At 47.1% G+C, this 284,530-nt stretch overlaps 7 protein-coding genes across 12 annotated transcripts; 4 read left to right on the top strand and 3 right to left on the bottom strand.

The window, feature by feature from the left end:
• Positions 1 to 9,510: 9,510 nt before the first annotated feature.
• On the top strand, positions 9,511 to 43,071 carry VILL (villin like). 2 transcript variants are annotated; one of them, XM_010394815.4, is made up of 21 exons: positions 9,511 to 9,675; positions 20,776 to 20,857; positions 22,335 to 22,409; positions 24,432 to 24,628; positions 26,521 to 26,629; positions 26,951 to 27,061; positions 28,458 to 28,657; positions 28,745 to 28,823; positions 30,176 to 30,274; positions 31,838 to 31,991; positions 32,990 to 33,090; positions 33,359 to 33,496; positions 34,030 to 34,188; positions 35,045 to 35,224; positions 36,150 to 36,295; positions 36,994 to 37,138; positions 37,468 to 37,656; positions 39,365 to 39,433; positions 40,058 to 40,069; positions 40,319 to 40,582; positions 41,823 to 43,071. In XM_010394815.4, exons 2-21 carry the CDS (start codon positions 20,789 to 20,791, stop codon positions 41,934 to 41,936), a joined length of 2,610 nt encoding a protein of 869 aa, XP_010393117.3. In that variant the 5' UTR covers positions 9,511 to 9,675; positions 20,776 to 20,788; the 3' UTR covers positions 41,937 to 43,071. The 2 variants fall into 2 exon arrangements, with proteins under 2 accessions (XP_010393117.3, XP_010393118.3); XM_010394816.4 differs by lacking the exon at positions 40,058 to 40,069.
• A 2,321-nt stretch (positions 43,072 to 45,392) lies between these two features.
• Positions 45,393 to 96,309, bottom strand: PLCD1 (phospholipase C delta 1). 2 transcript variants are annotated; one of them, XM_039548308.1, is made up of 15 exons: positions 96,008 to 96,309; positions 83,226 to 83,390; positions 72,043 to 72,271; positions 67,142 to 67,271; positions 63,203 to 63,431; positions 61,918 to 62,119; positions 59,876 to 60,020; positions 58,693 to 58,842; positions 53,347 to 53,508; positions 51,879 to 52,035; positions 51,471 to 51,587; positions 49,928 to 50,106; positions 49,287 to 49,419; positions 46,902 to 47,051; positions 45,393 to 46,559 (listed from the first exon to the last, which is right to left on the bottom strand). In XM_039548308.1, the coding sequence occupies exons 1-15, from the start codon at positions 96,039 to 96,041 to the stop codon at positions 46,441 to 46,443; spliced, it is 2,301 nt and encodes a 766-aa protein (XP_039404242.1). In that variant the 5' UTR covers positions 96,042 to 96,309; the 3' UTR covers positions 45,393 to 46,440. The 2 variants fall into 2 exon arrangements, with proteins under 2 accessions (XP_039404242.1, XP_010393119.1); XM_010394817.4 differs by lacking the exon at positions 96,008 to 96,309 and adding an exon at positions 88,054 to 88,657.
• Positions 96,310 to 112,272: 15,963 nt separating this feature from the next.
• On the top strand, positions 112,273 to 146,538 carry DLEC1 (DLEC1 cilia and flagella associated protein). Of its 2 annotated transcripts, XM_010394819.4 has the most exons (38): positions 112,274 to 113,271; positions 114,089 to 114,229; positions 114,776 to 114,932; positions 115,410 to 115,520; positions 116,573 to 116,712; positions 116,972 to 117,189; positions 117,427 to 117,508; positions 117,929 to 118,016; positions 118,821 to 118,994; positions 119,768 to 119,904; positions 120,801 to 120,893; positions 121,151 to 121,241; positions 122,166 to 122,328; positions 124,046 to 124,238; positions 125,547 to 125,605; positions 126,108 to 126,279; positions 127,535 to 127,628; positions 127,861 to 127,991; positions 128,285 to 128,443; positions 129,232 to 129,371; positions 129,614 to 129,767; positions 130,867 to 130,977; positions 132,032 to 132,162; positions 132,505 to 132,690; positions 132,782 to 132,840; positions 134,010 to 134,161; positions 134,678 to 134,781; positions 135,468 to 135,538; positions 136,201 to 136,418; positions 137,400 to 137,534; positions 138,802 to 138,924; positions 139,905 to 139,999; positions 140,088 to 140,172; positions 140,701 to 140,910; positions 141,810 to 141,971; positions 142,921 to 143,074; positions 143,683 to 143,803; positions 145,417 to 146,538. In XM_010394819.4, the coding sequence occupies exons 1-38, from the start codon at positions 112,645 to 112,647 to the stop codon at positions 145,523 to 145,525; spliced, it is 5,550 nt and encodes a 1,849-aa protein (XP_010393121.3). In that variant the 5' UTR covers positions 112,274 to 112,644; the 3' UTR covers positions 145,526 to 146,538. The 2 variants fall into 2 exon arrangements, 1 of the variants encoding a protein (XP_010393121.3); XR_002044494.3 differs by lacking the exons at positions 143,683 to 143,803; positions 145,417 to 146,538 and having other exon boundaries at positions 112,273 to 113,271; positions 140,805 to 140,910; positions 142,921 to 142,939.
• On the bottom strand, positions 146,395 to 156,468 carry ACAA1 (acetyl-CoA acyltransferase 1). Its single transcript, XM_010394818.4, has 12 exons — positions 156,258 to 156,468; positions 155,276 to 155,369; positions 154,959 to 155,016; positions 154,069 to 154,148; positions 153,585 to 153,627; positions 151,781 to 151,879; positions 151,292 to 151,372; positions 149,514 to 149,704; positions 149,246 to 149,425; positions 148,425 to 148,480; positions 147,795 to 147,940; positions 146,395 to 147,504 (listed from the first exon to the last, which is right to left on the bottom strand). The coding sequence occupies exons 1-12, from the start codon at positions 156,444 to 156,446 to the stop codon at positions 147,429 to 147,431; spliced, it is 1,293 nt and encodes a 430-aa protein (XP_010393120.2). The 5' UTR covers positions 156,447 to 156,468; the 3' UTR covers positions 146,395 to 147,428.
• Positions 156,469 to 157,383: 915 nt separating this feature from the next.
• On the bottom strand, positions 157,384 to 233,582 carry LOC104686414 (mitogen-activated protein kinase kinase kinase 3-like). 3 transcript variants are annotated; one of them, XM_039549435.1, is made up of 17 exons: positions 233,500 to 233,582; positions 212,468 to 212,547; positions 199,163 to 199,272; positions 189,617 to 189,657; positions 188,523 to 188,622; positions 183,390 to 183,503; positions 181,746 to 181,857; positions 174,788 to 174,921; positions 172,112 to 172,185; positions 169,908 to 169,975; positions 167,968 to 168,060; positions 166,842 to 167,036; positions 165,864 to 166,012; positions 165,144 to 165,275; positions 162,120 to 162,249; positions 161,404 to 161,581; positions 157,384 to 160,166 (listed from the first exon to the last, which is right to left on the bottom strand). In XM_039549435.1, the coding sequence occupies exons 2-17, from the start codon at positions 212,469 to 212,471 to the stop codon at positions 159,938 to 159,940; spliced, it is 1,863 nt and encodes a 620-aa protein (XP_039405369.1). In that variant the 5' UTR covers positions 212,472 to 212,547; positions 233,500 to 233,582; the 3' UTR covers positions 157,384 to 159,937. The 3 variants fall into 3 exon arrangements, with proteins under 3 accessions (XP_039405369.1, XP_039405367.1, XP_039405370.1); XM_039549433.1 differs by having other exon boundaries at positions 189,617 to 189,660; XM_039549436.1 differs by lacking the exon at positions 183,390 to 183,503 and having other exon boundaries at positions 189,617 to 189,660.
• Positions 233,583 to 246,120: 12,538 nt separating this feature from the next.
• On the top strand, positions 246,121 to 264,606 carry LOC104686415 (cryptochrome DASH-like). Its single transcript, XM_010394823.3, has 14 exons — positions 246,121 to 246,224; positions 246,337 to 246,509; positions 247,643 to 247,736; positions 248,038 to 248,168; positions 249,175 to 249,323; positions 250,282 to 250,370; positions 252,401 to 252,474; positions 254,124 to 254,213; positions 256,270 to 256,349; positions 257,612 to 257,671; positions 258,706 to 258,863; positions 261,699 to 261,818; positions 262,810 to 262,986; positions 264,195 to 264,606. Exons 1-14 carry the CDS (start codon positions 246,159 to 246,161, stop codon positions 264,300 to 264,302), a joined length of 1,569 nt encoding a protein of 522 aa, XP_010393125.1. The 5' UTR covers positions 246,121 to 246,158; the 3' UTR covers positions 264,303 to 264,606.
• Positions 264,607 to 266,054: 1,448 nt separating this feature from the next.
• MYD88 (MYD88 innate immune signal transduction adaptor) lies at positions 266,055 to 277,064 on the top strand. The gene is given in 7 exon segments (XM_010394992.4): positions 266,055 to 266,096; positions 266,098 to 266,209; positions 266,212 to 266,424; positions 269,854 to 269,985; positions 271,616 to 271,796; positions 272,326 to 272,417; positions 273,992 to 277,064. Coding segments are annotated over 7 exon segments (912 nt in total). The 5' UTR covers positions 266,055 to 266,069; the 3' UTR covers positions 274,147 to 277,064.
• Positions 277,065 to 284,530: the final 7,466 nt, after the last annotated feature.

The following is a 284,530-nucleotide window of genomic DNA, read 5'->3' on the forward strand; positions in this document are numbered from 1 at the left end:
TGCAGTCCCCGTGAGGGAGCAAAGGCTGCAGCTGCCAGGACCAGCAGGGATGTGCAAACACACGCAGTGCTCGCTGCTAACTGCTCTCTTTCGCTTCCCTCAACTGCCTGAAGCTTGGAAACCAGTCCAGCCTGTTCCAGTCTCCTCCCTCGACTGGTTCCTGGCCTTCAGTGCATCAGAGATGGGCTCTTTCCTTGTGGGACTGGAAAATGATTCATCCACCAGCACAGGAATGCAACCCTGGAGGCATCGTTTGCAGGCCTCTCCCAAAATCCTCTTCTGGAGCTGGATTTCTGTTCGGAAGGAATGTGGTCTGGAAAAGTCCTCCCCAGTAAATCTTTGAGAAAAGAGGAGTGGAGTCCCAGCCTCATTCCAATCCTCAGCCTCATCCAGATCCTTGCTGAGGAGAGAAAACATCCTAAACCCAAAAGTGGGTGCAGCAGATCTGCCTCAAGGGCCAGGACTCCTGCTCAGGTGTGAGTGCCCTGCCCTTCCCTCCTCCCTGGGCCGGTGAGCCTCAGTGTCACCCTCCTCCTCCTCCTCCTCATCCTCCCTGTTTGCAAAGGGAGTGATGCCTCTGTCTGCAGGCGAGGCAGAAGCCGAGCAGACACATGGGAGTGCCAGTGCACATTGATGCCACCACGTGTGGGGTGATGTCACCGGGGCCGTCACCGCTGTCCCCAGGCGGTTTTGGTGAGCAGGGACATTGCCTGGTGTGTTGTGTTTGTTGTGTTGTGCGGGTGCCCACGGATCGAGCCGGTGTCCATCCGCTCCGCTGGGTAATGTGCTTAACCCAAATCAGCCAAGCCCTGGGTGGAAAGGGAGGCAAGTTCTGCGACTTCTGATGCTTTCCCCTCGTGCCAAAAATAGGTGAGATAACACTGCCCTTTGCAGGATGAGCTCTTTGTGTGAGTGCTGCTGTTCAGAAGAGCCTGGAAAAGTAGGAAGGAGACACAAGAATCCAGCCAATTCCTGTTGGGGCGTGCCACAGGGATGCCCCAAGAACAACCTCTCGCTTGTATTAGAAGGAGTCCAGTCCCACAGGGAAGTAACGTGAGCTTCTCGTTTGGTGTTCAAACACAGTAACCAGAACTTCCTGGGAAAAGGCTCTCAGCTCAGCTGAGCTCTGAGCCAGTGCTGGGCAGTGTTCTCATGGAATAACCCCCAAAAGGTTCCTGGGAAGCACTGGGTGTATCAGCCTTGTGGAAATGAAAATCAGAGGGTTCCAGGCACCAGCGCTGCTCCTCACCAGCCTGTCATGCACAGATTGGGGGTGGCGGGGGGACACCATTCCTTGCTGGCACCCAAGACTGGGGCTGGCTTTTTAACTCCATTTGCAGCACAGTGTGGCCCAGAGGGGACAAGGGATACAGGAGTTGGGGGTTCAGCTCTGGCTTGGACTCTACGGAGGTCATTTCTGAGAAGGCAGCTGAAATCTTCAGCCTGTGATGGTGATGTTACCTAAAAAAATGGCTGCTTGGATTCTTCACTGTAATAACACAAATCAGACTTGCACTTTATCTTGGGGGTATGGTTTGGTGGTGAACATGGCAGTGCTGGGTTAATGTTGGACTTGATGATCCTAGAAGACTTTTCCAGCCTTAACTATTCTATCTCCCATGTTTGAGAAGCTCTGTGGGTCCCAGTTAATCCAGCTCGCTCCAGCCCACCCAATTTGTGATCCTTGAGCAAGGAGGAGGTGGAGATGGTGCTCAGAAGTCCATGGGCCACCAGGGAGATGTGTACAGCACCCAGTGGAGCGCCTGGTGTTCATCCCTCAGCTGAACCAAGGCTGTGATGGGGATCATCACCGCTCTGTATTTGCAGCAGTGGTGGCAGAGCTCCTCCCAGCAGCCTGAGGTGACCAACATCTGATGTGGGGGCAATGGGCCGAGGAAGGACATCAGGCACAGGCAGTGCCTGCGCCCTTTGGGGACTGCGGAAAGCAGGGAGGGCTGACTTGCAGGAGGGTGGAACTTTCCCAGCCTTTAGGGTGGTGGATTTTTGTTGCTCCTTCCTGGTTGGCACAGGCAGGGCTGCATTCCTGCAGACAATAGCTCCGCCTGGGCAGCCCCAGCCCTGGCTGCCCACTGTCCCCCTGGCCATGCAGGCACAACCTCGGCTCTGCCTGCAGGTTCTGAGGCTCAGGAGCTTGCAGGGGTTGTCCTCGCACTCCTGCACCTCCTCAGAGTGGAATTCATGAGCTCTGTTTAGCAGATGTGAACAAGAGGAGTGATGAACTCAGCTCAGCTGTCAGACCACCTGTCCTGGGGAAATCTTTGCTCTGTTTTGGGGAACAAACTCAAAAGTCCCTAAGAAAAATCTGGATTCTCTCCCAGGGCACAGTTCCCACCTGACGCAGGAGAAGGACATCCCTACACCCTCCATGTCAGGCAGCTCAGACTGGCAGCTGCTGTGATCCTAACAATTTCATGGGAGAGGCTGGTGAGCACTGGCAAGCACAGGGATTCAGGATTTCACCCCCCACCCCATCCCTGAGCGCAGGGTGACTTTCTGCACTCACACGTGCAGCCTGGTCACTGAAATGAGACGGGTTAAAAATTAAGTTTGCAAGGGAGGATGGAGTTATTTTGTGGGCACCAGGGTACGGTCACCAACACGAGCAACCAGGTTTCCCACAGTTGTGAAAACCTTTGGTCTGCCTGAGTGCTTAAAAAAGGAAATAAACAGTGAGGGTGAGAGCTCCGGACACCTTCACCAGTAAAGCCAGCATTTTCCATAGCTACCTCAGCATCCAGTGATCCTCACCCACAGTAAAACCACTGGGATTACCCAGATGGATTACTGAGTGCTAAAGGACCAGCCTTGTACCCTGCAGCGGAGAAACCCAGGCCACCTCTCCTGCAGGGTGGGGGTGAGCTATGGGGAAACTGAGTCAACTTTCTGGTTCCTGCCCGGACATCCCATGTAATCTTGTCCAAAAGGCATAAATAACCTCTGTTTGCCTCAGCTCCCATGTTAGAACAAGGTATTAATCCCTCAGCTTGCTTGCTCATGCTGTGATTCCCGTGAAAGGACAGTTCCAAGGAACCTGGAGCTCAGGGGTTGTCACTGCCACAGCACAAGTGATTTCCTCCTCTACAGGATGCCATGGGATGACCTTTGTCAGGCTCACACACCCATTAACCAGCGCTGGGGCTGAGCCTCCCCTGCCTGTGAAACGTCTCCTTTCTGCTGGATTCAGCTGATGCTGGGAATGGCAGAGGCTCTGCTTAATGACCCTGACCAGTGTGCTGGAATTTGCTGGGTTTCATAAGGTTTTCATTAGGGCTGCACAACAGCCCCTGAGGTTTTGTGAAACTCTTAAACCATCCATACAGCGATTTGCAGAACTGTTCTCTTTGCGGGGGTGTTTGTTTTTACTGAACCACTCTGCTTTTTTTCTTCCTCTCCTGACTATCTCCCTCTTCAAATGGTACACGTGGCTCTAAGGGAAACATCAGATCCATACTGTGGCTGAAAGGGCGGTCAGGCATTGGCACAGGCTGCCCAGGGAAGTGGTGGAATCACCACCCCTGGAAGTGTTCAAAACCATGTAGATGTGGGGACGTGGGTTAATGGTGGACCTGGCAGTGCTGGGTGAATGGCTGGACTCAATGATCTGGGAGGTCTTTTCCAACCTAAATGATTCTGTGGCTGAGGGACAGGGTGGTGACAGATGATCAGGAGAAGGTTGGTTGCCATTACCAAGTTGCCAGGCTCATGCTTGGGTGATCTGGGTTTGGTTTTGCCTTTATTACCCAGTTCCTGCCACTGACCCTGGTTGGAAACCTCTGTGTGTATCCTGTGCTCCCTCCCTGCTATCACCCCTGTAAGAGCAAGCAGTAACCCCTGCTACCTTCTTAAGACAGACATGAGACAGGAAAACATCTCAGCGCAAGGCTCCCACAATGCCTTGCCTGGGATTAAATCTGAATCAGGATTTAAGATCTCTAGAAGATTCAATAGCAGGAATCAGCATCTGATAATCCAAATGGCCCAGCTGTTTGTGGCTTGTGTACAGCTGGGAAAAACACTCAGGAACGGGAACAGCACAGATTTTCTTCCTGCACATTGTTCCCCCATGGTTACTCCGTGAAGCTGCCATGAAACTCACCCTGTTAGACTCCATCTCTTTCCCTAAAGGGTCAGCTCCTGCTAAGTCTTCATTGCCACTGAGCACTTCCCTAAATCTTCTTGGCATTCTGGAAAAGCAGGCTGATTTTCTGCAGTGGCAAACCTGAGTTTTCCTAGCACAAACCTCATCTATCCTCGCAGACAGCAAGTCAATAACCCAAAGAACATCTTGTGCCCGTCAGCATTAGGAGCAGGATTTGACAGCAACAAGGGGGTGATGGGTCTTGGCGATTTGGGTGCTTCTGGAAGTTTCCCCAGGTAAAACAACGGTCTGAACACATCCAGATCTGGCCTGGGGCCCCTGTGCTGCATACCTCCTCTGGCTGGAAGGCAGCCAGGGCTGCCACGTCACGGTCCCACCTGGGCTATCCTGTTTTCTCAGTGCACCTGCTACTTCTTGGCAGTGGCGGGCTAGATTAAACAGGGAGAGGTGCAGAGGAGCCCACGCCCGCAGTGCACACAGGCAGGGGCAGCTGCCCCTCCTCTGCCACCTCCCCTGCACCCAGCAAGTTGCAGATTAACCTCCTGGAAAGGGACAGCAGCTCTTTTGCTCCAAGACAAGATTTTTTCACCAGCAGAAGTCTGGAATAAGCCTCCTCCCTAAGGGCTGGGAGAATGTAATTCTCCCAAGTGTAATTTTGCAAAACATGCTGTCATACGTCCCTCTGCAAAACCTCCAGCCAGAGCTCACACAGACAGACCAAGGGACATGATAGAGCCATTCCATCAGTATTATTGCAGTTACATTCACTGAGGTATTTCTCCTGGCTAGCAGAGACTTAGAGTTGTGCATGCCACCTTCATGGATGGATTATAGACATTTTAGGATGTAGAAGAGGGTTCAAGGCTGACCAGAAGCCCTGCCAGACCTTGCTGTCAATGCTGCAAGAAGCCATCACCTCTGTCTCTCTCCAGGGGGGTACTTTTGCCCATAAGCCTGAGGACACACGAGCCCCATATCCCCAGTCCACGGCCCAACATAAGGGGCTTAAAATGGGTTTTTCACTAACAGTGCCAAGCAGTGAACTGGAGCAATGGCTACAGCTTTGATCAGCCTCAGGGTTGTAACCCCTGTGCCAGAGACTGCTCCTGTCTTAACCTGCTGCAAGCTGCTGGCTCTGGGAGGGTGAACTGCATCTCCAGAGCTCTTGCCAAAGCTACTCCTGCCCCAAACCAGCATTTACCCTCATGCCCTTGGCTTGCCAAGGCCATGCCTTTCTTCAGAACTGAAGGCCATCCTGCCCCTGCCTCCACAGAGTCTGCAATTCCCAGGGCTCCGTGCACAGCCATGCCCCAGAGCGGTGCTGGGAGAGCTCCTCAGGAGGACTGAGGGTTCTCTGTGTGTGGAGGGAGCCATTGACTGACAGGAACTGACCAGAGGAGAATGCAACCACTGCCTATGGCTCAAGAGGTGTGTGACAGAGCACAGCTGTGCACTGCAGCACAGCCACGCTCCTCACCTGAATGCCCAGGCACCTTCCCCTGTCCCAGGAGGTTCCCATCTGCTGCTGTTAACCATTAACCAGCACCCTGTTGCCTGTCAGGGGCAGCTCTGTGCTGCCCTGTTGGCTGCTGCCCACAGAGCTCTAGAGCAGAATCACAGACTCATTTGGGATGGCAAAGACCTATAAGATCAAGTCCAACCTTAAATCCAGGTGCCAAGGCCACCACTAAACCCTGTCCCCAAGTGCCACATCTACATCTTTTAAATCCTTCTGGGGATGGTGACTCCACCACTGCCCTGGGTAGCCTGTTTCAATGCTGAACAATCCTTGTGGGTGAAGAAATTTTTCCTAAGGTCCAAGCTAAACCTCCTTTGACACAACTTGGAGCCATTTCCTCTTTTCTTTTGTTTCCTGGGAGAAGAGACCAACCCCCACCTCCTGTCAGGGAGTTGTAGAGAGTGAGAAGGTCTCATCTGAGAGATGATCTTGCAGTCAGCACACAAGCATTTGTATTGCCTTCCCAGCTTTTCCCCCACACCCAGGAGCACAGCAGGTGAGGGAGCAGTAGGTTATAACCCAATCCTCCTCTATCAGGTCAGTAGTTACACCTGTAAGAGGCACTATGCAGATTTTCATTTGGACATCATGATTTTGTGGGGCAGAGAAGTGCCTGAGCAAGGGATGTGCAGTGAAATGTCACAGGCTTGGGCTGCAGGGCAGGGAAAGCTCTCCTGAGAGCTTCTCAGAAATTCATGCAGTGCTTTGGCTGTTACAGGCCAGGATCTTTAACCTCACACTGATGGGTCAAGCATTGGTGTTTTGAGCAGCTTGTGGGGTTTTTTTAACTCCTTCCCTTGCTTTTCCAAGGCAGGAGGCCCCTGCTGTGTTATCTCATCTGCAGGGTTTGGCCCTTCCCTCTTCCTCCTGGAGTTCCCTACCCAAAAGCAGGGTGGAAATACCTTTGGAACATGTCATTTTGCAAACACATCCTTGGCAGAGCCTGTTTCCCCGTGCACAACGTCAACCTTGTCCACAGGCATGTGGGATGGTCCAGGCTGAGGCAGATGTTGGGCCATTCTGCTGCCAAACCCTGAGTTTGCAGTTCTGCACTCTTCCTCCCAGCAGCTCCTGATTTACCCCAGCACGGGCCTGTGACAATGGCTTCAGTGTCTTGGGCTTGCACTGGGACACTGAAAAACAGCCTCATCTGCTGCCTGCATGCACGAAAAAAATATCAAACCACAAGGTCTCTGAGCTCTGGGAATACCAGGGCAAGGCTTAGGACTAGGATATGAGTGCATCAGGTCGTGCACATGGGAAGCACAGCTGGACAGGAACATCTCAGATCACGTTTCAGTTCTGAAACTCAGGCTGTGCTGCTTTCCACCACTGCTGAGTTAAACTGCTTGGAAATAATGTTTTCTGCTCTATAACCCCATGGCATGACCAGAATTAGCAGGGAGCAAAAGTGCCTACAGCTCAGCACTAAATGAGCCCATGGTTTATGATGATCTTCTTTCCCCTTGGCATTGACTGTCCTAAACTGCTTTACACGTATTTCTGCAGAGCTGGGCTCCTTAAAAGCTCAACAGGATAATTTACTGCTTTTTCACTGTGGCACTAATGGAGAGGAGGGAGAGGACAGGCAGCTCAGGCATCACCTGTGTCTGAGCCTGAAGTGCATTAGTAAAGCTGTGGGTATAGGAATGACAGGCTCCATCCCAGAGCTCAAATTCCTGTAGCCACAGCCATGGAAGTGGCTTGATTTACATCAGCACCAAAAAAGCACCCAGATATGCAACTATTAATTAAATCCTTAATGCTGGGGATGACGAGTCTGTGTGGCAAAAGGGGAATGGGAGCACAACATGGTTTGGTGCTGATCCTCCGAGATTCCAGGTGTTTTCACCCCACCTTCCAATGCCTCCCACCAGATCTGCTGGTGTGTGACCCTCACTGCTGGGCCAGCAGTGGGCTTGGGGTGGGCTCCAAAGGTAAAAGCAGACCCTGTTTCCGCTCCCCATCCTCTGTGAATTGGAGGAAAAACAAAACATTTTTCCTCTGTCCCCTGCAACAGACGAAGACTCTCAGCAGCTGATGCCTTTTCCTGGTCTTAAAATCAAGAATCGAACATGGTTAGAAGGGGAAAAGGGATTTTACCTTGGTATTTATTTTAAGGATCCTTAGGTGCACACGTCCAGGTCAAATGCATCGAGATGCACCCCGCCGAGTATCCCCCAAAAGATCTGGTATAACATTATAGGTTTTACTAATTAGCATATCTATCAAAGATTCCCCAATGAGAGGCTCGAGTGAGCCCCCCTCCCCATCCTTCCCCTGGATGGTTCTATCTTAGTTTACAGAATGTGTTCTGGAGAGGACCTTGGTGTCTGGGGCACACTGATCCCTAGCTACGAAGCTTCTAAAATGTTGAGTCTCAGCTTGACAAGCAAGGCCAAGAATGTAGGCACAAAGCACTAAGAATACAGAAGTTGTAAAAAAGGTATAACAGGGGTATGAAAGAAAAGGCAAAAAATCTTCATGGCATCAGCACGATGAAATGAAAAGAATGAAAAAGGAAAGGTGAAGGCTGTTATGGGTTTATGAGCTGTAGCCTGCAGACATTAAGGGAGAAATCACTTGCTAGGAGTTGGTTTTGCATCTTTAACCATGAAACTCAGTTCTCTGCAGTGATCCTCTCAGAAATGGGCACACCCAGGCTGAACAAGCAGGTCCAGCCCACACCATGGTTTGCAGCTCTCTGCGGTTAGTGGCACACCGGTCTGTAGGCAACGTCACTGGTATTTTGGGCACCCTCCCCATTACAGGTCCCTGAGGTCTGAGTCGTCAGTGGATGAGACCTGTGGCAACTGTGGTTTAAACCTCTTCAGCCACCTGGTTTAACTGGTGAGTTGATTCATATCTATTTTCAGATTGTGGGGGCTAATCTAGAAAATTAAGGAAGTGACAAGAGAAAAATGTATCCAAAGGGAAGGCCTTGGATGGTTCCCAGTCCTGAGAGGTTGTGTAGTCTCCATCCTTCGAGATGTGCAGAACACAGCTGGACACAGCCCTGGACCCCCAAAAGCAGAGCTGGTGGCTGATGACAAGGTACCAAGTGGTGCCTTCTCCAGAGAGGGATGCTCCCTCCCTCAGCAGCGAGCAGCAGTACACACATGCCAGGCAGGAACACATGGGAATGCCAGGAGATGGTTTATCCTCAGGTCATCCCCAGCCAGTGACATCGGGGCAGCCTTCAGTGGCTGCAATATTCCAGCCGTCCTTCACAGGTAGTTTTTTGTCAACAATAAGCTACAAATGTCCGCAGACACCGCTTTCTGCCTCCGAAGGTGGCTCAGCAAACACTGCTGGGGCTGTCTGGTTTATCATTACTCTTCCCCTGGGAGGGCAGCCCAGTTAAACACTCCAATGCTCTGTTACATCTCCATTCCAGTCACTAATCCTGACAGCAAACCTCACCCCTGCTCCCCATCGCCCTGGGCTGCCCCAACCCAGGGCTCCTGTGAGCACAGGGACACCCAGATGGGCCTTGCAGAGAGCAGAGGAGCAGGGGTCTTCCCCGAGCACTTTTCCCCTTGGAACAGCTTTGCCAAAATTCGGGACAGTCAGAGCCAGAGCCCGGAGCTGGACATCTTTGGCCCCAAGAATTAAGGCAGCGCTGAGCAGCACCGCACCTTGCTTTGTTCCACAGAGACGGAGAAAAGGGCGGAAAAAAATCCCTCCTGTGCCCTTCTAAACCTGGACAAAACAGGTTTTCGATGAAAGCAGCTCTTAATCATTATTCAGTGAATTCAGAGCGGTGGATATTTGATGCAAACAGAGAGTTGGTTGAAACTCTCCCGTACCGGCTCCCTCTTTGTCCCTCCGTGAGCCTGGGAATGGGTGTGATCTCCGGGTAGGAGTGTCTCTGCGGTTAAGTAGAGGATTGAATTACCGAACAGTGCTGTTCCCGAGCTGACAAGGTGGCAGAACAGTGAACAGAAAGTGCCTTGAAACTCGGCGAAGAGGAGAGAAGGCGCTGGGCTTGGTGGAGAAGGGACACCTGCGAGAAGACCGCGCACTTTCCAGCAAGGTGAGCAGCCTCCCTGCACCCCTGCTAGTTTTAATAAGGCCTGAACTGCTTAATCACTTTTGTTCTGTGGAACAGTAAGAAACAAACAAAAAATTAATACGCTTCATACTTTTTAAAAAACCCCAATTTCTCCCGTGGTGCAAGCCAGGATGTGTCTACTGAAATGAGCCCACCCTGATTTACATCGTTTGGGGCTGGAACGAGCAGCTCTGAGTTTGCCAAGAACCCGTCCGGGCTCATATCAGCTCCGAGGACACATCTTTTCCTTTAGCTCTCTGCACAGACTGGCTCTGATTTCGTGCAGCCACCAATTAGCAGCGTTTTGTTTGGGCCCGGATTGTTTCATGCTTCGCTGCCGTGGGGATTTGCCGAGAGCTCGCCTGCCTTTGGGGCGCAGTTATGGGTCCGGGCAGCCACCGAAAGTCTTTGGAAGTTCTTATCGATGGGTTTTATTGTCATCCGATCGACAGATTGCTAATGGCCGAGCTGCTGGGCTGCTCTGCTCTGTAAATAGAATGTTTTCTCACCCTGCTCGTTTGAGATGCGAGTTGCACTGAGGTAAAATTGAGTTGTAATGGAGTTGAGCTGCAGGCTCACTTGCCAGTATTTTTCTTAGGCGTGCCTATTAGGAGCATAAATATTTAACACAAAGGAGAGCTGATATGAATTAGCATCTGTGGGAGGTTCACGCTTATTCAAGGCTGCCCGAACGCAGATGTAAACAAGTGTTACAGCAGCTGAAGCAAACTGGCCCCGCCAGAGCAGCACTTAGATGGTGAATCATCCAGGTGCTTTTTACACACCGCGGCTAAATGGGCTGATTAGAGCCTGCAAAGTAGAGATTAGACAATCGCAGGGCACCGGCTCTCTTCTTCCGCGGGGTTTTACCGCTCCCCAGGGATGCCAGGTGGAAGGCAATGCAAGGACGGGCAGATCAGAAAAAAACCGCTATAACCGTCTTCCCTCACCTTCCTCCTGGCAGAGCCAGGTGAGTCTCCCCTCCTCCTCCTCCTCCCTGCACAAACAGGATGCCTTTATCCTCCTCCAGCTCCTTTTCAATGGCAGACACAGAGGTCTCATGATGTTTTTTCCCAGGCAGGACTTTGAGGCAGCAGTTGCCAAGGTCTCCCAGCTGGGAGCAAAGGTTTTGTGCCATGGCTGCGAGCAGTGTCATCCTGATTTCCTGTCTTCTCCTGTATCTTGGGGCTCCAGGTTAGGCTGAGTCAATAAATCCCTGCTCTTGCATGACCAGGGATGCTGAAGATGTCCACCGTGTCTCCTGGTCTTTTCCATGGAGCTGTGCAGGCTTTTCTGGACTTTGAGCATGGAAGCTGTTTTCTTTTCTGTTATGGACCACCCATCCTGCGGTGATCCATGCCCAGCTGAGGAAGAGGCTGGCTCAGACACCTGCCCCGTGCTTGGAAAGGTGCTGGGGCTCTGCTCTGTGCTGGGCACATCCTGCTGGACTAAAAGCCTTCCCTCAGTTCCCACAGAGTTAAATACACCATGGCCCACTTGGAAGCAGAGCCCTGAAATGCCCAGTGCAGCGGAGGGAGCTCAGGGCACAGCCAAAGCCGTGGTGCTGCCTTGGTGTTACCTGCCCCAGTAGCATTTCTGTCACCCCTGGGGAACACATGTGGCACCACTGACCCTCCTCAAGGTCCCCCCTTCATCACATTTTTGTGTCAGCTTTCTGAGAGTCGCTCTGGACTGACACAAGCCACAGGCTGGGCTTTCCACGTGTGAAATGTCCATCTGCAGGAGGAAGGACTCCAGTGTGGCCACACCACACCCAAAATATCTCTGCTCCAGCTCTTTGTTTATTCACATATATTCTTCAGCTTCTCTTGTCCCCTCAGAGGGACAGATCCTTCAGTCACAAGGGGAAACACTCTCCCATAACTCATTAAAACCGCTCCTCTCCTGAGCTCTCTATCCATATAATACAGCCCTGGAAATGGGCCTAATTATGGTTTATCCTGGATGATTATATATTTCCACTGTATTTCCACCCATTCTGGATGTGAAAGGAATGCAGAAAGGGGTGAATATTGTCACTTACAGTCTTTGGCATCTTTCAGGCTGAAAAGTCCAGGCATTGGATGATGTGCATCCAATTCAGTTGCCTTGATTTCCAAGGATCTCTGCTTGTAACATAAACCCTCTCATTTGTTATCTGTCTTCATCTGAGCCTCTTCAGGCTTATCTGAGGCAGTGCTGGGTACAAGAACAGTGGAACTTGTTATTACCTTATATCCACGTCAAAGATGTGGCACAGGGGGGACGTTAAATTGCATGGTTGGGCTCCATCCTGGGCAGTTCCTGTGGAAGGAGCTATTCAGAGGAGTCGACCTCTTCTACCTAAAAATGTCCTGTTGCCATGCCCTGGGATGAAAGGAAGGGTTTGTGCCTTTATTTAAAACTGCTCTTACAAAAACAGCTGCACAGGGTGGTGCTAGAAACCGTGTTCTTTTTTGGGGTTAGAGAGACTATCTGGGTACCCATCTTTCCTTTGAGAGTGTGCTGGAGCCTGAATTACTGTCTGTTGTTGCTGTCCCACCCATCCCAGTCTTTCAGATGCCTGGTTCCCTTCCTGGTGCTCAGACAAAACTCCCATTGGCAGCTTCGGGTGAAAAAGGTTGTCCAGGATGAGTGGCTCTGTCTAAAGCTGTTTTTGCAGTGTTTTCAGGGATGTTTTATTTGTCTGCCTTCGAGGTGCTGCTCTCTCTGCCTTCATTTCTGTCCAGAGAAGCTGAGTGGCACCTCCAAAGTCCCAGGAGAACCAAGAGCAGCCTCACAGCCCACTGGGGGTTGGAAGGGCTGGGTGACACAGTGACAAACGCACCACGAGTGAACACAAGCCTGGAGAGTGACACTGCTATGGGTGACTGCTACCAAGAAGGTGTGTGGTGCTGGTGTTCCACTGAGAGGAGATCCTGGGAAGGGCTGGCTCTGCTTCCAAGACCTTAAAGCTCAGGAAAGGCAACTCACAGCCTGGCTCAGCACCCATCCCCGGGGAAGCTTGGGCTGGGTTACTTGGTCCCCTTTCGTTTTGACACAGGTCAGGTGTCCTTCATTAGAGTTGTGTCAGCCAACACTCACAAAGGGTGAGCTTCCCTTTGCTGCTTGAGAAACAAAACTTCCCCCTGAATAAACCTTTTACATCTCGCTGGGCCAGAGATGGAAGCGCAGAGTCACCCACAGAGCACCTGCTTTCATTTGCAATCCAAAATGGAAACCTGGTTTGGTTTTTTTGGTTGTTTTTTTTTTGTTGTTTTTTTTTTTTTGGCAGAAGTCCTGGGTTTCTGTTCCCAAGTTTGATGTCATGCTTGCAGGTCTGAACTGGGACAAAACTGAAACAGTCCCTTTTTCTTGGTAGTTTATGTTTACCTTGCCACTTTCCACTGGGAAGCCAGTGCTCTGGAACCAGTTCCCCAGCTGATCTGAGTGGAGGCAGAGCATCTCTCCTGCTCCATCACCACCAAAAAAAGGTCCTGAGGGCAGGGGCTTATTCAACTGCACTCATTAAACTGTGCACCAGGGAAAAGCTGCTCTTTGTCTTGCACACATACACATGTGTGAATTCTTACAATAAATATAAAACTGTTACATGCAGCAGCAAAAATCTTAACTCTCAGACTTTTTTTTTGAGAAGGATGTTTTGTGAGTGCCAGGTGGGCACTGGCACCTGGGTTTAATGAAGGTTTTATTTGTGGTATTTGTCTCAGTTCATGCTGGCAGAATCTTGGATGGGACTGAGCCCCCACACTCTGGGCGAGTTGGAGGGAGGTGTGGCAAGCTGGGCTCTCCACCCAGGGGTTTTCCTGTTAGGCCAAGGGAACAGCAAGTCCCTCCTGTCCAAGATTCACTGGATCTGCCCTGGAGCAAACACTAGGATGAGGGAATCACCGAGGGGGAGCCCTCCTCAGACTTGTGCAGCTGAAACTGAGACACCCAAGAGGAGGTGGATAAATCCCAGCCTCTAACCCCCTCTCCTACCCTTCCTCCAGGCTCTGGATAGGAAGCTGTGGCCTTTTCCTCAGTTTCAGCTGGGAAAATGGTTTTGGTTGGTTTTTTTTGGTTTTTTTTTTTTTAGTTTTTCTATTTCCTGTAAGCTTTTGAAGAGCAGGTGCTCCCCAGGGCTCAGGAAGGTCTTGCACAGGTGAACAAACACACTTTCCTACCTGATGTCTCATCTGATTTTACTTAACCTGCAGCCACAGGGTTAAATAATGCTCTGTTAAAATGCTGATGTGGGAGAGGATGGTAATTTTTTTCTTGGAGGTGGTGAGTAATTAGAAGGTAGTTAGAGAGAACCTGAACCACTTCAGTGGAAACCAGGAAGAGGAATTAAAATGGCTTTGCTCTCCTGTGTGCATCTCCTGCTCTCACTGTGGTGTGAAGCCCTGCCTCTGGATGCAGTGCTGGTCCCAAGCCAGGAATCTCTCCCTCTCACCAGGGGAGAAAGAACTGAAAGAAAGGAAAGATTTGTTCCAGATGAATTGGCAAGCTGCCTGCTCACCTTTCCCTTGGGATGGCTCTGTGCTGTTCCTGACTCAAAACCCCCACGGAGAGGGGCTGGAGGTGCAGTGGATACCTCTGAAGTAGGTGTGCACCAAGCTGAAACTTAGTATTTGACAAAAATGCACCTGGCACCACACGAGGGCAATGCTGCTGCAGGGGCTTGTGTGCAGAAGGTTCTTAACAGCTTCTTGTGCCCCTGTTTTTTTATCAGGGACCTTCAGAGAGAGGTGGGTTTGCACAGCAAGAGTTTGTTCTCGGTCACAGGGGCTGATCTCAGGGACAAGCTCTTGCAGCTCAGTCTCTGCTGCTGCTTAGCAAAGCTTTGAGTCTTTTAGGGCTGCCCTCAGCCTGCCGAGATCCTTCCTGCCTGGAAGAGCCTCCTGCTTTCAAAGACATCCTGGGGAAGAAGGACTTTTCGGGAAAAAATTCAGCCAGGAGCTGCGTGGGTGCTCTGACCTTCTCTGCAGGACACCAAGGCAAGGCCTGCCAGCCCCACCTTCAGCCAAGTGGCTCTGCCTTTTCCAGAGCCAGCCACTGCTGAGCTCTGGGCTCCACATCCAGCGTGATGGATGTGGAAACTCAGACCGCATGACTTGGGAGCCATGGCTGAAGTTAAAGTTCTGATTTAATTGTCAGTGCATTGTTCCTACACTGTGAGAAGTTTGCTGGGACAATGCAGCTCCACCGTTCCCAGGACAAGCATTCAGCTGGTAAAATTGTAGGAGGAGGACTCAGAAATAGCAGCAGTTTGGGGGAAAAATAATCTGCTGTTATAAAGCAGTTTCCCAAGACGATCTGCTTAAAGATCAGGCTGCTGGAACGCCACCAGCAGTGAGATAAACAGAGGGGTACAAGGGGATCATGAGGAGAGGTGTGGAGAGATGAGCAGTATTTCCTGGATGGAGCGAGGTGTCGAGCTAGAATTTATGGCAGGTGGAAATGCAGCTGCAGGGACTGGTCAAAGTCAGAGGAGATAAATCATGAGATGCCTTCCCTTCCAAATCAGATGTCCTCTGAGGAATTCAAAGAGGCAGATGAGACACAGATTGAGGGCTGTTGCAACTGGGAAGGTGGTTATTTCCCAGGAACCTAGTATTTCCTTGTGCTCTTTGCTTTTATGTTAGGAACAGGGGAAGGACTGGAGGATCAGTGCAAAGTCCATCCTCACAAGGAGCTGAAAGGTAAAGCTCACAGCCTCTGTGACTTTCTGGGAATGAGCAAGTATCAGCTGCTAAGACAGAGATGCCAGAAATGGCCGGGAGGAGAAGGCACAGGTTATAAGGAGTCACACTAAGCCAGGGGTCTGTTTCTTATAATGCCTGGGATGGTGGTTGGAGATGGGGTAAATTTCCAAGGTTCAAGAGACAGAGCAACTGGGTCCAGGGAACACCAGTCAGCTTTTTCCAGACAGGGTAAAATGGTTATTGCTCTTTCAGAGCCTGAGAAATCACTTGTCAGGTAAATCCACGTTTCTGCATCCTTTGAACTCCCTGAACAGGGAATTCAAACCTCTCCTGGGCTGTAGAGCACTTACAGTTTGAGAGGCCATCATTAACATCAAACCATCTCTTCATCCCACGCTCTTGTATCTTCACTCACATTAACCCTGAACAGACTCAGCATCCTCAACATCCCAGCCCTTGAGCAAAGATCAGGAAACACCAGTCACCCGTGGTGCCAGGTAGCTCCTGGTGATCCCTGGCAGCCATTCATGGAAAGAGGGGAAAACCTGCCCATCTTAAACCAGTGGAGTCCCCTCTTATCTCCAGAGCCACTGACCCTGAGGAGATGAGCACAATCTTAGCTCATCCCATCCAGTGCCCCGTCTCAGGTTTTGATCCAGCACTACTTAAGTCTAAAAAAGCCCTCAAACCACTTCATGATCCATCCTGATGACTTTGTAGCATGGACAGGGCATCTTTTCTGACTGGTGGAGGTGGCTGAAGCACGAGGGCCAGTCCCTGCTTTTTCCTCACTGCCAAACCCATGGGAAGGAGCAGCTTGCTGGAAGTGCAGCACCTGGGCAGGGCTCATGGCCACAGAGCCCGAGGAGCTGAGCACAGCCCAGCCATTCACTCATCTCATTTCAAAGACATTAAGTAAAGCCAAGCCTGCCAGCTTCCCTAATAAGCTGTTCCAATGTTTAATTGCCCACCGTGATCAGAAATAGCATCTTATTTCAAGGCCTGCTTTACGTAATTTTAGCTGCCAGGCAACAGCTCTTTCCAAGAAGGCTGAAGTGCTCTCTGTGGTCGCCCAGGCGTGTCTGGGCAGAGCCCTGTCCTTGGCTTGCTGGCCACACTGGTCCTGAACCGGGACTTCACAGAACTTGGAGCAGGAGGATGAGCTGAGCTGTGCTTTTTCTTCTTTTCCCATCTCCACAATACATATCCCGTTCCCTGCCTCATCACCACACTCCAGCATGTCCAGCATGGCTTGGAGGAAGGTCTTACAGCTCTGAGTGTGTGACAACATGAGAGAGAAGACAAGCTCCATTGCTGGCCCTCCCCACCTATGATTGTCCTGTGTCATAAAGGCTGCTTTTTCTCCTGTTGCAACAGAGAAATAAAAGACAGCTTGCCCAGGTTGAGTGCTGTGCTTCTGGACAGTCACTGTTCCTGAGCTGTAGCTGATGGGCCACATGAGGAAACTCCAGGGCTGAATTTCATTCCTCTGGGCAAAACAAGAGTTAACCACTGTCCTCTGCAAACAAAAAATGGCACCTACTTGGGCCCAGATGCCCAACTGTAGTGGAGACAATGAAAGCAATTCAACAGGCCCTGGTTTACCTCATCTAATGCCAGTCCAAGTATTCCCAATAATTAGGCCTTTCAGCCTGGAAAGGCTGGAGCCACAGCTGCTTCCTATTTTCCCAAAGCTGTACAGAGCATTAGTCATTTCACTGGGGTTTTTTTATTACCGTGACTACAGCCCAGCAAGTGCGCGCCAAAACCCAGACAAGCCAAACCAGCCTGAATTCAGAGTGTGCTTCAGGGGTTTGAAATGTTCCCCTGTCCCCCTTTTGAGTCCTCCTTTTCCCTCCCCACCCAAACAACCCAAGACTGCCTGGAGAAATGTCCTGCTAGGTCTGGGTTCCCAACACGGACCGGGCTGACCCAAAGGAAGCAGTGATTGCTGGCACTTCCACCCCAGCTATTAATCATTAACCAGCCTTGGGAGTGACCTTGACACTTAATTAGTCATGTAGTCCTTCCTGACGGCAGAGCTTTTCCCCACGCTGTGCTGGTTGGAGAGGGGATGAGGGTTGGATTTAGCGGGCAGGAGTGTTGCTGTGATTTTGGCAGTGCATGGAGGGCAGCGGGTGTAAGGGAGACCCATCTGCCTTCACCCACTAACTTTGCTGCCTGGGTTGTGACAGGGAAAGCATTGATTTTAGCTCTGGAGGCTCCAGGTGCCCCTGGCTGACACATCCAGTCAAGGGGCAGCCACTGAAGTTCGGTTTTCAGGTTCTCTGCCCTCAGTCAAGAGCAGCACTTGTTCTTTGCAATTTAATTTATAGCACCTTAACCTGGTGGTGATGCCCAGCAGAGCAGCTCCAGGCCAGAAGCTGCCTTTGCCATGCAGTGGCTGCCTCTCAGCCCACATTTACGGGATGAACTTCTCTCGTCTTCCCATGGAGAGACGAAGATTTCCCTGGAAATGGTGGCGGTAGGATAGGCTGGTCCTGGAGGTGAAAGCTGAAAAAATTATTTGCATGTTACTAATGTGGGGGCAGAGATGAGCTACAGCTGCTTCTCCCTTCACAGGTAAAGCTGTGTCTGCGCCCAAGGAAGCAAATCCATCCCCATAACCAGTGATTTTCCTCAGTGAATTCCTGCCCCAGAGGCCGTTGACTCACACTTCTTGCCAATTTGCATTTCACCTAATGCTGAGCAAAACTGGTTTGACTGAGATAAGGACTACCTCAGACATTGCTGTTGAAACCCCACAGTGAACCCCCCAAGACTCTTAACATCCCCTTTTTCTTTTCTTCTTTTTAACTTATAAAAGTTTCTGCCCTTCATGATTTCAGCACAGATGGGAAGATTTCACTCCATAAATACCGTATTTCATGTCTGGACAGGAGTTGAATTATGGGATTCTCTGATTAAAACCCCGCATTAAATCATTAATGAAATTAGCTGTCTGATTATATAAGTCATATTCCTATTATTTCTAGCTTGGCCACCGGCCGAAAGAAGCTGGAAAGACCAAAGAAACAGCCAACTTTGTCTGTGATTCACACTCCCCCAGCTAAATGACTTAGGAGAAAGGGAGGGACACCCTTTCTCAGAAAAGTGGGGGGGTCAGCACTAATTGTGAGGTTTCAGATGGAGAAAGGATCCCCAGGAGTGAAGGAGATCCAAGATCCTCATTTTTAGTCAAATAGGTTTGATTGGGAATCTGTGGAGCACTGCTGGCTCTCAGAGGGTTCTGCCCAACACGACTTCCTGTGGTCAGAGGAATCTCAGCATCCTTTGGGTTAATTTTTCTGGGAGAGGTTGGGATGCTGGGAGAAGCAGGGATCCAGCTGTGTCTCACAGCTGGCCAGCTGCTGCTTTCCTGAGCTGTTAGCAGGAGAGCAAGACGGCTGCTGCCTCCCACTGGGAGAAGTGTCAGTGGTGCTAAAAAACTTCACTGCCCTCAAATATAAATGTCTTTACTGGCTTTGTTTTCAGGTTCTTCCTGTTATGATGCTGGAAGGAAAAACCCCTAAATAAATTAAAAAGATGGTTGAGGGGAAGAGGCTTCACTCAGGTTTTTCTTTGATAGGGACCTTTTGAATGTGATTTTAAAAGAAAGGAGGGGTCTTTTGGTTATTGAGACCATGTTTTTGTATTCAGTTTCTGATAGCCCTGTACTCCACAGCTAGTGAGTCAGGACAACATTTAGAACAGTGTCTGTTTCCTCTGTGGACACTGAAATATCTTCCTGGATCTGGCTTTTAATCTCTGTGGGTGTCAATCACCTTTCTGGGAATTGAGGTGAAAAATGTCTTTTTTTGTCCTTGCTGTTTGTCTTCTTGCCTGGAAGCTCTCTGGAGGAGCTGAGAGGGAGCTGAAGGTGGCTGAATGTGTTCCTGAGGCCACATGGACTCAGTCTCCAACAGTCCTTCAGCTCTGTCTGTGTTCAGGGAGGAATGAGTCTGACTCCTGCTGCTGAGCACTGCCAGACTGTGCCTGCTCAGGTAACAGAGAGGTGTTGGGGCTGTGCTCAAAACACCCCTGGAAAAACCTGCATTGCTCTATACCTGTGCAAGGAGCTAGGGTCTGGCAGCTCTGGGCTGTGGGAGATCTGGATGGACCAATGCTCCTGCCTGTGGCAGCATTTTTTGTTCTCTTACTTGGTGTGCAAACTCTCCAGGGTGACCAACACTTGTTACGCCTTTGTGGTGCCACGTGCAGCACATCCCTCCACGCTCTCGTAACACGAGCCGTCAACACCTTCTGGCAGGGACCATGTCTCTGCTCTTCCCCTCCTTCAGAAGAACAGTGAGCCGTGTTTTCTCTCGAGGCTGGGCCTGGATTTGTGAGCAGGATTGGCTCACAGGGGGAAGGCTGATGTGGGGTGTGCCCCTAGACAAACACAGGCTGTCCCGTGGCCGCTGCAGCAGAGTCAGCTCTGATGGGATGTAACTCCACGTTTTTATGTACATTTCTTGGGGGTTTCATTCGCTTCAGGAAGTTGCCCTGCAAACAAGCTGGGTTCAGAAGTTGTTTCTTGAGCAAAAACCTCAGCAGCAGGAACAGGGAGCATAGCTAAGGATAGTGATGTGCTTTTTTTTCCCCCACAACTGGTAGATACGATAGAGGATGGATGGGAGACATCCACCCATCAGAGGGGCAGCTGGAGACACCAAAACCATCTCAAATATTCTCAGACACCTTTGTGGGGGCAACTTGAAACCTGTTTCTTCCCCATGCAGGCAGCAGAGTTTAGGAAGCTGCTGGGCTCTGTGTAAAATAGACATTTTGGTTATTGACTGGATCACTGTGTGCTGTGCTGGCTGTGCTGGCTGTGCCTGCAGGGAGCTGGGAGCCTGGTGCCCTGCCCTGAGATACCTGCCTCAATTTAGACCTGAATCTTGTCCTGAAGTAGAAAGGCTTCATTCGTTGGGCTCCCAGTGCCCCAGGGCCAGGGGACCTGACCTGACCTGACCTGACCTCCAGTGACTGGCCCAGGAGTGCACAGGATTCCTGGAGGTCCACCCGTGTCTCCTCCACCTCGTGCCATGGTGGGAACAAACCAGTACTGATGTCAGGTCCCACACCCCAGTGGATCCTTTCCACCTGTTCAAATCCAGGGAAAACAATCCCCCACCCAAGCAACAGCGTCCTATCCAGTGTTTGCTGGGCTGTGATCCCACACTTGGCTTGGCCCTTCATGAGCATGGATAGCCTGGGAATGGGGGTTCATCCCACCTAACTGTTAATAGCAAAGAGACAGAGACACTTCAACGTGTGGATTATCTGTATTAAACCTCCACTGATGGTGAGAGCAACCCAGCTGACCAGCACACTCACTGTTACATCTAGTTATATATTTATTTTGTTTTTTTCTTCCTTTGCCTTCTAGCTCAGACTGCAGGATGACAGACGGTGACACAAATCTCCCAACCATCGAGAGAAGGCTGGGACTGCAGATATGGGGCATAGAGGTAGGACAAGAGCGGTGCCACGTGTCCTCTGCACATCTGTGTGTGTTTATGTTTTAAGAAAGATGAATTATTGCAGTAATCTGTGTGGGAAAAGAGGGTCCTACAGATAAGATACAGCGGGAAACAGACTCAGTGTCTCCCCATGAAATGTTCACCATGTTATTGTTTTGGTTTCCTGCTCTGTAAAATAGAGATGATAATATTTACTGAGGAAACAGGAATGTGGTGGGACTGAAACCATTCCTCCAGCACTGGAGGCTTTTCTCACCCCTTTTTGGAGCCAATGCAAGGCTGCTTTAACACACCAGAAACTCTCTGTTCCACCAAGAAGATGGGTTATCCATAGGCAGCCTTAGTCTACACCAGCAGCTGCTTGAAGACACCTATCTTTGCAGCAAAGGCATTCTGTGGAGTCTCTTTGTACTTTTTCCGTGCCTTTCCTGCTCTGTGTCACTGCAAGGAGAGATCCTGCAGCCTGTGAGGTCACCTTCTGCTGGTGATGGTGTCTGATTTTGGACTGGAGCCAAGCTGGGCTCAATTCTGCCTTATTCTGGCCCAATTCACCAAGAACATTCCCCTGCCATGAGAATGGGTTTAGATTGAGGTGCAGAATCCACTCAGGGAAGCAGTGGGAAGAGGCTCCAACATCGCCAAGTGACATTCTGCAGGTCACAGCTATGTTCCAAATATCCCAGGGCCTTCACCTTCCCATTTCTCTCCAAAGCACTGCACTGAGCTGCTTTCCAGAGGATCTGTAATTAGAGCCGTGTGGGTTCACAGGGGTCAAGCTGGTATGCTGGGAAACAAGTCGGGCCAGCAGAAGAATGCGTGTCTCCAATTTCAGGGAACCACAGAGCCAGCTCCAGCCCAGGAGCTGCCTGTGGACCAGTGGGTGGCACATCCAGACACCTGCACTGGGCAGGCATGGCTGGTTAATTATGCACTTGTGCCAGAGGAAGTCTGCAATTAGGGCCTGGAGGGGTGAGGGACCCATCAGTGTCCTCAGCTCTGTCTTTTCTCAGCACTGCTGGTTGTCCTGAACCCCTGGCAGAGTGGTTATCCTAACAAAGTGCTGGGAGATGTCCTTGAACTCATGGGCACTGAGTCAAAACAGTGCCCAAAACTAAACCTAGGATGAGATGTGCTTGCTCTCCTGGGAAATTCCCTGCAAATGCAAGCTCTGGAGCACTTCAGCATGACCTCCAGGTCCAAATCCACAGGATTGCAGAAAAGCAAGGAGACTAAAATATACTAGTCAGTCTGTACAAGCAAATTCATAATTTTTCCCTTCTCACCCCTTAGTATTTTGGAGAGTCCCTCCAAAAGTGGCTTTTCCCAGCTCACACACAGCCCTGCTTCTTCCTTCTCCAACCTCTGTCACCTCAGTGTTTTGTGCACCCCAGCCTGTCCTGTTTCACACACACCAACTTCTGGTTCTTCACTTTTAGCAATGACCCCAACTCTGATCTCCTTACAGAACATGAAGATGGTTCCTGTACCTGAAAAAGCTTATGGGACTTTTTTTGAAGGAGACTGTTACATCATTTTGCACGTAAGTAAGACAGCAAACACTGGTCTCTGGTGGGCAACTGGTTCGACCCTTTTTATTTAGATTTGCCTGGGTTCCTAGGTACCCTGTCCTGTGGGAAGAGCACTGCTGAAGTGGTTGTGCGTGTGTGCTCACCATCTAATCATGGATCTGAATCTCACGTGGCTGTTGCGACAACACTGTCTGTTTAGTCAATCAGAATTTCAGAGGAACCATTAACTTAGTAATTCATTAAAAGTGTTTATCTTCCAATCAACTGAGTCATGCCCAGGCATGGCAAAATCACCAGTACATTCCTGGAAAACTCAGTCAAGGCCCACATTTAAATGGTTTATGGGAGTCCTTGGGGGATGTGGGATGTGACCAGCTGGAGGGTCTCATTTTTAGCAGGTGATATGGGATATGAGGATGTTCCATGTCGTGTGTCACGTCAGCAGCAGAGGCTCTGCAGCCCATCTCACGTCCCCGTAAGGACTCTCCATCAGCCCCACCCAGATTTGATCCAGATCTACCTGCAACCAGCTGAACCTGGGCTGGCCAGAAGCACGAGGGACTGCTGAGAACCAGCTCAGCTCTGTGCAAACTGCCTCGTGTTCTCAGATATTGGCAGGAGGATGATGTGTTGCACTCACCTCCTAAAATCCCTTCCAAATCTCTTCGTCTGCATAGAGCAACCCAGGTCCCATTGTACCAAAACCCATCCATATGGTGGAAACCAGCAGCGTTTCCCACTTCCTGGTCTGAGTGTGCCTCCTGCAAACATCTCTGCCAGTGGGGAGGCAGCAATGCCTCCACTGCCCCACAGGGACCACGTGCACACCTGCCATGTACCAGGATGGGAAAGCAGGCTGGGATAGCACCAGAGGATGAGTCTTCTGCTCAAATTCCCCACACACGTGCCTTTAAGGTACCTTCTGAGTGCTGGAAGCCTGAGTTACAGGCCCACGAACATATGCTTAGAATACTCCTTGCAGGGAGCTGAGAGTGTAAATATGGATTTTGAGGCTCACAGGCTCAGCTTCTGTTGCAACAACTTCTCCAGGCAGAAGAGCCCTTAATCAGCCCACCACTCTCCTTTTCCTGGAAGACGGGATGGTAAAACCACTCCTCTTTGCATTCTGCTTCTTCACAGGAGTCTCCCCAAACAAAGATTGTCTGTGGCACAATGGGACTTTGATCATCTTCAATAGCAATGCATTAAATTGAGCAATTTTGCCACAAATTAATTATCTGTGCCTGAGGAACAGAGCTGTATTTTATTCAACTCCTTCTGCTGTGTTTCGCTGTGGTATCACTGCACAAAGCAAATAAACAGAACTTAGTGTCAAATCCACCTTATAAAATGAGCCTTTATTACCTTTCCCAGGTGTCCACGATGGGATTTAACACAGTGGGTGCTGAAAAATAAGTGGCACAACTCAAATAACACTAAGCACACCTTCTTCTCAGCCTGCTCGCCTACTTTTTCTAGGCTGCTGGGTTTTTTTGTAATGAGATGAATCCCAGCATGCACACACTGGCTCAGCTTCATTTGGAGTTATGTCTGTTTTGCAAGTCAGCAGGAATTCCGAGGCAGTTTGTGCTGCTCTGTCATGTGGTGTGAGAAAGACAACAGGAAAGAAAGGGTAGCATCTGCAGGCAAATAAATAGCAGTGTGCATTGCATTTCAAAAGGTGATAAGCGAGAAGAATCTGCTTTAAGTCTTAATAACAAAATCTACAAGAGCAGGACAAGATGAACACATTAATTTTTGTAATTGCACAGGAGCTCAGTTTTCCTTGATAACAGGAGTTATAAAAGAATATCAGTCAGAAACATCCTTCAGTTCAGTTTATAGAATCCATAAATGCTCTGCTGAATAAAGAGAGCTCCAGGCCGAGCTCCCAGGGAGTACCTGAGGCTCTGTCCTCTCTCCCCGTGCTCAGGAGAAAGGCAGAACTGGGGAAGGACTCTGTGGTCACTTGATTTCGAAACACAAAAATGGGCTTTGTCTTCATCCTGACTTGTCCTTCCCACCTCTTCCAGACCAAAAGGACCTCCCGCGGCTCCGCTGTGGATCTGCACTACTGGATTGGCAAGGATTCCTCCCAGGATGAGCAAGGGGCCGCGGCCATGTACGTCACCCAGCTGGACACAGCGCTTGGGGGCAGCCCCGTGCAGCACCGGGAGGTGCAGGGACACGAGTCCGAGACCTTCCAGAGCTATTTCCGCAACGGGATTATGTGAGTAGCTCAAAATGACCCGCAGGTGGTCGTGGCCCCTGGGGTTCCCCCTGCTTCTCTATGTCTCAGAGCCATCCATAGCTCAAAAATGTGAAAAGTATAGATCAGCACTGAGATTGGTTAAAATTCAGAGCAAAGAATTCCCATTTTGAAGGAATTATTTATACCATTGAGTTTGTAGCCGTGGCATTCTCTTCCACTGGTCATTTTCCCCGATATTTGCAGTAATTGCATCTTAACCTCCCTTTTGTTCACCCCAGGGTCTTCGTTCCTCTCCTCCACAGACTTTCAAGTGCCCATTCAGAGCACTTCAGACTAATATCCACCCTGAAGTGAAGTGCTGATTTGGCTCATACTGGGAAGGAAGTGGAAGGAAAGTTTGAATTTCTATCATTTAAAAGATACTGTTGAATATATGATATGTTGATATATTGAGTCCAATCCCAGGGTGTTTGCTCGCTCTGGGGTTTCTGGAAGGACTCCAACCACTGTCCTCCAAGGAAGATCTTCATTGGCAATAAACAGCCTGAGTGCCTTGGTTTCAAACAGCTGAAGGAAACTCAGATGAAAACCCATCCCGGGTCAATATCCTCCATCCCAGTCTGGCTGGGTATCTCTGTCTTGTGCATCTCAACAACCTCTCATGAATCTCCTCAGGACTTCTGAGACAGAAAAGTGCTTTTAGCCTCATCTTAAAGTAAGGGACAATGAAGGACTGAAAATCAGACTCTCGAAACCAGTCTATTTAGAAACCTATCTGCCTCTGAAATCAGCATGAATTAGAATTCTTCTGGGTCTAAACCACATCCCTGTGGTCAGTCAGGAAGTATGAGGCAGAATGAGAAATTAAAGCGAGCTCTTTCCACACCTTGGCAGGTGGACTAATCACCAGAGCATCCTTCTGTGGATGTTTTACACCAGGCCAAACAAGTCTAAAGTGCTGTGAATCACATTTCTGACCACAGTAGCCAGTACCTTTCCAGCTACAATAAAATACATCTATTATCCACATGGCAAAAACTATAATCAACAATTGTCCCTTTTTTCCCCTAAATGGCAATTGCATTGTGTAAATTATTACTGCAGTGTGAACAATGGATCTGTTTTCTAAAATGGTCTAGGATATGTAAGAGTGGATTAGACTTGCCCAAAAAACATTGAAAGAGCTCTGGGACTTCCTTTGGGGTTGTGTCCTCTCGTGATGTGACTGTGCAAAGTTGCCACAAGAGAGGGGATGGCCTTGTGGCATGATGTGATAATAGTGCTGACTGTGGCTACTGTAAAGTGTGGTGTTCAAGGATGGAAGAAAAAAATTGGGAGGTAAAATCTGAGAGACAGTGTTCTGTACCTGTTCACAGTTTTGTTCTGCTTCTGGCGACAGTTTCGTGTCTAAGCTACCTGTAATAGAAGAACTATTTTGAAGAAAACTAAATTTTAGCCGAAGGTTTGTTTTCTGCCAAGTCTGTTTCATATTTTAATTGAATGCTTATGGATATTTCAATTTTGGGATGCCACTGCCATGGTTAATGGGATTTTCAGTTTGGTTGTGTTTTGTTTCCATTGCCATCCCTGACCTGCCTGTTCAATTTCTCCCAGGATGTTTAATGCTTGGAATCGATGACCTTTAAAGTCTTGTCCAACCCAAATGATTTTAAGATTCTGTAATTGTGTGCACAGCAGCAACACAACACCCATAAGAGGCAGACAGACACCATGATAAGGGCCCTGAACAGCAGTGAGGCAACACAGCATTTGCCACTGCAATTTTAGGACTTTGAGGTTATTTTTCCTTTAGATTTTTCAGATGTTGCCAAAAGCTTGGGATGTTCTCAGAGGATAGAGGGGAAGGTATTTTCTAACCAGCTCTAACTCTATTCTCTGCTACACAACAGCTACAAGAAGGGTGGAGTGGCTTCAGGATTTAAGCATGTGGAGACCAACATGTACAACATCAAGCGTCTTCTTCACGTCAAGGGCAAGAAGCATGTGTCAGCCACAGAGGTAAGAAGAAGACCCTGCTCTTCTTATGGACCATTTCTGCTTCCCTTTCCTCCTACACTCATTTTTGAGCAGATTTGCCTGGTGGGTATCTCATTTCTGCACAAGAACTTCTGTTTCAGGACAGTTTTCAAGTCCTCACTTGAGGGTTTGGTGTTACCAAGAGAGAAGCCACTGTGCTCAGTGAAGAGCCAAGTGCCAGCAGAATGAGCACTCACTGCAAAACTGTTCTTACATCCCCAGGGACAGGTTTGCCATGGCTGTGACATGGCAGCTCTCCTTGTCCTGCCCACTTTGCCAAACTCTCTCATTTCCCTGTGGCAGGTAGCGCTCTCCTGGGACAGCTTCAATAAGGGAGATGTTTTCTTGCTGGACCTTGGTAAAGTGCTGATCCAGTGGAATGGACCCAGCTGCAGCATTGCTGAGAAATCCAGGGTGAGTACAGGTGAAAGTCACTTGGTTTAAGGTGGCATTTTTTGATGCTTAGGGAAAAAAAATAATAAAGAAAAAACTCACAGTGTTTTCACAGCGAAAATCTTAAGAGCAACAACATGGATATGAGCAAGGTAAATAATGATAAATTTTATATTTGCCCATCTGTTGGTTCTAGAGGCCTATGGAAGTGCTTTGCTGCATTTCAGGCCTCAGGCTGGGTTTCACAGGCAGCCAAGGGCACATCACTAGTTCCAGCCCCAGAAAGTCATCCAGCTCCCTCTGGAGCTCATCTCTATCCCTCTGTGCCCTGTAGTTTGCACGGCATAGGGTTAGAAAGTCAGCAGCTCCAGCAGGGTTAGCTGCAGTAACCACCCCAGGGTAGATTAATTTTAATTTTTTGTTTACAGAATCAACAGGAAATTCCGGCTTGGTCAGTATGAGACAAGCAGGAGTGCATTACCCAGGTGCTGATAGGTCAGATCTATAGCTCTTGAGGCACTTTGCAAAGGGATCATTATCCTTATTTTACTGATAGAGGAACCAAGACACCGAGATATAATGAAGCAGGAAATGGCAGTGGGTCATCAGCAAAGCTGGTGGCCGAGCTGGTGGTCATTTTAATATTAAAAGACAGGTGGGTCTGCTTTGTGCGTGGTGTCCCTTGATGAACTGGGAGAGGGGGAATCTCCACAGGGAATGCCATTTTTGGGGCACAGTGAAGATCCTGTGGATACTGAAGAAGATATAAAGCAATCCTCAGCACAGGAGGGGGAGCAGGTTCATGGCTGCTGGGTTCATCTCAGGCCTCAAGCTGGTCATTCCCTACATCTAATAAAGAGAGGAATCTTTCAAAGCTAATGCAGTAAGAGTCATGGAACAAAAAAAAATTCAATGGAAAATGGAGATTTCAGCCTAATTAGCTGCTTGACATTTCACGCTGCTTCTTTCACAGAAGACATCCATGTTTTTTGAACACTTGAAACATTTAAGTGTAAAATGTCACTGCGGGGCAGCCGGAGTCCTGCAGCTCTGCAGCATCCTGCCTCATTGGCCTCAGCATGTGTGCATCTCTCCCCCAGACCATCCCACGAGACCACTGGACCTGCTTGTGTACAGTCACACTCAGGCAGCGCCTGTTGTGGCTCCCACACGCCTGTGCCCTGCGGGAGCCGCATCAGCAGCGGCTACAATCAGCAATATTTTCCTATGAGTTAGTTAATAACCAGGCATTACAGACATATCTGCTTCTTTAATAGCTAAATTTGGAGGACACTAGGAGCTTCAGAGAGCTGTGATAACCTGGCTTGGGCTGTTGGTTCTCAGTCATTGCTTGGGATCCGGGGCTCGCTGAATTTGTGGTGTGTGTCAGGACTTACCCCTGCGGGTCCTTGTGCAGGGTCTTGCTCTGGCTCGGAGCATCAGGGACAGCGAGAGGGGCGGCCGTGCCCAGATTGGCATCATTGACAACGAGAGGGACTCCCCAGACCTGATGCAGATCATGAGGATGGTGCTGGGCGAGAGGTGCGGGGAGCTCCGCGACAGCATCCCCGACACCAAAGCAGACGAGCTGCAGAAAGCGAATGTCCGGCTCTACCAGTAAGTGCTGGGCTGTGCTCCAAACCCCATCCCTTCTCACAGAGGGCTCTGTGGGGTCTAACTCAGCTCGGTGGCTCTGTCTTGCAGTGTCTATGAGAAGGATAATGACCTGGTGGTGCAGGAGATGGCCACCCGGCCCCTGACGCAGGATCTGCTCCAGCACGAGGTGAGAGAAAGCCAGAGTGGCCTTTCCAGCGAGAAAGGGAGGCTGTGGCTCACTTTGTTTTCAGCTGAGCACCTGTTTTCTGGAAATTATTGGGCCTTCCATCACTAGGACAACTTAGCCCTGCTGTTAGGTTAGGACAGCTTAGCCCTGCTACAATCTCAGCAGCCGGAGGTAGGTGGTGTGTTGAAGCTGTTCCAAGAAGAGATGGCAAATTGATGCTCTCAGCCAAGGATTATGTTAGCTTGGCAATCACAGTGAGGGAGAGCTGCATACCAGGAATAAATTCCAGATGGAATGAAGGCTTCTTAATACCTGATGTTCAGGGATAGCCTTCCCTCTGCTGACTCCGGAGCAAATAAATACCCTGCTCACAAAGCCAGGGAGATTTGTTTTCCTGCTGTATCAAGTGGCTGGTCTCAGTGACCCACCCTGGAAGGAGATTTCCATGACAGACCCTGTGTGCAGAGTTTTTCAGAAAACAGAAGCTTTTCCTCTGACTAAAATTTGGCAGAGAATTGCTCATCCTTAATTCTCTGCAGTGCAGACCAGCCTATTCCAAAGCACCATTGTGCCGCAAGCCTCCCGCTCCCCTTTTCATCCTGATGTCAGCCTTGTTAAAACCTCAGCCTCCCTTTGCAGACATATGAAGCCTTTGTTTTTCCTTTCATAGTTCAGTTTGAAAAAGGAGCAGCCTTTGGTCCCACAGCGTGTTTGGAGCACCAGCTCTCTGCAGTGGGGATGGGCTCAGCACACACCTCATCCCCTTCGGGTTCGGGTCCTGCTGCGTTCACAGCAGTGCAACACTTTCAGCTCCAGATCAGGGATCTAAATGAAGGCAGATTATTCACGTCTAACTTGGACCTTTCCTGCTCCTTTAGTAGCAGATTTGGGTGTAAATGAGCACCACCAGCAGCAGGCTGGGGGTGATATTTCAGCATACACTTCTCCTGGTCCCTTTTAGAGGTGGTGGTGGTTTTGGTTTGAGAACTTCTTCTTTGAGGTGGTAATAGCCAGTTTTGGGCAATGCCTAAGAAAAACACATATTTTAACTAATTACAATTATAAATCTGCAGCCTGGGCAAGATGTGCCCACACCTGTGGACCCCTGCCCTGTGGGGTTGGTGGTAGCTGTACTCTATTTATGAACCATGATAAATTCATCCTCTGTTACTTCTGATAATGGTTGCACCAGGGTTAAAGCTCTGCAAGGCAGAGAAGTGAGCTAGATATACATCTAACCTAAGTCTTCAAGAAGGATCCAACCTGATCAGGCTACAAATGATGAGCTTCTCCTGCACAGAGCTTTTCACATATGGTTTTTTCTCTTTCCTGTTTTTTCGGTTTAACCTCAGGACTGCTACATTTTAGACCAAGGTGGCTTCAAAATTTATGTCTGGAGAGGAAAAGCCTCCAGCCCAGAAGAGAAAAAAGCAGCATTCACTCGAGCTGTGGTGAGTTGTAATACAGTGCAAACAATGTCGTGGGTGGCTGATATGTGCTGATCTAGATCTGACCACTAATTACAATTAAGTGTAGGTCTTGGGGAGCTGGCCTGTGTAATAACAGAGAGAGAAGTTAAATGTCTAGGGGAGGCATGATGACATAAACACAAATTTGTTAGTCATCAAATTGTGCTAGGACTAAGACCTGCCACTAAAACTAAGAAAAAAATGGTTAGAGAAAATAAAGTATAAAAGGAAATACTTTTCTGCGTGGTAAATAGTGAACTTCTGGAATCTGTTGGTTCAAGGGATGGTGGAGTTAGAGAGGATCAGCAGGGTCAAGATGGGATTAGGCAAATTCATGGTCAAAAGGTGGGTAAACAGATATGAAAGGGGCTCTGACATCCATGTGTTATTTTCTGTCAGAGCATTCCTCATCTCTTCCTCTCAGAAAAATTAGCCTCAAGGGAGCCCAAGCAAGTAAGGCATTTGGTATTTTTTTACAAGTTGGCATGCTGAAGTGAAGACTGTGGGGTAACATAACTTCTAATTAGCCATTTACTTATGGAAGGACCATAAATGGCCTCATCTTCCATGCGATCTAACTAGGAGATAATAAATTTCAGTGGTTTCACCTTCAGTAAGGTCCTACCTGGAGACACCCAGCTTCAATAGGATTGCAGCTATTGTCTCAGAGAATAAAAGCTTAAAAAAACTCTGCCTTAAAACTTATCTCACTGTCCTCTCTGCTCCTTTCAAGAGCTTGACTCAGGCTCGTTTTAGTAGGCAATCAGCTCTGCCAATTCTGGCCCTGAGCTACACATGTAGAACAAAAGATATGTCTTTCTTTCAGTGTGGCAGGTGGGAGGGATGGGAGGACCATCTGCTCTGCTTTTCCTTGGGGGCAGTGTGTGGTTGCAGCTTTTACAGCTGAAGCTGGATGCTCAGAAAGCCACAATCAGGCTCCTTCCCCGAACCACTGCTGCCAGCACTGCACCTCGGGTCATCCTGGAGCCTGCTGAGATAAACACAAGAGCGGTTCCCAAAACTGAGCAAGGATTTTGGCATTGTGGCAGAAGGCAGAATATGTTCTTCACACTCATATTGTATCAAGCACCTCTGTTGAAGTAATCTTTTAACTCAGTAGTAGCACTATTGCAAAGAAATGATATGGGTTTGGGGAAAAAAAAAAGAAGAAAAAAGATTTGTGAGAGTTTAATCCCTTCAGAACAGACTTCATGCTCTGGGTGCTTAGCTGTCTCCACCCCTTCACTCCCATGCTCGCTACCAGGCTACAGGCAGGACAGTCTTCCTGGCTTAGAGAGGGACAAAAAGTTTGGAGAAAAGGGGTAGGGGTAGGGTTCAGTCCCCTAAAGACAGAAATAAACATGGATACTACTGCAAGAGTCTGCTGTCACCTCTGATTAGTCTGAATGCAAGTCTTGGGTGAATCCTGCCCTGTATTCAGTGAGGGATGTTCACCCTTGGGGCTGGTTCAGGTTGACACCCTCCCTCTTATATCTGTAAAAAGCTCACTGTGTCCCCACTAATGACCTTTCTGAACCCCACCAGGGCTTTATCCAGGCCAAAGGCTATCCTTCATCCACCAACGTCGAGGTGATCAATGATGGAGCAGAGTCAGCCATGTTCAAACAGCTCTTCCAGAGGTGGACAGAAAAGAATGAAACACAAGGGCTGGGCAAGGTCTACACTACTGGCAAAATTGGTGAGCACGTTGGTCCTGGGTTTGTCTTTCCTACCTGTGCTGAGCAATAGCTGAGGGAACATCATTCACATCAGCTGTCTCCTGCCTTCAGGATCTTGAAGTCTAATACACATTCTCCTAGTGCCTTGTATTTTCCATCTCCTTCAGTAGATGGAAAGGGTTTGTGATCTCAGTAACATTCAGCTCTGCTGAATTTTCTTATATGAACGAAATTGCCACTTAATCTTAAATGTGAATGTTGGCAGAGAGTCACTCCCCTCTGAACAATTGTATGTAAGATTCCCACTTGCAGAACTTCCAAATTTCCTTTATAAAGGGCTAATGCTGAGCCTGATAAGGATTTCTGCTTTAATTTACACTGGCATCCATCCGATCCCCTCCTGGTGTCAGTGGAACGATGCTGTATTTGCACCGGGTGTAAATGGTGTATTTATCACGCTGCTGAAGGGAATATTGCAATGCATTAACCCCGAAGACTAAACAATTCCAAAGAGAGAGAACTTGTTGATGAATGATGGGGAGGTGACAGAGATGCTGAACATCTCCATCAATAATAGCCTGAGAGCCACAAATCTCTTTCCCTTGCAAGTTCCCTCTTTTCTCTCCATCTCTGTTTTTCTCTGTGCTGTCCATCAATACTCTCTTTGTCATGAGCTGGAGAAATGTAGGCATTTTATTTCTGAAACCAACATTTTAAAAGGAGGGAAATGTTTATAGATTTGGAGAACAATCAAGAATTTCCAGTCAGGAGGCTACGAATATTTTTACCAGCCAGCCATCACTGGAACATGCTGTATGGCCAATTCCCACCTGTAAGAGGTCAACACTGAAATGTGTGAGCTCTTGCATTTCCCAAAATCAACACTGGTTTACTGGGGGCAGGAGTGGCTTCTTGCAAACCTGGGCTGTATAATGGTCGTGTGTGAGGATGATGGGAAGGGTTTGTGTCTTTTTGTGCATTCACTGTGTTCTTATTTTTATTCTGCTGACACACACAGCCAAGGTGGAGCAGGTGAAGTTTGACACCACCCAGCTCCATGCCAGACCAGAGCTCGCAGCTGAGCAGAGGATGCTTGATGATGCCTCTGGGGAGATTGAGGTGAGACAGCTCCTTTGGCTGACAGAGGGTGCAGCAATCAGCCTGTTTCCAAGCTTCACTTGATTTGTTCAGCTTGGGGGAGACTGAGGATGCACCTCATGGCAGTTTACAGCTTCCTCACGAGGGGCAGGCACTGAGCTCTTCCCTCTGGTGACCAGTGACAGGACATGAGAGAACACCTGAAGTTTCAGTGGTGTGTTAGCCAAAGGGCTGTGCTCTGTCCTCACCTTGACTCCACTGCTGCTCACCGAGCTGTTTTGTTCCCTAGGTGTGGAGGATTGAGGACTTGCAAATGCAGCCAGTGAATCCCAAGGCATACGGGCAGTTCTACGGGGGTGACTGCTACCTGGTCCTGTACACCTACCTGAGGTCAGGCAGACCCCACTACGTCCTCTATATGTGGCAGGTAAGTCAAAGCAGAGCAGAGGGTACTGTGCTGTGCCTGCTGTACAAGCCTAAAGCTGAAAGAAGTAATTGCACACAAAAACCCCAACCCAAGCACCCAGAAGAACTCAGATACCCTTTGCCCATCAGTTTCAAATACCCCAAGCTGTCCTTTGTAGGCAGCATGGACACTGATCCCAAAATGGCATCGGATTGAGCACTGACGAAGTCAGAAAGAGTGAAGGATGATGGGGCTCACAGTGCTGAGGTCAAACTTTGGAGTCAGACTGTCCCTTAAAGCCTCACTTCCTGGAGTTTTGAGGGTATATGAACATCTCTGCTTTCCTTTTTAAAGTATATTTTCATGCAGAGAGAAGCTTCAAAAATGGGGCTTTAAAGTCTACAAAACCAGAATGCCAGTGAAATTTAAAGATAGGAAGTTTTAACTCTGATCTCACAACACTACACACTTTGGGATTGGCAAGATGTTGGATTGTGAAGAGGTTTGTACCCTTGCTGTCATCCCACTGCATGTTTCACCTCCCTGTCCCCCAGGGCCGCCACGCCTCCGTGGATGAAATCACTGCCTGTGCCCTCAATGCCATCGAGCTGGACAAGAAATATGGGGATGAGGCCGTGCAGGTGCGAGTGACAATGGGCAAGGAGCCCAGGCACTTCCTGGCCATCTTCAAGGGCAAGCTGGTCATCTACGAGGTAACGTGGCTTTGGGAGGTGGGAGCACCAATGATGGCTTGGCAGCTGCAATGGAAATAGTCCAGTAAAAATGGGCTGATATTCAGGAAAGGAGCCTGCCAGCTCTGCACGGCCTGGCAGAGGGGACATTTCCAGTACTTCCCAAGCAGTCTGAACACTCTTGCTGTAAACACAGTCCTGGACTGACCCAACTCAGTTGTCCACCCCTGAGCTCCAGCAGTGATGTGTGATGTTCATTCCAACTCCATCCCGAAATATTTTGCAGTTATAATAAGGAAGTAATCCTGTGAATCATAGATGCTGCTGTCCAGAAAGGGTCCTCCAGAACATCCTACAAACCTGATTTGAATTGTCCTTGCCTGAATTACATCACGTAACTACCAACCCACTTCACTTTCTGCCTTGACTGCTGACATCTGTGGTGGAGAAATTCCAAATGACTGTGGGAGAGGGGGATTGCCCTCAGCTCTCAGTGTTGGTCCCTCTGTATGGTTTCCACAGCAGATGTTCAGCTGAGCACAGGTAGAAAGCAGGGTCCAGCTGCCTTGCCCAGTTTGCATGGCAAATCCCCTACAGACTCCAAAATCTGGTCACATTGATCTTGAGGATCTTGATGGGAACTGGTCAAGGCTCAGTAATCAGGGAGAAATGTGGGAGTTGTGCCATGTGGGTTTCATTCTGACCTGGAATCAGCAGGTGTTTGGATTTCTTTGCCTGCTTAGTGCAGAACAATGGTCCATCATTGCAACAGTGAGGAGGGCTGCAAGCCCCAAGCCTTCCTCAAATCAATCACACCCTGGATCTGTGTGTCCTCCTCACCTCCCAGTACCACCCTTCCCTCTCTCTCTCCTTGCAGGGTGGCACGAGCCGGGCTCAGAAAAGCTCTCCCGAGCCAGCGATCCGCCTCTTCCAGGTGAGGGGCACCGATGAGGTGAACACAAAGGCCACAGAGGTGCCAGCCCGAGCCTCCTCCCTCAACTCCAATGATGTCTTCCTGCTGACCACCAGCCAAGTCTGCTACCTGTGGTGTGGGAAGGTGAGTCTGCAATGAGACATGGGGAGGCAGCCAAAGGAATCCGGAATTGCTGAGGTGGGGCTTGAGTCTCCTGCCTCCACTAGGTCATGGAGGTGAATCCTTGGGCAGGTGGCCCATTAATTCAGTGGAGAAATGGACTCAAATTGCAGCAGGGGAGGTTAATATTAGATATTAAGAAATATTTCTGAACCGAGAGGGATACCAAGTATTCGAACAGAATGCCCAGGGGAATGGTGAAGTCACCATCCCTGGAAGTCCTCAACACGTGTGGATGTGGCACTTGATTAACACGGTTTAGTGGTGCTGGGTTGGCAGTTGGACTTCATGATCATAGAGGTCTTTTCCAAACTTCATTATTCAGTTGACAAATGTGCACACAGGAAAGGGCTCTGTCTGTGGAGGGTCAGCAGCAAAAGCCCTCTCCACAACAGTAACCCATGCTGGGGTTCACCTCACCACGTTGTAGTTGTTCACACAGCTTTCAGGTGAACGAACCACCCCACATTTTCCAGCTGTAAGAAATCAGCCAGGATGAGAGCAAATTAATTTCTCTTGTTTCAGTCATGTGTGTCAGGATGAGATGGTAGATCAAACCAAAGCAGAGAAGTTGTGGATGCCCCATCCCTGGAAGTGTTCAAAGCCAGGCTGGATATGGCTTGGAGCATCCTGTTCGAGTGGAAGGTGTTCCTGATGATCTTTAAAGTCCCTCCTACCCCAAATCATTCTGTCATTCTGTGAGTTTTGCTCTAGGTGCTGTTGGCTGCACTAAATTTTCCTTCAAGGACTAGAAATGGATTCTGAGTGATCACCTCAAGAGTATTCAAGCAGGTCTAAAGCTCTCCAGAGCACTAAACCAGCTTTTCCCCATGGATAAGTTCTGCCAGTCTGGCCCTGACTCCACCTCAATCTTTTATCCTGAACACAGGGATGCAGCGGAGATGAGCGGGAGATGGCAAAAATGGTGGCTGACATTGTTTCCAGGCGTGACAAGCACACCATTCTGGAAGGACAGGAGCCTGCAGAGTTCTGGGAAGCTCTGGGAGGCAAAGCACCTTATGCCAGTGAAAAGAGGTAATAGTGACCTGCTTGTTCCTCTGGGCCTGGCTAGGGGACATTAAGCAAGGCATCAAAACTTTGCAGGAAAGTGAATACTTTGTTACTGTGTCCTCTGTAAAGGGAGCACGAGGCCAGAATATCACCAAAACCTTGGTCAGAAACCACACCAAGATGTTTCTTTCCTGGCTTTTGGGCCAGGAGTTCTTGTGAATGAGGAGCTACAGGTCCAAAGCCTGCAGACAAGGGTGTGCTACATTCTCCTTTTCCCCCAGTAAACTCATCCCATATCTCATCCTAAGAACTGCAGGAACCACATGCTCCATTTCCAGCCATTGTCATCAGCAGCCCCAGGAGAATCGTGATACTAAATCTGATTTTTAACAACATGGATTTCTCCAGCCCTCTGGGCAGGTGATTGTTTCCTTTGCAAAAAAGTGATCTGGTGTGGCTTTCACCTGACATCAGGCTCGTTGCCACAATGAGAGAAGAATTCTGCTTTTGTCCTCCTTGGATGCAGAAAAAATTACCTTTAAAAATCCTTAAAATGCTCTGAGAATCCCCTGAAACCTGATATTGCTGACTTTCAGGCTTTTATGCCATGTTCCACCTCTTCCTTCAAGGCCATGACATGTAGCTTCAGGGCCCTGCAATAAGCCAGGAGGGAAAGATTTCCACCTTTCTTGCTTTTTCCCCCCCTGCCATGCATGAGGCAGGTTCCAGGAGCAGGTCACACACTACCAGCCTCGCCTTTTCGAGTGCTCCAACCAGACAGGTCGGTTCATCATGACGGAGGTGGTCGGGTTCTGCCAGGAGGACCTGGATGAAGATGATGTCATGCTGCTGGACACGTGGGAAGAGGTCAGCAAAAGCCTCCTCCCCTTCTCCCCAGACATATTTTCAAACAGGTTGTGGCTTTAGTTGGTGTTTATTGAGTTGAGTCTCGGCCCATGACTGGTTCCATCTACCTTGAAATGTGTAAGATATACCTGAGATATTTATGCTCCATGCCTGTCTCAAAAGCAAAATCTTCCTTGGCTGGGGGTAAATCAGGGCTCAGAATCACAGGGAAATACTGGGAAAACACATTTCCGATCTTGTCTCTGCTCCCATTGGCAGGGGAGAACAAACAGCCACGTCTTCACAGGTTCTAAAGGCTCACTGACCTTCAACACCTTCTCCCCTTGCAGATTTTCCTTTGGGTTGGCAAAGCCTCCAACGCACAGGAGAGGAACGAGGCGATTGCCTCGGCCAAGGAGTATCTCAAGACCCATCCGGCTGGGAGAGACTTGGCCACTCCCATCATCCTGGTGAAGCAGGGCTATGAACCCCTCAACTTCACAGGATGGTTCAACGCTTGGGACCCCTACAAATGGAGTGTAAGTTGCTGGAAAAGCCCTGTGGTGCGCTCGTGTTCTCAGTGGTGCCTAGAGGGTGTTGTTGTCAGTGAGTATATGATGCATGGACTCAAACCTCGCTAGGACATGTCCTGAGCTTCAGAGAACCATGGAATGGCTTGAGTTGGAAGGCACCTTAAAGATCATCCAGTTCCAACCTCCTGTCGTGTGCAGGGACATGAGTTCCTGGTGCTGTCTGAGCAGCTTCTGCTCCTTCACCAACAAAATGTATCTGTTTGGTCAAACTGAGGCTTTTGTAAATGTAAATAAATGTGCCTCAACTCAAAATATTCACATTTTTATAAATATTAGGCTCCAAATCAGGTTTGCTATTTCAGCTAAAAAGAGGTGGGGACTACAGGTGGTAAAATCAAGTTCAGAGAGAAGACAGACACACCCCACATCATAAGGATAAAAAAAACCCCAAACCAAACCAACAAAAGTTCGTTGTTGAAAATGCAACCACAGAGGCAAATTTATGACCCAGCTTTAAGGGCAAACTGTGGAGAAATGAAAGATGTGAGCAGACAGGTCTCGTGTTCAGGTTTGTGGAAAACCCATCAGAGCCCAGGAGCTTCTGAGCAAGGTCACCCTTGGTTCCTGCACACCAGCCTTCAAAAGCAGAGTTACAAATACCAGCTCCTCCCTGTATGGAAGTGGAAACCTGCCCCAGAAGATGACTGGGAAAGAAAAATTCCTTTCTCCCCTCTTTCCCTGGGACTTCACACTGCAGGGAAACTCTTGCAGAGATATTTTATTTCCTGTATCTGGGTTTGCACTGTCTTTCTTCCCAATCCGTGTGGTGGTGAAGAGCCTGTCTTGACAGCTGGATCTGGAGAGATAAGACAGCAACTCGCAATGACCCTTAAAAATACGTTGATGCTTAGAACAAAGGTCAAAACTTGTGGGTTTGTTTTATTTTTTTTCCGAGAAACTGCTGAAAAACAAGGATACAGTTCATAAAATATGTGCCTCTAAAAATATCCCCTGTAGGCAGCTTCAGCAACTACAGAGAAGCCATCCAAACTGTTGACATCCCAGAAACATCTGGTGTGTGTTCTTTGCTCAGTTTTGGGTCTAAATCTGTTTTCTCTGCAGTCCATGTGTTTACGTTGCTTGTGCTTGTTGGGAAACTTTGTTGAATGATTCTGTGAAGAACTGACATCTCCTGGCTGCTCAGGAAAACACAGTCATGAGCTTTGCCAGTTTATCTAGCATATTCCATTTTTTTAAAATAGGAAATAAGAGATATCTGGTAATACATGGCACCTAATTACAAGAAGTCAGGACTTGAGGCTTTGAAAAAATCTGTTTTATCTAAATTAATCAGGAAAGGGGAAAAGAGAAATATTATTTCAGGCATTGCAAGATTCATCTAAAATATAAAAGATTTAAACCGAGCAGTAAATATTATTTCTCTTCATTTGCCATCTGCTCTAAAGTCTTTAAGTTTCCTGGTTTCACCTGTTATTGTACAACTACAAAGGCTGAAGTCCATTTTTTTTCTTTGTTTTCAAGTGAAAGCTCAAATTCTGGCAGTCTCCTGATTCCAGGGGCTGAGGTTTGCAGGAGCTGCCACCTCAGTGGCCATCACTGGTCTGTAAAATTCATGATCTCTTGAGCCCATTACAGACCAGGAATGTGGGCTAAAGGCAGCCCATGGCTCTCACAGCTCTCTCTTTCCCTTTAGGATGGCAAGTCCTACGAGGAAATGAAGAACAGCCTGGGAGACGTGTCAGCCATATCCGAGATCAAAGTGGTGAGTTGTGTCTTGGCCATGCAAGTAGGAAACACCTGGGTTCAAACACCACCACATCCCCCAGCCTGTTTGCACAAAGGAGGGGACACCAGGATCAGGGCAGGGATGAGAGCCTCAGGCTTCCAGGGTCAGAGCTCCTCTGCAGGAAGCAGAGGGAGATGTGATAAATTACCCATAAATACACCCAGACCTCCTGGGCCTTTTCCAGTCCTCCTCAGAGGCATCTGTGAGCAGGACATTGCCCAGCTGCTTTAATGCAGAGCACATCAAGGTGTGTGCAGCTCAAAGAGGGTGCAGTTAAATGTTTTGTGAGAGTTTGCAGTGGTGGAGCCCCTGAGATCTCAAGCAAGGGTCCCCGATCAAGAAGGGCATAACCCAGTGGGGGATCCTCCAAAGCACAAAGGAAATGAGGTCCCAGCAGTCCCAAATGCCATTGTCACACGGGTCAGTTCTGCCCTGGGCAGGGTCAGGATGAAGGCTGGAAGGAAGTGGCAGGTTTGGATGAGGACAGATGGCTCATCAGGGAGGGGCGTGCAGGTAATTTAGTCATTTTAGACATGGTAGACATCTAACCTCGCCTTCTGTCATCCCACATGTGCCTTCCCCTGATGTTATCTTGAGAAGAATGAGACTGCTGTAAGTATCCTCAGTTCTTTGTAAGAGCTCTCATTAGTGTGTGCTTTTAGCAGTCCTAACACCAAGGTGTAGCATTTACAGAGGCGCTGCACTAACGCTTTAGTTGCGACTTTCCCCTTGCTGCTTTGGAGCTACAGACAGTCTGTGCCAGAAGTAGTCCCCCACAACCCCAGCAGAAAGATCCTGGGATCATCCCCAACTTGCTCTGCCAGAGCATCTCATCCTGATGTGTTTTCCTCCATTTGTCAGGACCTGAACAACCTCAGCCTGAACAAGAGGACCCTCAGCACCTCCAATCTGGCTGGTTCAGGTACAGCAAGTGCCTCCTCAGAGTACAAATCTCACTTCAGCCACAGTGACAGCAACAGCTACAGCAACAGCAGCAACTACAACAGCAACAGCCTCAGCAGCCCTGCCATGGTGCCCAACGGGGAAGAGATTTACTCCCGAGAGGTGCTGATGCACAGGACGGTGGATGAACTTCCAGAAGGCGTGGATCCCACTAAAAAAGAGGTGGCAGCATTGCTGGTTTAATGCCTTTCTAACTTAACCTGGAACTGGCTAAGTGTACTTTAGACTACTGAGTCCTGCTCAGACTCAAGGGGACACTGTCAGGACACACAGGTGTCACCAAAAGCAGGAGCTTCATGTGAGGAAATTCATAGAATGGGCTGGGTTGGAAGGGACTTTAAATATCATTTGGTTCCAACTCCCTGCCGTGGACAGGGACACCCTGTGATGGTTTTAGCCTAGTTGAAGTAATTATGGGGGTTTTATGGCAGAAAAAAAAAATTAAGTAGTAATTTTTAAAAAGTGTTTTCATCTGGTAATGTTGTTTTGCTCTGCCACCCAACCTCTGTCCTCACAGGGACAGGGGGACAAGGTGTCACAGCTGAGAACAAAGCCATAATTTGCATTTTGCTTGAGCTGTAGGTAATGTTTTCATTTGAAACTCCTCCCAGAAGGGATTTTTTTTTAATTGTTAGAAAGCTTGCATTTCATCAATTTTCAATTTCAGAAGAAAGGACACATTCCAGATTTTCTGTCAGCCCAAGGATTTTGGCAATGTCTGCAGCTGAATCCAAGCAAGCTGATGGGAGGCACAGAGGCTAGATTGCCTCTACTCCCTGTAATCCATGTTTGATCAATGTCTTGCTCAGCAAATCTGGCAAAGGCCAGCACCCACAGCCAGAGTCATGATCCACAGCTGGGCTCTACATGAGTTCTTCTACCCAAAATGCCAGGAGAAAACTCAACCTCCCATTCCCACAGGGCCTTTCTCAGTATCCCTGACGATCCTGCTTTCTGTAAACCATGTCTTTCCAGCAATGGGAGTGAACATTTCCAGTGAATATTTTAGGGGAGGGGAGTGAGCAAGGGGGAGATGCTTTCACTGTGAATTACTGCCTAAGGAACCACCCAAAACTCTGGCCAGCAGAGCTTCCCTGGTGGACCACAAATCATCCTGGCCACAGTATGATTAGCAGGGACTAAATTCCAGCCAGAGCATGCTAACTGCTCAAAACCAGAGCATCTCTTTGGGCTGGTGGGCTTTTATTTCCCTGGGAAGTGGGATGTGGAACAGTTGCTGGGATGTTCCACTTCCCACCACGAGGACAGGGAGCTGAACAGGAGCTGTTGGCCTGGAGTAAGAGGTCAGCACTGCCACGGTGGGGAGGGGATGCAGCCTATGGGGGTGTCCAGGCTCTGCAAAAGCCAAAGCTGACCTGTCCTTGCTCTCTCCTCACTGCAGTGCTATCTCTCCGATGCTGATTTCCACGACATCTTTGGGAAGTCCAAGGACGAGTTCTACCAGATGCCCAAATGGAAGCAGCAGAACGAGAAGAAACAATTTGGACTCTTCTGAGACTGCAGGGGGCATCCAATGACTCTGGGACCAACCCCTGCTCCCTTAGGAGCTGCACAGAAGACGTGCAGGCATTTGCTCAATGATCCAAACCCAGCACCCCAATCCAACGCAGTTATTCCAGCAGCCACTGTTCAGGAGATAGCTCCTTTCTCCCTGCAAACCCAGAACCCCAGGAGGCAAAACCTTTTTCAGGAACAGCTTGACAGGACGTTTTTGCCTCTTCCTGACACTTTATTGCTGATAGCCACGAAGACAAGTGTGTGCCATGCAACAGCATTGTAGCCTCATCTTTCCTCTCCCTTTTGCAAATTGCCACGTGCACGAGGCCATGATCTTCCTTCATTTGTAGAAGTTTAAAATTAGTCATGACAAAGGTCATTTGCAGCTGCTGTGTAAATTCTGGGTGGGGAGAAGAGAGGGAAGCCCTAAGAGGATGGAGGGGGACCCTTGAGGTCAGGAAAGAGGTAATGGAGTAGCCAGCTGCCCAATGGGGTAGTCTGTGGAGTGACACGGTAGCTCTGCCCCTTCTCACCTTGTAGAAAAACTACTCATCAAAGAACAGCAAGAATGAGATCTAGATTAACATGCATAGCCCAGGGCAGGTAAAACACATGAGAACCTGGTTTGGGGAAAAAAAGCACTTACTATGAGCATATTTATTAGCTGATCTATTTCAAGAGGATGATGGCACTAAAGGCTAGACACAAATATCGATTTTTGACTGCCAGTCAAGACTCTCTCTACTTTCTTCTCATTCAGACAGCATCTACAATCTCACCTGGCCTCCCTGACCACACCCAGGTGAATGTCAGAGTCCATCTGCCCACAGACCAGAGGCTCGAGGAAGCCAGGAGGGTTTTGGGTATGACCTGAGGCAGAGGGTGGCCTACTGATGGTTTTATCAGGGCTCCATCCCTGTGATGTCCGTGGGGCTGAGAGTGCTGGTTCCACACTATGGGATCAGTCTGAATGGGGAGGGCAGAGGGAAGTGTGAGCAATCAGTGAGTACGGGATAAAACTGTAAACTAAAGGAAGAAACACCGCCTTAAAAACTCCGACAATGTGGGTTTGCAGCTTTACTCCATTTCCAACCTGGTCAGTGATTCCAAATAAACATCCAGCAGCAGCAGCAGCCCTGGAAGTGTCCTTGATCAGTGTGGTGGGGGTAGGATGGCAGCAGATGAAAGCTCTGCAGGGCCACAGATCCTGCAAACACCTGGTCATCGATGGAATTTTGGAATTTTTTTTGAAAAGTTCTTTGTTCCCAGACACCCCATGTATCCTGCTCCTGAAGCCCCCATTGCCAATGAGCAGCAGCACCAGACTATTCAGCAGTTGGCCTGACCGCCCAGCCCAGCTGCAGGGATGTGGGGATGGAGCTGGGGAGCTCCAGGCTGGTGGTTGAGGGGTGAAGAGCTCTCACTCAACACCCAGGACCACATCATTGTGCTGAAGTGTCACCATCTGGCTGGGCTGCAGCAGGGACCTCCAGGTGATGGGGTCTTCTGGATAGCACTTTGTGTTTAAGAATTGGTACTAATATCAGATAACCCCCATTATGCCACCACTTCATCCCATTTCTGCTTGAGGGTCCAGCCCAAAACCCACTAAAATCCCCTGTGCAGATTAAGTTAAGCATCAAGCAGAGACACAAATCAGCTGAATTACCTGTGTGATTGCTCCTGTTTGTTGTGCTCACATGAGATGCAATCAGTGCACATTACCCATGTTTCAACCTCTGTTGGCACTGCTGGTATCAGCAGGATTTGCCTTGCCCCACTGAGGAGTGCTCCTGACAGCTCCCAAATTAATGAATTGCCTGTGCTCCTCAGTAAGATGCAGGAATGCCACCTACCTGTGGGCCTAACGAGCTTCACACAATCAAATGAAGACCAGAAAAAATATAGTCAGATTAGGGAGATTAGGCCAGTTTGCTACAAATTGTTTTCATTCCTGTGGCCACCAGGCTCACCAACACAAGTGGAGTGCTCCTGCCAGCACTCAGAAACCAGCCTGGGATTTCACAGACCACGGAGCCGCCTGATATTTGGGCCTGATGGAAAGTGCTGCTGCTCTCCTCATAGGAGAGTTGCTTTTATTCCCTGCCTCTGATCTCTAAAGCAAAGATCCTCTCTCACCTCCTCCCTTCCACACCTTTTGCTGTGATGTTAGTGGCAATGTTCTGTTTCTGCTGCTCTTTTCCCCAGAGCTCTTCCCTCCTGTGGGGCTCCAGCACTTCTTAATCTGCTCAGAGATGAGCTCACTTAATAACAACAGGGATCATGTCCCTTCCTCAGGGGAGAGAGAAGACCTTGCAGCATTGTTATCATGCTCTCCCTATCCCATCTCCATCTCATCTCTCCCACCTGGCTATAGTAGCTTTCCCCCAACTGTTCCTACCTGATGAGGGATGTTTTCTCTTCCCATGGATCTTGCCTACTACCTTCATTTAATTGCACAACAGGCAGAGGAAAACCCAGCCTCTCTGTGCAATCAATCTAAGCCCACCCTGACCCTGGCATCCTGGTTCCCTGCTTCTCTAGTGCTGGCCACAGCAGGCAGGTGAGGGCTTTAGCTCAATAATCCAACTGAAATCTAATCCTGCCACCCCAAAAATGCAAATAATGTGTTCACAGGTTCCACGGGCAGGGACACCTTCCTCTATCCCAGGCTGCTCAGAGCCCCAGCGAAAGTGGCCTTGAACATTTTCAGTGATGGGGCATCCACAACTCCTCTGGGAAACCTCTCCCAGTGCCTGTCTGCCCTCACAAGGAAGACTTTCTTTCTAACTTGCCCCACAAGAGCTGGTGCTGAGACAATCTGACCACCTTCACCTACGCTCTTCATCCCATGGCTCCCTAAAACAAAATGCTGAGAGCACACTGGGGGCAGGGACCAAATGCAGGCTGTCCCTCGGTGGGATTCAAGGATGTTCCATCCTTGGCCTTCCAATGTGTCTCGAACAACGTGCCCCATCCCAGAGGGGAGCTGGGCTAGCCCACGTCACTGCAGGGCCCCGTGCTCTGCCTCGCTGGCCACTCCTGAGCTCTTCCACCTGCTGGTTGTTAATGCAGTATCAGCCTTTCAGGTGTGGGTTTAATTCACATTTAATCTGGCAATGGTTTACAACATCACAGGGTATTGTAGTGAAGAGGAAAATCAATGTGTCCAGCAACATTTACTGCAGCACAACGAACTCCAGGGAGGACTAAAAGAAACCCAGCTTTGAAGTAGGCCTAAGATCACTAAATCCAGGATATTGTGGATTCAAAAAATAAGCTGACTGGAATATGTTTAAAAGGACAATAACAGCTTTGGTATCAGCCCCTCATCTTCACCACCAAGGATTAAAACCCCCAGAAAGCCTGACAACTTAAGAAATTAAGCAGGTCAATCTCCAAATTCACATATGTTGCATTCAAGTAGCACAAAGAGGCAAATGGCAACAAGTAATTGAACTCTTCCAGAACTTTTTTTTAAACTTTTAATAGTCTAACATACTGTTAGTAACACAATTGGCACTTCAAAATATATATTATTTTATTTCAATAACATTCCCTTAACTCTGTAGTTCTACTTGAAGACAAATCACTTGTCACCATAAATACTGTGTTGTTTTCAAAACACTCTTGTGCTGGGTTACCTCTACAGTGCAACTGGGACCTGCGAGCACTTACATCATCTACTTCCTCTCGGTTAAAAAATGACATTTTTCTGTAAAAACACAAAGTTTTACTGTATTTAAAAAAAAGAAAAAAAAAAAGCCCTGCTGTCAGTTGAGCGTGTTTCCACTGTCTCTGGCAAAACACATCCTCTGAGGTTGCTTTGAGTGGGTTTCACTTTGGGTCAGAGGGAAATCTGCTGTTCAGCAGCTTCTTTCTCCTTCACAGGATGAGAGGCAGGCTTTGAATGCAAAGTGGCCTGGCCAAGAGCCAGGCACACAGGCAGAGTAGTGCTCATGTATTTTTTATTACAACACAAAAGGAAACTCGGGTTACATAACACGGGCCTTTGTAGTGCAGCTTTCTTTTTTAATCTGTAACAGAAAGAAGGGGAATCGTGGCCCTGTTTAGGACTTCATATGCTGAGAGATGGCTGACACCTGCAGTTGCAAGAAGTCACCTGGCACCTGGCCACTGATTGCAGTGCTGAGGGAGACTTTTCCTTGCACAGATGTTGGGTGCTTTGCCCAGATGCCTGACTGAGCCCAACCCAAGAGCTGTACTTCACTAAAAAGGAGTCCCTATCCTCTCGCTAAAAGCAACATTAAAAAAAATCTAAATAAAGTGAACCAAAACCACAGCTGGATTGGTCAAATAGGGACAAAAGGATTAATTTCAACAGCAGCATTAGGATGTTTCCAGCACGCAGCAGGGAGAAGGTCGATGGCTGTTTCACATCAGGGGTCCTACGGAGCACCGAGTGCTGCTCCAGGGAAGGTGCTGGGGACTGACCCTGGCAGAGTTCACACACTGAATTCCTTCCAGGTCTGTAAGGAGGCTCACTGTGGCCTAGAGGAGCCAGGCTGCCACTCAGAGTCCTGGATATTGATGTACACAAAGAGGGTGGAGGAGGAGTACGGGTCTCCATTCTTGGTCAGGAGATGGATGTGGCGATAACCTGGAAGCAGAGACACAGATGGAAAATGGCCTTTAGTCCAGTTGGAGAAGTATTTGCTAACGTTTGCCAGGATCCTGCACAAACATCTCCCAGTCTCAGAGCATTTTGTTCCCAGTTTCCCACAAGATCCTGAACAGGCAGGTCCCAGGGGCACAGCTCTGAGTGTGGGTAACAACATTCCCAAGGCCTCTGGTGACAAGGGGGACCCTTCCCCAGAGACGGTGTTAACAGCTGCCCAAAAAATCCATTCTGACCCAAGCTGTGATTGATCTAGACCACTCCTCCAGGACGCTGGAGCTTCCCAAAGGTTCTGGCTGTGAGGTGCAGGGAGCAGAGCCTTACCTTGCTTCAGACTGGTGAAGGGAAGGGTGTACTGCCCGATGAAGTCATTCTTGGTCGACATGTCAAAGTCTTCCACCACAAACCGGACCAGGGCAAGTGCAGGGACCTCAATGTCAAATGTAAACTCTTCGTTCCAGTTTGGGTTAAAGCCTGGGGAACATAGACAAGAATAGAGGTCAGAGATGTCAGCAGTAAGAATGGTGGTCCGAGGTGTTTGCAAATGGATGGAGACTTTTCCTGACTGTCAACCTAATTTGACCCAGACCAAGGCTCTCAGGAGGTGCCAAGAGCCTTATTCCCAGCTTTGATACTGTGTTTTGCTACATGGAACTAACAAATCCTTCAGCTTGGGCTGTTCACTGCAGAACTTGGTCCTAGAAAGGAGTGAGGAGCTGGAGAGGGGAGGGACTCAGCTCTGCTCCACAGGCTTTTGCTGGCTGGTACATGGATGTCTTTGGTTGCTGTTGGACCAGATGCAAACTTTTACAGCCCTAAACCAGGGGAGGGAAGAGAGCACAGCTGTGCTTTTGTGTTGAGACAGCCTTCTGGGGCCTTAAGCCTCTCCAACAGCTTGAGACACACCCATCTGACCACCACCTTGTGCCCCAATTTCCCTGTCTGCAAGAAAAGTTAATGAGGAGTGTCTGATTACAAAAAGCATCATCAAGTTTAGATAAGGGTCATGTGGTCCAGAATCACAAAGCAAACAAAACTGAGACCAACACACAAGAAATGTAGAGCAAGCTCAGGGCGCTCTCTCCAGGTCATGGCAGGTGCAGTGTCAATAAACTGCTCCCCAGAAGCAAACAGGAGAGGACATCCTGCTGGAAACCCTGCTGCCTGTGCAAAGCAGAGACCAAGGACAGCACAATGTCACCTGAAGCCCGCTGGTCATGCAGGGTTTGTGAGTGATTCAGCAGGAGACAGGGATCTTTCATCTGGCCCTGAAGCTGCTGAGATGTGCCTGTGGACTTGTGCCAGTGCAAAATACCTGTGGTGTGTTGGGACACTTTATTTGGACTTCTATAGGATTAAATCGACTGTACTGCTTAGTGAACACACTGACACCCTTCATCCTTGGGAAAAAAAGCGTTGCTGATTCCATGGGAGCAGAAATGAAAGTTGAGGTTGAGTCATTGGTCCTGGCACAGCAGGTTTCACTGTAGTGGCATCAAGGGGGATTCTCAGCTCATCTCAGTGCCACAGCGAGATGCTCAGAGCTGCAGAGCTAGCAGGTGCCCACAGCCCATCAAGCTCCACAGCTCTGCTGTTTGTGACCTGATCTGTGTGTGCCACAGCCCCTGGTTCAGTCCCACCAACAGAGAATCACAGCATCATTTAGCTTGGAAAAGACCCCCGAGTCCATTGAGTCCAGCTGTAAAACACCAAACCAGGTGAGCAGCTGAAGCATGGTCACACACCTGAAACCTCAGCCCATGACAGGCAAACCCCTCTCTGCAGCTGCCCCTTTCCATCAGGGGTGTTTTCACTGTTTGATTTGCTTTCCACAAGGCAGCACTTATCATTCCAGCCTCACTCCAGTATTGCCCCTGCCAGCCAAGGGCTGGCCGTGGGGCTGGGAGTGCTCAGCAGCCCTGAGCAACAGGCCTGGCAAGTCTGAAACGTTCCCTACACAACTTTCACTTGACAGGCTACAAAAATTATTGTAGGTGACGGAAATGGCCGTGAGGTTTAGGAGCCAGGCCAGGTTTATTCAAACAGGAAAGAGGAAAAGGGAAACATTGTTAGCAGGCAGGAAAATATGCACCAGCTTTCCAGTGCTTGGCTCTCACTCCACACAGAAAAGCAGAGTGTGTGTGTTTGTGCAGAAGGCCATAATATTCAAACCCTCACCGCACAGAGGGAAGTCACAGCCACGTCTGACTGATAAGAAATGGTCCTCCAACTTTTGAGATATTCAGATTTCATCTGGGCAACACCCTGAGCAGTTTGAGTAAACTTTGTATGGCCCTACTATAGACAGAGGCTGGAACAGAGAGCTCTGAAGTTCCCTGCAACATCAGTCCTTTGTGAGTTTGTGACATTTTCAGGATACAATCAGCCCCACGAGAAGCTTCCTCTGGGAAGATCCTGGTGAGAACCTCTGCACCCCAGGTCAAATCCAACTGCTTTGGGGTAAAGAGCACTTCCAAAGCTCTACCTCTGCAAATCTGGCAGCCAGCCCCAAAGAGCTCACGTGGCTGATGTTGTTTTACAGGGAATTTCTGTCTCCAAACAACAGAAGAAGAATAACACCTCGTGTATCTGCTTAGTGGGGGCAGGCTTGGGTGCCCCAGGCAGGTCTGGGCACAGGGCAGCAGTCTTGCCACGGAACAGAAAAGGGTTCCTGCTCATGGGAGCACAGCTTGGAGGAAACCCCCTCACCATTGTTTTCGATGACTTTGGTCTGCTTCTTGTTGTTGTCCTGCTGGACACCGTGGATCTCTATCGTTACCTTGGGATCCACAATGGAGTTTTTGCTCTTGTTCACCTTTGGCAGCTGCTGACCAGAGATTATCTGTGGAGGAAACATAGGCAGAGGTCAGGACATCACTAGGAGAGGGGGCTCCCTGGAAAATTCCCTCTCCTTTCCCAGGAGTGCAGGATCTGCTGCGAGAGGCTGGTGCTGTCATTTCAGAGCCAGTGCTGTGACATCCTTCACAGGAAGCTGTCATGAGCTAAAGCACCTAAGGAACCCAGCTCCAGCCCAGTTGTCTGGGACAGACAACTTTTCTGACTGTCCCCACAGTGATCAGCTGGCACTTGGGAACACCAGAGGTGACTGCTGACTGCATGTCTGCCTGCACGGTTCTGGAATGACAGTGAATATTGTCATTAACCTATTGCCCAACATTAAACATGTGAGTAGATCCCTGGAGAATCCAAGTCCATGAGAGCCCCCAGATGTGGGAAATCAGCAGGGTTAGGACAACATTGCAAAAAAGGATCAGAAGAAGGAGAAGGTAGAACATGCCCCCCCCCCAAAAGTGGATGTTACTGAGGTGTTTTCTGATTTCTATTCTTACTTTAAGCAGGAGCCTCTTCTTTGTCCCCCATGTTCCTTCTGTGATGGATTTTGGATTGAATTTGGTTTGCTCATCCCGAAGGAATTCCGGCTTTAAGACATACCCAGAAAACCCATTGTCCTGGAACCGACCCTGGTACACATCCATTTCTGTGCCTGCTGTCTGGAAATTTAGGGCAACTGCAACATAAATAAATAACTTCAGTCACTCAGATAAATCAATAGGAATCTTTTCATGCTAATTCTGTTCCATGAAACTGCACTTCATGGACATAAACATTGGCTTTTTCACGCTTCAAAGAGCAGTGGTAAACTCTGACCCTCACAGCCTGCTAGCCCTGAGGATTTCTTGCGTTCAGAGATGACAGAGACAGGAGGAACCATTACAGCCATCCTGCCTTCCCCAGGATCAAAAATTGTCCTACATGGAATTTATGCCACCTAGAGCAACTGCATCTTTCAGATAAATCTCTTCATTTCTCCACTGAAGGAGTTCTCTCCTGCAGTGAAGCCAGAAAATCCCTCTCAGATAACTTCTCTGGTTATTTAGCCTCATTATAAAACCTCCTTTCCAGCCCAGATCTGCTTGTTTTCATTTGCCATCCCGAGGGGCATCGATGCCTCTGTTTGGACTAGAGAGCTCCTCACTGTCTGAACTCCTCAGGTGGCAGCACAGAAGCTGTGATCAAATCACCTCTTTATTGTCTGCTGCCCAAAATAGATCAAGCCTCACTGGTGTCCTAACACCAGGCACATTCCTTGTATTCTTCCCAATTTGTCAATACCTTTTTTAAAGGCATTGATGTAAAACCTGGAACACTCTCTGTGAACAGCCTCACTGACACCACACAGGGAGTGCATGTGGGCCCCAGCAGCTCCTCAGTGCTCCCTTGATTTCCTCAAGGATGATTTTAACATCTTTAGCAAAATCTAAGACATCTCTTAAGACACAAAAATTTATCCTGGCCCTGGGTCCTTCACACCCTGTCATATTTGAAGGGTGAAAGCATTTTAAGGCACTCCCCTACTTTTCCACCTGCAGCAAGACTTTGATAACTGCAGTACACTGGTTTTACTGGGAGCTGCAAATACTCAGGGCTTCTGAAAAATCTTATTTTGGGTGTCCAAATACTGAATTCTGGTCAGATAAGGCATGCAGGTCTGCCCTTACTGTACCCCAAGGGAACTGATGGTGCCTCCCAAGGACTGTCCAGAGGCCAGGCAGGGCAAGGGGTGCTACCTGCAGGACCCACGGAGCTCATGCTCCCTCCCCATTTGTTAAATGGCAGTAACTCTGCTGACAGTGAAATTGCAGGGATTTGCACATTAATGTGCAGAAAAGCCTCTCCTAGTGGATTTGTGGTGAGCCAGAAGATGGTCTATGGAAAGTCACCGGGCATTGTTTGGAAAGCTGGTTTCTCCCAGTGACTGCTGAGCCTCCAGCTGCAAAGGGCTTGAGATTCTGCCTCAACTGAAGCCCCTCCACAGCCAGGTCATGGGTGACCCAGACAGGTGAGCCCCTCCAGCCTCCCAGAGACACCCACCGATCTGGCAGCCGACGTTCCACAAGTCCACAGGGCTGTAGTTGGAAGAATCCGTCCTCCAGCCTGCAGGGTAGATACGGCTCAGGTGCCTGATGTTGTGATGAATAAAACTGGTTCCTACAGAGAGAGAAAACACCAGAAGAAAATGGCCCTTTCAGTGATGGGGCTGCTTCTATCTCTTCTTGCTGCTGCTGTGTGTTCCCCTCTGCCTGGCAAGTCTGGCTGAATGGGAACCACCTGCAAAAACGCCCTTCTTGGTAACAACCTTAAGGATATTAAGTTCTTCCCACTGTTTCTCAGTAACATGCATGACCAAAGAGATCATAACCCATGTCTTTGGGATGCCTTTTCCACCAGCAGCTGTCTGTTTTTGGGGAACAGGGACAGAGGAGGGCAGAACACACGCACCAGACTCCTGGGCCAGTTTCAGAGCTTTGCTCTCCGAGAACGATGACATCTCGTAGAAAGCCCGAGGATGGTTTGGGTCATCAAAGCCTTCAAAATGGACACTCTTGCAGTAGACAACTGTGTCTGACAGCTCCTTGGCCAGCTTCAAGGTGTCACTCTAGAAACAGGAGAGCAAGAGGTTTGTGGGGAGTTTTTGCTGTCGTGCTCAGAAGTGGTAATTGTGTTTTCTCTATAGGACCCTTGGGGCTTCTCTTCTCCACCTTTTCACATGGAAAGGATGCACACTCTCAACACTCAGTGGCTGCTGGTGTGCCCTCTGTGTCACCCTGTGCAGGAAAGGGTGGAAAAGAATTCCCCCTCTGTTGGTAGGATGCCCTTCCCACTGCTCTCTGCAGGGTCACTTGTATTTCAGCACCCATGTCTGTCTCCAGGTGCTAAACCTTGTAACACAGCCTTAGCAATGACTCTTCCATACTGTCCTGGTCCCAGGCATGCAAACTTGGAAATAAAGGGAACAGAAGGATGTTTTAGCCTTCCCAGAGCTTGGGCTTTTCCCCTTTGAACTAGGGAGTTCTCACAATGCTTTGATGACCCCAACTCCACAGCCACATTCACTGGTGCAAGTGAGAGTCCCCAGCTCCCACCAGGGGCAAGAAAATAAAATGACAGATGTCAAAATAATGTACATGTTATTGACTAGAGATCAGAGAGATAAGTAAGACCCTCAAAGAGCGAGCAAATCATCACAGAGAAACACAGATTAGACCAGGTCCAGAGGCAACACCAATCAGTTTTGCCATCGGTGGGGCTGAATGTGTCTGTGTCACCTATGAACCCACTCTGTGAGGGATATGGGCTTCACAAGGACCTGACCTCTGGAAAAATCCATTTCCTCACATGATGGGGCATGTGTAAAGGCCAGCCTCTTCCTCCCAGAAATCATCATACAAATTGCTTTAGTAACTGACCACCCCTTCCCCACGGATCTTCCCTCCCTCCCTCCTCCAGGTCAGAAACGAACAGCCAGTGAGAGTGCAGGTGTATCCCAAAATGAGACTGGAAAAGCCAAAGTCATGACTGTCCCATGACAAAGAGATTTCTGGAAATAAGACAGAGATTGAACATGTGCCCTTCCACTGCTTCTCTAAATGCTACATGGTCTGTCCCCACTGCAGTCTCATTTTAAAAAAGAAGCCAACCTTTGTGCTTGACTGGCTCTGTAAGATCTCTGTTTGTGCTTGGGACAGAGATCATTAAGCTGAGCAAGCACCAGGATCCTCAGCCCCAGCAATTTCAACAATTCACCCTTCTACATCCCCAGCTGAGTAGCTGAAACCACACTGAGACCTGTCTTGGCTGGGAACACATGAAAAATTGTATTTCAACTGATTTTCTTTTTTTGTTTCTTTAGGTGTGGTACAAAACCCACCTAAAAAGAGATTTCCCAGTGGTTACTTCTTTCACTTACCTTCCCCTTCTGCTCTACCTTGGTCTTCACAGATTCATCTTCAATTTCAGCTGCTTCATCTTCATCAGAGACATCCTCAGCCTCCAGGTTGTTGTTCCCATTTATGGGATCCTCCTGCCTGCTCAGCTTCTTGCCTTTCACCAGGATCTTCCCTTTCAATTGCTGCACAAGGAAAAGTGGACAAAATATCTGGTGGGTAGAAAAAACTCTGGCCCACCCTGAAAAGGTCCCTCACTGCAACCAGGGCTTTTACATTTGCATCAGTGACTCATTATTATCCATAGATACAGGTAAAAATAAGTCTGTTTTTACACTGAGGCCCTGCCCTGCCTCTGCCCAGCCTCTGAGACCACAATCATGAGTGTGAAAACCCCAGAGAGCCCAGTGATTCCCCTCTGCTATAGAGCTGACCACCCCTCAACCGGACAACTTAAACAGTTGTGCTGTTAAAGACAATTAAAATACACCTTTTTTTTTTCAAGACTGAAATATTGCTCAGCAAACAAGGCTGAGCCTGGAGGTCAGGGCTGCTGGAAGAAATTTGTGGCACCATTTTTGCCTCTCTGTGTGGCCTGTTGTTTAACACACCCCTTGCTCTGCAGTGTGTGGTTATAAACCCATGCACAACTCAGGAAACTGTGTGAGATCCAAGCAGGGGCTGAGGCAGTGCAGCCTCTGCTCCACAAACATTTTCATAGGTACGGAAGTCCAATAAGTTCTGGACAGGTGCTTTGTGCACAGCAGACATGGAATTTTAATATGTGAGGGATTTTGCAGGTGAAGCCCTAGGGTGCTGACAGCCTCAGGAGGAGTTCCCAGACCCTTTCAAAGCTACATCCTCTTCTGGGAACAGCTTCTCCTGCCACTGCTCCAGTGGTACAACGCTGACCACAACCAGCAGCACGCACCAGGGTATCACAGCTGGGAGCAGAGGGAGTCCAGGGAGCACATTCCTTGTGCTGAATCAATTCTCTCCAGCCTCTTTCAAGTTCCACATAAAAACCTTCATCACTGATGTATCCTTTGTGCAAGCCCTGGCTGTGGGAGGAAGGCTGGAGCCTGGAGAGGGATGACTTAGAGCCCAAACAAGGCAGCAGCAATGCTTGGGACAGGGAGAAGTATTGAGAAAGGTGGCTGGGGGCAATCTCCAGGTGTGTGGGTTATGCCTTAAAATCAAGAGCACCACTAGACCTGGCAGCTTCCAGGAACAGGAGATTTGCTGCCACCTGGATGTGTTTGGTACTCCTGGCTTTGGAAGGCGCAAGATATTCCAGAAAAATTCCATCTTGGAATTAGCCAGTACAACCCCTCAGCCTGTGTAGCACATTCCCCTTTCCTTAGCAACACCCTATATTTGCCTTTTCTGCAACAGCAAAAGCAACAAAACCCCACCACATTCAAATGACAGGACTGTGGAAAACCAAGACTCTTTTATAAAACAACACAGGCATTTTCAAAGAACATGATTCCCCCTTTGTGGGTTCAAGCAAATTGCATCACATCTTTACAGAGACCAGCCCCACTCCTCACCACCTGGCAAAGCTGTGGGTGAAGCTGGGTTTGAGCAGAAATCTGACACTGGCACCTGAGGCAGCAGCCAAGAGCATTTTTATTCAGCTACCACAAATAAGCTGCTTACACTGGGGCACTTTCCCTGTCACTCAAAACCTACACTCAAAGGAGCAGTCAGAGCATAGCAGTACCCTCCTCCCCATCCCCAGACCATCCTCCCAGCCCTCAGCCCTCCTCCAGGCACAGCTCTGCTCTGTTTCTTCACATTCATGGCTGGGAGATTTTCAGAGCCTCACTTCAGTCTGCTGCTCTCATGTCCCTTCCCACCCTCCTGCATCAACACCCAGCTCTACACTGTTCTTCCACCCCAAAATTCAGTTCTGTGTGAGCTTTTAGGCTCTGCTCAACACTTGGGAAGGACAAGCCTGGAAGGATTGCACTGGAAACAGCGAGGAGAGGCTGAGAGCAGCCCCTCTTGTCCCTTGCAGGCTGCAAATACGATCCTGGTATTTAATATATTATCTGTCTTTGCTTTCTAATGCCCCAAAAGAAATGTTATTGCCACAAGTCAGCAGTGGAGAACTAAGGATAAGGTATTTGGGGCAGTCCCCTTCATTCTTAATTGCCAGCAGGTAATTAAGCTTTTTAAGCTTCTCCCATTCAGCCTGCACAGCAAGTGGGAGGTGCAATTTCTGGCACAGACCAATCCTACGTGGCTGAAGAACATCATGAGGAAAGGCACAGCAACACAGCCTCCACTGTGTCTCCTCACCACAGCCCACTCCAGGGGTGCCAGCAGCAGGTCCTCAGTGCTGCTGTTATCCTGTCTAGCCTGTGGTTCTTCTGGGAAACCTTGGATATGGGGCAGAAGCACCCCATGGACACAGGGACACCGCTCCTATGTGTACAAGGGAGAGCAGCCCACGTGCCACCTAACTCAGAGGAGATCCATTTGATAATTTGTCCACAACAAGGAGTGAGACTCACCCCAAAGCGAGGCATTTTCATCCCCATTTCCTGCAAAAGGTGCTATCCTATAGTAGCATTGCAGTGAATCCCCTCTGCACAGGAAGCAAAGTTCTAAATCTGAGAGTTTATCTTCTTTATCGAGGTTTTAAATAAGCTGATATAGACAGACACAAACACACATGTGCCCTTGCTCCATCTCACTTGGTTCCCTTTCATGTGATATTAAGTATTTCTAGCCTGAGGCAAAAGACACTCACCTCATCAGTTCAGCTCTGTTGAGCAGATCCCTTGTCTTAGGAGGAAGCAAAAGCTGAAATACTCAATAAATATTCTCCAAGTAGACCATAAAGCCATTCCAACTGTCTGTGGCATGCCCAAGGTGGACTACAACCTCAGGAAAGGCTACAAGGACACTGGACTGCCCTGAGAATACACAGTGGAACGGCTGCTGGAACAGAGGCAACTCTTGCCCTTCTTCACATGCCCTATAAATAGCATTCCTTAGTCCCCAGAAATGGAGCTCCCCTGCTCTCCCACCTTTTCCACTGCACACTGAACAAGCTCAGCTCTGCAGGTGAAATGGTTCTGACACACTGGGACATGGAAACCATCTTAAAGGAAAGCACTGTTTTGATCAGAAGCAGCAGAGCTATAATGAGCAGAGGATTTTAGAAGATCTGCATACACAGGTTTATCCTACCTGAAAGCTTCCTGCCCCTAAGAGCAACCCAAGAGCCACGGCAAGGTCTGAATTCCAGTTTTCATCTCAGTGGGAATGGAAGATTTGTAAAGTGATCCACCTCAACAAACTTTCTGTGGCTTCAACACCTCCTTTAGAGTCAACAGAGAGAACCAAACACTCCCAGGGTGTGATTCTTCCTCTGTTTGCACAAACACTGAGGAGGAGGTGGACCACACCTCCAGCTCCTCTGACTTTCTCCAAAGGAGCCGGAAGTGAAGTGCTCAGGAACACGGATACACAGGGTCTGAGCACTGCCACCTGACATCCCACTCTCAGGATGAGGATATCCATCTCTCCAGCCTTCTGAGAAGCTGTGAGGAATAACATGTTCACATTCACGAGGAGATGTGCAGATCAGATCCACTAATTGATATCACATCTGTGCACGTCCTTCAGCTGCAAACTGAGGTGTTGCACCAGCAATGAGTGGCACCAGGAAAGGGAAAGAAACACATTACTGAAGAAGGTTTTGGAGGATTGAAGGAAACTCAGCTCAAGAACTTCACTCAAGAAGAAGGGGCCCTGGCAGACCCCTGTGCAGATCAGGGATGGGGCAGAAGGGCAACAACCCACCAGCAGCAGAGACTGGATCAGCTCTGTCCTACAACCCTCATGCTGCCTGGAGCTTTCATGTGGCTTTTGGCATTCCATCCTACAGCCTTTAATTCACTATTGGGACCTAAAGACAGCATCTTGGGGGAGATATTTAGATAATCTGTGTAGCCCAATAGTGTTCCTGAATGGAGCCTATTAAATCAGATGTCTGCCCCAGGCTGTGGTATAAATCGTTAGCACAAATCCAAACTGTGTCAATCTTCCTTTAATTACTGACGTTGCCCTGCTGACACAACCGGCAGCAGTCCTTCAACTGCTTGTGTTTACAGCCTTCAGCTTTTTGCTCAGTGGCAGATCCCACCCTTTTCCTGATATTAAAAATACCTTGTTGTCCCAGGTTTCTTCATGTCAACGTCACAAGGGAGTGGAAAAGCCAAGAGGTTCCTGGTTTGTTTTTCCCTCATGTTTCAGTTTCAATGTATTTTACACCCAAAAAAAGTCATCATTTCAGCCCTTTGCACTGTCCTACTTCACATTAGCAGGAAGGCAGAGGAAAGGTACCAGAAGGAAAAGGATAGGTGTTGAAACACTGGAAATTTTTCTCTGTTTAAACTAAATGGATCAATCCTTCCAATGGAGCAAATCAGCCCAAACCCATTCCCTAGGGTAGATCTGGGCACTGTGTTCAGCTGGGGCCATGTGTCTGTTTGGGCAATCAGAGCAGGAGGTTCGATGAGCACAACCATGGAAAAAACATCTTTGGGAAGTTGGGGTCATCCCTTCACACTCACAAATCACACATTGCTTTGCTTGGTGTTTCTCCTTTCTTTCATCATATCATTGCCATCAGCTGAAAAGCCATCAGCACTTCTCCTGATCCTGCACCAGGATAAACACCAAGTCAGGAGAGGGCACTGAAGACATATTTTTCCTACTCAGTAAGAGCCTGCAAAGACTGATCTCCATGCTGGGAGTGTCGTCACTCTGGGAGAGTCACTTCTCCTAAGGGAGGCACCTTGTCTATGCCAGAGCCAAGGTCCTGCTGAAGCAGCAGCAGTAAAGATTACAATTCACCCTAATTTATTTCTCTGGTGCTTAGGGACCAGCCCAGAGCAGCTTCCCTCTGTGCTAGGCATTGTATCAAACAAGGCACGACACTCCCAAACAAAAGGGGAAAGTTGGAAAGGGAAAGGAGATAAAGGAAGAGGAAGAGCAAATATAGAGGGTGTTTTAGGTGCATCGTTTTCCTCTCCTTTCTCCCCTGCTGACTGCCAGCTTGATCTCATCCACAAACTCCTTCCAGCTCTGACTAGGCACGTTCATCCAATTTTTGGCATTTCTTTAGCAAAGACATGCAATTTAAAGGGAACTGCAGCTATCCACACAGGAGCCATTCCCAGTGGCACCCCAGGACACTCTCAGTGGGAGGACACTTTGTGTTTAATATACCTTCAGGCTACTTGCAATGGTTTTCCCCTTGAGTTTTGAGCTTTGCACTCAGCAAAAAGAAAAACTTCTATCTTGTCCCACCCTCAGAAGGCAGAAAGTGCTGGAGGGGCCTTGCTTACCTCTGGGGAGGGGAACTGGGATTTGTTTCCATCGACTGGGGCAACCAAGAGCATGTCCTGCAGGATGGTGGTCATGTGCTGAGCCATGACCTTCTGCTGGTCCACGCTGCAGTGGTTCTCCAGGGAGATGATGACGGGGTATGGTGAGGTCTGGAACAAGAGAGCAACACACACTATCAGTGAACTCTGCAGTTTCACCAGTCTGAAGCAATTGGTATGAACCCCAGTGCTGTTTTCTCTGGAAACGAGTGTGTTAAGAGTAGGGTCTGATACTCTCCTAAAGCAAGGATTTGTTAAAAATGGACAAATTTAACTGTGCAGTAGTTACTCAGATCTGTGCTGATGCCTTCCAGAGATGATGATCCAATTGAGAGGGCACCAGGATGGGTCAGGATGCCTCTCACAGACTTTCTGGGGCACTCCCTGTGCCTCCATTCTCCACTTGCACTGCGGGTCAGAGCACCTTCCTACCCACCTTCAGAGGAAGGACTGGGAAGGGGGCTTTGAAATCACAGGGTTTGGTCAAACCCTTAAGTGATATCAATCCTTCCTCCATTCCTTCATAGGCCTGATCTGGTTCCCTGTGCCCCCCAGGTCATTTTGTGTGCTGAAGGCATTGCCATTATTGTCATTGTCACTTCTTTGTGGCCCGAAAGGAAACTTGACACCAGCTCCCAAGTGCACTGAAGGAAAACAGCACAAAGTCCAGTGAGTCCGGACAGACCTAAGGCTTTCTGAAGGCTGCTGCCATACAAGACTCCCGACCTGCTCATTCCTTTTAAATCAGTATAGAAATAGTCCTTCACACCCAAAGCATGCACATGGGTTCCTCTAAACTAGAAACGAATCCTGAGACATCAAAGCCACATAAATCATGGGCTTGGCATTTTCCACCAAGTATGCTCAAGATACTGGGCATCAGTGTCGTTGCAGTGGGGTCCAGGATGCAGCTGTGCTGGCACAGGTTCAAACTCATCCTCAGATGGTGCTCTCCCTGTCCAGCAACACCCAGGAATGGATTTTTGCAGGAAGCAGAGCACGGATGCTTGGACAGAAGGACACATCTTGTCCCCACAAGAAATGCTAAGGTGAAGCCTTCCTTGCTTCTGCTCCCTGCTGGGAGGGAAGAGATCTACTGTCAGTCCTGGGTTGTGCAACATGAGAAAGGGTCCCTGGTCCTTACTTTGAATGCATAGTTCTTGATGGCCTTAATGACATCGCTGAAGAGGATCTTGGAGGTGAGAGTGTAGCCGTGATAAATGACGGGCTCTGAGTTGGGGCCATCCCAGCAATCCAGCTCCACACAGCGGCAGCCTTTGGTGAGGGCTCTGGAAACAAAGAAGGGACCTGGTTGGATTCTGCACCTTCTGCTCCATCTCCAGCTGAGGGTCCATCAGCTGCCTGGGAAGACTGGTGGGAAGTTCAGGGAGCAAGGGAGAAGAAAGGAGCTTGGAAAAACAGGAAAGCAGGTAAAGGATGGGATCAGGTGAAATCAGCATCAGCAAAGAGAGCTCAAGGTTGAGCAAGGAAAGCACGGAAGGATCTGAGAAATAAGGTAGTGAAAGTCCAAGGCAGAATTATCCAAAGAATAAGACACAGTGAGTGCCAGATGAGAAAGGACACTCATGATTGTGCCCCAAGTCTTTCCCCAAAGATGGTGAAGAGAAGAGAAAATCAAGAGTGGCTGCAGTGGAAGAATGACAGTCAGCCTTAGAAGCCAGGTCACAAAGCTTGGATGATGTGATTTCTTCATCTAGATCTGACATTTACATGAGAGATGAGTCCTCAGAGCTGGGAGGGAGGGAGGGAGGCAGCTATGGGAACTCCACCACAGCTGGGGAGACTGCTGAGGGCCAGTTTCCCAAACCAAGTCTACAGATTGAATTTCCACGTGAAATTCCCACCTCTACATATCCATACTTCCATTTCAATTTATTTTCTAATGTAGATTCCCCACCCCATCTGCCTAGGAGCTGGTCTTCTCTCTTTTACAGTAATTCCCTAAACATTTCAGATTACACAACTCCTTTAACTCATTGCAATAGATTCACAGAATCACAGAATGGTTTGGGTTGGAAGGGACCTTAAAGATCATCCAGTTTCAACCCCCTGCCACAGGCAGGGACACCTTCCACTGGACCAGGTTGCTCAGAGCCCCATCCAACCTGGACTTGAACATTTCCAGGGATGGAGCATCGACAGCATCTCTGGGAAACCTGTTCCAGAATCATGGGATTTTTTTTTTTACAAGCAAAACATACATCTATAATTTTAAGACTCTGTTAGATGAATTCAAAGTGCTACTGAGAAGTAACTTGTGCCAAATTTCACTCTCTACACTTTTGACCTTGTGACTCTAGACAGTCATAGCTCCTGAAAAAAGGTAAGTCACAAACAAAGACAGAATTGCAGTCCTTGACTGGCTCATAAGGAAACACAGTCTCACCTGATAAAAACAAGGAGTAATGTAAGGTGGGTGTGCAAGTTACTAAAAGGTCACTGCGTCCATCTGGCCATGAGACATCAGTCTCTGTTAAAGGCAGACATAGGCAATACCTAATGCTCTGTGCAGGGGTGCTCTGGGAATATCTGAGATGCTAAAAAGGGACCAGGTGTAAGTTACCTGATCACTCATCCTGCTCCATCAGCTCACACCCCATCTCTTTGTTTTGACTGCTCCAGCTAGGACTCTCCAAAATAAACCCCAGCATGGTTGTGGGGACAGTCCCTGCCACGGGCCTCTCCCAAAAGGCAGTACAGAGCATAAGCACCATGACACTATGCATCATTTTGGCTCCTTCCAATCCCTATACAGACCTGTAGCTCTATCCCAGGGATCTTTGCATCTTGTTGCACCCTCTCATGCCATGTTTTGGGGAATGCAACAACCCCTCAGCATCATGCTTTGAAAACACCATGCCAGAGGGCTGCAATCCAGCCTCCTTGTGGCTGCAGATATTTTATACTGCTTCCAAATGTAGTGATTATACATCTTACACTCAGGTGGTCAGATGAGACCCAGGTCAAAGAGATGCGAAAAGGAGGGCACAGCCAGCCTGGTTTGGAAACAGCTCACCCTGGAAACATGGGCCAGCCTACTTTACCTGGTCTGGTGAGAGACTGCTTCTTGATCTCTTGCATCCATCAGCACAGACACTTACGTCTTCTGAAAGAAAGAGGTTAACCTCACAAACACACACAAACACAAACACACACACTCTTTACCTGATATAGGCCTCTGTGCTGCTTGGCCCTGTGATCTGGTCTTCCATGAGATAGGTGTTGTGTGAGGATGACACCAGGTAGTGACTGAGAGGTTGGGTCATGTCCTGGTAAACTTTCCTGTGGGAGGGGTTGAATATGTTCCCCTCATCCGACAGCAGGTACATCAGGAAACCATCCTTGGTCATGGCGTTGCCCCTCTTGGCTGCCAGGTAAACAGACAGAAAACCCCACACTGAAAATGCAACGCCACCAGGTCGTGCCATCACCTTCACCACGGTGCCTCTGCTCTCCAGGGGATCTCAGAGGCAGAATGTGCTCCCCAGGCATTCAGTAATAGCAAAGACATCGATGTTCTCCAGACAAGGATGACACCTTCAGCTGCCTGAAAACGCTTTTAAAGCCCCTTTGCAAGTGTGGCTTTTTTGACACTTACTGTCCTTGATAACATCTTAAAAGTGTCAAAGACAGACCTTACCTCATCTTTCTCTGGAGATTTACAGCATAAAAATCTCTGTTTGAGCATTTCAATGTTTCTTTACGCCAACCCAGAAAAGCTGTCGGATGTCTAAACACAGCCAGATAAATCCTGTCTAGATTACCCAATGAAATACATGATTTGGAAAGAGGAAATACAAAATTACTCCCCATTTTAAAGGAACGAGCTAGATCTCAGTCTAATTCTAAAGCCTGACAGTTGCAAAACCTCGTACTTCTCCTAAAGGAATACCAGGAGAGTGGAAAACCAGCCCATGATCCTGAGCTGGTTGCTTGAACGCATCCTCCAAGGTGCTCCAGACTGATGGTTCACCTACATTCTGAGCAGACAGACAGTTCTGGGACTGCCCTCCTAAACAGCTGTCACCTCCTTGGCCTCTACTCAGATATCTCATCACCAGATGGCTTTACAGGTGCCCACCATCAAGAACATCTGCCTCCACTCCAGCTTCTGGAGAGCACAAATATTGCAACACTCTCAACCTTGGAAAGCCACATGAGGTCTTGGCATTTGAATAACCCATCTGAGCCTTTCCCTCAGGATTTTCATCATCCTGTAGTCAAACCTGTATCAACCCCTCTCCTGCCAGTGCACCCAAAAAAAACTGAAGAGAGAGATTTCCCAGCCTCTCCTTGAGCAGCTAATGTTCCCCTAGGAGAGTCGTGTTGTAGAAGCAGCTGTGGGGAGAAAATAATACACAAGACTGCAGGAAAAAGCAGCAGCAACACAATTCATAATTCATCAAAAAAGCAAGATTTTGAAGCAAACCAGCCAGGGTTTTCAACCTACCTCTTTCATTGGGCTCATATCTCTGAATTAAGGCAGGGGCAGCAACAACAGCATCTTCTTCCTGCTGCATCTCATAGAGAAACCTCACCAAGTTCTGGCAGGACATGAACCCTTCTGGGTCTGAGTACATTTGGAAGATGCTGTCTATTTCCTTCCTCTCTGTCAGTATCTTGTAAAATTCCTCTATCTCATCATCCTCCAGAGCCTCTGTTTTGGACTTGTCACAGTGCTGTAAACGTAGAGGGGAGAAGGAGTGAAAACCTTCTTTCCTTCTGGCATAGGCCAGCCGTAATCTGCACCAGGGCTACACAACGCAGAACACAAAATAATTGCAAAGAGTTACTGGCCAGTGAGTGAGGAGCACTTGGTCAATGACAAAGGTTCTCTTTGACAAGGCCAATAGTCAAGAAACAGTTACAGTTATTTGTATTTATAGATTATCAGTGTGCTCAAAAGCACCACCCTTGGGTTCCATCACTTGGAGTGCTTCAGTCAGGACAGCTCAAAATAATCTAAGCACAGATCAAGGGTCAAAAGAAATGTAAGTCTTGATCTCAGGAGGAATAAAGGGAAGCAATTAACTCTCTTAAATAATGATAGAGAGTATAGCCAAAAATCCCGTAGGTAAAGTGAAAAAAACCCTCCCCTTGACCTTAGTGGCTCACACCCCAAGAGGCCATCACAACTCACAGTGGTGCTGTTTGCAAAGATGGCATCAAAATCAAATTAAAACCCCCACAACTGCTAAACACGTGCACGTTTAGATATGAAAAAATCCACCTCTCCATGGAAATCTTCCATTCTCATCCAACACCTGCCAAGTAACAAAATCCCCCCAGATTTCCAATCAGATATAATCTTCTCAAGGAACTGTAATTCAGATTCTCCAACTTCCTCTGGGGTTTGAACTTTTCCAGTAGATACCATCTCTGACAGAGCACCACAGCCAAGGACTTGATTGACCATGAAAGATTTGGAGCTTGAGATATGCATGTTAATGTCTCCCTACAGGACAGCAGCTTTTCCAATAACAAGTTTTTCCAGCTTATTTAAAATACTCCCAGGTTCTATTTTTCATCAGAAACTTTTTTTTTTTCCTGTGGCAAATCCTGATACTAAATTTGTTGTTTGTTCCAAGCAGAATTCTTCAACTTGTCAAACCAGAGGAATTAAATTGCTTTCCGTCTTTGATCCCCTGTGACAGATAGAGCTGTTTTCCTGGCTTTTATGATGAAAATGCATGTCTTAGTTTAACCAGTCACCACACTAATCTCAACCTAGCTATGCCAATGATCTCAGTGATGGCCTCGGTGGCTTTGGCAGTGCCCCAAGATGATAATGAGGGACTTTCATCCCCTGCAAATCCTTTACTATCTATTTATGGAGCACATATAAAACCAAAGAACATTATCATGACACCCAGCATTTCACAAACTGAAGTGACAGAAAAAAAAGAGTTCAACTTGTTCTGACTTCAGAATCGGCTGGGTAGAAGCTATGGGCTCAAATCAGGGATGGGACAACCTGTGACATGCTCAGTACTAAAAACACCTCCAAATCAGGTTTAAGAATCCAGGAACTGCCTTTTCCTTGCTGCCTTCCATGTCTATGATCCTGTTCTGTGGCTCTGGGAGATCCCTCAAACTAAGCCTAGCATGATGCTTAGCAATTGCAAAAGGAATATAAAGAGGGACAGCAGCTGGTGGAGATGGCAGGGATCTCCTGAATTACAAATGTTCTTTTCTTTAAGACATGACAGGGAAAATGACAAGATACTTCTTCTAGAAAACTGGCATTTTAAGTGGTGTGCCTTGGGACATTTATTCATTAGTTGCCATTAAAGGCTGTGATGAAAACAGGGCAACAGCGCTGGCACCAAACTCCAGGACAGATCAGATGCACGGTATAAAATGGGTTCCTTCTGCTTTGACTACAAGAGGTCCAAATCAGAAAGAGAATCTCAACTCAAAATACCATGTTTGTATCACAAGCCATGGGTCCTGAATGACCCTCAGCCTGCCAGCAAAAACACCTTTCTGATGCACCAGAATGAATATTCAAGTTGAAATGAAGTGAGCAATGAGAGGAGCTTTGCATAACTTCCGGTTGAATTGCAAATGTTTTACTCAGGTGTCTCAAACCTAGATGTGGACACAGAGCCATGTGATGAAAGGCAAGAATAATGTGAGAAGGTGCCCTGCAGCCCCCTCTTGAGCCCTTCCTTCCTGTGACTAAATGAAGAAAAACTCACTGAGACTAAAAGATCACCCTTTAATAGGCTGTAATGCCCCAGTCCATCTAAGCTGAGGCAGGATGCAAACTGAAAATGTAATTGCTTTAGGAGCAAGACAGACCCTTCCTGGAGGCAAATCAGTGCTCAGAAGATCTGAATTAACCTCCAAAGAACCTCTCTTTCCAGTGGCTATAGAGGAAACTTAACAATTACTTGCCTAATGATGGTACTTCAACTAGCTCTCTGCATTTCGATGGGTTGAATCAAGGCTTAGCAATTACTTGGAGTCTTTATGCAAAAAGGATTCATTTAATCAAGTTTCCTCTCCTAGAGGTCCCTTGTAACTATTGTGACAGCAGAGGAGGTCCATTAAATGAGAGGAGACTGTGCCTCTAAAATAAAAAATTCAAGTTAAAAAAAATTTAAAAAAAAAAGCAAACCAAGGATGATTTTTTTCAGGTTGTTGTTGATGTGTGAAGATGTAGGAGTGATTCATCTCCTATATGTGAGATGCATCCTTTAGGATGAGGACATTCACACCCTGGTCCCTACTGGCTTCACCTGCACAGACTGCAAGGGAAGTGTTGGCAAGTGCTTCCAATGGAAACATACAACTCAATCAGTGGATTCCCAGCCTTATTTCCATTCCTCCAGGATCTTCCTGGGCAGGGAATAAAGGATGGGATACACCAGCCAGAGTGAGCAGCACAACTGGAATATTGTGCAAGCTGAAATTCTTTAAGATCTGCTGATGACCTTCCCTCCAATTCTTGCAGAGTTACCAGTGAGATGTATATAAAGCAAGGATTAGGAAACTTGGACCTCCTTTGGGGGAAAGCTGCCTGCTCACAGGGAGGAGCAGGAGAACTCCTGCCCAGTGCCCAAAACCACCCACGTGTTTACCACTAATCAGAAAAAAACATTTGTAAAACTGCACACCCAATAATTCAAATCCTGCTTGAGACAGGATGGAAGTTTGGAAATCATCCAGATGTTTTATCTCACCTCAGCAGGATGGATTCTCTAGAGAACAACCAAAACCTTAACAACTGAGAAATTTTCATCCCTTTCTTATCTTTTGATAGGCTCAGCCAGCAAGCTGAATCTTGAGAATTTAGGAGTGTACATCCCTGACCAGATTAAGTATGCCCTGGGAGTATTAAATCAATCAGACTAGTCCAGGCTTGGGTGCAATGTTACGTATTTATCATGAATCTGGAAAGGTTTTTCTCTTATTTTGCACTTCTTTTTTTGTTGTTTATACCTGTCACTTGGCACCCACCTCCTCTGGGAAGCTGAGGATCTGGTATCACAGTTGTAACCAAACAAATTTCAGCCAGACATAGGCATTGCCATACAGTTACAGCACACAAAACTTCTGAAACCCCTGGGTATTGAACTTTGCTTCCCTTTTGCTTGCATTATCCATGTTTGCATTTCATTTTCTTCATCGTGGCAAAATTAGGCATCAATTATGAAGAAAGACCTTAACACACCCTCATCAAAAGCATTGTGCTGGCCTAACTTGGTGGGAATCGATTATTCTGAGCAATAAACTACTGAGCACCAAAACCTGAGCGTCCTTCCTCGGTACAAGAAAAGAAGCCAGGAGTTCACTTTAGGTGGGGTCTCCAACCCAAGCTGAAAGCCGTGGGAGACCTTGACCTCAGCCAACAGCAAACCCTTTTTCTGCTTGCTCCCATTACCTGGAAAATCTTCTTGGCATGGTAGTCATCGACCTCAATGTTCACTTCTTTCAGGAAGTCTTTGAGCTCTTTCAGGCTCATCTTGTTGTCTTTGTTTTTGTCAGCTTTCCGAAGGCAGGTGTGAATCCAGCTGCAGGGGGATGTAAGGAAATCTTTCCAGGTCAGTGCCTAGCCTAAACACCTAAATACCTTCTGCTGCACATGGCAGGAGGGAAATCCTCTTCTAAAGGCTCTGAGCCAGCTCTCCAGCTGCTGTAAATCAGCGTGGGCCCACTGAGCAGCTGACACCACCTCACCTTCTGCTCCCACAGAGCACAGTGGTGCCTCGGCAGAAGGAAAATGAGCTGTGATACAACTGATCATGACCCGGGTGAAGCTTTTCACCATCTGGCCAAGGCTGGAGCAGCTCTCTTTACCCTGTAGGAGTTTCTGGCCGCAGCCAGGAACAGTTTGACTTCTCTTTTATGGCAGAAAGTACATTCTGCTCCAGATGGTGAAAAGGGGATAAAGGAAAGAATGAAAAGAGCTCCCAAGAGGAGCTTGGTAAATCGATTGTCATGGATTTGTTCAAAATTCAGTGTATCCCAGTGAACACTGAGCCCCAAAAGAAGCATCAATAGTAATTTTTCAACTCACCTTCAGCATATTTTTAGGCATTTCTACCTGTATATCCTAAGAACTTTGTTGTGAGCAGAATCAAACCAAACTTTGTGGGTTCTTGGCTTCCCCTGATGAAATGCACGGGGTCTGTTACTGTGTTGTAGTGTGACAATATTTTGTAAGAGCTTGAGTTTTAATCACTTTAGTATATCCATGGATCTGGAGTAACTGCTGTAAGAATGATCTTTTCAATGTGATTCCAGATAATTTGAGCTGGGTCTCCCAATTTCTTTCAGCCTCTTGGGAAAATCATGTTAGACAGCTGAGACACACTGCAGTTTTAAACACCAAAAAACCTCATGCTTCTTCCATCACGGAACTGACTGCCTAATTTGCTTTACTGTCAAATAAGAAAGGTCATCCAGAAAAATATCTACTTTTCAATAGGAAAAAAAAATGATCAAAGTAAGAATTTGATCTCCAAGAATAACGTTCCATGTCACATAGGAAACAATGCTTCAAGCTCATTCCAGAAAAACTTAAAAAAAAAAAATGCCCAATCTGAATGTTAATCAGTGTAAAGCTCAGGATTAGCAAATACCAGCTGAGGCATATAGTGCTGTAACATTTAAACTGGGCCTTTCAGAATGACCCCAAAAAAGGGCATTAGCCATAGGGGCTGCAGATATAACCCTGAAACTGTTCACCAGAGCTACCCCTGCACTGGAACAGTTCCTAGTGATGGAGATATGTATAAATTGTTAGTGAGTATTGTTTGTCTCATGGAAAGCTGAACTTTCTGACTTTAAAAATCTTGGCAGGTGCTAAGCAATGACCTCACCCTGCATCCGTCTTAGCCTGGTAATATTAATATTCCCCTTCTTTAGACATGGAAACCAAAATAAAGAGAGGCTGCATTTCCCAAGGACGCTCCAGAGCCCTGAACCAGGGTCTGGCTTGGACTAATTCGTCCCAGAAAATCAAGTTTGAGTCATGAAGCTCCCAAGAGCAGAGCATGCTGTACTGGGAGCACACCACACCCACCCCAGGGTGCAGAACACCCCCTTCACCAGCTCTGCTCCAGAGAGGGTCTGCTCAGACTGTCACTCTGATGCCACCCACTCACACCTGACCCTGCACCTCGGGTCCCCTTCCCAGCCTTCCCTAAAAACAACAGGCAGGAGGAACGCCCAAGTCTGGTGAGCCAAGAGGAAATGCAGTCTGCCACAGAGGTGAGCAGCAGGGGTGGACAAAACTACTCTTTTGTGCATAGAAACTACTAGTTTTGTGCTAATCACTGCAAAAAACCCACTTTTTTTTTAAGAGTCTGCATAATCCCCTCTGATAATGAGCACCCAGAGGTCATGCATGTACCCACAGTCCTCTCTAGCAGGCAAAATGTGGAGCAGTAAATGCACCTGAAAAAGAGTATGCCCAGGTCCTGCTTGTGAATGGAGGATGCTTTTCTCTTAGATCCCTTCCCAGGAGGCTGAGAAATGCAGGAGGGAGATCAGAGAGCCCAGGAAGAGCCCAGGCACACCCAGTGGGTCCTCTCGCTGCAAGGGCAAGCAGCAAAGAGGGAAAAAGGAGAGTACAGACAACTGAGGTCTCAGCCTGTTATTCCAGTAAATAGCAGTATTCTGGCCCCAAAATACCCAAACTCTCCATCCATCTGGATCCCCTCAGCTTTGGGATAGCTTAGAGGAGCTGGATGAACTAAGCACTTCAACTGGAAATCCTCTCATCTGGTACAAACACCACTTTTCACTCCTGGCTGTGGGTCTTCCTTTCACCTTATGCCCCACTGTGGGCCTGGGTGGACAAGGAAGGAGCTGCTCCCATTTCTGTATACATCCAGGGACAGCCTGCCTCCTGCCTCTTGTTTTTAAAGGATATGCCAGCTCCAGGGCTACCAGTTCTCTATTAGTTTCAGTCATCCCTCTTTGGTTTCTGTCTGGCAGATATCCCATGAATGTGCTGCTCAGAGCAGAAATGCTGCAGAACTTCTGGTAAGGGCTTTCAGACCAGAAGAAAAGCTCACACATAAACCTCAGAACCGAAGCAGACGCTGCCACCCTGCTCAAATGAAAAGTCCTCTGTATTTTCTGGTCTAAAGTCTTCCCTGCACACATACCTGCAATATTTGCTAAACAACCTATGCCAGCTTGCTGCAAGGTTGAATCTGAGGCTTATTAAAACAGAACTCTGTGTATAAGAACATCAGAAAGGCTCATCAATCATGTGGGAGTTTTATCTGTGTAGGGATATAGGACTGGAAAAGTACTTAAGACACTGAACCAAGTCCCTTTCTACCACAGGCAACTCCATTGCATTCCAAACTGAATGAGCCCCATCTGAAACCAGCAGAGTTTTTACTTTCAATCTTTTTTTTTCAAAACCTTGCACATTCCTTACTTGTTTTGCAAGGCTTTGAGATGTTGAAAAAGATGCCCTGCCAGGCATTTCTCCAGTCATGGGGGACAGGCAGGGGACACAGCACTTCTCATCTCCTGACTCTTCCCCTTCTGTGCTCACAGATGCGGAGAACACTCCTGAGGTTTAAGGAAGATCTGAGCAAGCCCACGCTGCCAAGCAAACCCAGTGAAGGCAGACTAAATTTAAAATCCCAGGCTTTAATTAAACATCATCAAATTTCAAATGAGAAATCATGCTGTTCTGTAATTCCAGGTTACGTTAAATGGCCTGAGACAAGCCCAGATTGGAAGCCAGCACTGCACAGTAATTACTCTTCCAGAAATATGGTTTGCCTACCCACCCTATTTAGCTTCGATTCTGCTTTCCAAAGACAGAAAGGCACTTTTCCATGCTGGAAATTTACAGCCTTCTTCCCTTGCAAATGTCATTGTTATTTTTCCCCCCTTAACAATCTTGTCTCTTCTTATGGGCAAGTTTTTCAGCAACATATTTAACTTGATATGCTCCAGGGACAACTTTCTGCAGCCCAGATTTTCCCCTACACACTGTGGGGTGGCTGAGGAGTGACCTTACAGCCCAGAGCTTGAAAAACCATCCAAAAAAGACACTCATAGTGCAGGAGATAAACAGGACATCCCAGGCACTTCAGAACTAACGGAGTCTGATTCCTTTAAGTGAACAGCACTGAGGCTGTGAAAGTGCTTCTCAGACTTCAGAGAATCCACAGAAGAGTGAAGCCTGATGAAAGCTCGGCATTTATGCACCATCTCCTTCTCCATCAGTACATTACTACCCAGCAGAGACCCCACATGGAGTGAAGACTTAACTGAGGGCAAGACTTCCTGGTGCCTGCTCAGACTCGAGCTCCAGCTCTGTGATTTTGCCCAGCTGAGGATTTTGCATCCCCCCTCTTCTCTGATGTTTGGTGTCAAACAAGCCATGAATCCCACCCAGCCCTCTCAGCTGAGAGTGCTATCAGCTTTCCTCTCTGATAGCTGAGTATCTACCTTTGGGAATCTTAAAGGAACTTAATATTTTACAACTTCTGTGGCTCTGTCAAATCAGGGTGAAATCAGCCAACAGGTTCAGATGTCATGGTCAGAGTCTCAGATACACAGGGACTGAAGAAAATCCATCCAAAACTGCACCCACAGATATTCTCTCTTTTTAAACATGAAATCTCTGTTTGCAAAGCAACTTATTGAGTGAAATGCAGCCCCAGGGAAAATTCCCTGTGAATTCAGCAGAGCCAGGATTTCACCCAATAACCAACCCCTCTCCATTTCATAACAAATTCACCCTCCTTTCCTGCTCTATGCCTTTTCCTTTCTGATCTCTGCATTGTCACCAGAGCAACTGCAGATTTTTTCAGGGCAAAACTTCCTCCCATGCTGAGGCAAATAAGGAGTAATTTCACTCAAGTCAGTGGAGCTACCCTGGAGTAAATTTGGCAGTGAGAAGAGGAGAATCAGTTCCCTCTCCTTGTATTACCAAGAAACACGGTAAACAGTACGGGCTTTTCATGCCTTGACAAGAAGTGCCTGTCCTGGAGTTTACTTCAATGCAAGTGAAACAGACCCCTGAAGAACACAAAAAAATAATGATTGTTTTATCTGGAGCTCCATGAAAGAGGCAATTCTTTGCTTAAGGAGCTACATTAAGCCTGACTCCACTCTTGCTGGTATCATTGTAAAACAGGGGGGGGGAAAAAGCATTGGAAACCAGGGAGCTTGCCTGGGTGCAGAGTGAAAATCCAGTGCCCGGGGCCAACAGGGAAAAAAGGAGGTTAGCCTACTGTCCCCACCCACAGGGAAGGACAAGTGCATCTTTGTCTGTGATTAATCACTTTATAAGGCAAAGGATACTGTTGGAGTTTCTGTTTCTGGTTCATGGAGTTGCTGTGGGCTATGATTTTCCCAAGGCCAGCGATCCAGTGGTTGGCATCATCCTCTGAACTCGCAATGAGGTCCAGGTTTTTCCGCTGGTCTTTGAAGATGATGGAAAAGCAGCGATACTCTGGGACATCCTTGGCGTATTTTTCCATACCTTCTGTTTTATGGCCTGACCTCACATCCCGAATATCTTCAATGGAGACTGTGGAAAGAAAGCAGAGCCTGCTGTCAGCAGGGGTTCCGTCAGCCTTATCTCTACTTGGTGAGAGATATTAAAAAATTACTCTTTCTCCTTTTCCTGAAACCTCTGGAGGGTTCCCTTCCCTTTCCCCCCTTCCCCAAGCTTTGGTACTAAAGAAAACTCAACTCAAAAGGACCAGAAAGAGCAAGAAATTTTAAAAAGAAAACCTCTTTCCTCATGTTCTTTACTTGACAAAGAAGCAGAATATGCCCTAGGTGCCATATTGTGATGTCCTGTTTATGAGACACAAATCACTGCCAAGAGTTTGGTTCCAAGCCCTTGGAGCATCCCTGACTTGAGCATCCGTCAACTCATCCCCCCTGAGAATGGGGAGAGTGGAGCTGTGCCTCCCTGTGAACATCACCCCACAGGAAAATCCTAGAACCACAGAATGGTTTGGGTTGGAAGGGACCATAAAGATCATCCAGTCCCAACCCCCTGCCATGGGCAGGGAAACCTTCCACTGGATCAGGCTGCTCCGAGCCGTGTCCAGCCTGGCCTTGAACAATTGCAGGGATGAGAAGTCCACAGTCTCTCTGGGCAAAATAAGAGGTGACTTCAGTAAGAGGAGGGTAGGGAACAAAACTATCCTTCTTTAGATTGCAAAAAGAGTGAGAAGGCAAAATTTAAGAACCCATCTGTTCCTCTCAGTCAAACATGTGCAAATTAAGGAGGCAAAGACCAAAGCTTCAGAGCAGTCTGGTGTCACCCATACTCCATCCTAACCCCTGCCAAGGGCAGACTTTATCTTCTTTGCTGAAAGAAAGGAAAACACTGTTTTCAAGATCATCCTTCCCCATTTCCATCTCTGCTCTTCAGCTGGTGGAAATGAAGGCTGAAGTTGCTCCAAGTTTGCAAAATGCACACACAAGGCAATCCAGAAAGAGCAGTGTATTAAGAGACTTGTATTAAACAAATGTAAGTAACAGAATCAACCCTAAAATGCCCTTGAGAGCAATCAGTGCCCTCAAACTGGGCTGAAATCAGGCAAGCTCCCAGCAGCACCCACAGCCTCTGATTGTCTTTCAAGGGTCACTTCATGCTTCTACGAAACACTGGCACAAGTTGCCCCGAGCAGTTGTGGATGCCCCATCCCTGGAAGTGCTCAAGGCCAGGTTGGACGGGGCTTGGAGCAACCTAGTCTGGAACTTTGTTAAAAAGCAGTGCATGAGTATAAAATATCCCCAAAGTTTAGCTGAACAGGAGAAACTTGCCTTTAAGCATCCATTTCACCATTAAAGTGCCCAGTTCATTCAAAGTCAACACTGTAGAAAAAACCAACTCAGTATCCACCTGCACATTTTTGGCATGGCTGCCTTGGGATCATCCAAAGTTCATCAGATGCTCATTAGAGGATTGAAAACTTTCCTTTTTTCCCAGACCAGTCATGATAATGCTCAGGTACTGGGGAAAAAGACATTTAAAAACCACCCAAAATTTCAATCTTCAAAAATCAGTGACTTTCTAAAAGCACCACTTAACATTTGCTTCAAGTTCTCACCAGATGCTGGGGTGGTCAAACACCTTCCACAGCACTTTGCTGGTTTGGTTTCTATACAAGAACACACCATGAGGAGCTCCCTGGAGCCAGCAAAGCTCCTCCCTGACAATTATGAGCCGTTTTCTTTGTGTGGTCTTTGATTATCACTTTGTAAAGGCCAACAGTTGATCATTTGAGAGGAGGGGAGGAAAAGGTTGGGTTGGGCTGGGCTGCTGTGGAATTATGTTATCTGGCCAATTTACCTTTGAGTGAAAGTTCATGGGTTTGAGTCCTAAAACCAGCTCAGAAAGAAAAGGGCTGCAATTCCCCCACAGCTGGGCCTTGCTGGTGACCTTGCCCTTCAACCAGGACATTAATCAAATTATAGTGGTTGTGCCTCAGGTGGAACTTCACCTTGAATGTAAAGCATGCTATCGTGTTTGGCCAGATTCAGCTCAATCAGAAAGTCTGAAGTTTAGTCAGGCTTCTTTTATAGCCAGTGGGAAATAAAGCAGCTTTTGGAACACAAGTGTTCCGTCCCATTCAAACAAAAACTTCAGGGTAAGATAAGTCACACCCTGAATCCATGGCTACAGTGGACCCTTGACCAGAAAGGAAGTGCAGGCTGGGCATCTCAGATTGTCCATAAGTAGGGGATTCTCCTCCTCTCTGGGTCTCTTCTGCTTATGGCAGTGAAGTGGAAGGATCATCCTGTTATTCCTCTTCACCTGCCAGCTGCTCACCACTGCTTGGCTCACAAGAGTTATTGTCCTGCAGAATGGCTCGTTAGTCTGCTTGTGCAATCAGTCCCTAAACTTTGGGTTGGCAATGGCCTCATGTTTCCAAGACCAGAAAATCTGATGTTAAATATTGGAAATTTAGAATGGATTCTTTGGAAACCATTACGTGGCTGCATGAATCCACTGGAAAAGAGAGCTGTGTGGGAGGAAAAAAAGATTGAAAACCTGTGTCTGGAAGGGCTGCCTTGATCTCTTCAGGGTGTGCTGAGAAGAGGATGATGGAGATAAAAGAGCTCCTCAATACAGAAAAGGTACAAGGATGGCTGAGGAGCAGGACTGGTGTCTATTGTAGTCACACAAGAGACACGGAGAGAAACTATCACCACAGGAACTGTTCAAAAAGCAGGGTAAGGAAGGACACTTTTTATAGCTTTCCATAGCTTGGTTGTGTGTACTGTTGTCATCTATCAATAAAAAAAGCTGAAGCCAAAGGACTCAGCCCAAGCCATCTGCTAAAGTTATCTCTTCTCTGGAAAATCTTAACCCAGCATGAGTACTTTATCAGCTGCTCCCAGACAGCCAGTGTACTCTATTAGCAGTCCCAAACTAACTGTGTGTTCAGCTGAGCTATCTGCAAGGAGAAATCAAAAATATCCAGGGGACAGACACGTTTCACAGCAGAGGAACACTCACAGCAAACAGCCATCAATCCCGTCTCCCTGCAGCCTCCCTGTTCCTTCCCCATCACGCCACAGCGGGGAGATAACCACAAGCAGAAGAGAATCTGGAAAGTTTGCATCTACTTCTGAGTGTTTGCGTCTGCTGAAGAGGTGGTTTGCAGAGAGCCCAAAATATGACGCACAACACAAGGAAGCCTGTGATCTTCCTGGCCTCCCGACACCGACTCACACAGGTTACATCCTGGTCAGCCTTCCTGGCTGCTGTGGATGCTGCTCGGGCAGCCAAAGGCTCCCCACTGCCATGGACATACAGCAGCATTTCCTGGAGCCAGTGAAATTCCTCCTGTCTGAACTACTCTCAAGGAGATGTTGAGAACTTTCTTTGTAGCCCTCCTTTCAGTTTCCATCACTGGATCCTGCTCTTGTGCTTCTCCCTTGCCGATTTTCAGCCCAGCACCCTTTTCCCCTTTCACCCCTGGCATCAGCAGGCAGGGATGACTCAGGCCCTCAGGATTCTTTTGACAGCCATGATATTTTTAAGCAACCAACATGTATCTTTTGAGTGTCTCTTTTGATTTGGATTTCTCTCTTCATGGCTTTCAAGAAGCTTGGAGTTACACTTGCAAACTCATCTCCTCGTGCAGAAGGAACACCTCTTAAAGGAAATCAACTGCATGATCTTTAAGGTCCTTTCCAACCCAAGCCACTCTATGATTCTGGTGTAGAAGAGCCAGAAGGATGAGCCTGACAACATTCCTAATGATGAGAGCACTTCTCTGAGAGATCAGCCCTGGCCTCTCCATCTCCTCTCTCATCCCTGTTCCACAACTGAAATGTCCAGACTGTGCTGGAAGCATGAACAGTAAACTCTCTGGTAATCCTAAGGAATACAGGGAAAGGAGGAACAAAGGCAGAGAACAATCCTTTTGTTTGATAGGCAGTCCTTTGAGATGAGACATTTTGTCAAGAGTATTTGTCAAGAGAGAAAATAATAAACTGAACCCACATCTCCTGCAAGCTACTGAGCATGTGAAGGACAAGGACTGACAGGTGTTTCTCTCTTCTTGTGCCTTTGCTGATGAAGTGGGAGAAGAGGGTCACTGTATGGGCACTGCCAAAACAGCCTTCCTCGAGTTACTGCTTAGGGAAGGGGGGCAGCTTTTCACTCTGGGGGAAGAACTCCTCAGATCCTTTCCTCATCCTACCCCCTGTCAGAAACAGGGGACCTCTGCAATGTGGCATTCAGTCACATTTAATTACTCCATCCCACTCTAATTGGCTCAGTAAGTCACTTCTGTTTACTGTCAAGAAATGCAGATGAGAAGTGTGCTCAGCTGTACAGAGCCTGCACACCATCCCGCATGTCTGCAGAAAGGCCAGACCCTCGCCAGCTGCACCTTGGCTCAGCATCTTGTCAGGAACAGATGAAAGCTGCTACCTGACCCCAGGACCATCCTGCAGAGACACTACATGGATTTCACAACATGCTGAGTGCACCCCGTGTGCTGCTCCTCGCTTTGGTTTCACCCCGGCAAGAGCTGTTCAGCTGACTTCGGTTTCACCAGGGGTGGCTGATGCTAATGGCCAAACGCAGCTGGAATCAGGACATTTGTAACCAGTGGGATCTGGAGCTCTGTCAGCTCCCTGGGCTGGGAACACCAAAGGCCATCCATCACCCTCATCCCTGAGGAATACTTTAACATAATGACTCACGGGTGGGTTCATCGTGAGCCCCGCTGTGCCGTGCCTTCCTAGCCCTGCCAGCACTGCTCTTTCATCTCCCTGGGTGTGAACTACGGCAGGTCCCAGCTGCTGATTCCTCATCCATTCTCTTCTCCACTCCCCCTCCACCGACATGCTCAGCAGGTTGTTCTAACTCAAGATCTGCTGCACAGCAGTCCGCCCTCGTTGCTGGCGTGTGCCCACCAGCTGACAACCAGCGAGACAATGCACATGCAATTTTACAGGTTGTTTGCAAATATCTTTTAATGTAAGGTCTTTACCCAATCTTTCAGTCTACCCATCATGGCTTAGGGCCTTAAGGCAAAGAGAGTGATCTCTATTTACATTCCTTCCACACAAGCAGGGCCCTGCAAACTATTTTGGCGACCAGTTCCTACTTCCTCTGCCATCACAGCACTGCTAAATTTGGATCTGAGGCTCTCAACGCTTCTGCCTTTGCATTTAACATATGCTACAGAGAATAAGGTCAATATTTGTCAGCACACTGCCTGTGATGAAAACTGACCAGCGACGCCCGCGGTGGCCTGATTCAAAACTCAATCGAAGAAACAGGCAGCTCTGCCTCTGAAATGACGTGGTTTATGGCTTGAGCAATTTTGATAAAAACTAATGAGACCCACAGACAGACGGTTTTGTTTTCGCAGCTGACGGCCGCCTTGCATAACGCATTCGCATCAGCAAATATTTTTTCCAAGGATAAATACATGTCTGACCACGAAAGCAATGATTCCTCAAGAAACTGCAAAAGGAAGCTGTCAGTGCAGCCAGCTACCTGCTGTGTGCACACAGGTTGCTGAGAGTTTCTGTTGACTTTAGACACTTATCAGGGACAATTTCAAGCTTTTGCTTCTTGACTCAAGCAAACACAGAGCAATATTACATCCTTCCTGTTCCTCTGCAAGCAAGTTCAGGACATTAATTCAATGGAGACAATAATTTATTCTTCCACAAAAGTGGTATGGTATGTTCACTGCATGGCATTTTAAGGACATCCATAAATTTCACAGCAAGCCAAAAGCAAAGGAAAAAGTTTTCTGCTGAACACAGGTCTTAGCCTATAAACATAAACCTTTTGTTCTATGATTAAACCAAGCAAAAATACCCTATAACTGTGCCAGAAGTCAGAGGAACAGGAAAAAATTCTTTGCATTTTTAATAGTAACAGTAAATAATTAACAGATCAAAATATCAATTTCATGACTTTAAGTAATAATACAATCATCACTTGCAACACTCAGTAGTGCAACTGAATTTAGCTCACCTCCCAAAACTGATTATTTTAATCAAAACACGGAAAAAAAAAATATCCAACAATAGTAGTTTTTACATAAGCTTTTGGGCAGAAATGGAAACATTTCAGTTACAACTCCTGACGTTCTCTCTTGACTTCACTGCTCGTGACTCAATGACAAAGCCCCAGTGAGTCATTCCTGGTTCAGTGTGTGAAGCTCGTTCACGTTCACGGCTGTCAAGGAAAACATCACCTCCCTGAGCCTCCAGGAGAGACACTGTGCAGCAGATAGCAAAGCACCATCCCTGGGGCCCCACTGCAGCACCCCTAAACTTAATTGACTCGTTCAGCCTTTTCCTTCTGCCTTTGAATACCCTGTTTCTCCACCAAGTGCTCAAAAGGATGATTCACTGGAAAGTTTTCAACCATTCCCACAAATCCCTGAGTTGAGAGAGTTTTTAAAGGGATTGAGTCTGGCTTAAGTGAGCTCACACTAGGGATTACAGCTGGTTTAAGAAAATACTTCCAAAAATCAATTTCATTGAAAGCAGCAAATGCCTTTTTGCTCTTTTTTTATCACCTAGATGAGATCTGATATTTGACCACAGATAAACAAGACAGTGCTACTGACAGGCTGCTGCTCCTGCAGCCGAGTCCCTCTGCTCCCTTTGGCTCTCCTCCCTCATCACCACAGTGATGCTCAGGAGTGCATTGCCTCAGAATGAACTGATTTTCAGCTCCCTCACACAGATCTTTTCCTTGCCCCAAAACTGTTAATCCTGCCACTTTGACTGTTTTTGGAGCCCAGGGAGAAAGCTGTGGAAAAGCCTCATGGGGCAAAGAAGCATCCACCCTCCTGTGGCCCTATACACCAGTTCAGATAATGAGAGCAGCAGCATGTTTGTCGACCTGGTTGCAGCTCAGACACAGGATGGAGCAGGCTGTGGTGAAAAATGGATTTTTAAAGATGCTTTTGGGCAGCCCTTGGTGCCCAGCACCCCCATGTTTCTACTGGAGGCAACCAGAGAGTACACACAGGGCAGAACATGCTTGTTGGAAAACTGACTTAAGATGCTTCAGGGGTTTTTGGGGAAAAAAAAGAAAAAAGTCCCCCGGGGCCTAAATAGAACATACTGAAAAATAAGGAATTATTGACAATAAGGAAAAAATGGATTATTCTACCTGCTCAGAAAGCATTTTGGAAGGACAGCTTATCCCCAAAGCCCTGTTTCGGTAATGCAGCTATGAAGACAGCATCTAATTTAAATTCCCAGTTGTTTAAAATATTAAAGACAATAAAGGAAGGTACTGGTTGTACCCCGTGTATCTGATCCAGGCAACATCTGCTCCTGTCACAACCCTGATATGTGGGGCTTTTTGAACTTCAGACATCTGAGATTCTCCTGTCCAACCCTGGCAGTCCCCAGTTTTATCTACCAGACTCCACCACACAATGGTTTACAAATAGCTTTTCCACATGGTCATAAGAACACCAACAGGAATAACAAGAAGCTATCCAAACAAAAACATAACCCTTGGTGTACCCAGACTTGGCTCCTCTGAGGTGCATCCATCGCTGTCAGCAATGCTGTGGATAAGATTAGACCTGCAGCTAAACCTCCCAGTTTCCATTCTGCTCACCCTGTTTTCCATCCTGAAAAGGGAGCTTATCTGCAGCTTTAGAAAGGCTTTGTCCTGGAGAGCAAAGTCAGTGTCTGTTAACAAGGAAGGGTGTCCCTCTGGAGAGACTCGCCCTGAAGTCCCTGATTTTGGGTCTCAAATCCTGACCCTGGACTCTTCCTCTGATGTGACTGCCTTCACACTGGACCAATAAGAAGGCAGCTGTGGTGATAGAGCCTGTCAGAGGCCACAACACAAGTCAGGGGGAATCCATGCTCTACCTGGACCCAAAGCAGCCTGGTGAAGTTGAAAGCTCCAGAATGAAACTCAGACACAGTAATCGCTCTGAAAACTTGGGAATGGAAGGACTCAGAGGATCAATAAAAGAGAAAGGCAAGGAGAAACATGACCAGAAGGTTGAGGGAAGTGATTTTGTCCCTCTCCTCTGCTCTCATGCTACAACACCTGCAGTACTGCATCCAGCTCTGGGGCCACCAAGGATGTGAACCTGTTGGAGTGAGTGAAAAAGATGCTCCAAGGGCTGGAGGCCCTCTGCTCTGGAGACAGGCTGGGAGAGGTGGGGGTGTTCAACCTAAAGAAGAGAAGGCTCCAGGGAGACCTTAGGGCCCCTTCCAGAACCTCAAGGGGCTCCAAGAGATCTGGGGAGGGACTTTGGACAAGGGCCTGGAGCAATGAGACAAAGGGGAACGGCTTCACACTGCCAGATGGCAGGTTTAGATTAGCTATAAGGCAGTAATTCTTTACTGTGAGGGTGGTAAGGCCCTGGCACAGTTTGCCTGGAGAAGCCATGGCTGCCCCGTCCCTGCAAATGTTCAAGTCCCTTCCAACCAAAACCATTCTATGATTTTATGAAAATGGACCTCCTTGGTGTTATGGCTTGGGACTTGGCAGGAGTCAGTACTCATCTCTCACTGACTTCCAGGTTCAGGTGCATCTGGAGCAGCCCCAAGGTGTCCCTCCAACCCTCCCAAGAGCTTGGCACCACAAGTGCAGGCACAGGCTCATATCCTGCCAGGAGCATGTGGGACACAGCCTGTTCAGCTCCCATAGCCAGACAGGTGTCAGGGTGCAAAGCCAGTCTGGCCAGAGCCTGGCCAGAGCTTGCCTGCACAGAGCTGCAAGGACAAGCTCTGCCTCCACTGACTTGTCTCCATTGCTGTTATCCTGATGACAAAAATAAAAAAAGGATCTTTCCTTGGGAAAGGTGTGCCTGCATGGAGCGTCAGGAGCAGGCACGTGCTGTGAGCCAGTAGGTAACATTACTCCATCTCCACGTGTCACTGAGGTCACTCCCAGGGCACAGCAGGTTCTCCTGCCCACAGTGGCACTGCCTGTCTCCAGCAGTGTGGCAATGCTGGCTGTGCCCAGTTACCAAAGTGTATCTGTAAATCCACACCCACGCAGGCACACCCCCAGCGTGTGCCCAGAGCCCATCTCAAAGGGTTTGATTTCACTCTTTTTTATAAAATATAAAATTTTTTATAAAACTTTATTATTTATAAAATACTGTTTTTAAAAAACAGTTGCACCCCCTCTCCATGCCACTGCCACAGCCATGGATCCACCAGGCTTCTCCAGGCAAACATCAGGGTCCCTGGAGCCACAGCACAAGGATCCCGTCCCATTTACTTCCAAGGACTAGGTGGGCTTAGGACTGTTGCTGTAGGTGCTCTCAGACCCCATAATTTGGAAACTGCTGGCTCAGAGCATAGGAAAGGGAGCTCTGAGAGTCATTTTTCTCAACTTGTGTCCTTATCTGTTTTAGAGCAAGATATATTAGCAAGATTATATATATAGCAAGGTATATATTACCTGGGAAAGGACTTTGGTTTTATATGGGACAGAGCTCAGCAGAGCAGGCGTTCCCAGGCAGCAAACACTCACTGAGGACTCTCTGTTTGCTGTTGCTGTGATGGGTTATTGCACTGGGAGACCTGAAGAGCCCAGCTGAGCTTAAGACCCTGCCAGGATGGGCATCCAAACACTCAGGAGGGGACAAGTCTCCAACCCAAAGCCTCAGGGGAGGTCTCACTGCAGACTTCCCCTTTTATAAAATAGGAGGGAGAGGGATTTTTTACAAGGGCAGACAGTGATAGACAAGGGGAAACAGTTTTAAACTAAAAAAGGAGAGATTTAGATTAGATGATAGAATTAAATTCTTTACTCAGAGTGTGACAAGACACTGGCACTGGTTGCTCAGGGAAGCTGTGGATGCCCCATTCCTGGAAGTGTTCAAGGCCAGGCTGGATGAGGCTTGGAGCAACCTGGGATAGCAGAAGGTGTCCCTGCCCATGGCAGGGGGTTGGAACTGGATGATCTTTAAGGTCCCTTTCAGCCCAAACCTTTGAGATTTTATGATTCAAAGCCTTTTACAGTTAGTTAGAGGAAGAGAAAGAAAATGTGTGGAGAATGCACAAAGAGATTAAATGAGGTGCCCAAGGTCATGTGAGAAGAGTGTGGCCATCAGGGTTACAAACCAAACATATTTTACCCTGCTACTTTACTCCTCCTACTGAAAACCTTATCAGTGTTTGTGGGAGGAAGGGAGGTAATTTGGAAGACCCACCCTTCATTTAGTTAATTGTGATCATTACCAAAAAAATTGTGTAATTAACACATTTCAACATGCCATAAAACATTCCACGTTGCTAATTTATCTCCTGGATTTACAAGACTACAATGATTAGTGAAATATGAGAGAAAAAACGGCAGAAAATATGGAGAAATTTGTCAGAAAAATATGAAATGAGAAGAAAAGAAAGATAGACACACACCCTGCCTGATTCCATTTTGACTGCACAATTGGTTCAGTTTGGTCCCAAGTACAGTGCCAAGCTGGAACAGAATGGTTTTTCCTGTGCCATATAATGGTGATTGTAGTATCTGGACTTTTTACAACAGGGCAGATCCTGCGTTTCCAAGATAAGGATGAGAAAAGGGTTTCCTTCCCAGAGACATTTCCTGTCAGCCCTTGGATTTCCACATCTCTGCAGTTCCCTTGTGAGGCTTAAATGCCAGTTTTCCCCAGGGCTGCAGGCAGGAAAGGAGCATCCTGGCAGAGCCCACACCACAAATGCTCACACCATGTCTCACACTGAGAATTAGGTCTCGGGCACCTGAGTGACTGAACAATTTGGGGAGGAAACGAGCCAGGAAGGGCTGCTGAGACCAGCACAGCCCACCCCACAACCATTTGAGGCAGCAGCTCATGAGCTTGGGCAATGTGGCCGTTCCTGACACGGCGGATTCCTCGTGGCTGTCCCAGAGCTGACAGCATCACTCAGTTTGTGTGTCACAGGACGAATGAAGGACCTGCTCTCATGGCTCCAAGCCCTACCTCCACACCACACCATGGCCCTGCTTCACCCCAGGCACCTCTGAGGAAGCAAACTTTACTCACAGATCTGTGACTCCGGGGATCTCAGCATCTTCTTTGACTCCTGCCATATGGTTTTGCAGTCCTCCTGGAGCTTATAGAACCGCTCCTTTCTCCAGGAGCTTGACTTCACTTTCAGCAGCTGGCTGCCTTTCAGGAGGAACTTCAGGTCCTTGTCATCTTTGAGGCCTGTGGAGAAACAGAAGTGGTAATGTTTTAAGAGACAGTTCAAGAAATGATGCTCAAAGTGTTTTTCCTTCCACAGAGGCAGCCAGGTCTGGGGAGGACAGCAGAGCAGAGAGACCCAGAAATCCCCCACGCCACTTCATGATCACAAAAGAGGCTGAAGCCTCGTATGAAGACTCTGTGTTATAATTGTCAAGTGTTTTACAAAGATAAAATATCTCCTTCCCAGCAAATACAGCCTACTGTTAGGATGCAAAAACTACAACAAAACCAACAACAGAACAGTAAAAACAGAGAAAGGAAAATTGCATAACTTGTAACTGGAATGCTGTCAGGAACTTTCAAGTGATTTCAAATCTATTCTGCAACAAAATTTCCTTTGCGGAAACAGGAATACACAAAGATATTTCTCATCCTCCTCTGGCAAGCAGTGCCTTCCTATCCACGTGGGAATTTTGCTGATCAGATGAAGCTTAGGAGAGAGAAGTTTGGTGACAGGCAGCAACAGATCACTAAGGCAGCAGCAAGGAGCAGCCACGCTCTCCTCATTGCTCAGCCATCCGAAGGGTCCTCGTCTTTCTTACACTACAAGGCCGATGCAATGTCAAGTAATAACAACCAGACCTTCTGGCTGTGGGAACTTTGGATTTCACAACTTAGCCTAGATTCAAGAAGGCACTTAAAACATCTAGAGAGGCAACAGGCACCTACTGAGACTTTGAAAACACAGACTTGGCATTCTACATGGTTTTGAGTGTCTCAGCAGTGCATGACTTCACATACCTAAATACCTTGGAGAATCCATCTCTCAAACCAACCAATGATTACAGATCTGGGCTGAGGAGAGTGAGAGCATGAAACATGAGGAAGACATCCTGGGCTTTCTGTAATAGGCCCCTTGCAGCTCTGTGACACTGCAGGAAAGGCTGGTTCAGAGCTGGTGAAGCAGCATTTAACTCTGCAGTGCTGACCATGCACATCCCAACTCAGTGGGAATTTTTCCAACCTTACCTTGACAGTGCAGGTAGCCACTTGGCCACCGGCAGCCACCTGCCACTCAGCTCCAGGGAAATTGCTCAGTATTAGACAAACATAACGTGGGGTCTCACAAGTAACAATTTTTTATTGCCGTGTCCCCTGTTGGGTTGGGTTGGTTCTTCTCTGGGAGACACAGCTGCTTTGAATCACTGGCTTTTAAACAAGGCAAGACAATGAACTACCAAGCACCACTTCAAGCCTGCTTGAAAAACAAAACCATGAGATCTAAGTGGCCAAATTCCCATTCTCCTGACATCCCATACAGGAAACTGAAGCACCAGCTGCTGCAAAACACCAAGGTGGGTCATGGTGGCAGCAGCAAAAACCTGCACTGGGAGTTTGTAACTGGGATACACAGGCCTAAAGAGAGCATTTTAAGCTGCCAAAGCCTGAGATTTTCATCAGAGATAAATACTAGGGGTGTCCAGTGTCCACTTTGTGAGCCGCTCACACCATTTACTGATTTTGCAGAGGTCAAGGACCATGCCCAGAGCTGAGCCAGGCTGAAACTTCCAGATTTGAAAGCATCAGAGTGGAAGCTGGAGATCCTGCAAAGGTGGCATTGGCCTCTCTCTTTCCTCAACATTAAATTAGCTATCTTGTTAATTGTCTTCCCCACTACAGCATCCCCTGGGCTTCTCAGCTCATGACTGATCTAGAGGTTCCTAAGAGGGGAATTTGAATCCTTCCCCCACTGAAAACCTTAGAAAAAAATTCATGGAGAGAAAAAAAAAAAAAGCTGTGTCCTGCAAAGCACAGAAGGGTGAAAAGTTGAGGCCAGATAATGGGACCTTGGACAGCATTCCCAGGGCTTCATAAGAGGCCAGATCATCTGGAGGAAGGATGGACAGGACAACACCACAACGGCCTCCCAGGTTCTTGGTCTCCTGAGTTGTGCTGGGCTGGCTTCTGCTCTAAGGAAAAGGTCCTCCAAGTGCACAGACTGCAGCCTCACTAACATCCCTGGGGCTCCCCTCATGGTTCCTGGAGAGGAAACCAACTTCTCCCTTCTCTCTATCCACCCACATTTCTAATCTGGCTCCCAGCCTCATTCTTCCCTTTTCTTCAGATCCCAAGCACTGGAAGCATCATTACAAGACTAGGAGGAGGACATGTCACCCTAGGGTGACATGAGGAGGAAAGCAGGAAAACCATCAAATCCTTTGGATGCTTCTGTCCATAAGTGTGGAACAAGAAATCCATTTAACCAGGGCACATTTTGTTCCACAGACCCTGCGTGCAGCATCTGTAACGTGTCCTGCTACCAGGACATCCCAAAGAGCTGCACCAATGTAATAAAGACAAATCTGGATGGGCACAGGTGGTGGCCAAGGGCAGATTCCTCTCCTCCAGACTTGGACCACACAGTTCAGACACAAAATGGAGCTCAGAGCCCTTCATCCCATTCACCAGCACAGCCCAGTCAGACCAATAGCATGGTCAAAACTCCCCTTCTTCTTCCCAGGATCTAACTATGGGGTGGGAGCAGACCTCCCACTCATCCTTGGCCACTGTGCCTGAGGACCAGGAGAGGTCAAATGATCAGCAAAGGAGGGCACTGGACTTCGCAAGAGCAGGAGGGAAGGATGAAGATGGACGGTGCATGGTGAAGGCGTGGCAAAGATAAAAGATGCCAGTGGCAGTGGGAGAAGCCAGGGAGGGGACAGAGACAAGCTTCCCTCTAGGAGACAGCAGGTTTGGCCAGAAAAGGGCAAGAGGGCCAACCATGAGTGTCTAACAGCTCTGACATCCCTTTGACGTGGCATCCTTTCAGACACAGAGCAGTCACCCAGAGACGACCTGTGTCAGTGATGACCCCAAGCCCTGCCTTAGCCACCCAAAGGAAAGAGGGGCATCCCCTTAACGGGGTGGGTGCAGCCTGTGTCAGGCTGCTCAGGGTCTGTCTAGCAGCAGTTCAAGCTCACACAGCTGAATTGGACAGGAAAGAGGGCCAGTGCTTTGGGCTCTGCTTCCGATGCCCAACCAAGCACTGGCACAGACTTTTTTTGGGTGAGTCATGTAACTTTTGTATTCCTACCTGCAACAGTGTTTTGTTAGACCAGAGATGCAGCATAAGACAGTCTGATCTGCTGATACAGAAACCACAAACACACCCCTGATGTGTCACGGTGACATTACTCTCAGCTGGTTATTTGAATTGCTTTCCAGAAAAAAACCCCACCTTTTCCCAGCAGAAACCTGAGGATTTCTTCCTAAAAATCCCATGGAGAACCATGGAATGGTTTGGGTTGAAAGGAACCTTACAGGTCTTCCCATTCCACCTCCCTGCCATGGGCAGGGACACCTTACACTAGACCAGATTGCTCAAAGCCTGAAGCTGAGGAGGTTTGTGGTTCAGAGCTCCATCTCACATCAATGAAAACTCATATCAAAGAAACCAGAGTACACATTGTACACATACATCATTTCAAAGATAAAAAACACTGGGCAGCAGGACAAGGATATTGACTCCCAACTATATAACAACATTAAGCATGAGAAGTGCAATCACTGCACTGAAATAAATGTGCAAATCCTGCCTGAAACATGTGTCAGGACTGGGTCTAGCATCCTCTGTAAAACACCAAATACACACTTGGCATGCAAAATTCCAGAGTGCCTTTCAAGGGTCAGGACCCCCTTCCTTGCCAAACATCAATCACACACTTTCTGAACAGAATATATTCAGCACGCAGTGATGTTCAGAGTGAAAATCATGTTTGGCCAAGGTAGGAGTGCCTCAAGCACACACAGCACTTCAATAGCCATCATGTTAATACACTGCACTAGGAAGTTTTAGACACTGAGGCATCAGAAATGTTTACCTTTGGCTTATCTAGCTCAGGTTTACAGCAAGCAGGAAGCACAATAAAACCATAGCTGTCACGGTAGGAGCCGGGCTTTGAGTTAAACGAGGGGATGGTTAGGATGGCCGTGATAATCCGTATGGCTGCACTGTTCTCACAAATCTGCTGATCTGAGAGAACTTAATTACAGTTGCTATAAAACAAGTCTCCTCCCGCCTGCTCTCCTCCTCCCACCTGCTTACAGACCAGGCTTAACACAGGTTTGCTGGTTTAAAAGGGCAGAAAGCCTTTCTGGTAAAATCTAAAGAACTCGGGTGGGTAAATGGCTATTTCCCACTTCCACCCGACCTCTGTGTCCACAGGAATCAAGGGACTCGCATCCACTTGGGCTGTGCCTCCAGACAGCAGGAACCAGCAATGAGTTCGTACCCAGGCACAGAAGTTATGAAACTCCCCGGGTTTCCTCTTTCATCGGCAACCCCTACGTGGTTCTCTGGGCTCTTACAGCAACAGGCAACACGCCACAGAGCAGGGCTGAAACGGGGCAGGAGAAGGGCACTGCCCTCCCCAAACACCCTCAAACAGAGGCAGTTCAGAAAGCCCAGCAAGAGATTTGGGAACTGATCCTTTGCCCACATTCTTTGATGCCTCCAACGAAGCGGCTCACACATCTGGCGTGTGGTTACAGGCAAACGAAAGGAAAGGAAACCTTGGGAATTTAAAAATAACCCCGGAGTTTAGGGTGGAGCACTGCCTCTGCGCAGGGAAAAGAGAACGGGAGCGGCTGCCGGTGCCGAGGGTCTGCCCAAGCTGTCCCTTACCCAGCCTGATGCCATTCAACGCGGCCACTCTACGGCTCTGCTCCAGTAGGATGTTTTCCTGGGACACGGTGCGCTTGGGCTGCCTTCGGATGCACTGCATGATCCAGTGTGGGGCTCGGGGAGAGGAGGCGGCCGTCGGGAGGGCTGGGGGGCCGTGCCACCCCTGCAGGGATCCCTGCTCATCCAGGAGCTCCGGAGGGCGCGGTGTCACACGGGGCTCCAAGGAGCGAGCGCAGGCAGCGGGGCAGCGGCAGCACAGCAAGGCAGGGGAGGGCAGAGTCCAGCTGGGGGTGGGACTGTGGGAAGTCTCTCCTCCTGCTTCACACGCTGGATGCAAAATTCAGCCGAGGAGCCTGCCGGCAGCTGCCCAGGTAGAAGGAACAAGTTTTCCACCAGTTGTACGCTAGTGGGATTATACGCATCATTTCCACAGGCTGCAGAAGTCCCAGATATTGTTTGTGGCTCCTAATCACTGCCTTGCTCTTGTCAGCTTGTCCTGCCCACGAACGCCTGAGTCCGATCGAGCCTGGCTCCACCCTTTCTCTTCTGTGCAGAGCTGCTCCGTGCTGTTCCCACTGACAGGCACTGAAGACGGTGCCTAAAACAGCTCTTAGCCAGGGCAGGTGTGACCCAAAAGATGCTTGGAAACTGAGTTTTAATGCTCTCCCTTTTCCACCAACAGAAGAGTATTTTCCTAAGAGCGCAGAGAGTGTCTTCTCTGCTACCAATTTCCTGTGTGACTTGGGTGAGTCACTGTGCAGACACATTTCTGCATAGCTTTGGGTTTATTCTTGTAATTCAGATTTAGCCTGCACTCTAGTCCAGGAATAAGCCTCCCCAGGGATTTAACAAGTCACAGATTACACAGAATCAGGGAATAATTCAGGTTGGAATGAACCTCTGGGGCTCTCTTGTTCAATGACCCATTCAAAGTGAAGAGTCACCTTCAAAAGTAGATCTGGTTGCTTGCAGCCTTGTCCAGGTGAGTTTGGATATCTCTAGGGACAGGGACTCCAAAGCCAATTTAGATCCCTGTACAAGAGCTCAGGTGTTCTCACTGAAGAATTTCTTACAACCAGTATAAATTTCTTTTGCTGAAACTCACAGCCATTCCCCATTGTCCTGGCAATGGCTGGGACTAAAACCCACCTCTTCCCTAGCCATGACCTTTTCTGAAGGGAAAAACACCAGTTATACACACACGTTGTCACAAACCTTTTTTTGTTTTGTCATGGCCTTTGCAAGCTGCTGCTGCAAGGCTGAAGGTACTGCAGGGACACGGGTCACACTGGGGTAAATGTCCCTTACTGCATAATCAGCATATGCCCAAGAAACTTGACATCCAACCCCATGTCATTGTTTTAGCCACAGACCTAAATGGAGGCTCTTCATCACCAGCCCCTCACCATACTCAATATAGGTTTTACAAACATTATCTCTGTTTCTGGCGTCTGTCAATCCAGACATCTTCCCCTTCTTCCTCTGTAGTTTGAAGGAAGCCCTACCAGCCCTCACAGGGAAGCACAGAGGATTGGGTTGTTTGACCAGCACAAGGACAGGGTCAGAGTCATTAATCACTGCCATGCACTGCAGGTAAGAAACTCTCTGGGGACAAGGCAGAGCCACTGCATAGCCTTGAACAGCAGTACATCTAATAACTCTTTATTTACACACAGCCACTGCAGATCACAGAGAGAGAAGGAGAATAGAGGCAATTTCTGAATGAGACATTGCTGAACATGTTAGCCAGGCAGCCTGTGGGTGTTCGGGAAACACCTCCAGCCTTTCTGGGCCCCCTGAACAGACAAGGGCTGGATGTCTGAGCTGTAATCCCCATAGCACACCCATGGAAGGTGGGAGCTTTGTTTTTTCCCTGGTGAGGAGATGAGCACCATGATGTAATGGCTGGATGATATTTATTAGCTATCAGTCTTTGAGCACTTCCCAGATTTCACATTCTCCTGGAGAGGACTGATCTAATTAAAGGAATGGGGAAGTCTCCCTTAATTGCCTTAGCAAAACAATTTGCTTCTACAGACCAGCTCTCCTGTCCAGCGGCAACCAGCATCCCATAGGGATTGATCTGGGAACACACAGAGCCCCTGTGCTTCATTTTCTCATTAATTACTAATAGCAGTGCCAGTGACAGCTCTGCTCAAAGCTTTCCATGCCCTTGGAGAACATTTTACTGTACTTAGCCCTGAAGTTTGCTCACACACAAAGCACAGGGTCAGCATTCAATGAGTTGAGATACCTCTCCACAACAGCAATGTGCGAGTTTTGCTGTTGTGAGGGCTTCAGAGCCATAAAGCAGTTCAAATCAGTTTGTCTTTAAAATGAAGATGAGATAATCAGGCCAGAAATTCCCTGCTTTGGGAAACAACTGAGCTAGATGTATTGTGGTCCTGAGGTCATTTAAAGACAATGCCACAAGTCACAGAACAAGCCTGACAGGCAAGTGTGACACTGGGTACTGATGTTACACGATGCTGCCGTCACACTCCGGCACGGGAGGAAGTGATTCCTGCAAATGGCTCACGGAAGAATTCTCCAAGCCTTATTCACTGCAGGTAACTGCACCTCACTGGATCATGCAATTTTACCTCTATGACCAATCCCAATTAAATAAATGGCCCTGGTCACATGAGTGAAGTTATCCACGCCCCGTGCCCAGGACTGGGGCTAATCACCCTATCAATTCCAGCTGGATTACTCACAGAGCAAATGGAAAATCGATGGGGACGAGGATGTCAGAACATGGTCCCAAAGTTAGCAAAGTGCTTTAATAGCCAGGAAACAGGCACTTGGAGATGGAGTGGCTGTAGAGTCTGGTAGGAAATGGGCTGTGTGAGAACACTACAGTGCACTGGCTGCTCTTCAGGTGATTTTCCAAAATTAATTCATCTCTATCACATCCTTTCCCAAGGGAGCTAAGGAAGCACTATTACCACTTCACACTAGGAGAAGCAGGTTGGCTTTTGAGGTCTTTAGGGCTGCACCTGTTCTCCCACCACCATCATATTTAGGCAACACCAAAAGTGGTGCAACCCTAATTCTGATCACAGTCTCTTTAGAGCTGACAAAAATGACATGACAAGACTCAGCTGCTGATTTGCCCAGACTTGTGATAATTTAGGAGCAGAATAAAAACACCTGTGCTGGTAATGACCTCACCCCTTCCCCATCACACCATGCACATGATGCAACTTGTAGCCAGTAATACCTATGGGAACTACATAAATAATTAATGCCATGTTCAGGGGAGATTTTTCCACTGAAGAGGCCAAAGGTTGTGCCTTGCTCTATATTCATTACCAAGAAGAAAAAGACAAGTCTATTTTACATGATGCCATTCTTCTTAATGAAGAATGTGACAGAAAGGTGCCTTCCACATCTGCAGGGTCCCACCTGCCCTGTGCTTCCTTCTGGAGTCCTTTCCTCACTTCATCCATGCCCTACCAGATCCCACCTGTGGAAACCCTCTTTCCTCCTTCTCTGCTACCTCCAGGACACCACTCACTGCTCTCAGCTTATTCTCCCCAGTGACACCTCACATCCTCTGAGGTCTTGTTGTTGGCACAGCTTCTGACCTGCACCAAAAAATGCCTGTGGATCCTCTATACCAACACTCCCCTTCTTGCTCCCTGTGGGGAAGTGAGGATCAGGGAATGGGTGCTGAGTCCAGACGCATGGGTGCATCCCTGGCCAAGGACTGCTGCTGCTTGCTCCCAGTGGGTGCCTCCGCGGAGCATGTGGTATGTACCAAGTTCCACCTTGTGGTCACACTAAGAACGGACATCTCCAGCAGCAAACCTCCTCCTCCTCTTCCTTACATTGGCTTTTCTTGCCCTCTCCCTTTCCAGGATGCTTGAGAGGTCCTGCTGAGCTGGGGCAGAAACCACATATATTAAACCTTAAAAATTCATACAGGAGGAGTTCTCCCAAGTGTCATGTTGTGTTGTCCTCCAAATCACTGCCTAAAGCCTCCCTCTGCCTGCACACTGGCTAGAAGCCGTGTGATGGGATTAGCACTGTCACCCTGCCCAGCTTTTCTCAGCCCCACTTTCTCTCTGTATCTTTTGGCTGTCTCACCTTGTCTGAAAGGACTCTGGGAGGAGCATGGCCTCTTCTCCAGCTCTGACAAGTCCACACAGCCCATCTTTCCCCAAAACAGGCTGGTTATATCCAGAGTGCCAGCTGGGAAGGGCTGCAGGCCCATCACCCAGATCATGCCATCTGCCAGCTTGCTGTGGATCAAAACCAGGCTGGGAAATGTGCTAGCAATTAAACAGTGCAGAGCCCTGGTTTGTGTAAACGAAGCCAGTCTGCCCACTCAGACATTTCACAGACAGACCAAATCATGACCTTTATTTGTGAAAACCTTCATACATCCTCCTGCCAGTCCAGGTCCCTCACAGGGAGCTTGGATCAGTGCATGGACCAGGCTGAGACCCATCAAAAGCTACTGCCCTGCGCTCTTGATGGAATCCAGGTAAAACAAAACAGCCAACTAAAGTTCACTGCACTTCGGAACCCAAAACCAGACTGAAGGTCTGGTTTTCCCCTTCCACTGGTCCCCTTCATCACAGTGCATGTAGAGATCTGGCTGCAGAGAGAGAGGCACTGAAATAAACACCAGCTTGCAATAAATTACAGCTTTTCCAGTAGTTGGTGTGGAAAGAAAGTAATTGAAAAGAAGGATATCAACTTGATGGATAGGAGCAGGATCAGCAGCCAGGAGCACTCAAGCAGCTCAGTTGCCCAACTCCCAAGTCAGATTTCTGTGAACATGCTGATGAAGATGTTCTCTTCATAAACCCAAAGTCAATTGTAGGTGGGTCCCAGCCTCATTTTTTAAAGGCCACTTAACAGCTTTTCTCAACATTTTCTTCAGGAGCTGAAATTTCTTCTACAGGCGAAATGCAGGTCATTCTCAACATTCTGTAGCAGGGCAAAATTTGTGCAATAAATTAATTGCACAACTGAATTATGCAAAACTAGGAAAAAAATCCCTTCTTTTTTCCCCTAAGGGATTTATCTGGAATTTCTGTAACTCTAGCCAAAACCAGCCATTGAGACTTGTTGTGTGGTACCTCAGTAAAGGGCTTTAAAAGGTACCATGTGGGGGGAAGCCTGAAGTATGAGAATTTTCCCACACACAGTGTTTAGGCTGGCTCATTTTAGGTGTGGAAGTATTTCAGTTTAGAAGAAACTGTGTCAAAATCTTCTCTGCCTGCATAAAGAAAAAAAAGAAACCTCTATGTCTGACCAAGGTCTGCAGCCTGCTGGTCTGAGGGCTTGGCTGAGTGAGAACTGAGACCCTTCACCCATGAGAAGGGCCTCAGAGACACATGGCTAGGGGTCAGTCCTGCAGCATTTAGATATCCACAGTACCTACAAGGGGCCAGGAGAAGACAGAATACAATCCTCCTGTCTAGATCCCTATAAGCCTAAAATTTCTTAGAGATGCCTGCATTGACTCACCTGAATCCCACCCTGGATGATCAAATCCCCAAGTGTTTAGCTGCAGTTTTCCTTCCAAAATACCTGTTTAAATTGATGTCCCTGTACCAGACATTCTACTTTGTTCCCAAATCATTGACACCTTTGGCTCCCAGTGCTGTCTATCCAGGCAGCTGAGTTTCTAATCCTGCACAAACCATTTCTTCCCCACAAACCTCTCCCTCTTGCTTTTCCTTGTAGCTGGCTGTATCCTTTAATCTCTGCAACCTGCAGCAGTTTTCAAAGTGACTGCATTTCCCTCGTCTTTCTTTTTCATTTCCTCATTAAAATCTATTTTTCCCCAAGCATCCTCTTGCCCTGTCTTAGCTACTTTTGGGCCTGATGGGGCTTTACACACTGGCAGCAATCTCAGAACCAGCTGTGGGCTTTAGTTTTACTAAAAGACGTTGCTCAGATGGGAAATTTAGCAACTTTCGTGCCAAAAAAAAACCCAAAGCAAAACAATATTCAAAGTGAATTTTACTTGTTCTGTCTGAAAAAGGAACAAGTTGACTGTTTAATACACTGGGATGTGTCAGTATCCCAAATTCCCCTGCACTACAGGGAACACTATGGTTCACAAAACTCCCACGTAGTGCATCAAGAACAACCTGCACCAAAGGTGCGTGCTGGGAGCATTTTGTTGCCAGGAAAGGAGATCAAAGTCACCAGCTGCTCCAGAGCAGATCCCAGCTGATCCAAGCTGCATTATCTCCACCCATGGAGCTTGAAATACAGAAGGAGCCTCCTCAGTGCCCCCAGCACACAAGGGCAGGTGGAGATGATTCATTTGGAAATTTCAATATAGATGTTAATCCTGAGGACTTGCTGACAGAGGAAACAAGGAAATGGCCTGTCCAGTAGGATTTTACAAGCTGATTCTCACTCTGAACTTTCAGAGAGGGCACTCCTATAATGGGGCTGTGGCATTCCCCTCACAATGTACACAGTGTCTTGGGTGAAAAAGTCAGTGTATAAGAATAAGGCATAGTACAAATTAGCTATTCTACAATCTATGAGCACAAGGGCTCCCAGTTCAGAAACAAACCAACTTCACGAGGCAAGAGAAAGAGTATTAATAGCCCACATTAATTCTGACATGGTAAATACAGCTGTTGTTGTATATATTTTGGGGGGGGGAAAAAAAAAGGAGAGAGAAACTGAAAGAAAGAACCTGAATTTCAACATAGAGCCAGGGAAAAAACATATCCACAAGCCACAGTATCAGAAATTTCTGACAAACTACATAGCACAAGCCTAATCCTGCTAAGAAGTCCACATGTGAGCAGCTCCTCTTGTCTAAGTAGTCTGGCATTTGGAGTGACTTTGGCACTTGTGTGTGTGTTATGTGTGAAGGAATTTCAGTAAATACTTTTTTAAGTTCTTGGCTCATTCAACATTTTTGTATTTTTCTGCTTCAGACGAAAAAGTAGATTACCAGCCACTGAATTCTTCCTGGTCCCTAAACCCAGAGGACTAAATAATATTCTCTGAAAAATAACCCACAGGCCAAAATGGGAAATGTTTTAACAGTTCCAGATGTGTTTCTTAGCTTTCTTTCCCCAGTGGCTGTATAAAGAATGAGATACCTACAAGAAGTATAACATTAACCTCTGGTTCACCCTCCTGTTGGATTTCTACCATCTGGGAAAATCAGAGTGAAGATTTCACAAGCCTGGGGGAATCTTTTCACATTTTTGCTGGTAACACTAAAATGATTATGTTTATGGGCAATCACTTATTGCTCTATCAGTTTATTTTTGTTTATAGCTCATCCACAGTAAGAAAGCCCCCATCTCATGAAATAAAAGTACTGGAGGCTTTTCCTGTTTCTTGGGGATCAAAATATCCCATTTCGACCTGTAGCTATCACAGCCCTGAGTTGTTTCTGTTCATCAAAGCAAAATACAGTGAAGAGGTAACAAAGCAATACATAAAGTCAGGTGAGGGAATGGAGGGGGGATATTTCATTACCCTCTTTATCAGACAAGCCTCCCAGACTTGGCACCAATAGAACCTTCCTAAATCTCTCTTGCTACAAGGGCAGAGAGAACTTCTTATTTTAGAAACACTACTTATTTTGTACTTAATATTTGCAGTGTCTCGGGGACAGCCCCTGAGGCCAGGTGTTTATCCAGGCTCTGCTGTCTCCACCAGAGCCCACAGAGTTTACTCAGCGGAGCACCCATCCCGCTCTCAGTTTCCCATAACGGGGAGGAGATTTGGATCCACTTTTCTGAACTTGCAGACGCTTCCCCAGCCAAGGCACCCCTCCTACCAACATAGCTCACCCCATTAACAGAGCAAAATCTGTCATGTCTCTCTGTAACAGCGACGAAATGCCCCATTACATCCAAATGCGAGAATGGGGAAGTGGAGAAGAGAGGAGGAAAACCAAAGCTCTTGGACAAGATAAGAGAGCTGAAACACAAGAACACTTCCCCAGACTTACTGTTGCAGGCGAGGAATGTGCCATTGGCTTCCATGGCTGCAGCAGGAGCCGCCAGCAGCAGCAGAAGGGCTCCGAGAACCAGCTGTGCCCAGAAGTTAGCGCTGCTGCGGGGCGGCAGCCAGAGCCGCCAGGCTCCCCTTGCTCCCCGCTCCAGCAGTCCCCGACGGCAGCTCCCTCCGGAGAGCCTGCTCCTTGCCCTTGGCTGGAATTACGTGCTCGCTATGACTCCTCATTTATCTCTCCCGCATCCGCACGCCGCCGCCTGCCCAGCGCACCGACTGCGGCCAAGCGCCGCTCTGGCCCTGGCTCCTCCCTGCTCCAATTTGGCGTCTTCTCCGCTGGCCCGGCCTCCTCCTGCCCGCTGCTGCTGCTGCTGCTGCTGGAGCTTCCCAGCGATGCTTCTTTTCCTGTGGCTGCCACATTTTCATGCTCCGCGCCTTTCCGGCGCGGCTTCCAGCAGACGCCGAGTGCTCTGAATCCATTCTTGGTGGTCTGCAAATCAAGGAAAGGGTCTTAAGCAGATGCCACGGGTCGGAGTTTAGGGCTAGCGAGCTTTTAGGTGCTGGTGGAAGCATGATTCTTTTCACAAGTTTAAAAAAAATACCCAGGTCAGATCTTGCCAGTGTAGAAATAGAAACTAACCACAAAAGCTCGCAAAGGCATGAGCTTGGGGCAGAAAAAAGTTATGAGCTTTGCATTTGAGACAGCGAGACAGAAAAAAACTGCGCTGTCCTGAGGCTTTTACTGAGTGAAACTGATTCCTTCCACTCTGTCCCCTCCTCCTGAATCAGGTATCTTTGAAGGGTAGAAAGATGATGATAGCAAGCAGGGAGAGGGAAAGAAAAGGAATCGAGTATGGGAAAATAAACTTTCCCTCTACTTGAATGTTTTGTAGTAGTTGTTTTGTTATTGCTTATGTACATTTCTGGTTATTTAGGTTATCCTGATGCAAACACTTAATGAAGTTCTTGGCAGATTCAAAGCCTTCTCTCCTCAGCAGCTCCACAGGCAGAAGGGAGAAGTCCCTCTCTGATGGTGACAGATCTAGAAAACATGTGGTGAAAAATACTTTGGGACAGTTTGTCTCTCCCAGCCAGGAACTGGGCTGCTCCTCTGAGAGCCCAGACCTTGCTCTCAGAGAGTTTTACAGTCCACAAATACAAGGCTGCTGCCGCCACCCAAGGAAAACAGCCCTAATATAGCAAAACTCCTCATGCTAGGACAAAACTAACAAAACCAAACAAGTAGAGCAAAAAAGAGCAGAGATTTCACCCCATTAATTCCTCCCAAGTCCACTCTTCTACCTCACAGTCACCAGTTTCACATGGGGAGGACTCATCTCCCGCTAGACACTTTCCAAAGGACCCAAGAAGGAACATTGTTTTTTCAAGCCCACAGACATTGATTCATGTGGGGCAAACTGGCAGCTGCTGGCAGGCAGGACAACAGCTGGAAGCACCCAGGAGATTCCTGGTACAGCCTTAAAAACCTTGAGGGAGGGGGATTTTGACAAGCTTGTCACGCTTTCAGCTGATGGGGAGGAGTACTGGAGGGAGTGTACAGGAAGGCTGCTGGAGGAGCCAGCCAGACTGGAAACTCCAGTAAAGCTGAGGTGGTGAGGACATGATGGTTTTCACAAGGGAGGAAAAGTAGAGAAGAGCAGTTTGAAAGTGGTGACACAAAATGGCATTGTGGTAACTCCTTCCCTGTTCTCTGTGTCTTACCCCATTGCGTCCTCACACTGCCTGGCACAAGTCCTCACTTAGAGATGGACTGGTCAGCATCCCTGTGCCCTCTGTGGCAAAGGGGGCAGTGTAGGAGAGCTCCATTATTCCCAGAAATGACATGGACCATATTGTGGTTAGAACCTCTTCACAGCAGTGTGGGTACAATGGCACCATCACTCTGCTGTGAACACAATCATCATTACCTCAGGCTGGACAGGGCTTCACCAAGAAAACACAACTGAGCTTCTCTGCTATCATCCCTTGAGACTTGAAGATGATCCCCTGCATGTAGCCCTTCATGAGAGCCCACTGTATCTCCTTGTCCTTCTTTCCTCCTGTGCTGCCTTTTCCATGGTCAAAGCTGAGGTGGAAGCTGGAACCATAGAATCACTAAGGGTGGAAAAGGCCTCCAAGATCATGAAGTCCAAAATTAACCCAGTATCACCATGTTCCTGACTAAACCATATCCCCAAGTGCCACATCCAAATGGTGCCTGTCAGGAGGTCTCACAAAACCTTGCCTAACTTTTCATTTTTCACCATTCCATTTACTCTCTCTGCTTCTGTGCACATCCAGAAGCATCACCATTTAGGCTGCTTGGACCACTTGGGGACCTTTCTGCCACCCTAAGCTAAGTCATCACCATTTCTAAGTCCTTGATGGGCTTGACATGTGTGTGCTCAGAGCAAGCCAGGCAGTAACAGACAGTCATGCATTTCTTGCATTCATTAGAAAGTACAGCAGTCACCATCAGAGTGCTGACCTGCTGCAGCAACCACCCAGAATCTGAGATTGCACAGCACAGGTCTCATTAGAGCCTTGTTTCAAAAGGCTACAGTCCTCTGAGTTGTGTTTCTGCATATGCTTGAGCTCTGTTTCCTTTGCATTGCTGAAAACAATGTACATCCAGAATAACAACGAAACCAAAGAGATGTGAGGAGCTACTGGGCTTCTGTGAGCTGCAGAAATCCTACTAATAAAAAATATTCTAATAATATAGCAGTTTAAGAATGTCGTGTGAATATGCATTTTTTCTTGTCCACACCATCATTTCTGTACTCATAAAGAAGCAAAGTCAGGGAATTCCTAGGCCTGGAGACAGGCTGGGGGGTTGGCACTGCCTTCCCAAAGCAAAGCTGCCACCCAAAGAGTACAAGGTCAGAGCTGTGATATTTTACTGAGGAACAAGGCCCAAAGCCAGGACACATCTTGATTATCCCTTCTGCTCTCCAGCCACAGATGTGAGGCTGGAAGGAGTTAAATGTCAGGCCTCTGTAACACACCCTCCAACACAGATGTCTGTATGCAAAGGTGCCAAGATCATCAGCTGAACTGGAGCCCTGCAAAGTCAAGACCTCCTATTTCTCTCACTCCTACACCCCTTTGCATTCTCCTCCTTTGTTTTACGCACACAGCCCAGCCCAGGCAGCAGAAAGCAATCACAGAGCTCAAAGCCAAAATTGTTTGCAGGGTTCAATTCCACAGTGAACCATAAATCACAGCAAACCTAAAGCAAAGCAGTTTACCTGTCTCCACTCCGAGAGCATGACTCAAGTGTTGACTTAATTGCACACAGTGGAAGGAGCAGCTTTTCATCTCAGAGGAATGCTACACCACCCGAACACCGAGTATTTCCAATGGAGAAGATGCCTCCTGGCTCCCTCTGCCCTTCAGACTCTCACACACACCCTCCTCACCCCACTGAAATGTTCCCAACCACCTCTCCAAAGGGTAGCAGCAAAGGGTTTTGTTTGCTTTGCAAAAAGGACACAGGATTTCTGCCACAGTTACACAGTGTAAGAAGCATTTGGGGGTTATATGGCCAGCAGGGAGCTTTGGCAGCCACATGGGGCTGTTTTTGTCAGCAGGAGAATTACAAAAACCAACACAAATGAAAATGTCATATTTAATAGAGTTCATGTCAATGCAGAAGCGGGACAGGAATTCTCAAACACTTTAGTTATGGTCTGGCTGTTCACTGAAATGTTTTTTTATGTCTTTTCCCAATCTGTTTACTGTTCTAGATGGGGTGTGTCACAATCCTCAGATCATCAGGTCTCTCTAAATCCTACTCTCATATAAATAGATTCATGGAATCACAGAATAGTTTGGATTGGAAGAGACCTTAAAGATCATCTCGTTCCAAACCCCTGCCATGGGCAGGGACACCATCCACTAGGCTGAATAAATAAGTCTATAGTTGATGGACAGCAAAATGTAAAATTGTCAGTTGCCTTTTGCACTTTGGGGACTGCCAGAACTCTCACCAAGGAGACTGAACAGCCCTGTGGGAGGGCAGCTCCAGTGCCCCGGTGACTCACCTGCTGTACAGGCAATCATTACTCTTTGGTTATCAATGTGTCTTTCATTAGGTGGACACAGCTCTTGTTGCTAACACTTCCCTGCCCATGCAAGACCTGGGATTCCTAGGACTGATCCTGCCACTGAGTGTGCTCCACCCAATATTTACCTATTGGCGAATTTTCCCAGCACTTCCAGGTTTGCAGCAGCTGCCGGTCCCTCACTGGCAGGAAACACATTGAACTGTGGGGAAGAGCAGCCTCGTGGCTCTGCAGGAGCTGGCGGGGATCAGCACCTTTGGAAATCATGTTCCCTGAGGAGATAAAGTCGAGTAAAATCAGGAAGGGGATTTATGACTGTAAGAACAGTGAGATTTTTGGGTTTCTGGAGAAGTGACTGGACAGATTAATTCACCGTAGTTTATGAACTAGGCTGGGATGGTATCATGCAGTTCAGGGAATGGGAAGGGCAGCCAGACGCCTTGTTTATCACCACAGATAGCTGTGCCAAAGTACTTTCAGAGTAAATGATATTGATGTATATATCTGCATTTAAACCATTTATTGCAGCAGTTACTCCCATTTAGGAGAGCTGTGCATGGCCACAGGAAAAGGAAGCAACAGATGCTGGGATGTGTAAAGCTAAACCTGCTGCTGGCAGAATCCTGTACGAGTCCCATTAAAATTAATGAGGTATTTCTGCTTGAGCAGAAGATAAATTTGACTTGCTAAGACAGAAATACGCCTACCTGAATTATTGTATCTTAAGTATCTCAAGGATTTTCCCTCCACTTAGACTAAGTAATCAAGAGCAGTTCTAACCACCAAATAAAGCAATAAAACAATCAAAGGAATCATTTATTACTGTATGGTCACAACTAAAGACTTAGAGTTGCCAGTTCAACAAGTTTCACATTGATTTCAGGCTGAAAAATTATAAGAAAATAGAATTAAAAGCAAGATTGTGCATAAGATTTGGAAATTAAAGTTCTAAGCTCCTCTAAGTTCATTGTAACTCTTGGAATTTCAGTATAAAGGAGACAGTTAAATAATTTTACCTCAATTCAATAGTGCTTGGTATTTAGACGTCTCACCAATTTTGTCTTCAGACTAATTTTGTGCTAAAAGTTTTATTTCACATTTGTTTACCTCATTTCTCCCACTACAAGACAGATTTATGAGTTTCTGGGAGTAATTTTATGTACTTCTGAGAGTAATTTTCATGCATTTCTGAGAGTAATTTTTATGCATTTCCATGCTTTAAAAAATGTAAATTTAAGTAAAAACTCTCATGTTAAATTCCCTGACCTTAAATATTTTGCTGGGAGAATGAAAATGTCTTTACCAGGGAGTTGTACAGAAAAGTACATTTAGCCTAAAACACTTATAGGAAGACTTTTTGGGGGGAGGGGACCCCAGAGACTTCTTTTAAAGCTCTGAAAAGCTCTTCTATTAACAGTGAATGAGAAGCTCAAAGAAAACATGGTGCATACATTTCATCAGCCTCTCAGTTCAGTGCACCAGTAAACACCCTGGATCAGCCACACAATGCTATCATTTATAACTGTGTGAATGATTTTGTGAATCTGACCATTAACATGAAGTTATTGTAGCATGAATGAGAAACAATAACCTAATTGGGGAAACTAACGATGTACTAGACTTGCTGCTATGAAAACATTACATGGAGTGATTATCTCTGTTCAGAAAGAAGAACAGCAGGAGACTGGTCCCAGGGTCCTGCCACTTTTATCCATTAATAGCTCCTTCTGATATTTGACAGGATGAGAGGAAGTGGCCTCAAGTCCCACCAGGGGAGGTTCAGATTAGATATTAGGAAAAATTCCTTCACTGAGAGGGTGGTCAGGCATTGGAACAGACTCCCCAGGGAAGTTGTGGAATCAGCACCCCTGGAAGTATTCAAAAGCCATGTGGATGTGGCACCTGGGGGCAGGGACAGGGTTTAGTGGTGGACACAGTGTTGGGGTAACAACTGGGCTCAATGATCTTGGAGGCTTTTCCACCCTTAGTGATTCTTTGATTCTCTGATCCCAGATTATGCTGAGCACAGACCTCAGGCTTCACAACCACTGATGTCCAGGTCAGGAAACTCATTTCTAACCTTAGAAGACCACAGTCCTCAGGCCGAATTATTTGCTGTCAGGAACGCTTGACATGTGTCTTTTTTTTCTTTCACCGTTGCCTCTTTCCAGCCCATAGTACTGGGGTATACAGGTTAAGTATGGGGGAGGGCTAATGATTAATGTCATAATGGCTCCTTTTAATATAGCTCATCTGTCATCTTAATTCCCTGCAACTGGGATAATCACAATAATTAGATGCAATTGTTCAGATTATTACCTAATTGCAGCTTTTTCCACTGTAGCCAGTTCACGTGACTTTTAAATGTGCAGAAAAGATGGTAAGTCTGAATTACACCTATATTGTAGAAAATCCTACTAGATGTAAGAATGCCCCACAAGTTTAAACTGCACGTGAAGATCTTGTGATTCCAGAGCCTGCAACACAGATAATCAGGGATGTTACAAGTAATGCACTTCTATTTCTGATCCCAGAGAGTTAAAACTATGCTTCACATAAACAGAGTGACATCAGACTTCCCTCCACCTCCATCTGAACAAGTCATGCAGAATCAGAAAATGTTCTTGAACTCCTAATACATGCAGAGCAGATGTTTATGCAGAAAGTATGCAAGGAATTCCTGTGTCTCCCTGGTCCTAATGGACAGCCAGCATTTTTGGTGTTAATTTATAATCAGCCACGCTCTTTAAACAGCCGAACATGAGATGAAGAGAACGACACAAACTGAAACTTAGGGCCCATTAAAAAAAAAAAGCCACAGACCAGATGGCAATTTATTACTAGGTTAATTTTTAGATTATGATATTCCTAAATGCAAAAACTTGTAAAATCTCATCAAGTGTATTCAAAAAGAGTATTCATCACCTCTGATTTAGCTTCTTATCGCATCTAGTTTCATTTCATAAGATGAAAGTTAGGAGCACAGTTCAATAAACTGTCACTGAAGAGAGAGGAGCCTTTGAAAAGGATGAAGAGGACCAAATTAAGATGCTGAAGTATCTCAAAATAGAGTAAATACCCTTCAGAGAAATGGTGTTTTAAGTCTGAGATCACACTCTATATCTTTCTTACAAAGGGAATAATGAACCTTTGCTTTAAGTGCAAAGTAGAACTCAAGTTTGTATAAAAAGGTGCAACTGCCACTTCCAAAATCACACATTTATACACCTGATAGAGACAAATGCAGCCACATTCCTCTGGCCAGTGATGTTATTTGGGTTTTGGAAAAGAAAACAAGGGGATATCGGGGTGCAGAAAGAACCACACAAGTTGCTCACTGAGGAAGTATTTTATTGGGTTTTGCTGCCTCCTCATCAGTTTTGAAGGCCCGGTGCAGCCCAAGCAGAAAGGTTGAATGACTCATTTCCTTCCTGCTCCCACTGTCAGGCACCTCAGCCATTGAAGCCTTCCCACAGACATGTCCCCACTCAGGTTGGAGGAGCCCTGGTTTGTGCAACTGCATGCGGACGTGCCTTGGGAACAATTCCCGGAAACTCACACGCAGAGCTGCCTGACTGCTGTGAGCATTGCTGCTGGGATCCCAGCTCCAAGCCTCTGGGCTGTACAAGAACCAGAGAATACAACTCTGGAACTGCTGTCTCGGCTTTGCCTTTGAGTTTGTGGCCCCTCAGGCACCTCCCTAAGTTCCTCAGGGCTTCCCTCATTCACCTCGTCCAAATTATGCCATCAGCTACCCTTGTGCCTACCATGTGATCCCTGAATTCTGAAAACTTCACCCTCCTTGCTGTCTCTGGCCCCTTGCTTGGTGGGGCAGAAGGGGAGAATCCCCTCAGACGTCTATTTTTCTATAGAAATAGCGGACAGACTCTTCTTTTTATCAGTGTTGGATCTCCTTTAGGTGAAAGATAAAAAGAGCTGCTCTGCCAAAACATAAGACAACCCAGCAAACCAGCTTTGGCTGCTTAATGAACAGTTTCACTTAAAAGTGTTGCAAGCATGTGCAGTTTCAGCACAGGAACACACCAGGAGGACGTGATGGGACATGCTCTCACTGCTTTATGCCTTGTGTTCTTCAATCAGGGTGAAGACCTGATGCATTGCATTCCAAGGTGCCAGCTGCAGCTCAGGTTAAAATGAGCTTTTGAAGGGTTTTTCACACTTTCTAATGCATCAGGGATAATTCTATGCTGCTGGGGGGATGCAGGAGTGTGTATTTTTAAGGCCAAGTGCAATCAGAAAAAGAATTTGCTCATTCCACTGAATATGAAAAAAGGGGGAAGCCCCCAAATGCAAGCATTTCTTATTGTATCAAGTAACTGGCTCTTTCCAGGTCAAAGTCAACATTGTAATGAATTTCAAGCTAAAGTGTAGCACTTTAGGTCATACTTTGATTTTTAATTGGTTGCTGATAGTTTCTGGGTGCTCCTGGAGGGGGGAAAAGTGCTGCTCCTTGACCTTAACAACTGTAAAAACAGTACTTGGCTGCATAAACGCAGATGTCTCCATGTCATTCCAAGTGCTGCAGAATGTCCCAGCTGGCCACCTGTTTTTACTCCATAAGGCTGCCAGTCCCTACAGATCCTGCCCCAATGTCTGCCAGACCCTGGCACGTGTACTGGATGTCCTTTGGCATCTTACATAACACGGGGGCAGCTGTAGGCAGCACTGTCCTAAGAGCAAAACCTTCCCTTGGGACACTTTTCCTTGCTCAGAATCCTAAGGACACTCCTGTGTTAGAAATAAGCCCTAAAATGTTAAAATATAAGGTAAGTAGCTACCAGAGTAGCCTGCCTAGAGATATGTTATGATACAAAAACAATCAGCTTAATAGATGGGTTGCCAGGTGTGGTTTACAGCAGGGCATAATGGGGGGAAAAACAGTCATTTTGGGACCTCTACAAAGGGGCCATTCTTTGTCTCAATGCCTGCAGTGAAGGCCAGTTAGATGGCAGTAAATGAAGGTAAATGGAAACAACACATACCCTGTTTCACGATTTCCTGGGCACAGTAAAAGGGTACCACTGATTGTGTCCTGCTATCCTGGGAAGGAAAGAAGATGCTGATTTTCTAGGCAGGTCCCAGTTCCTCTGGCTGGTGAACTCACTGCCTTTGATCCACTGCAGGGCTCACATGGAAAAGCACATACAAGCCTGATGGTTTGGCTGAGCCAGCCTTATCTTCCCCTACCAGCAGAAATGAAATAATATACTGGGAGAGTGAGGTGATAACACAGCTGTGCATTTTGCTGATGACAGACTCTGCGTGCCCTCAGGACATCACCACCTCTCACACTCTCCCAGTGGGATGGATTTCCTTTCTCTCATACTGAGTTATCTTGAGTCCTACAGACACTATTTCCAGGGAGATTCCTCCCAATCTGCAGGAGCTAGGACACAGTTTGGAGCAATTAAAAATGCGACCAGGCCTCTTTAGTAAATCCAAATCTCTTCCTTTTCATTCCTGTCACCAATGCCAGGTTGCTACAGCTTCATGTCCTCTCCTTGCACTCCAACCCTTTGCAGCTGATGACATTGGAGTAGGGAAAGATAAATGGGATGAATTTACTTATGCCTCAAATTACCCTTGCAAGGGCTTTTGGAGGTAGCTCTAGCAAGCCTTACTCATGTTGTCCCAAACTGAATAAATAGTCTCCCTGAGATGATGTTTTGGAGCTATAGCAAGAGGTTCTTGATCAGCTGTGCAGGCCTAACTCAGCTGGCCTTCTGGGTCATTCATCTGTGCCCAAGTTTCTGGGGATAAAGGGAAAAAAATCCTTTTAAACCTACCCCATTCATCACCCTGAAACAACATAGCCAGGAAAGATATTGTTTGGAGCTTGGCCTAAATTGGCAGTTTTCTGGGAGCTGAAAATAACTCAATGTTAAGGTAAAATGTAAAAAACTTTTCTCTTGATGTTCTTCTTAGGGGTGGTGGGATTCCTTTTCCTTCTGAGTTAGGTGGCAGATCCTCATTGCTCTGCACCTTACAGAGACAGATTTTGAGTCTTCTCCTTCTTCTACTCCAAACATTCAGACCTCACCCCATCCTTTACCAGCTGAGGGCCTTGCTCAGCACATCCTCACATTACAGACACCTGGAGCACAAACAGGCATGGAAGAACAATTTGCATTTTTCCCTCTAACTAATTCACCTGATTCACTCACCCAAACCAGGAGAGCAGGGGAATATCTGCAAACTCATTGTGTCTGACAGTTTGTTGACAGGAGGCTGAGAAAAATCCTGCCAGATAAAGGTAAGAAAAAAGGAGTTTAATTCCTTGTGCACAAGATTACAAAACAAGAAGGGCAACCTGGTAAAGTACTGAGGCACTGGGACAGCACAAGACAGGTCCAAGCCATGGTTTTCTGATAGCCATGGCTTGGATGAATGAGCCCAGACAGGTAAATCACAAGGGGATAAAAAGTATCAGGGTGATCTCAGACAGGAGCTCCCAAGGGTGGCAAGAAAAGTGGAAGAAACAGACTGAAAGTTTCTCCTCTTCCAAGATTTATTTTCGCATTTATAGAAATCCTGGCTGCTGTGTAAAAAGAACTTCCAAGAGAACTGAAACCCAGAAGGGAAGAAAGAACCGTATTTCCTACTAAAAAGTGTCAATCATTGGGTTATTCCCAGCAGCATAAATTAGCCGTCGTGGAGTTCTGCCATGGCATGCCAGATTGCTTCCAGGACAGAAGAGGCTCACACAAACCTCATCTATGTACATATATATGCAAACGTGGAATCTGCAGTGCAGGTCTGGGGTACAGCCATCTCCCCCGTGGTGTCCCTGAAGGGTGGATAAACACTATTAGGTATCAGTTAAACATTTTTGTTACTGCAAAATCTTTAAGATCTGGAGGAATGAAGGCTGTGATCTACCACCATGTGCCAAGAAATGGATTTCTACCAAAACTAGCGCTAGGTTTATGATCATAGGGAAAGATATTCTGGAGTGTGAAAATGCTAACATTATTCTTTAATTTGGGGACAAAAGGTATATCCGCAAGAAGAAGTCAAATACTGGCTTGTAAATCTAACCAGAGGCTGCTTTCCTTGTTAGTTTTCATAGACTCCTTACAATAACTAGTGGAACCCCGTACAGTCATGGAGCACAGAATGAAAATCACTAATTTTAACAAAATATGTCACTGGGTTAAACTGTTTTGGGTTAGAGATAATAACTTGAGAAAAGGAGGTCAGACTGTAATCCAGTAACCCTCCTTTAGCCAGGGATCTGGGAACATGTCAGTGGAGTGGGAGCCCCTTGTTCTGCTCTGCCTAAGTGTCACATCTGCACTGTATCCTCCAGCTGGATCTCTGCATGGAGGGGAAGTGTGGGGGATCCCAGGATCTCTGCGTAAAGGGGGAGTGTGGAGGATCCCAGGATCTCTGTGTGAAGGGGGTGTGTGAAGGATCCCAGGATCTCTATGTGGAGTGGTATCATGGAGGATCCCAGGATCTCTGTGTGAAGGGGGTGTGTGAAGGATCCCAGGATCTCTGCGTGGATTGGTATCATGGAGGATCCCAGGATCTCTGCGTGGAGGCGTAGCCCATTTCCAGTTTAATTAGAGTGATGTATCTGCCCAGACACTGCCAGAAAAGGATGACTGGCCCCTTTGTGTACGCATTTTCCACATGCTTCTCCTACTTGTTGGGTGTGTCTGGTTTGTAAATCCCATGTGGCATGAGTGAAATTACAGTGTAAGTACTTCAGCAGAAGCATGGCAATACCCACTCACATGCTTTAGAGAGGGACAGACTTCTAGGTACAGGAAAAAAGTGCAGGAAACTAAGAAATGCTTAAACTCAGGAAACGTAAACTGGAAGCAAGTTGGAAATAGTTGACTCATGTCAGGAAAGAGTCACAAAATAACTCCACACAAGATGTTAAGAGAGAAAATAATGAAAAATGTTCAGGTGGAACTGCAAGTCGCAGGTTATTTCAAACTCTCTCCAACTGGAGATGATCACAGCACATCGAAGCAAGGTCAGATCTGTAAGATATGGATTGTCTCCAAACTAGGACATTTGAAGAAAAAGCAGCTTTGGCGGGATGGGGAAGCAGTGTGATGGGAGAATCCAGCTTTTAGAAACTGAGCTCTTTGGTACTTTTCACCTGAAAGTGAAAAGTTATTTCTCCATTTTCCATATCTGCAAATTTTACTTGGGTTTTAAAGTCATTCTGTGTATGCTGGTTTTTGCTCCTCTTCAAGAAGAAGGAGTTGCTTTGATGGTAACTTGCAAAGGAGAACTGCATTCCAGTGATACCTGTTCAGCTGCATCTGCAATAACTACAAGACAATACATAGTTTTGCCAGTGAAAAACATTTTGCCCAATACACTGGTAAGAGAATATGCCAGATTGCATAGGTGGAAATATTTATGCCTGCTCAGTTGCCTGATCAAAACAAAGATTTAATGCAAAACAAAGATTTAATTTCGTTTTTAAAGGCTTTCCTGAAAACATGGAAACCTTAACAGGACCACTGGAGGGCAGCAACGTCCAAGCGAATCATCCATCAGTGCACGTGTGGGAATTACTTCGTGAAACCCCCCAAAAAAACTTAGCAAAAAATTATAAATAATTAGAAATTATTTTCTGCTGCCCATATGAAAGTATGAAAAACAGTGCAATTCCTCCAGAGCAAAAGGCAGCACTGCAGTGTCAGTTCCCTTGCTTTCCCACATCTAAAGAATGCCACCTGAAGCCTGCAGGACTTGTCTTGTTGCCAGAAATTGCTAAAAATATCAAAAACTATGTGGAGTCTTGATGCATTCTGAACCCCCAGGATTTGTGTATTTTTAAAAAATCGATAGAAGTGCCAAGACTATTTTGTATATCTATATATCTATATATATATCTATTTATATATATAAATTTGAATTATATTTACATTTGAGCTATGTGTAGGTGCATATGTCTAAATTAATCCATACTGTTGTATTAACGTAAGGGAGAAAAACCTTTGATTTTTATTTTTTAAGAGTGTCCTATATTTCATAATTTCAAAGAAACCTTTCAAACACCAAGTGAGTGGAATCAGTATAATGAGTGCTCCCTCTCTAAAGAAGTCCACTGACATTAGTGAAGACTTTGGGATCACTGTGAAGATAAAAGTATGAACTTTTCTGTGAGCATTGAAAGAATGCTATTATTAGTCCAGTATTTATACATTTAAGGAATACATGTTCACAATAATTTAAGATTATAGTCAGACACAGTAGTCCATTGGTTATAAATATAGAAATAATAAGAAATATACTGGCTGACTTACACACCCAGGACATAACATCTGTCTATATTTTTGATAAAAGAGGAGTGAGGTAAATAAAACTGGTATGGAGCTTGATATTTCTGTAAAAAATATAAGATACAGTTCCACTCTGCAATTTTGTTATGTACACATAACCTCTTACTCAGTAACTGAGCTCCCTGTTTGCATTCAAATCACATCCAGCTATTTCATGTGCAAAAATGTTCTGTCACTGTCAGAACAAGGGGAAAAAAGGAGATGGGCTTGTCCTATCGTAGTGTCATTTGGCACCTGGATGCCTGAACAAATCACCTCCAGGACTCTGATTTTGTTAGATAACAATGGGAAAGATGTTTTCTGAATATGTTACTACCAGAAGAAAGAATGGGTTTGGACAACAGCTGAACTTTGAAGAGGCCCCACAGGATAACAAGGAATGTGTGGGGATCACTTGGGGAGTGTGAACAAAATAAATACAGAAAAGCAATATGATCCTGACAAGACAGGGAGACTGCTTTAAAACGTGGAAAAATCCATGTCTTAGTAGAAGTTATGATTCCTCTAAGGTATGTGACAGGCATTTGGGCATATTTTATTTCAGAATAGCTTGTACCTGGTCCTGTAGACTGAGAGCCCATTAGCTGATGGAGCTGACCAGGTGATCCTGGAGAGATCAGTTTCAGATTAATTTCCTCCAAGAAAAATCCCCCTGTGCTCCACACTGCACATGAGCATCAAGGTGGGGCCCTCGGGAATCTGTTCAGATCCACACACCCAATCCAAACCTAAAACCCACCACAAAATTCAGCCTTACATGGTACAGAGGGAAATCCAAGGTAAAACACCTGGTAGAAGTCATCCATGGCAGTTAGAGAAAGTGTTTATGTTTACACATATAAATATTTATACCTCTGTATTTATACCTATAAATGTAGGATAAAGTTGCTGTTGGGTTTTTTATTTTCCATTCCCTACATGCACGAGTCTCTCTTTAGCCTTTGGAATTTAAATATCTTATAATGGTGATAAAGAGGATGATATATATGGAAATTGTTCTTAATGCTCATCATATTTATATGGAAATGTGTGCGTGTATATATATCCATGTGAATTTAACTGTTTTACAATAGGAACTGTGGCATTTATTCTTTATCTAAGTAAATGATGATAGCATAAAAATGGAAATCTAAGGAAAAATATCCCATTGTCATATGGGAAACAATTGTGCATTGCTCTGGAACAGTGGTTTAAGCCCCTCCTTCTGACCCTGCAGTTGGCTTCTGGGCAGATGGATCTCACCTTCACTTCCAGATTTTATGGACTGTAGTTTGAAAAGCAAAATCCAGCTTCTAAGCTGAGATGATGTGCTTGGCAAGTTACTGAAAGACAGTAAAGATGAAAGTACAGCAAGATTTTTCCACAGTCAGTTTTCATGTGCTTTTATATACTGTTTTAAACAAAAACATCTGGTTTACTGTCACCATTTTAAAGGCTGGGGAAGAATTCTTTTTTAAAATTCTGGATTTTACTAATGTTCCAGTTAGCAAACAGATGTTAAAATCAATTGTAATAGCACATGATGTGAAAAGTTGGACTTCTAATATGGAAATGTGTTAAAATGTGGACGCAGTGATTTTGAAGGCGAGAACCTACAAGCCTGCACAGAACAAAGTTGTTTGAGAGCACAAGTCTGATGAGGAGCAGCTGAGAGAGCTGGGGGGGGGTTCAGCCTGGAGAAAAGGAGGCTCAGGGGGGACCTTCTCACTCTCTAGAACTCCCTGACAGGAGTGTGCAGACAGGTGGGGGTCAGGCTCTCCTCTCAGGGAACAAGAGCAGGACCAGAGAAAATGGTCTCAAGTTGCACCAGGGAAGGTTTAGGTTAGATATTAGTGAAAATTTCGTTGCTGAAAGGGTTATCAAACTTTGGAACAGGCTGCCCAGAACAGTGGTGGCATCACCCCCTGGAAGCCTTCAAAAAGTGTGAGGATATGGCACTTGGTGACAGGGTTTAGTGGTGATCTCAGCAGTGCTGGGGTAATGGTAGGACTTGATGATCTTAGAGATGTTTTTCAGCCTTAGTGATTCTGTGATTCTATGAAAGCTGTGAACCTTTTCTATTGGAAAGCACAAGTACCTGGTCCTATCCTTGTCAGACATCTGTGATTTCTCTGCCTTAATCTTTGGAACAGGTTATCGCAGATTTGCCAAGCTTTCTCTTGGGCAAGCTTCCCTTTTCCACAGGGAAATTAAAACCACAGTAGTGCCTCTGGCTTTAATTTGGTGTTTTATTCCAAATGCAGACTTTGGTGAGCTGAGGACCTAAAGCTCGTGACACCCCGTAGACTCAAGCCCATGTGCCACATGCCTAAAAAAACCAGTTGAATTTCAACCACCCCCATGGTTGCCGTGGGGTTTACACCCACAGCCTTTGGCTTGTCTGCTGGTGGGACAACACCTGTTGGTGAATTCCAATTATTTTTGCCATGGTTATTTTCTGTTGAGGGTGTAACATTGCCCAGCCCATTGTCCAAAACCCTGTAGAGCCAAAGGACCTTGACAGCGATGGAGAAGCCCGGGGGGCACAGTCTGGTTCCTTCACTTTGAGCAAGAAGAGTGGAGGAGGGGGAGCAAAAAGAAAGAAAGAATAAAAAGGCAGCAGGACAAGGAGAAAATCTACACCGGGATGGTTTCTATGGAAAATATCACCGGGTTCAGCGGAGCCTGTTGTTAGCAACCAGTGTATACAGCCAGGGCGCCGCAGGCAGAGCGGGGAGATGGATGGGTTGGGGCTGATGATGAATATTCCCATCTCCCAGCCCCGTTCCAGCGGCAGGGAACAGCCCAGCCTCCTCGCCCCGCGTGTGGGGAAATTAGGAGAGGGTTTAGCCTCTTCCCTCAGCTCCAACCCACAACCTGCACAGCGGCGGAGGGACCCTCCACAATCCCCCCGAAGTCCAAATCTCCTTCACAGGTTTCAAGTCAACATTTTATTTCTTATTAATTCACGACGCTACTCGCACTTAAAATATCACAAGTACATTGCAGGGAAGAGACGGGATACGAGCCCCTCAGAGACTCGGGGTGCAGCACTCAGAGCGCCGGCGGGTCTGTGAGGGGCGATGGCGCCCGGGAAAGGGAAGGGGGGGCACCGCCATTACCCCGCCAGGCCGTGCCCTGCCCGCCCGCGCGGTCACTCGGCAACGGCGGCGGCGGGAGGCTGAGGACGGGCCGGCCCGGCCGTGGCTGAGGGGAGCCCCGGTTCCGACACACCGGATCCCAGAGCCGGGCTGGACATGGCTGAGGGGAGCCCCGGTCCCGACACACCGGATCCCAGAGCCGGGCTGGACATGGCTGAGGGGAGCCCCGGCCCCGACACACCGGATCCCAGAGCCGGGCTGGACATGGCTGAGGGGAGCCCCAGCCCCGACACACCGGATCCCAGAGCCGGGCTGGACATGGCTGAGGGGAGCCCCGGCCCCGACACACCGGATCCCAGAGCCGGGCTGGACATGGCTGAGGGGAGCCCCGGTCCCGACACACCGGATCCCAGAGCCGGGCTGGACATGGCTGAGGGGAGCCCCGGCCCCGACACACCGGATCCCAGAGCCGGGCTGGACATGGCTGAGGGGAGCCCCGGCCCCGACACACCGGATCCCAGAGCCGGGCTGGACATGGCTGAGGGGAGCCCCAGCCCCGGCACGCAGGAGCCCAGAGCCGGGCTGGACATGGCTGAGGGGAGCCCCGGCCCCGACACACCGGATCCCAGAGCCGGGCTGGACATGGCTGAGGGGAGCCCCAGCCCCGACACACCGGATCCCAGAGCCGGGCTGGACATGGCTGAGGGGAGCCCCAGCCCCGGCACGCAGGAGCCCAGAGCCGGGCTGGACATGGCTGAGGGGAGCTCCAGTCCCAATCCGCAGGTAACTCAGCGGGGCTGGGCAGCACGGGCACAAATAGCATAGCCCCAAATAGCATCACAGCCCTGCACACAGACCCTGCAAACAGCCTCACACACACACAGACCTGCACTTACCCTTGGGACACACAGACACACACATACACAGACCACCCTGCACACAGAGATCCCCACTGCAAACAGCCTTACAGACACACCTGCACACAGAGACCCCCCTGTGAACAGATTCACACACAGATCCACCAGCACTCAGAGACCACCCTGCAATCAGCTTCACACACAGACCCCCCCCATAAACAGCCTCATAAACACACACCCACACACCCACAGCCTCACCCAGACCCCGCTGCAAACAGCCTCTCACATCCTCGCACATACAGATCCCCCTGCAAACAGCCTCACACACACACACACAGCTGCACACACAAACCCCCATAGAAACAGTACCACACACACTGATACACCCCTGCACACGCCCTGGGGCACAAACACACGCCCTACACAAGGACTGTCACACAAAAACATCCCCTGTACAGTGCTTGTATCTGCCTCACGCACACTCTCCCCACTCACACAGCCCATCACACACTCCGTGCACACAGAGAACTGTGTCCATCACCATCACCTACACGTCCAGCCAGCCAGCACAGACACACTCGCAGACATCCACACCTCCACGCCTCAGTGATCCTGTGCATACACATCCCCTTTCCAGGTACCTTTTCCCATTTGTTTATTCCAGCTGTTTGCGTGCACCTAGTGATCTCTTCCCATCCTATATCGGGCTTTAAGCTCTAAACATCCTCATTTTCTTTCCCCAGGACATCTCCCATGTGCTGGCTAGGACCTTTAAGGACCTGTACACTGGAGATGTTTTTGAGGTGGACATGGCAACAAACTGGATTGAGTCCCAAGGAGAAGACAGTGTTTATCAGGACAGTTATACAGATGAGCTAGAGAAGGTACAAGTCCAAACCAAGTCAGAGTTTGGAGCTCTTTAGTTGCTGCTTAGATCTTCCGTAAAATAAAAGGCAGGTGTTGGTCCTACAATTGACATTTTAACGGAAATTTACTTGAGCACAGTTTCCCATGGAACCTTTCATGTAAGTTAATATTCACATGCTCCTTCATGATGTTGTTATCTCTAGCTGGCTTTTCAGACACAGAATACAGCCAGTAAAAGCAGTAGCCCTTTAAATGCCTGTTGTACTGGCTAAAAACTTTTCCCTGTACCTGCTGATCAGTGCCCCAGGTTTCTTATCTTGTCATCACCCCAGTAGCTGTTGTCAGTGTATAAAAGAAGAGACTGATGCTGGATGATTTTAGCCACAGGTATTTTTTTTTTCTGTTTTGTGTCATCATGAAATGGCAGTGTTTTAGCAGGCCAGTTGATGCTAGTAAAGTAGTGATGTTTTACCAATCTATCTCTGTTTACCTCTCAAAGACAAACAGAAAACATTTACCTGTAACAGCTCAGATTTCTCTTTATTCACCCATACCCATGGCAGCTTCTTGCTGAGTATAAGAGCCGACTGATGGAAGCTGACAAAGCAGAAGAGGAGATCATTCAGGCCCAGGCCCAAGCCAAAGCTGAAGAAGAAAGGGTTCTAAATCTGATGAAGGCTGATGCAGGGGAACATTTCCATAAAATGGGGCTGCCACCAGGTGAGGATTCGAGAATGTTGCCCCCCAGGACATGGTTATGGTACCTGGAGACCAGTTTGGAGTTGTCTTTACATCAACAGAGCAACTTGGAAGGATTTTGTGCTGAGGTTCAAGTAGAGTAACATCTGGTCAACACTGAGAAACCAAACAACCAGGTTATGTTCAAGGTATTAAATTTGAAATTGAAGGGTTACCACTTAAATATTACAAGCATACATACCTTGATATATAGCAGCAACAAACAGATTAAATGTTTCTCCAAAGGGTGCTTAGCTGGGTTTGAACTGAATTTAGAACTGTGGAGGTACATGTCAGATTTTGGGATTAAAATACCAGATTATATCTCTATAAAAAAAAATAACCTGACAGGGATGAGGTGTAAAAATACTACTTTGGATTGATCAAGATAGTGTGTTTTAAGGGGCTAATATTTTGTCTTTTTTGATTGTCCTTTGTTTGTTGGCTTTTCTGTTGCAGTGGCATCTTCTTTTCGGTGGATTGTGGATAATGAACTTCTCAGAAAAAATAATTTAATCTGTCCTGAGGATTACATCACTGAGAAACTACCTCTTGCTAAAGCACCAAAAGGTAACTTTTAAAGCAGAAAGTAATTTAGACTTTTTAGAACACTCTATAATTGAAATATTGGAGGATGTAGCAGATCTATTTTTATAGTTTTCTGCCAAAGCAGAAGGGACTCTATTATTTTAAGCATAATATTCCACTAAGGGCACATTCTCAAAGTAAAATTGATAAATTCAAAACTACTGAGTTTAGATGTTCTTCAATATGGTGTTTAATGGTTGTTGCACATTTGTTTACAGTTCTTTCCATCTCACACAAAAACTCTGAGTTCTGTCTCTATCCAATTTCATTAGCACAGAAGCTGCAACTACATCTTGTATACAGTGAAGGGAAGCAGTTACATTAAAGTAAAAACTATTTTCAGTGAAATGTAATTGTCTTCTTGATTTAGGGTTTAAAATTTTCCAGTTCTGGAAATATATTAGTTTTATTTGCATATGACGATCAGGACGAAAAATATTTTGGTCAATGTCAAGACTTCTTTACTTCTTTTATTTATGTCTGAGCTAAGATGAAAGGTTTTAGGATCATTGAAATGAATTTTTTCAGTCAAGCCAAGATAAAGTAATCAACTTAGTCACAGATTTCAAGATTTGGTGTTCCAAAGGGAAAAATCTCACATCTTAAATTTGGTGGCAGTTTTGCTGTCTAACCATAGGAACATGGGACTAGGTGGTATATCCTGTTTTTGTCAAGTTTCTGACTGTCAGAAGTCCATCATATAGATCTTTTTGTAAACTGAACAGGGCATTCTAAGTCCCACTCACTTGTAAGGTTAACATATCTGTCTGGGAGTAATATAACTGTATACAGCCTGTTTAACTAGTGCTTCTAAAAGCTTTCTTATTAAAGCACTCAGCTTTGTTTGTACAAAATAAGTTATAAATATAAATTAAATTGTAGAGGATTTAAACTGTATTTTTGCTATCAAGACTTAAAATAAAAACTCATATACCTATGCTTAGACTAAATAATGTTTTCATGTTTATCATTCTTATTCATGCTTATCATTCATGTTTTCCTCTTACAGAATTTTTTTTTTCTTTGAATTGCAGGAGCATCAGAACCTGGATACCTGAAAGGGACCTGTAAACAACGTGCTTTTTCACTGGACAAGAGTATCTACCTGCCTGGCAGTGTGACAAGTGTGTCTTCAACTCCAGACTCTAGCCTCGAGGCTAAAACCATAAGTAAGGTACATGTTACAAGTTTGTTTTAGTCTGTCTGATCTGTAAGGCCTCTTGCTGTTTCTGCAACAAAGGGTGAATATCAACCCATTGTTGATTTGACTCCAGTACTTAATTTATTTACTCTGTTAAAAAGGGAGAAACACTGTATTTGTTATATAAAATTTCATTGCTGTGTAGCTTTAGTTAGACATGTGCAGTTCCCTTTTTCATCATTCTCAAAATCACTGTGTTTAATGTTGCACGATGCACTCTTGTTTTTCAAAGAATACTAAAGCCTTACAGAAACGAGCTGGGAAAGAAAGTAAGGCCTGGAAAGCAGAGGAAATAAGTGAGTGTCTTGCCAGACTTGAGAAAAGACAGAATTACTTGAAGAACCCACGCTTTTTCCTACCCAATACTCTGCATGGAGGCAAATCTCTTGTAATATCTCAAGAAAAAGTGGAAGAAATCATAGCCAGAAGAAAAGCAGAAGATACCAAAGGGTATGCAGTGTGTACAGTTCCTGGATTCTGAGCTGGAGCACACAGAGCTCCACTATAGAATTGCTGTGGATTTACCCAGAGATATTTTGAGCTAAATTTCTGATATAGTCTCTTAATAACAAAGTATGTCTTTATGATATTTTGTTTCGGCCAAAGGAGACATTTTGCAATTTCTCATTTTATCAGTATTTAGAGAACTAGGCAAGAAGATAATGTCTCCTTTTTTTTATCTTTCAGTGATACCTCATTTGTTCCTGTGTTTCTTGCCAATCCACCTTCTGTCCTGTTTTCATATGATAAAGCTGGGCAGGTTTATGAGGTGAGAAGGTTCTTTGTAGAGAGTTAATTCTGCCTCCCTGGAGAATTATGTCCTATCATGATCTATGTATTTCTGTAGTCTTTCAATCTGTAGTCTTTCAATCTGTAGTCTTTCTGAATTTTAATAAAAGTCTGATTTTGTTCTGTATATTGAATTAATGACCCTTTAACTTCCTTGAAGATATTCCTTCACACCTGCCACTGACACACAAACCATTTAAAGATTAAATGGGTCCTTCTCAGTCTCTGCTTTGTTTTGGTACTACCTGATTCAGCCTCTATTGAATAAACTGGGATGTTGGGGTTGGTTGTGATGATGAAGTAGTTACTCCTAGCAGTCTTAGTAGTACCAGGGAATTGCAAATATTTTAATGAGTGATGATAAATACAATGGAGCATTTTCTTTTCTTTTTAAATGAAGATGACTATAGAGCTACGGAACATCACTTCAACAGGTCAACATGTAAGACTTATCCCCCCTTCTACTTCAGTATTTTTCATTTGGCCAGGTAAGGGTTCTTCTTCTACCTTTAAAATGTTAACGCATAAAAAATCTAATTTACCTGCTCTAACAAAGATTTTTCAGAGATACTCTGTTTTGTTCTGTTATCCATAGTGCTCAGTTCTTTAGAAATTCAAGGCTGACTTATTACCATTCACATGTAACTCATAAGCAGATTGAAATGGTCTAATGAGGAACTCAAGAAGGCTAAATTAAAGTGTTTGATGTTAGATTGAAATGTATCGGTGGAATACCTAGATCGAGTCTTATCCAAAATTCATCTAGGAACAGATGTAGTTTCCACTGAAAAAATTAGGAGGAGAGGGCAAGAAATAACACACTTCAGTTGCAGTAAGGAAGGGTAGGTTAGAGGAAAGTTAAGAAAATAATCTTTCCTGCAGTAGGATAGCCAGATACTGGGATAGATTGCCTGAGGAGATTGGGATACCCCAGGAACTGGAGGAATATTTAGAAGGAGTTAGATGCCTCCATGTAAGCCCTTTTGTCTTGTGGTAAAGCAAAACTGGGTCATGTCTCTAGTTTCTCCTTGCTGTTTTCTGTGTTTATGAGGAGCATATTTCAGACAAAACAATCTTTGAGCTCCCTGGAACATGTGCACATTCCCAGATTGCACTGCCAGGCCTCTTGTGCTCATCCCATTTTATCAGCTTGATTTAGGCAATAAATGAGGGGAGTTTACAGGCACATTTCCAGAGGAAGATGTGATCATAAATACCACTGCCAATTTGAGGAGGTTTTAAATTTTGTTTTAATTTTCTGCCTTTTTTTTTTTTTTTTTTCCCCGCCCAAGGAAAATATCCAGGAAAGGGAGGAATGATTGCTCCTGGAATGGCATGCCAGTATACAGTCCAGTTTATTCCTGAATATCTGGGAGATTATGAAGATCATATATTAGTGGAGAGTCAAGTATCAGAACCTTTTGTCATCCCAGTCCAAGCTAAAGTATCACTTCCAGTATTAACATGTCAGTAGTGTCCAAATATTAAATTTCTCTAAAGATAAGCAGACTTGGGGTTTTTTTATTTGACTGTCTTCAATTTTGTGTGACAAAACAAATGTAGAAAAAATTGGCAGTGCCATTTCTGCATTGTGATATCTATCTCATTTTCATTCATCATAGATTTATCAGTTATTAAAATGTAATCCTGTTGAATTTTTCCTCAATTATTTGTTTTTGCCATCTTAGGCTCTTTTTTTTCCACTGTATTAGAGGTGTGAGTAGGAGCCACATTTCTAGGTTTGTGTTTTGTTGATTTCTGAACTCCCAATTGTAATTACTAATTCTAAATATTATAGAATTATGATTTAATTATAACTATTTTATGCTATTAATTAGTATTCATGGAATGTGAAATTAAATGTATGTGGATATGGTATACCTGCACCTCTTCAGATATCTAACCTCAACTATAACAAACAGGATTACTTTTGCAAAAAATTTGCTTTGATTTTTTGTAAATTCACGTTTCCTGTTACACTGAGCCTTTCTAAAAAAAATCATCTTACTTTTTATCATTCAATAATCTTTAAGGAGGAAAGATCATCTTACATCATTAAATTGTAAGATGAATGTAGAAATGTACATCTCACGCTGTCCAACTTCCAAGTGGAAAGAATTTGAGGAGGTTTAGGATTGCAAAACCTGGCACGTTCACATGCAGTAATGTCTGTAAAGAGTTGTTTAATCAGCAGCCTTCTCTGTCTCTGGAGTCTGATTTTCTGTGTTACTTGTTGCAGTGCCTGACGTTATAGACTGTGGTGCCTGCCTTGTCGGAGGAATAAAAACAACAGCAACCTTGTGCAGAAATGAGGGGCTTAGGACTGGGAAGTTCTCTATAATGCCAGAGAAAGCCTGTCCAGCTCCTGGTTCCGGGGTGAGTGATTAGAAGGGAAATACTGGACCCAGCATGGTGCTGGTGCCCTGGTGTGAAGGCCTTTTGAGCCTGTCATGGTGTATTAGCACAGAAGTCATAAGGCCTTGCTGGAGACATCTGCACTGTGCCATTCCTTCAGGAATTCAACTTTATCCTCAAGACTAATCTCCTTGGATGACTGTACCTTCTTCTTGTGCTCTGGCTTGCCTTTGGAACAGGTTGTCTTACTCAGGGGAGAAGTAAACTGAGGCATAGATGAGGGAAAAGAAAACTGGCTGGAACTTCAACCTTGCCCTTAAAGCAAATAGAAATGCCATCAATTGTAGCATTGCATGAAGTAATTTCCTCTCCCTCCTCACCAAAAACATCCCTTACTGATCCTGCTGCTCCTGTAGACACAGCTATCCACTCCGGCCTTGCTCTGTCTTTAGCTCCCCATCACAAAGCAGGGCCTAAGCGAAACAGACAAAGGAGATTAAACAGGGCAGGTAGACTGGCATTTTTGGTACTGGAGAAAAAGCAGATGGGCCAGGTTGTCCCTCCAGAGACTTCAGAGTTTCAACTCAGAGTTTTAAGCCTGGAAAAACAGACAGAGCTGATCTATGAAAGGAAATGAGTATTAGGACTTCTGACACTGTCATTTGTCTTCAGAGACTGCACTTCCCCTCCTGCTTTCACCAAGGTCATTATAAAGCAGGGAGTATATTTTTTGTCTAATTAAGCCGTATTTATGAGCCACATTCTTTTGAGATATGTGAAAAAAAAGTATGGTAAGAGGTAAAACAGTGATGTTGTAATACACTGCCTGTTTCTGGTAAGCCTGTATTTTAAACACAACAACCTGGTCAATTAAATTTATTAATCTTTTTTTTTTCTTTCTTGTTTTAATACCTTAGGTGGCTGTCACTGATGATTTTGTGATACAGGATCCTTTTGGGATCCAGCCTGCTGTTTTGGAGCTAGCTCCAGGGCAGAATGCAACAGTAGAGGTTAGTGCCAAATGCCATAGGAAGTTTTTTGACTTTACCAGATAAATTAACAGGCAAGATCATTTTAGAAGATCTGGCCAGACCTTGCAGTTTTAGGTTTGTGTGAGCAAAAAATGACTCTGACTGTTTCTTGCAAGTGTAAGTTTTAATTACTAATTACAAAAACTGTCCTTTCAGGGAATATTTGCAAATTGAAGTGTATTACTTAGGAGAGAGAAATCAGTTACAGACCTTGCTGTTTCCCTTCTCTCTTTCAGGTAGTGTTTTTCCCTTACTTGCCAGAAGCCTCACAGCAAACATTCACCATTTTGTGTGACAATTATCCAGTCAGTTATGTTACAGTCACAGGTTTGTTTCTAGCATGTTTCTAATTCCATAGATATTCAGATATTGTGAGTGGTGATTGCTGGCCTGAAGTGATGGTAACATTTTATGTCATTGGATTAAGCAAATACTGTGTCCCCTGATTACTTTTTTTTTTGTATTATTACTGCTCCTTCCCAGTGCATGGAATACATTGGATTCAGAAAACATTGAGCTCTTAACCTTTGGTAGCCAAAAATCCAAATGTAAAATGTCACCAAATTGCAGAAAAGAAAACCAGTTGCCAGGTGCAACTCATCTCTTTTACTTTCCTATCAATAAGATAACTTGACCAACTATGAAACATCAGGTGTAACAGGGCAGAAATGAACCCCATTTAGGGCACATCTTAGATGAGGGAGTTCAGGAGAAGTAGGAAGTCTTTGGATTAGCTAAGGAAACCAGTTCAAATTCTTGTAAATGTCAGTGCTTGTACTGTAATGTAACCGTGAGTGCTGTAACATGAGGCTTGGCTTGTAGTTTGTTGAATCACTTTATCACAGGTATTTACTTTGGTTTTTTTTTTACCACTTCATTTGCTGCTTATTTTAATTTTAATATACTGCTTATTTTAATTTTTAATACACTGCTCAAAACATCTGGGAGCCACATTGTCAACCACTGTAAACACCCTGCTCACTTCAGTGAAAAGATGCTGATGTGAGCTGAAGCTGTGGCCCTGAAACCCCTGTGAATAGCTGTGAAATTCATGAACAGAAGGTCTCTATTGATACATACTGATAAACAAAGAACATCAGGAAAATATTGTACAGTCAACACACTGGAGTTCTGAAACTTGAGGAAACACCAGATATGATCAGCAATGGCCATTACTGACATTTGCTATTGATTGTATGAACTATGTTAACAGTCAGATGGTAAACAGCAATACCTAATTATTTCTTCCAGGGGTTGGAGAGTTGGTTGCTCTGGAGCTTTTGTTTGTCACAGGTGGAGAAAGCAAACCTGAACTGGGGGAAGTCACTCATGTAACAGCACAGCATCTCATACGATTTGAGCCCCAAAACCCACACACCACTGAGGAGAAGATACTGGTTATAAAGAACTCCACGTATGTAGCTGCTATTAGAGTAATGCTCTGCAGTCTGGGCATACTGGTAGGGATCTCATTTGTCATACTCTGCTCTCTCAAGCTGGAGAAACCTTCATGCCCTTGATAAACTTTGTGCAGAATCTTTACTTCTTTTTGCTCCATTGTTTGGTAATTAAGGTTCAAGGAACATTGCACATGGATCAGACATTATGGCAACCATCAGCCAAGGTCAATGTATTTGCTTCAGTAGAGGCTAATCTACCAAAGATTCATAAATATACATGGTTGTAGGAAATACTTACAGGGTGATCCTGGTGAGATTTATGTAACTTTACATGTCTGCTACATATACTTGTGCAACTCAGCTAAGCACTCTTTTCCTTTCATAGTGCAGGGAAGAGATGCTCCCAAGCATGCAATTCTGACAGTAGACATCTTCCATAGAAAAGTCATAATACATCTTGGACTCCACTGGATCTCCACTGATTAAAACAGGAGCCCAATGTAATTAACTCACATTAAAATGCTCACATGGTTCCTACTATTGAGTCCTAATAGATTTAAATATAAATTCAATTTGAAGTCAAGGAATGTGTCCTTATGGATAATCACACCACACTGAACATAGTGGCATCCTGATTTTGCTCAAAATCAGTCAGGCTTTAACAGAAATACACTCGTGCATGATTGCAGCAGTGAGGGGCTGCAGACCATCAAAGCAGTGAGGAGGTCAGTGCTGGTTTTAGGTATATCAATGTAAATTGTTGCATGCTACAGTGAATATCTGGCAGTTGGTTTTGTGGCCTGGAAATCACACCTGCATAATGCCAGAACAGGCCAATGTTTGGATAAAGAAAGTGTGATTGGTGAACTGGATATTGTAAACTGACAAAGGATGTGACTGTGCCAATTTCCACATTTTCTCTGTCCTGTAATCACCACACCAGTCCCTGCACATCTGGTGTCAGCATTTGTATAAAACACAGCTGGCCAGGCTGAGAGTAAACGCCACAGAAGCAGGAAGAAAAAACCTTGTTTCTGCTACAGAAAGTGATACATGAAATTGTAAATGTCCAGTTTTATCAGTGATACTTTCAAATTCCAGTGTTCTTGCTCCCTCTTGCTAAGGCAGAATTTTTGAGGTCAGCATGAGCAAGGTTCTCAAACCCATGAAGACATTCCATGGAATACACTTCTGCTGAAGCAACCTAGTTCAGCAGCCTTTTCTGGATTGCAAAGAGTGTGGCAGAGCCATGGCTGTAATTTTAGCTGGAGCCATTGTGTTTGTTGACATGTTAAAGACCACATGTTGCATTTGGACTAAATTCAGAATGGTGATGCAGGTCATCAGCAGTGATCCAAGGCAAACGTACTGGTGTCAGCAGGAATGGTCCTGTTCATCCCAGATCCTTGAAAGAAGAATTGTAGAGTTTCTAAAAGCTGGATTATATGACAAGTTCAAATAAGGCAAGAAAGTGTTAAGATATCTTACACATTTATAAAATTTACTTTCACATATTCTTTGTACATGTTCTTTGTACAATTCATATACTCTGACTCTATGCTGCCTCATCAGCTTTGTGGCTCACAAAGACTGGTAAGTCAAACCCCTGTAATCTGTAAAGATAGGAATTTTCTACCTGGAAAAAGGATCTGAACATTTTCTTAATACATTTTTCTCAAAAATATCGGATTTTAATCATAGCTTTTTTGTTGTTTATTGACTTCTTTGCAGCCATGTAGAACTTCCCTTCTTCTGGCAGATAACAAAGCCTAATCGGAAACCATTAACACCAGAAGAAACTGCAGGCTTTACAAAGGTCAAATACAATCAAGACACAGAGTCAGCCTTCTCCCTAAATCCTGAGCAGGGAGTTTTGCTTCCCTGTGCAGATCATGAGTTTATTCTCACTTACACTCCACTGGAGGTATGGCTCGTGATTCTTTCCTATCTGCAAACTCCAGCTGTGTATTTTTATGCAAGTCATAAAATCCTTGCTGTGCAACTTTTCTAAATTAAATTTAATTAGCTGGTACTATGCTCTGATAAACAGTGTTCAAAATGTAGAAAGTAACTGAAAGAAAACATGTTTTGACTGCAAAATTTGAGACACTTTCTGATCTCATGTAATTTTGAGGACTGACTGGACACAGTTAATTTTACACTGAAATTGTGGACGCATCCTCATGGCTGCAGCTGTCCTGGCTGGTGAAGTTACCATCCTCACCCCTCTATCGGCTCCTCCACCAGCTCCTACCCCTTCCCCCTCTCCTTTGGGGATATGCCTTGTGCCTACTCCAGCCTAAATAACTTGGTTAACAAACAGTGATTATTTAAACTGTTTCCAGCTGTAGTTTTTTTGGCCTGAAATGGATCCTGTGAAGAGCTTAGTGGTGAATTCAGGGGATAGCAGGAGCCTTTGGCAGAGAATTGCTGTGTGCAGCTGTGGGTAAAGAGGGGCGCAAGGATGTTGGAATGCAGTTGTCCCAGGGACTGTTCTCTCAGTTTCTGCTCCCTTGTTCCTGTAAATCAGGAGCATGAGCTCACTGTATTTAGAGAAACTTGATCCAAAGAAAGCCCAAGAGTTGGAATGCCCCATGCTGCGTTGATTGACAGACATAAGAAATATCTCAAATATGTATGGAAGAGAAGCTATGTGGCTTTTTAAAATTTATTAGTTAATAGAATATATATTGAATTAAAATATACATTGAAATTAGTATCTGTCTACAAACAAGGCTTTTGCAAAGCCCTTCAGATTTAAGGCCTGTTTCTGTGTTTCTTTTTTCCCCCCTCCATCAGAATAAAGAAGGCATTCTCTTCCCATGATGGCAAAGTCATGTTTCTTACTCAAGATCAGATTGATGGTCAATTAAGCTGAATACTCTGGAGCAGTTAGAAGAAACTTCTCAATTAGTGCAGCAGTACTGAGCCTAATTTGGGGAGCCTTTGCAGATGTTTGTGTGTAGTATGCAATATGCAAGGGAAATAATAACAGGCATGTCAAAAATGAGTATTTTTCTTGGAACTATACACCATGAGATCAGAATCTGGCTTAATGTTTTGCAGTCAAACGTGTTTTCTTTTAGTAACTCTACAGTTTGAATATTGTTTATCGGAGCTTAGTACTCCAATGATGATCATTCATCCTTTACATTACTTTTCCATCTTTTTTTTGATCCTCAACATAACTGATTACTTGACGCTAAAATCCTTTTCTCCTTCACCTGTGCAGCTGAAGAGTTATCACAGTGTGATTCAGATGGTACTGAGGGACATTCCAAAATCACCTTGGTAAGCCGAGAAACATTTCCCAGTAAGATATGTAGCCACAATTTATTTGTGCTATTACATTAAGTTTCTGGGCTTTTTCTTCTTTTTGGTGATGATGGATTGACAAGTATAAAGAATATTATCTGCAGAAGTAGTTGTGGTACAAAGAGCATCTCTGATATCCTCCCCCATGCCCAGGCACATGCCTGGCCCTAGCTTTTCCTGTCTTGGAAAAAGATAACACTATCATTTTTGTCTGCTTATTTTCCAGGGTTTCCTGCTACTACTCTTTGTCTCAGCAGTCTGTGACTTAAATACTTGTTCATGGACAGACTGGGACAACTAGAGTACCTTAAAGAATAATGAAGTTTTTAATTGTCCCCAGCTGAGCTAATTGCACACGGGCAGTCTGTACTTGAGAAACTTTTGATGGTTATCAGTTTTGATCTGGCAATTAAAAGACAGGACCCAATTTAACACCAGCTTAACATATTTGATGATTCTACCATATTTCCTCCCAAAGTTTAGAAGAGGGGATGCTTCATAACATCCCAGAATGCAGAGTAGGGGATGTAACAGCATTGGAAATAGAAGTTAAAGGATCAACAGAACCCTTTCATCTTCTTCTGGAACCATATGCCATTATTGTCCCTGGAGAAAACTTCATTGGTGTAAATGTCAAGAAAACATTTAAGGTTTGTGTGCTTTTGACTTCACTGTTGTCATATGTTTTGTGTCACTAGGTGTCATAGGTGTTATTAGAAGGTATCAGTCAGTGGTATTTTAGTTTTTCTGATACGTTTTTAGGCTGTGACTTGGGGAGGGTCTGCACTGAAATGCCCTACCCAGCCTGCTCAGCCCTACACTCCAGGCAGCAGCCTTTGTTCTTTTTTCATCTCTCCTGTTTGATACCACCGATTGGACCTTTCTCAATGCTTTTCTGGATCACTAACCCATTGCTTATCACTTAGTCACTCCTGTGGTGTAGAAGTGTTCCAGCTGGGAGGAATAGTCAATCGATTAAATTAGCTCATAACAGAGGCACTGTTCATGCAAAGAACTACAGGAAGCACAGAAGAGCTGTGAAAGTCACATATGCTGCAGCTTGCTAGATGTTATTCTTTCCTGCAGGTTCTGGTAATTTCTCTTAGGCCATTCTGAGAGAGAATGCTGCTGCAATTGTCCACTCACAGAGCATCCTTTTCACTATGGATCAGGATCCTTTTGATCTTAGACTCACTTGGGAAAAATAGGCCTGTTAGTGAGAGCCAGGCAGGAAGACATTTCCCGGTTAATGGTCTTCCCATTTTTTTCTTAGAGATCTTGCTAATCAGCATTTGGTTTTATGATTTCTCTTCCTATAACTTATTTTTTCAACTTAAGGCAGCCATTTCATACTTCCCAGTAATCCAATATAGCTACACATGTGATAGGGGTAATTAAACCACTTACTGATGATATAACAACATCCTTTGCAGTTTCCAATTGCTTTTTTTAGTCTTAAAAAGATAAGAATTTGAACTGAGCTTAGCGATAATTGTGCTTCAGAGAACAAAGTTATTTGCTGTAATTAAGAAATAATGTTTTGACTAGATCTGAAGAGCAGGCAGAACATTTCAAGATCTTACATCTCCCTCACAAATAGAGCCTTTGACAAAAAAAAAGCTGCACTTAAAAGATTTGCAGTTTAAGTTTAGAAAGTCTGTTACATTTTTGAAAAATGGGAGGAAAGCTTAAGAGTCTCAAATATGATAATGTTCTTGGAATGAATGGTTAATGGATTTTCTTCAGGTTTGAGGGAACACCTTCACCCATGTGAAGGAGACACTGTGTTAAATAATGATGACTCACAAAACCTAGTTTGCAGTGTATCAGAGCTCTCAGCAAATTGACTTGTTGCTATGAAAGCTTAAAGTGCATTACTTGTCTCATTGATTTTAATTGTTTCAGCTGTGGAACAACAGCAAAACATTGATCAAGTACACATGGGAGACAATCACGGCCTGTGAGATCATGGAAGTTCAACCTCATACTGGTGTCATAGGTAAAGTTTCTGGGACTTGCAAGCATCAATTAATGAAAGAAATTACAGTAATTGATTATATCAATTTATGACAGATATAGAGCACTGTAATGTAAACTGAAAAAATACCTGATCCCCAGCCCACTGGAGCCAGCAGGAGACTTAATTTGATTCCAGAAGCTTCAGTAACAGGCTTGCAGCCAGTGATTTCTCACACAAGTGTGTGACAGCAGCCTGATATTTTCTCTTCTAGATGTGAATAAATGCTGTGAATTTGTACTTGCAATTTCTGGAAGCAAACCTGGGGTCATCAGCTGTAACCTGCAGTGTCACGTTGAGCTGTGTCCAGAGCCAGTTGTGCTGCATGTTGAGGCTGCTTTTAGGGTAAGGAACAAGAGGATGAGCTGTGTGGCCTGGCCATTGTCCAAATAAAGCTTTTTTGCCTCTCAATGGCTTGAGAAATCTCAAGTAGTTAGAAACAGGAGTTATTTTTGCTGTAGTAACTATTGAGTCAATGTTGATACTCCTATGATACTCAGAATTTTTCTGCCTTATATGGTGCATTTGCTTTCTGATATTCTCTGTGAATCAAATGTTAATCCTAGACAATAGCGGCTCTTTAATGAGGCCATTTTGGAAGAGGTGTCCATTCTGATGTCTGTTTCCTGGTGTCCTAGGGTCCATTCCTTTGTATTGATGTTCCATCACTCTGGTTTGGTTTGGCTAAGCAAGGTGAGACTGTGTCAAGAACCTTTGAGATTAAAAATCTGTGTCAGGTGCCAGCACAGTGGAGGATGCAAGAAAGTCAGGTTTGTCTAGCTGAAAGGAATGAAGAGGTAAGTCACTGCTATAGCTGGCTGTATTCTCTTCTTAGCTATTTTATTCCTTCTGCTTAGTTATAATTAGTTATAATATTTCTTCCAGCTATCAAAAGTTCTAATTTTTGTGACTTCCTACAAAACTAGTCCTGCACAGTTTCATAAGTGCATGAGTTCTATTGAGATTAAATGCTTCTTTACAATTTTTCTCTACTTCCATTTATTACAAATCCCTGCCAGCCTGATCCAAAGAGACATGGAGTATTTCCTGAATGACAGTGATTTCAGCTGCTGCTGATATAAGAAGTTAAGGCTTTAGTAGAGCTGAGACTGCTGAACCCTCCTCCCACACACCCACACCAGCATCTTGGACAAGAATGCCCCCACTCCTCGCTGATGCTCTTCCTATTTCCACTCTCCCAACCCTCCTTTCTTGCCCTTTTGTCCAAGAACCTTTCCCACTTGTGGCCCCTTGCTGCTGCCTGGGAGCAGATGCTGCTGCTGAGGCTGGTTGCTTCTCTTTCACGTTCCCTGTCAGTCCATGCACATCCTACTCTACTCTGCCCTTGGCTCTGACTGCCCTTCTCTCAGAAGCAAAGTCCTCTCTCCTTGTGTAGCCAGGCTTTCATAAAGCTGGCACCGTGCTTCCTGACATCTACCCAGGTGGGACTCAAGGGGCAGAGAGAAAGCACACATCTGAGGAAAAATTAGACACTTGGAAGCCCTGATTAGATTGTGTGGCTTCAACATTTTACCCTTGCTTTGCACGTGTCAAAAACATTTCTGTTCCCTCTCTCCTTTCCCAGGTATCTCCCTTCACCATCGAGCCATCAGCTGGAGAAATACCTCCTTTGGGTCTATGCAGAGTTTCAGTTCAGTTCACATCATTGCAGTGCCAGCGTCTCCAGACAGTGCTGGAACTGGAGGTAGAAAATGGAGAAGGAAGGTAAGGAGGAAAAGCAGCATTTACTTTGTTTTTCTGAGATTCGCATCTGGTTTTCACTTAAGGTAGTTTCCTCTCCTACAACAAAAATATGAACTCAGAGTGGGGCTGTGTAACCTATCAATGAACTATCAAATTTCTAATATTGCTAAATAAACATAAACATCATTCTTCCCAGCATGCTGTTTTATGTCTAGCACGTTTCATTAACAATAACAATAGACCATCTGTGTGTTTATTTCCAGTCATCTTCCTGTTTTTGTTGAAGTTCAGACCCCCCAAGCATGCCTGATATCTAGTCATCTAGTATTCACTGAAATTTATACTGGAGTTCCTGCCAAAGCAACCAGTAAACTTTTTAACCAGACACTGCTGCCAACAAAATACTTATGGGGAAAGGTAAATGCTCTTCTTATGGGTGAAGCATACAGCAGGGATAGGAATTGCAATTTCTATAGAAATACAAATAATAACTATTCTTGAAAGTTTTTCTGATGTATCTTTTGAGTAGTCATTGCTGTTTACTGGCTTGGGAGCAGAACTTCAGCTTTAGAGCAACCTTTATGAAAAGATTAGCTACCAATTGATGTCATTATGTTCTTACTGTCTGTGTGTCTCTGGGAGAATGGGTGAGCAGATGTGAGGGGTTATAGGATGTAAAGCCACCAGAGTGTTAAACAAAGTGCCCTGGCAGTTTAGGGTTTGCACTTTGGTGAAACAAAGAAATTATGGTGCTTTTGAATTGTGTCTGAATTCTGCTTAAATTTCACATTCTGGCTGGTTTCCAGCTTACAGAGTAGAAGCCCTAAATTTAGTGTCAGTATTTAAGCTGTGGTCTGAACTGTTTTCAGTCAATGGAAATTTATCAGTGCCTTGGTCATTTAGATCTACTCTAATATCCAGGGTTCAGCTCAGTTGCCTACATAAAAGCACTCAGTGCCATCCAACATGTTCCTCAGGTGCCCAAGGGATCCCAACAGAGCAGATGGATGGTATAGGACCCTCAGGAAAATACTTTGGAGCATCTGGAGCCCAGAAGGAATATGTACAGCATTTTTCCTGATATGTAATGTTGATGTGTAAACAAATGAGTGGAAGCCCTGGGTACATTCCATGTACTGCTGGTCACTTAGGGAAGGTGCCAGCACCAGGATTGTCTCTTCCCCACCTCTGTAGTGGAGAGAAGCGTGGCACAGCTGGGCTCCTGCTCTGATATCAGATAGGTTGGCTTCACCATGGAAAGGCTTGTGACTGAGAGGGATGACAGTGACTCTGTTCCCAGCCCAGCAGCCTCAGCTGGGCACCTGAGTTACTTGAAGTGAATGTAGGCATGAGGATCTTATCACCCATGGGGAATTGTAAAGCCAGTCTTAAACTGTAGGTGTTGCTGCCTGAAAGTGTCCTAAGCCTGAGAATAGCTTGGTCTTTTTAGACCTCTGTGATATGAAGAGACAATGTGAGAGAATCAGCATGAGCTGAATTTCCTTTCTGTTTGCAGCTCATTGGAAGCCAGGCAGCTTTGTGCTCCGTCGTGGTCTCCCCTGCCAGTGGCACCTTAGGCCCAAACGAAGAGAAGGAATTCTGCATTGAGCTGTCAGCTAACACTGTGGTAAGTTTACAAACTGATGCACTTCTATAAAACAGCAAATGTGGCTTGTTCATCTCACCTCCATCTGGCAAAAGGAAGGAATTCTATGTACAAAACCACATGCTCTTTTTTCCCTACAATATCTCTGAAATGGCTTTTCTTCAGAGGTACCACAGTTGAAGGCAAGAATTAAAGAAGTGCACATGGTGTGCAATTTCTACCCTCCCTCTTTATATCTCAGCTGTTCCTATTTTCTTCCTTTCTTGAAGTCCTGTACACTTGCTCTTAATGCTTATCACTCCTCTTGGAGCGTACAGATCCTCACTTTGGATTATCTGGAATGATATGGAGCAGAATGGCATATATATAATACATTTGATTTTCTGACTGCAACTAGGCTCATGACATTTTGTTATTTGAAAACTTAAAAGGGGACTGATGGGACTGAGAGCCTGCAAAATACAGGAGCAGAGTTTACAAACTCCTGGAATTCAGAAATAGACTTTACAAGGGCATTCAAACAGCTGAGCTAGTGCACCCAAATACAGGATCTTCCTATAGATATGGTGTCTTAGTTCCCATTACAGTCACTGGAGATGGAGGTTTCATTTATTTGCTTAAAAGTAGGTGTTCAGTACTATCAGAGTTAGTATTTAAAACTTACGTAGCTGTGATACTTGGGAACATGGTTTAGTGGTGGCCTTGGCAGTGCTGGATTAATGTTTGGACTCAATCACCTTAGAATTTTCCAACCTAAATGATTCTGTGATTCAATACTTGGAGTATAGGAACTGTGTCAGAAATCAGTAATGGAGCAGTTCTAGGCTCACAGACAACTGCAGGTACAAAGCCGAGAAACAGCCACAAATTTTTACCTCAGTACTGCCTTCTAAGCAGCTCCAATACTGCAGAAAATGCACTGAAAACAATTCAGTAAGACTTCTCACAATCCTATTGTTCTGGGTTTAATCCAGGGAAGTTTACACACTTTTTAAAAATAAATGTCCTACAGAGGCTGCCTTTCCTCTATGATATGTGCTTCATTCACAAGGACACTTGATTCTTTGCTTTTTAGGGTGAGCTGAAAGACCTCACCCTTTCCTGTAGCATAGAAGACATGGTTGAACCCCTCTTTCTGAGCATTTCTGGAGAGGTGAAGGGACTACATGTCATCTACTCAGTACCTAGTGACAATGGAGTTGCCAGGTAAATCTGACCAATTTTTATTTTTCTAATATGTAGTCTGATTACTGTATTTTGGAACATGCTCATCTTTATATTTTTTCATATAAGTGAGTATGTCTTTAATTTGGCAGGTTGGCATGTTATACATGATAAAAATTTTACCCCAAATAAATCCTTACATGGGTAGAAGTGAAAAAATGAAAAGCAGAAAATGCTGATGACAAAAATCATAGACTGCATGGTCCTTTTACACTGCGCATCACAACCTCATTGCATGTTGCACATTTTTAAATCTCCTGAAATCGTCTGTGGCATAAGAAAATGAGACCCATGTCTAAATGCTACTCGTACTTTTTCTGGCAGTGGTGAAGGACAAATGCCTCAAAGCCCGTGTGAGCTTCTTTTGGACTTTGGGTCTGAAGTTGCATTCAAAGATGTTGTAAAGCGTCAGCTGATTCTTACAAATCCCACTAGAATCAGTGCTCCGTTCACACTGGAAGCTGAGTATTTTAGTGCCTGTTTGCTGCCTCCAGAACCAGGAGCCTGCCCGTGAGTCTTGCTGTTCTGCATAATGACTCAAATACTAGTTTAGGTCTGGATTAAACCTGAAATCAGATATGTTTTTTTCATGTTCTTCAAGCTACTTGGTGAAAAGAAGAGGGCCTGTGACAGAACATGCAGCCAGAAAAGCAAAGTCAGGTATGAAAAGAGCACTTAATTCCTTCAGTGGACAGAAGGTGAAAGCCAACTGCCTGCCATATTTAGCACTAAATGTGCCAGTCAGGCACATCTGTTCACAGTTGGAGTACCTGGTGAAGTCTAAACTGTTAAATTACTTAGTTCCTCAGCTCATTCCTGAGTTTGAAAGCCCACATTGTATACGAATTAGGTCAATCTTTCTTTTCCCCTTTTGCTTTTTTCTCTTTTCTCCTCCCTTTCTTTCTCTCTCTTCTTTTTCTTGCAAACAACAGTGTGAAACAAAGTTGGTGATTCTGGTGACAGTTCACCCCCAGAACACTCCCAGCACACAGGATGGATGACATGCAGAATGTTTGGCTCCTTCTCTCCTACACAGTTTCCCAGTACCACTGCAGCAGGCTTTTTTCCCTCAAACCCTTTACTGTACCCTCCCCACTGTGGAAAGCTACAGCACAGCCCATCTGTCATTTCTGATGTGTTGTACTGAAAAATGATAATATTTGGAGCCACATGAGACTGAGGGAGGGAGGAAATGGGAGCAAAATGCTGTGAAGTGTGGATGTGTCTTCTGTATCCAAAATAAAACTTGCACATATTGGTACCTTGCCATAGAGTTTGGTATCTGTTACACAGACAGAGCTTTTCAGTTGTTGAATTGAATTAGTGCTTAAGATTGGAAAAATGCTGTTCTGACAGATTCCATGCAGGCCTAGGTGACTCAGAATGTGGAAAGACTCTGCTCTTTGTAATTAATTCTTTGCATGGAAGAGCACACAGAGGTAAACAGACAGCTGCTAATGGAACAATATACAGTCGACACAAGTCCCAGCCTATTTTTCTCAAATTGAAAGTGTGTTTTCATGTAACCAGTTAGTGCCTTGCATATCCCAGAGAGTCCTGGATCAGGTTGTTGGAAGGGAGTCCTGCTGTAAAATGTTCTGGGCAAGCACTAACTCCAAAAAACGGAGTAAGACCCACTGCAGAAGGGAACTTGGGTAAAGTGGTATAAATGTGAGCTGTGTAAATGATCCCAGGGTTTGTTATTTTTAATCAGTGAGGTTAAGCTGATTAATAGCAACTAAAACCATGGTCCTATGTATTCTTCGAAAGACTAACTTTGTTCCATTTCCTTAAAATTCATGAAATGCTTCTTTGCTGTGCTCCTTCAGAGTATGCAGCTGCACTGCTGTCTCAGGGGAAGGGAGCAGCTTTCTGTATACAACCTTCCACAGGAACTCTGAAAGCTTTCCAGCAGCTCACCATAGAAATAGCAGCTTACAACAACATGTGGGGAGAGTACCAGGATAATCTTGTCTGTAAGGTAGGTGGGGTTTCGGTTTTACCATGGCAGATTTTACACCAATTATATTTCCCAGGTGCTTTTCTGTTAGAAATATTTTTTCAGTTTTTTAGGACTTCTGTAAAAATTCAGGGTGGATCTTGCTATACCACTACCTCCAAAAACATGTAAGGAACAATTGTTTGGTTTTGGGGGGACGTGTTTACTCCTTGGGAGGTTTTCATGTGCCTTGAAAATGACTGGAAGTCATAAATCCATATTTGATTTATAACATCTGTTTGGGAGCTGGCCAGTGCACTGCTCTGCTCTACCAATACCATAGATTGTGTTGTGTAGAAAAGCAGCAGGAAAGCTGATAATGCATGAGGTATTGCATTCTCCTGCTGAGAAGAGTTGTTGTTAGCATATGAATTAGAGGCCATCAAAAGAAACTGGTCAAAAATATTTGAAAATCCAATCAGTTTGCAAAACATAATCTTATAGCACAGAGAACTAAGGTGTAATCTTGATTCTAATAGCAAAAATTCATTTTAATAGGTGGGAGACTTACAACCTAAATTAATTCCTATGCAAATGACTGTGAAAGGCTGTCCAATCTTCCTGCAGGTGACAGGACCGCAACCAGAGCCACCCATTATCAGGTATAGTGCAAAATACTGTCAAAGAAATCAGAGAATTAAATACCAATGGACTGCAGCCAACATACACACCTGTTCCATCTTGTGATATAATGAGAAGTTCAGCAAAGTGGCTGTTAAAGTACAGGATCTGCTTCTAGAACATCAATACATTTGTCTCTGCCAACACAATTAGAAAATAATCTGCACACAAGGCTGCTCAGGTTTGCCAGCAGTCGCTGCTCTGGGCTTGCAGTCGTAGAATTTTACCCAGTGCAGCCTCATCTGACTCTGTGGAGATGGAAACTGGCACGTGGCAGCAGTTCTCATCATCCACAGCTCATTTCTCCCTGGCCCTGTACCTGGACCAGGAGAAATGCAGCCCCGAGGTCAATAGTGGCAGGGGAAGGTTTAAACCCTCTCATACAGTAAATGGCATCTGCACCTCAGGATGAGGGGTATGGGCTGGTTTTTGGGGAGCACAGCACTGCATGTGGTTACCCTGAAATGTCTGAGACTGCTAAAAAAACTAGGGAAAACAAGAGACTGATAAAATAAACCAATATTGTACTTCACAGTGTAGGGCGTGCCTTACCTGAGAGCTGTTCCAGTGCAGCCAGATTTGTTTCCACTTTTAAACAACTCTTCAGTGATTTCAGACAGTGATTTTCTGTCCTCTGCATGTACTGACAGCAAGGTTCCCTGTTCAGGTTTGGCACTCAAGTCTCAGGAGGGTCCCCTGTCCTTCGAAGGGTCCAGCTCAACAATCCCACTCCCTTTGGTAAGGATGATTCTTGTACAGCAAACATTGACACTTTCATTGTGTTCCTTATGAGAATAAAAGTAGAAGGACCCATTACCGTGTTAATTAACAGGCCTACTTGTTTCCTAATGAACATATTTTAGCAAAAATGATGGTAATAATATATAAGAGAGTGACTCAATGTGTGGCTACTATGCAATTGCACATTCTATCCTGATGGAGCTGGGTTTTCCCTCATTGAAATGGTGGCTATGCAGGATTTTATGTTTTTATGAAATTCTCACAACACCAACCCTGGTCAATCAGGTGTGCTACCTGCTTCTTACTGGCATCATCTGGCTCTTCTGTGTAGTCTTTTTAGCTCTTGAGTGCAATTTTAAGCTCTTCACAGCGAAGTCAATCACCTTTTTTTTTTAATTCTACTAAATCCATTTGCTTAAACAAAATACTTATAATTTATCTTAATTATAGTTTAGGATATAGAAAGTGCTCAAACTATAGCAAGATCTTAAATCATTTTAGTTTACAGAAAGCGTGGGAAACTTAAGAGATACACTTTAATACAAATCCAGTTGCCAGACACAAATTTGTTACTTGATATCCTGGTTCTCTGGTACCAACAAAGCCATGAGTCCTCTCACTGACTAGAAGTAATTGTCCTTTTTTCCTTTCCCATTCAGACATCCGCCTGGACTGGGAAATTTACAACCACGAGCCAGATGATGAAAAGCTGGTGGACCTGTTGGTGCTCTTTGGAGACCCTTTTTCTGCTATGGACATGGCTGGAAATGAGGCTGCATCAAGTGGTAGCACCTCAGAGTCAGAGGTCATGTTAACGTTGGATCCAGCTGCCATTCCCTGTGGAAGCATTTATCCAGCTTTGGAAACCACGGATGAGGTCAGTGCTTAGGCCGTTTCTTATACTGCTGCTGAGATACATGATGGGGTTTTTGGCATGAAGGGTTGAAAACAATAACAGGAGATATAACTTGTAACTAGGAGCTGGATTGTTCAAAGAAATGTCAGCAGCTCCTCTCCCAGTCAAGCACGCAATACGTGGGTAGGTGGCTATGGGGATCAGCAGTCTGTTTCCAGAGTGAGCTATAAGCAATTATCTCTCCTTAAATTGTTTTAAAAGCTACAGAGATACTATTGACAAACTATTGCCGTTATTACATGAAAGAATTAAAATAACTAAAACTTCTTAATTTGGCTCTGCTTTTCTCATGGGTGCTTTCTGGTGTCAACATGTGCTGTAGTCAGGGAGCAGAACCTACCCTGCGAATTTCAAATTGCAGCTAATGATATGGAGGTATTTATCCCAGTGCTAATATTAGATTGGTTCTGTTAGAATATGGTAACAACTGTTACATGGGAGGTTTGATTATAATGTGGCAATTTACTGTGTTGACGGGCTGGGAGCGACAGGGAGAAGGTATCCCCCAGGATATGTATATTTCTCTGGCAGAAGCTTCATGGAAAAGATACTAAAATCACATTTTCTCTGCTTCAGCTCAGAATGCACAGTTGTTTTTAACACAGCTCTAACCTTTCTTGTGCACAAAGGGAACAGTACTGCCCCAGAGTGTTGGTTTGTATAATGCGCAAGATCTTGTACCCTAGCTGGATGCGTCTCTAGGTAGAGCAGGACCCAAGCATGCACATTTTCCAAGGAACTCAGGAGCAGTTCCAGGAGAGCTACTCTGTGGATGAGAAAATTAATGTACAGGACACATCCACGTGTCCAGTCTTTGTGCCAGAAATAAACTGGAGCTGGCCATGCTTCTTGACCAGTGCAGCAGTTCTGTGTGCACATCACTCAACATTCCTCCCTTGCAGTGTAACAGTTTTAACCATTCCCCACCCCGTGTCTCTGCAGCCTCCAGGTTCTGACAGCAAAGAGAAGGAAATCAGCAGTCAGAAGTCTACAAGAGAGAAAATTATCTCTGTACTTATGCGACCTCATGAGGGGGTGCCTGCAGACAGCCCCTACTCCATTGCTCCAAGGCAGATTGTAAGCTTTTACATTTTCTTTGTGCTTTGATTTAGCACATTTTCTGCAGGGCAGAGGAGACAGAGAAGGAGGAGGAGATAGTTTTGAGTTTGGTTTGAAATAGACTCTACTAAGCAGTGAAACATCAGGCTGGAAGGCTTTGGGGTCCTGAAGATGATAATGAGAAGAGTTTGCAAGGTCAACAGAAAGCATCCTATCTACATCTGAGCAGTGGACTGATGACTGGAATTAAGTGTTAGTTGTACTCCAGACTGGCATCTCTAGTCTTCTCACTTGGTGAAATGTGGGAGCCATCCAGCCTGAAGCTTTGGAAACATGCGGAGCTGGAAATCAGGCTTCTGGGAAAGGGATACTCTGTAGACAACTCTTTTGGATAAACCATTGTAACCCACAGTGCTTCACAAGGAAGTTGTGCAAATACAGGCCCACACTGTCACAATCCCTTAGGAGTATCATAAAGTAATGACAACATTGGAAAGATCTAGCTATGAATGACAGGGTTGCCCAAAACATCAGTGTGCTAATTTTATTTTTAATTTTTTTTTTTTTGCCAAAGGGTTTCAGTTACAAGTTAAAATGAGCTAAAGATTACATAAAGAAGTTATGACAGAAATGAAGCTGCAGTGAGCTCTGAGGTGGTTGAGACTGAGAAAGGTCAGACAAACAAGTGCCTCACTGTGGAGGCAGCTTTTGTGGGGTGTAGCCAGCAGCAATATCAGGATTCAACCATAACCTGCATAGTTCACCTAAAGAAAGCAGAATCTAGTCCACCTGTAAATCCCAGAAAATCCACTGCAGCTGGCTAGTGCATGTGATTACATTCCCTGCTGTCATGTAAAATTAAAAAATAGCCAAGACTAAACTGAACTGTAAAATATTCCTAGTTCACACTTGTAACTCTTCAAAAAACGTTTCATATATATGTAAGTTGTGGAATAATCACCTGAGGTAGCCAGGAAGTAAGAGTGGGTAGAACTGGGTATTTTTAAAAACAAGCAGATGTGTACATATGTTTGTGTACTTAGAGAATTGGTCTGTGACTGTGCTTAAGCTCTGTTGATGCTAAAAAGTGGCCACAGTGATATTTGCAGCTGAAGTAATTGTCAGTTTTGCTGTCACATGTTGGCATTTTCGTGCAGGCCTGAGCGTAGCCCGTGCCCGGGGGATTTCATGCTGCTTGAGCAACTCAATTTTGGCAGCTGCATCCCGAGGGTTCTTGTGCAATCCCCGGCAGGTCCCTGCACTAAACACTCTCTCCCGGCCGCAGGTGGTTCCAGGAGGTGGCAGCAGCGACGTTTACATCTCCTTCACCCCACTCGTCCTCCCGGACACCGAGGCTGAGCTGTGCTGTGAAGGGGTGGTGCTGGGCTTCATGAGCCTGGACAACAAGGTAAACCGACTGTCACAGCAAGGCTAAAGGTAACTGGGAGATAATCGTTTCCCTTCCTGTAATTTATGTACAGGCTGCTGTTACCTGGCCAGTCTGTGTAAACAGTCGTGTTCCTGCTATCCTGTACATCCTTCCTTAACCGGGGTTGTTCATCTGTTGCATTTGTCTTTAAGCTTGGAAGCATTGTGGCGCAGGAATGTCACCGTCTTCTTGCATAGTCTGGGGCAGCAGACCCCAGACAAAAGCCCAGGGTTTTGAAATGGTATCACAACATCAGGTTTTATTGATAACAATAGTTAACAATGGGAGTGAGACTCAGGACTGCTGAGTCCTGTTCCTGGCTGTGCATCCACCTTCCTGTGTGAATTTGGACAGCATATCTCTCTTCTGGGAAACTTCCTCTTCAACAACTGCTGATGTGAGGCTTGAATAGTGTTTTATGAATGGCTCAGCATTTCTCTGACATGAATCGTTGCAAAGGTGCAAGGTAAACTGAATGAATGATAACAGAATATTCAATAAAAACAACCCTAATAATCCTTATTCCTGAAGAAAGAAATGTAGAATAATAGAGTCCTGGAATAGTTTGGGTTGGAAAGGACCACCTAGTTCCAACCCCCTGCCATGGGCAGCAACATCTTTAACCAGAAAATGTTGCTCCACACTCCATCCAACCTTGAATGCTTCCAGAGATGGGGCATCCACAGTTTCTCTGGGGAACTTGTGCCAGTGCCTCACCACCCTCAGAGTGAAGAATTTCTTCCTAACATCTGATCTAAACCTGCTGTGCATCTGTATCACCCACAGCCATTCAGAGTTCAGCTCCTACTTGGCCTCTGCTGTTCCATCATGTCTTACAAACAGGCCCTACATTGCCAAGCAGAATCCTATTTTGGCTACCAGCCTCTCGGGCTCAAAGCAGTATTTCAGGTTTAGTGCTGCCATTTCACCCATGATTTCTGTTTCCATGTTGTTGTCAGCTTGCAAGGGTGGTCCCTAACAAGGTGCATCGCAGTCATGGCTATGACACCCCACCGTTACGAGTGCACATGGAAGCTGTCCTGAGGCATCCCCTGTAAGTACCATCGTGCTCACAGCTGGCCCCACATGGAATAGGCCAGCCTGGGGCAGGGCTGTGACCAGCCCTGGTTCTTCACCCTCAGGTTAGAAGTGGAGATGGATCACGACAGAGGAATGGTGTTTTATTCAGTGGCGAGTGATCTCCTACCTGCTAGGCCTTCTTATGGAGTGAGTATCTCCCACACTGATGTATTTGGCTGCTTTGTATTGCTGTGCTGCTGTGACAATTCAGAGCTGTGTGCACATGGCTGTGCAAACACATCTTTATCACCAGTAGCCTCATTTTCTATATTGCACATAACAAGATAGGGAGCAAAAGAAAGCACTACAAGTACTTATGAGCCAGGAATAAGAAAAGCTGAGCTCAGACAATGCCTGTTTTATTCAACTTTCTCTTTCATTGTAGGGAAGTTTGTAAGTAGAAAAATAAGTTCTGATTTTCAGGACATAAAGGTCCAATAGCAAAATAAGTCACTTCAATTTCTGTGACCCTTGAAATTTGAAAACGTACACTTTATTATGTTACTTTTATTTTGGTTTTTCACTCAAGAAATGCTGAATAACACAGGTAGAAAATACTGGGTTGCTGTGGGGTAAAATCCTTCAGATCCCTGCTGGTGCTCCATGACCAGACAGAGCAATGCAAACCTCTTCAGGGAGTTAAAACTGACCAGTTCTGAATCATTTCTCCCCCAGGTTTTGACAGATTCAGTAATTACTCAGAGTTTGAAACTCATGAATTGTACCAAGGTTCCTCTGTACTTCAGACTTTTTCTGTCTACGCCCTCTACTCCCTTCAGCCTCTCCAGTGCAGATCCCAAGAAGAGCACCAAATCATCCCACAGCAAGAAGGAGGAAAGGGAGCAGCAACTGCAACACGTACTTTATCCACAGCAAAACATGCTGGTAGGCTCAAAAATAATAATCCTGTGCCAGAATAGAGAGAGTTTAGTAATTGGTGTGTTAGTGTGGCCCAGATGAACCACAGAAAAACACAACCAGCATAGAAATCTCCCAGTTACAGGGGAAATAGTGGTGTATTAGCAAATACTAATTACTGCCATTTTGCCTGCTATATTGCAGGTGCAGATTATTTTCTCTACAAATAATCTTTTTCTGTTCCTGATGTACTTTTCCCATCAACTCTGACCTGTTGCAAACTCCTGCAGAAAACCCTGTGGGTTTTGGAGCTCACCTGAATCAATAGCCATATAGATGTTGGACAAATTAAAAGAATTTCCAAGGACTGCAGTCCTCCCTCATTTCCTTAAATTAGATGTAGGAAGTGCAAGGAGAGGAAAATTTGATTAGTTTTGGGTGTACAAATTACATTAAAGGAAACAAAGTCCAGGAGTAGAGAATGAGGTAACCTGCAAAGAATGAGTAACTGTTGCATTTTTGAAGTGTGCTTCTCATCTTGCTGTGTTCATTTTGACATGGAGCCACACACATCTCAATTCTGCATGTGTGGGAAGAAAGAGGATTTACATGTCTAAGACAGCTTTGGGAATATGGTATTTGTACTCTCAGGAATTCAAAACCTTTAGCTTGCTAGAGACTTTCTCCCTTGTGGCTCAGAGATCAGCTGTTCACCTTTACACTCCATCTCCGTGTACTGGATTCATAGGAAATAGCTGTGTATTTTGTTTTAATTATAATGCTTTGTTCCAGTGGGAATTTGGCTGCTGGCATAACACCTTTGGGTTCCAGTGGGAAAATGTGTGCCTGGGCCTTTGTACAATGTGTACTTTGGATTTCCTGCACATGGTGTCGTCTTGTGTGATGGTCATCACCTCTTCCCACAGGTGAAAGTGTCATTCCACACAACTCTGGAGTTACTTAGGTATCAACATTTGCCAGAGACCCAGCTGCTTCCTGGACTCCAAGTGCTCCAGCTGGAGAATGGAGAGAGAAAGCTGAAGTTTAATCAAAATCTGGTCATTGAGCACAGTAACTACACTACCCAGGTAAGGTCAGAGCAGGATCTCTGGGACCTGGGAAAGGGCTGTTTCAGCAGTATCTCTGATTAGGATTTACTCAGCCTTGAATTACAGGCATCTCTGGACTAAATGGGCTCATCCAGGTAAAGTAAATGGCTGTGGGGTTGCTCTCTGCAGAGACTGCAGGTGACTCCCAGGTGGGCAGTGCAGGTTGGGGTCACACCCTGGTGCTGGTACCCCAGCTCTCTGCATGGCAGCCCGGCTGACACTCAAAGGGCCACACGCCCAGTCACAGGATGACTCTGAGACAGGGGGCAGGACTGTCTCAGTGAACGAGCCATGCCTGAGTCACCAGGCACTGCCTCCTGCAGCACCCACAGGCTTCTGGAAAGGCTCCTGAATCCGTTGAGCTCCTGCGGTGTGGTCAAAGCCCACGTGCATTTAAAGACCAACCTCTTCCAGTCAGAAATCTATATCCCCCTTCCCAGCCTTCAGCAGCCCCAGTACACTGCAGGCACTTCTGTTTTCTTTTCATACCAGGTATTTCTGAGCAGTGACCTGTATAAAACTGAGCACCATATCTAAGATACAGTCAATTGAATCATAATCTTGGGCAATCTGCACAAACTGAATGACTCACAGTGGGCCATATACAGTCCTGAGGGACCATGAGATGCTGTAATGTCTGCAGCTCCACAGAAAGCCCTAAAAACAAATGAGAACGTTTACTCCATGTTACTTCATTAAGACCACAATGTCTGGTTTGAAAACCTGTCCCAAAACAGTAACACACAAGCAACAACTTAATTCACTCAAGGCTGTAGAATGGGAATTCACTCTGTTACAAAAGAACACAGAACAATAATTCTTGATTCAGTGGTTGGGGTTAAGAATGATCAGGCTGTAGCAGGAATTACTAAAGCTCTATAAAAATGCAGTGGGTTTTATTCTCTTTTCCCTTTCCCCTGTTTTGCAGCTGGTCCCAGTGACTGCCTACCTCACTGTTCCAGTCCTGGAGCTCTCCTGTGACAGGGTTGATTTCCAGACCTGCTTTGTTGCTCAGACCAAGACAGAACATGTCTTCCTGTATAACAGGAGCAGCTGCAGAAGCTACTGGACTGCTTTGCTGGGTATTCTGGTTTTGCAATTGATTTCCTTGTTAGAGAGTTTCACTATTCAGTGTTTTTATAAAGACTGCATGCACTCACTCAATATAGAGGCAGTATGTGATGATCTTGGGTGCAGACATATGGTCTGCTTTTGTTCTCACTTTTGTGGGCTTTTCCCTGTTTCTCTTTCCCCCCCCCTTTTTTGACTAATATTATTGTACCACTACTGATTTCAGCAGTTACTCCACATCTAACCAAAAGATTGATTCTCTCAGCCCTCACAGTTCTTTGATGTGCTCTGCTCATTTGTAAATCAGTCCTAAGGAGCAGCAAGAAGCAGCAGCTCCTCGTGGGTAGTTTGAGCATGAGCCTAATGCTGTTAACAACAGATGGATTCCAGAAGAAAGATGATCAGGGCCTTATTCTTTCAGTGTAGAGACCACTGATGACTGCCCTTGATTAGAGGATGAAAACAGAGTCTGGGCACATGCACAGAAACCCTGACAGTGTGAGACATGATTTATTAGTTGCTCAGCAAAGAGGTGCCTTGCCAGGAGTGCTACCTGCTGCACACACTTACACAAAGGGTCATGTATGGCTTTGTTTGATATTTGCCCCTTCCACTGCAGATGAACAGAAAAGGCCTAAGGCCCTGGAAGTCTTTTCTATCTTCCCAACTAAAGGCATTTTGGAGGCACGTGAAGGGGAGGCACCTACCAGAGAGATTCTGCAGATCAGCTTTGCTGCAAGGTACAGTTAACAGGACTGAAATTGTGCTGTTGACAGAGGTTGGGGCTGTTCAGCCTGGAGAGGAGAAGGCTCTGGGGAGACCTTAGAGCACCTTGCAGTGCCTAAAGGGGCTCCAGCAGAGCGACTTTGGACAAATAGCTGGAGTGATGGGACAAGGGGGAATGGCTTCACACTGACAGAGGGCTGGTTTACATTAGAAAGAACTTCTGCACTGTGAGGGTGGTGAGGCCCTGGCACAGGTTACCCAGAGAAGCTGTGGCTGCCCCATCTCTGGAATTGTGTAAGGCCAGTCTGGATGAGGGTTTGAGCAACCTGGGATAGTGGAAGGTGTCCCTGCCCAGGGCTTGGAACAAGATGAGCTTTGCTGTCCCTTCCAACCCAAAACATTCCATGATTCTGTGATGACCCAAAGACTAATTTCTTTGTTCTGATTAGGGAGATGAAACTCCTGTAAAAAAAAAAAAAATCATTTTCCACTACGAATTATTTTTTGGAGGTTATCATGTGGTGGTAGGAAGTTAAAATAGTCAAGTCTGTCCTAGTTATTTCAGTGAGCTCTGAAAACTGCTGACAGGGAAATTTCAAGAAGCAAACTGTAGGTGAGTTGAGTTATTGTCATAACTTCTATCTCCTTGGACCACAGTCCAGTGATTTCCATCACTGGAGCTACTGCTATCTCAGTGGGATGGTGCCTTGAGCAGCTGCTCTAAGCTGTCCCAGCTCAGAGCAGTGTTCTGGACCAGAAGCCTCCCCAAGCTCCTGACTGCCTAAATTTTTGTGGAATTCTGCTGAATATGCCTGAAGCACTTCTTTTTGTCTGACAACTATGCTAATCAGCATGGCTGAAAATGCCTGCAAGTACCAGAAAGCAAAGATGTTGCTGTATAGCAGCCAGCTCATCTGTAGGGCTTCATAGAAGAATTCCCAGCTCAGCAGAGTGTGGGACCAATGTGGCATGAGGAGATAATTATGTGCAAGGTGTGAAGTGATTTTTATAATTCACTTCCCCAAATCAGTGCTCTTCCTGCAGGGGAATTGTTTTATGAGAAGGAAAAACCAAAAGCTGTCTGGCAGAACAGGCATTTGCCTCAGGCCCTTATAACAGCCAGCACTTAGACACAGAGAAGTCCTTCACAGGAACAGTCTCAGGAGCACTGAGTGGCATTAGGCTTGGGCAAGTTATGCTCTTCAACTTAGTGCAAAGCTACAGTTGTTGTAACCTTTTTGATGTTAATTTGCAATCTGGACCCCACTGACTGCCCCTGGTCTTAGGGGAGTGACAGAAACTTTTCCCTTCAAACTTTGTCTGTCACAGGGAGGAGTTTTCACATCAAGGCAGTGCAGGTGATACTCCCAGCAGAGCTTCATTTAATTTATTTACCTAAAATAGAATTTCACAAATAGGATGATATTCTTGTTCCTTTAAAAATGAATCCAATGTCTTCAGGCACAGACCTGACCAATCTTTTCCAATACCATGTACTGTACCCGTGGGACACAGCCCTATGAAGTGAGATTGTCACTCTTAGGACACCATTCTCCCCTTTTTCTCCACAAAATCATCTCTAAGGACTGCACACAGCTGTAACTGAACAGTTTGCTGTGCATTTTAGGAACAACACTGACTATGAAGCTATTGTGACCATTTCTGGAATGCTGGAAGAGAAGCCTTGCAAGCTGCACCTCAGAGGGCGAGGAAAGCACCGTGGGAAGGTGCATTAAACAAGACAATGTGGGACAAATGTCAAGGTAACGGGTTGGATGCAGATGTGCCAGCAGCTGAGCCTGTATTTTCCTCTACTTCTGTTTTAGTAGGGACTGGAATTTTAACAGAATGAAAATTTAGGTTATGAGGAAAGAAATTCTCATGGTACCTTAACCAGTCATAATCACACTCCGTACTGTTACTGTTATTGCTGTGGTAAGCTTAGCTTTAGTCACAGAACAAGGTTTTAAACTGCAAAGCAGCTGTGTAAGTCAGCCCACAGCCCTTTGCAGAGCCCAGCATACCTTGAATTACAGCTGAAGACTGTTCATACCTTAAAGTACCTTTTGTTTTGCCTCATTTATTTGTTTGACATTAAAATGGACATGGACACATAATAAAAGCAAGAACTGGTGAATCGGCCAGCATTCCCCAGGCTGTTTTCTCAGTGCCTTACATGAAAAGGGGAAGAGCAAACTTTCCCTGGTCTCCTTGGAAAATTACCAACCTGTGTGCTTCATCATGCTTGGGCCTTGAGAACATCCCCTTCAGCGACAGAGGGAGGAACCCTTCTTCCTTTTCATTCTTTCCCCCCACATGGTTCCCATTTACTCACACTTCTCTTTAAATTATTTTAGTATTATTTTAGCTAAAGGTCGCTGCAATTCCCACTTCTGAGTCTGTTAAGTCTTCCACTCCCATTAAACAAAAAGGCTTTTGTTAATGCCTCTTTACCCCCTCTAAATAATTCCATTTTTTGGCTCTAACATAGGGCCTGTGTGATTGCTGGGTGAGACAGGCTACAGCATAGGATTGTGAAAATATTGAAGAGCTCCAACTCATCACGACCTTCAAACTAACAATCATCATAAAAAGGAAACAAATGTATTGCAAGAACCCAATTGTATTAAGTGCAAAAACAACAGTCAGGACAAAGAACTTCAGTTTGTTACAAATTTAAACCAGCAATGAGTACATTTCTTTTTCAAGCTGAGTTTCAGTGATCTTCCTGTTCAGACAAGAGAAGAAATAAGGGATGACAAAAAGACACAAGATAGAACATGTTTGTATTAGTACTGAAGGACTGAGCTGTCACTGATGTTCATGTAATGCTTGCAGTAAATGTAATGCTGCAATTTGCTTTATGTTATTTAAGTAAATATGACTAAGCACAAGATTGTCCTTGGAGTCACACAAACTGATAATCAGACATGTATTGTAAAAGAAGGAATGGCCACATCCAAATTCCTGGCATCTAGCAATCCAACAGAACCTTTCTGTTCAGGCATTTCCTGTGGAAATTACATTCCAGTCCTTCCACTTTCCCCCACTGGAGGCTTCAGAGCAGCTCCACCAGCAGCGAGCTCCAGCCCATTCCTCCAGTGTAGGGACAATTTAAGACACAGACAACTTCTGACTGGGCTAGGACATACAGTTGTGAAGGCAAGGATGTCAAGTCTTTGCTTCAAAACAAACTCTCTTAAACTTCTTGCAAAATGGTGAAACCTTTTAAGAAAATGCTGGAAAAGACTTTTCATGTGGACTGATGTTTTCATTTTGAGTAACCCTTTTTGCCGATTTATTGTACAAAAACACTGTCCCATGAACTACTTCTCTCTGGTAATATTCACAGAATAAAGAGATCAATTAAATTAAAAATCTTCATTCATAATCACCATACCAGGGCCTGTAACTGAATTTCAGATGAGCTAATTTCTTAAGTCAGGAAGCCAAGTGCCAGTTTTGCATTTCCTCACCTTCTTAGCAGAGCTGTACCATTAATTCTACTTCACAATTTCTGCCTAAAATTTGTAGATCTAGTAACAAATCCCAGAACCCACTTGATTTCAGTGCAAATCACTTGCTATGACCAGGCAAAGCAGAGAGTGAGCTGTGGTGTTGTTCTGTCAGCACTGGAGCTCACTTCCCCGGGTACTCGAACACAGCCGCGGCGCCCATGCCAGTTCCAATGCACATGGACACGACTCCGTACGCTCTGAAATAGAGAGCATGTGGAAAAGACAGCTCAGGCTTACATCATCCAGGTAAAAAGAATAAAAATAAAGAATACAATAAATTTGAGCTGTCCAGGACTCTCCTGTGTCACTAGGAGAGACCCAGGGAATTCAGCTTCAAAGGCATTCAAGGGATAGAGAAAGCTTCACCCAAATGGATGGTTACCCAATCCAAGGGATGGAGAAAGCTTAAGCCAAAGTGGTCACCCCTGAGCCCGTGGTAGCTGCACACCCAGCAGGTGTGAGGCCAACACTGATGCTCAGCACTCACCTCCTCCCTCTACGCTTCAGCTCATTGAGCAAAGTGACGACCTGGCGAGCACCAGTGCAGCCCAGGGGGTGTCCCAGTGCTATGGCTCCTCCCAGGGGGTTCACCTTCTCCATGGGAATGCCCAGCTTTTCCACACAGTACACAGCCTGGAAAGACAGGAATGGTTTCATGGAGATGCTCTTGTCCTTTGTAGTTCTCAGCTCTCCTCCTCTAGTTCAGAGGCCTTACTCCAGCTAGACCATCCTTCTCGGTGGAAAGGAGTGGAACTGATCCAAGGCACAGAGAAGTGAGCTAAAACTGTCCACTTCATCTCAAACTGAGCCCACACACATTCAGACAGACAACCTGACAATAAATCACAGCCCTGGTGAAATGTTGCAAGTTGGTATGAGGGTACAATAGCAAAACCTACATTCTTATTTAGTGGACTTTTTTTTCCTAATATTAAGCTGTATAAGCAATGCCCTGCTCATTTTTAGTTGAGGGAAAAGGAAAATAGTCTGCACATGTTATTAACATTTGGCTGAAGATGTAATATGTGGAACAAGTTAAAAATCTTAACCTGGACACCAAGCTGAAATACACTCAGTTGCCAAGCAATGCAGCAACACAAACATGATGCTCACTCACCTGGCTTGCAAAGGCTTCATTAATTTCATATATATCAATGTCATTCAGAGTCAGACCTATGGGCCAGAAAAGTAAGGAATTAAAAGGAGGTATTTTTGCCTCATGACTGTATCAGATAGTAATTGCCTGACAGCCTCCCTCTATGAATTCCAGTTCTACTCCATCTGAAAAAGAAGAACCTCAGCTCCATGTGGGATATCTACACTTGAACAAGTTTATGTACAGCAGTGTCTAAAGACTGCAAAACATCACAGTTCATGGCATTGTGTCACTGACTGCTAAATTTCCTCAGATTAAGTGTGATTTCTCTGCAGAGGGATTAAGGATTGAAGGGTGTTTGGAGAGTGAAAGATAAAGCTGCAGGTGGGCATGTGACTGTAGCCAGGCCAGGCTAAATCAGCTCATCAGCTATAAAAGCTGTTTAACCCAATGAGTGTGGAAAAAACCCTACGTAAGATGACAAAATTGTAGAGAGAAAAAACATTAAAAACCAAACATAAAACCACCCCCAACACATCGGTCATAATAAAGAAGAGAAAACAGCACTAAGTGAACACACAATCACTTACCACATGTCAACTCTTGTTGAGCCTGTGCAGGGATTTACTCCTGAGCTTCTCAAAGGTGAGTGAATGACAATTTACACACCAGTACAAGGGAAGAGCATTGCAACAACCTGAGGCAGGACCTCTTTTAAGGTTTTGGATTTAAGTTCACTGTTCCAACAGCTGCACATGCTTGAATAATATAACCTTAAATCTCCATGCAGGGAGTCTGATTTGCTTGTGTCAAGCACTGCCCGAATGAGAGGTGGCTCTCACCTGCCTTTTCCACAGCAACAGGGATGGCATAAGCTGGCCCTATGCCCATCACGTCGGGTGGCACCCCCACCACAGCAAAGGACCTCAGCACCCCCAGCACCGGCAGCCCCAGCTGTGCTGCCTTGGAGCGTTTTGCCAGGAGAACAGCAGCTGCTCCATCGCTGACCTGGCTGGCATTCCCTGTTGGAAGAGACCTGTTAACATCCTTTTTGTTCTAGTGAAGGCAGGTAAACCAGAGGAACAACACAAATGTAACAGCTGAGCTCACCTGCTGTAGTGCTTCCATCCTCTTTGAAGGCAGGTTTCAGCTTTGCCAAGCCTTCCAGCGTTGTGGAGGGCCTAATCCCTTCATCTTGGTGCACAGTGATTGTTTTCTTGTTGCCATCATTATCTGAAACAGTGGTCTTCACTGGAACAATCTCAGTTTTAAAGAGTCCCATCTGCTGAGCTTTTGCTGCTCTGGTAAAAAACGAGTATGAAAGGTTAAAATATTTTAGAGGTGAACTGTAGAAGGACACCAGTTAGACAGAGAATGAACTAAGGTGGAATTTGGTATATCATCACTGAGTGGTGGTCAAGACAACAAGCAAATTCTTATTTCCATTCATGGGAAGACAAACTTTACCTCTACATCAACATAATGGGCATTGTCTCCAAATGTGGGTCACAGGATCACTCGTTTCTGAGCAAGATCCCCTTTCTGTTCCCATCAACACCTCTGTGCCTGACTGACCACCACCAGCCCCCAACATGAAGTTTTATTTGTCCAGGGGTACAGTCACATCACAACTGTAAGAAAATAAATGAACCCTGAACTAGCAATAGTGAACAACTGCCATGACCTGGCAGAATACAATTAAACCAGAATTAGCTCAAGCCACACAGATTTAATCTTTCCTATCAACAAGATATTTTAAAAGCCTTCCAAGTGGAGTTGATTTAGAAGATTTACCTTCCAGAGGTAAATCCTTCATAGAGAATACAAATTGGAGACTAAAAGCTTGTTTTACCCCTTCATCACTTTGCAATTTTACCAGTAAAATGAAAATAATTCAATGCTCCCAGGTAAGCGAGAACTAGAGCAAAGTGCTGAAGGACAGGTCAGTAACACCACAGACATCCTGAGACCAAGGCCAGAAAGTCACTTGCCTCATGTGAGCGTGAGGATCACATTCACATACCCTTTTGGTTATCAGTTCCATGGCAGTGAGAAAGGCTGGCATGCCAAGTTCCCTGAGCAGCAGGGCCGGAATTTAAAGGTTAACTACCCTGTGCAGTGGCTTCCTGTGTTAGATAAATAACTGGACCGGGCTGATGCTTAAACAGAGCTCTGAAAGCAATTTTAACTCTTTGATGGCAGAAACTTTACCCTATCACCTGCCACTGCTCTGCCAATACAGCCCCACGGATTCCGGGGTCAGTTGACTTTGGCAGTGATTTAACCCAAGAGGAAGGTTATCAGAGGTAGGACTGGGCTCACTCAGAGCCAAACACCTGCAGCAAGGACAAGCCACTCTTCTCACAAGCTCAGCAGCCACACTCAACTATTCCCTCATGGGAAAGGCTCCTTCTGCTGCCGCTCCCACGTTCAGGTTCCAGTGATCCTGAGCCAAAGTCACTACGAAAATACCTCACCATGCACTCATTCCAGAAACCTCCCTGAGGCTGTATCATAGAAACACAGAATGGTTTGGGCTGGAAGGCACCTTAAAGATCATCCAGTTCCACCCCCCTTGCCATGGGCAGAGACCTTTGGATGCTGAGACAAGCACTCACTGTTCAGGGTCTGTGTGCCCAGTGATATTTGTGTGATGTCAGTCACACAATCCCAGTACAGCTCTGGACTCCCGCCCCCTCCTCACACACAACCCTGCGCAGGCACTGAATTTCAGTCTGACACCCTCAAGCCTCTTTGCTCACTATTAAGGATTGGAAGGCAACACAAAGGCTGCACTTCACTAGGAAGTAGCAGTGTGTTTTGCAGCTGTACATTTCTTAACTAAAAGAATAAAAAAATCCAAAAAGACTAACAAAACAAGCATTTACTTTTGTTGGGAAGCCAAGGCAAAGGCATCTTGCTTCTTCCGGGAAACTCCAAACTTCTCTGCGACATTTTCTGAGGTTATTCTGGGGAAAAAAGCATCACAGAATTAATCCAAGGACACATCTAATGGAGCTGCAGTTTGCTTCTACTAAGACCACATGAGGTACAAGCAATGGCTTTAGTCTCAAAGCCAACTGCTGCATTCTCAACTTAGAACTGCTGGCAGAAGCTAATCCAGAATCAAATCCAGAACCAGAATGAGGCTCAAATCCATTCTCCTTGCTCAACAAGCCATTGAGCTTAAGACAAGAAAACCTTTGATCAGAGTTGGTGATCTCTGCCCATTTCACATCATTCATCTTCCACCACAACCAAGGATGCCAGCACACATGGCTCCAAGCTCACCACATTCAGGTTGATTTGTAACTATGGTCACTGAGGAGACAGAGCATCTATAAAACCCTTAAACTGTGGGAAGGGGAAACACTTACCCCATAGGAATAAGGCAATCTCGAGCTTTGGGGTTATCCATCATGCTGGAACTGATATCACCAGGGTTATTTGCACTTCTGAGGGACATTGTTTCCACACTAAACACAAGAAAAATTTGAATTGCTCCATTAAGCCTGATCAAAACTCAGTATCCTGACAACATGCCTTCCTATTATCCCACAGAAACACAGCTGCTAATTAGGAACTGGCTGAGGCAGAAGCTCTTTAATCATCAATTTAAGAATTATCATGAAATGAAAACAGATTGTGAGATTCAATTGGTTCTTGCTTCACTAGAACAGGATACCAATGTCAGCAGTTAATTTCTTGTGTTTCCCCAGCTAGGAAGGAATTGCTATGATTCTGGCACATTTGTCCTCAAACATAATGAGAAACCCAAGGTTCAAGGGCTGGAGTTTTCAGTGAGATTGTCAACAGACATAAAAATACCGCTCAGATCTTAAGAACAGGTTGGCAGCAGAAAAAGAGAAGTATTAAGCAAACCACGGCAAAGACATTTCAGTGAGTTGCACCATTTGTGTTTCGCAACACAGGGTGCAATCTTTGACCCACAAATGAATTAACACATTAAAGATACTCAAATTTACTGCAGAAATACAAAGCCATCACTTAAGACTCGTGAGCTTTTGTAAGGTCAGTCTAGATTATGAAGCCTACAATGGGAAGAGGTTTTGAATTCTACTCTGCACTACACAAATACCCTCATGAAGAATAAATAACAAAGAAACCATCCTGGAAAAGGCAAGCAGAAAGTAAGGCAGCTTGTAGTAAGTTCTATCAGCAATTTAAACTAGCTCTAAGATGGGACACTCCATCACTGACTTCAGCTGCATCTGCTCCTGAAGGAAGGCACAGGACCGGGTTTTAAGTAAGAGAAACCCCAGCAAGCATCTTTTATGTTGTCATCCACTGTTTCTCCACTCTGTGGAAGAGTAAGACCTAGGATAAACCCAGCTCCCAAAAGCTATTTGTAACTTATGGATTGTATGTCTTCATGGAGGACGGTGCAGGGCAGAGGCCAGAGAGCTTCCCACAACAAAACCCAGTGTCTGGCACACCCAGGGGCGCAAAGGCTGTCAGTCCCTTTAAGCACGTCTTGGTGGACGCTGCCAAGCAGCTTCTTGAAAGGAGTGTGTTAAAGTGAAGGTGTCAAAAGCATTACACAAGTGTTGATCACACCAGGTGCTCTGCCTACAGCAGAGGAACACACCTGTCCCGCTGAGCTCTTTATTTTGCAGCAGTTTGGGAAGGGAAGAGCATTCTCAACACCTTATCTTGCTCAATGTGTGTGTGCAGGTGCTGAGAAGCTGTAAATACAAACCTTTGACTAAGGACTAAAGGATAACTGTGTGCAGTAATAAGTAATGAAAGATTAGCACCATCAAGGTATAAAAAAAGAGAAACCCAGTATTTTAGCCTCAGGATTACTGAATAGCTTTTTTTTCACTTATTCTTCTGAAGTCACTGTGTATGTGGTCACTAGTATTCCCCCAAAAACTAACCTAGCATTTACATAATCCTCCAAAAAATAAACACTGCTAGTGATGTTAGGACTGAAGCACAGAACAGCTCGTCTGACGGCACAGAACACATCCTGTAAGTCTGCAGAACACTCATTAGCACAGGTAGGACATTAATTTCTTCATTCAAGAGAGCTGCTGGTCTTTCAAGAGACTAGTTAGTTGGAGATTAGCTAAAAAGCTAATTATGGCAAGCTATTGCAGAGGGACAGAGTGTTACCTTCAGGAAGCCTAAGCAAGCACTATGAAAATACTTCCTTACCCACAGGCCAAGCCAATGTCATATGATCCACTTCGGATGCCACCTGTAACAGCAGTGCATAAACATTCTTACTGTCATCAGGAGCAAAAGCATTTCCAGCCCAGCTGCAGTTTCCAAACACCTGAGCAGCCAGTACAGCCAAATGGGCATTTCCTCACCCTCCTGCCTGCCAGAGTGAGAGCCAGGTCAAGGAGCTGATGGGGCTGAGGACTAACATAGGGCCAGAGGAAACTGGAAGGACCATTCTGGAAGCTGCCTGATATGGAGGTGATGGTAGAATTTGTCCCCAAAAAACCAAGTTACTTCTCTAGGGATTAGCTCAGCCACTCGAGGATAGAAAAGTATTTAGCTAACATCACACTGAAAATTCCCACCAGCACAAGACATTATCATTGTTTTACTGCTCAGAGACTAGAGGACAAAAGGAATGAGCCCTTGGGTTGGGGCAGGCATTGACTCTGATGCCAGTGCCCACAACACCTACCAGCTATGTTGATAATGGCCTGTAGCCCCGAGGAGCACTGCCGGTTCACACTGGAGCATGGCACTGTCTCTGGAATACCACTGGAAAACAAGACAGTGTTGGCAAAGACTCAGTGATGAAACACACCAACAACCCAAAGCTCTAAAGAATGCATTAATCCACTTGATTAGACTTTAACCCTCAAGTTCCAGGCAGATCACTTTATCCATTTCTTGATCTATTTGGTCCTGCACCAAGGGAAAGCAAAGTTCAGAGGTAATTTCCACACTTCATTTGCAAGTGGCTCCAAGTCCTGTTTCCCTATGGGTCTGTCTTCAGAACGTCCTCTGTAAGGAGGGCCTTCCCTGGGAGATCCTGAGCTCTGACCCAGGCCACAAACCCTGAAAAGCTCTGTAATATTCCTAATTATGGCAGGCTGTGCCTGCACCTCTCTAAAGCGGTAGTTGTGCAGTGACTGACAGAAGGAACAATAGCAATAGAAACTGGCTGAAATATTTGGAATCTGGGATCCAGCTCAGTACAAGCCACTGACCAACACTGGGCAATGCCAGAAAGATCTGAGCCCATCCATGGTTCTGGGACCAGACACAGCAGAGAGAAGTGCAGCCTCGCAGTGCAGAGAGGCAGCAGATGCAGATGGGAGCCCACAAAACATCACATCCCTTTCAGAGGCCCAACACAAGCAGCACAAACAAATTAAACAGCTTCACCTTCCTCCCCGTCCCTCTGCCCTCAGCATTCTCCAAGCGCTCGATCAAAGTCCAGTTTCTAGGCAAAAGGTGATTTGCTGTAACTCCTGGGAGTGCATGAGCCTCACTGCAACCTCTGACCCTGTTCTGCTCCATGGCCCAAGGAGAAGAATAAGAACCTCAGTCTGGTTGAGAGCTTACCTTAGAAACTGTGCAACTCTTGCAATCAAGGCGCCAGCTCCAGGCTGCAGCACATTCCCTGAGAGCAAAGACACAATTCCAGTCAACTGGCTGCATTCCCCTCACAGGCACTGAAGGGATGTTCCCATCACCACATCTTGGTACTGCCCAGCACCAGATCAGAGCCCCACCACCAACAGGACAGGCGTGAAAACCGAATGCTACATGCTAACCCCTTCCAGCCCCACCAGACTTGTGAGTATCCCACAGGACATGAGGAGCCTGTCCCACACAGCTGTCCACACCAGGAGTTTCACTGGGCAGAGGCTGTCACTCACCCACACAGATGTCTCCCAGTACCTCAGGACGGAGGTTAACATCCTGGAGGACAGCTGTCATCACAGCAGCCAGCAGCTCATCAGGTGTCGTGTCCTAAAAGCACAGGGGATCAGCACCACCAGTGAACGCCAGTAAGTGCCCTGTGACCAGTTCAGTCTCAGACCACTTCAGAGGGCTGGCATATGGTGCTAAAGCAGCTTTACTCCACTTCTCAGCTCACGGTGGTCGTTGTTTTCCTACCACAGCAGAATTACCTGCGTGTTCTTATCCCAGGTTTCCTTCAAGCACTGTAACACACATGCTGCTTTCTCACCTACCTCGGTTTTACAGGAACATGCTCTGCAGGGCCTTCAAAATCACACAATTAGAGATTTATGTGACAAGACCCAGCAAATGGAGCCCCTCCATTTATTTTGTGAAAGAAACTGGGGTGATGCCTCAGCTGGTGGGAAGCACCACCAGCATGAGACCCGTTTGTTAGGATGGCAAGGAACGAGCACCCTTTGGGGTCATCCTGGCACCATGTTCTTGCCCAGGACTCTGTGGATGCCACCCAGGGAGAAGCAGGTTCCAGAAGGGTGGCAGGTCCGTGCCAAGCTGTGCAGATGAGGGACACACCGCTTGAAAAGCGGCTGCTCCGTGTGACAGGGCAGGTGACAGCGGACTGTGACGGTCCCCAGGCTGCGAGGGGAGCTGGGGACCCCTCGACACAAGGCCCGACTCCTTTGGGGGATGCCACTGGCGCTGCCACACCTGGGCCACGCACCCCCAGCATTAAAACCATCATAAAACGTTGGGATTTAAACTCTTCCAGAACAGAGCAGCTCCGGGGCGGTGTCTGGGGGTCAAGCAGGGGTCCAGCACCCGGACGTGCGAGGAGGGCAGGCGAGGAGGGGGGTACCCCTTTCCCAGTGGGGGTGTCCAGCACCTGTGGGACCCCGCTCCGCAGGGGACAGGCGGGCAGGACCCCCAGCCCCGTACCTTGAAGCCGCCGCGGCGGGCGCGGCCGATGGCGGTCCTGCGGCCGTGCACCACCACCACGTCGTCGGGGCTGGGGCCGACGGGGAACCCCCGGCACAGGGCACGGCCCTGGGGGCGGCCCCCGAGGCCGGCGCGGCCCCGGCCAAGTGCCCCAAGCACCAGCTGCGCCCGCCGCGCCGCCGCCGCCATCTTGTAACAGGCCCGGCTTGCTCGCTCGCGTGGGCCCGCCCCCTCATTTGCATACAACGGTGGGATAGGCCGCGGTACCCGCAAATCCCCGCCCCCTCATTTGCATGCCCCGCCCCTGGGCTAACCCGCGCTCCGGCCCCGAGCCCAACAAACCGGCTACGGTAAAGAAAAAAGGAAAATAAAGGATAAAAAGGGGGCAAAAGAAAGGGAAAAGGAGGAAAACACAAAAGGAAACGGGGGAAAAAGCAGGGGGGAAAACAAAAAGAAAAAAGGGAGAAAGGGAAAAGAAGGGAGAAAGGGAAAAGAAGGGAGAAAAGAGGGACAAATGAAGGAAGGGGGGGGATGAAGAGGAAATAAAGAAAAAAACTCCAAAATTTTAAAATAAAAATAAATTAAAATTAGGTTTAGAAGCACAAAAGCCTGTGCGTTCAGAGTCCAAGGCGGGATGTCAGGACAAAGGGACATGCAGAGCCCATCAGGTCAGAGAACTGCACACATCCATTTGTTCCAGAAATCCTGGGGAACCATCAACTTCTTGTCACTCCCTGGCCCCACTGCCCCCAGGACAGCCACACCAAGTGCCCCCTGTGCCCCCCACCCATGCTGGGGACTGCCCTGCTGGGAAGGGGCTGTACTGGTGAGCAGGGGACAGGCAATAGAAATGGAGGATCATGGAATTATTAAGGTTGGAAAAGACCCCCAAGATCATCAAGTCCAACCACGTTCACCACTAAACCACATCCCCAAATGCCACATCCACATGCCTTTTGAGCGCTTCCAGGGATGGTGACTCCACCACTTTCCTGGACAGCCTGTTCCAATGTCCTGCTCCAGTCCGCCCCCCAAAAAGGAATTCATTTCTCCATGGATACGCGGCAGTGCGCAGGGAAAGCCGCACGGCCCGCTACAGGCAAAATAAAATAAAAACAAACCGAACAAACAGAAAATGACTTTACATAACAGAATAATTCCATTCACTTCTCCTAGTTCCATTCTGTACATCAGAACACTGCAAGGGTTTTACAAGCCAGAAAGGCAAAGGCACCTGAGGAGTGTCTCGCACTCACACTCACACACACACACACAAGCCACATCCATCCATGGGAGGATTTAGGTGGTATGAGGCCCCTGAGAGCATTTTGGGGCAGCCAGGAGCCCCCTTTGGCTCTCAAGTCTTTGCAAAGAAGGAAAACACCCACCCACCACTGAAAGGCTGAGAAAACCCAAACCAGATTCAATGAAAGAAGAGAAAACAGCATAAAAATGGTTTTGATTTTTTTTTTTTTTTTTTTTTTTAGCTTTGGTGAACACACACTTTGTTACCCTCTTCTGCCAAACCCATTCCCAGGCAACACTGATTTTTTTCTTTTTTTCCCCTTGTGTTTGCTTCCATCCATCCCGTAGTACTGACCAGACTGATGGATTTGGTCCTATTCACAGAATAAAATTCTTCATTCCCCTCAGCAAAAGGAGACTTTTTTCCCCTCCCCATGGGGAGCTGCCCATCACCACCATGGCTGACTGACACACAACCCCTGGTGCTGCTCCACCAGATCCCAACTTCCCTGGATCCCGGCTTGGGCAGTAACCAGCCCCTGTAGCTTTCAGGCAAATTTATAGGGAATTCTTTTAGGTATTTATTTTAATTTGCTCTCATACTCACAGTGTTTATTTTTTTAAAAACTGAAGTAATTCTTAAAATCATGAAATCTTCGAATGGTTTGGGTTGGCAGGAACCTTAGAGCTCACCTCATTCCAACCCCTTGCCATGGGCAGGGACACTTTACCAGACCAGGTTGCTTCAAGCAATATCCAACCTTGACCCTGAATGTTTCCAGAAATGGGACATCCACAGCTACTCTGGGCAACCTCCTAAACCTTGCTTCTCTGTTCAGAGCTGAGGACACGGACACGCTCCCACCGCCACACCAGCGGTGCAAAGTCTTGATCTCTTCCTCATGGAAGAATTCAAGGATGTGTTCACACAAACAACCAATTCTTCACTTTCCTCTTAAGTCTAAGCAACACTTTTCATTTTCACTGAAAACCAGCATTATAATAAACCTGTGTCTGACACACTGGCCTGAGGACGGAACCTCCTGGTAACTGCTTTTTTAACCCTTTGCTGAGTCAGTGGAAACAGCTAATGCAGCAGAGAAGGGGGAGGTGGGATGGTGCAACTAATTTATCCAAAACCCCCCAAGGTCTGATTGATTAATTAATTAACTAGCTTCCAGGGACTCTGTGCATACTTCCTGCCCAGGTTTTCCAGTGGGGTAGCGCTGGTCAGAGACTGTAGTCCAGCTCTACTTTTGACTGGCCCATTTTCTCCTACAACTTCAAGCCTACTGCAGGAAGAAATCTGCTTCCAGCAGCCCTCAACTGCTGCAGCTCCACTGTCCCAGTCTGAGGCTCCACGGTCCTGCAGCTGTTCCCTTCAGCACCACCATGGAAGTGATGCTCCCCTTCCCTGTACCTGAGGATGGCTCACAAGGCACAGAGGAGGAGGCACCAGTCCTCTCTGCCTAATTTTAGGCACTCTTGGGTTTTACAGAGACCCACTGGGCTCTCCCTGCAGCTTCACCTCCAGAACACGATGGCATCTCTCCAGCCCCAGCGCAGCAGCACAGGCACAGCTCAGCAGAACTGTGGCTGTGAGCAGAGCCGTCCTTGCTGAGATTGCCTTCAGCTCACACCTGAATCCCAATGGCTCCCAACACAACCTGGCTGCTGCTCAGCCCTGCCATCGACAGCATTTAAACACCACCATCATCATTTGACCATTCCTCAGCCCGTGGCAGGGGTCCCGGGCATCCGTCCGCGGGTGTACCCGGCACAGACCTCCTGCACCCCGAGAAGACCCCCTTGTTCCCAGACTCACACACGCACACACACACACACACCAAGGCAAAGTCAACACGGCTGCTGCATCCTCACACCAGATCCGAGCCGAGCATCACTCCTTGATTGTAACCGCGTAAGGCACAGGACAGTGTGAAACGCCGCCCCGCCGGAGCCGCCAGCTGCTCCAGCGGGGGTGGTCCCCTTGTGAACGGGGACGCCCAGGTCCCCCCGACTCTGTGGTCTGAGGATCATCTCCTCCGGCTTGGCTGAAGGCCCTGTCTGTTCCTCTGCGAAAGGTGGTGATGGCCACTGAACATCCGATTCCCCCACTGGTCCCGGGGATGCTGCCAGCACCGCCGCCGCGCTGGGGGGGACATTTCCCGCTTGCCCACACTTCCCCCCCAGAGAGCAGTTCCATGGCGAGGGGGACTGGCCCCGCGGTACCGCTGGCGGCAGGAGGTTACGTGGTCCGGCACCCGCACGGAAATCCCTCGCTCTGAATTCCCGGCGCCAACAGTCCCGAGCGCAGCTTGAAAATCCAACAACGCGGCGGGGGGCCGAGAGCAATGAGCGAGAAGGGACTGTCAGGACAGCCCTGGGTGAGGTCCGACCCTCCTGCCAGTGCTTCCCATCCCCGCTGCCAGGGCTCAGAGCCCGCAGTTGACGAAGGGGTGTCTCAGCAGGTCCTCGGCCGTCGGCCTCCGCTTCTCCTCCACGAAGATCTGCTTGAGGAAGTTGCGGCAGGAGCTGGAGACGCCGTCGGGGAGCTGGGGGTTGGTTGGCTGCGTGGCGATTTTAAAAATCGCCGCCATGGCCTCAAACTCTGCCCAGGGTGGTTTCTCCGTTAACATCTCCACCACGGTGCAGGCCACGCTCCTGCAACAACGCCAAGCACAGGGTGAGGGACTGGGGCGGTGGCCCTGCAGTTCGAGTTTAATCAGCTCTGGGATTGCACCTGCCTAAAGGGACTGTGCAGGGAGCAAACCTGCAGGAGACGGGCACATGTCCCTTGTATGTCCAGTCCCCTGAAGCTCCCTGGGCACACAGGTGCTTGGCACTGGACTTTCCACTCCCATAGCAGGAGTGAACACAGAACCCTTGCTTTAATTAAAGCTGGTGGCTTTTCTGCCTACCTTAAGTGGCAGATGCTAAGTCTCTTAAAAGCTCACTGGAGCATCCCCTAAAGGTAAACCCAAGCACAGGTTCAGACAGCACAGTTTCAGCAATAGCATGTAGTTCCCTAGGAAGCTGAGAGAGAATGAAACATGTTTGCCTACATCCAACTTAATCTGGGAAGGAACATGTGGGATGAGCAGCAAAGAGCCCAAGAGGTTTCCTTAGGCTTGCTCAAGAGTCCTGGTCTTGGCAGAGATATTCTGCCACCTCCATTCATAATTGATCCTAAAAAGTTAAACCACATTCCCCTCCCATCAGCCAGAGCAGGTGGTGCAGGGTACATGGACACCTGCTAAGGACTTTCTGGTTTTCCCACCCAAAGAGGGTTCTCTTGGAAGGATTATTTTTTGTTGACCCTCTTTGCTTGGGCACCCAATGGAAAGCACACTGTGAAGATAGTGCTTCCTCCTCATATACTGGGAAGATTAGTAGTGTTACCCCAACTCTTCCAGGCTCCATCTGTCATCCTCCACAGATCAAAACATTCACAAGCAGCCAATGATTTTGGTTGTCTTTGTGCCTGAGCCACATGCAAACATCCAGCAGCAGATTTGGGAAAGCCATTGAAGATCCTCTGAGCTGGGCTTAAGTGAACCCAAAGTCAGGGCCAACAAAACTCAACAGCTCTTTTAGTGACCTTTTTTGTCAACCTGCTTTCCAGAATTAAAAAGCAGTTATGGGGATGAGCTGGACGTGAGACTCACCCAAGACAAGAGCTTCCAAAAGCAAGCTGTGATTCTGAGTGCTCCTGTTATAGGAATTTAGCTACAACACATTCCCTCTGGATATCTGCACAGTTGATCCTACCATGTATCTCCTATTTTCCATCCTTTGCACTGCTTCCCACTACTAGCTACACCCGTTGCTCCCATTACAGCCTCCCAAAAGGATTGTTTGATTTAAGTAGCAGTGGTGGGGTTTTTACTGCATTCCTTACCACACATCAGCTTTCCTTCCATAGCCCTCTCCACTGATAACCTCTGGGCTCATCCAGTATGGTGTTCCCGTGACAGATTTAATCCCTGTTCCAGACATGCAGATGGTCTGGATGCGTTTGCTGGCCCCAAAATCTCCAAGTTTCACATTTCCAGCAGAATCTCTCAGAATATTGGCACCTGGGGTAAAAAGCAAAGACAAGACCCCCAAGAGATGAAGCAGCAACCTGAAGTGAGGAGAGCAGGAAGGGCACAGGCAAAGAGCCCGGCAGGAGGGAGCCCAAAGGGCTGTGGTGGGTTGGATTCCGGATAAATCCTTCTCTCCTAAGGCAGCTGCTCTCCCAGAGGGTTGACTCCCACCAGCATCCCCTCACTCAGCAGGTTTCCCAAAAATGAGCAGTGCATGGGGGCCAACAGATCATCCTGCCCACCCACAGACAGCAGCAAGGAGCCTCAGTCCTTGGCTGTGTTACACCAGGTTTTCAGACATGTAAGGGCAGTTAACAATAATCCCTTGAGAGAGAAGACAGCACAAAATTTTGGTTTCAGCTGCTTGCTCAAGATTTTCATGGTTCAAGCCGGTGAAGGGCAGGGGCAGAAATACTTCAAATAGCAGATCCCAGTGCAGTGCTGAGCACAAGGATCTGTGCTGGGGCAGGGGGAGGCTGGGCTGAGCAAACACGAGCTAACAAGGAGCTTCCCTGTACCACCCACTCACCTTTAATATCCCTGTGGACAATCATATTGCTGTGTAGGTAGAAGACTCCCTGCAGGATCTGCCTGGTGTACTTCCGTGTGACATTCTCGGTCAGAGCACCATAAGCTTTTAGCTGGTCCTTTATTGAGCCCTGTTGCACAGAAACAACACACACCAACCCTAAGGACCAGAGGAATCATCACGTCACAGGAACTTCTTAAACCTTCCTGACCACTCTATTTTCCAGCTCAGAAAACCCCAAACCCTTCTTTGTAGAAACAGCAAAAATCCACTAAGTGCTGAACAGAGTGAAGACTTGTCCTCGTGTCCCAGGTCCCTGGGGAGATGAAGGAATGGTTTGGTGTCTGTCAGAGCTTCCTCCTGCCAACACCACAGACCTTTTTCCCCCTCTAGTGGCTGGAGGGGTGTCACCGACAGCTCGTGGAGAAGGACCAAACTGATGAGGAATTCCAACTCAAATGAGAGTATCAACTCGATTAATTAGATTCATAGAATCTTTACGGTTGGAAAAAACCTCTGAGACCATCCATTCCAATCATTAACCCAGCACTGCCAGGCCCACCACTAAACCGTGTGGTATTGAGCATTTCCAGTGATGGTGATTCCACCACTTCCCTGAGCAGCCTGTTCTGATGCTTGACAACCCTTTCAGTGAAGAAATTGTTCCAGTCTAAATCTCTGCGGGTGCAACTTGAGGCCATGTCCTCTTTTCCTATCACTTGTTACCTGGGAGAAAAGACCAACTCCCACCTGTCTACAATCTGCTTTCAGGGAGTTGTAGGGAGCCAGTTCTTCAGGGCCAAGATAATGAGTCAGTCTTTGAAAGCCTCCTCCCAAAACTTTGCACAGCAAGGAGCACCTCCAGCCACGAGGGACAGCCAGCCCCACGAGGGCCTGCTCCAACAAGACCACCCATTTGCAAGTCCTTGAATTTCTGACCCAGGCATGCAGGCTCAAACTGGTTTGACTGTATTGATCAAAGAGGAAATGAAGCAGGGGTGAAGACATTTATCATTCTCCTGGTTTCAGCTGCATTTTCAGGCTACTTGGAAATTGATGTGTCTCACTGTGCCAGAGCTGGGTTTTAGCAGGGGTGAACCAGAGGCAGATTTGGGGTTCACACTCAGCTCTTACCTCCAGTATTCAAAGTTAGCTGGGAAGTGGGAGGGGAAACTCATCCTGTTTCTGCCTATCCTGCAGCTCCAGGGTTGACCCAAGATTGCCAGTCTTGTTCTGGGAATAGTGGCTGCTCTGCTCCAAGCCAGCCCATCAAACTCTATTAGCTTTTCCACATCCACCCATCTCTGCTGCAGCTCTGCCCAGCTACTGTTTTGGCTTCTTTTGAGGCTGGTGGTGATCCTGTGGATAAGCCTCTCCTTTTCCTTTCTGAGCACTGCTGAAGCAACCTGAGATGCTCTAAATGACCCCCTCGTACAATTTGTATGCAGGGTATGCTCCCTCGCCACCACCAAAATAGATTTCTTATCCTGCCCCTGCTCACCCTGATGAGGGGACATCAAACAAAGAAGGGGAAACAGGTTCCTTGAGGCCTGTGGTCAAATGGACCATTCTGTTTTCCAAGCACAGATAAAAAAAATAATCTATGGGGAGGACAGAAACTACAGAGTCAGCTATTAAATGGGTGCCATCATAAGAATGGCAGGCTAAGGGTGCACCCAAACTTGGCCCTGTGAAGATTTTACCAAGCTGACTGTCCTAAACTGGAAGCCTGGCCAGACCCAGCTTTGCAGAGGTGCTGTCCTGCAAAGTTTGGGAACTCCCTCACTTCCACTGGCCTTGGAAACCAGAGCCCTGAGCTGCTTTTGTGAAATGAGCTGTTGTTGCAGCAGCAAGTCAATCGGTATTTGGTCAGAGCTCGGCTTTATCATTTAAAAAAACAAACACTGAACTTCCAGCCCTGCTGGACACTGCCCCAGCATCAAATGCTGGTTTCCTGGCTGCTAACAAACATTGGCATGCCGTGGAATAAGCAGCAAGGCGATTGCTGCAATTCCTGGGATTTACTCCTCTGGGTCCATGCCTTGTGGAAGGGCCTGAAGGTGAGATGCCCACAGGGATAGAGGGAGGACAGGGCTCGGAAGGGACTCAGAGGCATGGAAGTCCACCTGATCACTCACATGCAGGAGATGTTCGGAGAGCCTCTGGCATGTTTACTAACAACCAAAATTATTTGCAACCAGATGACTTAATTGTCCCTTCTGACCTTACAAATCTCTGTATAAACAAGGGTTTATTCTCCAACACTCTGGGGAAAAGATCCAGCTGGACAGGAGGGACTTGGGAGAACAGATCCTGCAGCAATGTAAATACCATTATGCTGTTTTACACCATCAGTCTAATAGCTGATGTAATTCACAAGCTCCCAAACACAAAGAGATGCTCAACTCATCCGTGTACATTCCCCAGCCCCTGCTTAAACTCCCTCAAAACATTCTGATCTTTTTCCCCATGGCTATTTCATCCTGTATCAGCAAAGCCACAAATTGAAGCCACTCCTGCACAAGAGGATAACACTGCCCACGAAAAGCTCTGTCCTCAACAGAGAGCTCTAAGTGAGTAACACTGCTTTTAATACACATGTGCTGAAAGGCACAAATAATTGGTGACAGCTGTGGGTGGACAGTTGTACTATTAGCTTTTCCTGCAGGGATTTGCAGTAAATACTTAAGGATGGGCTCAGGCCACAGTGTTTGGAGCAGGATCTGGATCACGTCCTACATTCACCAAGCTCAGATTCCAGACTATGAACACACCCTGCTTCAGGATTCAAACCTAAAACCTGCCTGCAAGGCTTTTCGTTTCACCCAGTGCATGTTGAGGGGCTTCACCATGACATCTGACTCACATCCTACGCTTTCCCAAGCCTTAGGGATGCATCCACTGCTTTGGTTTAGTTCATCAGCTGTACAGCAGCTCAGCTGGATTCAAATTTCACCAAAGCCCAGGACACTCTAAATCTGTTTTCTGCCACTCAGGAAAGTCTCTAGCAGGAACCACACTTACCCCTGGCATGTATTCCACAAAGATAGACAGTTTCTTCTCCTCAGGATCCCGCAGGCACCCGTAGTACTGCACAATCCTGTCGTGACGGAGAGTCTTCAACAGCTGAATCTCACATTCTAAAGCATTCACCTCCTGTAACAACACAGACAGGCTTCCTGATGAACGGGAATGCTGTCTTTGGGAATATGATATAGACACTGCTCCATGCTGAGCATGATTTTTGTAGCAGCTGTGAAGCTGCCCATGAATACATTGGCCACACGAGGCTCAGGAAGGAGGACCACTGCCCTAAGAGAAAGGCAAGGAGAAAGACAGGGCTTGTCTTTGGGACAAGTTCACTTATTATTACTTGTGTTTAAGGAGTTTTTCTGGAGTTTTTTTTATTTATGGCTTTCCTATTCTGGAAAGGTGACAATGAAGTCACTGCCCACAGTGGGGAGAAGGTGAAGGGAGCAAGAAGGACAAAATTAAGGAAGATCAGACAGACCTGCAAGAGATGATACCTGAGACAGAGCAGGCCAATGTGACCAAGGAACTGGGAGGCAGAGAAGTCACCACAGAGCTCTGAGTAGTGCCACAAGCCATTCAGGACTACTCCAGAGAGGGAAAACAACACCCTGTCTCCACACAGTGCCTTCCAGGGACATGGACACCTCCACCCTCAGCTCCCAGCCCACAGTCCCCCAAGGAGCCTCAGAACAGCCCTGCCCTTGTACTCACTTTACTTGTCTCCTGGCTGTCAGGGTCGAAAGGCACCTGCTTCACCGACAGCTCCCGCCCAGTGTCAGCATCATAGCAGAGATAAACTTCCCCAAAAGCTCCTCTTCCCAGCAGCTTCCCCAGCCTCCAGTTCACAGGTGCCTGCAGAGCTACAGGAGAGAGCAGAGGGTTGAGAGAAGAGCACAGCAGGGAGACTTCAGCATCAGGGTCCAGCTGACCCTACAGAGTGCAGGGCAGTCAGCAAGCCACTCTCTCCCAGAGGCAGCAGGACAAACCAGTTTTAACTGCACTGGTGCTATTGGTGTGGGGGGAATGTCTCCCAGTCTGCATTAGCATAAAGCAGAAACAAATACCAGAAAAGTCCTATTTCATTAAGAGTCTTTCCTCTAAAAACTCTTTTCTTAGCCAGTGTTGGAATTTCCCTTCTGCTGTGGGAGAGTTTAGCAGGATACAGGATGGCTGAGCAGCAGCCCAGGCAGGGACCAGTAAGGAGTCATTCCTAGGATGTTATCCATCACTAAACAGGCCCAAAATGCACCAGCTTCGACATCATGGGCAGCTGTGCAATAGCAGAGGAGCTTGCAACACCATCTTTGGGTGCTGGGGTGACAGCAATGTCAGCCAAGAACAGAAACTCTGGATGCATTTGCTCCCATGTCCCAAGTCTTCTGGGAAGCTTCTGCTGTGTGACCACACTGACAGTCCAACACACAAGCAATCATCTGCAACCCAGCAAGTGCTGCACACCAGCTGACCCCACACAGCTCTCAGCCCAAGGCCAAGGTAAGACACAGGGTATTGTACTACACCTTTCTCATGAAACAGAAGCTGGTGCAATGTGCCTCATGTTGGGGGGCAAAGCTCACCCACGGCTGGCTCAGCTGATGCCCAGTAACTCAGCAGGTCACAGTAACTCAATTTTGTGCTAAACCCCAGCTCTACTGAGAGCTCAGGCACTTGGGGCTGTGGTTCACTCACAGTTCCTGGCTTTCGTAGGGGAGGTGCTGAAGACCTGCAGACCCTTTTCACAATTGTTCCAACACTTGGGCCTGTACTCGTCGTACTGCAAGGTGCTGAGCTTGCTGTCCCCAGTGAAGCTCTTGGTTCTGCTGGAAGGGACAAGCTGAAACAGGTTCTCCTGTGGGAAGTAACTCCTGGGGAAAGTCCTCCGGCCTGTAGGGGAAAAAGGGGGAAAGTTACAGCCAGAACACATGGACCAGCTTGGATCCACCTGTCACCGCCTTCTCACGTCACTGCCCAGATCCTCACCTCTTCAAATTAAACAAAGCAAGTGTAATGAAACTGCAGCAGAACCCTGTGAAGATTTTAAATTCAATTTAAGAGTTGATAACAGCAGGCATTACATCTAATGTAGATGTTTCCAGAGGGGTTTGCAACAGTTTAATTACATCAGGGGGCTTGTTGGTTGTTAATCACAATTAAACACTCAACAGGCAGGGATTTACATTGCAAATTATCCCTGCCATCCCCTAAGTCCACATGCAAATGACCACACAGCAGGGCCAGACCTGCTTTCTCAGGGGTGTCAGTGAGATGAAGCTCATTCTGGAAAGCTCAGTATGCTCTCTGCACGTCCTCAGTACATTTTCCCCAAGGGAATTTTTGCCTCCCACCATTTTCAGTTTCATACAGTGGAAGAATGAGCAGGAAAACAGTGATGGAGTGGGCCCCAAAGCTCAGAGCTCACCAGTTTAAAACAGAGAAGCAAACAGATACTGCTACCCTGAAATTGCTTGGGGATTTCCTACAGCTCTGTGAGAAACCTGCTGTAAAGGTCACAAAAAGCATCCTCAAAAGAAAGCAATTTAGGGGAATAGAAAGGTTGATACTGCCAGGGATGAGAAATGCCAATCATCCCCACAGCTAAATTAAAAGAGGAGGTGTAAGCAGCGGACAGGCTGTAGATGCTCAGCACTTCCCAAGAGCACAGCTGCAAAGTCTCATAGAGAATACCCTTCAGAATACACAAGGGAATCCCAGATTACTTGGTGGTCCCTCCCTTTACCAGAAACCTCTCCTTCCCAAGTCTTTCCAGTCCCAGGCATGGTCACAAGCCATCAAGGACTGATCACCATTTCCTTACCGTCACTGTAGTCCTTGCGACTTTGGGAGAGATGGTACTGCCTTGGGAACGTCCCACCTTTCCCAAACCTCTCACAGAATGGGATGTCAAAATCTGGCAGGAGGAAAGAAGACACAGGTATTTCTGAGATCAGCTCAGTACCAAATGCCCAGAGTGTTTCTTATGGGAAACACTGAGTTAGAGGCAAGAAGGAGGTGACAAGGTGTTCATTTACACAACCCTGTATTCCCCAAGGCTCCCTCTGAAATCTGCCCACAGTCACAAACTCCTCAGTGGAAAATCAAGGTTAAACACACTGCCCTTGGTGCCCCCAAAAGCAGAGGAACTGCTGATTTTATGGACCCTGGCCCACAGTGTTGAAGTGCAAGGCAGAGGATTAACACAGACCATGCCTGGTTTCCAAGGCAGAGCACTAAAATATCTTATTTGCACATGGAAAACGCAAAAATCAGCATGGAAACAAAACTGCCAGGCAGGGTCAGGCCTTGATACATCTACTCCAAAACCTTTGCCCTGATACCAGCTATTTCCAGGGCAATGCAAAACCCAGCACTTGACTAACACCAGATGGTATCTCCCTGCTCTTTCTTCTCAGATGTGACTCCTCCCCTCTGAAAACCAATTTAGACCCCCAGAGCTCCAAACTTTTATATTTATTTGCTTAAATGCTAGAAAGATAGAATATACAGGAGGGATTAAAGATCATCAGAGTTCAGACACTGGATGATTAGAGAGATGGATGGACACGCAAGATAAGGACATTTTTTTTAATAAAAACCACAGCACAGGAAGCCATTGCTGGTAGTACCAAATAACTTGAGATTAAAATATCTGTCATTCCACCCCCTTCTTTCACCTGCTGTTTTTCCTCCATCCAATTCTAATGACACAGCCCCTTCTGACTGTTTGTTTGCCTTAGCCCGGGGCCAGCAGCCGCTCCTCAGAGGCTGCTCCTGGCCTCTGCTGCACTTCGGTGTGATTGCCAAAAAGAGCACATAATGGCTGAAATATGGCCAGCAAGAGGAGCAACAAGGACAGGGCAAGAGGTTCTCAGTGAGCCACGTGTGAGCGACAGTGCCCAGAGGTGTCTCAGAGCAAAGTGCCACGGGGGGAGCACTAAAACCTTCAGCAACGAGGGCTGACTGCAGCTTCATCTCTGCAGCTCAATCTAGAAACCCTGCCTCAGGCCAGCAATGAGTTATCCTGCCACAGGCTGGCTGCCATTTGCTCATTTTTAATAGTGCAAGTCATTACAATATTACAGAGTTTCCATTATTTAACCAGCTGGATGTTTATAAGTGATTAAGCAGTAACCTATGATCTGTGCAAGCACCAATACCACTTCTCTCACAGCATTTGCACTATTGCAGATTCATACAAGTGGAAGAGGTGTAACTCCCTAGAGAGCTGGGGTTTGCTATGTAGGGAGTCAAGATCCTGAAGGGGCAACTCCCAGATAGTAAGAGAGACAAAATCTGATCCTACAAGGCTGTTCCCAGCTTCTCAGCACCTTGCAGTTGTCAGCAAACACAAGAGCATGGCCCCCTCAGCAACATCTACCAACACAGATCTCTCAACAGCTTTTTACTTGCTTGCATCCATCCACCTCAGGGCTCCAGCTGCTCAGTTTGGACTGTTGCTGCTGTCACTTGATTCCCAAATCAGGCCTAAAGGTTCTTCAGTGCTACCACTATTGCTGCAGCGTCAAGAAGGGTTAATGAAGACAAGAGCAGCCCTGCTTGTGTTCGATGCGCTGGGCTTTTTGATTTTAGAGAACATTCCTGTTTGATCATTGCAGGGTCAATTCTGAAGTATCACCTAAGCCATGGAGCTGGTTTGCTTGATTGCTTTTAATTACTTTTCATGCAGTGCCATCTCTCTAATAGTCTTTATCCAGCCTCTTTACTACATAGCAAATGCAAACCACCAAGAGTGCTTACCCATGCAATCAAGACTGTCTTTGGGATGGCTCTTCCTTCCAGGAACAGGGGTTTGGGGAAAGGGAGGGCTGTAAAGGGATGAAAAAAAAAAAGAAGGATTCATTTATGATATCAGAAAGGCTATTAATAGACATGGGAAAGGACAGGAGAAACCACTGATCACTGAGCCCCCATCCTCATCCTGCACAAGAATGAAGATTGTTTTTTTGGCTGGATCACAGCTTGTTCCTGTGGCAAACAAAGGGGATGCTGCAAAACCTGCAGTCACCAGGCTGAAATGAAACAGCTGAAGATCATCACCCCTGTGCACAAGGCAGCACAGAAGGAGGGCTGCAGGTTCCTTTTCCCTCAACTTCAGGGGTTCAACCACACACCTCTGCTTTCCATGAACATCGTTCAGCTGCTGCAGATGCACCAGAGTCCTTCAGTCATGCTCAGTTCATGCAGGATTCCCTTTTCTCCAACATCACCTCCCACCTTCCTCACACAGAGACTGCACCACCTCTGGGAACATGCAGCCTCCCCAGGAGACCAGGAGGGAGAGCGTGGGACTGGTGCCTCAAGGCTCAAGGTCTTTAAACTACAGTGAGAGGATGAAAAAACACTGCAAGGAGATTTCAGCAATCCCAATTTCACCCCAGACTCTTAAAGAGTGATCTGGCATGTTGGTTATCCACGCTCTCTTTTAACAATATGGGCACAGAGCAGAAATCTGCATTGTAAAGTGCTCTGAAACCTACTCACATCAAAGCTGATCACTGCTGTGGCAAAGAGGAGTTTGTGGTGCTGTTCCTAACCCTCAGCCTGGTCACTCACTCTGTCCTCTTGGGCTGATGCCATCCCAAGCAACTGGCTGCAAAGCCTCCGCCACCTCTTTGCAGGAATAGCCCTACTTACTCCTCTTCCTTGGAATAGTACAGCCCTCCTTGTGCCTTTTCCAGCTCCTAGACCTATGACTGAACACATCTGCCTGCTTTGCACATGAAATCAGGCCATGCCACCTTCTCACAGAGAGCTAAAGGTGTAAAACTCTTCTCTCAGTTCACAGCAGAGTAACAACCAGCCTGTTGTTACTCTGTTCTTCCTGGCAAAATCTATGTAAAAGCAAAGCTAGGGCAGAGAGGTTGGGAACACAAGGAATCCAGCTTCGATATGGCCATAACAATGAGCAAATACATCACAGGAAATTATTAAAAGCCACAAAAAGGAAATGGACCTCGATGCTGAGACAGATCCAAAGAGCACAGAGCTGCAAACCCGAAGCATGCTACACAATCAACCCAACGCAGGCCCGCTGGAACGCAGCCTTGGTGCTGTATGGCAACAGCAACAGCGGAAAAAAATAGAAAATCTTTGATGCAGATGGAAAAAAAAATAGACTGCTTCCCAAAAGGACACTGTGTCTTATCCACAGCTCACCCTGCACAGCAGCAAACATACGGTTTCTGTGCACGTGTGAGCTGGGACCGAGCTCAATGGCACCAGCCACTGAATCGCAGCCTGGGTTAGTACAGCGTGTCCCAGTTGCTTCCTGCTGAGTAGCTAAACTTAGTTACTGCTCATCTGGTGTCCTCAGCACCTTGACTGACACATCTGTGGCTGCTGGCACTGCACAGGGCCTGCTGAGTTTGCCAGTGATCGGTGGAGAGCAGACAGCGTGCCCGGGGAGGAGGAGGCATGGAGAGGCTGATGGAATATTGACCTGGTGACTGCAGAGAGCCAGAGGGGGAAGAGGTGCTGTGAGGGTGATGAGGCCCTGGCAGAGGCTGCCCAGAGAAGTCGTGGATGCCCATCCCTGGAAGTGTCCAAGGCCAGACTGGATGGGGCTCGGAGCAACCTGGTCTAGTGGAAGGTGTCCCTGCTCATGGCAGGGGAGTTGGAACTGGATGATCTTTAAGGTCCCTTCCAACCCAAACCATTGTGTGATTCTATGAGAATTTTCATCTCAAAAGACAAAAAAGAAGACCTGGTCACACAAAGCCAGGCTGTCTTTGTCCAGCTCAGATTGCTGCAATTCAAATCATACCATTGCACAGACATCTGTTGCTAGGATCTGGTTTTCAGCGACAAAGATAAATTTGTTTTGCTCAGGTGCATCCTCGTCCCAACAGAAACCTCAAGGGATGCCACTGATCTGGCTGTTCTCCCACTATGGAGCAGAGGCTGCAGTTCAGTTTGTGAACACGGTGACACACACAACTCACCTGTCCACAGACCTGTCCAGTGACTGGCAGCTCCCAGACAGTGAGTCATCAGGGCTGATGAAAGCTTCAAGCATCTGACAGAGAAAGAAAAGGGGAAACAATAAGACCATGCACTGTAGCTCTTCAAGCTCCAGAACTAGCAGACCTCTGCAGGGTCATCCACTTACTATGCCCTCCCTGCATTATTGCTCTTTCCAACTGCTATTTGCTGGTAGGAAAACTGAAGCAAAGATAATTAGCACCCTGATGTTCAAAGCGTGCGGAGAAGTCAATGAGATTCAAAGTGCTCAAAGTATTTGTGAGAAATAATAATACTACTACAAAAGGAAAATATGTATCAGGACACAAATGATGTGCCCAAGGCCAAGTGGATATTGTGTACCACAGCCAGGATTGCAGCCCTGGACTCCTGACTTCCCGAGCTGCCCTGGCACACAAGCCCAGCCTTCCTCTCTGCTGATAAGCGCAGCATCATCAGGGTTTTTGGCTGGAGGAACCGGCTTGGCTCTCACCAGCCCAGTGAGTCAAAAGCTGCATTTGTGTTGCTTCCTGGATGAGACATTGTACTGGCCAGGGTTATTTATAGCTGTTTAGTAACAATAGAGGGTTTGTATGGAGTGGTAAACCCTGGGGCTGTGTGGACTTCCACACGGAGCAGAGGCTGCTCCAGGCCACGCTGTGCTGCCACAGTGCCATGCTCCCTCCTGGCTATGGACACTCACCAACCCTTGCTCCACAGCTCATTCCTGGGAAAGCTCAGCGACGAGGGTTAAACACCACGTGGAGCCACACTCTGCTGGTTCACACATCGCTCCTCCTTCCCCAACAGCCTCCCTTTCCACAGGCTGTTCCTGTCAGCCCTCCCTCAGATGGTTCTCATAACAGCTCCTGCTGTTTTGGCCAGGCAGTCCCAACTGCAAAGTGCAATTTTTCTCTGCTTCCTAGTTTTTACCCCAAAACCTCCTCATTCAAAGTGCACTAGGCCAAAGAGCAACAAGAACTCTGGTAGAATCCACTCCCCACTTCTGCCAGCCATGCCAGCTCTCTTCCAGCAGTAAATGCTGAAACAGACTCATTTCTCAAAAGCATAAAATTGGGAATTGGAGCATGCTCCATACTCAGCCTCTGCTCATCTGCCAGGCTGGTCTCAAGACCACAGTTACATCACAGGCTTGCACAGGGGCATTCCCCAAAAGGCAGCCAGCTCCAGCTTCTGAGTGGTTTTCCATGAGGCACTTATGGAAGCAGCAGTACAAGGACATTCTAAAGGCAAAGCCCATGTAGGGGAAAGCACAGCTGCTCAATGATGAAAACCAAAAAACCCCAAACCATTCCCCAAACCCCTTCTCCCTGCATTTCATTCACCAGCAAAGGGCTGCAGGCCACCCACAGCGTGATGTTGGGGAAAAGCAAGGAGAGCATCTGGGAACCTTCATCAGGAGCAGGCTTGGGGCTCTGAATTAATGGAGCTCCATAAACAGCCGGTGGAGCTGGGCTGATTTACACCCAAGGGGGCCACGGGGACCCTCCCCCTGTATGCACACACACACTTTGTCTTAATCCTCCCCAACATGTTTGGGAGGCATTTGAAAACAACAGAGAGCCAACTTTTGGCTGCAAGGAGCACATGATACATCTGCACTTTGACGCTGCCAAGACTCACCCAGAGTGACTTCTTATTTTATTAAGGGCTGTATAATAAACTGTTGAAAACACAACTTTGCCATGGAAACACTGGCACAGCCTGCATGCAAATGTGGAGCTAGTGGGTGCTTTTTGAGTGTAGGAAACACACATCACCCCAGGGACATCCTTGGGGGCCAAGCACAGCAGCCTGATGGATTAAGCTTAGTCCCTTCCAGATGTCCCTCCATGTCCTTCCTGTAAACTCTGGATCTTAGTCCTATATTTCCAGGAGCTTTGCAAGAATGACATGTGCCCAGACAGCCCAGCTGACTTCACAGGATCTACACTAAGCTCTTCAGAGCTATAGATTGAGCAGAAATGCAAATGAAAAGGGAGGTATAAGCTGCTCCCACTCTGGTCCCTCAACACTGCACAGATTCCCTCCTCGTGGGTACCAAATTGACTGAAGGATGAGGTACTGCTCATCACTGAGGAACTTGCTGCTCTTTTATTACTGAGGGACTGGGATATACAATCTCCTTATTAAGAAAGTTAAAAAATATATAAAATGGGGGAAAGACAGAGACACAAAACCACAGAGGCTGTGGGCAGAGCCAAGAACTGTAACTGGAGCTCAGGCAGAAACACCACATGGGAAGCAGCCAGAGCTGCTGATATCCCCGGGCTGTTGCAATCGCAGGCAATCAGTTTCTTGGCACATTCCCTCATGGTCCCGGGATCTGGGAATGCTGTGGCCACGAGGGCCTGGCAGCTGGTGCACATGTGTGCCCCAGATCTGTGCTGCTCCAGAGCTACCCGAGGTGCCGGGCACATTTGCCATCCCCACTGGAGCTGGCTCTCAGGGTTCCTGGAAATCAGGCCCAACTTTCCCAGGCATGTCAAGCCTGGGGGCACCCATTCCTGGAAAAAGCTGGCCCGAGCCCCAAGCACAGGCACTGCTGGGGATTTAATGGCGGGAAGGGCTCTCACAGCGCAGCCTCCTCACACCCAGCGCTGTCCCAGTTTCACCCACACCCCAGCCCCACTCACATTCTGGTCCATGGTCTCGGGGATGAACTCGCCCTCGCTGTTGATGCTGGTGTAGGATCCCTGGCGGGCGATCTGCTGCTGCTCCTCAGGAACGCTCCCCGGCGGCGGAGAGCTCCGGCCGGTGTGCAGAGAGCCTAGGACAGGGACAGACACAGGTCAAGGACAGAACCTGCCAATCCGAATCCTTCCAGAAATGCTGTTCCAGTGATCCCAGAGATCTCCTGGAGATGCTGCTGGGTTGGAACTCGCGCGGATGGGAGTGGAGCTAGAGGGGCGATGCTGTTTATGGGCATCCTCCAAAGCTGTGGCAACAGGGAAGGTTTGTTACTGTAGCAGACTTGATCTTCAACACACCCTGGATCCTAAGAGTTGTCACTGTATCCAGGTGCCATGCCGGAAAGGAAAGAGCTCTGGAGTTCTGCTGTGGTACAATCAGTCCATCTCAAAGCAAACCACAAACTCCAAACCCACCTCCCCTTTGACCTCTGGGCATTTCCTCCCTGGAGCAGGTCACTGCCTTGTTCAGCCACCTGGGAAACAGCCTGGCTGTGCCCAGTGCAACATCACTGAAACACTTGTTATATGGAAAATGATTTGCACTCAAATACCCTCTTCTCTCCCTTTTCCCTATTTGAAAGTAAAGAGGAAGGAAAATCAGCCCTCAAATCCAAAAACCCCAGGGCAGTAGTGACCTATGGGATCAGTTTGTCCCATCTTTGGCCAAGGGAATTGTCTCCCCATCTATAGCCCCAGTGCCTCTACCCTGTGCATCCTGTGCACAGACAGCAAAGCTTCCTCTGGCTCCCTCCCAGGGCTCCTTTAGCAGAAGGTGATTTCCATTTTGCACCTGGGAGAGAACTCCACAGCTTCTTTATGAAGATTTACTCCTTTACTCCCCAAATCCACTCTATCCTCGCGCCTTTTCCAGCTTTAGGGATTGCTGCCTTTGCCTGGCCCAGTTGCACAGTCTTGGCTCTGCCTGACTCCCTGTAGTCCCTCCCCTCCATCCCTGTGCTGTCATTACTCCATGGCAAGCAATTGCTGACGGAGATCTGTGCAGCTCTGTGCTGGAGCTTCAGCTGGTCGGCATCGTGCAACGTGAGCTTTCACACAGCACAACAACTTGTTTTCATGCAGACTTCTGAAAAGCACACATCCTTCAGGAGATAGAAAGCACATGGGGATGTGTTTCCTCCCATTTTGTGGCGCTCTTACCAGTTCTTACTAACAACATGCCCAGGCTAAGCACAAGAGAAAGGTACTGGAAGGAGGCCTATCCCATCATGGAACGTCAACACTGATTTATCAACACAACACTTCTGCCTCTTCTGCTGCTGTTCTGCATCACAGTCACTGTGCCAGAGGGATCTCTGGCATAAATCCATCTGCGTGATCAACACTACGAACCTGAATTCCCACCTTTCACTTCAGCAGATACACATCAGGAGCTGCTAATGTTAACAGTGTCACACCAGCATTAAAGATCATTAAATCAGGCTTTTTTGCTGGATTTATACCAAACACACAGATTTGTCTGTCCCATGCTACATGTTCCTTCTGACTCCTTGCTCAGATTGTAAAAATAAAAGTCATATGGCTTTGAGTTACTTTTTTTTTCCCTTCTTCCTATTTTCTCCTTCACAGATTTCCTGCAGGATAAGAACACAGTGAAAAAACTCCAACTGAAGTAATGCCAAGATCAAGAGGAGAGAATCTCTTGAGTGCTGCAGCACTCATAATGAACTGGCTTTCCACCAGCCTTAAAACAAAACCAGTTGGGAAGTACAGCATCCTCTCTTTGAAGATAAATAAACAGGCTTTTAACTACTGAGCAGTTCGGGCACCCTGGATAAATCACTGCATCAGCAGCCCCTCGTTTGCTTAGCAGATGCCAATCTGGAATGCAGCACAAGGACATTCAGGTGGCTCTTGACCCAAAAAGCTGCTGGAGGATTCAGTGTGGTGTAAGTGCTCTATCTTAGCTCTGCTGAGCATTTCTGTTGCTGCTGCAATGAGGTGTGGGTCTGCTCATGCACTGTTGGGATCTCTTGCTCCAACAACCCATTTGTTATCCAGAAACCCTTTGACTATGATTCTACAAAGAGCTGTACATGCCCTGTTTGACTCTGAACCCAGGGAGTTAAACAAGATTTATCACAAGCACAAAGACTTTGCATGATCTCGCTTTAAGCCTTTGCCTGTAACAACTACTCCCAGCCATAGATCAGCTGTGTTTGACCTTCCAGAGTCACACTTCCTGCCAAAAACTTTAAAAGGGGATAAGACACCAGCTATTTCCCAGCAGGTAAGGAAATTAAACAAAGCGCTTAGGCTTGTGCATGCCTGGGAACTGCTGGAGTGAAGCAGATCCCTTTTCAGCCAGGCTGTTTGGGTAGAAGTGCTGCCCGAAGTCATTCATGCAGCTTCACACCTCCAGGAGCACTGGTTGCTGCTGCTTTGCATCCATGCATGCTCTTCCAGCTGGGAGGAACATGGGGAGGTGCTGGGAGCAGAGCTCTGGAGCTCAGGGTCAATTCCCTGCTCCAGCCCTAGCCTGCCCTGTTAACAAAACCTCCGGCAGTCCCAGGGCTGCTGGAGGAGGGGAGGAATGGAAAAGAGGGGTCAGAGGAAGAGGGCAACAGGGGTACTTCATGGCAGGCTTAATTCATAGTGGGGAAAACACAAGGCACATGGGATATACTGGATAATGCTGATTAACCCACCCTGAGGCAGAGGAAGAAACAGACAGAAAAGCCCAGATGTGCCTGCTTGACACATCACAGATGCTCTTTGCACTGGACCTAATACTCAAGAAACAGCAGCAGCACCAGGCAGGGAGAGGAGGCCCCCAAGGAACTGTCCTGGAGTCTGTGGGATTACATGTCAGCTCCAGTGGGGATGGGGCAGGCTGTGAGGCACTTCTGGACAGGCAGAGCACTGGTCAGATCTGTTTAGGATTCCTGAACTCAGAGAAACTCTGCAAATTGGCACTGGTTGAGCACCTGACCTCGGTTACTCTCTGCAGCAAGGTGCTTTGGGAGGGATTCCTGCTCCATGTTACACACACAAATGCAAAGCCATATTTGTGAGACAAGAGCACAGCGTGTCCTGAGGACAGAGAGCCGGGACAGCACGGAGACTCCCAGTCACTGCTGGCACCCACTGGAGCCTTTCATGTTCCCTTCTGATTTTTTTATTTAAGAAGTGCCTTTCATGCAGTATGTGCAGAGCTCGTGGTGCTGCACGTACAGCCAGTTCCCCTGTGCCAGGCTTGGCTTCCCTCCGCCCCCACATTCCCTGGCTTCATCTTCCCCTGCTCTTCCCAAAACTTCGCCCATTACTGACCAGCACCATGCAGGGAAGAGAAGCCCCTTAACAGCCAGAGCTGGGGAGGGTTTGCTGGCAGCTACCACCGCTCACAGCTGCAGCCACGGGGAGCCCAGCCCTGGGATGACGCTCCCGAACGAGGCACACGACGTCAGGATGTGCTGGCAGAAACACCAGGCTCAGGACAGGGCTGCACAGGAGGAAGAGAGAAACCTGCTGGAAAATTCTCACTGGTCCTGTCAAGGGGAGCTCTGAGCAGATGGACCCAATCTCCCTCAATTTCTTCTTTTCCAGTGGGATGCCTACACATCTCCCTCCTCTCCATGCTGATCCCTCTGAGGATGGATTCCTAAGTCTTGATTTAAGGCAAATTTAGGGTACTTTTAAACTAATAAGCAAGAGCCTATTTTCTAGCCCTGAAGCAGCTGGCATGATGCACACAGATAAATTCTCCTCCTCAAAACAGTGTGGGTCTCATCCATCCTAACTCCTGCAACACTCCTGGTCTGGAGAGGGCTGGCAGGCACATGAAGTGATGGCTCAGCAGCCTGGTTTTCCATGGAAAAAACCCAGCAAAATAAAGCTTCTGGCAAATGTTTCCACTGAAATGGTGATGCTGGAATGGGGCTCTTAAATAATTTGTGGATAATGTTCTGAAACATGTATTTCTTCAAAGTAAATAAAAACAATCCCCAGTTATCTGAAAATCCAGAACCCAAAAAGATTTTAATCCAAGTTTCCTTACTCTTTTGCTGGCCACCAAAAACCTGGAAGGGGATTTCCACTGAAAAAGTTTATGGGGGGAAAAAAAAAAAAAAATTGACTTTGCATAAGGTTTTTCAGGGACACAGAGTGAAGACATTTTCTGCCCAGAAGGAGCAAAAATAGCTAAATCTTCCCCAGAACATCTACCTCCCTTTCCAGTGTGCTTGTGCCAATAACATACAGTTTTATTATTTTTCGCTGCTGTTTACATGGCAGAGTCAGCAGAAAAACACGAGACATCTCAGAAACATGGAGAACATGACCCTGAACTGCCTTGTATTATAAAGACACTTTAAATCTCCTTTTAAATGTGGTTTCAAGAGAAAAGCTGAACTGAGTTAAAATCCTCTTTTGGTGGCAACCACTTTGGTGACAGCAGAAGGAAAACACTGAAATGCCTTGTGACTGCAAATGAATAATAGTTTCTCCTACAGAATTCCCAGCCTCTTAGGATGCCTTTTGACTGTGCACCAAGTTCAGTGAAATCCCTGCTTCGGGAAACCAGAACAGCATCATGTCTGTCTGTCTATTCCCTGGGTTTTATGCTCCATTTGAAATGCTGCTCTCCCTTTCAGCTCACTGGAGTTTCTGCCCAGCTGCTGGATCGCCCACTTCTGACTCAGGAGGTCAAAAATGCATCTGCTGGATTGTGAGTGCCTCCTAAGCAGAGCTTCAGTAGCTTCGTGCAGACCCCAGATAACCCTAAGAGAGGAGTGACCTTCTGTTATCATGCAGAGGGCTTGTTGAAACCTCTTTGCAAGACTGATGGTTTACATGGAAAAAGAAACAGAGCTATGACTGATGCTTGACCATATAACAGTGCCAAGGACTCTGGGTTTGGTGCATTAGCTCCTGAAAATCCCAACATTAGCACACTCTGCATCCCACAGCTGGTGCCGCCCAGTGCTCTTCCTCCATTACCTTGACTAAAGCAGCACATTATGCCCATTCCTCCACTCTGCTCTTCAAGCATTCCCTCAAAATCCATTTGTACCTCAGGCTCTCACCCTTGCAGAGCAGATATCTCACCCTTTGTCTGCCTTGTTTAAGCTCAGGGTGTTCTTAAGGCAGTGACACCTCACAGTCAGTGGTGCAGACCCGGTCAGGAACCAGCAGCTCCAAAACAGTAAGGACAGGCCAAAGCATGGCATAAAAGCTGGTAGGAAAGCCTTAACTTTGCAAGAACCCATCTTCCCACTAGCACAGCTACACATGGAATCAATTCTGCCCATCCTGCTCCGCTCACACGACAGTGCCAGCTCCCAGTGCCACAGCTCTTTGCTGGCCCACATTAACAGCCTAACACGTGCCAAGTAAAAGGGCAGCAGAGATGTTTTTCTCCAGCACAGTTTCTACTGAGACTCTGTGCTTTACCACATATTTATGTGTGCCTTTCATTCAGGGTCATCTACTGACCCTGCCAAACTCTCAGGAGCCATGGGAGCTAGGAGAAAAAAAGCCAACAGAAGAAGACAACCCTGGTACATCCCAGCACCGGGCCCAAAGACAGCCCTTGCACACGTGCCACCCATCCCTGGCATCAGTAAGAGCTGGGCATGGCTGCACAAGGGGTGTGTTGGACCTACCCTAGAAGAACATTTTCTGTACATCTTGTCTGAGATGCAGCAAACCACAGGATATTTTATCAAGGCAGCACAGGCTATGAAACAGAGAAGGAGCGAGTCCTTGGAGAAAAACACTCTTTTGTTGCACAGAGTTTGGAAGTATTTAGTGCCATATAAGTACAAAGGATCTTTAGAGGATGAAGCTTATCTCCATATGTATTTCTGAAGGAGGGCCCCACTTTATTCAAGGCTGTCAGCTCTACAGGTGGCAAGAACCTGCATGCAAATGACAGGGATCTCTAGAAATTACCCTATAACCTGCACCCACAGACATGGCAGAGAATATTCTCTGTGTGAAACAATCATTAATCCTGCCTGTAGGTTGGAATGTGAATAATTATACCCCTGCTATACAGTCCTACATATTGCTTTACAAGTTCTGCACAAAGCACCCTACAAAATCCTACAAGGCTCTTCACACAAAAGCTCCTACACACAGCTGATCAACAGGATTTCAAAAAGCTCAGAGCATTTTAGAAAGCAAGAAAAGCATAAACTCAAGTCCAGAAAACCAAAGAGAAAACCACAAAAGGCTACAAACAAACTCCGGTCCCTGCAGGGCTGCAAGAGGAGATCAGGCATTTGCCAGCCTGGCTTCAGGGTTTCAGCACCTCTGAAGGAAAGGGATGCTTCCCTTCCCCTGGAATGTGACCACTGTAAAACACCGCACACACTCATTCCCCTGAGAAACCCCAAAAACAGCTACCACAGATGTCACTTCACTAACAAGCACAGGGACATGTATTTGGTCTCTGTGTGGTAAAGCTGGTCCCAACCCAGGAGCTAAGGAGCCCAAGCCCACTTAACTACATTATTCTGCCACCTGGGAAAGGGGGACAGATACTGAGAGAACAACAGCATGTGGTTAAAGGAATAGCCAAAGGTTCCAAACAGCCTTGGCTTTCTATAGATTCTCATTCTTCACTTTGATAAAGCTCAGTGGCATCAAATTCTCTGGAAATTTTTGTCACTGCATTTCCCACCCCCAAATTACACCCCAGGTCCCCCGTTCTCTTCACTTTTGTGCTCAAAGGGACTCTGCTCAGCACAACCTTGCCCAGCCTGCAGAGTCTCTTCCTCAGGCTGAGGACAAGCAGCAACTGCACTGAATTATTGTGGGGGCCATCAGGGTGGCCATCCAGATTGTAACACACAGAGGGTTGTGACAAACAAAGAGGAAGGGGGCGGTGGCCATGTAGAAATAGCACAAAACACCCCACAGAGCGTTGCATTTCACTGACCTGTCGAATACTTGCGCGTCCTCTCGGAGTCTTTGTACAGGGATCCCATGATATCACCCATGGATCTGGAGATCCTCATTTCATGCTGCTTGCTGTTGTTCGGCTGCAGGAGCTGGTAATCAGACAAAGGGAATGATCAGGCTTGGCCAGAGCCCTGTGGACACACGATGTGAAACCCTGTATTTGGCTCCCCGTGACCCTATTACCCAAGAACTATAAAAACTAAAAAAAAAAAAGAAAGAAAGAAAGAAGACATGCACGTAATCTAGAGCGATCCAAAAACCATTCACAAACAATTCACATCTGTTAATAAAACACTCTAATAAGACTAAGCTCCCACTGATAATGGCAAATACAGATATTTGACATAAAAGACTGTTCCTGTACTGCATCATCTCCAGATAGATACAGAGACTGATCACTGAACTGAAAACACTGCCAATCCCAAAATCAGCACCTCTCCTCCAGGCTCCCTAGACTCCAGGGGCAGCCTAGGCACTGCAGAGGTTCCTCTGTAAGAGGGCAGAGGAACAGAGAGTGGAAGGTCAGGGAAGATAGGTAAGGGAAGAGCAAAAAAATGCATATCCAGCTGGTAGCTTGGTAGTGACCAGGTTTTACCAAGATACTAAGACCACCTAAGATCACGAGCCGTGATTTTGTGATAATTTAATGTATGACCTCGGAGCCGTGTGTTCTCACCCACAGGAGCATGGCCACGTGCTGCTGGAAGAGATGGGCCTGCTCTCAAAGGCAGGCAGGAATCTACCTGGCTCCTCTGCTCTCAGCAGCTGACTTGCAATACTGCTGTGTTCCTACAGATTGCCCCATTCCCACACAGGGTTTAGGAAACCCCAACTGATGGCTCAGTTTCCCCCTGGCACTCTGGTCCCTGCACTTTCCAAGCCTCTCAAAAGGAGTGGAGAAGCTCCAGGGGCTGTGAGCACGAGCAGTAGCACACGGGTAAGCACTGAGTTTCAAGACTCCCAGTCTCTCCAGCACTTCTAGGAAATAAACAGAAGAAACAGAGTTGCAACATCTACAAATCCCTTGCTTTGCAGCCTGCGCTTGGGGCAGCACGACATGTGCTTTGGCAAGACACTCTGTGCAAGTGAGGTCAAGCTAACAGGCTTAACTGCAAAACCACTGAGCTCAGGAAAAACTAATAAATAAATAAAGATGGAAAAAACCCAGACAGTTCTGCATGAGACCGAAGGATTCTCTGGTTTGCTCTTCCCAGCATTTAGCACTGCCAGCAGCACGTGGAGGGAACAGTCCCCATGCTGCCACCCAGCATGGCAAGGGCCAGGGCATCACCTTGAGTACAGACCAGAGGTGACAAAGGAATGGTGGAAGCACCTCTAGGAAGAAAGCACAAAGGGTTCTCTCAGGGTTTAACCTTGTTTGAGGGTCAGTCTGGTATTTAAGCCTTCACAGGATGCAGGAGGAGCTGGAGGGAGCTGAGCTCAGCCTCTGGGCTACTATCACAGGAAGATTTCCAAGTAGCTGAGCCAGAGCAGGGCTGACCCCCCTCATAACCAGCTTGCCCTCTGCTCTGCACCGTCAGGAGACTCTTTTCCACTCCCCAACACAATAACAAGGCATCTGATTCCGGACACAAAAGAGCAGAGAAGGTGAAGGGCTCACATTCGCTTTCTTTGGAGCGCTCACAAGGATCCGCAGGCTCTTCAGGGAAGGGCTCAGCTCCAACTGTTCCATTGCTTCGTCCAAATCTTCCTGGGATTTCAGTGGGATCAGGAGCTGGGAAGGATTAAACAAATACCAGAGAATGGCAATGTCACACTTTTGGGTAAATAGAAGGAGCCAGATTCTTACAGGGAGCAGTTTGGGAACTGGGGGACGAGGGAGGGACCCAAGCAGGTGATGGAAAACGGAGCCCCCGCGCTCTCCAGCTTGCCGAGCTCTAACATTTTCTTCCAAGACCTCATCTACTGAGGAACAGATGCAAAAAAAATCACAACAAACAACATCTGCAAGAAGAAAGCTTAAAGGTCACACCAGCAATCCAGCTAGTGGGAAAAAGAGAGGGCTGGGATGAAACCTTGGGCTTGCTGCCTGCTACTCTGGGGCTGCTCTGATTCTGCAGGCAGGACCTGCTGCTACCCAGCCCCAAAACAACCCCACACATTCTTCTTGGGTTGATGGTCATGCAGTGGTGCTCCAAGACACCAGTGAGTTACACCCAAGGATTTACTCTGGCAGATGCTTTGTGCCCTTCCCTACTGCTGCAGCCCGTGTTCCTGCACACTGACACAGCTCCCGAGTGCCTGGCCATCAGGTGAAACCAGGGAACATCCCACAAATAAGAGTCTTTTCCTTTTGATGTGAAAGGTGTGCATTGCTCTCCTTCCAAGAACCACTTCTTTCACTCCCAGCAGAACAAATTCAGCTTCTGCTCTTTGTAAGAACAGAGAACTACACAGTGCTGTGTCTGTCAGGCAGCAAGAAGTCCTGATGTTTTCCTGGGAAATGGCAGACTGTTGCCCTCATACTTTCACGGGGAATCTGACCCTCCCAACATTGCTGTGTGGTGTACCATGTCCTGCAGACAGCCTGCAAAGCCTCCAATGCCCCACACAGCTGCACTTCAGAGGAGCTCCATGGCCTTCTGTTGCCCTGGGCTAAGATTAAAAGCACATCTTCTTGCCCCTCATTCTGGGATATTCTGCCTAATCGCACACCAAACAGGCCTCGGCCCCTGCAGGTTGCCTCGGGCACTGAATCCGGCCAACACAGCACATGTTATTCTCATGCCTGTGCCAAAGTACACGGTAATTCCACTGACCAAAGGCACCAAGCAGCCACAGCTCCCAGCAGGCTCTCACTGGTCTTACTGGGAGCCACAGTTTCCCAGAACTCCCGAAAAGTGGGTGATCAGGGCTCCTGCCACCAGCCACAGCAAATCCACCTCAGAGCAGCTGCCACACACAATGACACTCACAAGCCAACTGGGACAGCCTTTTGATCCCAGGGTGTTGCCAAGGGTTTGGCTGTTGGCCAGTAGGCAAATACACCTCAGACTGTGCTCCTGGCCTTATAGCCAAGAAGGCCAGTGATATCCTGGGGTGCATTGGGAAGGGCATTCCCAGCAGGTCAGGGAGGGGATCCTGCCCCTCTGCTCAGACCTGTGAGGCATATCTGGAGTGCTGTGCCCAGTTCTGGACTTCTCAGGACAGGAGGAACATGGAGCTCCTGGAGTGGGTCCAGCAGAGGCTACAAGAAAAATTAAGGGACTGGAGCATCTCTCTTACAAGGAAAAGCTGAGGAAGCTGGGGCTGTTCAGCCTTCAGAGGAGACACTGAGAGGGGACATCACCAAGGTCTGTCCCTGTCTGCAGGGAGGGCTCAGAGCACAGACCAGGCCCTGCTTCGTAGGGCCCAGCAAGGGTACCAGAGGAATGGGCAGGAACTGATGCTCAGGAAATTCCACCTGAACATGAGGAAGAACTTCTTTGTGCAGTGACTGAGCACTAGACAGATTGGGTCTGTCTAGAGGGTGAGGAGCCTCCTCACTGGGATATTCCAGAGCTGTCTGGGCACAATCCTGTGCCATGTGTTTCTCTCTCTTCTTGACCCTACTTAAGAAGGGAGGCTGGACCAGATGACCGACTGTGGTGCCTTCCAACCTGACCCATTCTGTGATGTCCTCTCATCCTTCATTCATATTTGAGTGAACAACCTGTGTTCCCTGCAGATATCAGACAAAGATGATACTCAATACATCTCCCAAATGCAGTGCTCAGCCTACTCCCTTAAGAGGTGGAGAGGTTCCATTGGGGAGCCCTCTTTAAGTTCACAAAGGCTCCACAGCAAGGTTCTGCCTCAAGCAGACAAGGCTCCTCCCCTACACTCACCCTGACAGAACTGAGAATGGTGGAGAGCTGCTCTCCCTTGTTTCACCACCAAGCAGAACTTGACTCTGAACTCTAAGCACAGCCCCGCTGCCCACCCATCCTTTTACTGAGCTCCTCACAAGTGTTCAGAGCGATCCCCCAGCTGCTGCTCCAAACAGAATGTTCTATAAGGTCACCCCATCTCTCTCCAAGATCACAACATGAACATGTTTGTGTGCCTCCTTCACAGGAGCCAAAAACAGGGAGAAATTGCCCTCTTGTAAAAGGGACTGGAGCTAGTATTTAGCTTGGCTTTACCTATTACCCACATCTGGCAAGAAAATTCTGCTCCAGTTGGCTTCCAGACTGTGGCACATATGGGTATGAGGAACAGCCATCTGCTAGTCAATGCAGACTCATGCAGAACCATGGAAGTAATTGCCAGGATGGATTTCCAGCAACCAGGGTTATTTGATCTAAAGACTGAGTAGCCTCGATTAACAGCAAAGTTTACCTACAGAGAAGTTGCACTAAATAGAGCTTATTAGATTTTTTTTTCCTGCTTTTAAATGGTAAGTCCCCCCTTAGTGGGGGACTTGATGTCTCTCCACTGCAGGTCGAGAAAGTGAGAGCAAAGGCTGAGGTTTCACCAACTGCAGCAGCACTGCCAGACCTCACTCCGTAAGACACCGCAGAAAGCCAAAGAATTGTAGGAAACAGGGTTGGGGAAAAATCTGAGAGGTCAATTAGTTCATCTTCCTGCCCAATGCAGGACCAACTGGCATCAACAATTCTCGACAAATGTTTGTTAAATATGCTTTTATCTCCTCCTTCCCCCCCCCATAATGGTGCCTCTACCATTTCCCCAGGCTTTAACTCTCCCTAAGATCCAGATCAATGCTGAGGGCAGCCTCGGAGGAGACATCGGGAGGTCAGAGGAGAAGTGGTGGCACATCGAGGTTCAGGGAACTTCTGCCCAAGGTCACATCATAAGTTGGTGTCTGTGCTGCCCCTGGCCAGGCCAGGTTTTGCTGTCCCACTCCTCAGAAAGCCCAGCCTAGAACTAACACAGATGTGCCCCATGGGGGACACCCATGGCCAGGCCCTGCTCTTATCTACACCAGCCCCAGCCTGCTGATTCCGTGGTCCCACCAGGATGTGATTCATGCATGCCCCTGCTCCACCCAGCTGGCATGCTCATCTCACTGCTCCTGGCTTCAGGACTCCTCCTTCACCAGGTCGGGGACTGCCACTCGGTGAGATTTTGCAGGGGCTTGCTGACCTCGGTGTAAATTTAGTCTACAAGGTGCCACAACAAGAGAGATGTCTGATGGCAGCAAAGAATTACTGCACAGTTCCCTTGGAGCATAAAGACAGGATGAAATATTTAACTGCAATGAGTCTGTGGTCACGTTCCCTCTGAGACTTGTAGCCATGACACCCCAAACCCTGACCCAGGAGTCAGATGCTGGAGTGTCACCACATGGACACGTAGGCTATGTCCCCAAAGATCCCTCTTGTCTGTTTATAGTGTTTCCACAACGACAACCCTGAATTACTACTTCTCAGACATCTTCCCAAAGCTGTGGGTTCTCATGAGATGGAAATTTTATGTATAAGAAAACAAAGCATTGGAAGTCACCCCCTACTCTAAGAAGTCAGGAGTACCCAAAGGCCTGCTCATGGCCCTGCTATGTGCTGTGCACATGCCCAGAAAGACAGTCTCTAACATGGCATAAAAGGCATTATTTAAGCTTCTGTTTGCTGTTGTTGGAAAGAAATCCTCCTCCAGTGGGAAGAAACCTGGAATGAAATGAGTCATTCCTGGAGAATTCAATGGCAGGCTTTTCCTGGGAGGGCTGTCAAAGATTAGAAACCTGACTGCATTCAAAGTCAAAACCCAGTGGACACTTTGGTATCATGAAGTACCTATCGTAAAAGAATAGGAACTTTCTTTGTGGAGCAGATCTCTATTGAAACAGAAGGGAGAAAATAATACATGGGGGAAAAAAAGAAGAAAGCTCTCTTCAGGACCTCTCTCCCCATTCATACTTTGATTAAAGGCTGCAGGTCATCTGCAATTAATACTTGAACAAGCCAGCTGTCAGGACAGATCCAAAAGGATCTGTGTTTAAAAGACCACCTCTTTGCCATTTGGCCCTCTCCTCCTTCCCAAAGCCAAACTCACCCTGAGAGTCCAGTGGCTCCAGATGCCTCACAAGAAAACACTGAGCACACCAAAACAGATGCCAAGGATTTCCCCCTTCTGCTAACAGCCCTCAGCAGGACCCTCCTTTCACACACAGTGCTGGGCTCAAAGAGAAAGTGGGAAAAACACAGAGGCCTATGTGATAAATGATGGAGGAGAAAGCTCTTCAAGCCTTAAAATGCAAGGATTGCAGCGGGAGGCTTTCTTGGCTGCTTTTATGTGGCCACAGGAGCTGCTGGAGGAACGCTCAGTGATGCACATTTCACTGCAGGCCCGGCCACAAGAATGTGCACATCGTGCTGAGGCTTGGGTGAGACAAAGTCAGTGCTGGATAAAAGAACACTGTGTAAGCAGCACTGTCCCTCCTGCTCTGCACTTCACACTCCCAGCGACTGCTCCCAAGGTGGGAAGACTTCACAGCCCTGACTGAGTGAGGGGGATCTTTTGTTCTGGGGAAAAGACAATGTTCCTGTGCAACAGGCCCTACTTGATCTGATTTTGAAAAGGGAAAACCTGGCTTGGAGTCTGAGACTCCATCTGAGCTGTGTTCAGACAACAGCTCTGGTGCTCTCACTAGCTAGGAACCACAAAATAAGGTTATTTTTCTTCACATCCAAGTAAAAGGCAGAAGCAGGGCCTTCAGAACAAACCACTGCTCAATTCTGAAGTTGGCACCAGGCACCCTAAAGCTGCGCCTCAGCAGTAAGGAGAAGAGTACCTCATTGTTCACACAGACCAAGTCCATCGTCTGTCCAAAAGCATCCGTGACCTTCTGCACCACTTCCTTGAATTTGACTGGTCTTGGAAACTGGATAATCCTGTATACACAAACAAATACAACAACAGTCTCAGTTTAGTAGAAGCATACTGGAATTTGGGATTCAACTGACAGTGCAGAAGAAAGGACCTGTATTCCATCACAGAGCATAAAGCCTGCTCCTTGCTTTCACACTCACAGAAATGCTGCTCCTCTGCTGTGCCCAGGAGGGGACTGGACTACCCAGCAAGAATATCTACCAAATATCCTAGTGCTCCTCTCTCTAGTGTGAGGTACAGGTGGAAAGAAAGGAAGTCCAGCAGCCCTTCACTGGGGAAAACCCAGATCAGGCACCGGCCAGTGATTTATCATCTCTGTTTTCAGCAAGGGGCTCTGAATAGGGAGGAGGGCTGGGAGTGGGGATGGTGCAGTTGGGCATCCTGCGAATCTCCTGTACCATCACATGCAGCACCTCTACAGGTATTTACAGCAGGTATATACAGTCTAACCCTACAATAACACTACTTTAATTTTCTTTGGCTTTAATATGCAGCTTGGACCGTCAGCCTGTGTCCTGCCCTGTCACAGTCACCAAGCAAAGGTGATTCCATGAAAATGTCAAGCAGGGAAGGGCGGACAAGCTTTAACTCCCAGCCCTATTTTTATGGGACCCATGCCCAAAATCTGGTTATCTTAAGTAAGTGTCATGGACTGCTAATCAAAGGACATTTCTGTAGAGTTCCAGCTCCACTGGGGTTCAGCAGGGCTCAAGAATTAACAAGAGAAGAGGATCCAAGTGTGCACCCAATGTCCCTGGTAAAAGAGGCATTTAATGACTTCCAGCTTGGAACCATTTTGCCTGCATGCAGATCCCAGGAGCTTCTTGTGGCAAATGGGATGACGAGGCAGGGCTCTTGGATATAAAAGTGTAGCTGATTTTAGGGGAATGAATCCTGCTGTGAGCTCATCTGCAGCTGGCTGAAGTCAGCAGGACAGTGTTGAGGGGGAAAGGTAATTTATCCCTGTACTAATGGGGGATTGGACTGGGTACCTACCTTTTCTCTCCTTCATATTCAAACTTGATCCTGACATTTCGCTGCTGAAAGAAAAAGCAGAGAATGGTGAGGTCCCAAACTGCATCCTGGATTGACCCAGAGATCCACAGCTGACAGGAGTTCCCAGGGAGACTCCCCTGACTCCATTAGGCATCTGTTTATCTAGGGCCAAGCTGTCTGGTGGACTCACAGACTTTGGGACACCCCACATTGCTGAGGAATGTGCTTGTCAAAAAATAAGTTCTTCTATAAGCAAGAAGATACACACCTGTACAACTGTTTTAGTCAAATGCATTCATAAAGTGAAAAATTGTGAATGTCCTGAGCTCACTTGGGAGCAAGGCACTATTATCAAAGCGGCCAACATGTTATGTGTCCGATGCCTGTCCACCTTCAGCATTTCCCATGGTTTCACCCCAGTACTTTTCTATTAGAAACCCAAAAAAAAACAAAGCTCAGAGGGTATTTACTATAACACAGGAATATTTGGGGCAAAGAATTAAGAAGTAAAGGCAAGCACTCTCTAACGCAAGTGGAGACAGTCTAGGATTTTAAAGCCAACAGTGCTAAGATGGTTGTAGGGCTGGTTGCTATTTTGTTAGAACCTACAAAATGCAAAGTGCATCAGGCCCAATACACAGCAAATGTCCACCCTGAACTGACCCATTGCTCACCTCAAGAGAAACCGCAACATTTGCCCAAAGAAGAGCCAGCGGAGTCACAGGCACACTGGGCACACAGCTGTGCAGGGACCAGTAAAAGCCACTTCTCCCATCCTCTATTTGTGCATATTTAGCAGCAATCAAGACCACAAGGAGCCTTTTCATTCCTTCAGCTTCTCAGACCAAGTCTGAGCCAAACATCCCTCTAGCATCCCTTAGATCATTCCAGGACTTTCTGATGGTCTCCAACACAGATCAAAACCCTCTTTACTTCCCAGACCAGGTCTAGTCACCCCACTTAACCAGCATTTTATCCCCCACAGTGCCCACAAGCCTCTTCAAACAGTTCTCTTCCCATAGAGAGAGAAGTATTGGCCACCTCCCTCCGAGGTGTAACCCCAGGGAGGGCTCGGTCCCGCGCCGCCGGCATCTCACAGGGATAACTCCCAACTGGGTGGGTGACAGCCCTTCCTGAGCACAGGACTTATCTCTGGGCCTGGGCTGCCAGCATGTGAAGGCACACTTTCCATCCTCTCAGAGGGAAAGCAGAGCTGCAATGAAACAGCTTTGTTCCTAATGAGGAAAACGAGCTGGACGGGCGCCCTTCGGTTTATTTTTAAACTGACAGCTCTTCGAGTTCTGCAAACACCCACCGAAATTCAGGAAGTCAAGGCTGGAGGCAATTCTGTTGAAAAGCTTAAACAGATTCAGGGTAAACACGTTGGATCACCCAAAACGCATCCTTGTTATCTCTGCCCGTGGCATTTTCTGTGTTTTCGGAAGGGCTGGGAAGAACCAGTGCTGGGACAGTCACCAAATGGGGCACTCCAGCAGTGATACAGGCCTGTGCTAAACAGGCACTTACATCACCTCAGTGGCTATAGCCAGTTCCCCAGACCCACAAAGTTTGGACAGTCTCCAGGTTTATTTCCAGAACCAGGCCCAACTTGTAAAAATACCAGATTAATTCTAAACCAGTCCAAAATTCAAAAGGAGAAGAGATGACCATAACCAACCTAGTGCTGAAGGTACAAGTCATTCTGCAGAGACAGGCAAATACAGGTGGGGTTGCCACCTTGGATTACCTGGGTTGGAAAAGAAAAGATATAGGCTCTTTTATGCCAATTTTTATTTGCACATGCCTCTCTGAGCAGGCCTAGCTGGTTCATCCCTCCTGGATGCTGGCAATAAATTGGCCAGCGTAGGTTCACTGACTGTAACACGACAAAACCCTTCTCTAAAGAAAGGGAGAAAAAAAATCAGGGCAAGGAACTTTTGAGGTTTCTCCTTACAAAGGAGCAGGACGTGGAAGGGGAAGAGCTCACACAGCTCTGGCCTCACTGCAGGAAACCTTTCAAAACACAGGTTTCACTTTCAGCACAGCCCCAAATGCTGCACCGAGCTGGGATGTAGCACACGCTGCCTGGTTGTGCTGAGCATCACAGATTTCACAGACAAACAAGTTTGGAAAAACAGCTTGTGGCTGGAAGATGTCAGAACACTTGTCTAAAGCTCCAGAGAGAGAAGAAAATAAAAAAAAAATAAAAAAAAATAAAAAAAAAAGAGCCACAACCCTGCTGCATCCTTTTCTTCTACATCAACAACAAGGCTAATGTGCCATGGCCCGATGCCAGCAGAAGGACGCCAGCTGCCCCACACTGCTCTGCTCCTGAGAAGAGCCACAAACACACTGACTGCAACAGGGAAATGAAAACCCACTTCATTACTTAATATGATAACATTTTTCTTCAGTATAAAGCACATTAACCTCTTGCCTCCCTCAAGGAAAGCAAGACCTTTAGCTAGCAAGCGTTTGGAAGATGGATAAATTAATATTTATCAGTCTGAGAAGTTGATTACAGTTTAATTTTTCAGACTTCCCTTGTCTTGCTGATATTTTTGACCCACAGCTCAAGCTGAATTCATCACTGCTATCAGCAACAAATACTTTTTTTCTTTTAAAGAAAAAAAAAAAAAAAGAGTGGGCAGTGCCCAAAGTACTAGGAAATCTCAAGGGATGCAAAGCACTTCCTAAATGCTGGAGCAGGCTGTGATTTCTAACACCCATGGAAGTCTGGTTTGGAGCAACTGGTTTAAGATTACACAGGGAGCCTGGGGCACTGCCAAGAGCTGGAGCAGAACCTCATGTGAGTCTGCACCCAGACTCAAATGAACAATCAGGGGGAATGCAGGACCAGTACCTTCTCTGTCAGGAACTCAACACAGTGTGCAAATGTCGAGGTGGAAGAGGTGTGGGTGGTAGAGGCTGCTGGGCCCTACTCACTTCTGCAATCTTGTGAGGAATGTGACTCCCCCTTGCACAAGCCAGGTGTATTATTTACTGTCCCTCCCATCAGGTGTCACATGAGGTCAAGGGCAGCCCTGTTCTCCTTCAACCAAGAGGTCCTTAATGGATGTAGGAGAACAAGCTGTGACATCCAAAGGCCTGTGTTAAAATACAGTGCAGCAGAGCAGTAAGGCCAGTCACAGGCACCAGCCTTAAACCCTGAGCTCTGGCAGAGCACTTAAACATTTTCATCAGCACTGTGAGATTTCAGGCAGGTAATGGAGCAAGCAAGGGAAACTGAGGCACAAAGGCAGGAGGGGCTTTGGATAAGGGTATGAAGAGAGAGCCCAGCCTAGGGAGGAGAAGGCTCCATGGAGACCTTATTGCAGCATTTCAATGTATAAAAGGGGCTTTATAAGATGGAGAGAGACTTTTTACCTGGTCCAGTAGTGACTGGATGAGGGCAACAGTTTTCAACAGCAAGAGGCTAGACTGAGGTTGGATATAAGGCAGAAATTTTCTGCTCTTGGGTTGATCAGACACTGGAATAGGTTGCCCAGAAAAGCTGTGGATGCCCCATCCCTGGAAGCGTTCAAGGTTGGGTTGGACTGAGCAACCTGGTCTAGTGACAGATGTCCCTGCCCACAGCAGACAGGCTGGATTTTAACAGCTTCCCAGCCCAAACCATTCTGTGATTCACTCTCTGAAGCAGAACAGTGGTAGAGAGAGGCACAGAACTGAGGTGCTCGGCCTCCTGGGCTGTATGTACTGAGCAGCTTTCCCTCTCCGTGTGCGTTTCCGTACGACGCGGGGCACGCAGGAGCCCACGGCCCGGCTGGCGCCTGCAGACCCTGCTGCGACGCAAACAAAACCAGCGACAGCCCTGACAGGAAATACCACAGTCATTCCCTTCATTTCTACAAGAATTTCTTCTCCAAAATACTTGTCCCGGCATTTCCTCCAGCCCTGCTAACAAATGGTATTTTACTCTTTCTTGCCATATTCCTCTGAAAGGAAAAAGCAAATCCACTGCCGTGGCCACAAACCCACTGCCATCTTTCCAGGCTTTCCTTGAGGTATTTTTAGCTCTTTCCTCAAAACTTCTGATTCCACGGAGAAAAGACCACAACTGCCAAGCCTCAGAGAGAGAATTCAATGGGAATTTGAAGACAAAAGGGGCAACTTTGCCTCTTGGCTGGGGACCACATACCCCAGCGGGCTTGGCCAAGCTCCGTCCCTCAGAGCTGGAGCAACAGCCCTGTGTGCTGGTTTAGATTAAGGAAAACGTTGGAAAAGAATGGAAAAAGTGTTTCCAAACGAGGTGAATCATGATCTTATACAGAGATCCCTGAAGAGCTGACTGCTGTTTGTAATAAAAGCACACACAGAGAGCAGGAAAACAAGCTGTTAGTCCTAAAATGGAAGTGGCTCTGGAGGAGCAGAAGGTGCTAAGAACCCTCTCTGCTGAACAGCCAGGGGGTTGCTCAAACTGGGGTACAAGTCCAAGCTGAGCAATGCCCATGGAGAAGGCTAATGGCAGAGGCAGGTAGGGAGCCAGGAGAGGAGCCAGCCCTGCCAGCCCTTCCATGCCTGTGTCACCAAAACAACTAAAACTGCCACTCTGGAAAATCCCAGACCAGCACAAATTCAAAGATTCCCCCCATCATGTCCTCTCCTCCTCCTAAACTCAGCTGCCATCAGAAACAGCATTCTGCGCAGACCCCACCTCTGTGGCTTGCTTTAAAGCTGCTCCTGTCAAATCCAACCAGAGGACAGCTTTGCCCATGCTGAGACATCACAGGGATGGGGCTTTTGGAGCATTTTTTCAACCCAAATCCACAGTTGCCTCACAAACCAGCTGGGACAAAGCCTCTGACTTCAGCATAAACCCCTCTGTGGTCAGAAAAAGTCATCACAAGGGGCTTCCTATTCCCTTTGGTGCTGGTCCAAGAGGGGCTCATTCCGGCCTTACTCATATCCACCCACGAGACCCCAGGCACTTATTTTTCCTCAGTTTCCCCCTTGGGTAATACAGGGGCAATGAAATACACTCACTTTTGCGTGCCACAGGGTAATCAGAGGGATAATTTTCACTTCTCTTATTTTCTACTTGCTGGATTAGGAAACACTGAGAAAACCCCGCAGAGCCGTGCAGGCATTAGCGCTCGAGTTACTCCCTTTGTACAAAGCCACAAAGCGGTGGGATTCCTCCTCAGCTCCTGGCACTGGCTAAGAGGAATCAGCACCACAGGGCCAGGCTGGGGGGACTCCTACACTTCCCCAAGGTGCAGGTTGTTTGCATCAGCCCTGTGCTCGCCCCTGCCCTCAGCAGCAGGACGTTCCTTACACGCCAGACAGCTGGAGCGCGGCCCCAGACCGCAAGAGGAGATGACTAATCCACGTCATTGGGAATTATCTGCACAGAACCCCCACGCACACCGGGTTATTCAGCAATCAGACAGAAAGGAGTTTGTCTGGCATTGTCCCCTTCTCATTTCAGGGGTGGAAAGCACGATATATCCCAGTCCCCCTGGATTCTTGCAGCTTGCTTTCCTCTGAAAGCAAGTCCAGCACCTGAGCAGCTCAGAGGGCAGTGGAAAGATGATGTCTAGAAGGGTCACTGCTGCCTGTTACAGACATTTCTGTTTCAGACAGCAGCAGAAATCACAGGCTTCAAAATGTTTATCTAAAACCACCCACCTGACAAGGAATAGCTTTTATCCAGCTGGATTTCTCATTGGTATCACCCTCTTCTCATCCAAGTCAGCTCCACATGCAGACATGGGAAAGCCTCTTAAGTCCTTGGGACTTCCCTGCCTTTGCCATCTCCAGCGAAGGCTCTCCCAGTCAGTGCTGCTCCCCAGGTGGGGAAATCCCTGCAGATTCCCATCTTCCCCCATCCACATCATATTCCCCAAATACAAAACAGGTGATAAAGCCTAACTCCTTTTTCAGGCTGCTCAAAGACCCACAGAGAGCCCTACAAAATGAGCTGTATTTTACCAGAGTTATGAGCAAGCCTTGTCTTGCATCCAGCTTGCCAAATAGAAGAGAGTCCAGAGGTAATTTACTAGAAGAACAACTTTTTAGGACAGTCTGACATTTGATGTAAGTGGAGAAACATTTCTTACAAATATTTAATTGCTGTGGGAGAACTTGCCATCATGATTAGGGTGGCAGAGGAGTTGCTGGCTGTCATCGGCTGTGACAGAGGCCCACTGACAACCAGCTTCATGCTGCCAGTTGCCAAGTGCTATTTATAGAAATGAATGTATGTGCACAGAAATAAATACAAAATAAATGCTAATTTAATTGTTCTTTTCTCCCTCCATCCTTTTGTTCAGGATTTCTTAATTATTTGGGGTTTCCATTCTTATTCTTTAATGCAGATCTTCATTCTTCTGTTTCCTCCATCCCCTCTTAAGAGACATTTTTATAAACAAACTCCTTTGTTCAGTCCAAGAGATAGCCTGAAAGGACTCCTTCCAGCCATGCCAGAGGATGCACAAGGAATCACGGAGTGATTAAAGGCATAACAGAGGAATACCAGTGCAGAAGTTGCTCTAGGAGCACTGTCAGAATGATCCCTCTGTTCCCAAAGAACGGCTCTGCTTTAACATGGGGAAGGAAAAGGGCGTCCATGTGTGCCCCTATAATTCCCACAAGGCAGAGAGGCAGGACGATGTAGTGGCTGCCACACCTGACCAGGACTCAGGAGACTCCAGCTCAGCCATCACATCTGCTGCCAGCTGCCTGGGCAATTCAAGGGAGGAAAATCATCCACACTGTGCTGTTCTCATTTCCAGCTTGTTCTGCCATGAGGCACCGCACATCCAGAAATCCAACCTTCACCCTAAACTCGTTTGTGAGGGAAGAAAACTAAGAAAAGAAGGATTTTCATGAAATTTGCCAAAGGATGTTCATTTCTTAAGATGATCTGAAGCAAAACTATCGATATTTTGGGAAAGAAATATTTTGGAGCACACACCACCACAGGCTGTTTTCTTGTGTGGCCCAGGCCTACCAGGAATACAATCTGGCAGGATTCAAACTTCAGCTTGTGTCCAGAGAGCACTAAGGAAGCCCTCCAGGAGACAGGAATGAGATAGCACTTCAGTTGTGTTTCTCTGTGTACCAAAACACTGCAGCAAGCCACAGAGAACTGGCTAGCTAGCCAACACATTCTTGTTTAACTCTGTCTTTCAGTGGAAATTTGGAACACTGACTAAAGGATTCCCATGCCTCAGAAAAAACATTTTTCCACAGAAAAAGAAATATTATTTTATTAATCTAACAACTGAACTCCCAGACCCAAGTAGCTCAACGTGAGCAGGTTGCTGCAGGGCCTCATGAGAGGCACCAACAATGAGATAACCAAGAGGACATTTTATCACCAAAATCCCCCTGTGCCTCACTCCCCCTCCAAGAAGGGAAACTGCAGGGCATCCCTCAGCCCAACCAGCCAACCTAACCACAGGGAAAAATAAAAAATAAAAAGGGAAAACCAAGTGCCAAAGGAACAACAAACCACCAGCACAATGACAGCATTTCCAAAGCAATCTCTCCCCCACATCAATTTCTGTCCTAAAAAACAAGGAAACAAAACTCCTAAAAGTGACCCAAACAAGCTGATTAAACTGAGCTGCAAACACGAACCAAGTCCCCACTAATTCCACCTCCTCTGGCCACTCCCCACGTCCCAAACTTGCCTCCCGCCATCCCGCGAGCCAGACGTGTTCCAGCCAGTCCAATTTAGTGAGGCAACAATTCAACATCCTCCAACGCCCTTCATCTCCTGGGGCCTGCTGGTCTGAACCCTCAGCTCCGGATGCGCGAGGAGAGCGGGATCCTGACCATCCACATCTCCTCCATCAGAGAGCTCTGAGCAGCCCTGAGCATGCAGCTACGGCTGCTCCACTTATGGGTAAAAAGAAAAATCATGAAGGGGGAAGTGTTCCTCCAAGCATCAACGCTGTGATAAGAAGGAAAGTCTGATTCCTGCTATAATAAAAATCAAACTCAAGTGGCAGCCAACTATTCTAAAGCTGATACCAGAGCACGGCGTAACTCCACCAGTGATTTATAAGTGAAGATGCAGAGTGGATGGGCTGTGGGTAGGGACTTGATTGCAAGATGCCAACTTTATGCAGATAAGAATTCAGTCAATGAGAACCACCACTTTCCTTATTTTTGACTAATTATCTGGTTAACTGTGTATGTGCTGCATTAACAGCCCAGGTCTCAAAAACAGCAGTAGGGATTTTCCCCCATTGCACAAAACAAATGTGTAATTTAAGAGGAGCCTGAAAAGTTTTGCTACCCTGAAAGCAACCCGAGCTGGCTCAGCATGGTCTCCACCCACCACCACACACAAGATGCTGCCCTCGGAGCCATCCAAAGCTGCACAGGGTTTTCTGCTCTGCCTGCAGCTGCAGGGAGCCAGCCCCGAGTTTCTCTGGTCAGTTCTGTAAACATCTTGGACTTATTTCAGCATGAGCTGAACACAAACCCAGTGATTCAACTTGGACAGCTGCTACTGCCAGGACACACTTTGAAACAAGACATGCACACGTGTTTTTGTCTGCATATGGCTGGGAAGTCCAGAGGGATTCGGGAAGGGATTTTTCCTCTCTGCACCCAGACTTCTTTGTAGCACAAGTGCCATTAAAAAACGCATGACAACAGTAAATGACAATTTGTTTTCTTCCATGCTAGGCATCGAGCAATTGCAGAGTTGACTGCAAGCTCATTCTAAACCATAGCACTAGAGGTGGAATTCCAAGTGGATTTGCTGCCATACTTCTCCAGTTGTCCTAATCTTTTTCTCCCTTTCTTTCTTGCTATTTTGACAACTGAATTCTTTCTTCACAACTTTTACGTTCGCATAACACTTGTTCCATACACAAGCAGGCTATTAAATCCACTTCAGCTATTGTATTGATGTCAGCAAACAATTTCTGACATTGCTCAAGGGACAACGTTTTTTGCTCACCAAAACAACTCTGAATGTGCAACAGGGCCAAAACCTTTGGGTTTAGGAGCATAAAGAAAAACAGCAGTAATTAATAATTAAACACTTTATATAAGAATGACATTACTCCTCCCCAAAGAGCCTGGGTGTCTACAGCTCAGAATTGGCAGCCTATCTTTCAAATATCTGAAGTAAAATATGCACGTAATAAATATTGTACTTCATTAACGCTGTCAATAGAAAACAATTGACTTATCCAAGTACTGAAGTTGCACAGCCTGAAACAAGTTCTGCTGCTTTCAGAGCTAAACAACAGTTAGAAGTGCCTTGAGGTAAGAATTGAGATTTAAACCCAGTTTCAGGCTCAGTTGTTGTATTTGTGAATAATTTGGGGCATCACTCTTCTCTGCTTCTCTGTGATATAGGGATGCCTGTAACTTCCTTTCAGCCCTTCAAAAAGAGCTCATGAAGCTTGTAACTTGGTAAAATTATGATATTTCTGATGTGCTGAGCACCTGTTAACTTCAGTTCTAACATTTAAACTCTGCTCTGCCAGCATGGCAAGCACCAAGCCCACGTCTTTGGTCTGCTGGAGTTTGGGGTGGACTAAAGAAGCAATGCCTTACCTGTTTGTTGGAGTGGACACTGTTTTTATTCCTGTTGTTGTCCAGCAGCCCCCCACATTTGCCCAACGCTGCCAAATCCTTCATAATAGAGTGCAGAGCTTCTTCTTCATCTGCAAAAGAAGAGACGACTGAAGTGTGGAAGACAACCCTGCCCTCGGATGTGCAGAGTGAAAATATAGCACTGCAAATATAAACTTTCAGCACAAATGGATCAAAAGACACAATGTCAAGCCTTCCTATTAAGAGAGGCCTTCCAAGACCACACCAGAGTCTCTTCTAGCCCATCCTGTCTTAAAAAATACAGGTTCCTACATCACAGACAAATAATGAGATCTCATTGCCCCCACCTGAAAGTGCTTGCAAGAAAGCTGGAGAGGGACTCTTGATAAGGGCATGCAGTGATAGGACACAAGCAAATGCCTTTTAATTGAAAGAGGGCAGGTTTAGATTGGATATTAGGAAGAAATTTTCCTCTGTGAGGGTGGTGAGGCCCTGATTGTCTAGAGAAGCTGTGGCTGCCCTATCCCTGGAAGTGTCCAAGGCCAGGTTGGATGGGGTTTGGAGCAACCTGGAATAGTGGAAGGTGCCCCTGCCCATGGCAGGGATCACTGCCCATGGCAGTGGATCCACTTTGTGAGGTGAAAGTTGATGCTCTACAGGACAGAAACCTTTCAGAACCTGGCAAACTCACAGCAGCAGGTGAGGGAGCACAACACAGTTCTTCATCTCTGCCTTTCCTCTTCCTTCATTAAAGGTGGACAAGACCCACAACTGACTTGCAAAACCAGAGGCAGTGAGAAACCAGGGGAGAGGCCAAGGAATCCATGAAAAGAGAGAAACTCAGCAATGCTGCATAGAAGACACTGGAAGCCTGCATGGGATTTCTGATTCTGCAGTAATGGGAGAACTTTGAGGGACCCATTGTATCTGAAACCAATCTCCTTCTTTTCAACACTTTGGCATCTGTGGCCTCTAAAGCAGCTATAAAGGATTACACTGGAAAATACCAACTGCAAGAACTAAGAACCCTGTCAAGACTTAGGGCAGGGCACGCTCGTTAGTGAAAACCCACTGCACACTCCATGTTTGTGGTACAGTCAAGGCAAGTGGGAGGCACATGCAGCTATTACTGTAAGAAATACGAATACAGCTACAAATCTTGTCTGAAAATTAGTGTCTCCAGGGACAGAAACACCCCTACGCCAGGCCAGCCTTCAGATTTAACTCAAAGTCCACAAATATGTGAAAAATTACAAAAACTGTATGAAATCAGACAGGACTGGGCCCAAATACTGAGGATCTTTCCCCAAGGAGGTGTATGTCCTGGATCCTCGTGCTCAGAGACAACATCCTCTCCTCTTTTTCTGCTCCTCCTGCTGGGTTCTATCAAGATTGAAGCTATGAAAAAAAACCCAAATACATGAGAAAAAGACTCCTCCTGCGTGCTGTGCCAGGCCAGCCTTCAGATTTAACTCAAAGTCCACAAATATGTGAAAAATTACAAAAACTGTATGAAATCAGACAGGACTGGGCCCAAATACTGAGGATCTTTCCCCAAGGAGGTGTATGTCCTGGATCCTCGTGCTCAGAGACAACATCCTCTCCTCTTTTTCTGCTCCTCCTGCTGGGTTCTATCAAGATTGAAGCTATGAAAAAAAACCCAAATACATGAGAAAAAGACTCCTCCTGCGTGCTGTGCTCCCAGAGCATATTAAAGAAATAAGGGGAAAAATTGGGGGAAAATGCTTAAAATCCAGTCTCACATTTCAGAGCTCAGAAATGATCTCCAATGCCTACACCAAACTATCTGGATAAAGCCTACATTTTCCTGTAGGCAATGTGTGTATACATATTTAATATATAAACATATATCTGTACATCCATATTAGATATCTAATTGGCAAAATAATATAATTCATACCAAAGTACATTAAAATGTAATCCCTTTTGCCTTCCACATCTCCCTACTTTCTAAAAGCACGGGTATGTTTTTCCAGAGGGGTGGCAGGGAGCACAGCCTGAAATGCTACAGGAAAAAACTCAAGACAATTTTCAGTTCTAGTTCAGGAAAAAAAAAAAAACCAACAACAAAAAAGAAACACATCAAAAATGTCCCCACAGTTTGGGTTTGGGGTGTTTTTCTTTTGTTGTTGTTGGTTTGTTTTGGTTTGTTTTTTTTTAAAGGACCTCTGGGACAACCATAGTTTTCCACTGAGATTTTGTAGTAGGAAACTACCCAACACAAAAAAAGAAGAAAAAAAAGCTTTTGGTTTTTTTTTTTTTCTGTGCAGGGGGAAGGGAACAGGGGGAGGGACGAGCTAAAACAAACCCACAAAAACAAAACCCCCTTACGCCGCCCTCCAGGAATTTTCCACCAAAGCTCTAATCTCTACAGTGCCCCTCACCCCTTTCTTTTTTTTCCAGCGAGTGACAACAAAAGTTTCCTGAACTGCCTGACACAAAACACAATCTGTAATGTCACGGGCCAACAGGGCCAGCAGGCAGAGGCAGAGCCTGGCTTTGGTAGCAAAACCACCCAATTCACCACCCCTCTCCCATCTCCAAACCTCCCTGGCCATGGCCAGCAGCATCTTCCAGGAGAGGAATCTCTGGTAAACCATCACCAGTGCCCTGGTTTATATGACATTGTCTTCCTCCTCTATCTACACAACAATTTTGCCAAAACTTTTTGTAACAGACTTCCAAGTCCACCAAACACAGGTTTAAAAATTCCTGGTGCTGCAAAGCCAGTTCATGGTAAGTCACATTTCTTAGGAAGTCAGGCTACAAATCTCTGCCAGAAGTGACTTTTTGCATCTCTCCAAATATAGCAAAGCAAGGAGAATCCACTCACTTTCAGTAACTGCTTAAATTCAGCCAGTTTCCAGAAATACCCAACCATCAACTTAATTGGCCCAGAATCAGTGGTGTAAAACTGAGCTCCAGTTGTCCTGAATAGGTACGGAAGGAAAAAAAAAGAAAAAGCTACTTCTTGTATTTGACTGTCAAATCAGCATTCTCATTCCTCTATCTACTAAAAAAACTGATGCAAAAGAGCATTCTAAAAAGCTTTTGAGGATTTTTAACTACAAAACATGAGTGTTTGTTGTCAAAAAACTAAAATACTAAATGACACAACTGCTACAAAATAAGATAAGAAAACTTCTTCCTATACAAGCAGGAAAGGTTGTTTTCTGCTGCCAGAGGGTGAAAGATGACTTAAGCACAAGCAGAAATACAGTATTTCCTTGAACTAACATATTTCTATGTGCTTAAGTATTTTTCAACTGCTTTTAACAGTGTGTTTTTACTCTAAGAGAACTGCAATTTCAGAGAGGCAATGACCAAAGCTGTTCAAAACAAAACCCCCCACACCAGGCTCTGAAGCAACTTCTGAGCAGCAGCAGCACAATTTGCATCATCGGTTGCAAAACCGACACTTCCCAGTCCTCTTCAGGACAGCTTTGCACAGGGACTGATACTTTCCAGACTGAACCTCTTGCCCATCCTAATTACTGCTCTTGGGGTCTCCAAGCTGACTCCCAAGAAGGGTGGAGAACTTTGTTCCATGGAAATACGCAGCCAGCTCAGCCAGTGCAGTCAAAATTCAAACAAGCACTGAAGCTAACTGGATAATTAAATCCAAATGCCACTCCCAAGCCTTTCCAGCAAAAGGGGTGTCACAGGCTGCTCCTTCTCTGTTTGGCTTGGTTTGAGCCAGGAGAGGGTGAAGGATGGATGGCTCTACCAGGGACAAAATGCCAATTGTCAGGAATCCCGGGCCCAAGGGACAGGAAAAATCCTGTTCTCCTGATCCAGCCCTGGCAGGACCCAAATGTTCTTCAGCCTTGTGAGAAGGCAGCATTGAGGCTGCACAGCAAACACCTCCCCAGGCTTTGCCATGGCTCCAGAACAAAACAGCTGCGAGTTGCACAACACTGATGAAGTATCCTCGGAGCTCAGATGGACTTGGGAGCCTCCTGGAAATCTTTGTGCAACGTGAGCAGGTTCCTGCTCCTGAACGACCTCCTGGCCCAGCTCCACTCTGGCATCATTTTGCACAAATTCACTTAAGGTACTGTGGGTTGACAGGATGAATTGTACAGCAAATCCCACTTGCTCTCCAACACAACATGTAAACAGGATTATTTCTACCATGGAAGATCACGACAGAGAAAAGCTGATTACAGAGACAGCAAAAATGAAACATAAAAATAAATCACGTTTAGTACTGTCCCTCTGTCCCCAGTGTCTCTTCTTCCATCCTCAGCTCTGTCTTTATTTTCAGCTATTTCCCTTAGTAGGAAACTCATTTCTTTCTTCTCTACTTTCCACCAACACATTTAATTTTGTGCTTTTTAAATCAGCTTCCTGTGGCAAATCTTGTTTGATCACACTGCCAGCCCACCCAACCAAGGACCACTTCCAACCAAAAATAATAGATGTTTCAAAAGATATTAATTTCCCAGAGGTTTGGGGGTGGGGGGATATACCCATAGCAACATAGAAGAGAGGAACACACAGGAGCAGAAAGCCAAGAGCACTCCCAGGAAGCAATGACCAGTGGAGCTCCAGTAGACAGGGCTTATATTTTTATTAAAATACACTCATCCGTTTTGGCAGGATCTTACATCAAACCCAGAATGCCTCCTTCTCTCATCAGGTTTTCAGTTCTGCAAGATGTTAAGATTCACAAGTCCCAGGCACTACCAGTACGAATCTGAGGCATCAAAATCAACCAGGGAGTGAAATCAAAAAGCCAGCAGATGACACATCTCTCTGCCCTTCAGAGACACGCTTCCGGCGTTGCTACATGGCCTTAGGTTCCAGTCTGCATGAGGGAGAGAGGAACCTGGACTTTCAGTCTTAGTACAGCAAGGTCACTGCTCAAAAAGAGAGAAAAAAAAAATTTAAAAGGGAGAAATAGAAAGCCTGAAGGTCAACATGGACCACCCAAAACAATTCAAGAGTCAGGAGAAAAAGCAAATGAAGAAGGGACAAAGGAATAATTTAGCTGTGTTCAGATGGTCTAGACACTGCTGTTATTGTTGGCTTCACTAATAGGTCATTGCTAAGAGGCAGCTTACGGTAGTTTCATGAAGCTGCTTCCATCAACACTGCAAAAAAAAAAAAAAAAGCAGCAGCAGCTGGATGAAGCCCACAGGAAAGCCTGCAGAAGTAAAGCAGAGTCCTGTAAAACATGGTGAGTTCTGATTTGGGCCTCTCACACACACACCAGGCAGAACCAGGGCTGAGAAGAGTCTGGGAAAAGTCCTGGGCGTTGCAGGAGGGAAGAATATTGTCCTGTGAGTCATTCCTGAGCGAGGCTGGAGCGTGCAGCTCCAGGGCCCTGCATGCACTTGGATCCACAGAAAAACCACAGATGTGACCACTTGTGGTCACTGAAGATCCCACTGTGCTTTTCACAGCCCTGATGCTTGATAGTGCATCTGCCTGTGTAAACTCCAGCAGCACCCTCCACCGCCAGCATCCACCTCTCCAGGAGCCACTGGGGATATCCCCAGGCAGAGGGAAGAGTTCTGTGGAGGCTGAGAGGGGGATGAAGAGAGGATGGGGAGCCACACAGAAACACTGTCACATTCAGTAAAAGCCCTTTCAAAGGCAAGACTTCGAATATATAGTGACAAAAAATACTGAAATGTAATAAAACACAGTGAAAATAAATATGGAGCCACATGATGACGATGACACTGACTATCCTGCCTTTGTTCTGAAGAGACATCAGCCTTTCATTTTCTCTGGGTTTTTTTTTTTGAAAGTACACAGTTTTTGGTTTGACTGGTATACAACATTTATCTCTTACCAAAGGGCACCTGAACTGGAAGACAAGACTCACTCCCCTGGCATCACTCAGCACCTGCAAAGGGCAGCCCTGATGGAATTCCTGATGGAGTTTCAGCTACGCTGTCAGGAGGAAAGGAGATGGGCTGGGTTCTATGTCTCATTTGATGGACAGGAATCTGAGACAGACAAAAACTTTGCTCAAGACCACACAAGTCTGCAGCCAGAGCTAAGCACATTAAAGGAGCTTAAATTCAGAGAGGACTTAACTGGATCTGGCCTTCCTGGCTGTATACAAAGGGCACAGCAACTCCTTCAGCAACTTCCACATCCCAACCTTGACCTGGAATCACACAAAACAGCCTCTTCAGAAAGCCCTAGCTTGAAGAGCTCTTGCACTTACTGCAGTAACCTCTTTGCAACAAATACCTCAATTCCAGTTTGAGAGTACAGCTTGCTTTGTATTCTACTCATTAGATCTTGGTACCCCTGTATCTTAGAGACCCTTCTGTTAATAGACACTCCCCATCTTCTCCAAGTACTCACAGACTGTGATTTCATCTCCTTTTAACCATTCTTCATTTAAGTAAATGGAAATACATAGCTTCTGCCACTAGAGTGATACTTCGTTCATTCCTAAAGCTCTTTCCAGTGGCTTTTTTTGGTTTGGTTTTTGGTTTTTTTTATCAAGAGAAAACATCAAAGAAGCACATAATGTTCAGTGGCCAAAGCACCTTTTCATGTCGGTTAGCTGTGTGAGCAGGGGGCAACAGCAAACTTGGCCCACATGTTACAGTGCAAGTCCACATCTATCAGACCAGCAGCCACCTGGGTTGCCCACTGCCTTCCCAGAAGGTGTCAGACCAGGCCAGGTCTCTCAGGGAACACAACAACACTCACCCATGTGAGAGCAGGTGTCAAAGAACTTGCTTGTGAAGATACATGCTGCCTTTTCTCCAAAAGCCAGAGGGGGAAAAAGCTTGGAGATGAAGAGAAACCCTGACGTGGGGTTTCTTCAGCACCTGCAAACACTATGAACAGACATCCACCAGGATTCAAGCCATGCACAAGAAACTGGGGGCAGAGGTACAGCACAGGCTTGATGATCTCAAGGGTCTTTTCCAAACTAAATGATTCTGATTCTTAACAGAAGGGATCAATTAGTAAGTAAACACCATCACTGACTGTCCCAGTCAAAACTAGGAAGGACCCCAGTGAGCCAGAGACTCAGAAGCCTGACTTGGACCATGACAAAAGCCCCCAAGCAAGCAAAGAAGGGACCCAGACACTCTGACAGGCAGCAACAAATACTGTTGTGCAACTCATCCCCTTGGAAGGGCTGCCTGTGGATGATCTGTGGCAAACACAGCGCTGCCTGCACCCATCTAGTGAGATCCAGACAAACCTCCACATAAATCCAACCCACATGCACAAACCATTCTGCCACCATCTGGAGCCATGTCCAGAATCTGATAAAGAGAAAAATTATCCAATTACCCTCCTCCAGAACAGATTGCAGTGCAGCAGACACACCAGTGGAGCACGTTCCCTTTGCAAGTCAGCAAAGGCTCACCAGCAGCTGGATCCTGCTGCCGTTCTCCCTCCTGCAACCCCACCCAAGGGATGCCAAGGTCACCCCTGCGTAGGACTCAAGGGCAGGGCACAGCCCAGCAGGTCAAGCAAAGCAATTATATAGGAGGAAGTGAGGAAAGACCCTCCTGATATGCAGGATTTCTTGCCAAGAGTTTGCTCACTAATGTCTTGAGCTCAGGACACACAAACTCACATAGAAAACCAGTGCTGTGATGTGCTGGGGGTTCTTGTAAGCACACTTCTTCTTATCAAAGAATTATAATGCTAAAGGGTGCACCAGGCAGAGGAAATTATTAATCCTTTACCTGACAAATGGATGCTCGACTCTTGCTCTCCACAAATGACATCAGTTTGGATTTTTAATTTCACTTTTACAGCGCAATCAGTAACTGCCTTGTGAAAAGAAACAAAACCAAACCCATCAGAGGCTTTTGACAGCTACAGATGTCCATCACACCAAGTGCCCAACAGAGCATCTGTGGGTTTAGGGCACAGTTACACCATCCCACATACCCCTTTTCTTGGGGATAAAAATGAGTTCCTGCCTCCTATTCCCCCTCTACCCCTCAGCTGATCCACACAGCTACTGGAAAAATTGCACAGCCAAATTGGAGACTGTGTTTAGATCAAAACGAGCCCTTCCTTTTACATCCCCCTGCAAAAGGGTACAGAAAGCAGAGCTCAGGAATGGGCTTGGAGGGGAGGGCAAGAATCTGTTTTTAAAAAGCTAAACCAGTTATTTTTAAAATTATAAACGTATATCACACATATAACTAAATCAAATCACCAATGACAAGATGCAACCAGTCTCCAAACACTCATGCACACAAACAAGCACACACCTCCAAGGTAATATAGACATGCTAAAACTAATTAATTAATGAGGGCATTGAGAAAACAGCAAAAGAGACTAACCTGGCACATAAATCCATGTGTTATGGCAGAACCTATTCGAGAGCCAGGGTGAGATCATGAAGAACTTCAAGTGCCCTCTGAATTTCCTCACGAAAAACCAAAAGAAAAGGCAAAGCTACTGGGACTGCACCTCCATTTAGGAGAGGTGAGAGCGATGCCCTTAAAACCCTGAGTGATCAGTACCTGGCAAACACCAAAACCAGAGCATTTGGGATGGCAAGTTTTATCACATGTAAAAGTTTCAGTGGTTAGGCCACAAATCACACAAGAAATTTCTCCTGACGAGTTGTGAAGCACTGTGGCTCAATGCCCGTGTTCCCTTGTCCTGAAGGCTTACCAGGGACTTTTGCAATGGAAAAGGACTCAGGATCCAAAAGGTGTTTGGTTTAGCTCAGCAGGGAGGGAAAGCAAGGTTACGTCTGTGGTTCACCACAAGCCTCCACTCCCGAAATAGCCAGCCCTGACAGCACCGCGCGCAGGAAAATTCCACGGGGCCGGAGCCACCGGCACAGCTTTCCCAGGCTCTGCACACCCTGCTCTCCTCCACAGCCCCATCCCTGGGCACACTTGTCACCACAAGTCCCCTGTACATCCCCATATGCTTGGAGAGTGGCAAAGCCCAGCTAAGAAGCCAATTTTCCCCCATCTGACATCCTGGCAGTCATTCTCCTTCCTCCTCTCACCTCTTCACCTCCAGCAGCTCAAGAGCACAACCCATGGAGGTGCAGCCACCTCACAGACTTCACCCCTTCTTGGCTCATGGAACAAATGTCTGGGTTGAAATTGGGTGGCATTTGGTGGGGTGAAGATTTGCTGAAGAGGACAGAGTTGCGGGAAACAGCTGCTGCCCCTCACATCCAGCCAGTGACTGGGATGCTGGAGCAGGACACAGATCTTTGAGCCCAACCATAAACCTAACACTGCTCATGACAAACCCCTTGTTTCTCGTTTGCTTTTGCAGATTAAAGTCAGTCTAGGAGAGCTGCAAGCAGGGGCTGGCTAGACCCTTATAAAGCAAAACGAACCACATTTAAGAAAATTTTGCACGCCTGCAGCTCTGCTACTCCTCACCACTTCAAAGGTACCAGGTTTCGCTCTCATCCCACAACAAACTTTCACAACTTTTTTACTAACCCTGCCCCTTGCTCCACAAACACTAATTTTCCTCTAACGGATTAACATAATTGAATTAAACTTGGGCCAATTATTCCAGCAGTTTCCCTGCTAAGCTTAAAATTTGCTCCTTCTGAAGAAGGGTTTATGTGCCTAAAAGGCAGCCTGGTTTTTTCCACCTCTATCATTTGGTCTAATAAAAGATATTACCTCTCCCCACAACCTGTACCTCTCTCTTGAGCACACTTGAAAGGAGAAAAATGTTTACCTAGCAAAGAAATGTAACTGGCAAGTTATTTCCCCTGACTGACTCCGTTACCTTTGAAGGTTATTTGAGGGATCATAAAGAACTCATTCTCCCTCCCAGCCCAGCGACTTCCAGTGCTCAAAGCCTCAGCCCAGAGCCCATGAACTCCTGGCCTGTTGCTGCAGCAACAGCTGCAACATCCCAGGTGTGGTGCAGGTCCAGTCCCACATTCCCCAGGTGTCCAAACCCTAAATTTGAGCCCTGGGTACAGCAGGTGCAGTGCCAGGAAAGGGAGAAGGAGACCATGAGCACCTTTTAACTCAGACACCTCTCAAAAATATTAAGACCTGAGCTAGAAAGCCTGATGTGTCTTATTAGAATGTAAAGTGCTGCAACTTAAGATGAATTAATTTTTCCTTAATAGCTCTCAGCATACAAAGAGAAAGTTAAGAGCAAGAAAGAAGTGAAGAGTGAAAGCACTGCCTACTGAGGAAGGAGGAAAACACAGCATGGGAGGGCTGAGACATCAGTGCCTGCATCCATGGGATAGGGTCTGTTCTGCCACCTCCAGCTCTAGCAGTTCTCTCTGTTTCAGCAGCCCCCCAAACAACAGTTGATTGAGCTAAATGGCCATGCCATGGCTGCTCAAACTAGCCTTCAGCAAGCTGCCGTGCCTTCTGCCAGCCCAGCCTGCAATCACACACACACTGTCCAGTCAATACTATGAACAACATCGTTCTCCCATCTCCCACACCTCAGATGACCTTTCTGCTGAAGCAAAAGTCACACTTGCTCCAGCAAAGCACTAAAGACCTAAACCTTTGAGTTGTACAGACATACACTGAGCAGAATACATCGGCCTTCCTGGAGTTTTTATCATCAGAAACACACATGCACGCACACAGCTTTTCATAACCACAATTAGGAATATTTAAATCATTTTTAAAACAGAAAAAATAAAAGTTAAGCAGACAAGCTGATGGTTTTTGTACCAACTTCTGCAGATTTTTTAATACTATTACTGCGCTGTCATGTTTAAACATGCCAATTTTTAATACTTATTGGCCATGGTTTTTCCACTGTGTTGCACTGGAGATAAGGACACCTTAAAAAGTGTCACAAGCACTTGTTTGATCAAATTACAAAGAGTCTTGGACCCTTGAGGAGAGGTTGCAGATGGAAATGGACTGTAAGCTGAATAGAAAACCCAGTGCCAAGGACTTAGGCTGGTCCCAAGCTGGCCCACGTAGAGATACTGCAACAGCCCCGAGATACAACGGCTGCACAGGGCTGGTCCAAGCACTGCATGACACAGAGACGCCAGAAGTCCCCACTTCCCATCTTGTGGTCTCCATGCAAGGTCATGCAACTTCCCTAGAACATGTCTAGGAGTGAACAGTCCTGTGCTGAACTCTGAGACACTGAGCAGACTATAAATAAGATCCTGGAAAAAAAAAAGGTAGGGCTGGAACAGACTGTCAGAGATCACCTCATCCTACACATCTCCTCTGTGGTCTTTTCCAGAAGGCAATCAATGATGTAACTGCAAATCCCCTGCACTTCCCTTGAAAACGCTCCCTCACCCCAATGCATGGAGCAAACAAACACCTATGAAAGGAAGAAGGAGAGAAGTGAAACTAACAAACCCTCAAAATTTAGCCCGAATTTCTGTGCGTCAGCAAAGCTATTGCAGCGATTCTTTAACTGACAGGCACCGCTCAGAAACACTGATGGGGATACAAAACACTTCACCCATCTCATCCTGACAGCTGAGCCACAGACCAGACTCAGGACCACAACGTGATCCCATCTGGGCACGATCCCATCCTGGCAGATCTAACCCCACACAGGCGTGGATGCTGCTGGTGACGAGCCACAGCAACGACACCTTGGTGAGGGGACGTGCACAGCGCCTTCCACCCCCACACAAGTGCAAGCAGAACTCCAAACCTGCACAAGATTCCTATTGATTCAGCTCGCGTTCCCAAAAACACGGCCACAGTGCCTCTCTTTGCTACAAAATTCCCACAATGAATGCTGCCCTGGTGCACCCATATTATCTTTGCAGCTGGCAGGCTGAAGGCATCTTGAGCAGCTTCTATCAACCACTCTGTACAAGAAGCCACCAAACTGACAATCTCCTGAGAACTGGGCTGGAGCCAGTAACTCCCTCCCTGCTGGTGCTCAGGGCAAGTCTGAGCTTTCCTTCTTAAAAAAACCCACACGCATTGACAAAGCAGTGGCTTTTGCTTTCAAAGTGAGAACTTTTCTAAAAAATTTTGGGGTTAGTCACCAGGGATTTTAAACTGAAATTTGTCACTCTTTATGTTGAAGAAGCAGATCTGGACTTTCTCTTCTCTTCCCTTCCTTTTTTTTTTTTTTTTTTTAACCAAGCTTTAAGTTAGTTCTCTCCCCACAAAATCTGTCTTCTAGGTAACAGAGAAAGAGCAAAAAGAACAGACACATAAAGCCAGGATGGGGGAAACACCATTCTTCTCCCTTCTCCGTAGGGGAGAATAAACACTTAAAGTGTGGCAGAGGCCTCACACTTTTCATTTTTTAACTTCAAACCACTACCAAACTCTGAATCACGTTTCTACAAGGCTTTTACTGAGGGTAGGTAGTGACAGGACAAGGGGGAATGGCTTCACTCACAGAGAGAAGGTTTACATTAGATGTTAGGAAGAAATTCTGCCCTGTGAGGGTGGGGAGGCCCTGGCACAGGGTGCCCAGAGAAGCTGCCCCAGCTGTGGAAGTGTCCAAGGCCAGGTTGGACGGGGCTTGGAGCAACCTGGGATAGTGGAAGGTGTCCCTGCCCATGGCAGGGGGTGTAACAAGATGGTCTTTAAGGTCCCTTCCAGCCCAAACAGTTCTATGATTCTGTGATTTTCTGTGATTCTACACATCTGCAAGAACAATCCCTAAATTTACTGATCTTCCCACACATATCTCCTTTTTTTTTTTTTTTTTTTTTTTCTTTTTTAAAGCATCGTTTCAGCCATCCCTGAAAAGTTTCAGGTGAACTTGTGTAAATGCTGCAAATGTGCAAGTGAAGTGCTCAGCTTCAACCAGGACTCCTCCAAGATCTCCTTTCCTGGGTCACCAGGTCAGGAAGCCATTTAAGCACTTCCAAGTGGTCCCAACTTCTTACATAATGAATTTTCTTTCGGATAAAGTTCTTGTCTAGAGAGGTAAGATCAAAATCGTTATGTACCTCCAGAACTACAAATAATTCCCACTTCAATAAAGTTTCCCTCAGCACCACAGAGCATCTGACAAAAAACTATTCCAGCAGAAGAGGAAGAAGGTAGAAGTAATCCAGGCCACCAATTAGAAAAGCAATATATTCTAGCTCTGTTTGAAACAGAAAATTCCTTAGGAGAAAAGATACAGGGAATGAAGATGCTCTGCAGAGAAATACAAGGCACACTTGGGAAGAGACTCCACCTAGAACATGACCCACCAGATCGTACTCAGAAAAAGGTGCCAAAATTGGAGAAATTGTCTTCACTAAACTGCTAAACATAAATTAGAAAGCAACATAATATTCAGTCAGAGCATCTTAGCAATGTTCCCCAGTCTGTCACCACGCAGGCTGCAGAAAATTGACTGCTCATGGGGAATCCAGTTCTTACCCATCTTTCCATCTACATCAGGCCTCCATTCCACTGGTCCCAGACACTTGTGCCTTATCCTCCTCTCTCAAGCATCCACCCTGTAACAAACACATGCAGAGGTTACAGATTAATTTTGACATGACAACAGGCTCACTGTACAGGACCACTTTTCACAAGGCCTCTCCCCACCATCACCTGGGAAGGAGGAAAGAGGAAAGGAGGAAACCATTTAGGTAGGAATGGAGACCAGGAGTCTGCCCCCCTCTGCACACACCAAAGGTAACACACCACAAACCTGGTACGTTCATGGTTTCAAAATCTTGGAGTAAACAATTTGTACTTCCTTAAGAGCAGAAAACTGTAATGACATGATATTTTTAATGTTTTTTACATGATTAATGTAACCCTAAAGCAATACCATCTTTAACACTTCACATTCTGCAGCATCCCTGTGGGATAACACTCACTTGGGGAACAGACTGACAGCAGGACATGGGAAAGCAGTCCTGAAGCAAAGCAGAAACCTAAATTTAGGCCTTCCAAACGGCAGTCAAGGTTCCCCAAGGCTGGACCAGATTTCCTCTGACTGCATGGGAACAAAGCTGAGTGCAGGCAGCTCTCAGAAGCAGCGACTGCCCTGTCCATCCCTCACGGGAGGCACGTCCCTAGGAGGCCTCCCAGAGTTTCTGCCTTTAATCTGCCCCAACACCAGCACAGAAGTGGGTTCAGTGACCTTCCATCCTGCATTCAGCCAAACTCCTGCACCCAGTCAGGTTTTTTGGGGTTTTTTGTCCACCAAGAAACTAAAGCAGACCCGAGCCTGCTGGAACCTGTCCTGCTCACTAATGAAAAGCCTCATTTTAGACTGAATGAAGGCAAAACCCACCTAAAGATGGGCACCTTTTAAAGAACACTGTGATAGAAGACATCAAATTCCACTTTAGCTGCCTGATAAGCCCTCAGATTTTTTTGGTCATAAACCTGTGTGATAGCACAAGAAAAGGGAGAAACACCTCAAGAACTTGATCAGACTTGCACAGGGAGTAAGACATTCCTGTCCTGCAGTCACTGCAGGTTGCCCTGAAGTCAATGAGAGCCAGGTGCTCCAGGACACTGACATGGATCCTGGAGTGTTAAACATGATGCATTGGTTAGAAATGATAGGAAAAGGCACTTTGAAACCCCCCCTGCTTGGTCAAATCGATTCAAACACAGCAACAAATCTGAAGAGAATCAGGAATGCTCCCAAGCATGGATTAAAATGATTTTCTGCAGCTCTGGTGCCTCAGGGCTGGCGAGCAGAGGGATATTTATCCAACCTATTTTGAGAGAGATGAGCAGGAAGGGAAGGCGATAAGAGAGCAGCAGAGGCGGAGACGTCCATGTGCCCCCAAGAGCGTTGCTCCTTCTGCTGCTGCAGCCTCCTCCCAGGACAGCACCACTCAGCCTGAGAGCCCAGGGCTACCAGGGACTCTGCTCTGTCCATTTTCAAGACCAAGGAGGAGGCAAGGAAGCAAGCAAACAGCTTGAAAGGTTAAAAATCCTACCTTGAGAAGGAACTGGTCAGTCTATGCAGCACTGAATCAAGAGGCTGCAGAAAACCAGCAAGAAAGCAGGGTAAAAATTCCATCTGATTATAACAAGAGCAGGAAACAGCCCAGATCTTCACTTTTGCTTTCAAAATTGATGTGAGACTTCCAGGAATTAAGCTGTGTGCATAGTTTACACCGAGGGCCACAGGCAGATAGCCTGGATTAACTGTAAATTCCTGGGATAGCCCAGGTTAACTCTCCTATCAGAGTAATAGATTTTTCTAATGGCTTTCTGGAGACCTTCCAGATCTTTCCAATCCATATCTAGTCACAATAACATGCACCTACAGGAACTGTGCAAACGAGCCCTGGAAAAAAACAGGTGACCTTTCCATCAGCAGAGCCCTCCCCTGTGCTGTTCTCCATCACCTCTGCCACAGCAAACCCCTGAGACCCCAGTGCCCAGCCCTCGTGAGCAAACCAGCCCCTGCACACAGGGCAGGAAACCTCCATGGATACACAAGAGAAAGAAAGGTTTTCTGTTTTAGCAGATCTCTTCAATCCTGAGGACAGCCAGCCTTCAAACAACTGCAAACACTGGCAATTTCTGTGGCTTCCCAAAAATACATACCAGCAGCTTCCTGTTACAGAAGGACAAATTCCTGTTTCGAGTACAAATTCTGCCCTATTATTATGTCCCTTAAAAAACAGGGAGGGGGAAAGGGGAAAAAATAAGAGAGCAAAAAAAGGGGAAAATCCTTTTCCTATAGATGCAGCTCCAAGCAGCTTCTCCTCCCACTAAGCTCCCTGATAAGAGCCTGCAAGTGTTGGCAGTTTTCGACACAAACCCAGTGAGCATCTGAAACTGGGCTCCCACTGGGCACTGCACCAGTCCCACAGCCAACAGAACTGTGTAAATCTACTCAAAATCTCCCTGCTAAGCAGTGAGAGAGCTCAGCAAGGTGTTGGCTCCCAGGGATGCTGGGGCAATGTACCCCAGGTTTGTGCTGCGCATGCAAGAGACTGTCTGCTCCAGTCTGCTCAGGGAAGTGCTGGAGGTTACTTAACCTGCAGAAAAGCCCAGTTCAGATGCTCTCATCTAGGGGAAAAGCAGTTTTGATTTGCCTGAGCTGAAATTTTCAGACAAAGTGGCTCAACTTCATTATGGCTCCACGAGTGCAGGGTATGAGTATCTACGTGAGAGATGTATGGAAAGTTAGTAATCCACTTTGAAAGTTAATCCCAGTTTTTCCCTTTTCTTCCCATATTCCTGGCTGGAAAGGGATTAAGCAGGACTGAGCTCAAGGGAGACAACAGTTCAGCTATGACATGTCTGTGTATCCATGACTCCTGCCCCTGTGGATCTAAGTTACAGAAAGCAAACCAGGCGAGGAGAGGATGGAGAAGTGCAATTTTTCCCTGGATGTAAGGAAGACAAAACAAAGTGGCCAGGAGACTTACTGGGAGGAATTATGAAGGATGGGAAAGCAAGAAGAGTGCAGTCCAGCATTAAGAGCTGGAGTCACCTGCAATCTACTATTGATATAGGGGATTTACAGTATCATCTACCCCAAAAAGGGTTGTTCTTACCCCACAGAGGCTCAACATCCACCATAAAACATGGACTTCAACTCAGAATGTCTCGCCACTACTGCAGCACAAGCAAGTGGCATCTCCCTCTGCAGTTTATCATCCCCAGGCTTCCAGGGAAAGCAGCACCTACTTATTCCTGCCTGAGCACCACTTAACACTTTGGTCTGAAGGTGTAGGGACACACCACTGTAAAAAAAAAAAAATAATAATAATAAGCCACAGTTGCCCCTGAAATAGGGCTTGGCTGGAAAGCTACTCAAACTAGCATTGCTAAAATTGGGACTTTCCTTGTTTTTTCAAGCAGCAGGGAACATGTTGGGCTCAGAGAGTTTAACAAGCAAGAGTCAAGCGGAAAAAATCTCTCCTTTTTAAGAGTTGACCACATTAACTTTCAGCAAGTTTCCGGGAGTCCTGCCAGAGCACTGGAGTTTTGTATACTACGGAACTGTTAAAAATATTATTGTAAATGTTATTTTCAAAAAGCTTCAGAGGCCAGCGCTGGGGTAGTGTTAAAAACAACAGCAAAGCAAATGAGATCGTTTTAATGGTGAGAACAGCAATGTATGTGTGCTGATAGCTCAGGCAGCCAGCAGGCTTGGCAACGAGGGATTCAAAGGCAAAGGGAGAGTGGTTGGAATATTACAGGTTTTCTCTGATCATCCCAACCTTATTCTTATAGTTTTCTCTAGACACTACAGAACGTTTGACCTGCTGTACTTAGAACTGCCCTGGAAACTGGATCCATATTTTGGGATACACAAAAGAACAGCAAAATTTTGATGCCACTTAGACACACAAGACCCTGCCCTCAGGGCATTTTCCACCCAGGTTATCCAAAGGATGTACACCATGCAAGGGAAGTAAAAAAAAATGCCATTTAAGACTGTGCATCTATGTAGATCTGGCACTTAGGGACACAGTTTAGCATGGACTTGGCAGTTCTGGGTTAATGGTTGGACTCTATGATGTTAAAAGTTCTTTTCCAGCCTAAGTGATTCTGTGGTTCCATGTTCATGAACACACAGCTGGGATGGACTTTCTGCAGACGTGTGTAACCAGGCCAGGTTTGCAGGTGTACCTCCCCAAGAGGGCTCAAGGGACAAAGTTCATGAGCCAAGATGAGGAGAAAAAAAGCTCTCCTGACCAGGTTTCTGAGCTGGAAGTGACAGGCACAGACCAGCACAGCTCATGGAAGGAGCCAGCCAGTGCCCTGGGAACTGCAGCCCATGAAACCCAACGAGCAATTCTGTATCAATACCCATCAGCTGAGGCTGCTTCTCCCCAGCTTTGGGTATGACACCCCAAAACTGCTTAAGAATCTTTCTCACGACACATCTTTCTGGGAGAAGAGATCTGTGTTTCAAAGCCATCACGCTCAGTGGAGGATTCCTTCAGTCACTGACCCAGCCAGGGCAGCTGTATTTGACTGAGCTGCTTCTGGAGAGAAATCTCCTGAGCCATCCTGTTTGTTCCAGCACAATGTGTACTGAGAATAAAAGGTTTAGAACCTGCCTGAGTCCTGCTGTTAACATCCATGACAGCCCTTTAAAGAAGCCATTGAGATCTCAAAACAAATCCTCTTCTCAGAAGAAATTACTTTTTATAAATGAAATGTTCCAGACAGGATGCTCCAGTAAGTTATCATAGAGTGGTTTGGGTAGGAAAGGATCTTAAAGATCTTCCAGTTCCAACCCCCTGCCATGGGCACGGACACCTTCCACTATTCCAAGCCCCATCCAGCCTGGCCTTGGACACTGCCAGGGATCCAGGGGCAGCCACAGCTTCTCTGGGCACCCTGTGCCAGGGACTCACCACCCTCACAGGGAAAAATTTCTTCCTAATATCCAATCTAAATTTCTCCTCCTTCAGTTTAAGGCCATTCCCCCTTTTCCTATCACTCCATGCCCAATTAAGAAGTCCCTCTCCAGCTCTCCTGCAGCCCCTTCAGGTACTGGTATTTTTCAAATTCAGTTCCTCTTCTTGCTTTGCAGTAATATTCCTTTTACCAAAGTCAGTGCAGTAATCAGTAATGTATACTGGCATATTAAATAGCTTTGATTTTCCATACAGATCTCAAACTTCTGGAACAACAAAACAAAGAAGCAAATCAAAAGGTTAGAAAGGACTCTTCTATCAGCAAAGGTCAGACAACACAGCCCTATGAGGTCAGAGTTAATCTATTTTACATATAACAGACAGGTCAAGCAAAGCAAGTGTCCAGAGAACTCACGTGCTCCCCACTTGTTTGGGTTTTTATTTCTGTCAGGGTCTGCACAGCACAGAACTATGTCTCTACTGAACTCACTTTTTTTACACAGGAACCACCTCCAGCAACTGGTGGAGATGAACCAATTTGCAGACACCCCAGTTACACCCCAAAGCCTAACTCAGTCCCACTGTGCCTAAATGTAGGCTTTCAAATCAGGTACTGAAGTGACCAAGTCTAAAGGATCCTCATCTCCTGCAACCATGAACATTCACCTCCCCAGATGAAGCTGAGGCAGGATTATTTACACACACAGCCCTGCCTGTGAGGATGAAGGTCTGCAGCTAGGGGAGAGCACTGTCCTGCAACATTCTCCCTTTCACAGGGCAAAATCCTGTCCTCAGATTGTTCTCTATGCACTTATGAATCAGAGGGAAATCCTGATGCCAGTTACACCTACAGAAACCCTCTGAATCCAATGAACAATTGCCCTCTAAGTGAACACAGCAAAGGGAAGGTATTTCTACACATAATATAAAAACCAATGCAGAAGAATGTTGTAATTTCTTCCTCCTGCAGGTTTTCATGGTCTTATTTTTGTCTTTCTCCTCATATGACTGAAGACTTTGTGGGAGGGAAATTAAAACAAAATCGTGTATCTGGAAAAGTGAAGTTCAGGCCTCTTTCTTCCATGTTTCGGGGAAAAACAGGAAGGAGAAGGAGCAGAAACCAAAAAGGAAGAATAGCTAGTAAAACCTTCAGGTGAAATAAGCCATGAGAAAAGTGTTCGTCTCAAAGAAAAATCTTTCCTGGGAAAAGCAAATGGAGAAAAGCATCTGGCATCAGAAATGAAGTGTGTCCATGAATGAAGCTTCACACCAAAGAGCTGCAAATCCAACACTGTGCCACAGAGAACCTGGCCTGAGAGCTGGAAGCTGCACCAGGGACTGGGATGCCCAGTTCTCCATGAGGATAATGGCAGGCAGAAACCAACTCTGTCTCTGTAGCTTCAACCTCCTAGAGTATCAAATGCATAACCAACTTTATGGCTGATCCAACATGCTCCAACAGGGATTTTAGCACTAAGCAACCAAGCTCTGGACTGGGAAGGGGGGAGATCCATCCCACATCCTTGGCATGACATCATGGCAGGATCAGGGCTTTGAAGCCACTGTACCATCTTCCACACTCACCCCACCTTGTCTCTGATCCACTTTTTCTCCCTTGCAACATCCCCCTGAGAGCACAGAGGATAACACACCTCTATATCCCAGGAGCCATCCCACCAGCCTTTGTAATCCAGCATTTACCCTCAGCCTGCCACGATCGATAGTCCCTCACAGCCATCCCCCTGCACAGCTTCCTCTTTAACAAGCCACAGCCTCACCCCCGCAGCCTGGCTGGATTTTATTGATCCCAATGAGACTTTCTGATCGATTGCAAAGCCGACGGCTCACGACTAATTGACCACTCTCTGCTCTCTCAGCAGCTACCTGGTTGATTTGCTCCTTCTCTGTGGGCAAGAAGCACAACCTCCGCAGCACATGGGGAGACCAGGACCCCAAGAGCCACCACAAAATCTGACAGGTCCTTTCCTTGCTCATGCCACTTCTGCCATGCAACTCTGGACTGAGATTTCTCCAGTGGGAGAAAGCAGAGCTCAGTGAGTGCTTAGTGGCAAACAAAGATTAAAAGCCAGCTGTGGTTTTGGGCAGAAGGGCCGTGTTTCTGCATAGCCCCAGGACTGTGCTGTCTCCACGAGCTGTTGACTCGTGCCTGCCATCAGTGGGGTGGTGATGGGGTTACGAAACAAACATGTGGGGCAGCTTGCACAGAGGCTTTGTTCTTCCTGTCCTCTAGACTTGCAGTATCACATGAACTCAAGTGCACTTGCCCCCATGGTAAGAAATGAGCCATCAACAGCCCAGGAACCAGACTGTGAGCACACAGCCACACACTCACAGAGCCTTACAGGTCTGCAGAGAACACACATTGCCCTAAGCTCAGAGCACTCAGGGCTTCCCAGGCCTGCTCTGCCTCTCCTAACAGCCCTTCCCCACACAATTTTCACAGAGCTGTGGTTCTGCAGAGCCTGAGCACAGCCTGTTGCTTGCTGCAGTGCACACAGGGCAGCTTCTTCTTGAGAAGAGCTGCCCAAGCTGTGCCATCACCCAAGAGTGACCTGCCACCCCAGCAGAAGGTGGCAGCTTGCTGCTGCTGCACTGACCACCCATCCCCAAGCCCAGTGAAGGGAAGATGATGACACTGAGGAAAAGGCATATCTTGCCTCTAAACCCAGCTCAGGGCATTGCAGAACTTGAGATTGAGAGCATGACCGCTCACCAAGGCCAAGAGCAGTCTGCAGGAGAGACAGTGGGATGAGTAATTTCCTCTCTTATGATGTCCAGCCTGGTGCAGTGCAATGGAAAGTCACTGTGGGCATTTTGTCCAGCTCAGAGAAAGTCTGATCTGGACACTTCCAGAAAACAGAAGCCCATCACCCTTGAGAGACCATGAACCAGCCTTGCACCATCAAGGCAGCTGTACAACACCTCTGAACTGGCAGACCAGCTGCTCAGCTGCTCCGAAATCAGGTCACTTATTAGGCACAGTGGGGAAGCAGTCAACTACTTTTAGAAGAAAGCTCTGGAGAAATACAGATCAGCTCAATATTGATTCCCACGGCTCCATTACAGACAGACAGAATTAATTTCCAGGATGGAAAGAAACATATGCCTGCATATCAAAACAAAATACAGAAGCCTTTCCAGTCCTCCGGCTGCATTTCAATGGAAACCAGAAGGCTGTCATGACAGAAAGATTTCAGTTTTCTAATTAATCCTCCCTGCTGAGAGTTTAATGCCGCTAATTGATGAGGAAAGGTGGTGTCCAGACAGTGCTTGCAATTCCTTTTTACATCTTTAGGCCAAGTTCTCTCTGAATTAAATAATAGTAAAGCAGATTTGCTCCTTGCATGCACTGTGCCCTGCTCCAGCTCCCTCCTCCCTAGAAGATGTCTGGTGGAGGGAAGGGAGGCGAAGCCCATGTCAGAGCTCTTTACAAGTGTTGGAAGTTTTCCTGGAAAACGTCATATGTGATACTGTCACTTCCACAGAACAAGCCAAGAGAAAGACCAGTGGTGCCAGGGACACTGCCTGTACCATGGAACACCCTCCATGGATCTGGGAGAGAGCTTCTCCTCATGCAACAGAGCAATCACTCAGCCAAGAGACGTCCCGTAACACTTCCAAAAACCACACAAAATGTACTGCAGTGACAGGAAATGGATCATCAGACCCTGCAGAACAGCCCCAGGGGCCCAACCAAGTGCCACCGCCAGCAAAAAGATGTCACCAAAAAGGCACAGAGCAGGGTTGGCTGCTCACCTGCACCACAGGATGGTTCTCACAGTGGTATTGATTTCAATATTGATCTCACAGTGGTGCTGACCAGGAGACACTTCTGGAGCCAGTGAAGTGATCCTAAGTGCAAAAGCCAACGCAGCCTCAGTTGGAGAAGGCAGTTCAGCACAAGCCTGGATAGGAAATTTCTGCTCCCATTCCCTACATGCTGTAGTTCTTCCCTGATCTAGTTAAGGACAGAATTTGTTCTTTTACACTCAACACTTGGCGATTCCAACTCGAGCGCTCTGAGCTGCAATCGGGGAATGCGAAATAAAAACCAATCCATGTGCACGAGGCCGTGCTGTGGTTACTAAGCAGCAATAAACCAAGCAATGCTGATGGTTCCCCAAGCTCTGGCCTGACACTCCAGCACTGCTTTGTTTGTCATGGCAATAGCATTTCCACCTGCACCTCTCCGACATCTCCGCTGGGAGCCTTCGCACACCACTGTTGTAGATCATGGCCAGCAGAGCCCAGGCCAGCTGTGCAGAGGTCCAGCTGGCAGACCTTTCCTTTCCAAAAGGCTTCTATTTTTTCCCCCCACCTATTATTATTAGTTTTCAAGCCACCTACTCCATCATAAATATAAAGTAAAATTAGCTTATTCCTAGAATGCTAAAAAAAGACAGCCTCATGCCTGCACAAGCTGACAGCAAGTTAAGGGGAAGGCTCCAAACACGCCAAGAATGTCGAGTCCAGAGCTTTTGGCCCTTTTACTACAAAATCCTATTGCTGCAAGCAACTTGTGCACGTGCAGGTCGAGTCACGTGCGTGCAGAGTCCCTCACCTCCACAGTGCCCTGAGCAAACCACTCCTGTCTGCCCAGCAGCCTATTAATAAATATATACACCAGGGAGAAGAGCTGCTTGCCAGCAGGGAGGTGGATGAGATGATCTAATAGGACCTTTTCCATCTCTTAACTTTTCTGCTTAGTCACAGGATAAATATCTCCCACGTTGTAGAGAAAAACGCGGGCTTTGCTTGCCTGCTTGTGGTGGGAGAGTGTTGCCCTCTGAAGACGTTTTGTTTTCCAGATGTTCACGGAATCACAGAATGGTTGGAGTGGGAAGAGAGCTCTGGAGACCTCCCAGTCCAACCCCCCCCGCTAAAGGAGGCTCACCTAGAGCAGGTTGCACAGGATCACGTCCAGGCAGGCTTTGAATACCTCCAGAGACAGCAAACAGGGCTTTCCCAAGGAGCATTAAGCAACAGACGACTTGCATTAGCCTGGTTTTCGGCCTCAGTGGGCTCTGAGGCACCCAAGCAAGTCCCCTAATTCCTGTCCCACAGCCACAAGCAGCACAGGAACCTCATTTTTCTACTATCAGAGTGCTTGTGCCTCTCTGAGCACTCAAACCTGCTCCTGTCCAAGGTAGAAAGGCACTTCATTTACTTTTGCAGAAGGCAGGTTGGCCAGAGAATAGACAGCAAACATCCAGGTCAAGCCTCCTGTGATACACTATCAGAAAAAAGCTCAAAATACCCCAACTACCAACCACCCCAGAAAGGGAAATGCAAGGAACCAAAGGGTTTGGGGAGAAGAGGCTCCAATGCAGCTTAGGTGTTCAGGTTTACATGGCAATTTGCATTGGCGTTGATTCTTGCCACAACAGCAGCAAGGCTCTTTCCTGGTTTTAAAATGCCTAAAGAGTGCGAGGCTTCCACAAGAGACCATCCTCACACATAACCCAAAGAGAACCTGAGAGCCTCAAGACCACAGATCTGCAAATTTCACCAAGCAAGGAGAAGGATATTTCGCCATATAAATCATAAAAAAGACCCCACACCATAAAAAAAAAACACCAAAAGCCACACAATCTAAGTATCTCTTGCAACAAGATGGACACCAAGGGATGGGGCAGCATCTCTGGAAAGGGAGCTGGGAGTAGAAGGTTTTACTTCATTTTCTATTTCAACTGCTGGACAATAGGATAACCCTGAGCATTACAAATTCTCACAGGATTCTGTGTTTTTCATAAGAACCTGATTCTGGGAGTCACATGATTGCATCAGAATCCACACTTCCCTTTTTTTTTTTTTTTTTGTTAAAAAGAAGTATTTGCAGATGTCAAAAGTTGAAGAGCACAATTCACGTCTGAAACGCTCAAACAAGAAGGAATAGAAACATCTACTTTAAATGAAATAAATCTCCATTTTTTGGAGGAAAGGATGTGATCCAGGATTCCTTTTACCCAGTAGTATACACTGGAAACCTTAGACTGGACAGGGAATGACTTAATTTCAGGGAGATGTGAGCTCCTTCAACATCTCCATCTGTAAGTTACAGATGGAAAAATACAGCTTTCACAGCAACACCTGCCTAGAAACTAAGCAGCCCCTTTGGGGTACCCTGATGCTGGCTTTCCTAGTCAAAAGAACATTATACATTGGGGGATGATATCAAGGCACAGCAGTTTACAAAAAAATAAAATAATAATACAGCAGAACATCTTTCCAAATTGTGCTTCCACTTCTTTTATCCAGCATGGAGCAGGGTAAAGCCATGGAATTCAGCTATGCCAGCTCATCTGCTGGCATTCTCTGCTCACCAAAACTACCAGATTTACAGCTGCTGGTGGATCTTGTCCAGCAGAAATTTACCTTTTGGTAAAAATTAGTCTATAAATAAGGACTTAACCTTCTGAAAAAGCCTGTGTTGGATCTCACAGAGCTCATCCCATGCTGTTGCTGAGCCTGGGGCAGTGCCACCACAGCACTACAGGCACCCGGGCTGCAGCTGCCCACCACTTCAGAGAAATAAACTCTGGCCACATGTTCAAATGCTAAAAGCACCACAAAGAGCAGACCACCTCAGGTCACATTTATCTCCTATTTTCACATAGAACAAATCTATTAAGACCTAGAAGACCCAGATCTGTGGCATGCTAGGCTATGCACTGAATACATTATATCCATGGAAAAAGAGGGTGAAGACTACACATCTGGTTAAATTGGTGGCCTTTACCCGTTCTATCCAAACGAAATAGCAAAGATGCAGAGAAATTCAGATGAGGAGGAGAACATGAAGGGCCTGAGCAGTTGTGGTGCACACAGCAGCTCCTGGCACAGGGTGCTTGTGCAGGCAGCAGCCCCGAGCCAAGCCCTGGGGGTAGCATCCATCACCCTCACTGGAGTCCAACCGTGCCATTCCTCGAGCTCCAAGGGTTTGCTTTTCATCAGCTTCTCACAGAGACAGCAGCAAGCCAGCCCCTCCTGCTCGCAGGGCACGCACGGGGCAGAGAAAGGAAACCTCGCGCTGGCAAAGCCTCTGGGTTTCTGCATTATCTCATCTCTGAGATTACAAGGAAGTGAGCACAAACCTGTTCAGTCACATTGTTCCCGCTCACCCCTGGCCGAGGGCCGGGCCATTGAGCTGCTGTGCTCCTGCTGTTCCCAGCACAGATCTGCGGCTCCTCTGCAGCCCTCGGGCAGCTCCAGCCCCATCCCTCAGCATACCAGGACACGCTTCTGCCTGCCCTGGCTGCAGAATTAACCCCAGCCAAGCACCAGCACAGATCACGCACAGCATGAGAGGCTGGTTCACAGCTATCAAATCCCTGAACTCAGCCACCGTGACTGCACAGTGTGGAACACACCAAACCCTCACTCCTCCCAGCCCTGAAAAGGATGGGCACACGGAACCCACCACGCCACAAATCTCCCTACCCAAGCAATTACCTTCTGCCTACCCAGGATTTCCCCTCCCTTTGCTCTGTCTGCTCTCAGGTGCCTACAAAGGGTGGTTGGACTTGGGAAAGATATCACAGAGGCGGCTGCAACCTGGGTGCAGAGGTGTCAGAACAGCTGGGGACCTCCTGTCCTCTGAAGCTGTCACAGAGCTCTGATTCTCCTCTGGTTAATGCTAATCTTGCTGCACTTGGTGCTCAAGGATGTCAGTGCTGCTGCCTTTGGACTGCACAGGAAAAAAAACCGAAAGTGAATCCAGGGTCTACAAATAAATAAATATTTTAAAAGTAATAATCAGATTAACCAAACACTAAAACACCTCTTGCTAATACTCTGCTCTGCTGCATCACTGTAGAATCAAAGTCCCCTATTTGAGCAAACATGACCAACAACAAAAAAAAAAGATGAAATTATGGTTTTGTTTGCAGAATTTCCGCTGTACCTCCTTCTCCTTCCCCAGAAGGATTTGCTCGAAAAGAAAATGCCACTCATAATGTTTCTATCCTTGCTTATTTAAGAGGAGAAACACAGCATATGGTTCTGTAATACTATTAGCATCTTTCCCCTTTTTACACCAAACCACAACTAAATGAGACATGCTACAAAAACCAAACAGCCATGGAAGTTACAGGTCCTTTTTTATCATCCCCTTTTTAAACGAAGTAAGTCCTTTCTGAGTGGAGCTCTAAAAACCAGATCACACATACAAAGAAACGAGTTTGGAAATCCCCCTCCCTCCACTCCCACTGCTATTTGCTAAGGAAACCAGATGCCCAAAGCCAGCCAAAAAATGATCTCAGCCATTCTTAAGAGAGCCTACAGTGCATTTTCATGAGTCATGGAAAGCAACAACTCGTTGCTTTGGTAATGCTAGGTAAGCAACTGGTCATCCAGCCCCGACCAGACTTTCAGCAGTAAGTCAAAGAGCAGCCTGTGTCTTGACAGATTACATCAGAGACAGCCCCAAAATAGAGCCTGGCAGCAAGGTACCTTGTGGGAGGTTTTAGGGGAGATGCCACAAATTGTGTCCCATGAAAGCATTTAGCAAAGCCTTCAGCAGCCAGGATCCCCCGTGGTCCTGATCCAGGGGTGTTATCAGTGCTTCACACTCGGAGCAGGCAGAGAAGGAAGAGGGAAGTGGCAGATGGACACAGGGATTAGCAAGAATCCTCCTTGGGTTGGAGACACTCCTGCAGAGGCACCACTCCTGAACATGGCCATGGTGGTGGTGATGTCCTGTGATGCAGCCTAGAGCCCTTCAACCATACCTGTCCAAGGTTTTGGAAATCCAGCCCAAGACAGGTCAGGGAGGTGGTAGGATCCCCATGCAGCAAGGGGAGATCCTGTCCAACACATCCCATGTTCTTCCATAAATGTTTCCCACTTTCATCACCTCCCGGTGACTCCCACACCAACCACACAGCCACTGCTGCCTGGGAAGCTCCCACAGGAGTGGGACACCAAACTGCACCTCTCTGGCAACACCTGGCATGAAAGGCAAATCAGCTTCCCAAGTGATGATGAAGCAGGTATGGGAAGCCTTGCTCCATCTCATCCAAGCTCAGTGTACCACACCACCCCCCTGGGACAGCCCCACCACGTTCCTGAAAGGGAAGTTCTCCAGCACAGGATTTCCTGGACATAGACCAAGACTAGAACTAGCTCGTTCCCATCGAGAGATGAAGACACATACCACCTTCAGCACCTTTTGTGCTGGGTCCAAAAGCCAATTGTGAAAACACATTCTCTGCCCTTACAGCCAACCAGGCTCACACCAGATGTTTTTCACACCTGTGGTGCTGGAGGTGAAGTTGCTGAAATTTTGGAATGATTAAACAAACACTGTCTCTCTTTTTCTTGTGTCACCAGCCAGGTACATTGTGCACGTTTTTAACATCACAGCGTCTCGGGGAGAGCACTGTGGAGAGCCTCAGTAAGCACCCCCAATCCAAACAAAAATAGGCAAGAATGGGCATGGTTCCTCAAAGCCTTCATTTCAGCCAAGCAAGGTGAAGCCAAGCCAGTCTTCAGATGAAGTCCATAATCAGGGCATGCAGGAAACAACACAGCTGCCCTTTCATCGGAGCCACCTGTGACTCCAGTCAGCACCCAGGAGCACTTCCTATTCCCTGGGTAGCACAGCCAAAAGCCACCAGGCTGCAGCAGATGTCAGCAGGGCTTCCCTTGGCTGCCACTGTCAGGGGAGGAGCAGCTCCTGAGGGCTAACAGGAGCCAAGTGCAGAGTTCTCCAGTGCAAAGCCAATAAATTAACCTGACAGGGCTTGTGCCATCCTGACTCTACCAAGGCACTGCAGCCACAGCCACCATTCAGAAGGAACACACGGAGAGAGCACCAAAACTATGCCTTTCCCAAACACTTTCCCTCTGGCACAGCACAGCTCTGGAGCAGCTCAAATGCATCCTGCAGCAAAATCCAGAGCCAGACCTTGACCCTTTCAGTAAAAGCAATGATGCAATAAGCTAAGCACAGCTCAACACAGTCTGTTTATCTCTATTACTTGCTACCAGCACCATCCAAAGAGAAATAACTGGAATATCTTGCATATTTCTCTAATGACTCTTGCTATTCTGTTAGCACCAGCACTGAGGGACTAAGATCCAGGAGCAGCAAACCAGTGCATTCCACTGGCTTATTAACCACTGGGTGCTGAGGTTTCCCAAAAGCCACTCTCCAAGGGAGAATCAGCAGAAGGATTGCAGTAGAGGGACCAGTGCTGTAGTTTTGAGCTGAAAGGCAAACAGAAGGCATCGACACTTCAGTGTGAACAATTTCCATCAGCAAGGAAACCTTTCCAGGAGCTTGGCACAGCCTGGGATCTTAACTGAAGGATGCTTGAGCAGCTCAGCAAAACAAGCCCTGCTCCACAGCCCCACACTACATCAGCGCACAGATCAGTCTCAACAGAAGGAAGCCCAAATCTCTGATCTCTGATTTCCAGGTACTGGTTATTCATCACTTACACACTCCCAAACCGCTCTGCCTCACAGACCCAGTCCACACATCTCCCTCCAGCCACATACTCCCACAGCATAGTGACTTCAGGGTTATCACCCCTCTGTAGATAACACTATCATCAGCCCCCATCAGCATCACCCAGATATAGATAACAGTGTTATCAGCTGCCCTCTGCAATGACCCTGCAAAAGAGGGACAGTTCCCCCCCAGGGCACTCCCCAGGTAGTGACAGAGAGGAAGAGGAGAAAGGCTGAAAGGAAATGGGTATTTAAAAGAGGGTTTCTCTGCATGCACTCTCACCTGTTCTGCCGTTCACCTTCACCACCTGTGGTAACGGACCTCACCCTCACACCTTCTCCCCAGGCTATTTAACCCAAACAACCCTTCCTTATCAAACCACTGCCCCATGCAGAGGATGCCCCAACCCTTAAATCTCTATCTGGGCAAGATATCCCTGTTAGCAAGAGCTGGTGAGAGCCAGACGTGCCCATCACCCTCTATACACCACCCTTCTGCAGGATCCTCATGGCTTGGGATAGAGCATCCCAGTTGCTGCCTTGCAGAGCAAAAGCTGCAGACAGGCCACTGTGAAGAGATTAAGGGTCTGCTAAACTCTTCTGGGCTCTTATTTACCATGGATGGCGCTGCACTATTTCCCATTCACAACTAGACTGTGATGATCTGATTTTCGCTCAGTACAAAAACCCCAAAACCAAGCAGTTGCAGCACAAAAGTACTAAGCAATCTGAGTAATCCACCATCCTCATCACAAGGGACTTCCATGCACACCCACAGAATGGAATAGCTCAATTGAAAGGGATCTACAGTGATCATCTAGTCCAGCTGCCTGACCACTTGAGGACTGAAGGACAAGGACAACCTCAGCAAGGACAGACCTCAACGGATGTGCCAAAGCAGCAGCATCTTCCTCTGACCCTCTGCACCGGTTCCACACGGGGTTCACTCTCACACACACATTTGTGCTAAGGACAGTCATGTGCAAAGTTTTCAATATTCCCCTGGGGATTTGGGAGCACCTTAAAGCCACTGTGCACAACACACTTGCACATGGACAAGACAAACTCAACCACACCAAGAGAGCCCAAACAGCACAGGAGCACTCAAAGCATTGCAGGGGCCACACCGCACCCTTCAGCACTGATGGATTTAAGACGTTCCTACCTCCATCACAAAGACTTCTTATCTCACAAATTACTTTCTCAAAGCAACTGTGCAAAGTCTTTTTCTCCCTCTGAATCACCCAGCTATCAATCAGATGACTTTCTGTCACTTTAGCACGAAAGTTCCTGGCCACAGTAGTACTGCAGAGCGCCTCTAATCCACCCACCTAGGGATATTTTTTTCAAGGAATTTCATGTTTAATCACTACCTGAACACTTGACCCATCCTCCCACCCCCCCCAGGACCTGGCCTGAACACATGCTGTTTACACAGCAGCCCACACAGGAGCTTGGCCAGCTCCTTCCAGGATCTGGCCCAAGCCGCCGGGCACGGCACGCTCTGCCAGCCGGACTTTGTTCCAGGCAGCTTCTGAGCCAAACCCTGGCTCAGCTCCACCCTGGTTCACTGCTGTTACAGCTCGTTCTCCCTGGGCTGCACCGAATCATTTCCCAGAGTGGAGAGAATAAAATCAGAGGAGCTCTCACAGAAGTGACAATTAGTTCTGCATAAAATGGTGGCCAGCCTGGGGTTTAACACAGGAGAGCAGAACCAACCACAGATTCTCATCAAATTCTGAGCCACTTGGTCTCCACTGACATTTATATTAGGATCTTCCAGCATAGAAAAAAGCTGCTTGGGGAATGCATTTGGGAGTTGAACCCCCTCTTTTTGAGGGCACAGGTATATCTTTCACCTTTGACCTCTAACAGCCTCAGAAATACAGGTCAAACCCTCTGGGTCCCTTCACAGACATTCCAAGCGCCCTGGGAACAGAAGCTGGCACCTGAGACCAGACACAGCGATGACATGCAACGGTGTGTCCCTACCCCAGGTCACAGAGACAGGGCTGTAGAGCTGCAAGGGTCCCCATCACGGGCCAGGCCGATGCTGCTTCTTCCACCATCCTGGTCTCAGCCTGGCCCCAAGCCCTGTGGTTCCAGGGGAAGCTCCTGGAGCAACATCCCCAGTGCCAAAACAAAGCCAGGTACCCCCCGCCTGCAGCCCCACTACAGCATTCTTCCCGTGCTCCTCACACCCACACAACAGGTCTGCTGCAGGGAGCAGCTCCCCAGGGGCTTTGAGGAGCAAGGCATTGATTTTTAAAGGAGGTCTTAGCTTTTAATTTCTTGTGTTATTAAAGGTGAACTGAGACAGACTGACTGGATCACAGATTTGTTAAGGCTGGAAAAGACCTCTGACATCCTTGAGTCCAATCATTAACCCAGCACTGCCAAGTCCACCACTAAACCGTGTCCCCAAGTGCCACATCCACACGGCTTCTGAACACTTCCAGCGATGGTGATTCCACCACTTCCCTGGGCAGCCTGTTCCAATGGCTGACCACCCTTTCGATTTGGGCACCAGCAGCATTTTAGTGACTGATGGGAAGATTACTTGGCTAGACCAGATCAGAACTTCAGGGACAGACAGAAAACAAACAAAAATGCCCACATATCCACACTCCTGCGTGCTCACCCACACTTTCACAGACAGAAAGCCCCTCATCTTGCCTGTCTGATGCTCACCACATCAGATGAAGGTTCATGCCATGCAGGATATGGGGCAAGCCTGTGGAGACAGCGTGGTTCAGGCACAACTGAGATGATATTCACCACCTCTACATCTCACACTGAACTCTGCAAAGGCAGAAAAGGTGCCAGAAAGAAATGCGGAACTGACCTGGCCTGTGGGGAAGGGGAACTGCTCCTTGGAGGGAGTCATCAAAACACCTGGTCACCCATTTCCCCTTGAGGAGCTTAAATAGGTAAATAAATAAAGTCTGGAGACTGAATCTTCCAGGTTCAGTATCAGTGGGCCATTTACAGCTTTTCTAAAAAGTGTCTGAGGAAACAATAAAAAATAAAAAACTTTAAATCCATATTCCACTTCTCATGGCTCCACACTGTGTTTTCCATCTCCCCAGTGCACAGCTGACATTCTGCACATTTCTGTGCACACTGTGCTTGGCCTGTGCTCTCTGCAAAGAGGGGAGTGGAAGGGACGGAGCCCAGCAGCCTCCTGCTACCGTCAGGCATCAGCGAGCACCACCCCTGTCTCCCACAGCTCCTCACTGCAGAAGCCAGGTTGGAAAGGGCTTGGCCACCTCCCTTGAAAGGCTGGCACATGGGATGCACGTTCCTGTCCTGCGCTGCATCTCAGGATCTAAAGAGTCCAGAGGTTTGTAGAGAGATGAAATGTGCTTCCTTAGGCCAGATGAACTGCACAGGTTGAGCTGTAGTTGAACCTATCTTTTTTGCTTCCCCTTTTCTTTCAGTTGAATCCCTCAGTCTGGAGAGCCAAGGCAGACTCCGAGCAATCACTCCCTCTTTTCTTCTACGTGTAGACAGGCTTGTGCACTCCAAAGCCAGCCTGCCTTCCCCAAGCAGTCTAATAAAAGATATCCCTTCTAACAGCAAACCCTGAGTCACTTCCCTCTAGCCTCGACCAGCAGGTCTCCAACAGCAGGGCCAGATCCACCAGAACAGAAGATCCTGCCAGCTCTCGCACTCGTTCCCACGTCCATCTGGGGAGAGCAGGGCTGGAAGCACATCACTTTCCATGCTGCAGCACTCCATCCCACGGCTCTGCCAGGGAGCCAGACACACCGTGTGAGCCTCGCCGGCGTCTTCCCAATGGGAAAATTCACAAAGCATCAAGTCCAAGCTGCAGGCTAAAATCACGAAGCATCAGCAAGCAATGGGAACGTTCCGGACGGGATGGAGCCGCTCCTCTGGCCGCCACAGTTGCTGGCTCTTCACGTCGGAGTCGCTTCGTCTGGGTGAAAATCCAGACCACATCTCTCTGCATGAGCACACTTCCCTCACAGGCTCTGACAGCCTCCAAAAAAATAAATGCATTGCCCATCAGCACACATTGACAGGGCAGAGCTGTGCGTTTCTGGTGGAGGTTAAGGACCCATGGAAAAAGTTGCGGCACCAAAACCCGTTCACACGAGGAAGGTATAAAAAGGTTCTTTACATCCACATCCCACCAGGCTGGCAGCCCATCCAGCCTCACGTCCTGCCTCAACAGAGGAGCTTTTACAAGCTGCAAAACCTTCCCAGGGCAAAGGCTGTGCCCAGCCGTGGAGGTCTGTTGTGATCTGCAGGAGCCCTGGGAATCCTTGAACCCCTGTTTATAACTAATGTCGAATTAGGGGTTCTGGAAATTGGACAATCTGACACAGGTATCAAGACAGAGGTAGTCACAGCAAACCCCCAAATGCAATTGATCTATCTCATGCACACCTGAGGAACTGCTTTCCAAGAGCTGCACTGCATGCACAAATCCTGCATACATCAAACTGCATGCACCGGGCTGGAAATAAATTTGTATGGTGGCATAGAAATTCCCCCAAAACCACTCTCTCACCAAAGAAGTGAAAGAGCTTGACCCTGGAAATCCCTGGGATCACTTAAAGCCTGCACAAATCCCAAGCCTCCAAAGCCCAAGTGAGCCCCGTGTTTTTGGTTCACGCACCAGCAACACTTGCAAGACCCTTCCCTGAACCAGGAGCAGGTCCCCTCCCAAAAACACTGGATTACAAGACAGGAATTGAAGAGGAGGTTAAAAGCAGCAGCCGAGGGACAAGCCTCTCTCCCAGCTGTATCAGGGCCAGCAAGAGCTGGACTTGGCCACCGTGCACGACCTGCCCAGCTGGTCCACGGCTCCCACCTCTGCTCCGCTCCTCCCCGCACAGCCGTGGAGGGCAGAGGTTTGGTGCCGGCAGCGCAAATCCTTCCTGAGCATCATCCCGACTCATGGCACAGCCCCACGGCAGCCGCTCGCTCCGTCCAGGTGGAAGTCCAGCTTCCCCAGCTCCGCCGGCCACTCGCACCACGCAGGTACGAGCTTCGGGGCCATGCCCGCCGCGGAGCCTTCCTCCCCGCGCTCATCCCATCCTCACCGCTCCGGACAGACGGTGCAGGGGGAGCTCTGCAGGAGAGCGAGGGATGGCCAAGTAGCCCCGCACCTCCCTTTCCAGGGAACCAGGACCCAAGTGACCACATCCAGAAGCCGCTGGCTCCAGACTTTATTGCATCCCAAAACGGGTATTGGAGTCTAATCCTGGCGCTCGCTGTCAGCAGCTGCAGCGGGGACAGGGACCCAGGCGACAACCTGGGGAAAACAGCGACCCGAGAGCACCAGCACAAGGCGGGGGTGTGCGGGGAGCCCCGGGGAAGGTCAGTCCTTCAGTCCGCTCCGCACCCACGGACACGGCAACCCGCGCCGTCCTCCTGGGGAGCCGCTCCAGCCCCCGCTCGCCCCCCACGACTCCCCAAACACAGCCGGAGGGCCAAGCTCCCACTTCCAAGACCAGAAAGGAAGGGAAAAAAAGCTACGGAAGCCAGACCAGGCTGCAAAACTCTCGGTCACCACTGCAGACAGTAAAATAATTAGAAGAACGAAACTATTCACGGAGGCAAGGACCCAGCGCGCGCGGAAAGGGGGGGTGAGGACGGACTTACCGGGGTCACCCGTGGAGGGGCATGCGCGGCCACCCGGGGCTGGTGTCACCACCTCGGTCCCAGCGGCTGGCGCGGCTCCGAGCAGCTCAGCTCCGCTCGGCACCGCTCGGCTGCAGCTCGGCTGGGGCGGCGCACAAAAGCGGGAGGAAGCGGTGACGCGCGGAGCCGCCGCGGCCAATGGGACGGGGATGGGGACGGGGGCGGACCGGCTCCGGCTGCGACCGACCCAGCGGAGCGACCGCGGGGCCGCACCGTGCCCCGCCTCTGGGGGGCGACACCGGGGCAGCTCCGAGCCCCGGGGTGGCTCCGGAACCCTGGGGCAGCTCCGGAACCCTGGGGCAGCTCCGGAACCCTGGGGCGGCTCCGAAACCCTGGGGCAGCTCCGAGCCCCGGGGTGGCTCCGGAACCCTGGGGCAGTTCCGGGCCCCGGGGCAGCTCCGAGCCCCGGGGCGGCTCCGGAACCCTGGGGCAGTTCCGGGCCCCGGGGCAGCTCCGAGCCCCGGGGCGGCTCCGAAACCCTGGGGCAGTTCCGAGCCCCGGGGCAGCTCCGAAGCCCGGGGTGGCTCCGAAACCCTGGGGCAGCTCCGAAGCCCGGGATGGCTCCGACCTCTCGGACAGCTCTGGACCTCGGGGTGGTTCCGATCCCCGGGCTAGATCCGTCCCCCGGGCGGATTCGCATCCCGGATGATGCCCCGTCCCGCAGCCCCGCTCGGTCCCGGTGGGGCTTCCCTGGCCCTGCAGGTCGGATCAGCTCCGGTGAGACTCCGACCCGCGGGGCAGCCGTGGGGCAGTTCCGACGCTCGGGGCAGCTCCGATCCCTGGGGCGGTTCCGATCCCCGGTCGGCTCCGACACTCGGGGCAGCTCCGACCCCCGGGCGGACTCGCACCCCGGATGATGCCCCATCCCTCAGCCCCGCTCGGTCCAGGTGCAGCTTCCCGTGCTCCTGCAGGTCATATCAGCCCCGGCCTGACACCGTGGGGTCCCCCCGGCTGTGCCTTCAAGAAGGATGGAATGTGACCTCTGCGCTTCAGCCTGAACATCTCCTACCTTCTGGAAGAGGGGGCTAGAAGTGAGCTGTCCTACCTAAGGCTGTCACAAAAAAAACAGGAGTTGATGAGATACAGGGCTGAAACTCCCTTATTCTGGGATGGGGCTTCATCAGCTGGAATGCTGGTGAAGGTGGTGGAATCTTGCTGCAGCAGGGTAGCTTTCTGCAGGGCCCAGCTTTCTCCACACCGCTGGGATGTGAAGGAATTGCTCTGATAACTTGGTTTGTGTTTGCCTCTTCGGGGCAATTAAAGTAAAATCGAGCCATAGTTAAGACCAAAGGGCTTTAGACTGTTCCTGAGTCACAGCTCTCCAGAACAGCTTAGGCTCCCTGGGCAGCTCCCTGGGGAGGTAGAGAAGCCTCTGGGCTGTTCTGATCTACACCCACTGCCCCAAGTCTCTGTTGTGTGTCCAAGTTCCTTTGGGCTTGACTCTCTGTATGGAAGGAGCCAACAATGGCATAGAAGCAAAATTACCCCTAAAAAGGGCCAACAAGAGGCTGAGAAGCAGATGAAAGTGGGAGCTGAGTTATGTACCAGATATCCCTCAGACTGGTGGGAAAGAGAGAAAATTCATGCAGACAATGGAAAAAGTAAGTAAGAATATTTCACTGATTATTTCCTTGTTTCCCCATTTAGTAAATGTGTTGTGGAGAGGAAGAGGAACAAAGTCAATTCAAGATTTTGGTGGGGGAGGAAAAAAATGGGCTGGATCCTAAAACCATCCCCATTCCCCTCAAGTTTTAAGGAGTTGCTGCTGCAACTCCTATAAAGGCAATAGAAACCCCAACCAGGGACCCCTCCTGAGAGATTCACATCTCACATCCTCGTATACAATCGCGTGACCTAATAATAAAATCCATAGAAACCGATTCTGTATATACCAAATAACTGCAGATGGCTCCAGCCCAAACCGCTCCGGGTTCCCTCACTCCATAAATGATTTTACTATGGCCAGTCGTGATCTTGATGTAATTGAATAGGTTTCACTCTTTTCTCTCTCCCTCCCCCTCCCCAGAATATTTATGCAGCTTACAGAGATACATCCAGGGGGACCAAGCTGTTGCTGGAAGGAACCTCTGACTCCAGCTTGCCTCATCCATTCAGGAAGCAGTGTGAGTCGAGCCTAAGCCACCTGGCTTTGGGAAGGAGGTTGCTTTTCTCTGCACCTTCCCTCTAACTCTTAAAAGCTTTTCATAAAATTCTGGTAACTTGGCACATTTGAAAAGTTGGCTGCTGCCCATCAGGGATGTATGTAATGAATTCCTGTGCTGCAGATGCCTTTCTGAAATAAATCACACGTGTTTACCTTGGGAACCCGGAACAGGACCCCAGGACTTGAGGTTCAAGTATTACAAGGCACTAAAGTGACAAGCAGTTCCTTTAAAACCACCTGGTTTTAATGGGAATTGATTCTGCACACACCAGTTACTGCTGAAAGCCGTAATTCTTCCAAGCATCTCTTCTTTCCTGAATGTCTTTGGTGCCCCAGGAATCCTGCTAGGGGGATTTCAATTCTAGGGTGTCCCTGAACAATATAAGGATCCTCATGAGTGTCAAGGCTGTTTCCACTGATGTTAACAGCTCTCTACTGAGGGGTGTGCTAAGGACCTGCCCCCGGATTCTGCCAGCTTGAGTCGCTCTTGGAAACATTTACCAAGCCTGGCAGAGGTGTGTGGAAACTGTGCAGAGTTTCAGGTGTTCTACAAGTGCTGGCTGCCAGTTTCTGGAGAGGAGTGAGCACCTGGTGGAGAGGGCACAGTGGAGAGCAGTGGCGAACCCAAGTGTTGCAGGCAGCGGCTGTACGTGGCTCCGTACGGTGAAATTAAACAGGCGTGGGCTGTTCTGTGTGCCTGAGGACAACAGGTGTGGCACACCTTGTACCCACAGAGCCAAACTCTCCCTTCTTTTCCAAAATGCTGTCCAAACTGCCACTAGGACACTTTCTTTGGTGCATGCTGTCCCATGCTGTCCCAGTCAGGGAGATGAAAACCACATCACACACAGAACCTATAGATGGGTGCTCTGATTCTTAGCTGACTGGTATAAATATGGGTAGATATGAAGGCCTATTTCATCCTGATAGCATCTTCAGTGAACAGTTTGATGGCACAAGTGGGTAATAGTGAGCTATAAGAAAAGCTGATGGTTCATCCACAGACCAAGAACTTTGCAAATCACAGCCCCAGGCTTGTTCTATTTATGCTTCTCCTTTAATGACGTAAGCATTAGTATTTGCTGTGGGGAGAAAAATGAGAAGATATTTGGCTTTTACCTAACTGCTACTATTTTGGGCTGTGTTAGGGTTCCTGCAGGAAGTGAACACAGGTCCCAGAGCACTGACCCAATTCTTCTGTGACTAAGTATGCTCCATCTAACCTGAAATTCTCCCATGCCTTCTGTTGGATATAATATCCTTTCTTGCTTCCTGTCCTGAACAGCAGCACAGAGCTGTTGTCTGCCAGGCTTTCACTCCCATCAAGATGGCTGAGAATGGTGGGTGAAATCATTCCTATACTTAGTTTCTAAACTGTGCATGCAGGAGTGATGCCATCTCGGGGTAAAGAAAAGGAACCAATTACTTACTCAGAGATTTTGAGCTGCTCCTGATGTGAAGGCTGGAGCTGGGGATGGGCTTGGAAGAGATGTCAGCACATAAATCCAAGCCTGTGATGCTAAAACCTCTGCATGGCAGCACCCAGGCTTGGCAGATCTGCATCGGCTGCAGCTCCTCCTCACCGAAAATTAGTTGCAGGTCTGCTGTTTGCTGCAGAAAAGCAGGTGGAAAAGGAGAATTAGAGATATCCTATGTCCCTCTTTCTGTTAGGACCCATAGAAAAGCCACATTTATTTACCTTAAATATTTCCCACGTGTTCTGAGTGATCTGGGGGCTGCCTGATAGACAAACCTGGCACAAACCACACATTTGTCAGCATTCTTAAGGGTTTTCTGCTCCTCCAAGAACATGCCTGAAGGTATGCAGAGGTTTTCTGGGGAGGAACATTTGGGGATGCCATTTCATCTTTACCTCTGCGTCTGTTTTGCAATCACAGTGTTGTGGAGTAGTTGAGAAGGGCGAGAGTCGGGTTCAGATCTCAGTTGCTGTGGGGCCACGCACTTCCCCGCCACCTTCCTCTGCATCTCCTGTTGCATGAAATGCACCCTGGCTGACATGACCACCTGCTCTGCAGGGCAGATGCCAAAATCTATTCTATGAAGTACTCTATACACCTCACAACCAGGCAAGAGCAAGAAGTGATCTCTCGATGGGTTTTGAAACCTCTCCTCTTCCATGGCAAGAAAATGTTTTTCAGATAAAGCCTCCCACCCACACAACAAATTCCCTTCGCAGTTTGTATCTTGGGTTTAGCTTTTGGGATGAGGAGGAAATCCTGGGCTCCTTCCCAGACTTGGTGTATGGAGTATTTCTAGGATCCACTCCAGCACAAAAGGTAGGTGGCAGCAGCAGGCACCGTATTTTAGAAGGAAAGGGCGAGTCTTGCACTGGAAGATAAAATGCTCAGTCCCTGTCTTGGAGGAGAGGGTTCAGGGCCTGAAAACCCAAGAGGCAGGGAGCCACTCTCCATGCACTGCCACCCATCAAACACTTGGGAATACTGCAACACCCCATCTTGGGGGCTTGGGAAGTTGCCCCACCAAGGGGTCAGAGCAAAGGGGTGTTCCCCAGCCCTCTCAGAGGCAGCGTTTGTGTCCATCCACCTGGTTGGACACAGCTGGCTGGAGAGAGATTTCAGTTCTTACAAAGCCAAGGCTGAAGGCTAAGTGTGACACAGAGAGGAAGCATCTTGCAGCAGCCAGGATTGTCAATCAACCAAAAAGTACAGGTTTAAACTCATATTTCTTCGGAGCTGGGTGTGACTTACACTGAGAGTGAGTTGTGCGGATGATTTTCTTTTCCTGGTAGTCATAACATGCACTTTCATAGCTGAATGTAAATTTCCACACTGTGTCTGTTCCATGACTCACCTTCTCTGCCTGAACAGAGGGAAAAACCTCTCCAAAAAGGACAGAGTGAAAGTGAAGAGGGTCTGATTTCTGGGTGAGTTGTTAAGGAAACATCATTTTTCTGTGAAGCTTTTTCACATGTGTGTCGTGCTTGGAACTTGTGTCAACCAAACCAAACTGTATTTGCCAGGTGACTCTGTCACACTGGTGAAAAGCGTGAAGCTGCAAGCCCTGGACAGTTACATTGCTTATCTGCAAGCAGGTTCAGTATAAACTTTCTCAGGCAAGGTCAGGACTATCTCAGAATATTTATGGGTTCATCTGGCACCAGAATATTGTGGAAAATCACACAAGAAATACTGTCCTTGTGGCATTTTGCAGCTGAGACTGCAAGAAAGCCAAAAATTGCAAGGGACATCCTGTGTTTCCATCTCACCTCCCCAGAAACCACAGAGAAAACCTTGAGACTTTCCCTGAAAAGAACCAAGATTCTCCACCCTGCAACTGGCTTTTCTTGAGTAGAGTGTAAGGGATAAGAGAAGGACTGAAAGAGCATGGTCCACTCATGGATTTAGGTATGTGTGTCCAGCCTGCCCCACTCTTTGTCCCCACTGATAATAGGATTTTGTTCCTTGAGAATATGACCCTATTTCTCTAATCTGTCTCTTGATTCGAAAGATAACCAATCTACAGGGGTGTAGTCGAAGCCACCCATTGTAATCACTGGATTTTGGCTGCCTTTTCAATTGGTATCTTGCACTATTTACTGTTCTCTTGTCAAAGAAACTCCTGCCAGGAGCTTTTCAGGAATATTTGTACTCCTACAGCTGAAAGGGGATCATGTATGTGCAGCCATCGAGCCCCAGTTTCTTTGTATTTCTTTGCATTTACCCACATGGAGCTGGATTTTAGGTGACAGAAATCAAAGGAAGTATTGAGTGATTTACTGCAAGTGGGATCTCTCCCATTTGCCACACAGTTATCTGCACACATCAAGTGGAAACCTCCAGTTTTTCCTTTACATCTGTCACGGGGCGGCGGGGGGGGGGGGGAAGAAATCACCGAAACAATCAAAACCTGGCTGTTTACACGTTTTGTTTTATAAATGGACTTGTATAGAAAGTTGCAGCGCTGCTGCACAGACAGCGCACATAAATCTCTTATCACAAAAGCCATATGTCCTCATTTCCTCATCTGCGGTGAAACACAAGCGGTGGCGCTCCGATAATTAGGAAGCTGGAGGTAAAGCACTCAGCATCCAGCAGGAGGAAAGTGGATGTGGGTGAAGGTTGCAAAACACAAAGCAGAGCACTTTGGGTTCGAGCCGTGCCACTCGTCCACACAACTTTCCATTGCGCGCCCGCCGCTCGCGTGTTTACAAACCAGTTCCTCCAGGGAGGGGATACTGGAAGCACTGGGAAGGTCTGAGGGTGCCTGATCTTCCCCAGTCTGTTTGCTCCAAGCTGGTTGCTGGCCTTTGCTGGGTATAAATCCTTCCCTTGTAAAGGACTCCAAGTCAGACCTCAAAAGGCAGTGAACAGACTCGGTCCCATTTCAGTCCCTTTGATGGGATCTCCAGACAGGTAGAGGGGGAGAAAAGCACCCACTGGTGGTCCTGTAAAAAACCTTCTCCTTGGGTGCACAGATGGCACAGTGGGGGATTCCCTGTTCCTGCATGGAGCTAATACAGCTTCACCTGGGAAGAAGGAGCAGAAAGGTCCCAGAGGACCACTCAGATATTTTTTGGCTTCTCCCTTACCAAAAACTCAAGATGACTGTACCTGTGGCCCTTGTTGGCACTGGCAAACCAAGCCAGTGTCCCTCACTAACTTTGAACTTCACCCACACATTTCCATAAAGCCACTCTGAGATGGATAAAAATTAGCTGAGAGCATACAATTAGCACAGCTGCTATTATGGCATGTCTGGGTCCTTCCAAACTTTTTTTTTTCCCCCCCAAAAGAGAGACATTTCCTAAATTTCAGATCAGGCAGCAATGGTGAAATGCCCTTTTGCCCAGCTTGGTGTGCTTTGTGTAAGGGGTATTTATTTAATCCATCTGAAACTACATGAGAAAGGAGAAAAATATCCCGGCAGCAAGATAAGATGATTATCTTCCTGGCAAACAATAGGAACGTGGTCAAAATTAAAAATAATTTGATTGCAAATAGGAAGCCTAGTAAAGCAGCAGGACTAGAGGAAACATGACTAATTTTTTTTTTAGCTTGTCTGAACTCACACAGCAAAGCTTTGCGAGAGCCATAACTTTGAAATATAGATCTGTAGAAAGCCCATGGGGGGAGGATGGCAACAGTCCAACTGCAATAGTACAATAGAGGCAAGTTCATGCAGCTGGTAGGTCTGACCTAAATGGCTAAATAGCAACAGACAAAAGCTATTTTAGGTGTAGTTTGGTGGGGACTACAGGAGTGGAGAGAGTGGAGGCTTTTTTTTCAACTCTTTTTCTGGTTTCCATTCCTTTGCCATTCTCCTTGGCCAAACCATGATGCCAGTGTCATCTGCAGGAGCAGCACTAAGCTCTCCATACCAAGCCTGCAGGCCAGTGTTTCACATCCCTGGTCAATGTTGGTTCTTCCCATTTCCAGCAAAGAGCCTCACTTTCTGCAGGGCAAGGAGGAGATGGCTGAAGGACCATGATTCCCTTGGGGTTTGTCTCCAAGAGAAAATTCTAATAGGTGTGACACCTTAAAATGACATTTCCTTCTAATAACAATTACCCTGTGAAAGTGTTCATATGATTCCCAGAAATATTGTCTACTGAACTACTGCCCCTTTAAACAAAACTCAGCATGAACCCTCTGTCCAGTGGGGATGTGAAGAAAAAAAGGGCGTGTATGACAGCTGTTCCTCAGCACCTCTGGCAGGACTGTAACACCTTCCTCTGTCCCTGACAGTGCCCATATCTGCTGTAGGCATCCCACTGAGCTGGGCAGACACACAGAACTGCAGTCCTTGTCCTTGTGTCACAGCCTGCGTGTCTGAAACAGCCTGGTGACCATTGATTCTTAACCCAGTGGACAGGAACATTTGGATGTTTTTAAATATCTAAGATGATTTGACTGTAACCTTCTCTATATATTATTTTCTAGAATATTCTAGAAAATAGCTTTCAATAGCACCATTAGAGCTGGGTGTCTGATATGAAGGCAGTCACCACTCAAACTGCCCTGTGCAAGAGGGAAGTGATGTTACATCCATTTTACAGCAGAATAAATTCTGCTGTAGGCAGAGGGTTGAAATGATCCCTTCCAAGAACACAGGGAGAAGCATGGAGAACACAATGCACACATCATGTTCCGAGGTCTAGTTGTGACCACAAATCACATCTGCTTTTTTTTTCACTTTAAAAGCCTCTTGAACAGAGATTTTTTTTTTTGCCAGCTGAGGGTTGAAGTAAATCCTTGGTTAGCTCTGTTGAATTCCATCAGCCAAGGATGTGAGTACACTCAACTGATATTAACTACTTCAGTTGCAGTGGTGCATGTCTGATCCTTTGCCTGGGTAGATATTTTTTCCCAGTATTTTGAGGGTGCAATAAAAGCCAGGTGAGAGTGTGTTGCAAACCTGTGTGCCAGCCATAAGCAGCAGCTGACACCAGAGACTAAACACTATTTAAACCAATTGGCAAAGCTTACACTGGTCCAGTAATTGTAGGTGGATGAGAGCTTGCAGAGGGTCATTAGGTTCCTGATGGAGGAAACACCGCTGAAAGGCAGAAGAGGAAATGACAGATTTAATGAATAGTGGTCACAAGCTGAACTACAAAGAGCAGTCAGTCTCTATGTTTTCCTACAAGGACAATCATAGCAGAACCAAGGCCAGACAGTCCCTGCACCGTCTCTGACGGCAAGACCCCTCCAAACCAGAATGACAAATGACACCAGGGGAAAGCCTCTGACATGTAAAAAGAGTGACTGCATTTCTGCAGGCAGAGAACTGAACCCTTGGAGCAGGGCTATGTCCTGCTTCCACCAGGGAAGAGAGTGCCAAGCCTTTTGCAGTCAAAACATTAAAGCATTGTCTCTGGAGGGGAATTGGCATTAAATGCAGGTTGTTGCTGTAAGTAATGGTTCAAAGAGCTGAAAGATAGATCTAGGTGCAGTATCAGATATGCATGAAAGGAGAGAGGTGTTTGGGGGACAGGATTTATCGTGCTACACAAAGTGTGCTTGTCATAGCCAAAGAGCCATTAGAGCACACGCTTGGATACAACAGGTCTGGTAACAGAATCTCTGGTCTGTCCCTGAGCAGAGCTGCACTCTGTGTTGATCCTGGAGTTTTTATGCTTTTATGAAAACAGCTAACGATGACATGATTCAGGATTCTGTGAAGGGCTCAGAGGGAGAATCAGTAAAACATCAGATAACGATGTCAGACTTTTCATGCATGACAAGCTAAATGCAAAAGCGTTGTTCTCGCAGAGACTTGGAAGGAGCAACAGTTGGGATTTGCTTCCGAAATGTAAAAGGAAAATTTTCAGGCCAATTTGTGCTTTTGACAGGTGAAACACCATCTGAATTAAGATGGTGGGTACACTTAGTGAATGAAATTGGACACAGGTGCTTGTGAACATGGGAGGGGAGGGAAGGAGCGGAAAGGAGAAATGTCACAAAATTGGCTATATTTCTAAGAGATTTGTTCAGCAAAAGACATAAAAGGCAATCTTACTGCAGGTGCAATCCTCTGACCCTGTTATCCAGGATGGGTACGACAGGCAGTTTTGTCACACTCAACACCAGGAATAAACGAGACCTTAAATGGCTTTAATGAGTGAAAAAGAACACCCGAAGCAGCCAGGGGAAAAGGACTGCTGAATGATTATTGACTTGGGAGTTGGGGTCTGTCCATGACCTGGTATCCCAGGAGGTTTTCTCTGAGAAACAAAGGGCTCACATGCTGCTGTTCACATTGATATTCCATTATTTTATTACAGGTCCCCTGTGTAAATTCATCAAAGCTCACAGGCTTCTTCCCAAGAACCATGAATTGCCTAACTTCAGGACTCTAGGAAAGAAGCTGATTCTTGCAGGATACTTCAAAGAACAAAAATGACGGTGGACAGCTTGTTCCCTCCATATTGGCATAGAGATTGATGCTATTGCAAGCAGGCAAAGCTTCCCTGCTTCCCAAAGGGGGAATGGAAAGCTGGAACACCATATTGGAGTAAAGAGACAGGTGTCAGCGGGGAAAAAAAGAAAGCTTTTGTTCTCATTGACTGTGTTCATCTGAATGGAAAATCCAGGCAAGGAGACTGGCAGGCCTACAGTTCCCAGTGCCAGGTCCCCTGGTTTCTAACTTTAGAACAAAGTAACTCCTGCCCACACTGCCTTTCCTAAACACCCCTGTTACATTTATTTTCAGAGGATGATTTCATAAGGTCTCACAGAAGCAGGGACTAGGCAGATGTACTTGCAGAATCTGAAGAGAAGCAACTGTATAAGTGAAAAAAAACCCTACCCTCTTTTCTCAGGGTAGAATCCAGAGTGGATGTGATCAGCACTGTTTTAGGAAGCACTGCCTTGAGTGTGCAACAGGATTTGTACTCTCCTACAAGAGCGCAAAGGAAATAAAACCAACCTCCAGCCACAAGGGTACAGTGTTGGTTACAAATCTGTGTTCTGGGCCTGAGCAAACTGCCCATCCCTTATGGACATCTGTTTTTCCTGCCCACTCTTGCTGCCTGGATCACCACATCCAACAGCTATGTGGGTGCAGAGTCTGTTGTGCGGCTCTTGCAGCCAGTGTTGGACACCTCACACCCTTCACATCAATACAAATTGAAAGCTGGCAGAGACTCTCTTGCTGTTAAACCCACATTTCTTTCCTCACTGTCAAATCAAGAGGTTCAAATCTTAATGTTATGTTGCAGAGGTGTCTGTAGTGGAAGCCAGCCTTCCTTGCCAATGGGAAATACCCCTTTTGCAGGCAGCAGGGCACCCCTTTTTTGCACACCCTTTTGATGAGGTTCTTGGCATGGCAGTGCACGTGGGTGGCTGTCTCGAAGCTCTGAGTAAGCTGCAAGAGGATGTCAGCATTGCCAGACTTGGCCCAGCTTAATGTCAACCAAGACACTGTGGGGGAAGCCTGACTGCAAACAAAAGCAAAGCCAACTGCACTGTTTGTCCTCGTCCAAATAAAGGCGAAGGCAAACAGGGAAGATTTATAAACTGGGGTTTTTTCATTATTTCTGATATGATAAAGAGACATGTTGTCTTCTAAGCATTGCAAGCCGACAGCAATGTTTTCCTTGGGCATGAGCCAAAGTTTTGGCTCCTCTCTTCTTTTACCGAACATGAGCCCTCTGGGATGAGTCACTGGTTCTCAATGGGCTGCAGCTGCTGAGCCAGGAAAAGGAGCCCTTGGTGCCCAGAGAAAGGGTCAGGAGATGATGTGTCATGTGGGTTACACAGGGAACCACATCACTTCCCACAGCCAGCCGATGCACGCTGCATGCAGAGCACCTCCGGGCCTGGAGGAGATGGACATGAAGCCAGGACTCCCCAGGACCCACTGGGGCTTGGGTACCACATTTAATCTCTGGTCAGCTGGTCAGAGTCCATGTGGCTTCACCAAAAGCTCCACTTCAGCAATGCAGGTAGTTAAATGAGCTGCAGCAACTCATTGCTGTAAACCCGGACCCTGAATCATCACCAGCTCCTTGCTGGAACATGTTAACAACCCCTTCTCCATTCTCTCCCATCCCAGGACAATCAGTGGAGTTACACAAGGGAAACAGGTGGCTGGAGACCACATCAACAGAGCACTTCACAGAATCATTTAAGTTGGAAAAGACCTTGAGCTCCACCATTAACCCAGCACTGCCACATCCACCACTAAGCTGTGTCCCTAAGGATGGTGACTCCACTGTTTCCTTGGGCAGGCAGTTCCTGTGCTTGGTTTCCTCTTATGAGAGTAGCTGAACGGAAAAAAAAGGATCCTGAGGAACAATTCAGTGAGCAAGGGATGTCTGACCACTGGTGTCCAATGCCAGCTGACGGAAGCCATAGACTAGGGCAAAGCCTTTTCACTTCTGCCACTTCTGTCAGTGCTGAGAACCAAATACATTAATTATTGCTAATCTACAGCTCGCTTTTTGTCGGTCAGCAGGTGACCAGCTCTCTGCAAAGCTGGTTCCTGTGCTAGTGGCCACCACATCCCAGCCTTGGCATTTAAAGGGTAAGCACCGATCAACGCGATCAGAGCAGGGGGAGGCTCGGTGTCACCGATCTCTGCAGAGGGTCGCTGTCACCGTGGCTGAGCCTCAGCACGACGGGGCCGCGCTGCAGCGCGGAGCGAGGCGGTTCCCTGATGCTGCTGAGTGAAAGATGAAGAGATTTAAAAAGATAAAGAGGTTAAAAAAACCCCCAGCAATAAGTGTGACCGGCCGGGGCAGGGCTCTGGTGAGACGCGGGGGGACCCCGAACCGAGGGAATCGACCTCGTCCCCGTCCTGCTGCCCTCCAGGGATGCTGGATAGGACTTGCCCGTCCCACGGGGAAGCGCTGGGGGCGGACGCGGGGATCCGGAGGCAGCACGGCTCCTCCCCGGCGGGGCGGGATGAGGGGCCGGGCAGGGGGAGGGCTGAGCCGGGCCGGGGGAGGTGGGAGAGGCCACGCCGAGGGACCATGTCGGGGACAGCGGGCACGGCCATCTGCCTGCTGCGCTGTGACCTGCGCGCCCACGACAACCAGGTAGGGACCGCCGGGGGTTTCTGTAGGAATAACCGCGCTGTTGGGCAGGATGGGGAGGGATTCTCCCTGCATCCTGCCCCGGGAGCTCTCACGGCCCCCTCCTTGTTTCCAGGTGCTCCACTGGGCTCAGCACAACGCGGATTTCGTGATTCCCCTCTACTGCTTCGACCCGCGGCACTACCTGGGCACTCACTGGCACGGCTTCCCGAAGACGGGACCCCACAGGCTCAGGTTTCTGCTGGAAAGTGTGAAGGATCTGAGGGAAACGCTCAAGAAAAAAGGAAGGTAGTTGAGAAAGCACCGTGCAAAATGACACATGTATTCCTATTTTCCTTCTCTTTTTCAACACATACCCGTGCTGTGACTCGGGTCATGTCGGGTACTCTGGGCTCTGATGGTGGCTAATTTCAGAGAGGCACAGCCTTTCCATTAGGTACAGTAGGGTCCCATGTGTAGCCCCTGTTCAGGTGACCTGCTGTGGTCACCTGCACGGGGAACAAAGAGCCATCCAGGCTTTGTGCCATGTGGGTTTTGCTTTCTGGAGCTCAGATACCCCAGAGGAGTGTCAGCCTTAAGTGCTTTGCCCAGAGTGCTGACAGTGGGGAACACGAAAGGCAGACTTTTGAGATGTGGGCAGTTACAGTAGCCGCTGTAACCTGGGGTCTTCCTTGTCCCTGGAGAGTTTTCCCTGGGAGCTGGCTTGAGACAAACCAGCATGGATCCTGGCTTCTGAGACTGGACAGTTATATTTGCTTTTGCCCTGTCCCACTAAACCCAGTCTCTAGGTTACTACGTGGGAAGGAGGTCTTCAGATATCCTAGTTTATGATGCCTTTAGAAGCGTAATTGGGGTAGACCAGGGCCTGATGAATCCATTACCAGATGTTATCTGGCTTAGCAGAGCAAAAGATCACAGAGTCATAGAATAGTTTGGGTTGGAAGGGACTTTAAAGGCCATCTAGTCCAACCCCCTGCAGTGAGCAGGGACATATTCAGCCATGTCAGGCTCAGAGCTCCATTCAGTCTGACCTTGAATATTTCCAGGGGTGGGGCTCCCACCACCTCTCAGGGAAACTTGGGCGAGATGCATCAGTCAGCTCTTGAATCTCTTTAGCTGTGAGGATGAACTGATTCACTTTTAGGTAACAGCCTGGCTTTGTGCCCAGTTATCCTTTCTAAGGCATCCAGAGTGGCAGAAATGTGTTTGACACAAACTAAGCCCCAGAGGCTTATAAACTCAGTTCAGGGGCTCCTAAAAAATGCAGGCTGGTCAAATCCTGTCTGTCTGCCCCCACACACTGTCTGTGCTTTGCAGAAAACTAGAGCACAAGTGCCTGCCAGGGATGGGACGAGGGCCTCTTTGTACACGTAAATAACAATAACATCAAACGTATTTCAGGCCAATATTTTGTATTTTAGTACCCTGGTTGTGAGGAAGGGGAAGCCAGAAGATGTGGTCCGTGATCTGATTACTCAGCTGGGCTCTGTCAGCTCTGTGGTTTTCCACGAAGAGGTAAGGGAAATACTCGAGTGACACAGTTAAAAGACAAAATTATGCCGTGAAGGTTTCTTCCACGACCAAGTGGTGATGCAGATCCTGTGTGTTCAGAGCCTTGCTTGGCTGTGGTGATGTTAACCTTGGGGAAACTGAGTAGTTCCGGAGATGGGGACTCCCTGAGAGGGAGTCCTCGATGGGGCAAAGGGATGAAGGTAAGGTGGGGAAGCATGAGGAGGGCAAGAGCCGGGACCAGGGTCAGTGTGCATGTGGGAACTGCATCTGTGCAGCCCTGGCCTCACTCTTTTTTTCTCTCTAGGCCACGCAGGAGGAGCTGGATGTGGAGAAGGGGCTGTGCCAAGTGTGTGGTCAGCACGGGGTGAAGATTCAGACATTCTGGGGGTCCACTCTTTATCATCGGGATGATCTTCCCTTCAGGCCTATTGACAGGTGAGCTGCTCCACGGTATCACCCCTCCACCCCTCCATTTGTTTCTCACTCAGGAGGGCTCCCAGTCATCTGGTCCCACAGGGAAAGGACCTATTAGTCCATCTATTTGTGCTCTTATGGAGCACTGCTGTCATGTTCAGGCATACAAAGGGGAAGTGGCACATTCGTCCTCCTGCACTCTTTTGTGCCTCAGTGTGTATAAAGCCAAGGTGTGTGTTTGACCATTCAAATTATGGGACTGAAAAAAACCTCTAAGATCATCAAGTCAAACCATTAACTATGCCAAGCCCACCACAAAACCATGTCCTTCAGTGCCACATGCACCCATCTTTTAAATCCCTTTGGCAGTGGTGACTCCCCCACTTCCCTGGACACCTCGTTCCAGCCTGACCACCCTTTCTGTGAAGAAACTTTTCCAAATATTCAATCTAAACTTCCCCTGGAGCATCTTCGTAGAATCATAGAAAGGTTTGGGTTGGAAGGGACCTAAGATTGTTTACTTCCAACCCCCCCTTTGTGGGTACTCTTCACGGCTCCCTCAGTAGTCACTTGAGGTGCAGTTGATGGAGTTGAGTGATTCATGGTACTCTCTAGAAAATGTATAAAATAAGGGCAGACAAGTCAGGCCATGAAAATGCCTGTTTTTCTCCTTTGACTGAAAAGGCACCAGGAGGATGTAGATTTTTTTACACTGAGATCAGCTGTGTTAATCAGAAGTTAGGTGAGTTAAATCAGGATCTCATGGATTTCCCCATCAGGGCACACCTTAGATTGAAAAGGCACAATTTGCATCAGAAGCAGAAAGATACTGGGCAAAGGACTGAGCTGCTGGTGGCTGTTATCCCCGGGGGCATCTGCCTCTATTGTGCCTGGCAGTGTACAAACAGGCATCACAAACTTGAGAGGACAGCCCGGAATGCTAATCCTCCTCCTGAGGAGGGGGGGGGGTGTGTGGAGGAGCCAGGGCAGCCGCCCTGCAGTGAGCTGGCTGCTCCTATTTGTGCAGGTTACCTGATGTCTACACCCACTTCCGAAAAGCGCTGGAATGCCAGGCCAAGGTCCGGCCAACCCTGCGGATGGCAGATCAGCTAAAGCCCCTGGCTCCAGGGCTGGAAGAAGGGAGTATCCCTACAATGGAGGATTTCGGGCAGAAGGGTGAGAAAACTTAATTTGGGAGTTGCTCTAATAAAATCCTGCTTAGATTCTGTTCTTAAAAATATCCTACTTAGGTCTGTTTTTAACAATGGGGTTTACAAAGCAAATTATTTCCTGCTGCTCCAGATACCCAGATGTTCAGCCAGTATGAAGTAGGTACCTGTACTGGCTGCACTTGAGCTCTGGTGGTTAATACAAACCCAGCATCTCGCACTGCACATTATATTTTGTCACAGAAAAGACGTCTCCTTGTAAAGATGCAGAGGCACCTAGTGCTCAAGAGATGCATGAAAGATGTTCCCTAAGGATGATTGGGTTATCATGGCCCTTTCAGTCTGGGAGGTGCTGCAGAAGCATCTGTCTCTAGTTGCAGGGTTAGTCAGATATTTGTCCTCACACTGAAAGAGAGTAGGTTTAGATTAGATGTGAGGAAGAAATTCTTCCCTGTGAGGGTGGTGAGGCCCTGGCACAGGTTGCTCAGAGAAGTTGTGGATGTGCCATCCCTGGAACTGTCCAAGGCCAGGTTGGACGGGGCTTAGAGCACTCTGGGATAGTGGAAGGTGTCCCTGCCATGGCAGGGGGTTGGAACTGGATGATCTTTAATGTCCCTTCCAACTCAAACCATTCTGTGATTCTGTGATTCTATGATACGTCTCTTACTGAGAACCAAAACACAAGAGGCAGTGGTTGCCCTTCAAGCTGTAACTAAGCCTCAGTTCAGTCACGCTGCAAACAAAGGTAAAATCCGTGTGGAGGAGCTGCCCTGCAGCTGGGTAGGAAACATCCTCTTAGTGATTTTTAATATGTTTGGTGTGACCCTTATTGTAAAGGAAGGCCACACAATCTTTTATGCTCCCAAAGCACACATTCCCACTGCTGAGCATCCCTAGGTTTTAAGCTGCCTGCTTTTGAGTTGCTTTCCCAAGAGGTAACAAGGTGATGGTGTTTTCTGTGGCAGATCCTGTGACTGACCCCCGAACAGCCTTCCCCTGCAGTGGAGGAGAGACCCAGGCTTTAATGAGGCTGCAATATTATTTTTGGGACACGGTAACTCTTATATTTCCTTGCCTACATCCTCCCCCTTGTACACACGGCTGTGCAAGTGGGTGAGGCTGCAATTTCACTTCCTAATAGTATTTCCTTAGCTCCCCTATAAAACTTCACAAAGGAGAGAATTAGCATTATTTCAGTTTTTCAGAGAGACAAACTAGACCAAAAAGAAGTCATCTGGGACTGGAGAATGTAAGCCAAATACTTAGGAACCTAGTTTACTGGCCATCCCTCTGAAGTATTTTTTTCCATTAACTTCTGGGACTTGGGACAAAATTTTTTAGCTGCTTTACCTTGATTTGCTCCTTCAATGCTCATGTCCCACATCATCAGCAATGTAGTTCCTCTGTTCTGGAGGAGTGAAAAGTGGCCCGAAGGGCTGGAATTGCAACTGGGGTGAGGAACAACCAACCCAAGATCTGCCTGCAGTTACAAATAGCAGGAGGTTTCTGTAGTCTGGTTTAAAAACTTGCAGCCAATAATGACAGCTACTGTTTGTTTCCTTGCTTTGGTGGAGTGAAGCTCCTGCTGATTGCATTTTGTCAGACAGTTTTTGAACTTCTTTCTGGTCTAGTTTGAGAAACTGTCTTAAATTTGCCTTGTCTGAATTGAAAAGACACGTGTGCTGATTTCCAACAGCATCAGACCCCAAGCAGCTTTGTGGATAAAGGAGGGAGCACCTCTCCAGCTGAGATGAGTTAAAAGTGTGGTGTTCCCAGTGCCTCACTGGGATAGCCTCAGGGCATCCTTTCAGCTGTGTTCCTGCATTCCTTTGCTTTTGGGGGAGCATTGTCCTGGTTTAACCCCATGAGGCAGCTCAGCCCTACAGCAGCTGCTGCCTCAGTCCCTGCCAGTGGGATGGAGGAGATTCAGAAGGATTAAAGTGAGAGAAGTCATGTGTTGAGGTAAAGGCCATTTAATAGGGAAAGCAAAAGCTGCGTGTGCAGGCAGAGTGAAGTAAGGGTTCATTTAATACTTTCCCACCAGTGGGCAGGTGTTCAGCCATCCCTGGGAAAGCAGGGCTCCATCACAGTTACTTGGGAAGACAAATGGCATCACTCCAGACATCCTCACTTCCAGCTTTATATGCTGGGCATGACATCATATGGTCTAGAATACCCCTTGGGCCAGCTGGGGTCAGCTGTCCCAGCTGTGTCCTTTTCCAAATCCTTGTCCACCCCCAGCCTACTCAGGGTGGGGTGGTGAGAGAAGCAGAAGAGGCCTTGAGGCTGTGTGAGCTCTGCTCAGCAGTAAGGAAAACATTGGTGTGCTATCAGCACTGTTTTCAGCACAAATCCAAAACAGCCCCAGAGTAGCTACAGTGAAGAAAATTAACTCCATCCCAGCCAAAATGAGTACCAGTGTGTGTAGCTTCTGCTCTTGGTCAAGCATTAATATAATCAGAACTGGAAAACCTGTTCCTTCTTTTTTTGTAATGCAAATATTGTCTACCCCAGGGAGTTTAGCACTTGTAACCTGGGCAGCAAAGGAGATCAAGGGGAGATTGGTCTTTCCTCTGTACGGCGGTACAGAGTGGAATGCTCAGAACATGGAAGATCTGCATCCTGCTGTAAATGTGTGGAGCACAGAAAGAACAGCAGTCAGGCTTCCTGCAGCTGAGTGCTGGGTGCTGTCAGACTGGTTCTATAACCCCCAAACAAGCAGCTACTTGGACAAGGGAGCCTGCTGCCAGTTCCAGTGGTGCTTTTCAGTGGATTACTGATCCAGAATCAGATGGGAATGGGCAGGGAGCAGCACAGCCAGGTGCACAGTGCTTGTAGAAAGAAACGTGCTATAGGCTGAACGGGGAGCACAGCTTGTGACACACATCCCAGAGCTCTAATGGAAACTGCTGGCCTGATTAATCCCTGTGTGCTGGAGGCAGGAGTTGGGCAGCTGTGCAATCCTTGCAGGCAGCCATGAGAGGGAGCCCAGCCCTGCCAGATTGCTCTGGCTCCAGAAGGAAAGAAAACATTTAGCAGGTTGCTTGTAAAGTATTAAAACCTTTTGTTCTTTTGCTCTCACAGAACCTGGTTGCATCTTACAAGGAGACTCGGAATGGGCTGGTGGGAATGGATTACTCAACCAAATTCGCACCATGGTAAAGATTTTTGTTGAGACTGGAAAATCCTTGTCTGCTCTCATCCCAAACTGATGTTACCTGTCTGCTGGGTGCTGCTGGGCATGGGTAGGGATCTAGGTGTAGTTCCTTTGGCCCTTTTTGTTGTGGTAGAGCAGCTCTGAGGCTGCACTTGCCTGGAACTGCTGCAGCGAGGCAGAACTGTGCCAGGAGCTGGGTGTGCTGGGAGCACCAGTGTGGACAGGGAGCAGGAGGGACTCACCATTTGCCTTTGGCTTTGTGCTGCTTTGTGTGGGAAGGGAAAGGCAGGGAAGCAACCCAGCTTCAGTGTGTTGGTAGGGCTGTAGCAGAACTCAGCCTAATCCTGGTTTCCTGAATTCCTGGCAAATCACCCCACCTCACTGCCATTCTCCTTCTGTGGGGTGAAGAGACACTTCTGATTATTCCTGTTGGAAAGGATCTTTTGTTTGGGTAAATATGTTGATTTTTCATTAGGGGGTTTAGTCCCAGGTGCTAGAAGGGGCAGAGTTAATTCCAGACTGGAACTGCAGCAGCAGAACACAGTTTGGCCTAAGCTGAGAGCATCTGGATTCTCCCAACAGAATTGCAATGAGAACCAAATTTCTGAGGCTGTCACGGGTCAGGATTTCTTGTTTCCAGCAAGCTTTGTGCTTTGATGGTTGCAGTGGATGGCTCCATCTGGTGGCACTTTGGGATCCTAGGACTGCTGGCCCTGTGGAAGTTTGTTATTTGTGGCCTCCACTTGAGTTTTTCCGAGCTGGCCATCTGCCCAGAGCAGCCAGTCCTGATCTGCCTGCCCCAAAATGTTCCTTTGTCACATAATCAAAATCAGAGCAGTTCAGGCTGCAGCCAGTCATTCCCATCTCATACTGGCCATTAGAGCTGGTCAACAATTAAGGAAAAACTCTTCAAGGCCTTTCTTCCTGTTTTCCACAATTCATTAGAACACCCAGTGTTTCCACAAGCTGTAGTGGAAATGGCAGTAAAATGCATTTCTAGGAAAATCAAGGTAAAGGTTGTTCCTTATCGCCCTGTGTGATGGGGTTGGAGTCTGCAAGTTCTTTCCTGTCTTGCAACTGCACTGATTTGGAACAAATGGAAGGAGCCCAGTGGGTTGAAATGCCAGAGCAGGGTTTGATTCCCTAGTTTTCCTGCCAGGGCTCTGATTTTCAGCAGTCACTTGCCTTCTGTGGTTGCTCAAACGAGACACTGAGGTTCTGCAGGAAAAGGAGCCCTGAACTTATGATAAGGAGATTTGTGGTAAAAGGACAGGTAGGACAGGTAATACAGAGGTTGGCATTTGAGATCCTTTTCTGGGTTTGGCACTGGGTTTGTTAAATCATTTCGGCAAAACTTGTCAAACTTGTGTAAAATAATTTCTCCCCATAGCTTGGGGACTCCTGTAGCAGTCATACCCCAGGAAGGGGGGGATTTTGATTCTTTGAAGAGAATTCTCTCTCTTGAAGAGTTGCAGAGAAGTTACAACTTGAGTAAAGCTGTTTGGGAAGTCAGGGTCAGAACTGCAAAACAAGAAAAGCTTTTTAGACAACAACTCTAGACACAAAATTGCCCCTCTCCTCCCTCTGAGCTGACTGACATCAAGCTGTGAGTCCTGCATGGCATTCAGGACATCATTCCTCTGCTTTCAGGCTGGCACTGGGCTGCATCTCACCTCGGTACATCTATGAGCAGATCCAGAAGTATGAGAGAGAGAGAACAGCAAATCAGAGCACATACTGGTATGTCTGTGCACCATCAGCATGGCTTATTTTCTCTGAAAAGGAACCTGGCATTTCACGCACAGGAGGGTGATTTGTTAACTCTTTTAATAATTAATATTTGTTTTTCCTGTGCCTGCTGGCTGGTTCCTCTGGGTTGCACTGTAGTTCTCTTTCAGTATGGATTTATTAGTCTGTCTTTGACACCCAGGGGCTTTAGGCACTTTGTAAGTAAAGATTATGAATGCCAGTTGTCATTATTATTGCTGGGAAACCATGGTGCAAGATTTTTGAAAACAAGCTCAGCAAATCAGCACCATCCATCTCTGTGTTGTTATTACGGGCTGAATGAGAAGGAAGAATAATTTACAGATTAAAGCCAAAGGGTTTCTCATGCCAAGGATATGAGCCCAAAAGTCTCAGTGACTGTGTGACTTGTACAAATCTCACAGTGTTTGAAGGTCCCATGGCCACAAGTCCAGCAAGTGGCCCCATGTTTGCTCAGCTGCCTGGCCATGACCACCACGCCAGAGCAGAGGGGAAGAGGGCACAGGGAATTGGGTTTAATGCATCCCACCTTGCCACCCATGCTCTTCCTCGCCTCTCCACTGCCTGCTGTCCTGCCTGCAGGTCCTCCTGGGGGAATCTGGGGATGGTTGAACTCAGTTTATCCATCCCTGGGCTGGCCTCGAACTTGCTCAGATCTGCCCAGACACTGTGAATCAGAACCTGGAACTCTAATAGAGAAACAGGTTCATGTTAGAGCCTGGCCTAACACGAGACCTGGATGGGAAAAATCCTAAACCGTAACGTCTGTGCAAACTGGAACTAAATATTCATTTTGGTTTGTTATGTTTGCAACATGTCAAACAGCACAGTGGTTGGTGAAGAACAGGCAGAACACTGCCAACCATTCTAGCCAGAATGCTCAGTTTCATTAAAATTCAAATGACAGATAAAATATCAACACCCATGAAGTGTATGTTTGGGTTTTTTTTACTTCAAAGACAATTAAGAGAGGAAAGATTTCAAAAAATGAACATACTCCTGTTTTCCATGTAACAGTCAACCAGCCTGCTGGCAGCTGGCATGCCATGGTGATTTTAGCATTTTAAAGTGCTCAGGAATTATGAAAATGAAGCTGTCAAACTCCCAAGAAGTCAATTGTACAATGAAGTACAGGTGGCTGCACATGAGGGACTCATTGAACCTCAGTATTATGACATTACTTTTTAAGATTTGGACAGTGTCCTGTTCAGGTTGGACATGAGGAGGAGTTTCTTCACAGACAGGGTGATTAGACATTGGAATGGGCTTCCCAGGGAGGTGGTGGAGTCACTGTCCCTGGAGGTGTTTAAGGAAAGACTGGACTCAGTGCCATGGACACAGTGGTGTTTGGTCACAGATGGGTCTGGATGATCTCAGAGGTCTTTTCCAACCTAACTGATTCCCTAATTCTGTTCAGTAACCAGATTTTCCAGAAGGATCTTGTCAGCCTAAAAATCAGCTGAACAGAATGCTTCCCATATGGCAGAGAGCTGAAGCAGGCCTCTGAGGCTGATGTGCCATCATTTCATAAGAAACGCTTTTTATATAAAAGTTTTTATATAAAACTGTCTATTTTCCGTGGGCCTAGCACCTGATCTCAGGGGCTGGAGCACTGTCAACCAGTTTCGAAAGGTGTCTTAGAGTCCCTTGCAAAGGTTATTGCTTAAATCAATGCAAAGCTCTTAGGAATGTGCTGATGTGCTCGTTCCTGCGGAAGTGTGAAGCTGAGTCAGGCCCTCGCCCTGGAGGATTACATCCCACTAGGGATGGAGGAGGAGCACGTTTCCTGAAACTCTGCTCCTGCACACGAGCTAAGGAGAGCTTCCCAAGTGATTCATGCAGAGTTTGCCTTCCCTGTAATCCAGGTAAGTAGGCTCGGAGAAAGAACTGGTGTCATGGGGAAGGTCCCTGAAATCGCTTGTCATGAATAAACCTCGAGGTGTTAATGATGGGTTGTATGGAAGCGAAATCCCAATTCAGGAGTCATATCTGACCCACAGTGAAATGCAGAGATGGCTTTGTGTTTCAGGGTCCTGTTTGAGCTGCTGTGGAGGGATTACTTTCGGTTTGTGGCCCTGAAGTACGGCAGAAGGATTTTCTCATTAAGAGGTGTGTATGGATCACCACACTGAGAGGGGAAAGGTACTCTCTTACAACAGGGAAAGTGAGAGAAGAGGCATTAAGGCCTTAAGGCATTAAGTTGTACAAATGTTCTTCTCACAGTGCTTGTGTCACCACCCTGGGATGCTGCTGGGGACTCTCTGTTAGCACAGAAGTGCCTCAGCACCACAGTGCTGGACACTGAGCCCCAAATCTAATTAGATATGGGGAGTATTATTGACACATGTCCATGGGAAACAGCAGCACAATGAGAGCGAAGATGCTGTTTCCAGAGACATTCCACCTTTAAGTAGAATCCAGGCTTCAGGCTTGCCCAAGTTCCCCAGAGGACCTGGGATAGAGCAGGAACTGAGCCAGCAGGAGGAATCCCAAGAAACCAGATATTGCACTACATAGGAACCAGAATGAGATTCAGCTCCAGCCCCAGTGACAGGAGTGTGCATGTGAAATGGGGGTCTGAACACTCAGTGCAACAACAAATACCCAGTCCATATGTTGGAAGATGCTTGTGCTGGGTGAGCTGTTCTGCAGCTGATGCTGCACTGGCTTAGATGCCCCAGGGCAGCCTGCCTCGCATCCAGCTGTGGCTGCAGAGGGACACGTCTCCTTCAGGGCCTGTGTCACATCTGCCAGGCCTGTGTGGCTGTTCTGATGGCACTGGATGCCAGTAGTGAGCCTAATATTGAATGGTTGTAGCTAGAGCTGAGTTGTCCCTGCTGCCTTTGCTCCACTGCACTGAAGGCTGTAATTGCCAGTGGATCCTGCAAACATTAAATCATCCCCCTCATCTGTTCCCATCCCACTGCAGGGGCAAAATTTTACCTGGGGCTTCTGCCAGGTAATTCTGTGTTTAGTACCTGCTACAGAAATGGATTTCACAAAAATATTGTCCTGGAGTAAAGCTGAAAAAGAAAACACCAGCGTAAGCCAGAGCACATCTCCATCCACTTGTGAGGTCTGAGTCACTTTAATTTAAAAAAAAAAAAAAAAAAGGCAAACACCAGCAAAACAAACAGTCAAAATCCACTAGAACTTGAGCACCCTCTGTGTGCAAAAGACACCCCTTTGGAATACTTGAGGGGAGGAATGGGTCACCTCTAAACCTGTGCAGAAGGTTTGTTTGTCACGGCACTGAGCAGCTGAGTTTCACCCTCATGCCTTGTGTCCACCAAGCACCCCTGGCTGTGTTGTTGTATGAGGAACTGACTGTCAGTGTTTCTTCATCAGCAGGTCATTATTTTCCTCCACAGGGCTTCAAAGTAAAGAGATCCCCTGGAAAAAGGACCTTCAGCTCTTCGACTGTTGGAAAGGTCAGTAGAAACCGCAGGTTTGGCTGGGTGTGTTTTGTTTTCCACGTGTCTGTTGGGGCTCACACATGCCCCACACTGACTCTGGTCTCTGTAGGGGACCTGCCAGCATGGTCAGGGCTGGCATTTAAACTGGCATCACCAGGGATGAATGTGTGTGGCTTCCCTTCCCAGACTGAGCACCGTACAGGAGCAGCTCACAGGGTTACCCTGCTTTGTGAGGTGCACTGCAGGTAGATTTTCCTGCCCAGGAGGGAGTGTTTGTGACCTGCTGGTCCCTTCTGTTTAGTCACACAGAGGCTGACCAGCCCTTCTTATCAATGTTAGATTGCCAAGCCTGCTATGTTTGGTTCTGTTTGCTTTTGGTTACAAGGTTACAACAGATTTAGACTAAATCTCATCTTTTGTAATCCCACAGCCTTTTCTTTAGCTTTTATAACTTTGTTGTTGTAACATGAATAGCAAGCATAATACCTCAAAATTTGGAGGGACTGACAGATTAAAGTATCAGAATCGGTGAAATGCACACCTCTGTATCTTTTTTCATGTTAATGCCATGTGTACCCGTTTGCACACAGGATAAAATAAATCATCCAGGCACAATAAATCTTTTCCTTAACAACGGACAAACTCTACTTTTCAGGTACTAACCCTAGGGGACTTGTCCAGTACATCCTCTGTTAGTCACCTGTCAAGAATCTTTCTGTTCTTGGCCCATCTCACTATTGTCTACATATTTATTTTACTCTGCAAAATTCCCTGCAACACACCCGATTCTTTATCCAGTCTGAGATTTTTCTGTACCTGTTTTATTTTTTCCTAGCCAAAGCTTCTCCTCAGCTTAATTTTCAGTATGGTATCCCATTTAATTTCCAGTGGATCTTAGTGGCTGCACTCCAGCTAAACCACACTGAAATCTCTCCCTGCCACTGTGCACTGGCACTGTCTTGGAAATGGCTGTGAATACATGACCACAGGCTGGTTTATGAGTGCCCAAAAACATCCTGTTATCCCAGTGCTGTCTTTTGTCTCTGCAGAGGGCAAAACTGGGGTTCCTTTTGTGGATGCCAATATGCGGGAGCTGAGTGCCACGGGCTTCATGTCGAACAGAGGGCGGCAGAACGTCGCCAGCTTCCTCACCAAGGACCTGGGGCTGGACTGGAGGATGGGGGCAGAATGGTTCGAATACCTGCTGGTAAGATTGGTCCCTTTGTGTACCTGGAGTTTAATGGCAGGCAGGAGGACAGCCCTGATTAATAAGAAAGGATACAGGTGATGATCAGTAATTTTCAGGCTGATACAAGACCATGTATATACTCTGCAGGGTATGAACTTCCCAAAGCTTGCATAAGTAAAGGGAATTTTGCCACAGTGAAGCTGCCATCAACCAAGATGTAGCTAGGAAGTTTGCAGTAAAAGTGTTGATCCTCTGTGTAGGGTTTTAGCCAGAGATCCATCGCACTGGAGAAAACATTCAAACATAAATTAACAATGCTCTGTTTTGCTCACCCCAGAGGCTGGGGAGGAGGGGAGCCCAGAAATAGAAGATAAAAAGAAATGTGTGCTGGCACAGTGTCTGTGCATTGATAGCTGTGGACAGAGAAGCCATCTAGTCAAGAACAGGCAAGTAGGGACAATAGCTGGATCAGCTTCCAGGGAGCTCCACCCTGGCTGCAGGCATCCTCCTTCATTCTGGGGTGTTACAGGCCTCCCTGCCAAGTGGAGCACCAATTGCTCTCTCATATATCAATCAGCAGCTGTGTGAGCTCAGTTGAATGGCTGGGTCACTTCTCCAACCTCAGTCCCCACAGATTCTCATGGCACTGACTGAAAAATGCCAAACACTCACATCAGCCTCACATTAAAGGTCTTATCTGTGGGATACAGGAGGCTACTGGCAATCAGAAAATTTTCCACTCAGAGTGCTGGAGGGACAGAACAAGGCAACTGGGCTTTCTGTTATCTACAGTTAAAAGAGACCTTTTGTGTGACTGTAATTTTTTTTTAACTTCCTTGGCGCTGGGCTCTGACATGGCTTTGGCTGCAGGAGGAAACTCTGGGTGCTCTCCCACACCAGTGCCATGAGCAGCAGTGGGCTTGCACAAGAACACAGTGCAGGACTTCAGGATCCTCCAGAAAGGGCTTTTGGTAGCTCCATGCAGTGATGCTTTTCCAGATAAGAGCAAGAGCCTTCCACAAGTCTGTCCTATTCCACAAGTGAGGAAGACCTGGAAGGTCTCACACTAGAAGGATGCTCCCTGTGTTATCTACATTTATTCCTAAGGACATGAATGCTACCAGCCTTGCTGGAAGCAGGATTTAGCACTCTGCACTTGCCCTTTCACCTCAGGGAGCCCCAGATGCTGATGGACACGGTAGGTTGGTGTGGCACAGGCTGATCCCTGTGCCCATCTGTCCCATTCTTTCTGCTTGTGTCACACAGCTCTGTCATTGTGGCCTGGTGACAGAGCAGCACACAGGAGACATCGGCTTAGTGGGGAAGACATAGCTGTAGAAGGGTAGAGGCCAGTACAAAGCTGAAACTGTCTCACTTGCCTCTAAAAAAAGGAAAGCAATACCTATTTCATCTCCAGTACTGCCAGCAAAGGCCCACAAGTGTATGTGTGTGCCATCCACACCAGACAGGCAGGGAAACTGAGGCACAAGCCCTCTGCAACCCTCTGGAGCCAGGGGAAAGGCCAGAGACCACTGGTGTCCTGAACTGAGAATATCTCAGCTCTGACTTCATTGATCTCATTTGCAGGGTCAGGCCCCAAGGAAAGGCAGAGAAACAAACAGAAGAGAATGCCAGGAAGGGCCAAGGCTGAGGGGGAAATGAGCCTGCCTTCTCCAGGCCCCCTTGGATTTGCCCTCGCCTCCCACACACACTTTCCTGCATGTTAATCACACAGTCAGGCCTCCGATGGCATCTTTCTTCCTCCTTATCTCACCAGCTGGAGGAAGTGAGCTGGGAAGGGGAAGCCTGGTGCACAGGGAGCAGAGCTGGCTGCTGCTCACCCTGACCCCAGCACTCACTGGCTCTGCAGAGAAAGGGCAGCTTGACAGAGCCCATTCCCTGAGCCTTCTGCCATCCTGGTGCATTGAGCTCCTCACTCCAAGGAGTGGCTGAGGTATTGGAAACACCTCTGTGTGGACTGGTTGCTGCTGTGGCTGCAGTAAAGGGAGAAGAGAACCGCAGTGAAACAGCTCCGTCTGCCGCAGCTGCTGCTTTTGCAGCACAGACACCCCTAGGAATGCTCAGAGATCCCACACCCTCCTTGCTATCACTTCACTTCCCTCCTGAGCTGGGTTTGAATTGTCCTACAACTGGAAAACTTCTGGTGTTGAATTTATGCCACCCTGCCCAGCTGAAGAGCATTCAGATGGGATCATGTTCTGCTCTCATTTGTGCCTGTTCCAAAAGCCCTGCTCCATTTTATATAAGCATCCTTGAGAGCTTTTTATTTGTTTAGATGAGGAATAACTTGACAATGGGAAAAAACTGCAGTGTTTGTATCGTTTGCATTGTCATATACACTGTGTGGTTTGTCTGCCCAGTCTGAGTTAGACTTCTCTCCAAACTGCCTAGTAGGATCTGCAGAGATGATTTTGCCAGTGTGTGGTATCTGGGTAACTGGTCAGGAAGGATTTTCTCTCACATTTGAATACTTCCTTTTGGAATATGAGCATTCAAAACCTAGGGCTACTTGTGAAGTCTGCCAGATGATGGCAGAAAGAAAAGGATTTTCTTTAAAAGAAGGAACACTGAGACAGAGACTTTTATCTGTCTCATCAACCTAAGGATCACGAATTGAAGTAGCCTGGGAAGCCGATCCCAGCTGTAAGAAGCAGCCATGCAGGTCCTTTTCTGAGCCAGATGCCTGTACCTACCGTGGAGACCCCTGACCACTCCAGTCTGGCTGGAGTGAATCCCATTCAAGGAATTTTCCCCTTGAGCTAAAGGATGGATGAGAAGATTCACCAAGGGCCAGCCCAGCTCTTCTGACTGTTTTCTCCCTGTGTTCTCAAGGTGGATTACGATGTTTGTAGCAATTATGGCAACTGGTTATACAGCGCTGGCATTGGCACGGACCCACGGGACAACAGGAAGTTTAACATGATCAAACAAGGCCTGGATTACGATGGGAATGTAAGTCTTGCTTGGCTGTTTTACAGGGATGAGTGAGTGAAGGACGTGGTGCTTTCAGGCAGCAGAGGAGATCAATGTGTTGTGTAGATAGAAAACCAGTTCTTGTGTGTCCTGGCCAACAGTCAGGCAGGTTCCTTGTTGTGTACTGGAAGATGTGACTTTAACAACCTGCTGCTGTCCCCAGGGAGGCTGGAGCTCCCCATACCCTTCCTGGTCAGTGTGTTTAGTGTTTCATCACCATTTTTTTCGAGTCACAGCTACATCCCATCAGGACCTCACACAGATGCTTCCCTGCTTCCCTGAGCACGGAGCAGCTTCTTGGAGAACTCAGGAGTTACCAGAGAGACAGAATTGCTCCTTGAGAGGTGCTGAAGAGTAGATTAAACCTGTGACTCCTCTGACTATCCTCTCTTAAATGCTGGGAGCAGAAAAATTGCCCTTTGCATGTGTTTAGCCAGTGTTTTACACACTGGATTACCTGTTTCCACACTATTCTTTAGCTTCATGTCAGGCTGTGCTGTTGCCTTTGGCACTGTAGCTGGCAGGATTTAACAAGAAATCAGAAATTAGTCCTAGTAGAGGACATAGCAGTAAAGTTAATAGGAGAGATTCAGGAACACAAGAGTGTGCAGCTGAGCTAGTCATCCTAATTTCCTTCAGTCACTGGAAACTTCTTGGGAGTGACTTAAGTTCAGGATGTCCCAAACAGGACAGGTGAACGGTGCTGAAAATTCACCTCTGCCTCCCTCCTCTGCTTGCAGAGTGAGCCTGGGAGAAGAACTCCAGCATCCAGGTCTCTCTTTAGGCACTAGTTCTGGGTAGAGGGTTTAGCAGGAGGGGCTAAGGCTTGTCAGAGATAACTGATGCTGTACACCACCAGCTTCTCTACGTGGAAATCCAGCTCCTCTCTTTCCCATTGAGAAAGAGCCTTGCTGGGAAGCACTTGCACATTGTTACTGAATGGATCCTGTCCCACTGGTTCTGTTTGCAGGGGGATTACATCCGGCTGTGGGTGCCAGAACTGCAGGGCATAAAGGGAGCAGACATCCACACCCCCTGGGTATTGAGCAGTGCTGCTCTCTCCCAGGCAGGAGTAACTCTAGGCGAGTCCTACCCACGGCCAGTGGTGACAGCCCCAGAGTGGAGCCGACACATCCCCCAGAGGCCTGTGAGTACTGGGAAGGCTGAGACGGGGTGGGAGGGCTCCAGGGGGCTGCTCTGCATCAGTCTCTGTGAGTTCTGCTCTTCTTTCTCAGGTGTAAAGGGAAAAAAGTTGTTTTAATGCAAGGTCACATTACATCACAGCAGGGACTGTGCAGCCAGGGTTATTTAGTTCTGTCTGTCCTGCCTGCTGTGGTGAAGGAGGCAAATTTTAGCTGCTTCTCTCTCCCTTGTATAGTCAGCAGGGCTTAGCCAGAGCATGTCCTTCAGAGCATCCTTCCCTGCCCTGGCAGTCCCACCCGAGGGCTGGGGTTTCTCCAAGGCCTCCAGTGGCCTGACCACTGCCCAGTGCAGATGGACAGAAGGGAGCCATCCCCCTGTTCTTTCTCTGTTCAGGAGTTGGAAGTAAAAGCAACCAACTTCCTGTTTGAGTGTGTCCAAACTGGAGTCAGCAAGACCTGTAAATATGGAGGCTGCTCCTTGCACTTTGCTTTTTGGGTGTATCTCCCCTTTAGAATGGGGGCAGAATGAGATGTTGATCCTGCAACATGTCAAGGCTTTTATCTGCTGCCTGGGATGCTGTTCTTAGAGGAGATGGGTATGGAAGGAAATGGATGTAACCAGTGGTTGTGTATTACAAGGAGTTTTCAGCATTTTGCCTTTCTCCCGTGCATCCATCCTCCTTCCTCCTGAGTGAGGATACTTTGTGGAGGCTCAAATTTAGGTGTTGTACCAAGTTGGTGACAAATGAAGCATGTCCCCATTTCAGGTTTTAATCCCAAGGTACAGTACCAAATTTTTTGGCCAGATTCCTTTGCCATGAGTGGAAAGTTTTGTGGAAGCAAAGCCTTCTGCTTCATCCATGCTGTTAGAGGGTCTGGATTAGTGACCTCCTGGGATCAGAGAAAGGCCTTTATGCAAGAGCCCCTTGGTGAGACACTGGTTTGAGGCAGTGATGAAACTTTAAGCCAAAAAGCTTCTCCATTAGGCAAAAGTTTAATTTTGATCAACTTTCCCAGCTCACCTTACCAGAAAACCCTGGTTTCCTAAATCCTAGCCTAGAGCAGTGCCTGTCAGGCCCTTCTGCCTTTTTTATGAACTTGGGAGGCAGAAATTCCACCTGCACGTTCTTTGTGCGTGTCAGCACTGCTTTGTGACCAGATTCACTCTGCAGCATCAGTAAATATCTCGCTGTTCCTCTGTCATTTGTCACAGGGAGGAAGTCCCCATCCCAGGGGCAGGAGGGGACCTGCACAGGTGCCAGCGCAGCACAAAGACAGAGGGATAGATTTTTACTTCTCTTGCAAGAAAGATGCTTGCTGAAGGCTGGAAGAGCACTCAGCAAGAGGTTTTGCTGCTGAGGGTGCCTGGATAATGGTTAATCACCTTGAACAAGCCAAAGATAGAGGACTGGCATGGTAAAGTCAGGATCTGCCCGTCTGGTGTTCCCAGGGACACTCGCTGGATGTGGGTATTTGCAGGTTGTGTAGCACCTCTCCTTACAATCTGGAGCTGTGGTTTATGTGGCAGGTGTTCAGTCAGAACTGAAAGTTCTTATGCTAATTTTTCATGTTTTAAAGTTTTAAACCCACCAATCATTGTGCAATTAAAAGTTTTGCTACTGGAATATTTTATCTTCCTCATTTCCACAGAGCTCCATAGACAGAGACTGCAAAGGATGTTCTTTTACTGTGTCTCCTGCAGCACTTTGGAGAAAGAGTATGTTCCTCCTGAAAACTTCCTTGGAGTACCCTGTTGTACCTTGCAGTACCCTGTTGTTTTTGGTAGCAGCCTGGAAGCTGAAAAATGTTCAGTTCATAGCCAAGAATTGTGTTTTGTACTCAGCATCAAAACCAGTTTGAAATGGATCCCTAACCATTTTTAGGACTTTATGCAGAATGTTGTACTTGCTGGAAGAGTTTGGGAATTTGGAGATGGTCATATCTGTGCTGTCATGGAGCATTGTCATCTGAGGGCAGCCCAGATCTGAACACTTTGACCACCAAAGATGGGACGTGGTTCTGGATTTATTACTACTAGAGATCCATTGGGCCTGTTTTGTAAAGAATAACTGTAATACTGTAAAAACTCTGAATGCTCTGGGTTGACATGTTCAGATCTGGATGAGAAATGAACTGACATTGAATACAAGAGCAAGTTGTTCAGCCAAAAGCAGACAAACAGAGTGATTTTGAACACACACCCTGTCAGAGCCACATTAATATTTCCCCTTTTTGTTGTATTAGGGGGCTGGGCAGGGATGTAGCCATCAGGGGGTGATTTGAGGGGGAATAGAGTGAAACAGCCTTAGTGACAGCACTGTTCTCTCTGGCATAAGTGTCTCCTGACACACAGCACAGATCTCTGTCCAGGCCACTCCAGAACTACATTTGGACAAAGCCCAGCAGGAGCATCACAGAATCAGTTAGATTGGAAAAGTCCTCTGAGATCGAGTCCAACCCGTGACCCAACACCACCTTGTCAACTGACTGTGGCACTGAGTGCCACGTCCAGTCTTTCCTTAAACACTTCCAGGGACAGTGACTCCACCACTTCTCTGGGGAAGCCAATTCCAATGTAATCACTCTTTCAGTGAGGAAATTCTTCCTGATGTCCAACCTAAACTTCCCCGGCACAGTTTAAGACTCTGTCATCTTGTCCTATCATTTATTGCCTGAGAGAAGAGGCCATGTGCACCTGGCTACACCCTCCTGACAGGAGGGAGTTTTAGAGAGTGATAACGTGTCCCCTGGGCTTCCTTTTCTCCAGACTGAACACCCCCAGCTCCCTCGGCCGCTCCTCACAGGACTTGTGCTCCGGACCCTTCCCCAGCTCCGTTCCCTTCTCTGGACCCGCTCCCGCCCGTCAATGCCCTTCCTGACTTGAGCCCAGAGCCGGACACAGCACTCGAGGTGCCGAGCACAGGGGAAGCATCGCTTCGCTGGTCCTGCCGGCCGCACTACCCCATGCCGCCCGTCCGGCCCCGCACGCTGAGGGCGGGCGGAGACGGCGCCGCGGGGGCGGTGGAGAGGCGGGGCGAGCCGTGAAGCGAAAGTGCCGGGAAGGGGAAGTTCGGAGCGCGGCCCGGTCATGGCCACGGCCCCATCGGACCCCGTTCGCAGCTCCAGCCCCCAGCCCCAGCCCCGTCCCGCCGCTGGACCTGCACGCCGTGCCCATGGTAGCGCTGAACTACGGCGTCCGCCGCCGCCTCGGGCTCTACCTCAACCCGCGGGCGCCGCGGCCGCGGACTGGACGGCGCTGGCGGAGGCGCTGGGATGCAGCTTCTTGGAGATCCGGCGGCTGGAGGGGCTGCCCGACCCCACGGCCACGCTGCTGGAGGAATGGCCGGGACGCTGTCCCGGCGGGGCCACTGTGGGGCAGCTCCTCGATGTGCTGCGCCGCTTGGGTCGCGACGATATTCTGACGGACCTGGCCGGCAGCGTGGGTGAGGGCGCTGGGGACGGGGGAGCTGGGATAGCCCGGGGAATCCCGGCGCTGCTACGGGAGCCTGCCTTCGGTGCTGCTTCCTTGATGCCTGGGGAGGGACGGGATGCTGTTCGTGTCGGTCTTTGCTGTTCGTGTCGGTCTTTGCTGCTCTGTCCGCGGAGGTGATGTTAAAAAAAAATCCTTCTCAAGAAGAAAAGCCCTTTCCAGATTATGGAGTGACATCCTCGGTGTTCTCACGATGGCCACAAAGATGCTCCAAAGGCTGGAGCACCTGTGCTATGGAGACAGGCTGAGAGAGCTGGGGGTGTTCTTCTTGGAGAAGAGAAGGCTCCAGGGAGACCTTAGAGCCCCTTCCAGTGCCTGAAGGGGGCTTATAAAAACTGGGAGAGGGACTTGTTTGCATGGGCAGATAGTGATAGGATAAAGGGGAATGGTTTTAAACTAAAAGAGGAGAGATTTACATTAGATATTAGGAGATTAGATATTAGATAAGAGATTAGGAAGAAATTCTTCCTAGTGAGGGTGGTGAGACAATGGAACAGGTTGCCCAGAGAAGCTGTGGCTGCCCCATCCCTGGAAGCGTTCAAGACCAGGTTGGATGGGGCTTGGAGCAACCTGGGATAGTGGAAGGTGTCCCTGCCCGTGGCAGGGGGTCAGAATGAGATGACCTGTAAGGTACTTTCCAACCCAAACCGTTCTGTGATTCACAGGAGTTTCACCTGACTTCCAGGAGAGAAGTGTGTGGTGTTCCTGCTAACCATGAGCCCTGCAAAGTGACCTGGAGCCCTGTCTTATCCCAAGCCGTCAATAAAAAAGTTTCTGTGTGTCAAAAGATGCTTTTGGCCAGGTTAGCCAGGAGACAGATTGCACTGACACCAGACAATGTGAAAATTACGATGTGTGGATAAAGTGTGATAGGAAGATGTTTGCTGGGGGAGATGAGAGATGTGTGGAACTGGATAATGTCAGGGAAAAAAATTCCATGCAAACTGAAAAAGTTGAGACAGGTCAATGAGAAGAAAAAAGGTCCTTGAGCTGTTCTGATAATTTTTTAGGCTCTTTATATTCTTTATGATCAGAGAAATTCAGAGGGAACCCAGCTGTCATCAGAATGGAAATTTTTTTGCCAAAGGATTTCCAAAGCCAGAGAATTCCCTGAAGGCCTGTGTTGTATAATAGAGCTTACTGCGTTAGCGATGAGGAAGTAATAAATTTCATTTCCTGTTACTCACGGAGGTAAAGGAAGATGTAGAAATCCATTTCTGTAGAGAGCCTGACCAAGAAGCGATGGAGGACTTCCCTTTGTTCCTGTGGTTCTTCCTGTTTAAGATCAAAGTCTGAAAGCCAGGTTTTGGGAAAGACAAAAGCATCAGCGTGCTTTATGATCCGCTGATCAGAGGTTCCTAGTAAATTTGGGGGAGCTTCTAGCTGTGGAAAAGATCTGGGGCTTCACAAGATGTTGAGATCACCTAGGCTGTTTCTGGCCCTGAGCTCAGGACCTGTCCCACTGGAAGGGAGTGTGGTGGATGGGCTTTTTCAGACCTGGAATAGACTCCAGCAGGAGTGGGAGGAGCCTGGGCTGCAGGAAAATCACAAGTTTTGCCCAGAGTTGAGTCACGCTGATAAAGAGGAGACAGGTAAATTCTTGGAAGGGGGGCCCACTAAGGGCTGATCAACAAAAATACTGTCTGTGGCTCAGGAAATTGCTTAACTGTGAATAGTCCAAAAGATAGATTACAAAAATAGATTGTAGATTATACCTAAAAGATAGATTTTAGGGACATACATATATATTTTAGGGAAATATCTCTGCAAGCTTATTTTATTCTTACATTCCCCCCTAAACACCTGGTTTTGTGCAGTGCTTGAGACAGGATGAGGCTTGGGGCAGATGGACCCTCAGCCTGACCAGTGTGACTGTTCCACTTCATTATTTTTGGCTGAGGATTGCACTGAGGGCCTGTGACCTGTTGCTGGTGCTGCGAGCTCTTGCAGAAGTCAGAGATATTTACACTTGGAAAGGAAAGGAATGATTTCATGTACTCTTGTGCACAGTATTTCCTGATGCCAGGGGCATCTTTGTGTACAACTGGGCCTCCTGCAGACCTGCTCAGGCCAGGTTGTGTTACAGGAGGACTCACTGGGCTCCCACCAGAATCCTGCACTTCCAAGGGGTCGTTTACTCTGCTGTTGCACCAGTGAGCTCTGCAGCTGTGCCAGCTGAACCCTCTGAGTGATCAGTACTTTCCTGATTAACACTTGTTGGGTTTTTTGTTTTTTTTAATCTTAGGTAAAGGCAAAGGCTCTCGGGAGTTTTCATCTTTTTCTTAATTCCTGATTTCAAATCTCCTTTTATTTTCAGTTCTTCTGTAATTGCAGTGTAGCAGAGGCTGCAGAGTTTCTTGTCACTTCCCCAAAGACTTCATATTTAGATGTATAATTTATTTTTAAACCAAGTCTGTTTGTAATAGATCTGTGCCCATCACTGACCTGATTGGGAAGTTCACAGCAGTGACTGTGACAGGTCTTTGCCCATCAGTTATCTCAGAGTGGGGTACACATCTACTCTGCCTAGGATAAGAGGGTCCCTATTGCTCAACAACATAAAAGCTGCTTTAGGAGCTCCTTAACATTTTACGTGGTCCTGCTGTATGTGGTGAGTGTGGATAGTCAGTGTCACCTGCAGTTGTCCTGGCTGGCAAAGGCTGGGAGTGTGAATCAGCTCCTGTGTGTCTACAGACAATTGCTAAGGCTGGAAAAGACCTCCAGGATCATTAACCCAGCACTGCCAAGGCCGCCTCTAAACCATGTCCGCAAGTGCCACATCTACACATCTTTTAAATTCCTCGAGGGATGTTGACTCCACCATTGCCCTGGGCAGCCTGTTCAATGCCTGACCACCCTTTCAGTGAAGAATTGTTCCCTAATATCCAATCTAAACCTGCCCTGGTACAACCTGAGGCCATTTCCTCTTGTCTTATGGCTTTTTACATGGGCATAAGGACCAACACCATGAAAACCTCTAATTGAAAACCCTCCCCAACTATTTTGTGATTTCAAATACTCCAAAGTGCAGAACAGTGAGAGCAGACAGCAGAGTTGGGACTTGCTCTGTACCTTATGCCTGCTGTTAAAGGTGTACTGGGATATAGTAGCACTAAGGGGAGGAGGAGGAGTAAAACAAGTAGAAGAAAGTACTTCTCTAAAAATCAAGAGTGATTTTCAGGAATTAATTGCTAGAGGAGGTGGTGGAGGCAGCATCAAGAGGTTCAGAAAGAGGTGAGAGAAATTCTACATACCAAAAAAACCAGACAGGGTTTCCCTCTAGCATCCCTGATCCATGAAATAGCTATTCCTGTTTTAATGAACTCCAGCAGTGTAAGCCCACATCACAGAAGCCTGTTGCCCTGGTTGTGTGTTTTTGCAGAGGAGGACTGTAAGAAGTACTTGCAGAGGAAGCAGGAAGAGGCTAACCAGCCTCTCCAAGTGCCAGCAGTGGACAGCAGCATGCCAAAGACATCGGAACTGATGGGCATCACCATCAGGGATGATCCATATGGTAAGAGCCCATGCTTCCATGGTTGCCTGATACCTCATGTTGGAATCGCCTTCCCCATGGGAAGTGTGGAAAACCTTTGTTTTGCTTTTATTATTCCCACAACTTTTCATAACCCAGGCCAGAATGCTTTAGCTGGCAGTCGCTGGGCATCTTCATTTTTCCTGTTTCTTTTGAGCACAGAGGGAAAGCAACCCTGGGGAACACTTCACCCAGGAACAGGCTGCCACAGAGCCACTGGACACACATGGGAGGAGACTTCCCAGAAATATGTCCCTTAGCCCAGCCTGGTCCAGAGCAGCAGCTGCTGAAACCTCAGGGGGTGGGAGTCCAGGGGAAAGAATGTCAGAGGTGGTTTCCCTGCCCTGTCTTTGGCAGGTGGAACCACCTTGAATGAAAAGGAAGTGGGTTTGAAGTAGGACTGGGTGTGCAGTGGGTGGAGAGAGGAAACGAGTTCTGTGTGTGTGCAGCCCTGCATGTGCAGCCACGTGTGCATACATGTGTGCTGGCCAGTCTGACTTTGGGTGGCCACCTTTGCTGCATGTGTGGACAACACTAACCCTCCTCAAAAGTCCACTGACAAATATTCTGGTGTTTGTACACAGCAGCTTTGCCTGACGTGACCCCCAAGTTAGCGCCGTGCCCCTGCAGCAGTACCCTCAGTTTGACTGACCTGGCAGACATTCCCCTTCTGCTTCACTGGATGCTTCCTGGGTTGGATCTGCCTGCTGGGTTGATACTTTCCTCAGCAGCTTTTAGAGCCTGACCTATTTTTTCACTGTGGTAGGCTTTAACCGGCATAAAAAATTGAATATATCTGTAGTGACACTGATATGGAAAAAAAAATAACACAGTTGGAAACTATCCAGCAGTATTAAAGCACTTAATTATGAGAGACATTGCCCTTAAAATGCAGCACTTTAATATTTGGATAACTGCTAAATAAACAAGAGCTGCCAGCCATTAATGTAATTAGAAAACAGGCCCATTAGGATATGACTTCAGGTACCCAGGTTTGACATCTTAGCTGTAAAAATGACAGGTCCCAAATTTCAAGGCTCACCCCATAGCTCCATGGACAGCAGATGGCAGGACACTGCTGGATGAGGAAGTGTTTTGGTTGGGAAGTTTGAATCTCTGTGACCTGAACTAGAGAAAAAGAACCCAGAGCCATGAGGGTATTTTAGATGTGAAACTCTCAGTGAAATCCCGGAGTGTTGGGGCTCTGAGTTGCATGTCTTGGGGTACTCTGCTCCCTCCAGCTCTTCCCAGACTCCCTGTGGCTGGATGGTATTGCCTCCACAAATTTTGCCTGTCTGCATCTCAGCTCCCTTTCCCTGACCCCTGCCAGGCAACGTGGGGAAGTAGCCTGGCCAGTGAAAGCAGTCGGGGCAGTGATGTGTGTTACCTCCTGCCAGCCCTGTTAAGGACTGGAGTCTGGGCTGAAGGGCAGCTCATCTAATAAAATGCTAAATTACCTTTGCATTTTTGCATTAACTTTGCAAGTTTGGCCAGAGCTTTTCTGTCAGACTCCTAATTCTGAGTTAAAGTCTGTGGGAGCTCTTGAAAGTTCACTACAGAAGTGAACTTCATTTATAGTAGAAGATGACAGCTACATTTTTAATGGTTTCAGGGAATGGAACAGAGATATTTGATGCCTTCATCTGCTACTGTCAGAAAGACCTCCAGTTTGTCCAGGAGATGATCAGGGAGCTGGAGCAAACAGAGTTCAAACTGAAGCTCTGTGTATTTGATCGGGATGTCTTGCCAGGAACCTGTGTGTGGTCCATCAGCGGAGAGCTTATAGAGAGGAGGTAAGTGAACCGTGGCTGTTGGGGCCAGCTGTGAGTGTAGTGGAACATTACATTCATTTTACAGTGATGTCTGTAGTGTGGTGCCAGTGAAACAGAAAAAATCCACAAGGATGTCTTCATGGGGTTTGTTTTAGGCTCTTGTCTGAAGAAGGACAACTCAGGCGTTCCCCAATGTGTCCCTTCATTGTGTTCACGAAGAAGGTGCCACTGTGGTGATGCTACTTACGTTCAATGGCTTTTCTTTGCCTTGTGTGTCTTATATAGACTCAGGATCACATAAAGGTTACACAGACAGTCCGGACTTACTGTTTCCTCACTTCTTGGTATGTGAGTGTTTATCTGTAATCAGGTTTTCCTGTGTAACATCACTGTATCTGTCAGTTGTTCCTGCTCTGCAGTTAATTCCTGCTGGAACACAGCCAGGTCCTTCTCCACTGGAGCAATTCAGAGCAGTACATGCTTCTATTTGTGGGAATGAGAACCATCTCCTTTGACATTTTATTTTTTCTCTCCCCTGCTTCATCTCCAGGTGCCGGAGGATGGTGGTTGTCGTTTCAGATGACTACCTGGAAAGCAATGAGTGTGATTTCCAGACCAAATTTGCTCTTAGTCTTTCCCCAGGTAAGGTCACACAAATATCCCATTTACAATTGCACATTATCATTTTTATTACAGTGACATCTAAAGCTTCAGCTGACGCCAGTGGGCACTGTACCACTGGAACTAACAGGGGCTTCATAACTTGGTTGTGCAGGCAGGGGCTTGGGCTCAGTCCCTTGCCCTGCTCTTGACCCTCCTCACGTGGCCGTGAGCGAGAAGCTGCCTGTGCTGCACTGCTCCAGCTGTCGGTGGGATAATGCTGCCTGCTCCAGAAATGTCAGAGCTGCATGTCAGGCTTGTGAAGGGCTTCCAGATCCATACAGGAAAATTTGCTGCTAAAGAGACAAGTAGTATAATAAATCCAGGATGTGAGTAAAGCTGGGAATTAGGTGACAGGTAATGAACGTGCAGATTTCAAGGGCAGGCTGGGTGGGGCTCTGAGCAACTGGGTCTAGTGGAAAGTGTCCCTGCCTATAGCAGGGGGGTTGGAACTACATGATCTTTAAGGCCCATTCCAACCCAACCCATTCTATTCTATGATTCTTGTAGAGATCCCTGTGGATAGGTAAACAAAATATGGAATGAATGTTCAACTTGGTTGGGAAATTTTTTACATATTTTGTTCTGAATTGAAAAGCCACCAATTTACTTCTGCTGAGTCTGTTCTGATTGCTCTTCTCTAGCCACTAGTTGTTCTACAGTTGTCTGTGTTGCTGGGGAGTAAGTGCAGCCCAGCCTAATAGTACAGAGGATCTGTAGAATTGGGAAGAGTATCTGGACGTAAAGTCTTTTCTAGAGGCATCTGACATGATATTATAAATGACATGCCAGAGGTTAGGCTGGAAGCTGGTGGCAGAGACAGGAATTCACTTCATCTTCCTTGACACACTAATTTCATATGATATCACTTAATCCATTGAACACCCCCAGGACATTGTATCAGCCCCTAGTCATCAAGATTTGTAGAAAAGTCCTTTTAGTTCCTCACCAGTTTCTTGTGGGCATCACACCTTCCATTAGAACAGGAAAAGTTCTAATGTATGGAATGACCTGAGCTCTGCCAATGAGAACAGGGGTGGAAGTACAGGCTTAGAGAAGTCACAGCATTAGCTGTTTGTGTGGGGTGTTACTAATGCACAGCAGGGTTTGGTGACAGGCTCTGGGAGCTCCATGCATTACTCCAGCATCTGCTGCAGTTATGAAATCTTGGTTATTTGTCTCATCCCAGTCTCAGTTCATCACTTGTGCTGGGCACAGTGCAGGTGGTGGCAGGTGTCCCTGTGGAGAAATTCCTCTGTAGAAGAGCTGCTCCTTCAAGCAGCAGCAGTCACAGGGAGGGTATTCTCATCTCGTGGTGTCTCAAAACCAGCAGTGCATGTTAGCAGGGGGATTCGTCGGGGAACATCTGCAGCCTGAGTAATTCAGGATTCAGACACTTCCTCTCCAGGGTGAGAGTTGGTTGCAATATACTCAGGTGATGCACAATCAGGAGCAAACCTGGATCTTGTGATGTGTGTGCTGTGGTGGGGAGGGAGTGGGTGTGTGATCTGCCTGTGGCTCTGTGTAACCCTCTGCCTGTGTGACCTCTCTTTCAGGTGCTCGTCACAAACGGCTGATTCCAGTCAAGTACAAATCCATGAAGAACGAGTTTCCGAGTATCTTACGGTTCATTACGATTTGTGACTACACCAATCCTTGCACCAAAAAATGGTTCTGGACGAGACTGGCAAAATCCCTCATGCTGCCCTGATGCAAAGTCCTGAGAGCTGGGTGCTCTTGTAACCTGTCCTGGCTATGCCTTCGGACCAGGGGTGTCATTGACACAGGGTCTTCCACCACTTCAGAACCTGGATCTTTGCTTGGAGCCTGTGACTGGGAACAAAGAACTTTCTCCAACACTCCTTCACAACTCCGAGGGGAAATAAAGCAACTCTGTGGGTGTTCCAGGTTAAGTCAGTGAGCAGCAGCATCCAGCATCTGTGGAGTAAGCACTTTCACTAAAAATACTGAAAATACACATTTAAAGAGTGTCTGATACAGGAAGACTCTGTTGCAAGCATTAGCAAGACCTCAGAGCCTCAAACTGCAGGCTTTGTCAATGTTTTAAAAGCTACAGTAACATCGAGGCTTGGTGGGAATTGTACCATGTTGGACAGGTCTGTCTCTCTTCAGGTTACATTTGATTCAGTGACCTTATACCAGCATTTAATATTCCCAGATATTACTAAATTTTTACTTCTCCTTCAGGAGAAATTCAGTCTTAAAATACATCTTTTCAGTGACTGTCCTTACTACACAAATCAGGGCCTGCTGTTGCTCATTGACTTGACCGAGGTCTGCACCTCAGTGGGTCCGGATCTTAGATTCTTTCACCTTTAAAAGCCTTCCTAAACACAGCAGCTTTTGGGATGCCTCAGAGGCACAGGGCTAAACACTGAATAAGGAGTGTATTAAATTGACATTTGGGCTGTTTAAAATATGGAGGCGAATGTTATATTAATAGGAAAGAGCCTAATTTAATTAACTGCCACAATAATTACTGTATTTCTGTGATTAAGGCTCGGGGCAACGTCAAGACTGCTCTGCTTGTTAGACTTGGCCTTGAATCCTGCCCGTGACTAGTGGATCTCATCAGTGCTCCAGGGTGGAGGTCAAGAGTTCTGCCCAAAGGAGTGTTTAAAGTGATCCACTGGTGTATTAAACAGATTATCAGTAAATATTTACTTTTTAAATTTGGGGAAGAGAGGAATCCTGCTTATGTGTCCGCAGTTGCTTGAACTCTGCCCTTTTGTACATTACTTCAGCCACTGACTCATGTTGATTTTACAGCTTAATGTTTTACTAGTTTACATTTTTAGGGTTGCATCTGGATGTGATTTTTTTTTTTCAATTTTAGTTTTGTTTTAAAGCATTACCAGGGCTGAAGCACAGACAGAAATGTGCTCCCGCCCCTCCCTCATGCTCCCTGTCAGTGAATGATCCCTTACCAGGGATGCTGCCAAATCCTGTCCAGGTGCTGCTGCTGGTTCCTCCCGGCTGACAGCAGCAGCCCTTGACCTGAGCATGGTGAAGCTCATTCAGGCACATCGCGTTGGCAGTGGGAGCCATTTGTGGATAGACCCATGAGCTGGGTGTTTGTTCTACAAAAATAACTGCTGCCATCGTGCCAAGGTGACATTTGCACCTTCATGACTTGCTAGAATAAGTGAGAAGTCTGTGGGCACGGGAGGAGGAACATTAAGTTGATGAGGGGTTTCTGAATAGTTTGTCTTCATGTCCTATTGCCCTGGGGCCTCTCCTGCAGAAGTGGAGACAGCTGCTTGCCTCGGGCTTTCTGCATAATCATTAAATGTTAATTATAGAAGAGCTTCACAAGGCTGCTTGATCCCCAGGCGCTCGGAGGGCTCGGTGAATTCTCATACTCTGGAGAGTCTATAAACATCAATTATGGGTCATTACTCGCAGGACCGAACCAGATTCCTCCTGCCTGGAGAGCTGGAAAGGCTCTGGTGGCTCGTTCAGGGGGAGCTGAGGCAGAGGAGCCCGTGCTCTGGACGCTAGAGGGAGGCCATGGCCCACGCAGGCACCCTGCGAGGGAATGCGGGTGGAATGGGGAGACACGGCCGGGATGGTCCAGCAGGGCACTGACCCCTGTCTGGTATGGTAAAAAGACAAGTGGGGTCTCTTCTCCCCCTCGCTCCCCTTCTGAGCAAGGTACACCAAAAACAGCGAGAATTTTGGCAGTTTGAACCTCGTGCGATGTCTTCTGAGTCCTGATGGTTTGGGACTTGGCGTGTTGCAAATGAGGGGAAAATAACAGCAGGAAAAATGATGATGTTTGTAATAGATGATTTGGTGATCGCCCAACAGGGAAGGTGCCGGTTCTGGATGGGAAAGCAAACGCAGGAGCTGAATTTCTAAATTTTCTGACTTGCAATAGATAAATGCCATATTCCAGTTAATGGTGAAAAATGTTGGGATCTTGTTACCACTCTGCTTGTGGTGCCCTGGCCCTTCTCTCTGCTTGACTTGGATGCTGGGAAGGTCTTACTGTTATGGGTCTGTTGCTTTATTACAAGTTACTATTTATCTTACAGGCTAAAATAATTATTTTGGGGTAAAGTGAAGTAACAGCCCTAAAATATAAAATATACTTTAAATATGTATCCTCTTCTATGTAAACCCCAGAGTTTATGCACTTCTGACACTTTCATATCTTGTCACAATAACTTGAAGTGTGACATTGTGAATGATACAAAATGTAGTTGTTGTGAACCATTTGCCCATTTCAGTGGCATTTGGGGTTCTCCTGCCCTCTTTCATGCTCAGTGGAAGGTCAAAATTTTTGAAAACCTTTAAAAAAGGGATTTATAAAATTGGTGATGTTACAGGTTTTTTTCTATTTTGTCTCTGTCCCCCATTGAAATGGTCTTAGTTGAATCTGTTAGTGCCAAATCATTTATTTTTATATATAGACATATATTTATATTAATTTTGTGTCCTGATAAAAAGGGGGAAAGCATCTGTGTTTATAGGCATTCTGAAAATAGACAATGTTTCTGTTTTTCTCCTCAAAAACCCAAACTTTTGCTACTTGTGAAAACATTTTAAAATAAAGAATGAGAACCCAGCAGGCTGAATCTGCTTTGTGGGCATTGAAGAATAAAACTGTGTCTTGAAGTGTAAGTGAAGAATGATATGGGACAGTTCTTTATTTTCTTTTAAAATTTTGGCTTCATAACTTCACCAGAGGGGGTGGTTGGCTGTGCCTGGGAGAGAGAGAAATAGAGTTATGTCATGCCAGGAGGAAAATTTATCAAGGAATTGTACTTCAGACACGTGGTTCCCCTCCAGGTCTTGTTTATGGGTTTGTGATCTGTGTTGCCACCCTGGATTTCTTCAGCCCTGGTGCCCATGAGGCTGGAGGGGATGGAGCCAGGGCTCTGCTGGGATGCTGCTCCTGTTCCACACCCTTTCTGGAGGCCCCAGCAGGGATTATTACAGCGCAGGGATCCGGGGGATTCTGCCAGCTTTATTTCCTTTGGCTCGCAGTCGTTCCCAGCCAGGGAAATAACTTACAAACCCAGCAGCTGTCGGGCCAAGGCCCTGCTACACGAAAAGACGAAGGATCACTGTATCATGGAAGGTTGGTTGGAAGGAATTCCTGGAGGTCAAGGCCGAGCTGCTTTTCCCAATGGGAGGGGCCATACACTAAGCCAGTTGCAGGGCCACGTTCCCTATAGAGCATATGAAGTCGTGTCTCTGCTATGGCTGCTATGAACATATGGACAGTAGTGTGCAAACCATCCCTGGATACATTATTCTAGATGGAAACTGCTGGCAAGAGCAGCCTGCCAGGAGCGTTCCATTCCCTGGAAGTGCTGGCATCCCATCACTCCCAGTACATCTTCACACACTCCCCTGTTCCGTGGTTTGGAGCAGTTAATGATTCTTGCCCATATTTGAGCCTGAGCTCTGATTCAGGTGGGGTTGAGGGGTCCAGCTGCAGTGGCTCTTTTTCAGCTGTCATTCCCCTTATGCTGAAGAAATATTCCCAGTTTTACTTTGGGGCAAGAATGTTGGTGCCATTTTCTCATGTACTGGAGGACAGCATCTATCTGGTGAAACTGCTGCAGAATGTTCTTAGCTTTATAAAGAGAGGGTGAGAGGTCAAGTATTGACCTCGATGGATCAAATTCCATCCTTCATTTTCACCAACGTGACAAGAGTTTGGTTACCATGAGGGAGGCAGTGCTTGGTCCAGAGGGCACATTTACAGGAATAACATTAGCAAGGGAAGAAAGTCTAATTATGCATAAAAAATAGCTGGAAAAATGTTGCTTGAACATCCTGGAAACAGATCTTAATAAGGCAATAAAAAACAAACCCCACAAGGTTCACACTGCTGGGAAACATGCTCATAAGGCTTATTAAAGAGCACCTCTGTCAGACCATTTGGGGCTTTACAACGTCCTGTGTACAAATATTTCGCTAAAGATAATTTTCTCTAGGTGTTACAACCATTTCCATATCCCCACTAGGACTTTGAGATGACTTTGAACCCAATCCAACCTCTTGATCAGCACTATCAAGCCCAGCCCTGGAAAAACTTGTTTATTTTGCAACAAAATCTGCAGTCAGGGGACTGAATAGTGTTGTATTCACTCTGAGGCTGTGCTGCTCTGCAAAAGGTTAATTAATTGAAGCTGTGTTTAAGTCTTAAGCAGTTTCAAAGTCTGACTTACAAACAATGCATTGTCTGTTCTGCAGCAGAACCCAGCTTAGCAGTGCCTTTCCTTCCTCCTGTTCCCAGTGATAAAGCTGCTCGTGCCATGGCAGAGGTCAGGGCTGTCCTTGCCCACCAGACAGCCTGATCCTTCTATCTCAGCTGGATAGATGGTTTCCACAAAGGCAGGGGATGCATCCCTGCAGTTCAGAGCATGAAGGTTGTATCAGCTGCACATGGAGTTTCTCCTACCTCACAGCCAGTGGAGGGGTTTTGATTCCCATTTCCCCAATTCCTAGTCTTGCTTAGGGTGGGTTTTGGTGGGGATGGACTGGAAGGACGGAATGAACATATCTGTGTTAGCTCTGCAACCACTTAACTATGGCTCTCTAAAAAAGGTTGCTTGCAACTTTTTCCTCCTCTTGTTTCCACACACCTTCCCACTGCCTTGGAGAGCGGGACAATGTGCAATGTGTCCAGCTGAGCCCAAGGACAGCACAGCTATTCCACCCTGAGCTTCCAAGCTTCCCCTTCCCAGCAAACACGGAGAACCCCCAGTGAGGAAGCAGGTGGCAGATGGCTGGAGCACAGAGGCACTGGGAGGAGCATGCCAGCGTTTCCTCAACAGCCAAGCATCCAAACCCTTCCTGGACCAGACAGATTTTGCACAGCTCTGTCCTTCCATGCATTCCCGCAGGGAAAGGGCGAAGCAGCATGTCTGGCTGGGTGCCAGCCTCCAGGGAAAGATGCCGTGGGTCCTGCTGGCTCCTAAGCGGAGTGGCTGCTCATTCACCTTTGCCAAGAGAGCAGGAGGGCTCTGCAGAGGAGGCAGGGGGTGACACAACGCAGGACCACGAGGAGAACCTTTGCTCCAACCCCAGTGAGAACGTGGAGGCTCAATGTTACCCATCTTCTCTGGTTTCATAATGAAATCCAAGTCATGAGGTGATAAAATAGGTCTTTATCCACTGTTTAGGATGCTAGTCAGGAACTCACGGGGAATATGTTCAGGCAAATGTGGGGTTACCATGAAGTGAACTTTCACAAAGTTTTTGCAGCATTTTTCTGGCTCTGATCTTCAGCTGTGTCTGCCTTCTGTCTGTGTCAGCAGAATGAGATGTATGAGCTGCAAGACCTGAGGTGTTTAACCGCTCATGTGCCAGTCTGTGGACTGTTGCCTCAGAAACAAATACCATTTAGGAGGGGAAAAACTGGGAAAACAAACCTGGAGTTCCACATGCTCTTCCCTGTCCCACTGGAGCCATGGCAGACCCTGCAGTCAGCTTTACAGCAACATTTTTTAAAGTATTCAGAAATCTGGGTGACTGATTTAAAACTACTGAATCATAGAAGATTTAGTGTTTGATTTTTTGCAGTACTTGGCAGAGACCCCCCAGCGAAATATACAGGGAAATGAGATTTCAAGTGCTTTCAGCAGAGGAATAAATTGGACATTGGCCTTAAAATATCTCTAAAAGCTTGCCCAGGTATGTAAAGACCATAATTTTTCAATATCACTAAAGGGCTTTTGAGATCTTTAGAAAGGCAAAGAAGAGAAGCATCACATTTTTTACTTTAAATCTATTTAGTCTTAAAATTAATATTCCCTGGTTTTCCTAACAGTTATTCTCCTGCCTCCTCGGTGCCTTCACCTCTCCTAGCACTGCACCTGGCATCTGCTCAGCTGGGTTGTGTTTTTGAGCATCAGGAGTGGAAGCTTTTCAGGTTCCCTCTCAGAATCTCGCCTCATCAGCATGCTGCTCTTGGCAGACGCGCTTGTCTTCAGCTCCAAGACATGCATATTGATCAGTCATTTCCTTTTGTTACCTTGCATCCTGCCATCGATTTTAATTGTTCCCTACTGAAGAGGAAGCATTCAGTACACGTACTATTACCAACGATGAAATTTTTGCTTTCCACACCTTTTGCCAGGTGGTGCCTGCGCTCAGCTCTCCAGAGCTGTGGATCTCTCTCCCTCTCAGCCAGCAGCAATCTGCACAAATTATGCAGCAGTCAATTTGTGTCTATTAAATCAATTTCTGATTCTCTGTGACAGCTTTCCCTGCCACATGATTTCACACTTCAGAGGTTTGTTTCTGAGGTGCCATGTGGGTTTTTTCTTTTTCGAAGGAGTGGTGGTGGTAATCCATTTATTTTGCAGATACCTTACTCGTGTCTTTCCAGATCCTACTTCCTGCTGCTCTCCTTAAGGGACTTGTACAACTTCAAATGACTCCTAGTGAAGTCTCTCCTCTTGTGGCTCCTCTCTGGCTCCTCATCAGCCCACAGGGCTGTTCCTGGGCTGTTCCCTGGAGCTTCCTGCTGCTGAAGTGGAACAGCTTCTCCAAGACAAAGCTGCAGCTTGGTCCTGTACCTCCCACCCCTATGGTGCAAAATACCAAAGCTGGGAACTGCTGTCATTCATTAATTCCTCTCCTTCTTCCTTCCAAGATACCTTCCTAGATTGTTCCCATCTTTTAAAAACATTCCTGCACTCTCACAGGGCTTTCATTACAAATATTTCCTGAAGGCTCTGTGTGGAAGGGCCATGGTCCCCTCCCACTCTCTCTGATACTAGGTTTCCCTTTAGATACACAAAAAGGATCCTATTTTTAGCAGCTAGCAGTCAATGGCACAGGAATTCATGAGTAGGGAGGAAAGGATGTGAACTATCCAAATATATTTTTTTTTCAAATGAGATCTCTTTACATTCCTATTGCCACAGCAATAAGCCATGAGTCACTGTTACACTGAACTATTAGACCATTATTGTAAACTTATGTCACTAGAATCTGCAAATGTGAACTATAAACCTTGTCTGCCCTCTGCTTTGCTGGGTTTGAGAAGATACTGGCCAAGGATAAGAACAGTATTCCCTCACAAATTTTATTCCAGGCAACAAGAAGTGAATGAAATATTATTCAATCCTATCTTTCTATTCCTAGGGTGTCTCTTAAGAGAACTCCTCTTACTTCACTCTAATGTTACAAAAGAAGTTTTATTTGATTTCTTCAAGGTTTGCCAGATGTAAATTGGGGTCCAAGCACTCCCAGCTGAGAGAGTATCCATGCTGTACCATCTGGGAGCAGCAGCATCACCTCCAAACAGCTGCTTTCTGTGCTCAGTCCTGCCATGGCCAACCCTCCCTGCCACTTGCTGTTGCAGCAGAGAAGTCCCAAGTGTCCCTGGATACTCCAATTTCCTTCCAAGAGTCTCTCAGGGGTTATGTCCAGACTGAGTTTTTTTCTAGAAGAGTTTTGTTGAGTAATAAAATGTCGGAATGGTCTTAAATACACACACAAAGCTTTACATCATAGTACCAACAGTCCTTGGCCACCCTTCATCAGCTGCAGAAGAGTCAGGCCAGGTGTGTCCATTTGTCCATCAGGGTCTGGCTGCTTGCAGCAGGCTTATTTTGCACGTTCAAGAATCAGGGAAAATGCTCTGAAACACATTCTCATCCGCTGTCCTGGTCAGCTGCTTAGAAAATGCTTTATGATGGAGATTTACCCTCCACAGAAGAGGCCAGTGGGAAAACCTTTCTGTCCTCAGAAGCTGTGACATTCCCAGGGAGCAAAGAGGTACAGGCATGTGAAGTGTCTTTCATTGGCTTCTGTAAAGACAAAGAGGTATGAAGAAAGCATTATTGTAAACCAGAGCAGAGCAAGGGCTGATAATTAAATGGTAATTCAGGTATGTGGTAATCAAGATCTTGTTATAATTATTTCTCAAGCCTGGCATTGATTTTATATTAGATTGGAAGGAGGCAGCAAAGCTTTAATTTGTTACAGAGAGGGTTAAATGGCTTTCAATTTATGTACTAAAAAAATCACAAACTTAGCAGAAAAGAGTAAGAAGAAAAAAACTTGTCTTGGTCATAAACTCTTTGCTTGTTTCCTGGAGCTTAAAATCTGGGGGATATTTTCAATGGAGGAAGTAAGAGAGCAGCACAGAGTTTCTAATGAGAGGCAGAGTGTTGGGATGAGAAGTGTGTTTGAAGAGCAAAAGCCGATTTCAGTAAACACCCTGTGAGAACCAGAATTCACCTGTTAAAACCGGGCCTTCAGCTACTTGACTTCAAAGTGACCTCAGAGCTGAATTTAAAATGGCTCAGTGACGGGGTGGAGATACAGGGTAGCACACAGGATCACTTAGGAAAACCTGCCGGTGTGGTTTAGACTGGAATTTAGCTTGTGGTTTGAAAACAACTATTATTAAAAGCTTGCTCCAGTTGGAGGGTTTGAAATCACTGCTGCTTCCTCCACTGCAGGGTCCTCACCTCATTTCTCCAAACCCAAAGCAAAGCTGCCAGGAGAAACCCCTGGAGATCAAGTGCAGTGCCTGCCTTTGTTTGTTGGAGAGGAAACTGCCTTGTACTTAGTTAAGTAATCAGCTGCAGTTTGATAGAGTAAGGTCCCTTCAATAAACCTGGAAGCGTTTCCATGAAGAGAGAACAGCGGGCAAATTCTGCAGTGGAACAAGGTCAGGCACTCTGCTCGAGGACAGCGCCTTGCCCAGCTCTGAAGGCAATCAAACGGGCATTGTTGGGCTTCCCTCAGCCCAGGCCTGTACCAGGCAGCTCCACAGGCACATTACTGCCTTTGTTTGCACCAGCCCTGGGAGCCACTGCACTTCCACACAGAGGTTTATGGTGCCTTAAAGAGCCTTAAACCATAAACACGGCAACAAATGCCCTGGCTCTGAACACCACTGAACTGTGACAGCAAATGCCTCTGTGTGGCTTTGCTGAAAGAGCAACTTTGGCTTAAACTCTAACAAGAAGACAATTATATATCTGAGAGGCTGCATGACTAGAAAGATTAAATCTGCAGGACCTCGATACACAAATGGGAGTTTAAATTAGTTTTCTATGACCCAAGTGTAAATGAAGTTAGTTTATGTTCACAACTGTGATGATGATCATAGAATCATAAAACAGTTTGGGTTGGAAGGGACGTTTAAAGGACATCTAGTCCAACCTCCCTGCAATGAGCAGGGACATTTTCAATGACATCAGGTTGCTCAGAGCCCCATCCAACCTGACCTTGAATATTTGCAGGAATGGGGCATTACCATTACCTCTCTGGGCAACCTGTGCCAGTGCCTCACCACCCTTGTGATAAAAAACTTCTTTCTGGTATCTCATCTAAACTGACAATCCTTCAGTTTAAAGTCACTCCCCCTTGTCCCATTGCAACATGCCCTGCTAAAAAGTTTGTTCCCATTTTTATTACAGGCCCCCTTCAAGTACCAAAAAAACCCAGTAAGATCTCCCTTGAGCCTCCTCTTCTCCAGGCTGAACAAACCCAACTCCTCATAGCAGAGGTGCTCCAGCATCTTTGTGGCCTCCCCTGCACTTGCTCCAACAGGTCCATGTCCTTCCTGTGCTGGGACCCTGGAGCTGGATGCAGCACTGCAGGTGGGGTCTCACCAGAGTAGAGGAGAGGGGCAGAATCACCTCCCTTGACCTGCTGATAAAATCCATCCACTATCAAGGACTCTTTCCAGGTACTAAAGGTAGCAATGTCTGGACATCAGAATCACCAGTGTGTGCATTAAACATCACTTTTACAATATTACATGGATGGAAAAACCAAGCAAAGAGCTGGATAGTGCCAGTAAGTTTCACTGAAACAATAAGTAGTTGGCCCAGAAATGCAGGAAACCATGTGCCTTCTGAGAAGGGGAGCATTTTGTGTGAGAGCATGCATTGTGTGCCTGGTGTACCAAGGCTTTGGCAGCGGAACACCAGCCCCAGGATATCAGTGAAATGCAGGAGTCAGGGGACAGCCTCCATTCTGCTGCAGAATCAATGGAGGAGGAGAGTCCTGCTTGCCCTGATCTGTGGTGTTTTACTGGAAGTCAAAAAAATTCAGGAAACCCAGCTCTGGAATTTTTTTTTCTCAGG

Source organism: Corvus cornix, chromosome 2 (genome assembly GCF_000738735.6).
Source record: "Corvus cornix cornix isolate S_Up_H32 chromosome 2, ASM73873v5, whole genome shotgun sequence".
Lineage (NCBI taxonomy): Eukaryota > Metazoa > Chordata > Aves > Passeriformes > Corvidae > Corvus > Corvus cornix.

What these genes read in the sequence shown, in the direction of transcription:
- PLCD1 (XM_010394817.4), bottom strand. Translation starts at nt 88,153, where the DNA reads ATGCAGTGCATCCGAAGGCAGCCCAAGCGCACCGTGTCCCAGGAAAAC. An exon ending in CCCAGTTCCCCTCCCCAGAG is followed by an intron (nt 53,509 to 58,692) that starts GTAAGCAAGGCC and finishes TTCCTTGTGCAG; the next exon opens with CAATTGAAAGGGAAGATCCT. An exon ending in CTTCACCAGTCTGAAGCAAG is followed by an intron (nt 46,560 to 46,901) that starts GTAAGGCTCTGC and finishes CTCTGCTTCCAG; the next exon opens with GTTATCGCCACATCCATCTC.
- VILL (XM_010394815.4), top strand. Translation starts at nt 20,789, where the DNA reads ATGACAGACGGTGACACAAATCTCCCAACCATCGAGAGAAGGCTGGGA. An exon ending in CAGCATTCACTCGAGCTGTG is followed by an intron (nt 30,275 to 31,837) that starts GTGAGTTGTAAT and finishes GAACCCCACCAG; the next exon opens with GGCTTTATCCAGGCCAAAGG. An exon ending in CTACACTACTGGCAAAATTG is followed by an intron (nt 31,992 to 32,989) that starts GTGAGCACGTTG and finishes TGACACACACAG; the next exon opens with CCAAGGTGGAGCAGGTGAAG.
- LOC104686415 (XM_010394823.3), top strand. Translation starts at nt 246,159, where the DNA reads ATGTCGGGGACAGCGGGCACGGCCATCTGCCTGCTGCGCTGTGACCTG. An exon ending in CCCTTCAGGCCTATTGACAG is followed by an intron (nt 248,169 to 249,174) that starts GTGAGCTGCTCC and finishes CTATTTGTGCAG; the next exon opens with GTTACCTGATGTCTACACCC. An exon ending in GCCTGGATTACGATGGGAAT is followed by an intron (nt 261,819 to 262,809) that starts GTAAGTCTTGCT and finishes TTCTGTTTGCAG; the next exon opens with GGGGATTACATCCGGCTGTG.
- ACAA1 (XM_010394818.4), bottom strand. Translation starts at nt 156,446, where the DNA reads ATGGCGGCGGCGGCGCGGCGGGCGCAGCTGGTGCTTGGGGCACTTGGC. An exon ending in CCCGCCGCGGCGGCTTCAAG is followed by an intron (nt 155,370 to 156,257) that starts GTACGGGGCTGG and finishes CTGTGCTTTTAG; the next exon opens with GACACGACACCTGATGAGCT. An exon ending in GATTGCCTTATTCCTATGGG is followed by an intron (nt 151,373 to 151,780) that starts GTAAGTGTTTCC and finishes TTTTTTCCCCAG; the next exon opens with AATAACCTCAGAAAATGTCG.
- DLEC1 (XM_010394819.4), top strand. Translation starts at nt 112,645, where the DNA reads ATGGCTGAGGGGAGCCCCGGTCCCGACACACCGGATCCCAGAGCCGGG. An exon ending in ATCACTTCCAGTATTAACAT is followed by an intron (nt 118,995 to 119,767) that starts GTCAGTAGTGTC and finishes TACTTGTTGCAG; the next exon opens with TGCCTGACGTTATAGACTGT. An exon ending in ACCTCATACTGGTGTCATAG is followed by an intron (nt 127,629 to 127,860) that starts GTAAAGTTTCTG and finishes TTTCTCTTCTAG; the next exon opens with ATGTGAATAAATGCTGTGAA.
- LOC104686414 (XM_039549433.1), bottom strand. An exon ending in CCCTACGAAAGCCAGGAACT is followed by an intron (nt 166,013 to 166,841) that starts GTGAGTGAACCA and finishes TCTCTCCTGTAG; the next exon opens with CTCTGCAGGCACCTGTGAAC. An exon ending in TGTCCACAGGGATATTAAAG is followed by an intron (nt 161,582 to 162,119) that starts GTGAGTGGGTGG and finishes TTTTTACCCCAG; the next exon opens with GTGCCAATATTCTGAGAGAT.